This window comes from Talpa occidentalis, unplaced genomic scaffold (assembly GCF_014898055.3).
Source record: "Talpa occidentalis isolate TD23 unplaced genomic scaffold, MPIMG_talOcc4v2.1 talOcc4.7, whole genome shotgun sequence".
NCBI classification, from domain to species: domain Eukaryota; kingdom Metazoa; phylum Chordata; class Mammalia; order Eulipotyphla; family Talpidae; genus Talpa; species Talpa occidentalis.
Genome location: NW_023605083.1, coordinates 76,075,874 through 76,319,666, shown reverse-complemented (window position 1 = coordinate 76,319,666; position 243,793 = coordinate 76,075,874). Strand labels below are relative to the sequence as shown.

General features: G+C 39.9%; 3 protein-coding genes and 1 pseudogene across 4 annotated transcripts; 3 read left to right on the top strand and 1 right to left on the bottom strand.

Annotated features, from left to right (window-relative positions):
• The first annotated feature begins 16,525 nt into the window (after positions 1 to 16,525).
• On the top strand, positions 16,526 to 34,578 carry ZNF367 (zinc finger protein 367). The gene is made up of 5 exons (XM_037493551.2): positions 16,526 to 17,342; positions 23,179 to 23,329; positions 26,149 to 26,268; positions 27,947 to 28,085; positions 32,071 to 34,578. The coding sequence occupies exons 1-5, from the start codon at positions 16,929 to 16,931 to the stop codon at positions 32,288 to 32,290; spliced, it is 1,044 nt and encodes a 347-aa protein (XP_037349448.1). The 5' UTR covers positions 16,526 to 16,928; the 3' UTR covers positions 32,291 to 34,578.
• A 2,015-nt stretch (positions 34,579 to 36,593) lies between these two features.
• Positions 36,594 to 101,055, top strand: SLC35D2 (solute carrier family 35 member D2). Of its 2 annotated transcripts, none has more exons than XM_054688977.1 (12): positions 36,594 to 36,745; positions 45,643 to 45,676; positions 48,176 to 48,262; positions 54,144 to 54,211; positions 65,150 to 65,221; positions 66,108 to 66,176; positions 69,282 to 69,384; positions 70,913 to 71,005; positions 79,774 to 79,841; positions 89,387 to 89,465; positions 90,613 to 90,695; positions 99,895 to 101,055. In XM_054688977.1, exons 1-12 carry the CDS (start codon positions 36,594 to 36,596, stop codon positions 99,896 to 99,898), a joined length of 912 nt encoding a protein of 303 aa, XP_054544952.1. In that variant the 3' UTR covers positions 99,899 to 101,055. The 2 variants fall into 2 exon arrangements, with proteins under 2 accessions (XP_054544952.1, XP_037349009.1); XM_037493112.2 differs by lacking the exon at positions 99,895 to 101,055 and adding an exon at positions 91,710 to 94,335.
• Positions 101,056 to 123,269: 22,214 nt separating this feature from the next.
• On the top strand, positions 123,270 to 168,862 carry HSD17B3 (hydroxysteroid 17-beta dehydrogenase 3). The gene is made up of 11 exons (XM_037493912.2): positions 123,270 to 123,533; positions 125,694 to 125,740; positions 150,526 to 150,601; positions 152,741 to 152,848; positions 154,627 to 154,694; positions 155,959 to 155,994; positions 160,297 to 160,331; positions 161,415 to 161,496; positions 162,115 to 162,180; positions 164,239 to 164,388; positions 168,149 to 168,862. The coding sequence occupies exons 1-11, from the start codon at positions 123,380 to 123,382 to the stop codon at positions 168,326 to 168,328; spliced, it is 1,002 nt and encodes a 333-aa protein (XP_037349809.1). The 5' UTR covers positions 123,270 to 123,379; the 3' UTR covers positions 168,329 to 168,862.
• Positions 168,863 to 240,089: 71,227 nt separating this feature from the next.
• Positions 240,090 to 242,557, bottom strand: LOC119231446 (protein FRA10AC1-like; annotated as a pseudogene).
• Positions 242,558 to 243,793: the final 1,236 nt, after the last annotated feature.

Below are 243,793 nucleotides of genomic sequence, written 5' to 3'. Positions count from 1 at the left end.
TTGGGAAAATTTCCCTTATTAGAAAATATTTCACATCCAATTGTAAGAATGGGTGTGATTTTATGTATGTTTGTGTAGATGCATGTATCTACGTGGTCAAAGTTGATGTGTCAAATTGTGCCAAATTGTGTCAAATTCACTTAGGACCTCGATTTTGCATTCAAATGGAATGCTCTAAAATTATTTTTTTTCTTAATTTCTTTTCTGCGTGAAGGTCAGGAAACACTTAGAATGCATGTTCATACAAATATTTCTTCAACAGCATGGAGAGCTTAAATAAAAATTCTTTTTATTTTATTTACTTAAAGGGACAATTTGGGATTTTGGTAAAGACAGCTTTATTAAAGTACAACTTGCATACATACAAACAAAATTCTCCTGTCTTAAGTGCAAATTCAGTTTGATAAATTTACAAGTTGTACACCCATTCAATCTCGCTTTAGAGTTTTCCTTCAGCCCAGATGACACCTCTATGAAACTGCAGTCAATCCTGTTTCTACTTCCTGTCAAAGGCAACCTCTATTTTATGTCTCTTAGATTTGTAAAAGGGCATTTTTATACAACAAAAATTGTATAGTTTTTGTGGAGACCTCACAGAATTTTCCTATGAATAATGTCTAATTTTATGTGTGAGAGAAAAACAATATAGATATTTTATTGAACAAACTGTTTTTCAACTATTTTTTGGCCACCTGGGTTGTCCCATCTTTCCCTCGTCAACTCTGCCTTTTCTATCTTCCAGTTGCCCTCCCAACCTCTGGACTCCTGAGTAGGGGGCTACCATATGGTCAAGGAGACATGAATGAGTGCTTGGATTATTGCACAGAAGGGGAAACATTCAAAAATATGCATGGAATATTATAAAGCCATTAACAAAGGAAATTACAAAGCAGTTAACAGGTCTCCTCCTACACTTCCCCATCTCCCACTCCAGTGCAGGGGATCCAGCAGATGAAGCCTAGTTCTTAGGGGCAATATCCTAACCTGAAGTTCCAGGTATAAATACTCAAGAAATCCCTGTCACAGGAACTTCTCTTTTCTGCACTAGTGCCTTGCCTCCCTGCCATTGAGACCTTGTTTTTCCTATGGAAGTTCCTCTTTCTAAATCCTATCAATAGGTGTCCCATACTTCTGCCACTGATCAAGAAACCCTCAGCTCTACACATAAGGCTTGGTCTTATCTAAGATCCACTCTTTTCACTTAGCAGTGTGAATCCTCAAGTATGAATTATTCAGTCTAGATTACAATACCACCCCAAGGGGACCTAGAGAATAAGGCTTGGTGGTGGCTCTGCACGTCCCACAGAACACATGGGCATGGGGAGTCAGGGCAGACAACCTTGCTCCAAGTTTCAAAAAGTAGTTTAGAGTAATTGTGAGTGACTTAAAATCTGCTACTCTTGATATCGTTCTACCATTGGTAATTGAGCACTGGACTGTCCAGGCTAAATACATAATCATGTTCATCACACCAATTCCCAAGAACAAACTTTAATTCTCAGAAGTAGTGCGATAAACCCATGAGGAGGAAGATAAGTATTTCCCTATTGACTCTTTTTTTTTCACATTTTATTTAAATTTTTATTTTTTATATTCCTCATACAATTACAACCCCCTTATTTGACCCCAAGCCCTCCTTTCCCCGCCCTCCACCCCCCATAGAGTGTCTCTGGTTCATAGTTGTTTGTTGATTGTGATATTTTCTTTCTTATATTCTTTTTCCTGGTCCCTTATTTAAGCTTCCTATTGACTCTTTATTTACTTATTTATTTTTTCCCAGAAGACCTGGGGTATTGGCCAGATGTGTGGGGGTAGAGGGATGCGGGAATTCACCAGAGACAGAGTAGGGAGCAGAACAGAGGGATTTACTGAGATACACTAATAAGGGGAGCAGTGGGCAAGATAAGAGAGGCCTGCTGTGCCATATGTGGGTTAGCTCCCTGGTCAGGGATCAAACACAAGCCACAGAAGTGACAGTGCTGAGACTTAACCCCTAGGCCAGCAGGGAGGCCCTTGACTCATAATTTATAAGCCGCTTCCTGATGAATGGAATTGGTACTGAGCATTATTTACTGTTAGAATATGAAGAGTGTGGGTTCTTTTCCCCCCTTCCCTCCCTTCTCTGCTCTCTACTTTCAAATTATAACTTCTCAGGTCTTTTAGGAAAACAAAGCATCCTAATGTTATCCCATAGACTCTCTTTTACTGGGTTCTCAGGTATAGCTATTATTTGACTTTGTTGAGGTTGTAAAATTAGTGCTTTTAAATTCTTGATCAAATTCAGGTCAGACTCTGCCTTGAGAAGGTCAGACTCTGACTTGGGAAGATGGGAGAAAATGACTTCATCTTTCTAGTTAAAAGCACATAAATTATTATATGCTCTAAATCTACACGCTCCTGCTTACTCTATTTACTAAGCAACACACAGCTAATGGTATTGTGTTAGTCCTGTTAAGTCATGGCTCCCAGATGTCACCAACATAATCTATTAAAGACAAAGTTGAGTTTATTGCTTTGTAAGGTAGAACCACGTCTCCTCCTGGTTTGTTGGTGTCATAACAGAGTTTCTAATTTTATAGGTTGTGGGTTGGCCCAATATTTGCATTTCTATCAAGTTTCCAGGAGATGCTGATGATATTGGTCCTAAGACTTAGGCTTCATCTCCTGAATCCTCTGCACTGGAGTGGAAGATGGGGAAGTGTAGGAGGAAACCTGTTAACTGCTTTGTAATTTCCTTGATTTGAAAGTGAAACACATCACTTATGATCACATTCATTGACAATAACTTGTCACATGACCCCAGTTACATATATGGAGAGGGCTAGGAAATGTATTCATTAGATTGAAAAAGAACAAACCTTTTGTGACCAGTTATCCACCTCTCCCAAGCTTATCCTCTAACAACCAAATCTCTAAGGACAGCCTTCTTCACACATGTGGAACACACTCAAATCCTCCAAAGATTCCTATACTTAACTACATTCAGGTGATATATACATGGTCCTCTTTACAAAGCACAAAAGTGGCTTCCCATGGTTTAATATCTATAAACCAAGTCTGCTCCACAATATGCAATGGTGGAGCAGGGAAAGAATGAAACACCTATTCAGACAAGTAAACATGGAGACTTGCAGTAGTCCCTGGTCCCAGGCAATGGCAAAAGTCAGGCATTGAAATGGGGAGGGGAAGCAGTTCATAGAGTTTACTTCAATTTTGCTGTCTAGAAGGAACTTCCTTTGTCCTGGTTCTCCATGACGCCTTATGGTCATGAATTCTTTGTGACTCTTAGTAGGCTTCTATCCTGTATTCATCCAGGCCCTTCAATAAGTCTATACAACATCTTGGGTAGAATTCAGAAGTCTAATTATTTCTCTGCCTTTCTGCCCCCCTATTGCTTTCATAATAGGGACTACATTAAAGACCTTTGATAAATAAGTGAGAACATAGCATTCTTGATTTGATTGTGGCCTTAGACATACATTTTGGTGCCAAAAACCTCTTGTCTTTTATCACTTACAACCTGCAAACAGTCAGCTTTTGCAATTGTTAGAAACTCCAAATGTTCGAGTTTTTTCTATTACTTTCATTTCTGCTTACAAATTGGCCAGTTCTTTCTTGAAGTTCATCTCTTTCTTGTAATAACTCCCTAAAAGCAGAAAGTAACATGCTATCTCATTATCTCTTTCCAACCATTTACCCCAAATCTACTGACTCAGTTGACCTCTGGTATTCTTTCTAATTTATCAGGTAGACAGTTTTGCCAAGTATCTCATGACTCTCTAACACGGATCTCTATCTACACAAACTTTGCTATCAGTTTCTTTACTACTTCTACCTGACAACTGACTCCACTTCATGTATTGTAAATTTTTGTCACATCAGCATCTGTGTATAATTAGTACTTCTGGTACTAATTTCTATATTATAATTTCTATATTATAATTCTTGTTGCTGTAACAAATGAATTTTTATTTCTTTTTTTTTTTTCCAAAGATCCACCTATCTATTTATACAAGCACTGGGCATAGTCAGAAGCGTGGGAGGGTGAGAGAATTCACCAGAGCCAGAGGGGTGAGCAGAGCAGGCAGACTGACGAGGTACACTGCTGAGGGGAGCAGCGGGCGGCAGAAGTCTGCACACCATGCGGGACCCTCGCCCGGCGCAGCGATCGAACCGGTGGCAGAGGCTGCGGGCAGCCTCGCAACCCAGCGCTCAACCACTGCACCACTGGGGAGGCCCAACAAAGGAATTTTTAAAAAGCACAATAATTCAGATATGATAGGTGCTTATTTCTCACATACAGAAAGTTTGATGATGCTCTTAATGTTTGGCAGCTTCCTTCTTTGTGTTGATAGAGGGGCACTACCTCCTTCTAGGTTGTGGGTCAGCTATTTCCTAAGGCCTCAGTGTCATTTATTTGACTTTTTGCATCCCTCTCCTGTTAACATTATTGGTCTTTAAATAGCACATATAATTTCTATTCCCATTTCCTTACTGAAAACAAATCGTGTGGCTATGCCCAGATGTAAGAACTGAGAAAGCAATAGTTTCATTTGAGTGGTCATTTGTGGAAAGGAAGCACCAATCTCAGGAAGACATCTAGATGTGCCTTACCAGACCATCCTATCATTAGGGCCATCCCGTTGGACTCTAACTTGGAGTTGGTACTGTACAGTTAGGAGTGGCTTCAGGATAGTAGTGATACATTCTAGAGATAAAAGTAACAACATTGAAGAGTACTTCTTTCTCCATAAAAGATATCCGGGATGAGGCAGTGTTGTTCTATCATCACCTCAGAACCTATTTGTTTTTCTGCTTTATTGTCCTTAAACCTTGTTTTTATTTTTCAAAATGGATGCAGAATTCTAGATGTCACATTCACATTTCAGGCTGAAAGAGAGAAGGGTTGAAAAACTGAAGGGCGTGTCTTGGGAAGGGTTTTCCCTGAAATTCCACTTAATAACATTGCCACAACCACATCTAATTTTATTTTATTTTATTTATTTATTTTTAATGGTAACCTAGCACCAGTTCAGAAAGGTCACACTTCAGATACTTTACTTCAGCAACTTTTTTTTTTTTTAAAGATTTATTTATTTATACAAGCACTGGGATACAGGCCAGAGGCATGGGAGGGTGAGAGAATACACCAGAAACAGAGTAGGGAGCAGAACAGGCAGAAGGACCAAAATACACTGCTGAGGGGAAAAGCTGGTGAGACAGGAGAGGTCTGCCACGCCATGTGGGAATCTCCCTGGCCGGCCAGGAATCTAACCAGTACCACGGAGTCTGTGGACAGCTTCATAGTGCTGCGGTCAACCCGTTGTGCTACCAGGTTGAAAGAATGGTAACTATGGCATTTTAGGTAGGCACAATGATTCCTCAACAACATAGGAACTTTTTATGAAGAAAGAAGAGGATAATAATAGTTACTTGAGCAATCAGTTATAAACAGTCACTCCTAATATAGAAAGAAGTGACATGTAGCTTCCTGCTACTTTTCTTCCTAATAATGGTTTAATGTGGCACCTTGGGTAATAAGCAAGGGACTGACCTAATGCAAAAACAACAAATATTTTTAGGGTCTGCCCTTCTATAAGAGTCATTTCCCAATTTATAAACAGCCTAAATAGTTACCGATTGTCAACCCCATTTGTGTGTTAAATACATTGTCAGCCCCATTTGTGTGTTAAATGTGAAATACACATTTTCATAGCTATATCACACATAATCACTTATGAATTTAGTCATTTAGAAAATATTACCTTAACCCTTATGATATGCTCTGTAACTTTAAAGTTGCTGGAAAAGATGAAAAAGAAGCATAGGACCTAAGGACAGGGACAATCGCATTGGAGACATAAGATCAAAAATATTCTAAGATATTTCAAGAGACTTAAAAGTTTTGCAACCACTTAAACCTGTCAATTCTGCTCAGAAAAATAAAACCTGAGGAAATTATCATGGTTGCATGCAAAGATTTAACTACGTAGATGGTCATTAAAGCATTACTTAGAAATAAAGCAAACTAAAACATTGCAATCACAGTAACAGGGGGATTGTTCAAGAAGTTATAGCATTTCATGCAGCAAGTACAATGACATTATTCAAGAAATATATGAAAACAGAAATTATATGAAACATCTTTGCTGATAACTATTGTATAAAGCTAGAAATTGATGACAAAAAGAAGCTCAGAAACATCCCAAACATATGGAGACCAAGCCAAAATGCTTTTGAATAATTCTTATGTCAAAGAAGAAGTTACAGAAGAAATAAAAATATTTTCTGGAGAGGCAGCACCGCACACCCCAGCAGCAGCAACCCATCAAGCCCTTTTCCTGAAACTGTTTCATCCAGGCTGTATGAACAAACTTGGACTTAACAGGTCTGCCATCAAGGTAAACCATGGGGGCCTCCCCTGGTGGCACAGTGGTTGAGAGCTGGGCTTTGAAGCTGCCCACAGCCTCTGCAGCGACAGCTCAATCCCCAGCTACCGGCGAGGGTCCCACATGGCGCGCAGACCTCTCCTGCCACTCCTGCTGCTCCCCTCAGCAGTGTATTTCCTCAGTCTGTCTGTTCTGTTCCCTGCTCTGGCTCAGGTGAATTCTCTCACACTCCCGCACTTCTGACTGTACCCAGTGCTTGTATAAATAAAAAAATAAATCTTAAAAAAAAAAAGGTAAACCACGGACAGCAGGAAGGCATGGTCCCTGAGCCATCAAGGGAAGACAGGGACCCCCACAACCACCTTCTAGATTGGAGAGAGGGAGGGCCCCGAAATGGGTTTGTTAGGGAATTGCACACTGAGCAAAACTGCTGAAGGCTTCTGCCTCCTACCCACCTGTGCTTTGGAACCGAGTTGAACTAGGGCACAGGATCTGCCATCAAAGTGAACTTCAGGCACCACCCAGGAAAGCACAGCCTCTGTGCATTGTTGGAAAACAGGGATCCCACAATCCCCTTTGGGAAGTGAGAGAGGGACAACTCTGCAAATGAAGCCAGGGATCCCAAGATCCCCTTGTGGAACTGAGTAAATACAGAGGGAGGAAATCCTCAGAGACATCACCCATCAACATACCCACAATATCTACCTTGTGGAGTTTTGGTGTAACAGTGCTGAGCTTGGTCTTGCCAGAAGGACCACTCCAAAGAGATGCCCAGCAAAACCAGTAGCACAGTGTGCCAACACACAGAACAAATTAGAAAACAAACATCAGGGAGAAGAAAAAATACAAGCAACCAGTAAGCCCTCAGGGGAAGAAAAGAAACCAACCACCGCAATAGAAAGAAAACCAACCACCACAACCCAAAAACAATGGCCTGGAAGAACTTCTCAGCCTGCCGGATAAAGAATTTAAAATAGCCATTATTAAAAAAACTAAGAGAAGATGAAAAGGAAAAGAATGATATGAGAAAAATAATCAATGATCAGAAGAATGAAATTGAGTCCCTAAAGAGGGAAGTGAAAGAAACACAGGAGATTAAAAGATTAATAGAGGAACTAAAGAACTCTGGGAAAAGCAATGAAAACAAAATAGACAAAATGGAAGAACAAGTAAGTACTCTCTAAGATACAGAGAGTAAAAAAAAAAAAGAAAAAACAGAAAAGGAAAGAGAAGTATGAAGGAAAAAGAATGAAAAAACACTTTGACAACTATCTGACTCCAAGAGGAAAAGAAATATAAGAATAACAGGAATCCCAGAAGGAGAGGAGAGAGACATAGGAACAGAGAAACTATTCAAGGAGATAATCGAAGAGAACTTCCCAAACATGAAGAAGGAGATGAAAATAGACATACAAGAAGCAAGAAGAACACCAAACTTTCATGATGAAAGGAAAAACACAGCAAGACACATAATAGTAAAGCTCCCAAGAGTCCAAGACAAGGAAAAAATAATGAAGCTGACAAGAGGGAAGAAACGGATAACATATAAAGGAAAACCAATCAGGCTGACATCAGACTTCTCCAAAGAAACACTATGAGCAAGAAGAGAGTGGAGGGACATAGTCAACAAACTCTACGACAACAAATTCCAACCAAGAATGCTATGTCCTGCAAAGTTTTCTTAACTCTATGAAGAAAGAATAAGGACCTTCTCAGACAAACAGAAGCTCCAGAATTTCATTACGACTGAGACCTCACTCCAAAAAACAACATAAGTCCTAAGGCCAAAACCAACAGACAATGAATGAAATCAAAAGACAAACAAAAAGGCAAATACAGATGCCAACATATCAGTATTAACTCTAAATGTAAATGGACTAAACTCATCAATAAAAAGACACAGAGCCGCAGGCTGCATTAAGAAACAGAACCCAACCTTTTGCTCTCTTCAGGAAACACAGTGGGCTTATAGAACACGGCACCCCCCAAAATCTGAGTACACATTTTTCTCAAATGTACATGATTCATTCTCCAGGATTAATGACATATGGGACACAAGACAAACATCAACAGATAAACCAAGATCAAAATCATACCAACTTTGATGCCATGAAGGCATCAAACTAGAAATAAACCATGAAAAGAAAGCAAGGAACCCTCCTACATCATGGATATTGAAACCCACACTACTGGAGGGTTGTTAGATCAATGAGGGGATAAAAGAAGAAATTAAAAAATACCTTCAGATGAGTGATAATGAGGACACAACTCTCCAGAACATATGGAACACAGCAGAAACAGTTAAAAGAAGAAAATATATAGCAATTCAGGTTCACATCAAGAAACAAGAAAGAACTCAAAGGAACAACCTAATCTCCCACCTAAAAGAACTAGAAAAAGAACAACAAAACCCCCAAAAGCCAGTAGAAGAAAGGAAATAATAAAAATAAGAGAAGAAATAAATGAAATAAAAGTTAAGAAAACAATCCAAAAGATCAATGAAACTAAAAGTTATTTCTTCCAAAAAATAAACAAAATAGAAAAACCTCTAGCCAGTCTCACAACAACAAAAAAAAAAAACTACAAGACATATGAAAAGAAATAAAAGAAGACAAACAATGGATAAATATTCTGTGTTCATGGATCGAAAGGACAAACATTGTTATAGTGGCCATATTAGCTGAAGCAATTTACAGATTCAATGTAATACAGGTCAAAACCCCAATGGCTTTTTTTAAGGAAATAGAACAAATAATTCTAAAATTTATATGGAACCACAAAAGGCCCCAAGTAACAAAAACAATTCTGATAGAAAAGAAGAAAAATGGAGATATTATACTCTTTGATTTCAAACTCTACTACAAAACTATAGTAACCAAAACTTTATGTTACTGAAACAAAAATAGAAACCAATAACAATAGAATAGAGTCCAGAAATATAACCACATTTACACAGACTTGTTGATCTTTGACAAAGGGGCTATGACCATACAATGGAGGAAGGAAAGCCTCTTTAGTAAATGGTATTAGGAAACTTGGACAGCCCCAGGCAAAAAAAAGAAAAGAAAAGTAACTAGATCATTACATAACTTCATACACAAATATTATTTCAAAATGGGTTACAGACAGATATATGACTGAAAGCCACAAGATTTATAAGGGAAAGCACAAATGATATACTCCTGGAAATCAACCTGAGAGGTGAATTTTGGGATACAACTTAGAGACAAAGGAAACAAAAATAAGCAAATGGGACTTTATCAAACTAAAAAGCTTTTGTATTGAGAAAGAAATGACTACAAAATAAAAAGGCAGCAGTGTATGGGCTGGGAAAAGATATTTATATATCACATATCTGACTAGGGCTTAATTTTCAAAATATATAAAAAAACTCATACAATAACAAAAAATTAACAACCCAACTAAAAAAAATGGGCAAAAGATCTTAATAGACTCTTTTCCAAAGAAGATATTCAGATGGTTTACAGGCACATGAAAAATTATTCAGCATTACTTACTATAAAGGAAATGCACATAGAAACCACAATGGCCTATATGAGAATGGCCTATATAAAAAAGAATGGAAGCAACAATTGTTGGAGAGTATGTGGAGAAAAAGAGCACTCGTTCACTTTTGGGGGTTGGTAGAGATGATTTTGGAAAAGAAGGTGGAAATATGTAATTTTGCGTGGCCTCTGTGGAAATAGTGTGGATATTTCTCAAAAAAAAAAAAAAAAGGAAATACTTTATGATCCAACAAAACTGCTTCTAGGTATTTACCCAGAGAACACAAAAACATTAATACCAAAAGATTTATACACTGTCATGTTCATAGCAGCATGATTCACAATAGTCAATTCATGGGACTAATGTAATATCCATGGAGAGATGACTGAATAAAGATATTGTGGAATATACACTTAATGGAAAATTACTCAGCTACTTAGAAAGATGAAATAATGCCTTTTGGGATATAATGGATGGAAGTTGAGATAATTATGTTAAGTGAAAGTTGTCAGAAAATGAAAGACGGTGACTGGATGATTTTACTCATTTGTGGAATATAAATAACTAAAGAAAGCAGACTGGTAAAATACAACAATAAAAAATAATTCTTAGACTGTGTAAAATATGGTGATGGGGGGTAGGGGATGAGAAGGGAGAAAATGGACGAGGGAAGGCTGCTGGGTATTGATTGGCACTGGATCTTTGGTGGAGAGTTTGTGAAGCATATATACGTATGAAAGTGTAAAGTTGTAGTCCCAAAATTATGTAGTTGTGTAAAAGATTCACAAGTCAATTAAATTGAAAAAAATAAAGTAACCAGGACTGTGGAGACATTCAGGTAAGGCATATTACACTAATTGATTTTCATAATAATACTCTGGAGTGATCAAAAAAGAGAAATGCCATTAAGTTTAGGAAGGGACCAAAACTTTAGTGGTACAAAAGGTGTAGTTTACATATAATATGTGAAAAATAACCAGGGGTACATATGTTATTCTCCTAATATTGTAAATACATGTATCACCAGAGAGAAGTATAAGATCTACACCAAAGTGTTGGTATTGTTATTTCTAGGATTGTGTTAGTTTTATGTTTTACTTGCTTGTCTCTATTTTATGATTTTCGGGAACAAACGTGCCTCATGTGGAATAAGAGCAATAAAGTTGAAATGAATGGGGTGACATTGGGCAAAGCATTTTTAAATATATCCATGTACAAAGTTAAAGCTTTTTAAAAACCCTTAAAATGAGGGCCCTCCCCTGGTGGCGCAGAGGTTGAGTGCTGGGCTGCGAGGCTGCCAGCAGCCTCTTGCAGCAGCCTCTTGCAGCAGCCTCTTGCAGCAGCCTCTTGCAGCGCCGGTTCGTTCCCCTGTGAGGGTCAAAACAAAACCAAAAAAAAACTCTTAAAATGAAACCAAAAAATGATGTCACTTAAGCCCCTGATAAAGAATGCATATTAATGATTTGTTCAGTTGAAAACATACATTTTAGTGAAAAGGATGTACCTTTTGCAATTTCAATATCATGTAAGCCATCCCCCTTTTCTCTGAGAACTGTCTCTCATATGATGGAGACCCCAATCCATTTTGTTACTGTTGGATTGTATCAGCTGGTTGGACTACCTGACCCAAACTGGCTAATCAAATTCTGCCTCTTAGTACTTTTTTTACTGAAATAATACTGCATTATAACATTATATAAGCTTTTCAAGTATGCATCATTAAACATCAAAAAATGTACACATCACATGAATTTAATCACTAAAAGTCTAATTCTACCTTTTAGTAATCTTCAGTTGAGATTTGCAAATGTCAGTCTGTTTCTGCGGGAAACTTGAACAGCAGGCTGTCTACAATTGTATACATTTAGCCATATACATGGAGAAGCAAAGAAGAGTGTCTATGTAGACAAGAGAATGAAGGACATCTGAAGAGAAAGGATATGTGTCTGCAGGGAGTTTTGATGTCTAGTGCCAGCTTTTAATTCTGACTTTGGAGTCCATTAGACACCTGTGTTCGTTTTAATAGTTCTGTCTTTGTTCTCTAAACTGAACTGACAGGTGTATTCATATTTGTAACTCTAGTTTGATCACCTTTTTGAAACTAAAAGACCTATTTCTAAGAAAAAAAAGCAATACTATCATTGCTTATTATGAGGTATTTGGGCATTTATGGCAGTAGATATGGCAAATCAATTCTAAAAATTGTTTCCTTATTTTTTTTGACTTGATGGAATTCTCATGGACAAGGTCCATGAAAAATATTTTGGAGAAGTGTCTTTTGGATAAAAGAAATGTATATAGTCTGTGCAAATAATTTCCCCTAGATTTCTGTCTTTGTAAGAGGAATTTTTTGGAACCCAAGTTTGAGTTTATTGCCAAATACAACATTGAGAAAATAATTTTTTTAATGGTAAAATGTCTTTTTGCCAATCTCAAAATAATCAGTCATTTTAATCTTAGTTCATCTACCTCTATTTGTATAACTATATGTGTACTTTTAATCAAAGACAAATCATTTAAAAGGACTTGTGTTCTGCTTAATCTCCCAAAGTAATTAGAAGATTTTATCTAGTAGCTATCCAGCAGCTTCCAGTGTTCTTATTAATAGTGATTTCAAAGTGAAAACAAATCTTGCTTTTTAAATTCAGACTTTGTTACCTTGAAACTTTAAAATACATTTAAAATGACATAACATCTCAACTATAGATCTTTATCAGAGGAGGTTTATGTTTTCAACAGTTGGAAAGACTATTGAGATAGTATTGTATATATTGTGAGGTGGGTTTTATAACTCTCAGTGTTAGTTTAGACTATATGTGGGCTGTTGACTATGTCTGGGGCAGAACAAAGACATGAAAACAGGACCCACACACTTCAGTTTCCTAGTTGCATTAAAATGGAGCCAAACAAGTAGATCTTGATGACCTCATCTGTGCTCCTGGAATCACCCTCAGCCCACTTCACACATTCTTGGCATGCTTTTCATTCTCTTGTGGCAGAGAACAAGTGGAGTTGCTGGGTTACTGTTGATGAAGAGTAATTTTTAGAAGCAGAAATTCAGTGTCCTGGTTCTGAATGATACATCTTGCACTCTGGGGCATGTAATGTTAACAATAACTATCTGTTTGACCTTGCTTAACCAATAATTTGCATGTTCATGATGTATATATCACTTTTTCCTGTCTTTCAGTGATAAAAGATGGGTTATATTTCCCTTCCGTGATTCAGAAGTATATGGTACAATCATTTGGAATTAAATCACAGTAACAGAATGTTTACTAAGTGTCCGGAGCCGTCCGGAGTATGTGCCATGTTGCATATGCGTGCCATGAGTTCGCTTTACCGTTTCGCCTTTGGAGAACCACAGGTTTTTCCTGTAAAGCACATGAGACTGGGAGGTACGGGGGGGAGGAGCTACGAGGGTATAAGAGGAGAATGCGGGAGAGAGAGGGAGAAGAAGAAAAAGAGATTTTTTTTTTTAATAATAAATTTTATTTTTATATTCCCCATACAATTGCAGCCCCCCCATTCTGAGCCCAATCTCTCCCCTCCCACCCCCGCCCCCTTAAAGTGTCTCTGGTTCGTAGTTTTTTGTTGATTTTGATTTTCACTTTCTTATAGTTATTTGTTTTCCTGGTCCCTTATTTAAGTTTTCTAGATTCCTGCTATGAGTGAGACCATCCGGTATTTTTCTTTTTCTTTTTGGCTTATTTCGCTGAGCATGATCCCTTCCAGCGCCATCCATGTTGCTGCAAATTGCATGTGTTTATCTTTTTTGAATGCTGAGTAATATTCCATGGTATATATGTACCACATCTTCTTGATCCAGTCATCTATTTTGGGCATTTGGGCTGTTTCCAAAGCTTAGCTATTGTAAATAGTGCTGCTATAAACATAGGGGTGCAGGTGTTCTTTGGAATGGATGTTTCTGTGTCCTTTGGGTAAATACCTAGGAGTGGAATTGCTGGATCATATGGAAGTTCTATGTTTAGTAGGTCCAGAAATCTCCACACAGCTCTCCACAGTGGTTGGACCAGTTTGCACTCCCACCAACAGTGCAGAAGAGTTCCTTTTTCTCCACACCCTCGCCAAGAAAAAGAGATTTAAGAGGAGAACCATGAGAGAGGAGAGTACTGCGAGAGGAGCAGAGAGAAGGCCAGGGAAGTAAGAAAGACAGGGAAAAGAAAGATATGGAAAAGTAAAAGAAAAGGATAAAGGAAAAATAAAGAAGCAAACGCTAGCGGCAAGTTGTCAAGCCCCTCATTTCAATCCTCAGCCCTTCTCTTTTCATGCCTCCGAATCCCGCGGGTCGGGACAACTAAGTGAAATGACAGATGAACTTTGAGCTTTCCACATTAACAATTTATTAAAGTATCAAATAGGCTTAACCCCTGAAGTCTGATCATTTTGAATATGAGAAATGGGACTAAGAAATGTTGGGGCTCTATTTTCAGTTCTCTCTCTGTTCAGCAGATCTAAGAGTTATAATCCATAGACAGTTTTCAGTCATATTCCAAGGATTTATGGGGTTATATGAATTTGTACATCGAGTTTCCTCATCTGTAAAATGGGAGAAATATCTATCTCACAGAGTTGCTGACAGTAGAAAGTGAAGCATCCATCCATATATGTATATCAGATATATGCCATTAGTACAGTAGGTGTAGGGTAAGTGAAAAAGTATCAAGGCTTTTCTGCCCTCCCACCATTAGCATTGATAATGGATCCTTGCTGTCCTAAATGCATGCCTGATGGCAGGCACCTGGAATAGGGTGTGGACATATATAGATGGGATTCACCTGGGCTAATACCTGGGCTTCTAAGGGCAGCGTCACGGGGATGCCAGCAGAAGCAGAGGCCACGAGAGACCCGCCAGAGAGCCCAGAAAGAGTGAAGACTTGCTGGGGGCTGGGAGGCCTGCCAACACCCCCTCCCCCCCCATGTACCTGGTAAATCCTAATAAAAGCCTGCAAAAGCCACCGAGGGCTCCAGGACACTCTCCTCCTTTACCCTATGCTCGGGTCATTCCTCCCACTACTGTAGGTCTTCAGGAATATCAGCTATGTACTATTTAAAAGATACTTTCATTTAGCTCAATGTTCAAAAGTTATAAATTGTATCTTTTGAAATCTTCGCTTTTATTTCTTCCTTTTCTTGAAGTTAACCTATGCATAAGAAAGTAACTGTTTCTTGTGCATATTGCTAGAGATATTTTGTATAGCTGAAAGCAAAAAAATCTTCCTCACTTTACTCGAATGAAATGTTATTCCATGTTTTCCTTTTATAATAAAATGTATCAGAAATTGTTCTTATCAGTGAAATTTATTTTACAATCGTGACTAAATTAATGTAGGCATATTTGTATCAGAGAGGAGGAACTACTTAGCTGTTGTGCATTTGTGTTCTGATGATCAATGGCAACCTTTTACTGAGCATTCATTCGTTCATTTATTCATTCAACAAATACTTATTGAAGACCTACCACAAATCAGGCTAGGCTCTGGCAATACAGTAAAGAACTAAATAGTCGCTTGTTACAGTCTGGGCTACATGAGACCAGGCATTCCAGGTTGCCTCATCCTCTGCTGAGGACTGCTTCCAGGTCTCCGCGGGCCCTGGGTGGGAGGCTGTCAGGCTCGGGCTCGCTCCATCGTCTTGATCCCTGTCGTGTATTGGGGTCCCCGAGTGAGGGCCAACAGGCGAAGTCTGGAATGGCCAGAACCCTCCGGGGCGCTCGGGGTCCCTCCGGACGCCTGGAAAGAGGCAGCACAGGAGTAGGGGTGAACGAGCTGGGTCGGCGGGGAGTGAGGGCGGGTTTCCTCGGGGCGACTTTGGGCATTCGACCCAGGTTGGGAGCGAACACAGGCCTGCGTCCGCATCGCCCCAGCACCGAGGAGCAGTACACCGGGAGCACCGAGGAGCAGTACACCGGGACCTCCGCAGCACTTCCTCTGCCCTCCGCTTTATAAGGCGGGTCACTGAGGCCCGGGGGAGGCGATACAGGGGCGCGGACAGGGTCAATTTACAGCGAGTCCAAGAGCTGCAGGCGGAGGCCAATTGAGAAACGAGGCACCTCTCGGGGATCGACTGGGAACTCGTGAGAGCGGGCAGGCCTCGGCCGGAGAGCGCGAGCGGCGGGAGCCAGGGGCGAGTCCGGCAGCCGGGGTGTCAGACCTTTAAACTCCCGGCGCGCGGGAACCGCCGCCCAACAGCTAGAGGCCGGCGGCGGGGGCGGGCGCGCGACCCCGCGGCCCAACGACCGCCCTCGGCCCCGCCCCGCCACGGCGTCCCTCCAATCAGCAGCTCTTCTCCGCCCGTCCCCGCCCCCGCCCGCGCCCCCCCGCTCCCCTCCGACTGGCCGCGCCGAGGGTCCGCAGGGGCGGGGCTCCGCGCGGGTGTGTCTGGCCGGGCGCCTAGTCCAGCGCTTCCCGGGAGCTTCGAATGCAGTTGGCTCCCCCGGCAGAAAAAAATACAAGCGCGGCGGCCAATAGCCTGGCGGAAAGGACGCGCGCTCAGGCCTGGCCCCGCCCCATTCGGCTAGAAAGCAGCTCGGGGCAGGCCATTGGCTCGCGCCGCCCGTCACTCGCCGCGGCGGCCAGCGGGCGGGGGCCTCGCGGTGATTGGTTCCGCCCAGGCGCGAAATGTAACGCGGGAAAAGTCGGAGCAGAGACCTCAGCGGCAGGTTGTTATTTTCGGGGGCTCGGCGCCGCGCGTCCAGCTTTGCTGTCACCTCCGAGGCAGTCCGCCCTCTGGTAGCCGCCGCCGCACCCTGTGTTGGGAAGCACAAAGAGCGCAGGGCGGGCTCGACCCGGGGTTGGGGTCCGGCCCTGGCCTCCGGTGCCGGCCGAACCGCTCCGCTCAGCTCCTTCGCTGGCCGCGGCGCAGGAGGATTCCGGGAAACGTCCGCCCGCCATGAGCCGGCGGGACTGAGGGCCGGCGACTCGGAGCGGCGCGGACGTGCGGAGCGAAGGGCCAGACCGGGCTCTGGAAGTGCGGCCCGCAGCCGCGAGAGCCGCGGATCGGGGCCGGGCGATGATCCGGGGCGTAGAGGCGCCGATGGCGGACAACCCGCCGCCGCCGCCGCCGGTCATCTTCTGCCACGACTCCCCGAAGCGGGTGCTGGTGTCGGTCATCAGGACGACCCCGATCAAGCCCACGTGCGGCGGCGCGGGGGAGCCGGAGCCGCCGCCGCCGCTCATCCCCACCAGCCCCGGCTTCAGCGACTTCATGGTGTACCCGTGGCGCTGGGGCGAGAACGCGCACAACGTGACGCTCAGCCCGGGGGCCGCGGGGGGCGCCGCTTCGGCCGCTTTGCCCGCCGCCGCCGCCGCCGAGCACCCCGGGCTTAGGGGTCGGGGCGCGCCCCCGCCCGCCGCGTCTGTGGCCGCCGCCTCGGGAGGTGAGGACGAGGAGGAAGCGAGCAGCCCGGACAGCGGCCACCTCAAGGTGAGCGGGCGGGGCGCGGAGCCGCTGGGCCCGTTAACGGCGCCGCCCGGGAGCCGGCAGCGCCCGCGGACTCGGCGGGCTGGGCGGGGCCGAGTTTGAAACGCGAGGTCGCTGGGCCGGGGCGGGGGCGGGTGACAGGACGCTGACGTCACTGCCGCGCGCCAAAAAGTTTCCCCCCCCCCCGCCCCCGCGAGGGTAGGGCGGCGCGGCGGTCTGGTGACGCCGGCCGGGTGTCCGCGCTGCTGACCCGCGACGCCCGCCCGGCAGGTGCCGTGGGCAGGAGCGCAGCCCCGCGGGGAAGGGGAGGTGGGGCCCGTGTGCGTTGCCGCGGCTCCGTACCCGCGGCAGAGAGTGGGAAGGAGCCGCGGGCCTCGAGCGGTTCTCTGGGTGCCGGAAGGGAGCAAGCACCAGTGCGGTTTCTGCTCCCTCCCTACAGGTAGCCTGGCTCTGCTAATCACGCCCGGCGGAGATAGCTGGCGAGCTACCTGGAGGGGCTTCGGCAACTTTTCCCCAGCGGCAGTTGAACCCTCCTTGTCTTGCATTTATCTCGCGTACGACTTTGATAGGTACTCAGCACAGGGTAACGCTGTTACCACTAACCTCGAATTACTCGCAGTCTCGAACTGTTTAGAACTGGGATGGATGTGACTAACTGGTTCAAAACTACGTTTCACACACCAGGCAACTGAGACATAAGGGCCACCCCCAAGGTCATCGCCAGGTAGTGGGAGAGCTGGGACTGTGGTTGATTTTCTGTGGCTTCTAGTCCCGAAATATGCGGTTGGGGGTGGGGGGGGCCGGGGGAGTACATGTCTGGTGGCACATACTTATCTCTGTAGTTTCTAAGCCCCAGGAGAATCGGGCCGTTTTTTCTGCAGGTACACTACTCGACTTTAATATTTTAGACTGTATAAATGCTGAAATATAATGCTCAGCAAATATTTGTGCAGTGAATGAAAGGTGCTAATGTAAAGTTCTATTCAGCTTTTATTTCTTAAGTGACTTTATTAGACAAGAGGCTTACTAAAGATAAAATAAGTAAATCACCTAGTGGATGAGTGCATCTGTGCTGGCAAAATACTGTATTTGTAAATTGAAACAAGTTTGGTCATTTTCCATGCAATATCAAAGGTGTTGAAACTCCTCGTTTGAACCCTGATTAAATTGATATATTTTATGTTACTAATGGCATTGTTATTAAAGAGCCAAAAAGTTGTAAAGCTGCTTTGTCACACTTCAACTGCTGAAGCAGCACCTCATTGCAAATTTGAAATAACAAGCAATACAAATATTCATAATGTTGCTGAGAGAATTTTGAAGGGAACAACCACTGTTCATTGCCTCTGGGTAGCACTAAGTAAGATGACTGGGTAGCTTAAATATTAAGTGAATTGACTTACACTTAGCTGTTCATCAGTGCAGCAATTTATAGCTACCCAAAATGCATTCATTTAGCTTCCCCATCTTTAGGGTGGAAAGTCTGAAATCTACTTTTAAAGGATTACCTAGTTTGTTTTAAAGAATTACCTAGTTTGATTTGTCCTTGTACTGTGGGCTATGGTTAGGGAGACCTGGCTTGCTTTGTTTTGATTCTAAAGTACTTGTAGTTCTTTATCTACATGTGCATCATGGGTGAATCATGCTAAGTCCGCTCATTTTTAGGAAAGATGGGATCTAAGTTCGTAATATAGCTGGTGCCAGTAACATGACCTCACTCATGCCCCTGTTATACAAGTCAGAGGCAATAACAACTGTTGGTATAGGAGCATTTGTGTTCATTTAGTCTATTTATTGACACTGTTCCCAGGGGAGTTTTGTCATCTAAGTCCTCACACCCGCTGTCTGCTTACACTTGGTTTCATATTTGTTCCTGTCCAACACTGCCTCCTCTGCCTGTGGGGAGAATATTCATCAGATACCACCTTATTTGATCCTTCACCACAAGATTGTTTAGCACTATTGGGGTATAATTATATGTTAGCTTGTGGAATTCTTGAGGGGAGGAAGCAGATCACTGTAGAATATTTCAAACCTTCCCACTTATGTCCTTGTGCCCTTACATTCTTTTTTTTTTTTTTTAAAAAAAGATTTATTTATTTATACAAGCACTGGGTACAGTCAGAAGCGTGGGAGGGTGAGAGTATTCACCAGAGCCAGAGCGGGGAACAGAACAGACAGACTGAAGAAATACACTGCTGAGGGGAGCAGCGGGGCACAGCAGGAGAGATCTGTCGTGCCATGTGGGACCCTCACCAGCGGCCAGGGATCCAACCGGGTGCTGGGTGCTGCAGAGGCTGCGGTCAGCTTCGTAGCCCTGCGCTCAACTACTGTGCCACCAGGGGAGGCCTTTGCCCTTACATTCTTTTTTTTCAAAGATTTATTTATTTTATACAAGAACCGGGGTACAGGCCAGATGCGCGGGAGGGTGAGAGGATTCACCAGAGACAGAGGCAGGAAAAGAACAGGCAGACTGACGAAATACACTGCTGAGGGGAGCAGCGGGCAAGACAGGAGAGGTCTGCTGTGCCATGTGGGCCCCTCGCCGGCTGGTATCGAACTGGCACTGCAGAGGCTGCGGACAGCTTCACATCGTAGCACTCAAACCGCCTGCACCACCAGGGGAGGCCCTTGCCCTTACATTCTTGACTGTACATTCATGAGGTTGATTCTCCACTGTGGGATGAACTTGTGTGTTCTGGCTTCTCTGTGCATAGCCTCAGAGAACCATTTTACTCTTCAGGGCCTGGTAATTGCCTACCCTATTTCCCCTTTTTATCACTTGAACACTTGAAGCATCTAAGTTTCACATAGTTTTCTAAAACCTGATTTGACCACATATGTTAGCATAGTATCCACTGTTTATTTTGCCAGATTCATGTTTTTATCAAATGGTGGGAATTCTTTAATTCATTTAATCTTGATAAATGAGGAATTAGAGAAAAAATTCCCCAAATTAAGTTTAATTGAACTCATATGGTGAGTGGCAGAACAAATGGCAACCTTTCAGAACCCTTGCCTCTTTATACCTACATATTACTCCTGTATATATCATCCATGAATTGATTTTAGGAGTTTATTTTTACCTTTTTTTAAAAGATTTTATTTATTTATTTATACAAGCACTGGGTACAGTCAGAAGCACAGGAGGGTGAGAGAATTCACCAGAGCCAGAGCGGGGAGCAGAACAGGCAGACTGACGAAATACACTGCTGAGGTGAGCAGCGGGCATGGAAGGAGAGGTCTGCGCGCCATGTGGGACCCTCACCGGCGGCCAGGGATTGAACCGGCGCTGCAGAGGCTGTGGGCAGCTTTGTAGCCCAGCGCTCAACCACTGCGCCACCAGGGAGGCCCTATTTTTACTTTTTAAATATTAAGCTGATGCAAGTAAACTTAGGATATTCACACTATACCTACCTACTTTTCAACTGAGATGCTTTATATGGGCACATGCAATACAATAAATTCAGAGTAAGACTTGGAAAGTTGTTCAAGGTAGGGCATAGACATAGGAAGCAAATATATGAGCCATAGAAATTTTGGATCAAAATATGAAATTGAAAAGGGAAATAATGATCAATTACATTTTTTCATATTATCAAAATAAATACACCTCCCTCTGAGACCTGTTTTTCTTTTCTTTCCATAAAGAATTTCCAGGATTTTTAGTTAACACATGAATCCCATGTTTAAATATAACTTTTTCTAAAGCCTAGGTAAATGTGTGCATTATTCTATGTGAATTGAGAAGTAAAACAAGTTTTATATAATAACTTATAATAACTGTCAAAACTTACTAGTATTGAAAACTCAAATAAAAGTAGTATTATTTCTAGTGGCTTTATTTCCTAGCAGTTGCCAAATAACAATAAAATGTTAGAATTTCTGTTAGCTTTACATTTTCTTTTGAATCATTGTGCAGTCTTGACAAAATTTGTCTCTCATACTATAGGTATACTTGGTTACTGATGAGTATTTGCTCTGTAATTGTCAAAATGCACCTGGATACATAGCATTATTGCTAAGGCCAAAATGAAAAGCATACTCTTTAACACTGTTTATTTTTATATGTAGGGTTAAAAGATACCCTTTATTTGTTTAAGGCATTAGCTGATTACCTGCCTTACATAAGTTGAAAGAATATACTTAGTGAAACATTACCTGTATCTGACTAGGATGTTGGGCTATACTGTATTTTTAGTTCTCTATTTCTTGTTTGGAAAATGTTAATGTATTGTTTGTAACTGAGACAAGGTCTTAAGAGTTGGCTGGGAAACAGCTAAAAGATTAACTTAAAAAAAGCTCTTCTGCTATTAACCTTGTTTGTTAATTGTTTTTACCAGAACTCAAGAAAATAGTAATGGACAATCTTAAACTTTTTATGTTAAAATACTAATAAGTTCTTTAAAAAATAGAGTCAATAATGTTTTCATGGATTTAAAACAATATTAGGAACAGACTCCTTTATGACAGAAGAGTTGTATCACTAAAATTTTTCATTAACCTGATTTCATGTTCCCTTTCTTAACAGAATCACCTGTTACTTCTATGGCTCATAGATTTTTTTTTTAAGATTTATTTTTATTCATACAAGTCCTGGGGTACAGGCCACATGCGCGGGAGGGTGAGAGGATTAACCAGAGACAGAGTGGGAAACAGAATGGGCAGACTAACTGAAATACACTGCTGAGGAGAGCAGCAGGCGAGAAAGGAGAGGTCTGCCACGCCATGTGGGATTCTCGCTGGCTGGCGGGAATCAAACCCGCACTGCAGAGGCTGCTAACAGCTTCACAGTGCGGCACTCAACTGCCTGCGCCACCAGGCAGGCCCAGATGTTTTATTTATTTACTTAATTATTTATTGTTTTAATCATAAGAATGAAAACAATTATTCACAATAGGACCATAACCAGCAAGAACCAAGACAATTTTTGCCACGCAATAAGTGATGGCACTGAATTCTTTAATTTTACTCCTGACTAGATCCCTCTTTGCTAACTCTGGGTCAACAATTTTAGCTAACTGGTTGGTGAGAATTGTAGGCAGGGAGTAAAGATGGGGAAGATGAAAATATTTAGCCACCACCAATAATTGCCGCAAGTTGACATGCAAATTTGGATTTAAATATAAATAAGTTAAAATTCAGCTGGATCCTTGCCAATTCATAGTTTCATTATAAATATTAACAATGTGCGTCAGTCAGTTCACTTAGGCTGATACATGCTGTAGAATGAAAGCTCAAAATTTTAGTTTTAACCTAAATATATACAATGTTACATGACCTGTTAGAATTGATGGCAGGTATGCTCCTTGTCTTGTTTTGCACACACATATGGGTCTTTGCAGAAAGAAGAGTTGGTAGAACCATGTGAAGGCTGTTAAAGCTTTTGGTCAGAAGTCACACATGTAATTTCTACTTTCATTTTATTGGCGAAAGCAAGTCATATGGCCAAGTTGACCTCATCAGGATCCACAATGAGGAGAGGAGCAGTGAATATTTTTTGCAATGATATAAAAACACATAACAAAAATTAGCAACATAACCATTCTTCAGTGTTAAGTGTGTGCACGTTGAGGGCAGGAGGGCAAGTAAATCACTCCTACTGCTTTCAGTTGCCTTTCTCTTGATTCATTGTTCCCTGAGTTGCTATAAATCTGTTTTCTGGTTTTGTGACAAAGCTGATCCTGACAGTCTGTGGAGGTATGGGCCTTTGGTGCTACCTACTTCGCCATTTTTGCTGATGTCACTCAAGAAAGACTTAAAAATATATTTATTATGAATTTTTGCATTTATAAGTAGAGTCCAAAACATTACATTAATGTGTATATATTGTTAACAGGATGGGATCCGACGTGGTAGACCCAGAGCAGATACTGTTCGGGATTTAATAAATGAAGGAGAGCATTCATCTAGCAGAATTCGTTGTAATATCTGTAATAGGGTATTTCCACGAGAGAAATCACTCCAGGCCCACAAAAGGACTCATACAGGTAAGTTGAGAAAATTTTAGAGAATGCCAGAAATAATACTTAATTGAAAGTTGATTTGATACTTGGGCTCATAAATTTTTTGCCTTATATTTGCCATATTTCCTTATTGTGAAGTTTTCTTTGTTTTTTTTTTTTTTTTTTAATAGAGGCATGTTTATTTATTTATTTGTTTGTTTGTTTTGTTTGTACATGCACTGGGTACAGTCAGAAACGCGGGAGGGTGAGAGAATTCACCAGAGCCAGAGCGGGGAGCTGAGCAGGCAGAAGGACCGAAGTACACTGCTGAGGGGAGCAGCGGGTGGCAGGAGAGGTCTGCGGACCATGTGGGACCCCCCTCCGGTGGCCGGGGAGCAGCCGGGGATTGAACCGGTGCCTCAGAGGCCGCGGGCAGCTTCGCAACCCAGCGCTCAACTGCTGCGCCACTGGAGAGGCCCTTGTTTTGTTTTTTAATGGGCACTGTGTAGTCAACTTCTTTTTTGGTGGGGAGGGATTGTTTTCTAAACACAGTTACTATGTGACTTCTAAAGTTAGCATGGCAATTAATATAGTTGTTACAGAAGTATTGTTAAATCTACTTCTGCCTTCTGTCTACCTGAATTTTACTTGATACGACCGTAAGTTGTTTGTGTAATTGTTAAAACTAATTGTAGGACAAATAATCAAATAGTAATCGTCAAGTTTTTAATAGAATTTCTAGAATCCTCAGTGTACGACAGTGTTTTACCCTGCTGTTAAATCTAAGGTGAGAAATAATTTTTCAGAACTAAATGTATTATAGATAGTTATAATAATAATCCTACAAATATAGTTAATAATTCCTTAGATTATATACATCTGTATTTGTATAGAGTTGAATTTTAAATGCCATATAGAGAGCTAAATAATATATAGAGGGCTTTTGTTCTTTTCAAAGAGAAATTTAGCCCCAGGAAACAATCATTATATTCTTTAAGTTTTTGAAAAAAAATTCATACAATTTTTCATAACTAAACCCCTGAAAAGGGTAAAGTTTTAATTGGGAACCCTAAAAACTAAGGTGACCAAGAGGTTTTGACTTTTAGGTGCCATTCAATAAAACTATTACTTGATGAAATGCCTGGTTTTGAATTTTAAAAAATTTTTTCAATCTAATTGAACGCAAAGATAGCCACATAACTGGTTTGCAAGACACATAGTGCGTGTTGCTAGTATAAAGGTTGAATCCGTGGTCTAATGAAAAGATCCCTGAGTTCCTGTCACGATCTACTAGGTGCCACTGGATACAACCAGTCCTTGTCCTAATGTACTGTTTCCAGGGAACAAGCCCAAGATTGCCATGGTATAGTTAGTTAAGTTCTAATATTATATGCTTTGTAAAAAGCTTTCCTTTTACTGTTTTAAATATCTCCTATCATATCCAGAGTCATTAATTTCTGTCCAACTATCAAAGTCATTTTTAAATCATGAGAAAATTCAAGGAGAACTTGTTACTTAATTCTTTGAGTCATATGGGAAACAACAGTGCATAATTATTGAACAAAGAATGTTTTATCAAGAAATACTAAGTTTGATTACAATTGTACAACATGTTTGAACACTTTCTTCAGCCTAGCACTGTGAGGTACTTAAAGGGAGTTGGCAGTAGAAACATCTGCAAGAGTAAGTACAGCTTTTAGCGTAGGCTTTTACTTTGTTTAAGAATTGAAATGGGGTAGAAGGCATTATGAATCTTTGTATAAGGAGAGCACCATGTTACATAGACAACATAGTGGAGGCACAGGCACAGTGCTCAATTACTTGGAGGTCATGGGAGATAGGAGGATTTGCTCTGAGAGCCTGAGGGATTGGAAGGATTTATTTTTTATTTTTATTATTTTTAAAAGATTTATTTATTTATGCATATAAGAACTGGGGTGTAAACCAGAGGTGCTGGTGATGAGAGGATTCACCACAGAGAGTGGGGAGCAGGACAGGCAGATCTACTGAAATACACTGCTGAGGGGAGCAGCGGGCAAGTTAGGAGAGGTCTGCTGCACCATGTGGGTTAGCTCCCTGGTGGGCCTGGGATGGAACTCATGCTGCACTGCCTGATGATAGCTTGATAGTGCTGTGTCTTTAACCCCTGCGCCACCAGGGAGGCCTGGATTGGAAGGATTTAAATGAGCAGAAAAGATAGGATTTTTAAGGAGTAGTATAAGATCAGGAACTGCCTTATGACTGGAATGAATCTCTAGGAGGGAAATAAAGATAAAAACTGCCCCCAGCCTTGTTACTATAGTGCAGATTTTAGAAGATCATTTAAAGGTCAGCAGATAATTTTGTGTTGTTTCAGTATAGTAGGGTTTGGGATGACTTAAAGGGTAGTTGGTCTGATAAAAGCCGTAGTTGTGTGCCAGCCACTCCAGAAGTGCTGTGACAGGGAGACTGGAGACTAAACAGGATGATGCTGGAGGGTTTGTTCTTGGTGGGAGGGACTGCCAGTCTGATAGAGGGGAGCTGCAGAGGGAAAGCAGGAATGGGAGACATCTTAATGAGAGCTAGTGGTTTAGATTATGAGGATAAAAAAAATATTGACAAAAAAATATCACTCAAGGATTTGAACCTGAGTACCTAAAAGCTCAAAGCCTAAAGAAAATATCATTGTGGTGATAAGTGGACAGCTGCTTGCTGTCATTGAAGTGCTGTCATTAGCATTTCCCCTTACTGCTCTGTGGAGGCTGTGCTGTGTTTTATTGTTGTTTGGAGTCATGACCCATTGGCAGGTTAATTCACTTCTCCCGCCACCCCTTCCTCTGCTTACATATTATCTCAGAAATGATATATTACATCTGTCTACTTAGGTGAGAGGCCCTATCTGTGTGACTATCCAGATTGTGGAAAAGCCTTTGTTCAAAGCGGACAGCTCAAAACACATCAGCGTCTTCATACCGGAGAGAAGCCTTTTGTTTGTTCAGAAAATGGTATGGTGATAGTGTTTAGAGTTACGTTTCTGGGCTGTTGGGAGTTAGAAGTTAACATATCTTTAGCTTGAGTTTTGGGGAAGGAGAGATGAATTTTGAATTTTATAAAATACTATGAGCTTTAATTCTTGCAAATTGTGACCCAAATTTAATTTCTGGGAAATGGCCATTTTTTAAAAAAGAAGGTATGCTTTTTAGATGAAACTCTTAAAGGGCAATTAAAATGCTATATCCATATGTAGGCAGTAGGGTAGTAGGAAAATCTATGAGTAAATATAGCTTTTGGAGTAGGCTTTTATTATATTTTTAAACTTATTAACAATTATCTTGAAGGAAGTATCTAAGTTTCAGTAAAAGGGAGGAGAATTTTAGCACTGCCACTGTTAAGTAATTTCTTATCACTTTTCTTAAGTGCTTTTCTTAATCTCTTAACAGTTTCTTAAAATGTCTTGTGCACATTTTTACACAGTTATTGGCAATTCGGTGCAGTTTTGTTGCTCTGTGGCTGTCTTGATTATTGTCAATTGCTACAAATGTAACATCTAGGGCCTCCCTGGTGGCATAGGGGATTAAGTACAGCTGTGAAGCTCTCCGCAGCCTTTGCAAAGCTGTCCGCAGCCTCTGCAGCACAGGTTCGATCCCAGCCAGCCAGAGAGATACCCCCGTGGTGTGGCAGACCTCTCCTATCTCACCTGCTGCTCTCCTCAGGCAGTCTGCCTGCCTGTTCTTTTCCTCATTCTGTCTTTGGTGAATCCTCTCACCCTCTGCACATCTGGCCTATACCCCTGTTCTTGTATGCATGAATAAATAAATCTTTAAAAAAGAAACAAATGTAACATCTAACAAATTTGGTTAAGCATCTACAAAAGAATGGCCTCACTCTTGAATATTGAATCATTTGTTTTTAAAATTTGCTTCTTAATCAACAGTGATGAGGGCATGTTTTCCTAATTAAAGCTTTTGGGGATTTTTTTTTTTCTATTTACAATTTATTTTTTTTTAAAGATTTATTTATTTATGCATACAAGAGCTGGGGTACAGGCCAGAGATGAGGGGAGTGAGAGGATTTACCAGAGACAGAGCAGGGAACAGAACAGGCAGACTGATTGAAACACACTGCTGAAGGGAGCAGTGGGCGAGACAGGAGAGGTCTGTGGGTTTCTCTCTGGCCAGCCGGGGATTGAACTCGTGCTGCAGAGGCTGCGGACCACTTCAGAGTGTGGTGCTTAACCCCTTGTGCCACCAGGGAGGCCCATTTGGGGATTTTTTTTTTTTTTTGACATTTTAAAATAACAGATTTATAAGGAAAAGGAGAAAGGCAAAAAGAGAGACACCTGCATAGTCACAGGTGGGTAGGGAGGGGTATTTATGATGGATTCCAAGAATGGAATTTCTGAGTCAGGGTTTGAATATTTTTATGATTTTTGCTAATAAGACACTTTCTAGTGGGTTTGAATGCATTTGCATTTCGATGACCATGAGGGTCAAAGAACCATCTTCTGATCCCCCTCACTAGCATTGACCATACTGTTGTTAGGCTTTTTTTTTCCTCCTCCAAGATTATAGAATATTAAGTCTTATTGTTTGAATTTACTTTTCTTGGATGCCACTGAAGCTGAATGTTGCCCATGTCTGCGGATGTCCAGATTCTGATAAAGGTTCCCTCTGTGTTTTGAAGGCTGCTTGAGCAGATTTACTCATGCTAACCGCCACTGTCCGAAGCACCCGTATGCCCGACTGAAGCGGGAGGAGCCCACAGATGCTCTCAGTAAGCACCAGGCTGCAGACAACCAGGCTGCTGCAGAGTGGCTGGCAAAGTAAGGCTGTCCCTGGACTCCCTTGCAGAACACTGCCTGGTGTGTGGGTTGATGTTGAGGACTTTGACAGTTTTCTCATTTTAAATAAGTTGCTTGTATATATACAATAAACTTGAAGGTATACTTTATTTCCTTAAACCACAGGATAGTTAGGAGTAATAATAAGATTATGTGTGATAGAAAACTACTATATGATATTAGTCTGAGTGCTCAGATAATATTTTTTTAAGCAAGAATTTTTCCCATTTTTTTAAAAGAATATATTTTTCTATTTCATTTGTCATTAATGCAACCCCTCTTCATTTTCTTTAGAGTTAAATATGTGCTAATGTTACAAGGGTTAGAGGCTAGATAGAGGCTTTATTTTATTTCTAAAATAAAGTGCCAAAATGCACCCAGTTTAATGGGAAGTATTTTCTTTTTTTAATGGCAAGTACAAAAAATTTCTCTAAGACTATTTTGATTTAAGGATTTTTGTATGTAAGCCAGTAGCAGTCATTTGTGTCATTCCTTACTTCATGGGCTTCTTCTGCAGTTAGAAGAAATTCTAGAATGCCTAATGGCACTGCTGTACCTCTGCCTGTCTGGCAATGCACCTGTGTCCAACCACTTGGGTTTCTTGCTTTGCAACACCACTAGCACTGTGCCTCCAGACCTTTGTGCTCATTGCTTAGTCTTTGAGCTTCCCTCTTCATTTAGCTATTCTGCTCATTTCTTCATTTCTCACTCAGGTTAAACATCACTTCAGAGAGTTCTTCCTTAAGCTGCTCAGCACCCCCTCCCCCCAAAACAAGGTTAGACCCACTTTATAGATACTCTTAAAACACTGTATTTTCTCTTTCAAAGCCACTGCGACACACTTCAAAGTCTATCTTCCCTACTGTACTATAAGCTCTACAAGGTGGGGTTTATGTTTATCTTACTCATTACATCACTTCCTCTTTCTCTATTCCTATTGCCACATTCTAATTTTGCTCAAGCCAGAAACTTTTTGGTCATCCTTGTCTTTATCTTCTCTTATCTGCTCAGAATTCTACTTCCGGGCCTCCCCGGTGGTGCAGCGGCTGAGCGCTGGGTTGCGAAGCTCTCTGCGGCACTGGTTCGATCCCCGGCTGCTCCCCGGCCACCGGAGGAGGGTCCTGCATGGTGCACAGACCTCTCCTGCCGCCCGCTGCTCCCCTCAGCAGTGTACTTCGGTCCTTCTGCCTGCTCTGCTCCCTGCTCTGGCTCTGGTGAATTCTCTCACCCTCCGGCGCTTCTGACTGTACCCAGCTTGTATAAATAAATAAATAAATCTTAAAAAAAAAAAAAAAAAAGAATTCTACTTTCTTACGAACTCTCAAATTCAGCCACTTGAACCCTCTCAATGCATTTTTAACTCTGTTGCCAGAGGGGTCTTTCCAAAATGCTGATACCATCCTCCATATTAAGTTGAAACCTTTTGCTGTGGCATTCAAAGTCCTTCATTACTTGCTCCCTGCTGACCTTGTTAAACTTGTCTTTTGCCATTTTCCTTTTTTAGTTGTTTTTTAAGTAATATTAAACTACTTGCATTTTTTTTTAAATCTCTGAGTATTGCCAGACCTTACCCTCTTTGAGAAACCTGGATTTCCTGAAATCTAGTATACTAGAAATCTAATATAATTTCTATAATATAATCTAATAATTTCTATAATATAATCTAATATAATTTCTAATCTAGAAATCTAATATATTTCTTTGTATGTAATTTTTTTGTATGTAATTTTAAAAACCAACTTTACTGAGATATAAAGGCTGTATATATTTAAAATGTACATTTTGATAGGTTTTGACATGTATACACCTATGAAACCATCACCAAATCAAGCTAGTGAACATATCTACCATGGAAGCTGAACAAGGACTCATTGTTTGATGCACATAGAAACCAATGATTATGGCACTGACTTTTGGGGGAAGGAAAAGTTAGTTGTACTGTGAGGTTGAGCAGCAAAGAGATAGGAGGCAAGGCTCAAATCTGTCTCCTTCATAGGCGCGCTAGGCCTAGTTTTATAAGAACATGAAGGGGGAAAAGCTAGAAATGTAAAAGTTATAACCTTGGCAAAGTCTGATTGGATAGTTACACATCCATGCATATGGAAAGGGTGTCTGGATTTTTGGGTTTTTTTTTTTGATGGATTCCTTACTTCTAAGTGATGGATGACCTATTCCTTTTGAAAATTGTCTAGCTGTCCCTTTTTACTGATTTACTGTTGTGTGGGGACAGTCTCTTAGTTCTGGCTGGCTTGGAAATTGGATTATATGATTCACATAGAAGCATCATGCTCTTACCTCTGTAAAAGCAAGCTCGAAAGGTAGTTAAACACAAATAATGATTCAGGGGGATAGTTTCCTCTTTTCCCTTTGTAGTCATCACTCCCATCAGCCTCTGTGTCCTCTTCCTCTCCAAACAACACGATCTGCTTCTGTTGATATAAACTAATTTGCTTTTGCTACAGTTTTATACAAATGGGGTCATATAGCATGTACTTCTATTTGTGTGGCTTTTTCTTAAGGTAATTATTTTGAGATTCATCCACATTGTTGAGAGTGTATCAACAGTTCATACTGTTTTACTGATGGGTAGTAATCCATTCTGTGAATACACTTCAACTTATTAGTTTATCTGTTGATGGGCAGTTGGGTTGTTTTGGGCTTTTACAAATAAATCTATCGTGAAATACTAATTTATGAACCCTTTGTATGGACATTTTTGTATATGATGCTACTGTAATTTATGTAGGCACTTCTTTAGTTTAAAAAACTGGCGGCACATTTGTATTTTCTCCTGTGAATTATCAGTTGGATAAGTAATAAAATAATGGCACTCTTAATATTTTGCATAAGCTCTAAGTATTACAGATGTTAATCCATGTCATATTTTGTGAGTTTAAAGTTTACTCTGTCAGAAATCACCATCTCTCTGTAGGGATAAATATGTTTCTAGTGATTATTTCTATATTTTTCTCTGGTTCATTTCACATAATTCTTACGGCATTTTCATCTTCGCACAATGTATGCATTTTCGTTATGGTTATAGTCCCCATACAATTGCACCCCCTCCCTTATTTTGACTCTAGTCCTTCCTCTCCCCGCTCCTCCCTCCCTCTCCCCCCACCCCGTTGTGTGTCTCTGGTTTATAGTTGCTTATTGATTTTGATTTTTACTTTGTATTGATTAGTCTTTTTCTGGTCTCTTATTTAAGTTTTCTAAATTCCTGCTATGAGTGAGACCATCCGGTATTTTTCTTTTTCTTTCTGACATTTCGCTGAGCATGATCCCTTCCAATTCCATTCATGTTGCTGCAAACTGCATGTGTTTATCTTTTTTGATTGCTGAGTAATACTCCATTGTGTATATGTACCACATCTTCTTGATCCAGTCATCTATTTTTGGGCGTTTGGGTTGTTTCCATATCTTAGTTATTGTAAATAGTGCTGCTATAAATATAGGCATGCAGGTGCCCTTTGGAATTAATATTTCTGTGTCCTTTGGGTAAATACCTAGGAGTGGAATTGCTGGATCATATGGAAGCTCTATGTTTAGTAGGTCAAGAAATCTCCACACAGCTCTCCACAGTGGTTGGACCAGTTTGCACTCCCACCAGCAGTGCAGGAGAGTTCCTTTTTCTCCACAACCTTGCCAACATTTGTTGTTGCTAGTTTTTTTAAAATTCACATAAGATTTTTAAGACAGTTAAAACTTAATGACAAACACAAGTTTAGAGTGGTATGCATGAGACCCAGAACAGCTTTTTAATTTTAGAAATTGAGCCATTCCCTCAACTTCTGAAGCTTGAGTTTTTCCACTGTTATCAGAAATACATGATTAATATATTAATATAATAATAATTTTGTAAATCGAAACACATAAAATAATACTGTAGAAAAGAACCTTTTTATTTAAAGAAAATACATTTGAGAATGTCATCTACATTATGAATAATGCCTATGTATTTATACAGGTATTGGGAAACAAGAGAACAGCGGACCCCCACCTCGAAAGGAAAGCTCGTTCAGAAGGCAGATCAGGAGCAGCAGGACCCTCTGGAATACCTTCAGTCTGACGAGGAGGATGACGAAAAGAGTGGTGCCCAGCGCCGGCTTCAGGAGCAGCGGGAGCGCCTGCATGGAGCCCTCGCTCTCATGGAGCTGGCCAACCTGGCAGCGACTCTCCGCCAGTAGCCTGAACACTGACTCTTCCACTGTACAGAAGTACTGCCCAGCATACTTAAAAAGTAGACCCTTGGGCATAAGCTAAGCACCTTATTTGCTTATCATAGGCTGCTATTCTGTAGAAAATTTATAAAGAATGTTATTGCCCCAGAATATGGGGTGAGAGAGAATTGCACTTTTTTGTATGGTAATAGATTTGTTGTAAAGTTTAAAATATTTTGTAAATATGGGACTGCTAGTACAGGGTAGTACTACATATTGTGGGAAGCTAGATTTTGCAAGTTTAATGCATTCATTGGAAGCAGTTCTCACAGGAAGCACTTTCTGAATAAGACACTTGTTTCAAAAAAACAGAATGGTACCTTTAGCCAAAGAAGATTGAAATAGATTATTTATAAGATCATTTTAAAACAATGTATATTAGTATAATAAACAATACTGTAAACACTGAAGCAAATAAGAAAGTATAAGATATGTAAGATATATATTTTTAAATCACAAAATGGTATGCCTAATATGACTAGAGAAATGGAAATCTGTTTTGAAAGATGTTGTAAGTTGTGGACTTTGGAAGAAAATAGATACTTGAGGGTTTTGATAAGATGCATAATAGTTTAACATTTTAAAAATTGGACTAAAATCAGTCTTATTTTGTCTTTCTGAGGCTTTATAAAACTCACTATGATGTTAAGGTTTGAAAAGCATTTCTCATCCCTGACATGTTAACTTGGGAACTTTTGCACATTTCATATTTCTCATTTGCTGAAGTTGAGTGATTAATCTTGCAAAGTCTAGGTAACTTGGTAATTGGTATTTTGTTTTAGTATTATGGGCCCTGTAATGAGATTTGGCACTTGGATGTTTTAATAAAAGGGACAGCTACAGGGTTGTTTCATAGTGAACTATTTTAGATCTATTGTTAGCAAACACTAAATTTTAATTGTACTGCTTGTTTAGAATTGTTAGCAAGTGGAAGCCTCCTATTTATATTTTCAGTGCATAAAGCCACCTTCTTGCTTTACTTCAGAATAACATGCTAAGCTATTTTGTGGTCACTAAGTTTAGCTATCAGTTAAACACTGCAGAAAATGTTAGCTGCTCAAACAAGTAGGCTTTGGAATAGTTTTAACTGCAAGTATGTTAACTTGTTTGGTGGTTTTAAACCATTTTTCCAAATAGATGAAGTGTTTTAAATCCCACTTTATGTACTGAAGCATGAATAGAAAATCACGAACTGAGCAGTTCACCTCCTTTATGTAGGCATGACCATCCATCATTTTAACTTTTATATTTTAAGCAGAAACTGAATAACATGCATAACATGGTAATTTTGTAGATTGCTTAATTGAAGTAAATCTCAGAATAACAGAGGGACATATGGGCTCTTCAGTGCCTTTTTTTTCTTTTTTGAATTGAACTAGTATCCTACAGGTATAGTTTAAACATTATCCAAAATACAGGCTTCTTTATCCAAAAATCCCAATGTGTTGCAGTACATAAATATTTTAAAATATGTAGCCATGGGGAATGGGACATATGTAAATGTCTTCAAAAGGAGCAAAAAATGATAGTAATAAATGATGTGTATGATGAGGACATACTTTAAAAATGTAATTCCTCTGTATAGTAAATTACAAATCTTGAGGGGATTTTTTTTTTGTAATAAGAAAATTTATATTTGTAATGGTCTATTTGTTTGTAATCTGGTATATAGAATTTTAACCTGGAGCACTTAATAAGCACAGTAAGAGAGACTATAGCATCTGAATTTACTTGGTGTTTGTGTTTTTCTAGAATTTTTTCCTCTCAAATATGATTTAAATGAATTAAAAAGCAATGCTCATCAGTCTTGGGAAATTTAAACTTTGATGAATTTTAAGAAAGAAGGGCAGTAACAATATAAAAAATACAAATATAGTTCACAGATAATAAAAGTTAAGTCCTTCAAAAGTGAGGGATTTTGTTTCTCTAGTCAGCTTTTGTCAGCTGTAATAGTTATATTCAAAAACATTTTTTATTTGTATAATTGGAAGTTTAATAAATTACTACAACTATTTTCTATAGAAATATTTAAAATGGTTTTTTTTGACATAAGCTGTATCTTGGACAAAATACATTGGCATCTAAAATTTGAAGTGTGTTAAGACTGCTTTTTGTTTTAAAAATGTGGTTTACATTCAAATTTTTGAAGTGTTTTATGCTTCATATGGCTAAGTTGTAGTTTGGCAGAGTTGACAGCAGGAATAAACATGCTGTAATTTTAAAAGATGCTTTGAATAAAAATTTATTTTCCTTTACAGTTTAAAGTACATGTTTATTCTTGAACCTTTATAAATTGATTTCCTATCAAAAATGTTACCATCATATAAAGAAATTAAGAAGATAGAAATGTTGCCTGTAGTCCCACATTCTTCAACCATTATTATTGGTGCATTTTACTTTTCATTTCAGTCTCATTTCAGGCCTCTTTTTTGCATAGTTGGAACCAGAATGTGAATTCCTTTTTCTTACTTAAAAAGCATGCCCTTTTAGATTATAGACATTCATTTTAACTTTCTCATCTGTTCATTTTTGCAGTGTGAAAAATGCACTGGTGTAAGTATTAAACTATTGCTGATCTTACGCCAGGCTTTAGGGTAATTAGGAACTGGGACTTCATCCCACTTAAATACATTCAGGATGTATTGAATCTGGGGTCACCTCCCCAAGAATTCACTCAGGGCCTGTTCACTTTTATGAGTTGAGCAAATTGGTCTAATTTTTTCTTTAGTTTGGTAGGTTTTTTTGTTGTGTATTTGCAATGTCAAGAATTTTGCAAGAATTTTTTTTGTGTGAGTTCTGATTTAAACAGTAAGGACTTGAGATTTTGACAGACCTTTAAGGGTCTGGAAATATATATATAGAAGCAAGTGCAAATTTGGTTAAGGCTATCATTAAAACTGACTTCAAAATACTCTTTCATGGTCAAAACTTGTTTGGGGGCTCATTAGCAAAAATCTTTTAAATTGCCAAAATGATTGTAAGTTCAGATTTTTTGGTTCAACCTAATTGAATTCATTTTCTATTTTAAAATGGTCTTGCTTGTGTGGTTTTGTTTTTGTTTTTTCTTTCTTTTTTGGTACTAATGTGTCAAAATTTCTGCTTATTTTTTTATTAATCAGTGCTGAAAACATTCTTGGTTTTTCAGTGCCTACATTAGAAAAGCTGTTGTATAGTATGGTATACTTAAATCCAGACATCCATTTAACTTGAAATCTCCAGCTTTTCTAAGATAAAATTTGAGACATTTAAAGACTATTTAGAATGAAAGTATGGGACACTTGAAAAAATAGAGCAGGCAGGCTCTGGTCAGAGCAGGCAATTCTGGTCTACTTCCCTTCAATCACAGTGAACAACAAACACTGAGGCTTGCTTACTATCCATCTAGAGAAGTCGGCCCTCAGGTAAGGGGAGAACCTGCTCTAAAGTAGTCTCAGGCAAGAAGAGCCTTGAGACTGCACCCGTGTTATCCCTTGCCTCTCCACTCCTCGGTGTCAAAGAAGATAAGTAAAGACATGAGTTCACAGACGAGCTTGTACAGGACCGTTCTTGGATGCACTTTTTATAGTAGTCCTAAAGTAGAAGCAATTAAGATCCCATCAGCTGGTGAATGTAGAAACACATTGTGATACAATTAAATGGGTGAGTCACAAAAATGAACAATGAAAAAAAGCCTTAATAGCACATACATAAAATATATGAAAAGGCAAATCTAATTTACAGTAACGTACATCAGAGTTCCATGGTACTGTGGAATTTGACCTCCGCCGGGCACAAAGGGCAATTTTGGGGGTACAGGAAATGGTGCATGTTTTGAGCGGTTGTATTTGTCCAAGTTTTGAACTGTGGACTCGTAAAATCTGTCTTGTATTCTGCGCAAATTACACGTTAAAAACAACCACCCCCACGCCCACAAGATAGCAGGGGGAAAGCAGCCTAACAAACCCTGAGAGTTAACTGAAGTGTTTTCTCTCCAAGAGCTCAGTCTGGGCGCAAGTCAGCCTTACTCTATTCCCAGCCCCGTTCCTATATTCCCTGTAGGGTCAGAAGGAGGTGCTAGGATCCGTGGTATTTCTGCGAGCCAGCTCCAGTCGCACCGGATCCTCCGTGCCCGCAGCTTTCGGGGCCTCCGGGGACTGGGGTGGGGGCCCGCGGGCTGGTGGGGTTGGCGCCCAGGCCCTTCCTGTTTGGGCCGCGCCCTCCACCGCCGGGACCCGGGGCGGGGACGCATCCGGCGGGCAGGGCCGAGCGAGGCTGCGGCGGGCGGCGGAACATGACGGCCGGCTGCCAGGCCGAGGGCCCCGGCGGGGTCCCCGCCTCCGCGCGAGCGCCCTTGCCGGCGGCCCAGCTGCTGTCGGCCTTCTTCTACGGGACCTGCTCCTTCCTCCTCGTGCTGGTCAACAAGACGCTGCTGACCACCTACGGGTGAGCCGGCCGCCGGGGCTCCGGGCGGGGGCGGTGGGCAGCGCCCGTTCGCTCCGCGGCGACCTGTCCCGGCACCTTCCGCCTCTGCGCCCTGCGCGGGTCGGGGCTGGCCCGACCCCCGAGGCCCGGGCCGGGCCGCCGCGGAGCTGCCACAGCCCTCTGCGCGCTTCCACCGCGCCCGGGGCCGCGGGCGGACGGGAGCCCCGAGCTGGGCGCCTCGGGGACGCCGGGGCCCACGTGGATGGCCGAGCGCCACGTTTACCAGCACTGCAAAGGGCCGGAACCCCCGCAGGCTTCTAAAAACCCAGTCACAGTTTACCAGAGTCGTTCTACTTGGCGAGAAAGCAGCCACACCGCACCCCTACCGCCACCGCAGGACGCCCGCCTGGCTGTGCTTGCGGAGCCCATCCCCATGCCCGCAGATACCCTGGTGAACAGAGACAAGTGACCGAATGTGTACTCCAAAGATGACCTGGGCTTTATACACCAGTCTAGATGTTTAACAAGCACACGAGTCCTGATCGTATACGTTTGTTTGTATGGTTTCATTCTAAAATTACCAGCGGATTCATGGATAACTGAAGAAAACAATCACAAGTTCAGATGATGCGCTTTTTCTGTGAGTGCGTAGTAAACCAGCAAGAATGTGGTTCCTTGAGCCTATTCCTGTAGCATCATTGAAAGTGCTGTGGACTTAGACCCATTTCCACCATTTCATCCTCTATAGTTCTCTTGGGCCAGTCTCAGACTAAGCAGTTTTGTCAGATGTAAGAGTTGGATAATTATAACTCTGTTAATTCTCTCCCGGAGTTTTTCTGTAGCTGTCATAGATGAGGCTCTTTGTGAAGTATACTGAATGTAAAAATAAGAATTTTATAATGAACCCAAAGAGATCTCAGACTATTTCCAGGCTTCTTATTTTATTCTTGAGAATTAGCTCTACCTCCATTAGGTATTTACTGAGCACCTAGTATGTGCCAAGCCCATTACAGACACTAGAAGAGAGGCTGTGAACTATACAAAGGCTCTGAGCCAGTCATTTCACATCAGTGGTGGAGACAGAAAATAAACAAGTAGGTTCCTGAATAAGCAAGGTGATTGCAGTGGTGTCTTGTGAGAATGCCTGGGTGTGGAGTAGTTGGTGCTGGAGCATGTTAGGCAGAAGGGAATGTACTGAGGAGAGCATGAGGTTGGATTGCTCGGGGAACAGAGAGAAAGTTACTATGGCTGAAACTGACTAAGCAAATGGAAGAAGATAAGAGACAGTTGGGTGGGGGGGGGGCAGTGTGGGGGTATAGGCAGGGAAGACAGGATCAGATCCTTCATTTAATAATATTTATTAAGCATCAATTATATGCCAAGCACTAGTCTAGGCTCATGGGAGACAGAAGCGAATTAGGCAGATCAACATCCCAAACATCATTACATTCAGTCTTCTGGAGCTTGCATGGAGTTTTCTGCTGGATCAATCAATAAAGCAAAGAATTTATTTTATGTCAGATGCAACTATGTGGTCAGGGGAAAAAAAAAAGGCAGGAAGAGAGTGTCAATGTGGAACAGAGTTTACAATTCCAGTGTGATCACTGAAGTCTCACCTTTATTTTTTATTTTTTAAGATTTATTTATTTATTTATTTATTTGAGCACTGGGTTCAGTCAGAAGTGCGGGAGGGTGAGAGAATTCATCAGAGCCAGAGTGGGGAGCAGAGCAGGCAGAAGGACCGAACTACACTGCTGAGGGGAGCAGCGGGTGGCAGGAGAGGCCTGCATGCCATGTGGGACCCTCCTCCAGTGGCCGGGGAGCAGCTGGGGATTGAACTGGTGCTGCAGAGGCTGCGGGCAGCTTCGCAAACCAGCGCTCAACCACTGCGCCACCTGGGAGGCCATGAAGTCTCACTTTTGAGGTCACCTCTGAGTGAAGTAAGGGAGATGGAGGAAGAACATGCCAGGCATGGCACTAAATGGGGAATGGCATTAAGTGGGACCCCAAGGTAAACAGATTGCTAGATTATATAGGGCCCTTTGGACCACCTGGAGGGGCCCTGAAGGAGATGGGAGTCACTGGAAGGAGAGAAGCAGAGGAGTGACATGGTCTAAATCACCCTGTCTTGAGAGCAGATACTAGGGGACTAGGGTCAAAACAGAGAGACCACGACAAATAGTTTAAATATTAGCCCACATGCAAGCCTTTCCTTGGAAGGATTTAGCAGGGGGAGTCACGCGCCATAATTTGTGCCATTAAAAAGATTTCTTTGGCTGGTAATCGGGTGGAGAATTGATGGTAATGGAAACAGGGATGGAATTAGGAAACACAATATTCTAGATAATTCTAGGATGGTTGGTCTGGACTGAAGGGGTTGTAGCAGATATGGAGGGAAAGTATAGATGTGGGATATTTTTTGGTGATACTATGACTGTTGATATTCTTTTTTTCCCCCAAAGATTGATTTATTCATGTATACAAGAACTGGGGTGCAGGCCAGAGGTGCGGGAGGGTGAGAGGATTCACCAGAGACAGAGTGGGGAACAGAACAGGCAGACTGACTGAAATACACTGCTGAGGAGAGCAGCGGGCGAGACAGGAGAGGTCTGCCACACCATGTGGGTAGTTCCCTGGCTGGCTGGGATCGAACCCACGCTGCAGAGGCTGCGGACAGCTTCGCAGAGCTGTGCTCAACTGCCTGCACCACCAGGTTGGCCCGACTTTTGATATTCTTTAAGAGATTTTTACCAGTGTATTGCAGTGTGTTTGCTGGTGTCCATGGGAAACACAAAACCTTCCTCAAGGAAATGAGAATGAGCATATAAACCAGGATCATTTAGCACATACAATGCAAGCTAATGAAAGAAAAAGAAAATTCAAATAACTCCCAAAAAGAAAAAATAAGCATATGCCATTAATGGCCTTGTTTGGGAGTGTCTAGCAGTTATGGCAAATGAAGCTTGAAGATAAGTCTACTTTCTTGAGTAGATAAGACTTTTCTTGAGATAAGTTTACTCACTTGAGTGAGTTCTGTGCTCACTGGCCATAGCAGTCATATCACCTCTTCTTAGAAGCAGGGTCCAGAAACACTGGTTATGTGGTAGGCAGGTGGAGGGCAGTGTCCAACAAGGAAGAATTATTATACAGGACATCTCAGGTCCTAGCCAGTCTATCTTTAAAATTCTGAGTTCCATCATTGAAAGAGCAAATCAATTTTTTGCCTTAGTAAGAAAGACCTTTAGAACTCTTATAAGTGAACACATTTCCGTAATGTTATTTTATACAATTGGAGAACCCTGTTCAAATAACATTGTTTATTTTTGCATCTGCAAATGTTGTAAGAGCACATTTTTGAGGGAGGAAGTTTGGAGTGATTTGGTTACAACAATAAACCACAGAAATCTGACCCAGCATTAGTTATTTGAGGATGGGTTGTTGTGTTGTAGGAAGAAGGAAGGACCTTACTATGATTACCTAATTTACAGAATCTTGAGAATGTAACTCTGGGGTGTTTTCGCTCTTCCATTTTGAGCAGATTGTTTCTTGATGGGGTACAAGACTGATGAGTGATCTTAGTTATTTGTTAGTTTTAATTCATTGTAATGCTAGATTTACCTGGATTGGCAAAGAGATCTTTGAAGGTCTTGCCGTGTAAGGGAAAAACAAGGTAAACCTGCTTCTTTGCCAATTGGTTACCCCTGGGCTCCTCAGATTGAGATTCATGAGGGTTGTCCGAGTTTGTTTTTGTTGCCATTTTGATACTGTTCCCTGTGTCATGCAAGAATTTACTAATGATGCTTAATAAAAACATAGAACTTAGTTGTATACAGTTCAACAAGTATTGTCAGTATTTGCTGTGTGAGTCTATTTTTTTATGCCTCCCAAGGCTTTGGGATACTTTGACACAGTGGTTTCCAATCTACTTGGCAGTATGAATTGCTTGAAAAGGTTTTTATAAACATGATTCAGTCAGTCTCCAGTGGTGGAGACTGGAAATTTAAAACAGAAACAACTCCTGGTTTTCTTTTACTGTGATGAAAACCTGCTTGCTCCTGAAGACACCTCTCTCCCTGACCACTAGGATGGACCTGGACTTTAGCCTCACCCTGCCCTGGTGAGGCCAGGAGGTGGCTTCAGTCCTCCTCACATCATCACAGTGCCCCTGCTCTGTGCAGACTCTGGACTTCACCCCTCCCTTACTGGTTTCCTGTAGGGGCTCCTGAGCCTCTGTGACTCCTTCAGTGAAGGCTTCAGTCTTCCCACCGGGACTCACTTGAGCTGCTGGGAACCTCATGGTGTCTCTCCTGGGACTTGGTTCAGCCCTGCCTCCTGTGGTCACTGCAAGGGCCACAACCATCTTTGCTCCACTCTGACCAGGGGGTGTTCATACCCTGGACCACCTTTGGATTTTTTTTGCTCCAGTCTGCCTTCAGGACATCCCTTCCCTCTTGGACCAGGGGAGAGCCACTGACCTACCTTTCCCACCTTGTGTGATGCTCACCAGACATGGCCCACCACCTTCATCCTTCCTTTAGCACCTGAGCTGCTCTGACTATTGTGGGAGAAAAACCACTTCTGAGCAGGCAGGGTTGACTTTAAAATTGATGACTACAGGCCTCAGTTGGCAGCCCTGACTACCTACTAGTTTCTTTTGGGGCTTGCTTTTCTGGTCTCAGAAATGACTTGTGCCTTCATCTAAACCCCTCTCCCTGTATCCTCCAACCTCCTTCTCTTACACTTGATTGAGAAAATAGAAACTATCAAATTGTAACAGGGTAGTCTCCATAGAAAGGGGAGGTTCCAGGTTCCCTGCTATAACTGAGAAGGGTAGCTGAGCATTGAGGGGAAACTAGGAAGGACTTGGGGAAAAAGAAAGGAAAGAAGAGGACTAGGAGAAGGCCTGGAGAAGCAGGCAGAGCAGACAGACTTGTGAAGAGGCTGCACTTGCTCGTGGCCTTGGACTTTCACCAGGGGCTTGAGGGACATGGAAGGAGACACTTGAAAGAGACATGGGTGAGAGACCTGTAGGGAGGCTGACAATGGCAGCCTTTGTCTTGACTTCAGTTTTGCTTTTGCTTTTTTCTGTCCATACTTGTCTGGCCCCTTCTTTCGCTTTGCTATGGTCCCCACTTGAAGGTGCCTTAGATCTGTGGTGAGCTTTTGGGCCTCAGTGGTTCTGTTTTGGGCCAACTCTGTTTGGCTGGGCATTTACCCGTGAGGGGATGGGTAATATTGGTTGTTTCATGGGGAAACTATTTTAACTACATTCTCTTCTCTCTATTGCACACCAACTGTATTAAAGTCCTTTTCTATTGAAGGTTTTATGTACTCAGAGTATGTTTGTTTTTATGCAGTGAATGGCAAGAACCCGTTTAGAGCAAGCAGGTTTGGGAGTTCTGGAGTGTTCCTCATCCTGCCCACTAACAAAATAAGGCCCCTCCATATCCTTCTGCTCAAGTGGAGGGACTACTTTGTTTCCTCCAGTAATCAGGGCTCTGCTTCTCTCTCCAATATCCTTTTCCATTCTAGGCAACATTTCTCCATCAGCTTTAAAACAAGTTTGGGTGTCTCAGGCAAAACTAACTCTCCCTTAACTCTACCTGGACTCTCATTTCTCTGTTCCTTTCAGAGTTGTGTGCATACACTTTCTACACTTCTTGGCTCCTCTCCTATATTAAGAATTCAGTGAAAAGAATTAGGGTTTGTTTAAATACACAAATGTACAAAGACAACAATAACAATTATCTGTCCATAACTAGACTCGATATCTTGAAATATTTTTTTTCAAGAAAAATCATTCTGTTGTGATCATTATGAGGAATTCACACAAAAACTGTTATTGGGTTAAATGTTTTAAACTACTATAATTAACATTAGGGAATAATTACAGACATCTTTTTAGATAGATGGATGGATTGGAGATATATATATATACACATATGTTGAAATGCCTTTGTATTAATGGGTTCATATTACGTATGCTAATTATTTACTAATTTATTTAAAAAACAAGTGGGGGGAAGGGATTTCTATTTAATTTTTTCTTTTTGAGGCTAACCTAGGTCCCTCAACAACTTTTTATTATGAAAGTTTTCAAGCATATAGAAAAATGGAAAACAAAGTACAAGGAACACCCCACTAAGATGTAGTGGTTAACATTTTGCTATTTTTGTCCTTCACCCCACCATTGGAAATCAGTTGCAGAGGTGCTTCTGTGCTCTGAAATATGTGATCGTGCTCCCCTGAAATAGGGATATTATTCAACATACTGTCAGCTAAAAGAATTGTTACATTTTGAAGAAATTTCACTACAAGAGCTTAAAAATCCCTCTAAGATTAAGAGATCACAAAAAACATTAAGAAGTTTATTTTGTGAACATGCTTCAACTGTTGATAGTGTGATCTTCCTGCTCTGAAAGTTGAGGATTCTTGCATACTTGTACACTTTACCCTGTCTTCCCTCCCCTCTTCTTTTGTAATGTTGCATCCAGTTGTGTAATTATACTTGTATTGTTGTTGGAATCTGTTAGTGTTTAAATGCATACAGTAATCAGCAACAGCCCTTTTACCACAATGTCTCCATCCCTGAGCTCACTATGTTGATTTGACTCCTAATTTGTGGATTCCATTGTCAGGCAGTTTTTTATGGCAAGTTCATGGCTGTGACTTTAATCATGTTGAGATTTTCCTCTACCAGTGTGCAGATGTGAAGATTGTTTGTTTTCTCCCCCGTCATGTCAAGCAAACGAATTTGTCTTTTATTCTTCGGATCATTTCCTTTTCTCTTTATTGAGTTTGGCATAACAGGCACAGCAGTTAACTCTGTATGGTGGTGTTTATATTTCGTATATATTTATCTTTTCGACTTTATCCTTTTCTTCTGCATTCTCTGAAATTACCTACAGTGTTGGTAATTCAGTTTTAGCAGTGGCCATTTAGTTCTGTGCTGTTTCTAAATTAGTCATGGGAGTTAAGTTGCTTGGTCCTCAGTTAGTGTCTTTAGATCTGTATGCGCCCTTTTCATCTCATCCAACTGTTTTGTCATCTCGATTTTGAGCTCTTGTTTTATTGGTGTCTTCTTTATTAAGGTGTTCTGTAGCTGGAAGCAATTATGAAGATTATCTTCTATTATATTTTCTTCTAGGGCAGACTCTGTTTACCTTTTTGTAAACTTTCAGTTGTTCTTTTACAATGTGTTGATATTGTCTTATTTATTTTATTTTATTTTATTTTTTTTTGGTGTCATAGGTTGTATTCTCTGGGAAGCAGACTGACTCGTGGAGGAAGTATCTTGGGGCAGGCTCTTGGAAATCCGTTCTGGTCAGGGGGTGAGGTAGGCAGGGTTAGGCAGAGAGGAGTTGAGCTGTGCTGCAGTCACAACAAAGCCTGATCTAGGGGCTGTGGAGCTGGAAACTGCAGAGTTGTTCTGAACTGGGGGCAGTTAATATCCCCAAGGAAACAGGTGATTGAAATACAGCTGCTCTCTGGGTGGGAGGGGTGCTATTGGCAAGGCAATGAGGAAACCTCTAGGAGGGGGTAGGTGGGTGGTACAACCTGGCTTCCACGAGAGTTAACTTTATTCTCACACTGGTACCAGATTGAAGGCTGAGAAATTTTTTTGTGATATCTCCCTCCCTATTTTTTAGTAGCTTGACATAATGACTGGAACCAACGGACAACAAGTAAGCCGGAGGAGGTGTAATGCCGCCTTGTTTAGTATGTGTGAGGTAGGGTCAGGAGTCAGTATCCAAACTAGCCAGTGTCATTTGTTGAAAGACTCTGCTCCTTCTCCCCTTCTCCTTACTCTGCAGTGTACCTGTCTCCATACCCTCTTCCATTGTCCTGTTTGGACTATGGTTTTACAAAAAAACACAGTGTCTCATTCATTGTAGCTTTAAAGTGAACCCTAGCATCCAATAGTCCTTCCTCCAATTTTGTTCTTCAAGGTAATCTTGGGTAATTATTGCTCTATGTTTTCCATTCAGTTTTTGATCAGGTTATCAGTTCCTGTAAAATACTTGCTGGTATTTTTACAGAGATTACATTGATTTTATAGATCAGTTTGAAGATAATGAACCTCAGTACAATACTGAGTTTCTAATCCATCAACTTTATTTAGGACTTCTTTAATTTTTTAGATATTGATTTCATTAAATTTGTTCCTGGGTATATTATTTTAAAAAATAGTATAATGAATTGCTCTGTATCCATTATCTGGTTTCAACACCCTTTTTGCTCTTCTCCCCTACCTTTTATATTCCTCCTCCACTCAGTTCCACCATTTTCCCCTAGATTGTATTGAAACAAATTAAAATTATATCATCATATGTACTTTGACCTGCACTTATGAAAGATATGGATTCTTTTCTTTTAAATAACATTACCCCAATACAATTTTATACCTAGAAAAGTAAAAAATAATTCCTTAATATTGTAAACTATGTACTTAGTGTTATTTGATATGTTTTTGTTGGTATTATAAATGATATCTTTAAAATAATTTAAAATAAGTAATATCTTTAAAGTGAATAAATCTTCACTTTACTTGATTCTTGCTGGCATATAGATACAAATGAATTTTTCATGTATTCATCTTTTATCCAGTAAACTTGCTAGAGTTATTTATTAATTCTAATAATTTAACCCAGATAATTTTTGGCTTTCTACATATACCATCATGTTTTCTACTGATATAAAGACAGTCTGCTTCAAACAGCAGTAGGAAATTACTAAGTTTAGCAATGATCCCTTTTAAAAAGGAAAGGACATGAAAAATCAACAAATTTGATATTGTTTTCATTGTCTAAGAGTGTAAAATGCCCAAGACTTTAAAATAACTTTTATCATTGTATAATATAGATTTTTCAAATTTTTATCAGTTGCTAAAAATACTTGTTTTTCTGTGTTCTTTGTAGCTTCCCGTCACCGATTTGTCTTGGAATTGGACAGGTAAGTGGAAAAAAAATTAAGCTCTAAATAAGCATCAGTATACATGAGAAAAATGTGCTGTCTTTGTTTAAGACTTATTCTACAAATGTATTCTGCTGGCAGACACAGGAGTATCATGGATTTTTTGGTGAAATAAGGTGAAATAGTGAGGTACACTTTATTTCATTCTGTGATTTAGGAATAGCTATATTTATAGGGAAAAATGACTACTTATTTTAACTTTCCTAATTGGATTTAATTACTGTGAAGCATGGGCCCAGCAGACTCAAAGCCTACAATGGCTGTTGGGTAAAAGTGCATGGGTAGGGGCTGGTGGATGGCAGGGAGCATGGTTACCCCCGTCCTGGAAGTGTGCACTGGGTACTTGGTTTAAGCAATTGTGTGTGAGAGGAAAAGGTTTGGGGAGATGAGACAGCACCTGCTATGCCCTTATTATAGAATTTCAGAAAGTTTTCAAGAGAAGTAGGGAATTTTAATTTTTACATCAAATCTAATTTTTAAAATTTATTTATGCATACAAGAATTGGGGTATAGACCAGAGGTGCTGGGGTGTGAGAGGATTCACTAGGGACAGAGTGGGGAGCAGAACAGGCAGATCTACTGAAATACACTGCTGAGGGGAACAGCGGGCGAGACAGGAGAGGTCTGCTGTGCCATGTGGGTATCTCCCTGGCCAGGGATCAAACTCATGCTCCAGTGACTGGCCATAGCTCGATAACACTGAGACTTAACACCTTGTGTCACCAGGGAGACCCAAAAATCTAATTTGTAAATGCTGGTGCTGGATTGAGATTTCTAGATAACTCTTATAGGCTAAGCAAAGAATGTTTGCAGTTTGCTTCCTGCAGATTTGTTTTCAAGTGTAAGGATGAGCTTGGATAAGTTGTCAGATGAACTTCATTTGACCTTTATTCTGAAATTCCCCATTAATACTAATTTGCCCCTTGTTTATTCTTCTGGTGATATGCTGATGATTTCCAGTAGAAAAGTGGTAACAGGCATGGTTAAGTTTAATTTATGGGGAGAAAATTTAAAATTATGAAAATTAACTAAATTTAAATTGTGCATCTTGAAATAGCTGCCATTTATATGGTTAAAACATGATTTTCATTAAGTGTTCTGCTAATAAGTCCCTCTTAGCAACATCATTTTAGAGAAATGAAGGAACAAGGAAACTGTTTTTCCTTAAGGTCAAAAAATATATGATCTTTATATACTAGTGTGAAACTCTGTAGAAATAAGTACTTTCAATATCAGAGAATATTTGATAATGTGTCCTTGGTAATCTGTAAGGCAAGTAAATTTACTGGTGTGTACTCAGTAAAGGTAAAGACTTTTTGATTGGCAATTTGTTTGGGGAAGAGACCAGCAGACCTAATTTTAAAAGTTTGAATTCAGAATATTTTAGATAAGTGCTAGTACATTTCTGAAAGAGTTATAATGCAAACCATAAATACAAACTGCAATTATAATCTGGAATGGACTCTAGTTATGTAGAGTCTATCCTAAGCATTAAGTTTTTAAACTCATTAGAGTCAAAATTTAGGATTGTAATAATGTTGAAGTCCTTAAATTTTTGCATCCTTACATGGAAAAAATTAAGTAAGTTCTAACATTTTCATTGGAAGATGATATTCAATTGTTTATTTTGGGATGATAATCTGGAGTATTTTTAATATACCTGCTCTGCTCCAGATTAATAGGATTTGAATGAGATTTTTAAAAAAATTTTTTAAAAGTTTTTTTAAGATTTATTTTTTATTTATACAAGAACAGGGGTACAGGCCAGATGTGCAGGAGGGTGAGAGGACTCACCGGAGACAGAGTGGGGAACAGAACAGGCAGACTGATGAAATATACTGCTGAGGGGAGCAGCGGGTGAGACAGGAGAGGGCTCCTCGCCATGTGGGTTGCTCCAAGGCTGTGGGGATCAAACCTGGGTTGCAGAGGCTGTGGACAGCTTCACAGCACTGCGCTCAACTGCCTGTGCCACCAGGGAGGCCCAGGATTTTTTTTATAATACTGGCTACTATGCAAAAAATTCCTTTCAAAGTTTTTCTCTTAATTTATTTTCTGTATTACAGAAATACTGGACTTTTCAAAAAGTATGTTTATGTGTGGTATTTCCTCCCCCCCTCCACTTCCATACCCACTCTATGGGGTAAGGTAACCATATGTGGGAGTATGGTTCAGGAACAGTGATTGACCTCACTTATTGTATGGTCACTTTTGGGAACATTGTTCTGTTTTCTATGATCGTTCCTTTAGCCCCTTGAGATAATATGTATGTGTATGTCTATTATACCTGTGGTTTTAACAGAATCCATACAGTGGCAAGAAAAGTGTTAATACTCCAAGAAATCATTTTTTAGACCCTAGAAAAGTGAATTTTGGGGATGTATTTTTTTTGATGGATCTATTTTCTTTGGGTGATGTCTTTGTGCCTGAAGCCACCTTCCCAGATATTTCGCTGAGGTTTCTCTCTCCCCTTTTCTTTAGATGGCAGCTACCATAATGATACTGTATGTGTCCAAGCTAAATAAAATAATTCACTTCCCTGATTTTGATAAGAACATTCCTGTAAAGGTAGGTGATGAAAGTACATACAGTTGTGATGGAATATATGAAAATACTTTAGAATGACAAATTGATCTTAGAGTACAAGGTCTGTTTTCATATACACTATGAAACTGTACTGTGAAACTTTTGTCTAGGGTAGAAACTTCTTAAGGAATATTTTATATCCTTGTAAGCATTTTAAAATTGTGAAATGTGATCTATGTATAGGGAAAATATATAATACACAAATGTATACTTGAATAAATAATCAACCCTGTAACTATTACCTAGGTCATCAGATGGAATCACAAAATCTCATTCATTATTCTGATTATTAATATAATAAACATTGATAAGTAATTTTCTTGATTTCCTTGTAATTTTTCTAAATTTGTATGCATCCCTGAATAATATAATATAATTTGGGGGGGCTACAAAAATAAAAAGTACTGCGCTGAACATATTTATACTTGGATTTCAGGTAGTATTATCATGACAAAATAGACTGTTTTGTTTCTTAAACAACGGAAGTTAATTTTTTCATAATGCTGGAGGCAGGAAATCCAAGATGGAGGCGTCCACAGGCTTGGCTTCTGAAGCCAGTTCTCTCTCTGGCTTGCAGACAGTGGCCTTTCACTGTATGAGCGCATGCTTTTTCACTGTGGGAACACAGCCCTGGTATCTCTTTCTCTTCTTATAAAGACACTCGTCATATTGAAATAGGCCCCACTCTTTTGTCATTTAGCCTTATTTACCTGCTTTTACTCCCTATATCTAATTATAGCCCCATTAGGGGTTAGGGCTTCAAAATAGGAATTTTGAGAGGACACATCCAGTCAACAACACAGTGTGAATGAGTTTCTTGGGGGTAGGGGTGTAGCAAGAAGTGGAACCTCTGCCTCTTAGGGCGTGCTTATCTTCAACTTGAGTAGATCATGTCAAGCTGTTTCCAAAGTGATTGCACCAGTTCACACACCTGACAAAACTGCATAAAGTGTCTGTGTTGCTCTAGATTCTTGCCAGTCCTTGGTGTGCCACTCATTTTAAACCTTACTAATTTGGGGAGTATGTAATGACATCTTTTAGCTTTAATTTGCATTTCTGGTTACTAATGAGGTTGAGAGTCTTTTCACTATTTTAGTGCCCATTTGGATATGCCCTTTTTTGAAGTACCTCTTAAAACTTTGGCCCATTTTTTTTTTTTTATTGACTTGATGTCTTTTTCTTACTAATTTGCATAGGAGTTTAAAAAATATATTAATGATAGTCCTCTTTTCAGTTAATACAGTATTATAAATGCATTTTCCCTCTCTGTGTGGTACCTTTTTCTTTTCTTTTTCATTAATGTGTAAAGTCATGAGCTGCATAATAATGTTTTGGTCAACAGCAGCATATACATGGTGGCCCTTATAGGTAACAGTGTGTAACAGGCTATGTCATCTAGGTTTGCATAATTACACTCTGTGATATTCCTCCAATCATGAAGGAACCTAACAAATTATTTCTCAGAATGTAGTCCCATCATTAAGTGATGCATGTCTGTATTCCTTATCATAAACAGGAATTTTAACTTTTTATTTCCTTTTTATTCTTATTCCTTTTATTTCCTATTTATTTTAATTCCTTTTCATTGGAAATTAGTCAAAATTTTCAGTCTCTTCCTTTATAATTATTGTTTTACCTACTTAGAAAATCCTTTTTTATTCTGTGGTCAGAAAGATATTTTTCTAGATGTGTTAGGCTTTTAATCTTCTTGGATTTCATTTTGCGTATGGTGTGAGCTAATGTTTTAATTTTATTTTTCCCCCCAAATTCTCCAAGACTTTTCCTTTGTCCATTAGTGTTTTCTGTACCATTACCACCCAATCTTAATTATTTCATGCTTCATGAAAAGTCTTACTATCTAATAGAGCAAGTCTTTCTTCTTAGTTCTTGGTTCTTTACATTCCTCTATGACTAGAAACAGCTTTTCAAATTCCAGAAAAAATAATGATCTTTTAGGATTATTTGTGATTGTGTTGAAGTTTTAAAGCATTTTGAGATGAATTAACATCATCTTTCAAGTGTTTAATCTTTCAATCCATGAGCATGGTACACATACTCTTTAATTGCCCTCAGTAAAATTTTATAAGGTTTCTTTTTATAGTTCTAACATTTTTGTTAGATTTGTTCTGAGGTACCTTTTTTCTTGCTGTTGTGCTTTAAAAAATGACATTATTTGAAAAACAATGTCCATGTTTTATACTGTTTTTATATCTGCAAAAGTGTAGAATATTAATTATAATTTAATTGTAGTTACTTTTGGATTATCTATATTCATAATCAGTTCGTCTGCAAAAAATGACAGTTTGTTTTGATTTGCCAACATTCTTCTTTTTCTTTTACTTGCTTACTGCATAGCATAGGACCTCCAGTTCAGTGTTGATTGAAATGGTACTACTGGGTTGTAGGCTTAATGTCCTTGATATCTATGTTGGTTAAAAAGTTTAGTTATCACATTGTAGGGTAAGGAAAAATGTCAGGCTTTTCTGCCCTCCCGCCATTAGAATAGATGACGGATCCTTGTGGTCCTGAATGCATGCCTGATGTGGGCATAGGTAGACGGGATTCACCTGGGCTGAGACTGGGCTTTTAAGGGCGGCGTCATGGGGACGCCAGCAGAAGCAGAAAGAGAAGCTGAGAAAGAAGTAGCAGAAGCCGAGAGAGAAGCAAGAGCTGCAGAAGCCGAGAGAAGGCTGGAGACCCCAGAGTGAAGACCTGCTGGGGGCTGGGAGGCCTGCCAGCCTACCAGCCCCCCAGCACCCCTGCCTGCCATATACCTGGTAATCCCAATAATAAAACTGCAAAACCACTGAGGACACCAATTCCTCCTTTACCCGGTCTGCTGGATCATAGAAAACCTGCACCGTGTCCATTCCTGCCCTTACACACATGACCTTTGATCTGAAAGGGAAACTTAACATTTCACCATTAAGTATGTTATTTGCTGTAGGTTTTATTGTAGATACTTTTTATCCATATTCCAGGTGACTTTTGCTGCATAGCTTAGTGATTCGGAACATTAATCATTGTATTTCTCAGAGGTACTATGATTACGGAATTTGGGGAGGACTCATCTGGGCAGTTCTAACTTAAGGCTCTCAGGTAGTTGCCCACAGACACTGGCAGAGCAGAAACAATGGCAGCAGATTAGTGCAGATGGGAGCTGCTCACACATCTCTATTCAGTAACCTCAGGCTTCTCTGTGTGTTTCCCCATGTAGACTAGTTTGACTTTTTTTTTTTTTTTACAAAATGACAGACTAAGGAGGAGCAGAATGATTACACGGTAGCTGAAATCTTCTAAGAGTGAGCGATTCAAAAAGCAAGGCCCAAACTCTGTTGCCTTCTATGACTTACCTTGGGAGGTCGCATAACATCATTTCAATTGTATTCTATTTGTTGAAAACAATCCCATCCAATTTTAAGGAGGGGGGGAGTGTCAAAGTCACATTTGAAGAGAATGTGGAATAGGAGATATTGTTATAGCCATCATCTGTGAATTTTTCTCTTTCTCTTGGTTATTTCTGTCCAATTTTTTCTTTTGATTTATTTATTTTGAGGCTGTTTTATTAGGAGCCTAAAAATTGGATTATTAGTTAATTCTTCATGGTAGATTATAAAGTCTTTACTTACATGATGTGAACCTCTTCTGATTCAGTTCATCCAGTGTTAACCTGGGTGTGATAGCAGGTATACCTAACTTACAAGTGCTGAAGTTGATTGTTAAGTACCCTCCCCCTCAGCAGTGTAAAGTCTTTCTCCTATTTACCCCTCCTCTCTTCTTTTATGCTCTTGTCAGCAGGTACTTTAATACTTTACCTTCATTTAAACCTTATAATACATTAAAATTTTTTTTAAAAAGGAATGTTTGATTACATTTTCACACATATTTATTGCTTCTTTTGTTTTTCTTTCCTTTTTTCATATCACATTTTCCATTTTCCTCCTAATTAAAATATCTACTTCCTTTATTTTTTCCTTATTTTTAAATTTTTTAAAAATTTATATATATTTTACATCATTGTTCATTTTTAAACAATGCTTACTTACCCCACTCAGGTGTAGTCCCCCTAGAATTTCCTTCCCCAAGGCACCCGTGGGCCTCTCCCCCTCCCTCCGATTCCTCTCCCTCCCTCTTCCCTGCAGGATGTCTTTCAGAATGTATGGATGCTCTACTGATGGTGAATTTCTTTAGTGCTAGTTTGAAAAAGTCTGAAATTTCCCCTTGGCTTTGAGAAGTATTCTTGTTGGTAGAATTCCAGTTTGGCAGAAGGTTGAAGACGTAATTCTGTCGTCCTCTGGCATTCTTTGTTTCTCTCTGGGATTTTGTTCTCACTTCACTTTTAGTCTGGGGATTCTTCACTATTTTCTCATTTCTTTCATGATTTTATGCTATAAGTTATTTTACCTAGCACTTTAAGTTGTTTTCCACAGAGAGACTAGGGCAAATAATCTAGTGTACTTTTACTGGAAACCACAAGTCATTATTGGTCTTATTTTGATTATATATGTGGAAATGGAGGCAACTGATTCTTTCAATGCCTTAAAATCCTGAAAGTTCTAATTTCACCCACGGTGTTACTGTCGAATCAGGTGTAGGTTGTTAATCTGAATGTTGACAATAAGGGGAAGGTCCTGAATCTCTTGGCCTCTCTTATATGTTTGGTTTATTTTTGAGTAAGTCTCCAGATAATAAAATTGTGTAACTTTTTTTTTTCTTGCACATGACACTGAATACTTCAAAATCCTTTTAAGGATCTTAGTTGCACGCTTAATGTCCTTGATATCTACGGTCTGTTATGCTGGTTAAAAAGTTCTTATAAAATATACATTAAAATATATAACATTATAATATATGATAATAGATATTGTTTTCTTATGAAATTTACTTATGGAAGACTAGATCTTACATTTTGTCTGGTTTCTTTTGTATGTTCTGAATATTTCTGCTGACAATTAGAAAATAATTCAGGAGCTCATAAACCTAGTTTAAGTACTTCTGGTACATTATTTGGCCTTGGTAGATATTTAATCATTTGGGGCCTTTAAAACAAATAAAGTAACTCCCAAAAGTGTGCCACTATATACAACTATTTATGTGACACCTACCTTGTGACATGCAAGTGAGAGACAAAAACTTTTGCCTTTGTTTAGAAAGTGAAATGTTCATGTTAACAGAAATTTTTTTTTTTTTGTAAAGATTTTATTTATTTATACAAGCACTGGGTACAGTCAGAAGCACGGGAGGGTGAGAGAATTCACCAGAGTCAGAGGGGAAAGCAGAGCAGGCAGAATGACGAAGTATACTGCTGAGGGGAGCAGCAGGCGGCAGTGGACCCTCGCACCATGTGGGACACTCACGCCATGTGGGACCCTCGTCCGGTGGCTGGGGATCGAACCAGTGCTACAGAGGCTGCGGGCAGCTTAGCAACCCAGAGCTCAACCGCTGCACCACCTGGGGAGGCCCATGTTAACAGAAATTTGCACACCTTTCACCAACCTTCTGAGTCTCATGCATACACTATAAATATCCATCCTCAACTCACTACCCCAGCCAGGGGTCTCCACTCAAGAGAGGTGCTTGTTCAGAACCTTACTTAATCTACTAATATGATTAGGGTCATCAATTCCATTTCTATCCAGTTTCTCCTAGCCTATGATTATGAATATCACTGTCCATCTGACTGTTTTGATCATATGGAGAAACTCATGGGTATGTTTTGGATGCTTGAAAATTTGCAGTCATTTCAGGAAATGGAACTCTGATTTATTTACTGATGGGGAGTTCATATCATTTTGCTTTATATATGAAGAGATATCCATTATTGAAGTTCTAACCAAATATTCTTTCTTTTTTTTCATTGAAGCTGTTTCCTCTGCCTCTCCTCTACGTTGGAAACCATATAAGTGGATTATCAAGCACAAGAAAATTAAGGTAGAGTGGATGATATTGGTTGATGATTCTTCACTTGTTTGCTTCTGGTGATATAAAGACCAAGTTTCATTTTCATGATGTCACTTGAGTTCCATGTAAAAGACAATAATTAATAATTCACAAAAATAAGGTAGAATTTAGAATTTGATAAAGTGTTTAGAAATGTAAAAAAGCTAATATTTTTTCCCTGATATTCAAGATTGAACATTGAATATGCAATAAACAAGTTATGGTTTATCCAGAGAGTTTCATCCATTTCAACATAGTTCTGTACAACTTTTGATATTGTTACAGTTTTAATAAAATCAGGGAGCATTATTAGATCTGGTCTAGTTCAAGGTGGTGCAGGGAAAAGCAAATGTCAGATGCTCTTTTCATGTGATATATGCCTCTGAAATTTGCATTTGCATTCATTATGGGGTCTGTAAAAAATGAAAATGAAAGTGTAGGAAAGACCAAGCCATCTCCCAAATCAGAAAACATTCTGAGAAATATGTAGCCTAATGAATACACATGAATAAATACTTAAGTAGTGAGAAAATTAAGTCTGTGCAAAGGGAGACAAAGCAGAGGAAAACCTGTTTGTAAAGTGGGAAAATGGAAAAGAGGTAGGTAGGAGGAGACAACAAGGAGAAGACCCAGGTGGGAAATTAGGCTATTACCTTTTACTCCTGTTTGGATAGGAAGGTAGTGGTTGAGAAAAACAAAATGTAAAATATTATTTTTAGGTATATATTTTAGTTGGTTTGTTGTTTTCTTCTTGGATATGACTGTCAAATTTTCTTAATTGCCTCAAATTTATTTTGAAGCTTCCTGTGATAGATGCTACTGCTGTGTCACCTTGCATCCCCCTGGCCTGTATCTCTGTTCATCCATAGCTGTGGGGTACAGCTTTCATTCACAGGGACAACTTCTCACCTCTCACATTGGGATCTCTGCCTCTCAGATGAGGGCTTTGTTTTTTTAGCCATTTTAGAAACATCTTTATTATGAGTGTCCTCAAACACTTTTCTACCTGCATTGCAGAATAGGTATTACTTCTATTCACTAAAGTAACTCTGTTTTGAATGTAGTAAGTAAGTTGTGTTCTTAGAAACATTTTTATTGCTTCTTTAGGTGCCTAACAGATGTGGTAATATTTAGTCTTAGGTGACATGGGGATTTTCTGGGAGAAGAGAACCAGCATATGAAATTGAGGGGGAAGAAAAAAGGATCACTTTTACATGATCTAAGTGTGTCATATGCTCCTCTCCTCATATTTTCCATAAAGTGTTACCTTTAATGACTTGATCAGATTCAATTTTTCATGCAAGATTTATTGGTGATATTTGCTTCTTTCTGCTGCAACATGGTGTAAATGTTGTACCTCCCTCTGAATGGCATTAAATGGATCAATTTCACTTTTTAAAATAGTTTTGGGCTTCCCTGCTGGCCTAGGGGTTAAGTTTCAGTGCTATCATGACAGCTTAAGTTCAATCTCTGACCAGGGAGTTAATCCACATATGGCACAGCAGACCTCTCCTGTCTTGCCTGCTGCTCCCTTTAGCAGTGTATTTCAGTAAATGCACCTGCTTAGTTCTTCCATGAAAAAATAAATAAAACCTTTAAAAAATTTTTCTATTTTCTGTGGAGGTTCAGCAGTAATAGGGATTGCAAAAATGGTAAAATTCTGAGTCTTCCTTTATCTTCCAATTTCTGTTCCACATGGACTCTTGGATAGTCAAATTTTTCCTAATACATTTTTTAAGAGAGAGAAAACATATGGCAATATATTAGTATCAATAAAATCTAACGTGGATAAAAAAATAAATACATTTCTAGTTTCTTCTTTCTTTCTGGTTACTTCTCCCTTCCTTCTCTTTTTTCCTACTTTTTCTGCCACTAGTCAATGTTGAATTTTTTGGGTAAATATCAATTGACATTTTTTTTATATTAGTTTTTTTCCACCATCCCTGTAATTTCACCCTCTCTCTCCCCTCCCATCTTAACCTCAGAAACCTCACTTCACTTATTAGTATCAGCTAATTTTTGTGAGTATTTTGAATCATTGATGCACCTATTATGCAAATGTTCATATTTGTTTTTGTCATACTGATTTGTTTTACTGCACAAACTCCTATTGTGCTATAAATGATAACATTATTGTTTTTCCTTACGTCTGACCAGTATTCCAGTGCTTGTATACACCACATCTTCTTGATCCAGTCTTCTATCACCAGGCACATAGGTTGTTTACACAACTGTTGTAAATAATGCCGGAGTAGACATTGTAGAACTTAAAATGATTTTGGCTGGTGGTTTTGCATTCTTTGGATAGATACTTGAGAATGGGATTGCTGGGTCATAGGCTATACTTTCATTTTGTTTTTTTAAGGTATAGCCTGATCATTTTCCAAAATGACTGAGCCAGTTTACAATCCCACCAACAATGCATTAGGGTTCTTCTCTCTTCTCATCCTCTCCAGCACTTGATGTTGGGAGTCTTCTAAATGTTGCCATTCTCATAGGTGTGAGATGATGTCTCATTGTGGTTTTGACCAGTATTCTCTCTTATTAAAAGTGACGGTGAGCATTTTCCCATATATCTGTTGGCATTGTAGATATTCTCTTTGGTGAATTGTCTGTTCAGATCTGCTGCCCATTTATTAATTGGGTTGTTTGTGTTTTTTTTTTTTGTTGTTGTTGTTAAATCGAATGCTTTTTGTATGTCTAGTATATTAACCCCTTGTTTGTTGTGTAATGTGTGAATATTTTCTCCCATTTTGCAGGATGTCTTTTTAACCTTCTTGTATTTTCTTTCACTGTGTAAAAATTTTTAACTTGAGGTAATCCCAATTATTTATTTGAGCTTTTTAACAAATATTTTATTTTATATAATTCTTACATCATTTTTCATTTTTGCACAATGTATGCATTTTCATTTTGGTTATATTCCCCATACAATTACACACCCCCCCCTTATTTTGACCCTAATCCTTCCTCTCTCTGCCCACCCCCCCCCCCCCCAGTAGTGTGTCTCTGGTTTATAGTTGCTTGTTGATTTTGATTTTTCTTTTTTATAATTAGTCTTTTTCCTAGAAAACCTAAATAAGGGACCAGGAAAAAGACCAATTGTTTGAGTTTCATTTCCCTTGCTGTAGGGGTCAAGTCTTCAAAGACATCTTTATCACTGATGTCCTGGAATGTATTGCTAATGTTTTCTTATGTATATTTTATTGTTGCAGGTCTTAAATCTAAGTCTTTAATCTGTTTTGAAATTATTTGTATGCATAGAGTTAGACAATAATCTAACATCAATCATTCTTTTATATGTGACTGTCCAGTTTCCCCAGCATTGTTAAAGAGACTCTATTCATTGTTTAGCTGTAACTCTTTTATAATAAATTATTGATATATGCATGGATTTAATTCTGGGCTTTTGGTTCTGTTCCATTGATTCATGTGCTCATTTTTATTCAAATGTCCTTTTAATTACTATTGTTTTATAGTATAAACTCAGGTAACATGTAGCAATACTCATCTGAAGTTTTGATCTGTGGCTTTCTTTTATTGTGCTATCTTTAATTTTGCTGTTAGAGAAATGTTGGCATCATAGAATGATTTAAGGAGCTTTCCTTCTTTTTAGATTTTCAGAAATAATTTGAGGAAGATGGACATAAGTTCTTTAAAGGTTTGACAGAATTCAGTTGTAAAATTGTTTGGCCTGGGCTTTACTTTTTGGGAACCTTTTTGTTACTCTTTCAGTTTCCATTATTGTGATCAGTTGATTCAACTCTTCTATTTATTTCAGGTGTGGTCTTGATAAACCATATTGTTTTAGAAATTTTCCATTTCTTTAAATTTATCAAATATTTTGGCACATCATTGGTCGTAGTAATCTCCGATCCTTTTAGTTTCTATATCATCTGTGGTAATTTCCCCTCTTTCATTTCTTATTCTGTTTATTAATGTTTTCTCTCTTCTTTGTAAGTTTAGCTAAAGGTTTACCTACTTTATCTTCTTGAAAAACCAACTCCTAATTTCACTTATCTTTTGTTGTTTTGTCCTTTTGATCTCCATATTGTTTTTTGTGCCCTTGTTATAGCCTTCTTTCTACTAAAGTTTGGTTTTATTTGTTCCTTCTTTACAAATTGCTTTTGGTTTAATATTGTTTATTTGGGGTTTTTCTTACTTAATGTGGGCCGGTGCTGCAATTATCTTGTCTCTCAAGACCAGTTTTACTGTATCCCATGAATTCTGACAGCTTGTGTCCTTAGTTTCATGGTATTTTTTTGATTTGTTTTAATTTCATCTTTTAGTGATATTAAATTGATCTTTTTCACTTGTTAATGATGCTAAAGGGTTAGTCTGGTCCCTTCAGTAGAAATTTGCCCATCAATCTGTCACCTTACTGTTTTGGCATCCATGATGATGATCACCTAAATCCATTGCTTCATTACAAATTACAGAATGGTGATTTTCTAATAATATTACCCCCTTTGCATGTACTATTGACCCTGGAACAATGCAAGGGTTAGAGATGCTGACCTCCTCTACAGTAAAAAATTCACATATATGTTTTGACTTGCTGAAAACTTAACTACTAATAGCCTGCTATTGACCTGCAGCTTTATAACATAAAAAAGGTGTTGATTAACGCATACTTTATGGTTACATGTTATATACTGTATTCTTAAATTAAGCTAGAGAAAATAAAATGTCATCAAGAAAATCATAAGGAAGGGCCTCCCCAGTGGCCAGCGGGTTGAGCGCAGCGCTATGAAGTTGTCTGCAGCCTCTTCAGCATGGGTTCTATTCCCAGCTAGCCAGGGAGATACCCACATGGCGCAGCAGACCTCTCCTGTCATGCCTGCTGCTCCCCTCAGCAGTGTTCTGTCCATCTGTCTGTTCTGCTCCCCACTGTCTCTGGTGAATTTTTTTCACCCTCCCATGCCTCTGGCCTGTACCCCAGTTCTTATATAAATAAAACAAATCTTAAAAAAATCATAAGGAATAAAAAAAATATGCTTTCAGTAAGTACTGTAGTATATCAATGTGAGGTTGTAGAGGCAGGACTGGACACGGGGCAGGTTTTCTAGGATCCAGCAGACCAGGTAAAGGAGGAGTCAGAGTCCTTAGTGGCTTTTTGCAGGTCTTTTTAGATTACCAGGTACAAGGCAGGCGGGGGCACTGGGGGGCTGGCTCCCAGCCCCCAGCAGGTCTTCACTCTGGGCTCTCCGGCCTTCTCTCAGCTTCTGCTTCTCTTGCTTCTCTCTCGGCTTCTCTTTTGGCTTCTCCTGGCGTCCCCGTGACGCCGCCCTTAAAAAGCCCAGTCTTAGCCCAGGTGAATCCCATCTACCTATGCCCACACCCTACTCCAGGTGCCCGCCATCAGGCATGCATTCAGGACCGCAAGGATCCATCATCTATCCTGATGGCGGGAGGGCAGAAAAGCCTGACATTTTTCCTTACCCTACAGAGGTTATATCATATTTTTACAAGAAAACCTGTATGTGTTGTCGTATTTTGAGATCATGTTGTTCAAAGTCAACTCTATTGTCTAAAATTCTTTAATAAATACAACTTTTCATAATTTCACACAGGAAAGGTAGGATAAAAGTTTCATTTTAAATGTTCAGAGTAATAAATTAGTATCTTGTCACTTCAGTGGTCACCATTTAAAGTATTTTTTTGTTTGTTTGTTTTTTACTATCATTGTGAGCTCATGAACTTCATTTACTTAGTACAAGTCTTTCATCAGATATGTGCTTTGCAAATATTTTCTTTCATTCTTTGGCTTATCTTTTCACTCACACAGTGCTGTTGTTCTGCAACTATCCCAGGTCTGGAAGGTTCATTGTAGGTTCAGGCAGCTTGAAAGAGAAACTTGGAGCCCTTGGCATCATCCCCACAGGTCAGGGGAAACAAACCAGGATGGAGATAGCAACTTGGGCCCCCCTGTGAATCCCTATATGCTCGTGCTCTTTCTTCTCTCCACTGTACTCTGCCGCAAGGTCCTCTGCTGCCCCTGCCCTCTGCTGCCGCCCGTATATGCTCGGTCTCCCTGCTCAGGTGTGCCCACTCATGCACGTGCACACCACACTCCAGGAGCCACTATCAGACCACATAGAAGCTAGTGGAGGGAGGGAGGGAAAAGCCTCATAACTTCCATTTACCCTACACCTGTCTTTTAGAATAGAGGTTTGAAATTTTAATAAAATTCCACCATCAATTTTTCAGTTCATTGATCATGTCTTAGGTGCTGTATCTAAAAATCCAAGATCACCTAGATTTTTCTCCTATGTTTTCTTCCAGAAGTTTCATAGTTTACATTTTACATTTAAGTGTTTGATCCATTTTGAGTTAATTTTTGTGAAAGGTATAAGGTTTACTGCATTCATTTTTTTTTTGTTTTGCATGTAGATTTCTGTTCTTTGATCACCATTTGTTGAAAAGACTATCTTTTTTCCCCAATTGAATTGTGTTTATTCCTTTGTCAGAGATCAGTTGACTATATTTGTGTGGGTTTATTTCTGGACTCTTCTTTTCCACTCATCTACTTCTTTGGTTTACTTGATGTTTTAATTCATTCTATAAATATTGGGTTGTTGGAAAGGTCATGACACTTTTTGTTTGAAGAACATAGAAAAAATGCGTCATGACTTTTCTGACAACCCAGTAATTTTTGATGCTTAAATTGTCCCATTTCAAGCTACAAGAGGCTCTTTGTATTGGTTTCCATGTTCTAGGGCCCCACTTTTCTTGCAATTTCTCCAAGAATCCCTTAGTTATTTTTAATGTTAAAGAATATGTTGAGGGCCTCCCCGGTGGCGCAGCCGTTGAGCACTGGGTTGCGAAGCTGCCCGCAGCCTCTGTAGCGCCAGTTCGATCCCCGGCAGCTCCCTGGCCACCGGAGCAGGGTCCCACATGGCGCGCAGACCTCTCCTGCCGCCCGCTGCTCCCCTCAGCAGTGTATTTTGTCATTCTGCCTGTTCTTTTTTCCACTCTCATTCTGGTGAATTCTCTCACCCTCCCGCGCTTCTGACTGTACCCAGTGCTTGTATAAATAAATAAATCTTAAAAAAAAAAAAAAAAAGAATATGTTGAGGCCACACTTTGGGTGCTGTACATATTTTAAAAGAAGGATCATTATATTGATGACTATCATATAAAGTGTGAAAGAAAGAAAGGGGACAGAGATGACTTTGTGGTTTTGGCCTAATGAAGTGGAAGAATGAGATTGCCACTGATTGGGTCTGTAATTAAAACTGTTAGGTGGTCTGGCCATTCTCTGTCTAACATGTTAAGGAACCGCCAAACTCTTTTCCGCATTGGCTGCACCAATTTACATTCCAGGAGTAACATAATGGTTAGATTTCTCTGCATTCTTGTCAAATTTGTTTTTGTCTGTCTGTTTGACTTGATCTATTCTAGTAGTTGTGAAGTGGTATCTCATAATGGTTTTAATTACATTTCCTTTGTCCAATGATGTTAAGTATTTTTTCATGTACTTATTGGCTATTTATATATCTTGTGAGAAATACCTATTCAAGTATTTTGCCTATTTTTAAGTTATTTATCTTTTTATTGAATTACAAGTTTTCTTTAAATATTCTATTCCCTTATTACACGTGATTGCAAAATTTTCTCCCATTCTGTTGGTTGTCTTTTTACTTTACGTTGTATTTTAAAGCACATTTTTTTTTTAAAGATTTATTTATTTATTTATACAAGCACTGGGTACAATCAGAAGCATGGGAGGGTGAGAGAATTCACCAGAGCGGGGAACAGAACAGGCAGACTGACGAAACACACTGCTGAGGGGAGCAGCAGGCGTGGTGGGAGAGGTCTGTGCGCCATGTGGGACCCTCGCCAGCAGCTGGGGATCAAACCAGTGCTACAGAGGCTGCAGACAGCTTCACAGCCCAGCGCTCAACTGCTGTGCCATGGGGGAGACCCTAAAGCACAAAAATTAAAAAAAAATTAACACATGAATTAATTAAGGGAAAATGTGCATAACATAAAATTTATCAGCTTAACCATTTTAAATATTTTAAAATTGTGCTAAAATATACATATCATGAAATTTGCTATTTTAGTCATTTTTAAGTGTACTGTTAAGTGGCATTAAATATTTTCATAATGTTGAACAATTCTTAGTTACCTATTTCCAGAACATTTTCATCATACCAAAGAGAAATTCTGTACCCATTAAATAGCAATTATTCCTATTCCCCTTTGTTCCAAGCCCCTGGTAACCTCTGTTTTACTTTCTGTCTCTACAAATTTGTACACTCTAGATATTTCATACAAGTGGAATCTCACAATATCTGTCCTTTTATATTGACTTATTTTATTTTTTTTTAAAGATTTATTTATTTCTGCATACAAGAACTGGGATATAGGCCAGAAGTGTAGGAGTGGGTGAGTGGACTCACCAGAGGCAGAGTAGGGAACAGAATAGGTGGATTAACTGAAATACACTGCTGAGAGGAGCAGTGGGTGAGACAGGAGAGAGGTCTTCTGCACCATGTGGGTCACCTCCCTGGCTGGGGATTGAACTGGTGCTGCAGTGGTTGTGGATAGCTTCATAGTGCTTGCGTCTTAACACCTTGCACCACTGGGGAGGTCCCTACCTTGACTTATTTTAATTGTCATAATGTTTTAAAGGTTCATCTATGTTGTAGCATGTTATCAGAATTCCATTCCTTTCTAAGACTAAATAATGTTCTGTTGGGCCTCCCTGGTGGCGCAAGGGCTTAAGCACCACACTATGAAGCAATCCAAAGCCTCTGCAGCACGAGTTCAGCCCCCGGCCAGCCAGGGAGCAACCCACATGGCACAGCAGACCTCTCCTGTCTCACCTGCTGCTCCCCTCAACAGTGTATTTCAGTCAGTCTTCCTGTTTTGTTCCCCACTGTGTCTCTGGTGAATCCTTTCACCCCCCCTCCCATCTCTGGCCTGTACCCCAGCAAGTTGTATGCATAAATAAATAAATCTTTAAAAAAATAAAATAAATATATGTTCTGTTGTATGTATATATCATATTTTGCCTGTTCATTTATAAAAGCTTTAGAATTTGACCAAGTCCACCAAACAATTTAAAAATGAACAGAGGCACTAAATAGACATTTTTCTGAAGAAGTCATCCAGTTGTCTAACAGGTAGATGTAAGGTGAAATTCCCCTCATGAAATCCCTAATCAAGGAAATGTGAATCAAAATCATGATGAGGTATCACCTGTCACCTGTAAGAATACTTACCATCAAAAAAGGTGACAACAAGTATTGCTGAAGATATTAAGAAAAGGGACCACTTATGTGTTTGTGGAATTTTAAACTGGTTCAGCTACTATGAAGAACAATATGGAGGTTCCTCAAAAAATTAAAAGTAGAGCCATGTTTGATCCAACAGTTAGTTCCACTACTGAGTATCTATCCAAAGGAAATGGAAACAGATTATAGAGGAGATATATGCTCTTTTTAGCAGACTTTGTCGGTCCATAGCTTTCTGGTCACCCTTGCGCTGCTCTGTAATCTCATGTTTCTCCTCTGTATTGAAGCTCTCACCTTCCTGGTGTTGGGGTTTACACAGCTTCTTGAAGTCAGCATCAGTGAGATGTTTTGGGATTTGTACCCTACCAACATCAATTTTGGTAGAAGTAGCGATGACAGATTTCTGGTGTATTTTACACAGAGAAACTTAATTGAAGGACAGGGGTCCAGTCTCAAGTAAGAAGCCTCAGCTGCTTCAGGAAAACCACCCTCCTGCCTCTGTGGCACCTGGTGAGGGTGAGCAGCATGGTCCGAGCAGCGAGGCAGCTCGCGGGTATCTTTCCTGCTGACTGAAGTGTTTAGCCGTGGCTCAACACCTTTTGAGGCCCATCTTCAAGGTGATACAGTTAGGCATTTGCGAAGGTTAGCCTCTCAGGTACTGCCATTCTTGTCACCACCCACTGGTTTTGTGACAATTGCAAGAACCTTCTTTTTCTTTTCAATCCTGGATTTAGCTGCTGAGTACTTACTTCCTCTTGCACATGGTCTTTCTGATGGGGGATATTTGCTGTTTGCTCTGACTAGGACTGGATTTTGGCTGCAGCGGTCTTCTCCTTCATAAGGATTTTGGCCTTGGCCTACTCAGCCTTGCCACGAATATCAGCCTGCTTGGCTCAGATTTCTTCTTAGTAGCCACCTTCTCAGCTTTTTCACCTGCCATCTGGCAAGAAAGGAAAGCGTTAAGTATCTTACAAGGCATTAAATGTAATCTCATTACATAAAATTTTGGGGAAAAACCACTCCTTATTTTGACCTCTAACAAACTATTTTAAATACTCATTTTTAGTCTTTTTCTCTGTACAGAATGCATATTGTTACAGTTATAGACTGCATAGTTTTGTATCCTCCTTGATTTATTTAATATTCATATTCCAATGATGATAAAGTTTTGTGTGAGTTATATGTATAATGTTCCTTCATGTGGATTTATCATAATTTATTTAATCATTCCCTTGTCTGACCTTTAGGTTGTTTTTCCCAAATGTGCTACTTCAGTGAACTTGTTTGTGCTTTTTATATCTTTTGGATTATTACCTTAGAATAAGGTTTAAAATAAGTAGTCATTAGGATCAGGAATAGGGCCAATTGTGGTTGCGTATACCTAGTCCCTCCTTAATGTGCCAGAGGCTGTCTGGGGCACATTGTATACAGTCTATTGTACATTTAGCACTGTCTTCTAAAAGGTGGATTGTATGATGTTTTATATAGCTAAAAAGTTAAAGTGGGATGAAATTATTAAATGTCCATTTCTTTTTATTAATGTGATTTGTTTAACCATAAACAAATGGGAATTAATCTAATTCCTTATATTTGATCTGCAAACTTAGTGGGTTTAACTAAAAATGTAAAAACATGTTAAAATTCTTAGTATCTGATGTTACTTACTTGAATCTTTTCCTGACAGCTTGCCGATGTTCACAGTGCTCAGGAAATTTACCATTCCACTTACTTTACTCCTGGAAACCATCATACTCGGGTGATTTTTTCCCCTCTAATCGTATGGTATCCTCTCTCCTTTTCCTCCACTTTGCTTTTACCTAGCAAATTCTCAACATCTAGTCATCTTTCCAAATCATTTCTTTGAATTGCTCATAGCAGTAATTTAAGGACAGATGGTTTATTCACTTAAAAATAGTTGTCTGTTTCCATGATTCCTTAAGAACTTAATGAATAATTTTTAGTAATAATTTTACATTAGACAAATGATACATGATTGTCATAGAAAATTATTAAAAATCTAACAATCCCCAATCAGATATAAATCTGTTTCCTGGAGTCAAATGGAATATACACACATCATGGAGTACACGGGAGATATTATCCACATAGAGAAGTGCAGAAAATCAGAGAAATCCATTCTGATGCAGTAGTTATGATATATTAGAATAAACTAAGTTATATAATGTTGGCTTAAAATTCTTAATTTTTCTATGAAGATTATTTAGCAATGGAATTTGGATGATGGCTCAGTGCTTGAAGTCCTATTGTTGAATTGTATCTTAATCTCTGGTTGCTTGGTATAAGCACCTGCCAACTAGATCCACCAGCAGGAGCACTTCTATATTTTGTCCCAGTGTTTCTGTAGTAAGAACAAAAACAAGCTCATAATTAGATAAGGACAACTGCTTAAGGAAAAAAGTAAATTTGTTCTGAATCACTAGTTCATTAAAGATGATTTTAGTGCTCTCTCTGCGTCAACCTTTATCTATCTATCTTTATCTATCTATCTATCTATCTATCTATCTATCTATCTATCTATCTATCTATCTATCTATCTTGTAGGTAGCTAGCTAGCTGGCATTTCATTTCATTTATCTATTATTTATTTTTCTATCTATTTATTATTTATTTATTTATTACAGGAAACAGTATTCCTTGAACATCATTGTCAGTGTGTTTGCTATAATTCTTGGTGCTTTCATCGCAGCTGGGTAAGATGTTGGACTGTTTCTGCTGAATAACTTCTTTGTGTCCTTGACAATAGGCCTGGCCCCATCTTAATTTTTCATTTTCCATCTGGCTGCAGTTGAATTGAGCAGCCAGGACACAATTATGTTGACGTTAGTGGAATTTCCATGTGTTCTGTGAAAGCCAAACCGGATTTCAAGTTAGTCAGAATGATTCTTAGAATAAATGAAGAGAGCATAGCAAGATACAAATACAACCTTACTTATAAAAAGGAATAGGGAATTGTATGGGGACTATAACCAAGATGAAAATGTACACATTGTGCAAAAATGATGTAAAAAATATATAAAATAAAAAAACTAAATAAAATAAAAAATAATTAAAGAAGTAAAGCATTTACAAAAAAAGTGTTTACTTATATTACTGAATGCCTGTCTTTAATATAAAATTTTTGCTTGAAAATTTCTTAGGCATTTCATCAAAAAGAATAACAAATTTATAAAGCCCACGTACACTGACTTGTTTTACCATACGTGATGCTATAGGAGTCAGTATTTTCCAGGTTAGAATATTCTCATTAAATGTTCATATGTTTGGGACATACCTGCAATACCAGTGTATGACTATCTTATTCATTAATATCTAAGACTAGGAATGAGGACTTGAAGTTTGTATTTGAAAGTGAGCACTCAGACTCTAATCTTTTATAGCATGGTGATTAAATCATGTGTCTACAATTATATTCCCTGGGTTCAAAATTTAGCTATGCCCCTTGTCAGCTTTTTCTTAGCCTCTCTATGCCTCAATCCCTCACTTATAAAGCAAACATAATAATAGAAAAGAATACTTACTTGGATGAGTGAAGGAAAGAAAAGATTGGAATAATTTCATTTAAACTGTTTAGTTCCCTTAACTCAGAAGTGTGAGTTCTGTTTCAATTAAAATAAATAAGGGTATGGACTGTAGAGCCTGAATATTTGGAACTTTATCCCACTCTCCTAATCTATTAGCTCTGTAAGCTAATTGCCTTGGGCTCCCGTTATTTCAGCTGCAAAATGGAGATTAGACTAGCATCCCCCTAGTGGCGCATTGTGAGAATGAAGTGAGGTTACCAATAAATAAACCAAGGTTTCCAAAAATGCACAGCCAAGTTCAACTGACACATGCTGAGTATTTACTGTATGTTAGGCATTGTTCCTGATGCTGAGGAATCCAGCAGGTAACAAAACAGACTAGAATCCTTGCCTTCATGTAGCTTCCATTATAGCTGGTGAAGACAAACAATAAGCACAAGCTAGATTAGAAAATACAGCATGCCAGAGTGTGACATATATATGGCAATAATATTATTGTTTACTATTGTAGATATATTTAATCTCTTACCCAGAAGTGACATGTGTTACTTCCTCTCATTTTTTTTTTCCTTTCATGTGGAAAGAAAAGTTGAAACAGGATGTCTGTGAACAACCAGAGTTAACCATGAATCTGCTCTCACTTATAAACCCAGTTCATTCTTCTTAAACACCTTTACTTTAAACTACTGACTTAAGCCAATGGGGACCATATCCCTTCCCTCCCTAGCAGGAGGCCTTAGAACACTGGAAATTTCCCTAGTGGCTCCTGGGGAGTGAGCAGGCAATTTCCTGCAGTCTGTGCCCCTGAAAGCCCCACCTCATTCATGCAACTCTTTGTCATTTTAGGGAACAGCAAACCTCTGAACACTGAGTCAAGTGTGGGTCAGCAAGCAATTTGGAAGACTCAATTTTAGATTTTATTTTTTGGAATGAGCCAGAGCATTCTTCCTTATGAAGATTTAAAACTAATTTACATTTTCACAGATGTATTTGTAGACAATGCCAGTGGAAGCCTCAAGCAAAGTCTGATTTAATTTGCATTCATATTTTGTTGCAATTTTTGCCTATTTATTTCTCTTTGAAATAAACTTATTTTGACATTAAAGGGGATCAGAATATGGCACCCTAAAATTTACCACTTTGGCGTAAGCATTATGCCAGCATTAAGCTGAAGGCAGTTGAGCATCAACAATACAGAAAGAGGTCTCTGCCCTTCCTTTCCTGCCAAGAAACAGACCACTTATTTCCCTTAGTGAACATAATGTTCCGTTTTCACCCTCTCCCATGAACAAACTTCACCTTCCATTAGATTCCCCTCGATATTTCCAACTTCCTTACCTATAATTTGTCCCTCAAAACACAACCCTTTTCTCTGCTAAAATATTGTATAAGCCACAGACTCTAGTCACTTCTTTGAGTTTCACTTCTATAAACTCCTGTGCGTGTAAAATATTTAGCATGATTTGTATTCCTTTCCCCTCTGTTTAGCTCTCTGTCTATTGTCAGTTGAGTTCACAGGCCACCAGTTACTGAAGCTGAGTGGGCAGGGGATATACATCCTTGGTAGTGTCTGCAAGATCGAGTGCAGGTGGACACATCCCATTCTGGCTCAGCTGTTGCTCTCTCTCCTCCTGGTGCCATATCCTGCCCCGCACCTAATATTTTTATACTAGCATTATTTATTTAAAACTGAAATTAAGGAGAAGGTTTCAGAAGAACTGGTAGAAGGGAGCCTTAGAGGGATTGCAGAAAGGGAATGGGCCCCCTGTCCCGCCTTTTTGATGGATAGGTAGTGGGGGCCGGGGTGGGGGCCTTAGACACCAGATGGAGGTGTCAGTTCCTCTTTTGACCCCCTCTTGCCCTAGTCACGGCCCAGCTGTCCCTACAGGGCTGTACCCTAGGGATGGCCCTATTTAGTCCAACAAGCAAAGCCACTGGGTGAATCGGACAAATCACTCCCGTCAGAAAAGCTAGGCTTGCCAATTACTATGCTGCACTATTAGTTAGCAAGAAGAAAGGGCTTTGTAGTGAAAGCAAGTCCCTCTGATTTTAAGTCATTTGTGATGAAATTGAAGCCACCTGATGGCCTGGTTTTGTTTTTGTCTGGAGCCAAAACAGAGGAATTAACCATTTACTACCACAGAGGGGAAAATGTGTCAACAAGAAGGTAGACTAGCATCACAAATGAATTTGATCAGGGAAAGATTAAACAGTTGACCTGGAGGCTCAGTTGTGAGTTTCTGACTAACCATCCTCTTGTGTTCTCCCTACTAGTTCTGACCTTGCTTTCAACTTGGAAGGCTATGTTTTTGTGTTTTTGAATGATATCTTCACAGCTGCGAATGGCGTTTATACCAAACAGAAAATGGACCCAAAGGTACAAGATCTTACTTCTCTGACTTCTCGACTTTTTCATCTGGGCCCTGAAATGACACGAAGAAAGTAAACCAATTTGCAAAGTTGGCATGTAATTTAGTTTACTTAATATGACCTATGCATTTCTGATGTCTTTTCAGTTACCTTACTTGTGTCTTGCAGTGTTTTGGGTGAAAGATAGGATGGGAAAAGATGCCACAATCTTAGATGTAAAGTCAGAATATAGAAAAAGGGGGTGATTTTGAAAGGCAAATTGAAAATACAAGAAGTTTTTTTTCCAATTCATCATCAGTGATGAAGGCAAAGTCAGGGATTTGAGAGCAGCTGTTTTGACAGTGTGCAGACCTGGGTTAAAAATCAAAGTTTGGGCCTCCCCAGTGGTGCAGTGATTGAGCGCTGGGCTGCGAAGTTGCCGCAGCCTCTACAGCACTGGCCACCGGGCGAGGTTCCCACGTGGCGCGCAGACCTCTCCTGCCGTGCCTGCTGCTCCCCTCAGCAGTGTATTTCATCACTCTGCCTGTTCTGTTCCCTGTTCCGGCTCTGGTGAATTCTCTCACCCTCCCGTGCTTCTGACTGTACCCAGTGCTTGTATAAATAAATAAATCTTTGGGGAAAAAAAATTAAAGTTTGCTGCTTACTGGACATTGTGACTTTGAATCTCATCTTCTCCAAACCTCAGTATTCTCATCTGGGGAATGAGATGATTGGAATGGGTAATTGTAAGGTCAGCCCAGCAGTCTTGGTCTCTCCTGATCTTAAAGGGCTGGTGGGACAATGAGCTTTTCTTCCAAGTGGCTGCATCGGTGTGGAGGCCCCAGCCCTCATCCCACCCCAGCTGTTCCCCAAGCAGGAGGATGAGCCAGGCATATGTTTCTTTGTTCCTGGTTCTTTGTGTTGTGTGAGGGAGTTCTCTCTGACAGACAGGCTTATTTCTATGCACTGCTTTTCATCTGCATTGTTGGCTTTTCTGTATGGCCATTTGTTTTTTCCTGGTAGCAGTTACAAAAACAGGTTGGTTGCCTTCTGAGAGTCACACTGTCACCCTTTATGGAAAAATGGTAAAGAAGTGGCGTAACCACTTGCATGTAAAGTAAATTTATACAGGGTTGGAAAAATGGGATACCTGATGTTTTAACCCTGCTGCTTTTTAATAGAAAGAGCAGATGTTCTTAAGAAGTCCTGTTTATATTAACATTTTTAATGTTCTTTATTCTGTTCCAGATTTCCCATTTGAATAGCATGCCTTAAAATAAAAACCAACTAGAATGTTAGAGATGAATGGAATCTCACAGGCAACCCATCTCCATCTATTTTATCTTTCATGTTTGTGTAAAACAAAAATTTATTCTGAAATCACAGAATATTGAAATGAAGCATTTGTGTCAGAAATTTGCTGTAAATATACCAATATATGGTTGGTCAGAAAGCATATTTTAACTCTGCTTAAATATGTAGTTTTAGGAATGGCTCTAGAAAAATCTGATGCTTCTTATTGCTAAAATTAAATGGGGTTTTCTTTCTCTTTGCAGGAGCTAGGGAAGTATGGAGTGCTTTTCTACAATGCCTGCTTCATGATCATCCCCATGCTTATCATTAGTGTCTCTACTGGAGACTTCCAACAGGTGAGCTGGTGAGGGCCTTTATATTCTTAGCAGCCTTTAAAAAAAATGTTAATATTGAACCTTTGCTGCTTTCTGAAACACAAAGTGTAAAGATAGCAGGAAAGGTATATGTAAGGTGTATGAAGACCCCAGCTATATCTCTGACTTGTTCAGTGACATTTATCTTAGTGTAATGGTGGTGGGGGGTGTGTAATGTGTAATGTGTGTGTGTGGGGGGCAAGAAGTAGTCACAAGAAATCTGCTCTTGAAGCTTTTTAAAAACAATAGTAACAATTAAAACCAATAGTAACAAACAAAAACAACAACAATAAAAATCTGAATTTAGGCCTTACTTGCCTCTTTTGCTGATATAGGAATCTTGGGGAGGCTAATCAACTTACAAGATGATTTCGATAGTTTTAAAGAATGTATCTATTTACTACCTTAATTATGAACATTTTAAAATATACACAAAGTAGAGAGAATAATTTAAAGAATTAACATATACCCATTACTCAGCCTCAACACTTTTTGGAATTTTGCAATGCTTATTTCATCTATTATTATCTGCTCTCATTTTTTCACCCTGGAGTACCTTTTAAAATTAAAGTATAAATAACATACACCATTATTTTCAATTCAGGTGTACAACAAAATGAGTCAACATTTGTATATTGTGTGAAATGATCACCATAATGTCTATTTACCATCTTAGCAACTTCAAAATTTGTGATACCATATTATTGAATATAGTCCCCATGTTGTACTTTACTGTTGTACTTTACTCCTTGACTGCTTTTATAATGACTGCTGTCAGTTTGGTGCATTCTGGCCTAACTACTATGGAAAGCTGTCTGGAGGTTCCTCAGTCTACTGAAAATAGAGCTATCACATGACCAAGCAATTCCACTCCTAGGGATCTACCCAAAGAACACAAAAACAGTGATTCAAAAGAATACCTGTACTCCTGTGTTTATGGTGGCACTATTTATAATAGATGAAACCTGGAAACAACCCAAATTCTCAAAAATAGATGAGTAGATCAAGAAGTTGTGGTACGTATACACAATGGAATACTATTCAGCAATCAAAAAGATAAACTCTACGGCCTCCCTGGTGGCGCAGGGGGTTAAGACACAACCTATGAAGCTGTCCACAGCCACTGCATCATGAGTTTGATCCCCGGCCAGGGAGATACCCTCATGGCGCAGCAGACCTCTCCTGACTCGCCTGCTTCTCCCCTCAGCAGTGTACTTCAGTCAATCCGCCTCTTCTGTTCCCCGCTCTGTCTCTTGTGAATCCTCTCACTGGCCCCATACTTCTGGCCTGTAACCCAGTTCTTGTATGCATAAATCATAAATCTTTGGAAAAAAAGATAAACAATTGCCATGTGCATTTACAGCAACATGGATAGCGCTGACTTATTTCAGCATAGTTCCTTCTAGCTCCATCCACATTCTTGAGAATGGTATTAGTTTATCTTTTTTGATTGCTGAATAGTAATACCTATGTTTTCTTCTGGGAATTGGATAGGTTCAGGTCTTATATTCAGATCCTTAATCTATTTTGAGTTAACTTTTGTGAATGGCGAAAATAGTGTTTCATATTCATTCTTTTGCACATAACTGTCCAATATCTACAATACCACTTATTGAAGAAACTGTCTTACCCCATGAATTTTCTTGCCTTCTTTGTCATAAATCAACTGACCATATTGCATGGGTTTATTGATATATATGTATCTCTGTTTTTATGCTAATATACTGTTTTAATTACTATGACTTTATAACATAGTTTAAAACCAGGGAGTACAAGCTTCTACGTTTGTTCCTTTTTCTCAAGATTGTTTTTGCTATTTGGGATATTTTGTGGTTTCATGAAATTTTAGTATTGTTTGTTGTAATTCTATGAAAAATGTCATTAGAATTTCAATGTGGATTGCATTGGATGTATAGAGTGTCCTGGGTATTATGGACAATTTAACAGTATTATTTCTTCCAAACCATGAACAGGGAATATCCTTACATTTCTTTGTGTTCTTTAATTTCTTACATCAATGTCTTATAGTTTTCATCGTACAGCTCTTCTACTAGCCTATTTAAGAAATTTATCCCTATTTTATTCTTCTTAATGTGATTCTCGATGGACTTTTTTTTTATAATTTTTCTTTCTGATAGTTTGTTGTTGGTATAGAAATGCAGCACATTTTTTTATATTGATTTTGTATCCTGCAACTTTGCTAAATTTGTTTGTTAGTTCTAATGGTTTTGGGATGGAATTTCTAGGTTTTCTTTTTTAACTATAAAATCATGTCATCCACAAAGAGTGACAGTTTCACTTCTTCTTTTCCAGTAGGATACCATTTCTTTCTTTTTCTTGTCTAATTGCTCTGACTAGGGCTTTCAGTGCTAGGTTGTTTAAAAGTGGCAAGAGTGGGTAGGCATCTTGTCAAATGCTTTTTCTGCCTCTATTGAAAGGATCTTGTGATTTCTATGCTTAATATTATATAGCACATTGGTTGTTTTGAGAATAATGAATCATCTTCTGGACAGTACAGTGTTGTAGGGCAGGGGCAAGGTAGGGAAGCACTAAAATGATGCCCTCCAGCTTTAACTGTAATAAGGAGAGTATAAGCACAAAAGTGCCTACCTGTACCTTCATCCCTGTCTCCTGGGAGATTGAGAATAACTAATGAATCTCTTTCATGTATGCTTTAGGTGCTTTTCAAGTTGTAGGTTTTCGTAGGTCCTAGGTATGAATTTGCAAGCTTGCCTCTTAAGAGCAAACTTTGGTCCTCTTGGGTTTCCTGATTGCAAGCCCTCTGGGGGAACCAGTCTCCCCTGTGCAGATCCCAAGGGTCGGGATGCCTGATTTCCCAGGAAGAAGTTCCATATTTGTGAGCTCCCTCCCAATTGTGGGCCTTTGTGTTGGGGGTGTTCCTTTGTGAGACAGTGTCTCTGCCTTTCCTGCCCATTTCACTGCAATCCTTTTGTCCCTCATGGAGGAGTTGTCAGTTGTCAGTTGTCAAGTTGTCAGTTGTCAAGTTCATTTTCAGATATTTTTTGGGAAGAATTGTTTCGTAAATGACTGTATATTTACTGTATCCATGGAAAGAGGTGAACCTTGGCTCTTTCTATACTACCATCTTGAACTCCCTCCTTTCCTAGTGTATTTTAAAGACATCATTGCCTTGCCTCTAAATATTTCAGGATCTACACTTGAATTTTGAGAAGGCATTGTTCTTTTGGTAGTTGTCCTGCATACCCTATCTACTGCATACTCATGAGAGACAAATAAAAGGGTAAATTAGCAGAAAGAAACAAGGTCCAACTAGAAAGAGAGAAGGCCATGTCTCTTGGGAAGGATGAATGTCCAGGCTCACAGCATCACAATGGTCACTTTGAAGTGTGAGACTCCTGCCTAGCCTTGCTTCATCAGAAGTTGTGAGCCATACCACTTGTAAGAAATTTGCCTGTATCTTAAGGGGGGGTATTGAAGTTCATGTGAAATACTAGGTGTACTAAGCAAAATCCAGGTCCAGGGTAGCCTCTGCCTACAGAATTAAGCTCTACCTGTCTGGGGGCTAACCTCATTGCTGGATGGGGGTGGGGCTTCAGAGAGGCCAGTACAGAGCCATACCCACCATAGGACAGCATTTCTGTATTTAATAATCAGCAAGGAGAGTGATATTCACAGGTTGAGAGTCTATCTCATCTGTAGCTTCTCAGAGCTTTGAATGACTTTAGGGATACTACAGGTCTGGTGGGCTGATGAAGTGGATGTCAGGGTTTGTTGTTCTTTCTCAAAACTATACTTTCTCATTTTCTAAGAATAAGGAAACATCAAAAGGGTATAACAGCGACATCCCCGGGGATCAGAAGCCATTTCCATGTGTTTATATCAAAGCCCACCAAGAAACACCAGAGCTCTCTTTGTGTGTCCTGTTAATTCAGTTTTGGACAATAGGCAACCTCCCATGCCTCTCTAGTAATAATAAGCAGGGCATCTCAGCAAATAGTATTTATTTTTCAGCTACCATCAATTTAGTATCAACAACATTATATATACATAAGTGAAATTATGAAGTCTCAGTGAAATTGCCCTGTGGCCATTCTCATATCATTATCATAGAACGGCATTTTCCTTTTGAAGTTAGTGGAGTTTATCTGTTCTGAAATTCTGGTATTTTCTAGCTGTTTCAATCATATTTATATTTCTAGAAATAGAGGTCTAGAAACTTCCAGAGACGCTCAGGACACCTGATTGAAACTAAAGGCATATTCTCTATAGGAACTGAGTTATGAATGCAAAGTGACAAGAAACTGAATTGTAGGTACCTTATAGTTAGATAGAAGTATCATGCCAATAATTTATAACATTGGGCCTTTTCTGGTGGCGCAGGCGGTTGAGCGCAGTTCTGTGAAGCTGTCCACAGCCTCTGCAGCGCCTGTTTGATCCTGGCTGGCCACTGAGGGTCCCACAAAGCGTGGCAGGCCTCTCCTGTCTCGCCTGCTGCTCCACTCAGCAGTGTATTTCATCAGTCTGGCTGTTCTGTTCTCCACTTTATCTCTGCTGAATCCTCTCACTCTCCTGCACATCTGGCCTATACCCCAGTTCTTGTATAAATAAATAAATCTTTAAAAAATAATTCATAACATTGTTTCAATAGGAATATGTGTCCCCACATCCAAATCATTGATTTATAAGCTTGTAGCTTGGTGCTTTCGTAAGTTATCACCTATCTATAATATTGACCACACAATTATTATACTTTCTCATCTAATAATAACAATTATAGCTTATACATCTGTTATAAGTAAAGGCTGATTCTGTCAGACATCACCCTCTAATAAGCATTGTATGTGAACAATGCTCAGACAAGAAGGTACTGTTTTTAACTACTCTTTATGAAAGGAATCTAGGGCACCTTGTTTAAGTAATTACCTGAAGAAGGAGGTAATAGGTCCAGGGGTTCTGGCTCTGGGAAACATCCTTTGCAGTAATCTCTATGATTTTATTCATATATGAAATATGTTTGCTTGTTCCTTCACAGAGGGAAAACCATAACCTCTCACTTACCTCAGAGACTATGAGGCCTATAATATACTTTAATTTATTAAATCCTGGTATTCTAGAAGAATACTATACTTCTATTTTGGTTGGCAGTGCTGGAATATCTCATTATTTACCCTATATAGCTTATTCCATTCGACTCCTAATATTTCAGGCAACTGTTTCATAGGTACCTTAGAACCCCAGCTATGATTACTATTTAGAGAAATTTATGATGCATCAGAATTAAACATATAGATTTATGTAAAAGTCTATAAGAAAAATTACAATTAGAAAAATATTTCAGCTACCACCAAATTGATTTTATTTATTTATTTTCATTTTTAAAAAAGATTTATTTATTTATTTATTTATACAAGCACTGGGTACAGTCAGAAGAGCGGGAGGATGAGAGAGTTCACCAGAGTCAGAGCATAGAGCAGAGCAGGCAGACTGACAAAGTACACTGCTGAGGGGAGCAGCAGGCGGCAGAAGAGGTCTGTGCACCATGTGGGACCCTCACCTGGTGGCCAGGGATCGAACCGGCACTGCAGAGGCTGTGGGCAGCTTTGCAACCCAGTGCTCAACCGCTGTGCCACTGGGGTGGCCCCAAAATTGATTTTAAACCAATCTAGTGTCAGCAACAACTGTTCATATTGTTTTTTGCTAATGCTACCTATACAGCTGTATATATAACTGTAAGAAAAGTCATTTTATGAAATGGCAAAATATAAAACTTAGAAAGTTAAAAATTGAATATATTTTAATTTAAAAGTATTTTCTAATAAATACAAAAAGACATGGAACACTTACTATAATCAATAATAAAAGCATCCTTTAGGAACAAATGAGATTTTTTTTTCACTACTAACATTGATCTCAGTGTTCTTTGACTTAGGGCAAACTTCTTCCAGTTGGTTACTTTTAAACATTTTGGATTGAGAATCAAATATAATAAGGAAGCAAATTTGTATAATTAGGTGTGGCAGTGGTCTACAATACAAAATTACATTTTTTTTGGCCTAGTTTGGTTTAATGGTACCACAAGCTGATTGATGAATTCTAGAGTAATATGTTACCTTCCCTTGTTAATGGAAGGAGTGCTTTCCCGGCTGACTGGAGAGGGCCAGAGATTGTGGGCAGACTAGGTGAGTGTTGTTCACAGCTCTGGGTTTCACTCCTGGACCTTGGCCTTCCCTTGTTAGTAGATCTTTTTATCTTTGCGAACAAAGTGGGCAATGCCAGCTCTTCTGGTTAATAAATTAGGCCCTGGAAAATACTAATCAGGTATCACTCTAATAGCTTCAAATTACATTCAAGTATTACAGTTAATAAATAACAGGACCTTATTTTCAACTGAAAAAAAGCCATAAATGCATGATGAAGAAGATTCAGACTCAGACTATGACAGAAATAAAAAGCCTGAAGGAAGAATTACTTTATTGTTATTTGTCTTTCTTTTCTCTTAGAGTAAATTATGCTACCAGTATAGTCTTATCATTATTAAAAGAACAAGATAAAACTAAACTCTCTCAAAATTTTGGTTGGCAAAGAAACCAAATGTTTTCATGAAAATTACAAAATAGCCGTTGGAGATTTATATGCTACTGGGGATATATAGATTTTACTTGCTGGTTGCATAAATATTTTCAGCTTCCTGAGTAAATAAATGTTTTCTTCATTTGCTTTGATGTTTGGGGTGGTTTTCTTTTATTCTTAATTCTAATATCAGACACTGAGACTTTTCCCCAGTATTTATTTGGTTTTGTGTTTTTCATGCCTTCTATAAACTTTCTTGGATGCTTTCTGTACTGCCGATGGTCTTGAGACTTGCCAGTTAGACAGATTTATATTTATTATGTTTTTTTTTCACAAGTAAGCATTAAAAAAAGTTTTATGATGGAAACTTTCAAACCTTTGCAGAATGAGGGAAAATAGTATACCCATAGACCCATCAGCCAGCTTTGGCAATCATTGACATTCAATAATGTATACATTATATCCAGACACTGGCTGGTTTAAAACCAACTGGTTTAAAACTAGGAAATAATGTACACATTCAGATACACATTAAGTAATATATGTCTTTTTGATAAGAGAGGTGAGGGGTGTGATGTGTAGCATGCTGTCTATGTGGTAATACTGTGTTATGTATTTGCAAGTTGCTGAAAGAATAAATCTTTTTTATTCTTATTCTTGTCCTTAATGGGGGGATCTGTTTTATTTAAAAATTTTTCTATTTCTCTCTCTATGTTTTATATCATTGTTCCTTTTTGTACAGCTTGCTTTCTCATTTCAGGTGTAGTCCCCATAAAATTCCCACCAAGTCACCTATGAACCATCACCATAGTCTCTTGTGCTCTTCCCACTCCTGTTTTAATCTCACCACTCCCCCTCCCCTGCTGAATGTCTCTGATTTATAGTTTCCTGCTAGTTTTGCCCCCACCCTTATTTGGGTCCCCATATTCCTCCTATAAGTGAAACCATCTGATGTTTTTCTTTTTCCTTATGATTTATTTCACTAAGCATAATCCCCTCCAGCTCCACCCATGTTGCTGCAAATAGCAGGAGCCTATCTTTTTGAATTGCTGCATAGTATTCCATTATGTATATATACCACACCTTCTTGATCCAGTCATCTGTAAAAGAATAAATCTTAAAAGTTCTCATCACAAGAAAAATATTGGTCATGGGTATCACCTAGACTTGTAATCTTTTTGTAACACATACATAGATCACATCATTATGTTGTGCACCTGAACCTAACATATTGTTCTATGCAAATTATATCTTAATTAAACAAAGTTACAAAAGGGAAATGGGCTGAGTATTCCTTGTGAAACTGTGACAGTAGATAGAGTATGATGAGGTTTTATTCATTGGGGGAGAAATTGCAGTCTAATTGGTTTAAAAGTGTTGAATGATAAACTAAAAATGATTTAAATGGTTTTAAATATAGAAAGTTAGGAAACTTAACTAACAAAATATTGCTTAATAGAAAATGAATAGAATTTGTATTTAATCACATATACACAGTCAACATTTGTATAGTTTTGAGTTACCTCAAGCTTAGTTTTGGATGTAGGCAAGGAGAAAATCATGCATTGAATATTCCTTTTAATCGCTACCTGTCATTTAAAAAGGGTTAATTTAATTTTCTCAGCTGGGTATTATGAGCAGACTGTCTAAAACTTCTCGGTCTACTCACCTACTCTAATCACATGATTTCTTTGTGAATAGCAAATAATAGTTCATGATATATCCTAAGCATTTGCAAATTCTTGAAAATATTTATGAACTTAGTCTTGTCAATATTATTAATTTTTATTATATAGTTAATAAAAATTAATAATCTAAGATTATTTATAAAAATCCAACTCTGATTTTGTGACTATAAATTAGTAGAGATTTAGTAACAGTAACAGCATTAAGTTTGTTCTTGCCACCTGCAAAATTCTAAAAACAATGTCATTAAAACCTCAGCTTGGCCATTTGAGGAAGTTAAAACAAATAATGCCCATTTTGTAAAATGAACCTGAGGTTCAGGGAGGAAATAAAATTTGCCCAGTGTTATCTGACTGCCATCACTTAGGATTTATTAAATCATGTTTTCTGTTTGGAAAAGTGGCTGTTATACTGAAACACATTTTGCCAAGATCATTAGTTGGTAATATCACTAGATTTAAACTGCAGTATTATTAATTTAACCATTCATTTTCTTGCTTTTTTGATAATAGGCTACTGAATTCAACCAATGGAAGAATGTTGTATTTATCATTCAGTTTCTTCTTTCCTGTTTTTTGGGGTAAGAAACCATAGATAAATAAGTACAAGTTTTGGTCTGTGGTATCCCTTCACAAGTCAAAATCTATGCTGCTCCAACCTTCTCTGGCATGTAGTTCTGCAGCAGTAGGGTGGAGCGAGGCGGAATAAACCCTGAAAGACTGGGAGTAAGGAAAAAACCATTTCTTTAAAAAAAATTTATTTATTAATTTTTGTGTAGAATAACTGGGATGTAGGCCCTAGATGTGGGGGTGAGAGGATTCTCCAGAGACGGAGTGGGGAGCAGAACAGGCGGATTGACTGAAATATACTGCTGAGGTGAGCAGCGGGTGAGACAGGAGAGGTCTGCTGCGCCATGTGGGTTAGCTCCCTGGCCAGGGATCAGACTCATGTTGCAATGACTGCCAATAGCTTGATAGTGCTGAGACTTATAACCTCTGTGCCACCAGAGAGGTCTAGATTAATCAAGTTTCTTTACTCAACTTTTTTTCTATTCAAATTTTACACTTCTAGTGGCTACATTTAAATTGTTACACACATAATTAAACAGCCTGGTCTGCTGCAGGAAAGGAGCCCAGGTGCTTGCCCAGATAAAGGACAAGTTTCCAGAAAAAAGGCAAGGTGTGTGGGCAGACCAAGGACCTAAGTCTTGCAGCAAGGGGAGGAGTGGGAGTGATCAGAGTAGGGGAAGAAGATGCAGGGGAGAGAGAGGGTACGCAGGTGGGTTGTGGGTGGGAGGGCCACACCTAAGGGGAAGAAGAACTATAGGAAGTTGATCCACAATATAAGAAAATAAGTCAATAAATAAATTTAAAAAGTAAACTATTAGAAAAAATTATTTTATTTTTAAAATTTATTTAATAAGACCTAGAGCTAATCAGTATCTCTATCTCCCTCCCCCCTTTTATTCTAAAAGATTTGCTTTTATTTATTTATGCATCCAGGAACTGGGGTGTAGGGCAGAGGTGTGGGGGGTGAGAGGACTCACCAGAGACAGAGTGGGGAGCAAAACAGGTGGATCTACTGAGGGGAGCAGCAGGCGAGACAGGAAAGGTCTGCTGTGCCATGGGGTTAGCTCCCTGGCAGCTGTGGAGGGCTGTGGTGGTGATAATCTGAGATTTAACCCCTACCAAGGAGGCACAAAAACACTTTCGATACTGTTGCACATTCTACTTCAAAGTTAATGTTGCCTATTGATTTGTGGAAGTAAGTCTTGAAGTCAGCTGATGTATCAAGTAAGTACTATGGTTATTGTCTTTGTCACACTGTCCCAAGTTTTCCAAGATCCCCACCTCACATAAATATATATAAATGACAACCATTTTCTATACTATTGGGCCTACTATATTTGGGAAATTTCTGGGGAGATTTGTTGGCCAATGTTTTGACCAAGAAACTGGCTTTTCTTAAAAATTTCCTTCAGTGTATCTTCCTGTTGAAAAACCATGTAGTTTGTGTCTTTTTAAAAATCTTCCCAAAACTTGAAAATTCATTTTTATGGATAGATAATATATGCAAGTAGGAGGCAATCTAAGCAGTGCAGAATACACAAGGAACCTAGGCCTTGCCATCTGCTAAGCAGCCTCCTGTCTGCAGGCAAGATCTGGGTGAGTCTCAGGTCCCTTGCTGAGCTGGGCACCTGTGGACACAGTACCTGTGTCTTATCCTATATTGAAAGGGCCTTTGAATTAACGTCCTCAGGGAATTACTTATCAAAAGATTTTGCTGAAGGCCTCCCTGGTGGCATAGGGGTTAAGTCTCATCACTATCACCACCATGGCCTGAGTTCAGTCCCGGCCAGGGAGCTAACCCACATGGCACTATAGACTTCTCCTGTCTCACCTGCTGCTCCCCTCAGCAGTGTATTTCAGTTGATCCACCTGTTCTCCTCCCCACTCTGTCTCTAGTGAATCTTCTCACCCCTTGCACCTCTGGCCCGCACCCCAGTTCTTTTACGAAAAAAAAAAAAAAGACAGATTTTCCTGAAAAGGAAGATGAATTTCCCCCACATTTTTTTGTTACTAATAAAGCAGAACTCATGGTCTCTTTGAGGAATACTCTTCAAATCTCGAACTTGATTTTAAATGCGATGGTGTCATCAAGCTTAGTGAAAATATGTCTCTCTTCTGTTCAGTAATTCTTTCTTTAGTTGTATCCGATTTAACCTGTTTAACTTGGTGATCTGCTTTTTGATTTTAGCAATTTCTGTTTTATTAGTAAAAGTTCCATAGTTTTCTCCCCAAACTTATCTGTTTATTCCTAACACTCTCTCATTGGTGACCTTTATGACTATGATTCCTTTTATTTTTTAAAATGATACACACAGTGATTTTGTATTTTGTATGCAATTAGTCTATTTAATGTCATTCTTAAAAATCCAAATATATAGTTTGTGCCTAAATAAGTAATCTTTAAAAAATATTTATTTATTTATTTATATAAGAACCAGGGTACAGGCCAGATGCGTGGGAGGGTGAGAGGATTCACCAGAGACAGATTGGGGAACCAAACAGGCAGACTGACGAAATACACTGCTGAGGGGAGCAGCGGGTGAAAAGGTCTGCCGCGCCATGTGGGATTCTCGCCGGCCAGCCGGGATTGAACCGGTGCTGCAGAGGCTTCACAGCGCTGTACTCAACCACCTGCGCCACCAGGGGAGGCCCTAAATAAGTAATTTGTGACTGTCATCTTGGCTTGCTTTCCTGTGTGTTTGGTGATCTCTGATTGTGAGCGTATTGCTTACTCTTAATCAGTCCTGAGGGAACATGAGGACCTTTCCTACAGGGACAAATTGTTTTGACTCCTGCTGGTAGGTAGGCATTGCCCCAACATGGACCTCTTCAGGGTCTGGACTCAGTGTGTTACAATGTCCTTCCTTTCCTGGAGCTGGTCCCAAGGCTGCTTTCTTGTGGTCAATGCAGCATTGTTCCTTATGGCCTCCAACCTGAGTGGACCCCATCCTGTTCTGACAGCTGTTGTGACTCCTGCCCGGCCCAGACCTCTATCCCTCCATACCAAGTTCCTCCCCTTTTCAAAGGGCGACCTTTTGTTACTCAAGGCCAACAACTGCTCAGATAATAAGTCCTTTCCAGGCACTGGTTGTTCTGCAGTGGAAGGGTCCTTTAGGGTTCTTACCCAGCCTCTGCTGGAAACATGAAGTTAGCAATATATTTTTTGTTTTTCCAGTTGTTAAGGACTTTTCAGTTTGAAAAAAAAAAAAATGTGCTTTTATTTATTTATTTATTTTATTTATTTTATTCATGTTTGTAAGTTGCCTTTTGTCAAACCATCTCTTCCTCTCTCTGATTAAACCAACAAACCATATTACACAGCATTTCCTTGGCTCAGCCCATAATCACCTTTTAGCAGTAGAGAAAAATTTCAAACTCTCCTCATTTTAAACTTGATAAGATATTGTTTTCCCTCCCTCCCTCCCTTCCTTTTCTCCTTCCCTCTTGCACGCCATCATTTCATGATACCTTGTAGAAAATCAAGAAGTAACCCCTGACCTATCCTTAGCACGTGATGTGGTAATGTGGTAGACATACCTGGATTCACACTCCCTCTGGGCTTGGCCCTATCTGTTTACCATTCTGTACATTTTTTTTTTTCCATTTTAGTGATGTGCTTCATAGAAAACAAATGCTCTTGATATAGTATCAGTAGTTACTTTGCAAATGAAAGTATTATAAAAACATACATAAATAAATCAGTAAAAATGGTGGAAGCATTAACATTCCAGGTTTCACCCCATTTTAAGGATGAAAACTGATAGACCTCAGTTTTATAAATGGGTCTTTTGAGGACACTGTAGTCATGGTGTTGTTTCAACAGTTAAAAGCCTGAAATCTGGAATCAGATGATCTGGGCCTGAATTCTGGCATTGCCACTTATTAGCTCTGGCTCCTTGGGCAAGTTATCTAATCTCATAGAGGGTCTTTATCTTTAAAGTGGGGATGATGAGCTAAAGTAATAGGCTGGTGGGCTATGTGGATTTAATGAGTTTGTAGTGAAGGTCACTTAGTATAGTGGTAGACACATAGAATATGTGTTTGATTGTTGTGTTTGATTTTTAACAATTTATATTTTATACTTAGAATAAAAGAAAATAAGTTTTATTTATTAAAAAATTAAAAAAATAGAAAATATTTCTATTTCTTCAGGTCATCCTGTTCTGTTTGTCTTCTTTTCATCCTACACAGATTTGGTTCTACCTGTAGTCCTTTACTTCAACAGTGTTCCTCCTGTTACAAATACTTTACCTTCAAAGGTCAAATTTTAATTCTGAAACTGCTCTGGAAGGAAGCTTTCATTTTGGCATGGTGAATTTTCAGAATCCTGCTTTCTCGTAGTTTTTCACTCTAAGAGTTGGGCCAATTGCTTCTTTTGAGTAAACTCTTCTGAGCACAGCCTTGGTTTTCAGAACAACTGGGCTGACACTTCTCTCTGCTCCCTGCTCAAGGATCAGCTCCCACTTAACACATATGCATCCCAACCCCTGACTCCAGGACTCCAGTGCTCAGCTTCTTACTGCTTTCAAGTTTGCATTTCACACTTGCTTTTTCCACCAACCAAACCTCTATCCCAAGCTGAAAATATAATTAAAACATTGTAACACACTTAAAAAGTATATTAAGATGGCACTAGAGTGGTGAAAAGAATAGACTTTAAATTTTCTTTTGAGTTATGGTAAAGGATGCAGATTTATGAAATTGTGCTATTTGTAATCAGGAGTTTGACAATAAAGCATTTGATGGAGTCCAGTTGTGTCAGGAAGATAAACTGGATCATGAGAGCTAAAATAACTTGAAACAGGCAAAGATAAAATATAGCCTGGGATTTAAGGTGACAAACTAGATTTTACAAAGCTAGCTCTGCAGGTCTCTTTAATTTTTCTGAGAAATGACAGGGTCTGGTTAACCAGCACCATCCCTGTTGTCCTGGAGGCAATTATCCCAATGAAGCTGTAGTACATTCTTTAATAAAAGCACAAAAGTATCAAATTTTCCCTACTTATAGCATAAAAGATGCTTCATTTTTTGAACCTGCACTGATATTGCTGAGATGCAGTGTCTAGGAGAAAAAGGGATACTATAGATTATGGCAGAAATTTTAAAGAACACAGATATTCTCATTATTTTTCTACCAATCAAAGAGTATAGCATAAAATTGGTGCCTCAGGAAGATGGATCATATTTGTCCCATGGTCTTAGCATCCCTGGCACACCAGCGATGCCTTGGGTAGAAGCAAATTCTTACCAATGACGGGCAAAATGAGATTAGTTAAAATTTGTTGAAATCTGGAATTATAAAAGAATAATGTGCTTGGGTTGTGGTTGTGGTTGTTGGAAGAAGTGTAAAAGTAACCTTTTATTTTGACCACTTGTGCTGAATAGGTCTTTATATGCTCTTGCATGGAACGGCAATTAGCAACAAGTTATTAATGAGGTCATTTGAGTTCTTTTGTGACTGTCACGAGCATGCCACACAACCTTGGGTAAATTGTTTTTTAAGTCATTATCAGAAGCTGGGAGGAATCTTTGGGCAGGGGTCCTGGGGGTTTCCATCTGAGTGTCTCCATCCCTTTGGGCCCTTGTAAGGCAAAACATGCAGTTGGCATGTTGGCTAAATATACGTATATGTGTGCTATTATTTTTCAAATGTATACATATCATATATAATTTAAAAAATTCAGAGTGGCAAAAACGTGACTAAGAATTCACAATGCTTTTCAATATCGTTGCATTTTATTAATCCACAGATGTTAAAGTTAAAATTAATCTCACATGGAGGTTGACATTTTTGGTGTTAAAAGTGATGTGGTTTCTCTTATATTGAGTCAGTGGAGGTTCTTTTAGTTCCTTGGTCTTAGGAAAAGGATTGCCTGGTAATGTATTTGCACATAGAAATAGACAATGTTTTTTTGAAAACAATTTTAATGCACTGTGATCCTAGTGGTTTTATCTTCATCCTCTCTGGGGACACCAAGTGGTGATATGAAGAAGTGCAGCCTTCCTATTTGAACAGAAAGTGAATGTTCTCTTACTAAGACCCCATCTGTCACTTGGAAAGACTGATACTAATCAGACTTGTTCTGGGACATTGAGGAAGGTAGCTAGCTCCTCCTGTCACTCAGCCTAGTTGGTGAGTGTCCTAGTTGGTCATGCTTGTGGTAGGGGGATACTGGGATCCTAGGGTGTCTGCCAATTCTGAATGTAAATCAAGGTGATTTTACTAAAATGTAGGATGACGAAAATGTTGCATGTTTAGGACCGTGGACTTGGATTTTTGAGCAAAAACAAAAAAAACCCCACCAAAACAAAGCCATGATTGATTTGTTTAAGGATGCACTCAAGTTTAAGAAGCTGCAGGAAGTTTTTCTGTATCCCGTGATCAGGTTGGGCTCCTTCCCTGAACTGTAATCTCTGTTATTTGGTTAGAACTTGTGCTTCCCCAGGAGAGATGCCATGGATTATGTATCTGTCACCCAGGGTGAGTGGTGTAGGCACCAGTAACCTGAGGCTGAGTTTTCAAAATCTTCTTATTGTGTGCATGGATAGAATTATTTGCAGTTCCCCAGGACTCTAATGCTGAATTTATTAAAATTGTGATCCTTTCAAACTTAGATTTTTTAAAAACCTTTAAGTTCAATGTACAAATACTGTTGCTCTATTTATAAAGTTAGTGGGTTTTGCATTTACATAAAATCATTTGCTTTCATTATTTCATTAATGGTTTATTAACTTCAGTTTAACTGATTAAGATCTCCTAGAGAATTTACTGTAAATTAGTCCCATTTACAGCCAAATTAAAGTGTTTCAAACATTTTAAACTGCATTTGTAAATATGAGTTACATCTTTTTTTTCTCCAGCAACTTTATGCTCTAATAAGACTCCAGCAAAGCCAACAAACCAGACTGCTTTATACACCTGTTCAGCTCTTTGAATTCTAATAAGCCAAACCTGAAATGCAGTAAATCAGCTTCTTCTAAATATTCAAATACTGTGTGCAGACTCACTCAGATTCTCTTGATAATTTCAAATGAAAATTGCAAGTCTAATATCAGTTACACATTTCAAATTAAATCATAAAGATAGGATTTTTTCTGACTTGTCGAATTGTTATCACCTTAATAACAAAGACATTTTAAAGATTATAAAACTTAAATTTGAATTAAGCTTATTCCTCAACTTAATGTAAAAGCTTGATGTACTTTGTCTCTCATTTTTCCCTTCTACAGCTCTGGTAATAAGTTACTGTGTTGAAGACTTGTCCTGAGTCTATTACTAACAACCATAGATTTGGGCCTGGACTGGAGCCTGGGCAGTAAGCCCAGAGACACAGTGTAGAGGGCAGGACATGGGCACAGTGCAGGTTTTCTGATCCCATGCAGACCGGGTAAAGGAGGAGTCAGAGTCCTCAGTGGGTTTTTTGCAGGTCTTTTATTGGGGTTCACCAGGCATATGGCAGGCAGGGGTGCTGCCTGCCAGCCTCCCAGCCCCCAGCAAGTCTTCACTCTATCTGGGCTCTCTGGCGTTCGTTCTGCTGCTTCTCGGCTTCTCTTTCGGCTTTGGCTTCTACTGCTGCTGCTGCTGCTGCTGCTGCTGCTGCTGGCGTCCCCCCGTGACGCCGCCCAGTGGCGCAGCAGTTGAGCGCTGGGTTGCGAAGCTGCCCGCAGCCTCTGTGGCGCCGGTTCGATCCCCGGCTGCTCCCCGGCCACCGGAGGAGGGTCCCACATGGCGTGCAGACCTCTCCTGCCGCCCGGTCCTTCTGCCTGTTCTGCTCCCCGCTCTGGCTCTGGTGAATTCTCTCACCCTCCCGCACTTCTGACTGTACCCAGTGCATGTATAAGCAAAACAAACCAACAAACAAATAAATAAATAAAAACATGCCTTTATAAAAAAAAAAAAAAAAAAAAAAAATAAAAGCAGTCTTAGCTCAGCTGAATCCCATCTACCTATGCCCACACCCTATTTCAGGTGCCCGCCATCAGGCATGCATTCAGGACAAGGATCCATCATCTATCCTGATGGTGGAAGGGCAGAAAAGCCTGATATTTTCTTTACCCTACACACAGGCTGAGCTCTTTCTTAGAATCTGGGTCCCTGTTGCTCTGTCAGTGGGGGTCCAACAGGCTCATACCTTTTAACTGAGATTTAGCTTTGAATTGCATGCATCTTATGCTCTCTCTGTATCTTTCCAATTCCATTTCAACCAGTTTTGATTGCATTTGGGTTCAACACCTAGTCACCTGATTTGGGTAGATAGAATTTGTACCCCACTTCAATAGGGGTTACCTTTCTTTACTTTAGATTGAACTTCACTTTCTTTCTTGTCTGGGGCTTGGTCACAATTCTGCAGTCATTTTATTGAAAAGTAAGTGTCAGTGCTCACTGGTCAGTGTGAAATGCTCATTGAGTGCTGAGGAAATTTGGTTGTCTGGTACAGGGGTGTCATTGCCATGTGGAATCCCAATTTCAGTCCAGAGCAGCAGCTCAGCTACTTTTACCTTCTGATACCTGTGGTTCTCAGTGCTGTGCACAGTGGAATCATCTGTGGGGCTTTTATACACAGGGCCGGGGCCCCATCTCAAACCGATTGATCTTTGCCAGGTGACACTGTTTTCAAGGTATATCAGATGATACTGATATGCAGAGAGAATTAAAACCACTGTTTACCATAGCTCTTCGATGCAGGATTTCAGATCATTAAAAAGGTCTTTTTCTCCACATCCTCACCAACATTTGTTGTAGCTAGTTTTTTTAATATGTGCCATTCTCACTGGTGTAAGATGGTATCTCATGGTAGTTTTGATTTTCATTTCCCTGATTACAAGTGATGCTGAACATTTTTTCATATGCCTGTTGGCCATTTGCATTTCCTCTTTGGAGAAGTTCCTTGTTAGCTCTTCTGCCCAAAAATAGATGACTGGATCAAGAAGATGTGGTGCATATACACAATTCAATATTACTCAGCAATTGAAAAAGATAAACTCATACAATTTTCAGCAACATGGATGGAGCTGGAAGGGATCATGCTCAGTGAAATAAGCCAGAAAGAAAAAGAAAAATACCGGATGGTCTCACTCATAGCAGAAATTTAGAAAACCTAAATAAGGAACCAGGAAAAAGACTAAATCAAAATCAATAAGCAACTATACACCAGAGACACACTACAGGAGTGCGAGGGGAAGAAGAATTAGGGTCAAAATAAAGGGGATGGGAATTGTATGCAGGAATATAACCAAGATGAAAATGCGTACATTGTGCAAAAATGAAAAATGATGTAAAAATATATAAAATAAAAAATTAAATAAAAAAAGTCTTACTGTTCTTGCTCCTGTTTTGTGGAAGCATGCATGGGAAATGCACAGACAAAATGAAAAGAATACTTATGGTAGACTCGTTGGCTATGCATGATTCGCTCCATTTTCTTGTCATAAGTCAGAGTGTAAATGATGTTTTTCTTTGGTATTTGTTTGAAGCACTGTATGGGGACTGCTGACTCCCCATCTGTCATTATGAACCAGCTCAGCAGGGCACTCACTCCTTGCTCCCTCACCCCAGGTTTCTGCTGATGTACTCCACTGTCCTGTGTAGCTACTATAACTCGGCCCTGACAACTGCTGTGGTTGGAGCCATCAAGGTAAGTGGAGCAAGCCTTGGAAGGAACGACTGAATGGTGGAGTCATCGGCAAATTCAATCTTTGCAATAGAATCTGTTTGGTTTTGTTATTGTTATCAGTGCTATGGTAATCCTTACTTCTGATCTCCTAATTCAGAAAACAAGGTTAGATTTACAAAGGAGACAACTAGTGATATTTAAATCGGGGGTGATGGGAAGAGATGGTCTGGGAAAATGAAGTAAAAAATGCTGAAAGTTTCTTTGCTCACCAAGAAAGCTGATTATTTACAATTGGGTTTTCTGACCCTATAAGAAAGGGAATCCCCCTGACCTATTTCAATATAGGTGCAGTTGATGAACAACTTGGGGATTTAGGGGCTGGGTGCTGAACCACTGCACAATAAAAATTTGAGTGTTTCTTATAGTTGGCCCTCCAAATCTATGGGTTCTGCATGCATGGATGCAACTGACTGACGTTGGTAGTGGTTTTATCCATGAATGTGGAACTTCATTATGTGTTTGTGGCAAAAGTATATATTTTCATGTAAGTGGAGCCTTTGTTTCTGAAGGTTCAATGGTATATTCTCAATTATAATAAATTTGTAGATTGATCTGTAGGTATGTTTTTTGTTTTGTGTACATTCACTTGAATATACTCACATAAATACACAAAGGAGTACAGTTGCTTGGTTTTTCTATTCATGTGATCTCCTGAATGAGGGAAAAGAACTGCCTACTTCCATGTAGACTCGTCTGTGGACTGCCCAGAGACCTCCTAAAGTACTCTGGACAGAGTATTCTTGGAATTAATTTGATATCTCTTATTTGCTTAAGTTTAGGATCAAAGGGATTAAAATTTACTATCCAGTGATGGTAAAGAGATATGTGCTGGCATGTAGATTACGATCCAACTCTTACATCTTTTTCCTGTATATAAACTGGAAAAGGGCATGAATAATGCAGTTTTCTGTGATTATGCCACAGTGTACTTCATTTCTTTATAAAGCCATCTGCAGTGGGTTTTATTCATTCATCCTGTGAACTCCCACTGTGTACAAATATTTGTGCAAAGTAACTAAAATATTTATTTTCAGATTTCACTTACATATATGTATTTCTCTCTTATTTCTAAAGTAATTAATTCTCTTCCTCTTTTTTTTTCTTGCAGAATGTATCCATTGCCTACATTGGGATGTTAGTTGGTGGAGACTATATTTTTTCTGTGTTAAACTTTGTAGGATTAAATATTTGGTAAGTGAATTTTTTTTAATGAGCTCATTTTAGTAAAATAAGAATTTTAAATTGTCTGATTAATATATGTTAAAGAGGAGTGGCATTGACATTGCTATTTCTAAGAATATCCTGCTTAAAAGACTCAATTTATTTATTTTTATGACATATTCCCATATACCCTCTGTCCTACGGGGATATATGTAATGAAAAGCCAAGGGACCAAGATCTGAATTTAATTCTTGTGTTTTCCTCTCAGAAAATTCCCTAAAATTAATTGTCTCCCTCTTTTGAAAGTGGCCTGAGTGAGCATCAGAGGATATTGGAAAAATTGACTGCCACAGTTGTGAAAGCATATTGGGGTGCCAGGCATGGGTGTTGTTTTCAGACAGTGATATATAGAGTTTATTCAGCATTAACCTGGTGCTTATCTTCTCTCCAAGATTCTGTTTAGATTTGGTGTATTCTTTTTCTCCTCCATAAGATTTGTAAATAAAGAGGGCGGTGTTTATTCTCAAGTAATTCACAAACTGCAGGACAAAAACTGGGAGCTTGAAAAATGTCCATCAAATTAAACTGACTGTATTTACAATGAGGTCAAGAACTTATGGTGTATCACCTACAAAATTAACTTAAATTTTTTTTATTGAATCTATTTTATATAAGCTTAAGGTATATATATCATTAAAAAATCAGCATGTGTGTATACTACATAAAGTTCACCACTAGAAGTCTAATTCGACGCTTCACCATAGAATTGGCCCCTTTAACATGATTTCCCCACCCTGCCCTCTCCCCACTAATTTGGTCTTATAGTCTAAAAGTTGACATTTGTTTTATTTAGTTCATCCTTTTGTTTTGTCTATATATCACGTATGAGTAAAGTCATACTGTGTTTATCTTTCTCTGTCTGAATTATTTCACTAAGCATCATGCCCTTGAGGTCTGTTGTAGATGGTAGGACTTGATCTTTTTCTTTTTTTAATAGCTAAGTAGTATTTCATTGACTTATTTTCACCATTTTTTTCCTTTCAGCATGGCAGGGGGTTTGAGATATTCCTTTTTAACTCTAAGCAGCCAGTTAAAACCGGAACAACCTGTCGACGTAGAAAACATCCCTCCGGATTTGAAGAGCTAGAATCCCTGGCTGAGTTGTGGACTGACCTGGAGTCTGGTGGAGGGGGGTGAGCGTGGAGGGGCTTCCCAGGCTAGGACTGTAAAGTCAGAAGTTTGGAATGTGGGACACCCACTCCCCTGGTTAAAGCACAAATAGGAATGTCTGGAAAACACAAAGAAAATCTACCTCATGTGCTACCCACCATGAGCCATGATGAGTGTCTGGCCAAAGCCTTACCAGCCCAAAGTGAATCTTTTCTAAGTAAGCCATTGGTTAAAAGGATGGTTTTCAAGGGGAGAACCCCGATTGGTAGGGTGCACATCCACTTTCCGTGCTGCTGCTTGCTGATATGTGTCCCTAACAGGGAGTTAAAGGTGGATGCTGTGATGCTATTATTGGCACCTTGGCATTAACTTTAAAGACCTCCACTAAAACAGTGTCAGCAGGAACATTTTTTTCAGTTTAAACAAACATGTCTTTATTTGAATGAAATTAACCAGCTAAGTGCCAGCAATTTGTTAGCATTGATTTAATCTTACATGTTGTTACCTTTTCCCAGTCATCAAAGTAAAATAAAAAATAATTTAGTGCATGCTTTGTACTATGATATTATCGTAGACAGGCAGAAAAGCAGCAAGTCAGTTATTCACTCTACTTTGAAGGGTGACATGTCTTAAAAGCTCATGGTGGGGAAAGATTACAAAATAGCTTAGTCTGTACCACCAGTATTAAAGTAGCTTACATTTCTTTTCTCATTGCCCTCCAGGTTTGTTTTGGGGGTCTTTGAAATTCAGCTCATGTGGATTTAACCACAGCTACATTTGCCCTCAGGCTTTCCTTCCAGATCAACTGTGTGCCTGTGTAGGCAAGAGTATTTGTTTTCTCTGCACACAGAACACTGCGGAATGTGTGGGTTTTCTTCCCTGACTTAAAATAATTCTCCAGCTCTCTGAACACCAACTGGGTGTCCTACAATTGAATTCTGACACTAACAAGTTAAAACTGACCCTACAAAGTTTAAGGGCTTAATCCTTTAAGACTGTTCTTTACTTCAGAGGCCAATCCCATGGCCCAGGTTATAACCAGTGTCAGGGAAGAATCTGGGTGTAGGTGGAGGGGAGGTGTGTGGGTAAAAGAACTCACTAGAGACAAAGTGGAGAACAGAACAGCAAATTTGGGAAGACAGGAGGGGACTGCTGTCCAGAAAGTGAGGGTCCTGAAGTGCTATTTATACCCTAGGCACCATTGGCTAGTGAAGGTAACTAGTCTTGTCTGTGTCCTGACTGATGATCTGAAGTAGCATAGCGGATCATCAGGTCTTCAGATTATCAGTTTACTGTCCAGGTTCCCATGACAGTTCCTTCCACTCCCTTTATTCATTCATGCCTCCCAAACTTGCCTGCTGGGCAAGGAATAGGGGCTTTTTAAATTTAGCAATGATACCAGGACACATAAGTAGTTAAATGATGTCATCTCTCATCTATTTCTTGGTCATTGCATAGCTCCTTTGGAGAAAATGTCTATTCAAATTCTTGCTAATTTTTGAATTTTTTTATTGCTGAGTTGTAGTTTTTTAAATTACTTTATTTTTTAAATCTGAAAATTAATGTTAATGAAAGTAATACTGCTTTACAACACTGTGTGTTTCAGGGGTACAGGTTCACACCTCTACAAATGTATGTTAGCACACTACACCCATCACTGAGGTTCCAGAGATCCTCCACCTTTGGGCCCCCTCCCTACTTTTCTCCCATCTCCACACCCTCCTCTTCTGGGTAGCTTCAGTTCTATAGTCAGATTTCAAGCATATGTTTCTGTCTGTTCCTTTGCTTTTTTCTTTGTATTCTACATGTGAGTGAAACAATCCAGTATTTGCTTTCATGTTCTGACTTATTTAGTATAATCTCCTCCAGCTTGATCCATGTTGTCTCAAATTGTAAGGTTTTATTTATTTTTAATCACTGAGTATTACCCCATGAGGTACATATATAACACGTTATCCCCTCATCTGTGGTTACACACTTAGGGTATTTCCATAACTTGACTAGTGTAGGTAGCACTGCAATGAAAGTAGTGCTTAAAAGTAGTCTTTTTTATTCTTTATCACTTAAAAGTAATGCTTTTTATTTTTCAGGCAGATACCTAGGAATGGAATGTTGGATCATTTGGTAGATATATTTTTTTTTATTATAAATTTTATTTTTATATTCCCCATACAATTGCGACCCACTTATTTTGACCCCAATCCCTCCCCTCCCTGTCCCCTACCCCCTATAGAGTGTCTCTGGTTCATAGTTGTTTGTTGATTTTGATTTTCACTTTCTTATAGTTATTCTTTTTCCTGGTCCCTTATTTAAGTTTTCTAGATTCCTGCTATGAGTGAGACCATCCGGTATTTTTCTTTTTATTTCTGGCTTATTTCACTGAGCATGATCCCTTCCAGCGCCATCCATGTTGCTGCAAATTGTACATGTTTATCTTTTTTGAATGCAGAGTAACATTCCATGGTGTATATGTACCACATCTTCTTGATCCAGTCATCTATTTTTGGGCATTTGGGTTGTTTCCAAAGCTTAGCTATTGTAAACAGTGCTGCTATAAACATAGGGGTGCAGGTGCTCTTTGGAATTGATGTTTCTGTGTCCTTTGGGTAAACACCTAGGAGTGGAATTGCTGGATCATATGGAAGCTCTATGTTTAGTAGGTCAAGAAATCTCCACACAGCTCTCCATAGTGGTTGGACCAGTTTGCACTCCCACCAACAGTGCAGAAGAGTTCCTTTTTCTCCACAACCTTGCCAACATTTGTTGTTGCTGTTTTTTTTAATATGTGCCATTCTCACTGGTGTAAGATGGTATCTCATGGTAGTTTTGATTTGCATTTCCCTGATTACAAGTGACGTTGAACATTTTTTCATATGCCTGTTGGCCATTTGCATTTCCTCTTCAGAGAAGTTTCTTTTTAGCTCTTCTGCCCATTTTTTGACTGGATTATTTTCTTTGTTGTTGTTGAGTCTCATCAGCTCTTTGTAGATTTTTGTGATCAGTCCTTTATCATTTGTGTTGTGTGCAAAAATGTTCTCCCAGTCTGTGGGGTTTCTCTTTGTTTTTGTTATTGTCTCTTTTGCTGTGCAGAAGCTCTTTAATTTGATGTAGTCCCAGCTGTTTATCTTTGCCTTCACTATCACTGCTTTGGGTGATGTGTCTGTAAAGATGTCTTTGATGTGAATATCACATAGTGTTTCACCTATATTTCCTTCTATATATTTTATGGTTTCAGGTCTTATGTCTAGTTCTTTAATCCATTTTGAGTTGATTTTTGTGTATGGTGTGAGGTAGTAGTCAAGCTTCATTCTTTTGCATGTAGCGACCCAGTTTTCCCAGCACCATTTATTGAACAAACTTTCTTTGCTCCAATGTATATTCTTTGCTCCTTTGTCAAAGATTAGTTGACCATAAATCTGTGGGTTTATTTCTGGATTTTCTATTTGATTCCATTGGTCTGTGTGTCTGTTCTTGTTCCAATACCATGCAGTTTTGATGATTATGGCTTTGCAGTATAGTTTGAAGTCTGGGAGTGTGATGCCTCCATTCCCTTCTTTTTTTTTTCAGAAGAGCTTTGGCTATTCGGGGTTTTTGGTGATTCCATATGAATTTCATCAATAATTGTTCTATTTCTTTGAAGAATGACATTGAAATTTTTATTGGAATAGCATTGAATCTGTATATTGCTTTTGGTAGGATGGCCATTTAAATAATGTTTATTCTTCCAATTCATGAGCAGGGGATGTCTTTCCATTTCTTTGTGTCTTCTTCTATTTCTTTTAACAGTGTTTTATAGTTTTCTTTGTATAGGTCCTTTACCTCTTTTGTTAGATTTATTCCCAAATATTTGATTTTTTTGTTTCAATAATAAAAGAGATTTTTTTTTTATTTCTTCTTCTTCAGATTTATTGTTTGTGTATAGGAAGGCTACTGACTTTTGCGTGTTGATTTTGTATCCTGCCATTTTACTGAACTGATTGATGAGTTGAATTAGTTTTTCTGTGGAGTTTTTTGGGTTCTCTATGTATATTATCATATCATCTGCAAATAGTGATAGTTTGACTTCTTCTTTTCCTATTTGGATTCCTTGTATGTCTTCATCTTGTCTTATTGCTCTGGCTAGGACTTCCAGTATTATATTGAAAAGCAGTAGTGAGAGTGGACATCCTTGTCTTGTTCCAGATCTTAATGGAAATGCTTTCGGCTTTTCACCATTGAGAATGATACTGGCTGTTGGCTTGTCATATATGGCCTTTATGATGTTGAAGTATGTTCCTTGTATCCCAAGAATTTCAAGGGCTTTTATCATGAATGGGTGTTGCACTTTGTCAAAAGCTTTCTTAGCATCTATTGATATTATCATGTAGTTTTTATATTTCTTTTTGTTGATGTGTTGGATAACGTTGATTGATTTTTGGATGTTGAACCATCCTTGTGTCCCTGGAATGAATCCTACTTGGTCATGGTGAATTATCTTATGGATACATTGTTGGATTCCGATAGCTAAAATTTTATTGAGGATTTTTGCATCAGTGTTCATTAGGGAGATTGGCCTGTAGTTTTCTTTTTTTGTGTTGTCCTTGTTCGGTTTTGGTATTAGTGTAATGTTGGCTTCATAGAATGTGTTTGGTATTATCTCTTTCTTCTCAATTTTTTGGAAGAGTTTGTGAAGGATAGGCACTAATTCATCTCTGTATGTTTGATAGAATTCATTTGTAAATCCATCAGGTCCTGGGCTTTTGTTTTGGGGAAGGTTTTTGATTACCATTTCAATTTTGCTGCTTGTAATTGGTCTGTTTAGGTGTTCTATTTCTTCTTTATCTTGCTGTGGGTGATTGTAGAGTTGTAGGAATTTGTCCATTTCCTCTAGATTGTTGAACTTGTTTCCATATAACTGTTCATAGTAGTTACTGATTAGTCTTTTGATTTCTGCTGTGTCCATTGTGATTTCTTCTCTTTCATCTATGATCCTGTTTATTTGTGCTTTCTCCCTTTTTTCCTTTGTGAGCCTCGCTAGGGTTTTGTCTATTTTATTTATTTTTTCAAAGAACCAGCTCTTGGTTTCATTGATCTTTTGGATTGTTTTTTTAGTTTCGATTTCATTTATTTCTGCTTTGGTTTTTATTATTTCTTTTCTTCTACTGGTTTTGGGCTTTTTTTGTTGTTGTTCTTTTTCTAGATCTTTGAGCTTCGAGATTAGGTTGTTTCTTTGAGTTCTTTCTTGTTTCTTGATGTGAGCCTCTATTGTTATATATTTTCCTCTTATTACTGCTTTTGCTGCATCCCATACATTTAGGAAATTGGTGTCTTCCTTGTCATTCAATTCAAAGAATTTTTAAATTTCTTCTTTGATCTCCTCGTTAGTCCAGTGGTCTTCTGAAAGTGTGGTTTTCAATCTCCATGAGGCAGGAGAGTTCCTCCCCTTCTTTTTATGGTTTATTTCTAGTTTGATGCCTTCATGGTCAGAAAAGATGGTTGGTATGATTTCAATCTTGGTGTATCTGTTGATGTTTGTCTTGTGTCCCAGTATGTGATCGATCCTGGAGAATGATCTGTGTGCGCTTGAGAAAAATGTGTACTCAGATTTTTTTGGGTTTAGTGTTCTATAGATGTCTGTTAAGCCCAAGCACTCTAGATCCTTATTTAGAGCTTTAGTATCTTTACTTACTTTTTGTCTCATTGATCTATCCATTGTTGACAGTGGTGTGTTGAAATCTCCCACTACGTATGTGTTTTCTCTGATGTCTGTTTTCAGAGATGACAATAGTTGTCTGATATATTTTGGTGCTCCTTCGTTTGGTGAATATATGTTAATGAGTGTTATTTCTTCTTGAAGTATTGTCCCCTTGATCATAATGTAGTGACCATTGGAGTCTCTTTATCTTTTTGAGTTTGAAATCTGTTTTATCTGATATAAGTATAGCTGTTCCTGCTTTCTTTTTTGGTCCATTTGTTTGTAGGATTGTTTTCCATCCTTTAACTTTGAGTCTATTTTTATCTTTTGTAGCTAAATATGTTTCCTGGAGACAGCAAAAGGTTGGATTTTGTTTCTTAATCCAGGCTGCAACTCTGTGTCTTTTTATTGAAGAGTTTAGTTCATTTACATTTAGAGTTAATAGTGATATGTTAGCATCTGTATTTGTCATTGTGTTTGTCTTTCCTTTGATTTTATTTATTTATTCTTTTAATAACTTTTTTTTCCTTTGGCCTTCTTTCGTTGTTATTCGTCCCTCTGAGGTTCTGGCTTTAGGACACCTTGTAGTATTTTTTGGAGTGGGGGTTTAGTCGTAATGAAATTCCGGAGTTTCTGTTTGTCTGGGAAGGTCCTTATTCTTTCTTCATAGAGGAAGGAGAGCTTTGCGGGATAGAGTATTCTTGGTTGGCATCTGTTTTCTTGGAGTCTGTTCACTGTGTCCCTCCACTCTCTCCTTGCCCATAGTGTTTCTTCGGAGAAGTCTGATGTCAGTCTGATTGGTTTTCCTTTGAATGTTATCTGTTTCTTCCCTCTTGTCAGCTTCATTATTTTTTCCTTGTCCTGGATTCTTGGGAGCTTTACTATTATGTGTCTTGCTATATTTTTCCTTTTGTCATGGACGTTTGGTGTTCTTCTTGCTTCTTGTATATCAATTTTCAGCTCCTTCTTCACGTTTGAGAAGTTCTCTTCAATTATCTCCTTGAATATTTTCTCTGTTCCTACATCTCTCTCCTCTCCTTCTGGGATTCCTATAACTCTTATATTTCCTTTCCTCATGGAGTCAGATAGTTCCCGAAGTCTTTCTTCGGTCTTTTTCCTTCATACTTCTCTTTCCTTTTCTGTTTTGGTTCTTTTTATTTCTGTGTCTTCAAGAGTACTTATTCGTTCTTCCATTTCATCTATTCTGCTTTCATTTCTTTTCCCAGAGTTCTTTAGCACCTCCATTAATTCTTTGATATCCTGCATTTCTTTTATTTCCCTCTTTAGGGACTCAATTTCATTCTTCTGCTCGTTGATTATTTTTCCCTTATCATTGTTTTCCTTTATGACTTCTGTCAGTTTTTTTAATCATGGCAATTTTAAATTCTCTTTCTGGAAGGCTCAGAAGTTCTTCCAAGTTACTGTCGTTGCAATCTGGGGGGTGGTTTTCTTTTTGTGGTGTGCTTTTTTCCTGAGGATTTGCTGGGTTGCATGTGGTTTTTCTACTCCCTACTGTCTGTTTTCTAATTTGCAGTATGCATTGGGACACTGTGTTGCTGGTACTGGCCAGCATCTTGGTCGTACTTCCCAGCACACCTCTGGCTCCCCTGGAGCCATTTGCTGGTTTCAAGCAGGCTTTACTGAAGAAAGGTCCCTGTTCTAAAAAGGCAATGCTGGTTCGCACTCCTCTGCGTGCCCGGTCTGCCCCAGTCTTGGGTGCCCGCTCCCCTTCTGGGATCGGACTGCAGGCCAAAAGGGGCCTGGCATGGCGAACTTCTCAGCTCACTTCTGGCTCCTCCGGGAGACTTCTGCTGGTTTCAAGCAGTCTTTACTGAAGAAATGTCCCTGTTCTAAAGTGGCGATGAGGGATGTACTCCCTGCACACCTGGTCGCTCCCCCTCTCTGGTAGATATATTTTTAATATTTTGAGAAACTTCCATATTGTTTTCCACAGGGGCTGGGCATGTCTACTTTCCCACCAGTGGTGTACAAAACTTTCATTTTCTCCACACCTAGATGACACTTGTTTTTTCTGGTCTTTTTGATATGGGCCATTTTCACACTTGTGAGGTGGTATTGCGGTGTTGATTTGCATTTCCATGATCATACTAACAATAAGGAATTTTCTTTCATGTGCTTGTTGGCTGTCTGTATGTTTTCTTTAGAGAAGTGTCTGTTTAGGTCCTGTGCTGATTTTTTAATTGGGTTATATGCTTTTTGAGTTTTATGAGTTCTTTTTAGATTTTGGGTGGAAGTCCCATGATGGATGTCTGATGTGCAAATGTTTATTCCAATTTTGTGGGATGTCTTTCTGATTTGATGATAGTTTCTTTCACACTACAGAAACCTTTTAATCTGATGTAGTGTCATTTGCTTTTGCTTTAGGTAAACCAAAGATATCCCGGAGCCAATATCACAATGTTTTGCCTATGTTTTTTTTATTAGTAATTTATGGTTTCAGGTCTTACATCCAATATTTGATCTGTTTTGAATTAATTTTTTTTTGTGAATAATGTGAGATAGTGACCTAGTCTTACATTTTGGCAAGTGCCTGTCCAATTTTCCCAAGACCCTTTGTTGATAATTTATGTTCATGGCTCCTTAGTTATAAATGAATTATTCTTATAAATTTGGGTTTACTTCCAGGTTTTTAATTCTTTCCGTTGGTCTTTGTGTATTTTCATTCCAAGACCATACTGTTTAAGTTACTATAGTTTGTACTATAATGTTAAGCCAGTATATATGATACTTCCTTTTTTCATATTTTTCAGGATTGCTTTGACTATTCCAGGTCTTTTGTGGTCCCATGTAAATTTCAATAATGTTTCTTCTATTTATTTAAAAAATGAGATTGAAATTTATAGGCATTGCATTGAATCTTTATATTGCTTTGAATAAAATGACCATGTTAATGTTAATTCTTCTAATCTGTGAACAGGGGACATCTTTCCATTTTTTTGGTGTCTATTTCTTTTAACACTGTCTTTTTTTTAAAAAAAAATATTTTTATACAAGAGCTGGGGTACAGGCCAGAGGCATGGGAGGGTGAGAGTATTCACTAAAGACAGAGGAGGGAGCAGAACAGGCAGACAACGGAAATACACTGCTGAGGGGAGCAGCGGACTCATCAGGAGAGATCTGCCGCGCCATGTGGGATTCTCGCTAGCCAGCGGAGATCGAACCCTCATTGCAGAGGCTATGGACAGCTTCACAGCATGGCACTCAACCCGCTGCGCCACCGGGGAGGCCCTCTTTTAACACTGTCTTATAATTTTTGTGTACAAGTCTTTCACCTACTTTGTCAATTCCTAGCTATTTGATTTTCTTTTGATGTGAATATAAATATGATTAAAATTTTTTTCTTTCTCTTCTATCTTGTTTTTTTTAAAAGATTTATTCATTTATGCATACAAGAACTGGGGTACAGGCCAGAGTTGTGGGGGTGAGAGGATTCACCAGAGACAGAGTGGGGAACAGAACAGTCAAACTGACTGAAACACACTGCTGAGGGGAGCAGCAGGGAGATAGGAGTGGTCCACTGCGCCATGTGGGTAGCTCCCTGGTCTTCTAGCTTGTTAATTGCCTATAGGAATGCAACAGAATTTTGTATATTGATATTTTTTTAGCCTGAGACTTTTGTGTACTAATTTTTTAGTCTGCTACTTTATTTTGCCTATTTATTGTTTCTAATAGTTTTTAATGGCTTCTTCAGGGTTTTCCATGTATATAATCATGTCACCTCAAATTGTGAAAATTTTATTTCTTCTATCACAATTTGTATCCTTTGATTTCTTTCTCTTGCCTAATTATTTTAGCTAGGGCTTCCAATACTATGTTGAATAGTAGCAGTGGCAGTGGACATCTTGTCTTATATCTGATCTTACAGGAAAAGCTTTCAATTTTTCAACATTGAGTATGATGTTAACTGTGGGTTTGTCATATCTGGACTTTATTCTGTTGAGGTGTATTCCTTCTATTCTCATTTATTGAGGGTTTTTTAAAAATTATAAATGGATCTATAATCCTGCCAAATACTTTCTCTGCATGTATTGATATGATCATATAATGTTTATCCTTTCTTAGTGGAATTTCATTGATTAACCTGCAGATGTTGAACCATCTTTGTATCTATGGAATAAATCATACATTGTGGGCTGTATGAGCCTTTAAATGTATTTTTGAATTTGATTTGATAAGAGATTAATGAGTATTTGTGCATCTATGCTCATCAGGACTATTGCTCTGTAGTTTTCTTTTGTTGTGAGGGCCTTATCTGCTTTAGGTATCAGAGTGATATTGGCCTCATAAAATGTGTTTGGAAGCATTCCCTGTTCTTTAGTTATTTTGAAAGAGTTTGAGAATGATAGTTATTAGTTTGTCTCTGAAGGATTGGAAGAAGTTACAACTGAAAACATCTGTTCCTGGGCTTTTGTTTTTGGGGGGATTTTGATTTTGTTTCCATTTCCTTGCTTGTTTATTCATGTTTTCTAATTTTTCCTCATTCGTCTCAGAAGGTTGTATGTGTCTAAGAGTTTGCCTATTTCTTCTAGGTTATCAATGTATTGGCATCAAGATTTTCATAGTAATCTCATGACCCAGTGTATTTCCGAGATGTCATAACTTCTATAACTTCTCTTTCATTTCTCATTCTATTTATAGCATTTTCTCCTTTTTTTCCCCCCTTAGTGAGCCTACCCAGAGCCTTGTCTATTTTGTTTGTTTTCAAAGCACCAGTTTTGGTTTTATTGATCTTTTTGAACTATCTTTTTCATCTCTGTTTATTTCTACCTTAATTTTTTATTATTTACTTCCATCTAATGGTATTTGATTTTGCTCTCTCTTCTTTTTCTAGATTCTTAAGATTTAAGCTTAGATTATTTGTTTGAGATTTTTGTAGTTTCTTGATATAGGCTTGTACTGCTATGTATTTCCCTCTTAGTACTGATTTTGCTACCTTCCATAGGTTCTGGTAGCTCATGTCCTCTATTTCATTTATCTCCAGGCATTTTTTAATTATTCCTTTGATTTCCTTTTTTTTAAGATTTATTTATTTTTATACGAGAGCTGGGGTACAGGCCAGAGGCATGGGAGGATGAGAGGATTCACCAGAGACAGAGCAGGGGACAGAACAGACAGACGACAGAAATACACTGCTGAGGGGAGCAGCAGGAGCGACAGGAGAGGTCTGCTGCACCATGTGGGAATCTCCCTGGCTGGCTGGGAATTGAACCCACGCTGCAGAGGCTGTGGACAGGCTCACAGTGCTGCACTAAACCCGCTGCACCACTGGGGAGGCCCTGATTTCCTTCTTAACCCATATCAGTTGCATGTTGTTTAGTCTCCACATATTTGTGTTTCTTTCTACTTTTTGTTGTTGATTTATAATTTTATACCATAGTGGTTAGAGGTGATACTTGATATCACTTCAAACTTCATTAATTTATTGACACTTGTTCTGTGACCCAACATTTGGTCTATCTTCAAGAATGTTTCATGTGTTCTTGAGAAGAATATGTATTCAGCTATTTGGGGGTGCATTGCCTTTTAAATGTCTTTAAATGCAACTGATCTAATTCCTCATTTAATGTTATTGTTTCCTTATTGATTTTATGTCTCAATGATCTGTCTATTGATGAAGTGAGGTGCTCAGTTTCCCTTCTACTTGTTATGTAGCTAGCAATGTCTGTTTTTAGGTTTTTAAACATTGCTATATATATTTTGAGGCTTCTTCATTCCATGCCTATATATTGATAAATGCTATATCTTCCCAATTTATCAATTCCTAATCAGTCCATTCCTGTCTCTTCTTACTTTTTTTTTTAAACCCGGAGGTCAATTTTATCTGATAAAATTATGACTGACTGCTTTTAAGGGATTTTATTTACTCATAGAATTGTTTTCTAGCTATTTACTTTGAACTTATGCTTTTCTTTGAAGCCCATATGTTTTGTCCTGGAGACTACAGAATGCTGAGTTTTATTTTACTGAACCACCATCCATTCTGTACCTTTTGATTGATTAATTCAGGCTACTGACATTTAAGAAAAAAATTAACATTTAAGTATTTATTACCATTTTGTTATTTGTTTTTCTGGTTGCTATTGCAGTTTTTATCTATTCCTTTTCCTCTTTTGTTCTCAGTCCTTGTATTTTAAAAGATACCTTTCGTCTGTTCTTTGGATTCCATTTTTTAAAATGATTTATTTATTTTATGCATACGAGAACTGGGGTACAGGCCAGAGGTATGGGAGGTGAGAGGATTCACCAGAGACAGATTGGGGAACAGAACAGGCAGACTGACAAAATACACTGCTGAGGGGAGCAGCGGGCAAGTCGGGAGAGGTCTGTTGCACCATGTGGGTTGTTCCCCTGGAACTCACAGCCCTGCGCTCCCCACCCACCAGGGAGGCCCTGGATTCCATTTTTATCTTCTTTGTTTCTTCTGGGTGTTTTGTTCTGAGGTTACCATGTGATTTTCATATATTGGTCTATACTTACTACCTCTTTTAAATTCAAAACAAGTGAATCTTTAGCTACCAACACCCTTTTTTTTTTTTTAACCCAGCTTTAATCCTCCCCCATATTTTATATTTAGGGAGTTTTATGGCTTCTAAGTCTTCTAAGTGAGGTTTCTTTTTGTTTTGTAGCAGTCCCTTTAATATTTATTTTAAGACTGATTTGTTGTACTATGAATATTGCAACTGTTATTTGTGAAACTCTTTATTGCTCCTTCTGTGCTAAATGTTACTGGAACTGGATAGAGGATTCTTGGTCGGAGGTCTTTTTCACTTTTAGCATGTTGAATATGTAACTGGAGTATATTTGTTTAGTCTGATCTATAAGGTTCCTGCTGAGAAAGCCACTGATAATCTTATGGGGGGTTCTCTTATATTCGACTCTGTTTTTTCTCTGTTTAGAGTTTCTCTCTCTTTTGTTTTTCATTGCAAGCAACAGCTTCTTCTTTTCTTAAGATACCATGTTTTAGTGTTACATCCTTGTTAGTATTTGGGAGGTGTATCATTCCTTCTCCGCTCAGGTTTAGTCACTATAGCTTTCCCACTACCAAAGCACCCATAGTCCTCCACCGTATTCCATTGTGCTCTCTTCCCACATGTTTTCAAGCCTCCCCCATCTCCTCTGGATGCCTCAGTTCTATGGTCAGCTTTCAAGAGTGGCTTCAAATAATTGTCTTTTTCTAATTCTGTTTGATTTCTCTATACTCCAAATGTAAGTGGCACTATCCAGTACTTAACTTTCTCCTGGCTTATTTTGCTTAGCACAATCCCTTCCAACTCCATTCATGGTGCTATAACAGAGTGGTCTCCAGGAAAAGGGGAGGTTCCAGGTTCCCTGCCCCACCCAAGGGAGGGTGGAACTGAGCAGGGAGAGAAGAAGCTGCAGAGGAGACTGAGGAAGGAAGGAAGCAGGATGGAGCCAGGAGGAGACCTGGAGGAGGCACATGGAGCCGAGAGACATGTGAAGAAACTGCACTTGCCTTTTGGTTGTGGACTGGGTGACACAGATGTGAATGAGAGACCTATGGGGAGGTGACAATGGAGGTTTTTGTCTTGATTTTGATTTTGCTCTTTTCCCTCCAGACTTGTCTGGTTGTTTCTGACCCTTTTCTGTGGGTCCCCACTGGAAGATGCTTTAGACTTGTGGCAGGCTTTGGGGCCTTGTTCTGGGCCAATCCTGCTTGGGTGGACTTTTACGTACGAGGGGACAGGTAACTTGAGTGCTTGATTTAAAAACTATATTCTTTGCCTTTTCTGTATTGTTTCCTAATTGTATTAAAGTTCCTTCCCATTAAAGTCTCATATGTTTTGTGTTGATGCGGCGGATGGCAGAACCTATTTAGAGCAGGCAGGTTTGTGGGGTCTGGGCTGCCTCTCTCCCTGCCCTGTAATAGTGCCACAAATGGGATGAATTTATTTTTTTGATCACCGAATACTATTCTATTGTGTATATTTACCATGTTTTCTTGATATATGCATAGGATTCTCTAGCTATAATTTTCAACATTATCAGTATACCTTTGTGTGTATATATTTGGAACTCTTTGACCTTCCTGGCTCTGGATGTCTGTTTCATTACCCAGTTTGGGGAAGTCCTCTGCTATTATTTCTCCAAGTGGGATTTCTACCTCTTCTCTGTTCTCCTTCTGGAACCCCTATGATACAAATGTTTCTTCTCTTGACACTATTCCATAAGTCTCTCATGTTATCATTTAAAAATTAGTTTTTCTTTTTGCTGGTCTTTTTGGGTGCTTTCTACTACCCTATCTTCAATCATGCTGATTTATTCCTCAGCCTCATTGAGTCTACTGTGGGGCCCTCTATTTTAGTTCAGTTATTGTTTTCTTTATTTCTTTTTGGAACTTTTTCATACATTCCTTGTCCTTGTAGTTCTCATTTTGTTCATCCCTGGTTCTTCTAATTTCAATAAGCATCAAGACTGTTGCTCTGAAGTCTTCTTTCAGTAGTTTAGTTAATTCTGTCGTATTAGGGATTTACCCCAGGTTTTGTCTTAATTAATCATTTGTCATGAATTCCTCTGCTTCCTCATTCTAGTTGATGTTCTGTGATTATGTCTGTGGATTAATCTAGATTGCTTTCCTTCCCAATCCTCCTGTGATGGTCTTACATTAGAATTGCAGATAACAGAGTATTGTCCTCTGGGTATTGGTTTTGGTTGCTGTGCTGTCTGTTGTCACCTTATCACCAATCAAGATGACTAGAGCTTAAGAGCCAGTGGGGGCTGGGCATGTTGGGAGTATTGCGTTTTGCTACCGTAATTTGCCAATTACATAAGTCTCCCTGGTTGCTGAATCTGCTTGAACCTAGGGAAGGATGTGTAATTATCACTGTTTAAGGCAGATCAAGACAGACTCCAGTGGTTGTGCTTTCCCAGAAACCCTAGACTGCAACAGACCCTTCAACTGAAGCCTAGTTATCATCTCAGCAGGTTTTGCCGACAGCCTCTTTTCCCCTGCAGTTCAGGCACCAGCAGAGTGGCCCAGGGGTTGCGGACTTGAACCACTAGCAGATACCATAGGAAGTTGCAAATTGTATCACAGGGTATCCACATGCCTGCAAGCCCAGATGGAGGCTGAACTGGTGCTTCTGACACTACCAAGCTTGCAGTCAGCAGCCCTAGGTGCTGTCACTCAATGGCTGCCCACTCTCAGTGTCGTCAAGGAGGCAGTACTTGCCCAGTGGCAGGGAGTTAAAAGCCCAGGTTAAGACCCCAGGGGATCTGGGTGGGGAGGGGTGTTTGCCTTTTGGGACAGCTGAGCTAGTTGCCAGTTCAGTACCCAACCTACAGTCAGCAGTGGTGGTTAATCATCGTCAGTGGGGTAGGAATCCAGGAAAGCCCTGTGAGTATGTCTAGGGAAAGAGTAGATGCCTTTTGGGACCACCAAGCTAGACACCAGCAACCCCAGGTGTGTCAGCTCTGCTTTCCAACAGTAACTCTCTTTTGGGGAAGTAGCATTTGCCCATCTGCAGTGGGCTTGGAGAGGTGGAAAGCCCTGGGGGAGGAATGGGTGCCTTTCAGCATGGCAATATACCTGCCAGCAGTTCCAGGTGCTTCACTTCAGCACCTATTCAGCACCTGCTTAGCAGTCATTAATCTTTATGATATGTGGCACACGCCTGTCTCCAGTGAGTGAGGAGCTCAGTGAAGGCCCAGGAATCTGGGTGAGGGGAGAGGCTGGTGCTTCTCCCATTGCCCCAATAATATTCTGGTTAGGACCATTTCTCAGGTTTTCCTACTCTATCAGGTGGTCTCTGTCTTACTTTCTTATGCTATTGCTGATTCCTCAATTCTCTTACAAGTGCAATTGCTCCTTAGCCCACTGTCTCCATGGAGGAAGAGACAACTACAGATGAAAATTAGCCCACCATTAAGATCCCCTTCCTTTTAATGGTTTCAGTTTACCTTTAAAAGGCTTTTAGAGTGTCACCTTGGCACTCCCAAGCTATGTAAACACCTTCTCATGCATCATCTGCATTTCTGAAAACCAGAGACCAAGAATGCTGTTGAGAAAAATATAAACATCAACTTAACTTTTAGTGAGCTTGTAATGACAAAACAAAAAAAAAAGATTTTACTTTCTTTTAAATTTTTTTCTAAGTTTCATTCTCAGAAGTCTTGAAGAATATTTTGTGTTTTCCTAATATCTAATATGGTTAATATTTTGTTTTTGTAGCCAGAATGCTTAGGTGGGTATTCTTATTTAATTTTTTTTTCTTTTTTTGCGATCACTCCAAATAGCTTTATTGGCCTTTTGTTTAATGACACTTTTTACCAGTGTGAATAAAGTACTTCCATGTGTGGCCACCAGAGGGTACCCCAAGAGCAGCGTGGCTGCTCTTGTGGTGAGGTTGAAACTTGCAATTTCTACTCTTCCAAAGAAATAGATTTTTGAGGGCTGGGGTTGAAGGGATCTCCAATATGGCTTCTTAATTAAGGGTTAGTTGAGGGTACTGGATGCAGAGAGGTAGTACAAAAGGGACTTGTGAGCCCCTAGGAGGCAGAGGAAGAAATGTAGACTAATGCTCCAGGTTTTCATGTGTCTCTTCCTAAAAAAATAAAAGTCACTCAGGATGGGTCAAAGAGAATTAGTTTCACATCTGTGCTATTTTGCTTACTTTGGACTATTATAACAGTGCCACTGTTTTTTATTTTTAAGATTTATTTATTTATTTATACAAGCCTGGGTACAGTCAGAAGCGCAGAAGGGTGAGAGAATTCACCAGAGCCAGAGGGGAGAGCAGAGCAGGCAGACTGACGAAGTACACTGCTGAGGGGAGCAGCAGGCAGCAGGAGAGGTCTGCACGCCATGTGGGACCTTTGCCCATGGCTGGGGATCAAACTGGCGCTGCAGAGGCTGCGGGCAGTTTCGCAACCCAGGGCGCAACTGCTGCGCCACCAGGGAGGCCCCAGTGCCACTGTTTTTTAACTTTGACTTGTTTTTTTTTAACTTTTTAACTTTTTTCTGTTGTTTAAGTGATTTTTTCTGTATATTTCAAGAACAGGGGCACTGAGGTTTTAGACAGCTGTTTTTTCCCCTGTTCTCAGGAAAATGGTGAAGCTATATATGTTAGTAATTACGGAGTCTATTTACCTTTTTTCCTTTAAAGTAATCACTTCAACTTCTAAGTCTTATTTATTTTGGCTTATGAGTTATTTTAATTTTCTGTGAGTGGGTATGTGTATTTGTGCATACATTTTGAGTGCTGAGACTTGCCAATGGTCAACTGCTTGGCTGACAAATAATGGCTTTTCTGTGGTAGCTTTAGGGAAACTGAAGACACACTCAAGCAGTTCGAATCTCCAAGTTTTCTTTCTTTCATCAGCGAGTGAAATACAGAGGAAAAGAAAGCATGCCCCTTTAGAAAACCAGAAAACCCTAAGCCGTTGCCAAGGACTTCAGGGTCAGGAAATGCCATCTGTGTGCCTTCAACTCTTATCACCACCAGCATCACAGCCTCTTCTCCACGGTGTGTGCTACCTGGACGAAAACATCAGCATCATTGGGGGCTTGTTAGGAATGCAGGATATCAGGGTGCGCATACTGAATGAGAATATAAGTTTCAATCCAGGTGATTTGAGAAGCGCAACCCCAGGATATTGGTCTAGACCATATTTGTATTTCTGGAGTTCTTACCTTGGGGTTCATACTTTTAGGGGCCTGGTGAGTTTGCAAGGGGAATAAATTCATCTTGATTTTTCCTGGCCAAAATTTATCTATTTATTTTCATTTGAATGTAGGCAAACCCACAATAGTATAGCAATGTGGTTGATTCTTGATTAACAGCAAATCTCTCCAAAATCCATGTAAGACTCCCCTAAAACTTAACTTCTAATAGCCTAGTAGTTTTCTGTTGATAATATAGACACTTGACTAACACATATTTTGTACATTATTAGGTATTTCATACTGTATTCTTAGAATAAAGTAAGCTGGAAAAAAGAATATATTATTAATAAAATCATAATGGGGGCCTCCCTGGTGGCGCAGGGAGTTGAGCACTGTACTGTGAGGCAATCCACAGCCTCTGCAGCACAAGTTCAATCCCTGGCCAGCCAGGGAACAACCTACATGGTGAAGCAGACCTCTCCTGTCTTGCCCGCCGCTCCCCTCAGCAGTGTATTTCAGTCAGTCTGCCTGTTCTGTTGCACTCTGTCTCTGGTGAATCCTCCCACCCCCCGCATCTCTGGCCTGTGCCTCAGCTCTTGTATGCATAAATAAATAAATCTTTAAAAAAAAAAAGAAAATCATAATGATGGGAAAACACTTTTATAGTACCATACTATATTAGTAATGTAAGCTTATGTCTTCTGTATATAAGAAAATTGCATATAAATGGACCCACTAGTTAAAGCTCATGTTGATCAAAGGCAAACTATACCTGTGACTTTTTTATCCCTAGAAGTTGAAATAATTTTGTATCACATTACAGTTTATTTCAGTAAAATATGTAAACTCTGCTCAGCATTTTGGTAGTTATTAGAACTTCCACTAGTTCTATTTAATATATTCATGAAGAAGTATATTTTTAGTCTATAATATTTAGAAAATACTGCGAAAATTTCTTTGGCAATGGGTTTTGTTTATAGTTCTATGTATTTTATTTATGCATATAAAATACATTATTTGGAAAAGGAAACTGTAACCATCACTAGACTACATTGTGGTTCATCACAGTGAACCACAATGAACCAGGAGAAGGGGAGGAAATGAGGGGGAGAAGAAGGGGTCCTGAAAAAAAGTAAGGACCCCTGCCTTAGAGAGAAAGAGAATTGTTACAGATTAAATATTTCTTCATGGAACTGTTCCATTTTTGGCCTTAGTACCATTAGAGATTCACTACCCAAATTGGTGTAGATCAGGACATGAAAACATTAATTCAAAAGGGACACCTGCACCCCTATGTTTATATCAGCACTGTTTACAATAGCTAAGCTTTGGGTCAAAGAGAATTAGTTTGCCCAAAAATAGATGACTGGATCAAGAAGATGTGGTACATATACACCATGGAATATTACTCAGCATTCAAAAAAGATAAACTCATGCAATTTGCAGCAACATGGATGGCGCTGGAAGGGATCATGCTCAGCGAAATAAGCCAGAAAGAAAAAGAAAAATACCGGATGGTCTCACTCATAGCAGGAATCTAGAAAACCTAAATAAGGGACCAGGAAAAAAGACTAATTATAATAAAGTAAAAATCAAAATCAACAGGTAACTATAAACCAGAGACACACTATGTGGGTGGGGGAGGGCAGGGGGAGGGAGTAGGGTCAAAAGAAGGGTGGTGGGAATTTTACGGGGTCTATAACCAAGATGAAAATGCATACTTTGTGCAAAAATGAAATGATGTAAAAAATATATAAAATTAAAAAAAAATTGGTGTAGATCAACCCTTGGGGATATTTTTATCATTTGCCCCTGGTGGTAGTGATGGGGGTCATTCCCCAGTCAGTGGTGGGACAGCAGTTTGCAGCTGAAGGGAGTGGGGAAAGGAAGGAGCGAAGAAGGGGAAGGGAGGGAGGCTGGGGAGAGAGGGAAGGGAAGAGAGAGAGAGAATGGGACAGGGCAACTATCCTTTAGTACCATCACTTGTTTAAAGATCAGAAGAGAGACGAGTGGCCCCAGTTGTCACAGTACAGGCTTTATTCTTCAAATATGTGGCTGCTTACCTCAGGTGCAATGTTAATAGTCTGAAAATGTGGGATGGCATTGTGAGGAACTTTGTGAATCCACTTGCCAGTGAAATAAGCAAAACTGGAGAAAATTATTAAAAAAAAACTATTTGTTCTTTGGAACTATTTGTCTTTGGAAGTTGTCTTAAGTTCATGTAACAAATGATTAAACATTGATTCAAAAATCCTAACAAAACTTTGTAAGGGCAGTGAGAGGCTGTGGCCTTTGAGCCTTGACCCATCCATTCTCTCCTTTCCGAGCTCAGCTTGATGAACCTCCATGCCAGTGGGTGTAGTCATTCTCCTTTTAGTTCCCACTCAAGGTTTACTGTATCTGATTAGGAGAGGTGGCCACCAGCATTTCTCATCTCCAAGTTGAAGAGGCTCAACTCCTGGTGAGTACCATTCACCAAGCCATGTGCATAGGATGGAAGCTGTTACCCAGGGACACAGGTCAAGGTTACAGCAGATCCTCTAAAAATGTGGAGTCATTGAACAATGTTGATGAAAAAACATATTACAATGTTGATGAAAAAAAGTACAATCTGTGTTTTCAATGAAAGGATGGTTTTTGAGGACCTGCTTTTCTTATAGTCAGTTCCCAAGAAATTCCTTACAATATTGAGGTCTTATTTTTTCCCAATTGCCTGTGCTCCAACTTACTTCAATACAAAAGTTCCATGCCAGGGAGAGACAATAGCAGAGGCTATCTTACCACCCAGGAAAAACATAGAAAGTAAATAATGGTCTGCTTAGTAGCTATTGAATAAAAGAGGACCTAAAGCAGGAATCAAAAATAACAGATGAGACTAATGAAAATAAGGATACAAACTACCAGACTCTATGGGGTGCAACAAAAATGATTTTAAGAGGAAAGATCATTACAATAAAGGTCTAAATTAAGAAGCAAGAAAAATCCCAAATAGATAACCTAACACAGATTGGAGAAGCAGAACAAACAAGACCCAAAGTTATAGAAGGAGGGAAATAATAAGAAATAAGAGCAAAAATAAATAGAAATAAAAAGGTCAATGAAACTAAGAGTTGCTTCTTTGAGAAAAGAACAAGACAAGCCTCTAGTTATATTAACAAAATAAGAGAAAAGACAAATAGAATGAAAAATTAAAGAGGTGAAATTACCATAAATAGCACAGAAATACAAAGGATATTCAGAGATTATGCTGACTAACTACATGCCAATAAATTTGATAATCATGAAGAAATGAACAAAATCCTAGATTAATCTACTTTACCAAAACTTAATCAGGAAGAAATAGAAGAGTTGAAAAACCCAGTCACAAGCATGGAAATTTAAATAGCAATAAAAAGATCTTCTCCACCATAGAGCAAAGGAGGGAAGGGGAAGTGTTTCAAAATAAAGAGGGAAGAAAACAAGGGACATGGCGATGGTTCATGTGTGCTATGGTAGTGGAAGAACTATGTGGTCTACACTTCAAGGGCAGAATCCTTTTACTGTACACAAAAGAACCACAATGTAAGAAAATAAAATTAGAAATGGAGGGCCTCCCTTGGTGGCACAAGGGGTTAAGATGTAAACTATGAAGCTATTCACAACCACTGAAGCATGAGTTCGATTCCCGGCCAGCTAGGGAGCAACCCACATGGCGCAGCAGACCTCTTCTGACTCACCCGCTGCTCCCCTCATCAGTGTACTTCGGTTGATCTGCCTGTTCTGTTCCCCACTCTGTCTCTGGTGAATCCTCTCACCTCCCACACCTCTGGCCTGTACCCCAGTTCTTATATGCATAAATAAATCTTTTTAAAAAAAAAACAAATTCAGAAATGGAAAAATAAAAACCCTAACAAAGTAAGCATAGCAAATTACTCCAAGGGGGAGAGTATAACATATTAGGGGGTTATGTGGAAACAAATGTACTTGCCTTGACCTACTGATGGTTATGTGGATTTTTGTTTTATATTTGTTAAACTTCACAAATACATTATTTATTTGGACTTCTTTCATGTATACTTCAAAATAAGATAGTATGTTTTGTTTCTTTTAATAAGAGTGGATTGAGGTAAACAAAAGAGATCTTCCCTAAAACAAAACTCCAGGACCAGATGACTTTACAAATAAATTTTATCAAACCTTTCCCTTTCTGACTAATTTCACTTAGCATCATCACCTCAAGTTCTATCCAGGTTGTCACCTTTTTGAATAGCTGCATAGTATTCCTTTGAGTCTAGATTCTCAATTTCTTTATCCAGTCTTTTGTCGGTGTGCATTTGACTCCACATCTTGGCTATTGTGAATAATATTGTCAGAAAGGGAAAGATTACTGGATGGTTTCTCTCATATGTGGGATATAAATAACCAAAGCAAATCAACTGACAAAACACAAGAAAACTCACTCTTAGGTGCTGAAAAAGATAATGGTTGCCAAGGTGAAAGATATATTGGGAAGGGGGTGAGAGGAGGGAAGGGGCGCTAATGAGATAAGGTATTGCCTCTGGAATAAGTTGAGTACATGTATCGAGGTATGAAGCTGTTTAACCCCCAAATTATATAGTTTCATGAACAACAGTGAATCAATAAAACTTGATAATTTTTTTTATCAAACCTTTAAGCTAGAACTAATGCTCATCTTGCTCAAATTGTTTTTAAAATTCCAATAAAGACTTCATATATATTTTATTATACCAATATTACCTTAATGCTAAAACCAGATAAAGACAACACAAGAAAACTATGACCAATATCCTTGATGAATGTTGAAAATCCTCCACAAAATACTAGCAAATAGACTTCAACAACACATCATAAGGATTATATAGCATGATCAAGCGGGGTTTATCCCAGGTTTGCAAGGATAGTTTGATATACATAAACCAATGTAATATATCAACAAAGTTAAAAATAAAAATCACGATAATATCAGTAGATGTAGAGAAAGTGTTAAATAAGCTTTTAGCACCCATTTATGATTAAAAATTAACAAGGTGAGAAAAGTCCCACCTTACACATAATAATGATTTTATATTACAAACCAATAGGCAATATAATACTTAGTGGTGAAAAACTGAATGGTATCCACTTAAGAGGAGGAACAAGCTAAGCAGTTCCACTATTTCCACTTTTGTTTAACTTAATATTAGAGACTTTGGCCAGAGCTACAGACAAAAACAAGTAAGAGGGCCTCCCCGGTGGCGCAGCGGTTGAGCGCTGGGTTGCGAAGCTGCCCACAGCCCCTGCAGCGCCGGTTCGATCCCCGGCTGCTCCCCGGCCACCGGAGGAGGGTCCCGCATGGCGCGCAGACCTCTCCTGCCGCCCGCTGCTCCCCTCAGCAGTGTACTTCGGTCCTTCTGCCTGCTCTGCTCCCCGCTCTGGCTCTGGTGAATTCTCTCACCCTCCCGCGCTTCTGACTGTACCCAGTGCTTGTATAAATAAATAAATAAATCTTTTAAAAAAAAAAAAAGTAAGAAAAAAGAAGTGCAATTATTACTATATGCAGATGATATGATATATATAGAAAACCCTAAAACTCCACCAAAAAACTGCCTGTACTCTTTCCCATAGGTGCTAGACCAAAATTATTAAACATAATAGATTAATACAACAAAATGGTTGGTTACAAAATCAACATACAAAAATCTGTAGCTTTTATATATACAAACAACAAGTGAGATGTAAAAGAAATTAGGAAAACTCCATTTATAAGTGCTTCAAAAATAATCAAATACCTCAGAACTAAATGAAAGAACCGACTCCCATACAATGAGAACTACAAGGGTTCAGATAGCGACATTAGGAGATGGAAGGACATCCAAAGTTCCTGCACGGGGAGGAGGATCAATAAAATCAAAATGACTATTCTGTATAAAGTGATTTATAAATGTAATGCAATCCCCAGTAAAAAGCCAATAATATTTTTCAGGGAAATTTAGCAAAATATATTGATATTCAAACGGAACCACAGAAAGGTTTGAATAGCAAAAGTAATCTGTTTTCTTGGTGAAACTTTGGCATGAGTTTTTAAAATAGAGTAACATTGGTTTACAGCACTGTTTATGATTCAGAAGTGTAGGATCACACCCTTCAGGTGTATGTCACTACACCATATTTACCATTAAGGTTCTGAAAGTCCTTCACCCCAGCCTACTGTGCCCTCTCCCCACTTCCTCTCCTTTCTTTTCTTCATACTGATAGCCTCAATTGTATAGTTAGATTTCTAGGGCATGTTATTGGTTTGATTTTATCTGACCCTTTGTGATATTACTCTGTATCCCACCTGTAAGTGACACCATCTTTTATTTGTGTTTTGCCTTCTCATTTATTTTATTTAGCATAATTTACTCCAGTTCCAGCCATTCTTTTGCAAAAGTCAATAATTTATCTTTTTTTTATAGCTGAATATTCCATTGTGTATGTATATCACATTTGCCTAATGCACTCATCTTTCTTTGGGCACTTAGGTTGTTTTCATAGTTTGGCTATTGTAAGTAGAACTACAACAAACACGAGAGTGCAGGTATTCCATTGCATTGATGTCTTTGTATTCTACAAGTGGGTATCTAAGAGTGGAATTGATGGATCATATGTCAGATTTAATCTTATTGTTTTGAAAAATGCCTGTACTCTTTTCCATAGGTGCTGGACCAGAATTAAGTTCTAACAAACCTTCAAAGACAAACTAATGACTCTAAAAAAATAAGAGGGAATGCTTCAAATATATTGTATGAATCATTATCATTCTGATACCAAAAGCAGATAAGGACATCACAACAAAAGAAAACTACACACCAATAAATCTTGAGGAACATAGGTGCACAAATCTTCAACAGACTCTAAGCAAACCAAATTCAAAAATACATTTAAAGGATCATATGTCCCACAAAGTATGATTTATTTCAAGGATAGTTCAACATCTATAAGTCAATAAGTTTAATAAAGGAAATTCCAAGAAAAGAAGAGATAAAGATCATATGATCATATGAATAGACACAGAGAAAGCATTTGACAAGATTCAACATCCATTTAAGACAAAAAAATGAAACTCAACAAATTGAGAATAAAGGCTTATATGCCTTATTCACATATGACATATATGACATACATATTTGTCATATATGATAAACCCACAGTTAACATAATACTCAATGATGAAAATTTGGAAGCTTTTTCTCTGCAGTCAGATACAAGATGAGGATGTCCACTGTCACCACTACTATTCAACATAGTAACAGAAGCCCTAGCTAGAACAATTAGGCAAGAGAAAGAAATAAAAGGACTCAAATTGTGATAGAAGAAATGAAACTTTTCACAATTTGAGATGACATGATAGAAAACCCTAAAGATGCCATTAAAAAAACTATTAGAAACAGTATATCAGTACAATAAAGTGGCAAACTACACCAGAAAAATCAGGACACAGTCAAAGACTATTAGGCCCTGCTAATCTTATTAATAGGACCCAGGCATGAACTGGAAGAGGTCTCATCAGTCAAAGCGGGGCCTATCTGGACATTGATAAGGGTCCTAACCACAAAGAATTGAAACAAATATAAAATGTTGATTGGATGTGTTCTTTTTTTTTTTTTTAATCTAGTTTCTTTTTTTTTTTTAAAGATTTATTTATTTATACAAGCACTGGGTACAGCCAGAAGCGCGGGAAGGTGAGAGAATTCACCAGAGCCAGAGTAGGGAGCTGAACAGGCAGACTGACGAAATACACTGCTGAGGGGAGCAGCGGGCGGCAAGAGAGGTCTGCGCGCCATGTGGGACCCTCGCTGGGGGCCGGGGATCGAACCAGCGCTGCAGAGGCTTCAAGCAGCTTCGCAACCCAGTGCTCAACCACTGTGCCACCGGGGAGGCCCTGGATGTGTTCTTAATGAAAGTTCTCACCTAGAAAATCCAAGTTCTAGGTCTAGCGTAGAGGATAGTTAGGAACCAAGTCATTACTTTGAAACTGGTAAATAAAGGAAAAAAATCAAGCATTTACTTAACCTCACACCTGTGGAAAGGGCCCATATTAAAAGAATAGCAAACAAATGACAAAGATGCAGTAAAAGAGGGAGCCCTCAGATTTGGGGGATACAGTGTCCTCTAGCTGTCTGTTAAGTCCGTAAGTTCCATGTCTTTATTTAGGGCTCTAGTGTCTTTATTTTTTATTTATTTATTTATTTTATGGAGCTGGATGGTGTGGGTTTATTTATTTATTTATTTTTTAGTTTTTTTTAAATTATTTTTTTAATAATAAATTTTATTTTTATATTCCCCATACAATTGCAACCCCCCATTTTGACCCCAATCCTTCCCCTCCCACCCCCCACACCCCCAAAAAGTGTCTCTGGTTCATAGTTTTTTGTTGATTTGGATTTTCACTTTCTTATAGTTATTCATTTTCCTGGTCCCTTATTTAAGTTTTCTAGATTCCTGCTATGAGTGAGACATTCCGGTATTTTTCTTTTTCTTTCTGGCTTATTTCGCTGAGCATGATCCCTTCCAGCGCCATCCATGTTGCTGCAAATTGCATGTGTTTATCTTTTTTGAATGCTGAGTAATATTCCATGGTGTATATGTACCACATCTTCTTGATCCAGTCATCTGTTTTTGGGCATTTGGGCTGTTTCCAAAGCTTAGCTATTGTAAACAGTGCTGCTATAAACATAGGGGTGCAGGTGCTCTTTGGAATTAATGTTTCTGTGTCCTTTGGGTAAACACCTAGGAGTGGAATTGCTGGATCATATGGAAGCTCTATGTTTAGTAGGTCCAGAAATCTCCACACAGCTCTCCATAGTGGTTGGACCAGTTATTTTTTGTCTCATTGATCTGTCCATTGGTGAGAGTGGAATGTTGAAGTCTCCCACTATATATATATATATTTTCTTTTTCTTTAATGTCTGTTTTCAGAGCTGATAATAATTGTCTAAAATATTTTGGTGCTCCTGCATTTGGTGAGTATATGTTGAGGAGTGTTATATCTTCCTGATGCATTGTCCCCTTGATCATAATGTAGTGTCCATCTATGTCTCTTTTCACCTTTTTTGGTTTGAAGTCTATTTCATCTGATGTAAGTATAGCTGTCCCTTCCTTCTTTTTTGGTCCGTTTGCTTGTAGGATTGTTTTCCAATCCTTTACTTTCAGTCTGTGTTTATCTTTTGTGGTTAAATGTGTATCCTGGAGACAGCAGAAGGTTGGATTTGTTTTTTAATACAGCCTGCTACTGTGTCTTTTTAACGTGGATGGAGCTAGAAGGAATTATGTTTAGTGAAATAAGTCAGAAGGAAAAAGAGAAATATCAGATGGTTTCACTTATAGCAGGAATATAGGTGAACCAAATAAGACATCATTTTAAAAAATAATAACAATACAAAACACAACAAAGCAATAACAGACAATTCTAAATCAGCGACATCCTGCAGGGGAGGAGGGGAAAGAGGGATCAGAGGGAGAGAGGGAGGCGCACAGGGGACTGTGGTGATGGTGCACGGGTGCATTGGTGAAGGAAAGTCTATGGGGACTACATCTGAGGGGGGAGGGAAGCAAATATTATTTAAAAATGAACAATGATATAAAAAGTAAAAAAGGGAATTCTCTTACACTGCTGGTGGGAATGTAAATTGGTCCAGTCACATGGAAGGCTATGTGGGGTTTCCTCAAAACATTAAAAATGGATCTACCATATGACCCAGTGATTACACTGTTATGGCAGGATTCTGTCAGGTAGTACTCAGAGAGGAGGAGGGAAGTTCTTTATTTACCCACTGGGCTTTACACTGGTGGACCCAGAAGAGTTCTCTCTCCAAAGTCTGAGCCCTGAGCAATTAGGTAACAGAATATTTATTGTCTAAAGCAAGGTTGTATAGAGTTAGCTGGGAGGCATGAATCAGGCATGTGACCTTAAGAGCATTTGTGAGTTGTTCCCTGAAACTTTTAGTCCAAACTTTGTTCCAACTTCAGGTAATCACAGGTCAGCCTGAAATTTTCCACTTCAACACTTCTAGGAACCTACCCAAAGGACACAAAAACACTAACCTGAAAAGTAAACCTGTACTTTTATTTACTGCAGCACCATTTACGATAGTCAAATATGGAAACAACTTAAATGCCCTTCAAACAGATGAATAGATCAAGAAGATGTGATATACATACACAATGGAATACTACTCAGCGAGCAAAAATGATAAAAATCATGTCATTTGTGGCAATATGGATGCAACTGGAAGTGATCAGGCTAAGCAAAATAAGTCAGGAGGAAAAAGATAAATATCACATCATTTCACTTGTATGTGGAATATGTAGAAACCAAACCAAGGATTGGGGCAAAAAACTTGCAAACTGACCATAGATCTGAGGAATACGACAGGATAGGAGGAGCAAGAGTGGTCAAAACAAGGGAGGGAAGAGCACAATGGACTGAGGTAATGAGTCACATATGCTCTGGTGGTGGGAGAACTACAGGGCCTACACCCGAGGGGAGAAATCAAATACTGTCCAAAAATTAGCAATGATGTAAGAAAATAAATTTAAAAAATAAATCAATTTCTTAAAAAAAAAAGGAAAATAGCAACAGCCTGTGTTCTCCTTATCAGTGATTATGAAAATACAGTAATACCCTGTTCTTTCCTTATCAGTTATTAGCAAAGAAACAAGGGACAAACTGTTGATGATTACAAAAGACTCCACACTGCTGCCTTTTATCTTAAGACTCATTTCAACCAATCAAACCAAAAAATGACCTAAGCTTAATTAAATCATTTCCCTGCTTGATCCTTAACAATTCTTCTATACCCTGCCCTTTGATTGTGGACCTGGATCATGATTTGTATTCTTAAATAAAGACTTCCTTGATTATATTATTGTCTGATTCTCAGTCAACAGCCATAACCACAGAGTCTCCTGTGAAATTTGAACCCCACCATGGGTCCAGGATCTCCATTTCAAATTTGTTCCTTAAATACACCCTTTCAAGCCTTGAATATTCTTCTGAGTTCTCTTTTATACCCTTTAGCAGCTAATTCCATAATGATAATTTTTAAAAAACAGTAAGTGGTCCCTGTGCAAATGGCTGCATGATTTGCATCCCTTGAGAAAACCTGATTGAGATACTAGTAAAACTAAAGTTGTACAGGTATAATGTGTATGACCCAGCAATAGTGTGAGTATTGCATGTGTGTGTGTGTGTGTGTGTGTGTGTGTGTGTGTGTGTGTGTGAGAGAGAGAGAGAGAGAGAGAGAGAGAGAGAGAGAGAGACAAAGAGAGACAGAGAGAGACAGACTTTGACATGTGTGGCAAAGTGCAAAAACAAGTGGTGCTGTTCAGCATAATCCAAATCTACTTACCTATTAACAGGAAACTCTCTGACTGGAAAGAGAGAGAGGGAGAGGTGGGGAGAGAAAGGGAGAAGGGAGAAGAGAGAAGGGAGAGGGAGATATCAAGGGTACCTCCAAGATTTTTAATCTGAACAACTGGAAGATAAGAGCTGTCATTTTCTGATAGAGAAGCCTACAAGAAGACAGGTTTTAACTTTTTGTAGTTAATATCAGAAATTAGTTTTAGACATATTCAGTTTGAGATACTGTAGTGGCAGGAATGACACAGTGCAGGATTTCTATGACCGGGCAGATGGGTGAAGGAGGAGTCCTGGAGCCCTCAGTGTCTTTTTCAGGCTTTTATTTGGATTTAACAGGTACATGGCAGTCTGGATTTAACAGGTACGTGGCAGTCTGGGGTGATGTGGGGTCAGGAAGCTGGAAGGCCTCCCGGCTCCCGGCTAACCTTCATTCTTTACTGGTCTCTCCGGCGCTCTCTCGTGGCCTCTTCTGGTCTGCTGCTCCATTTTCTACTTTGCTCTTCTATTCCATTCCAACTCTCTCTGCTAGTGTCCCCGTGATGCTGCCCTAATAAGCCCAGTCTCTCAGCCCAGGTGTACCCACTTACATATGCCCACACCTTACTCCAGGTGCCTGCCATCAGGCATGCATTCAGGCCCACAGATCCATCATCAATCCTAATGGCAGGAGGGCAGAAAAGCCTGGTACTTTTTACCTTACCCTACAGATACCCATTTAAATGGAAGTGTTAAATAGAAAATTGGTTGGGCAAATCTGCATGACCAGACTGAATGACCATTAAATCTATACATTTGAGGTTCTTCAGCATTCAGTGTTCTTAAAGTCAAGAGGTTGCGTTTGTGACCAGATGAGTAATTATGGATTTTCGAGAAAAGAGCTAAGGACTGAAATCTGGGATGTACTTCTTGGATGACAGCTATGTCCTTCTTTCTCTGTTTTGGTTGTCATGCTCACCCCATCTGCCCACCCCAAAGGTCATTTCTCACTATCCAGAAGGGTCACATCATTGTTGCAGGCTGATTCCTCCCTTTCATTCAAATTTCAGCTCACAGAATTTCCTTTTAAACACCTTCTCTAAGGTGAGAAGAGAGACAAAGGAACTGATAAATTATTCAAGGAGATAATTGAAGAGAACTTACTGAGCATGAAAAAGGAGATGAACATAGACATATCAGAAGCGATAAGAACACCTAATTACCACAATGAAAAGAAAACTACAGCAAGACACATAATAGTAAAGCTTGCAAAAGTCCAAGACAAGGAAAAATAATGAAACTGGCAAGGGGGGAAAAACAGATAACTTATAAGGGAAAATTAATCAGGCTGACATCGGACCTCTCTGAAGAAACACTAAGGGCAAGAAGAGAAGGGAGTGACATATTCAACAAATTTCAGGACAGGAAAAAATAAACACCTGGGATTACATCAAACTGAAAAGCTTCTATACAGCAAAAGAGACATTAATCAAAACAAAGAGACACCCCGTTGATTGGGAAAAAAAACTTGGCACTCCATACAACTGACAAGGTACTGATCACAAAGATAATCAAAGAATGCACAGGACTCAACAAAATCAAAGTAAACAATCCAGTCAAGAAATGGGCAGAAGAACTAAAAGAAACTTCTCCAAAAAGGACATGCAAATGGCAAACAGACATATGAAAAAATGTTCAATCCCTTATAATGAGGGAAATGCAAATCAAAACCACAATGAGATACCACCTTACATTAGTAAGAATTGCACATATTTAAAAAAAAAAAACTAGCAACAACAAATATTGTCGGGGATGTGGTGAAAAAGGAACTCTCCTATATTGCTGGTGGGAGTGCAAACTGGTCCAACCACTCTGGAAAGCTGTATGGAGGTTCCTCAGCCTACTAAAAATGGAGCTACCTTAGGACCCAGCAATTCCACTCCTAGGGATCTACCCAAAGGACACAAAAACATTGATTTAAAAGATTATCTGTACCCCTATATTTATTGCAACACTATTTATAATAGGTAAAACCTGAAAACAACCCAAATGCCCCAAAAGAGATGAGTGGATCAAGAATATGTGGTATACATATATATATATATATATATATATATATATATATACACAATGGAATATTATTTCACAATCAAAAAAGATAAACTCATGCCATTTGCAGCAACCTGGGTGGAGATAGAAGGAATTATGCTCAGTGATGGTGCACAGGTGAATTGGTAAAGGAAATTCTATGGGGACTATACCTGAGGGGTTGGAAAGCAATCTTTTTTTTTTTTTAAATGAACAATGATGTAAAATATACATAAATTTAAAAAAATAAACACCTTCTCTAAAAGATTACTCAGTAGCACTTTTCCATGGCACTGACCTCTGACATTACCTTATTTGCATATTGTCTTTCATACTGGAATCCCAGCTCCCACCTTGTGAAGACCCCACCTTATTTACTTTTGTCTATTACAATGTCTCCAACAGCATATGCCATTAGACAGGCGGTCAAATAAATATTTGTTGAATAAATGAATGATAACATACATGACTGCATTCTTTTTAGCTTCCAAATTCTGGGAGAGCAACCTGGACTGACATTTTTCCGTGATCCAGTCTTTATTTTTCTTTACCTCCACTTTTCACTTCTTCACCAGCACTCCCTTGCTGTTACGAAAGTCCAACAGTGTTGCAAAGAGATTACAGAGAACAGCTTCTGCCAAAGCCTGTGAATCAGAAGATTGTATAAAGAGGTTAATCTTTATACAATGTGCCCAGTGATTTCAGGAAGATGAAGGACATGCCCCAGAGGGCCAGTAGAAGGGCCAGGCCAGTTCCAAGACAGTATTTGCTAAGGTGCAGTCATGGGGCAGGTTCTGGAGCAGCTCTTCATTTTGGTAGGGCTGTTGGTATTTCTGGTCTACCTGGTGAAGTGTGTGAGATTCTCCAAATGTATTTTTTTGCATTTCTGGAGAGCTCTGCCAAGGTCTTTCTTGAAGTCAATGGGACAGTGGGCAGGTAAGAAAGCTTTCCACCTCTTCTGTTTTGTTATATCTGCTTCTTATTATTTATGTCTCAAGGGATATATTGCTTTTCTTCCTTTTGAAAGCAAAGGTGTAATTCCTTTGGGTGATTTTAATTTGGATGATGGTGGTGGAAAGAATGAGTGAAGTTAAAATGTTCTTAAAAAACAAGATGTTGGGCTTGAGGAGAATAACTAGGGAGGATGCTACTCAGCTCTCCCCTATGTGCCTGCCCTCTCATCCTTGCTAGCTGAGTTTGTTTCTTTATGGAGTTTATAATGATATAAACAATAAAGAATGCACAAATTTCTATATCCTCTTTTACATATTTTCAAAAGTCCTGGGTTCCTCCATTCTCTTACAGGGCATTTTAAAATTCTGAAATTCAAGCAATTTAAGTATATATTTTTACATCATTGTTGATTTTTGTACAAGTTTGATTTCTCCTCTCAGGTGTAATCACTATAAAATTACCACCACCAAGACACCTGTGAACCATCACCATAGTCTCTGTGCTCTCCACTCCCATTTTGATCCCTCTCCCTCCTCCTCCCCTGCTGAATGTCTCTGATTTATAGTTTGCCTGCTAGTTTTGTCTTTTTTTCCCTAATCCTCTCCCTTATTAAAAGATATTTCTCTGAGTCATATCATGAGTTTGTGAAGGCATTCCAGAATCAAGGCATCTAAGATCTCTTGGGAGCTATGTTTTCAAGATGGTTAGAATCTGGGTCTGGTTTGTGTACCATGATGATTAAATGCTACTTTCTATTAGGTTTTATTTCCTGGATGTTTCTTGTGAGTTCGTTTCTTGTGAGTTTCAGCTCCATTGCTGAGTTTAAGGTAAAGGCATAAGGCTATGGTTTTAGTATCTCTTTATGAAGTGCTAAAGATAGATTTCCAAGCTGGGAATCAAGAAATCCGATGACTTTAGAAAATATAAATCATCTAAGAAATACATGCATAAGGAGATGTGAACTTTCTAGGGCTGCCAGGTAAAATACAACACACTCAGTTAAATTTGAATTTTGGATAAACAATAATTTTTTAGTATAGATCACTCCAAATATTGCATGGGACATACTTACACTAAAAACTACCATTGTTAACCTGAAACTCATATTGAACTGTGCATTCTGTATCTTCATATACTAAAGCTAGAAAACTTACAACTTTGTGTGTGTTTGTGTATGTGTTTGTGTGTTTGTGTGTGCACGTGCACGTGGGTGACTGAAAACTCCTTTGTTCTAGGAATAGTATGTCTCCAGTGAACTTTAGCTTGAGTGCGCTGTATCTCAATATCCTGCTCCACACAGATACAGATGAGGTGGTTTAGGACTCTTTCTTTTATTTTAGAGTGTTTTCCATGGTTTCACCAACCTCCCCACTCCCAAAAGCTTCATTTTGAACTTTTAATGGAGGGAGGGGAGGACTGCAAACTTCAGAGTGGGAAAGGTTTGAGGGACACCATGATGGAATCTTCTGTCTAGAGAGTAGTCCTGCAAGAACATGTGACCAGGGCCTCCCGGGTGGCACAGGGGGTTGAGCGCAGCACTGTGAAGCAGTCCACAGCTTGCAGCAAAAGTTCGATTCCTGGCTGGCCAGGGAGATACCCACATGGTGCGGCAGACCTCTCCTGTCTCGCCCGCTGCTCCCCTTAGCAGTGTTTTTGATCCTTCTGCCTGTTCTGCTCCCTGCTCTGTCTCTGGTGAATCCTTTCACCCTCCTGCAGTTCTGGCCCGCACACAAGTTGTTGTATAAATAAATAAATCTTTAAAAAAAAAAAAGAAAATGTGACCAGCAAGATAGAAGACTAGAGATCTATTCTCTCCTTTAAAACCATTTCTGGGGCCTCCCCTGGTGGAGCAGCGGTTGAGTGCTAGCCTGCGAAGCTGCCTGCAGCCTCTGCAGTGCTGGTTCAATCCCCGGCCCCCAGGGAGGTTCCCACATGGCGCGCAGACTATGGTGCGCAAACCTCTCCTGCCGCGCCTGCTGCTCCTCTCAGTAATGTATTTCATCAGTCTGCCTGTTCTGTTCCCTGCTCTGGCTCTGGTGAATTCCCTCACCCTCCGGCACTTCTGACTGTGCCCAGTGCTTGTATAAATAAATAAATCTTTAAAGATAAATAAATAAATAAAACCATTTCTGCTTTTTGCAGTGATCACTGGAGCAGGAGATGGGGTTGGAAAAGCATATTCATTTGAGGTAAGTTGTGTTCTCAGACTTTCTCTTTCTTGGGTATTGAACACATTCAGGCCATGTGATGTCTGTCTCAAATATAAGATTTCTGATTATAAAAGCAATATGTATTTATTTATGAAAGCTAGTATTTTTTTATTACAGAGGAAATGTAAAGATCATAATTTCACCCCCCTGGGATTATTTCTCCTTGGGAATTGTTTCAGGAATATATGGGATATTGTTAATTTTTAGTGTAATTGTACCGTAAGTGTTTATATACTTAAACACAATTTAAAAAATGATAAGCTACCTTCCTTCTATCTGTCCTTTATAACTAAGGCATATATTGATTTTTAAAATTATTTTTATAGCCATAACATTATCTATTATTTGCATTTCAAGAAGATTATTAATTGCAAAGTATTATATAAAAAGAGGATCCACTAAGATTTGACTAGGAAGTTTGAATACCAAACCCTGGCTCTCTCAAGTACTAAGTAATGGAGATAGGTAGGTAGGTAGGCAGATTGATGATTGATAAATAGATACAGATGATAGAGAGATAGATAGGCAGAAAGATATTTAATTTATTCTAATTCTTTCCCTCCCTCAAATGAAGCTGTGAGCCTGATGTAAGCTATTTATTAATCAGTTGGGTACACCTACCTAGTCAGAACAGAGGTTTTGAGTAAAGCATTAGGATATCAGGGATTTCAAATTTAAAGGAAAAACAAAGGTACAGAATGGGAGATTGAAACTTAAGGGAGAAGATGGACTAATTGCAGAAAGTATCTACCAACATTTCTCAGAATATTAGTAGCATTGTTTAGATTCCTGATGATTCATTACATTCCAAATAAAATAGGTGCTGAAATATTAAAAAAAAAAAAAGGGGATCCCATAGGACTAAGAGTTACTAGAATATGATTGCTCTCTTTGTGTCTTTCCTTCCAGAATTGTTTCTCTGATAAAAGATAATTATGATTAAAATAATGCATATATAGCATATCTGGTTCTGTTAATATTGTTATTATTGTTATTATCAATATTATAGTTATTATCACAAATTCCACATTTCATTGATGAATTATTTTTTTCTTAGAATTCTCATGTGTTTTATTTCTTCCTCTTGCCTATTACCCTGACCTCTAGAATCATATAAAATACAATATGAGAAACAGAAACAATACTAGAAATGGTAAGAGGATGGCTGTTAAAAAAATCACAACACCTTAAAATATAATGAAAAGCACCTCATTCATAATAGAAAAATAATCTTAGAAATAAACAACACAAATTCATAGGTCTATTTCTAAAGAAAACAGTAAAATTCAATTGAGAAATGTGAGCCATAACCTGAATAAGAGAAAAATACCATAGTCTTTTCTTCTTCTTGTTTTTTTATTGGTGGTCTATCTTATTAACTCTAAAATATCAATTATTTTTCATCAATGTCTTATAAGTACACACAATGGTTTCTTTCTTACATATCCTTCCCTCCTTCCTTCCTTCCTTCTTTCCTTCCTTTCTTTCTTCCTTCCTTCTTTATATTTTACATCCTGTTTCATTTTTTTTTTTACAATGTTTGCTGTCTTTTTTCAGGCATAATCCCCATTTCACCTGTGCACCATCACCATAGTCCCTTGAGATTTTCTCTCCCTCATTTTGATTCATCTCCCTCCCCCTCCCCTGCAGAAATTCTCTGATTATAGTTGTCTGTTTATTTTTGTTTTGTTTTATTATTTTTATTGTTATCATTTTTCCCCTAATACCTTACTTGGTTCCCTTATACTCCTCCTACAGGTGAAACCATCCAATATTTTTCTTTTTCCTTCTGACCTATTTCAATGATTATAATCCCTTCTAGCTCCATCCATGTTGCTGTGAATGACATTAGTGTATCTTTTTTGAATGCTGAGTAATATTCCATGGTGTATATGTACCACATCTTCTTGATCCAGTCATCTATTTTTGGGCATTTGAGTTGTTTTCAAGTCTCACCTATTATAAATAGTACTGCAATAAACATAGAAGTACAGGTATTCTTTTGAATTAGTGTTTTTGTGTCCTTTGGGTAGATTCCTAGGAGTGGAATTGCTGCGTCATATGATAGCTCCATTTTTAGTAGTCTGAAGAACCTCCACACAGCTTTCCATAGTGGTCGGATCAGTTTGCATTCCCACCGGCAGTGTAGGAGAGTTCCCTTTTCACCTTACCAACATTTGTTGTCGCTAATTTTTTTAATATGTGTCATTCTTGGGCCTCCCTGGTGGCGCAGGGGGTTGAGCTCAGCACTGTCAAGCTGTCTGCAGTCTCTGCAGTGCCGGTTCCATCCACAGATGCTAGGGAGATACCCACATTGCGCGGCAGATCTCTCCTGTCTCGCCCGCTGCTCCCCTCAGCAGTGTTTTCAGTCCATATGACTGTTCTGCTCCCTGCTCTGACTCTGGTGAATGCTATCACCCTCCCACACCTCTGGCCTGTACCCCAGTTCTTGTATGCATAAATAAATAAATAAATAAATAAATAAATAAATAAATAAAACTATGAGTCATTCTTACTTGTGTAAGGTGATATTTCATTGTGGTTTTTATTTGCATTTCCCAGATTATGAGAAATGTTGAACATTTTTTCATATGGCTGTTGGCCATTTGCATTTCCTTTTTGGAAAAATGTCTTTTAAGTTCTTCTGCCCATTTTTTGACTGGATTGTTTATTTTGTTTTTGTTAATCATGTGAAATTTTTGTAGGTCTTCGTGATCAGTACCTCACCACTTGTATGGAGTTCTGAGATTTTTTTCCTAATCAATGGGGTGTCTCTTTGTTTTGCGTAATTCTCTTTTGGGTATAGAAGTTTTTTAGTTTGGTATAGCTCCAGCTGTTTATTTTTTCCTTCACTTTTTTTGCCTTGGATGATGAGTTTTTAAAGATGTTATTGAGATGTATGTCTTGTAGTGTTTTACCTATGTTTTCTCCTATATATTTTTTGGTTTCAGGTCTTATAGTCAGATCTTTCATCCATATTGAGTTGATTTGTGTGCACGGTGAGAGGTAGTGGTCTAGTTTCATTCTTTTGCTTATGGTGGTCCAGTTTTTCCAGCACCATTTATTGAACAAACTGTCCTTGTTCCATTGCAAATTCTTTGCTCTTTTGTCAAACATTAGTTGTCCATATATGTGTGGCTATATTTCTGTGTTTTCTATTTGGTTCCGTTTTTCTGTGTGTCTGTTTTTGTTCCAATGATACACTGTTTAAATTATTATGGCTTTGTATTATAGGTTGAAGTCTGGGGGTGTGATACCTCCATTCTTCATTTTAGTCAGGAGAGCTTTGGCTATTTGAGAATTTTTTTTATGGTTCCATATGAATTTCATCAGTATTTGTTGTATCTCTTTGAATAATGTTATTGAGATTTTTATTTTTATAGCATTGAATCTGTAAATTGCTTTTGGTAGGAAAGCTATTTTAATAATGTTGATTCATCCAATCCATGAGCAGGGGATATCTTTCCATTTCTTCCTATTGTCTTCTATTTCTTTTAACAATGTTTTATAATTTTCCTTGTAGAGGTCCTTTACTTCTTTTGTTAGGCTTATTCCTGATTATTTGATTTTTTTGTTTCAATTATAAAAGGGCTGCTTTTCTTGATTTCTTCTTCAGATTGGTTGTTTGTGTATAAGAAGGCTACTGATTTTTCTGCATTGATTTTGTATCCTGCTTCTGAACTAAACTGATTGATTGTTTTGATTAGTTTTTCTGTGGGTTTTCACTGCTTGTAATTGGTCTGTTTAGGTGCTCTATTTCTTCTTTATGTAGCTTTGGATGAGTATATCCTTCTAGAAATTTGTCCATCTCTTCTAAATTGTTGAACTTGTTTGTATATCTGTTCATAGTAATCTGATATTCTTTTGATTTCAACTAATTCTATGTAATTTCTCCTCTTTTGCGTACGATCCTATTTATTTGTGTTTTCTCCCATTTTTTCTATGTGAGCCTGGCTAGAGGCTTGTCTTTTTTGTTTATTTTTTTAAAGAACCAACTTTTGGTTTCATTGATCTTTTGGATTGATTTTTTAATTTCTATTTCATTTATTTCTGCGTTGATTTTTATTATTGTTTTCTTCTACAGATTTTTGAGGGTTTTTTTGTTGTTCCTTTTTTTTAGAGATTTATTTATTTATGCATGTAAGAGCTGAGGTACAGGGCAGAGGTGTGGGGGTGAGAGGATTCACCAGAGACAGAATGGGGAGCAGAACAGGTGGATATACTGAAACACATTGCTGAAGGGAGCAGCTGGTGAGACAGGAGAGGCTTGCTGTGCCATGTGGGTCACTCCCTGGCAGAGGCTGCAGATTGCTCATAGTGCTGTGCTTAACCCTTTGTGCCCCCAGGGAGGCCCTATTGTTCTTTGAGATGGAAGATTAGGTTGTTTCTTTGAGTTCTTTCTTGTTTCTTGATGTGAACCTGCATTACTTTATGCTTTCCTGTTATTACTGCTTTTACTGCATTCCATGCATTCTAGAAATTGGTGTCCTCCTTGTTCAACCCAAAGTAGTTTTTAATTTCTTCTTTGATTTCCCCTTTAATCCATTGTTCTTGCAGTAGTGTGGCTTTTAATCACCATGACATGGGAGGGTTCTTTGTTTTCTTTTCATGGTTTATTTCTAGTTTGATGCCTTTATGATCAGAGAAGATAGTTGGAATGATTTTGATCCTAATGTATATGTGATGTTTTTCTTGTGGCCTAATATGTTGTCGATTCTGGAGTATGATCCATGCACACTTGAGAAGAATGTTTACTCAGGTTTTTGGGGATGCAGTGTCCTATAACTGTCTGTAAAGCCCATGAGGTCTAGGTCTTTATTTAGGGCTCTAGTGTCTTTGTTTATCTTTTGTCTTGTTGATCTGTCCATTGGTGAGAGTGGGGTATTGAAGTGTATGCATCTTCTCCAATGTCTGTTTTCAGAGCTGATAAAAATTGTCTAATATATTTTGATGCGCTTTCATTTGGTGAGTCTATGTTGATGAGTGTTATATTTCCTGATGCCATTGTCCCTTGATTATATTGTAGTGACCTGTTGAAGACTAGCTTTTGGCAAAGTCGGGTCAGGTGTCCCTGAAAGGATGAGATGGCCTAGGCGAAACTTTAAGGGCTGAGGGGAAGGGAGGTGAGGCAGACACAGGCACTCTTATTTTGGTGAAAGCATCTCCTGCTGAGGGTCTCAGTGGGTCTTTATAAGTTGAAAGCAAGCGATGGGATTACATTATCATATGCATAGAAGCAAAACAATCAGTACTTTCCTTTCCCATAGACATTTTGGCACCTATGTGTTTTTAAGAAAAGAAATTACCTTAAAAGTTAATAGATAATTAAAATTTAGACTCATTATTTCAGCCTAAACAACTACCTAGGTCAGCTAACAGTCCTTGGTACCACCCTTTCGCTAAGGCTACAATATCAGGAGACTCCTCTATCTATATGTCCTGCAGCTAGAGACCAGTTTCTTCCCAGTAATCAGTTATTAGAACTTTTTTCTTCTACCTAGAATCTTCTAGCATAATCAACTTCATGATTCATTACAAGGCTTCTCTATGGAACTTCCATATGAGGAATATTATTATGACCAGCTCTGGGTTGCTTATCAGACATGCCCTTGCACAATAATTATTTCCCATTGTCAAGTGGGCCAAATTATTCAGTGTTTAATTTTTAAGCAAGTAATTTTCCATGCCATGTACTTACAATATTCTTATACGTATAATTCATTGCCCAATGCACATTCCATCAGGTTTTTTTCTTTTTATGACCAAGAACAAAAAACAAAGGGATGCTTAATCTTCAGCCTCATGGTGTGAGGCCCTCTTTCTTCAGCCCCATGGTATGAGGCTCTTTAAACTTCAGTCCCATGGTCTGAGGCCTTTTTCTTAGCTGCCTGCCAGTGTCTTACCTGGCTGGGGCAACAAGGCCCCCTGCAGCAGTGACCGTCTTTGTCTGTTTACCTTTTTTAGTTTTACTTCCATTTCATCTAAGTACGCTGTTCCTGCCTTCTTTTTTGGTCCATTTGCTTGTAGGATTGTTTTTCAAACTTTTACTTTCAGTCTATGTTTATCTTTTTTTTTTTTAGGAATTTATTTTTTTTATTTTTTATTTTTTTTACTGTTCTTTTTTTCTTTTTTTTTAATAATAAATTTTATTTTTATATTCCCCATACAATTGCAACCCCCCCATTTTGACCACAATCCCTCCCCTCCCGCCCCCCACCCCCCAAAAATTGTCTCTGGTTCATAGTTTTTTGTTGATTTTGATTTTCACTTTCTTATAGTTATTCATTTTCCTGGTCCCTTATTTAAGTTTTCTAGATTCCTGCTATGAGTGAGACCATCCGGTATTTTTCTTTTTCTTTCTGGCTTATTTCGCTGAGCATGATCCCTTCCAGCGCCATCCATGTTGCTGCAAATTGCATGTGTTTATCTTTTTTGAATGCTGAGTAATATTCCATGGTGTATATGTACCACATTTTCTTGATTCAGTCAACTATTTTTGGGCATTTGGGTTGTTTCCAAAGCTTAGCTATTGTAAACAGTGCTGCTATAAACATAGGCGTGCAGGTGCTCTTTGGAATTGATGTTTCTGTGTCCTTTGGGTAAATACCTAGGAACTCTCCTGCACTGCTGGTGGGAGTGCAAGTGCAAACTGGTCCAACCACTATGGAGAGCTGTGTGGAGATTTCTGGACCTACTAAACATAGAGCTTCCATATGATCCAGCAAGTCTATGTTTATCTTTTAGTTAAATGTGTTTCTTGTAGACAACAAAAGGTTGGATTTGTTTTTTAATCCAGCCTGCTATTCTGTGTCTTTTCATTGATGAGATAGTCCATTTATAGTTAGAGTTAATATTGATACATTGGTGTCTGTATATGCCATTTTGTTTGTCCTGTTGTGGTTTTCCTCCTTGTTTTATTCTGTTCTTATTCATTCCTTCTATTGGTTTTGGCTTAAGGACTTCTTGTAGTAATTTTTGGAGTGATGGATTTCTGAATATTCTGTTTGTCTGAGAAGGTCCTTATTTTTTCTTCAGAGCGGAAGGAGAGCTTTGCAGAATAAAGCTGGCATTTGTTGTCTTTAAGTTTGTTGAATATGTCACTCCCTTCTCTTCTTGCCCATGGTCTTTCTTCAGAGAAGTCTGATGTCAGCCTGATTAGTTTTCCTTTATAGGTTATCTGTTTCTTTCCCCTTGTCAGCTTCATTTTTTTTCCCTTGTCTTAGACTCTTGAAAGCTTTACTATTATGTGTCTTGCTGTAGTTTTTCTTTCATTGTGGCAATTTGTTGTTCTTCTCGCTTCTTGTATGTCTATTTTCATCTCCTTCTTCATGCTTGGGATGTTCTTTTCAATTATCTCCTTGAATAGTTTCTTGGTTCCTTGGTCTCTCTCCACACCTTCTGGGATTCCTACAACTCTCATATTTCCTTTTCTCATGGTGACAGATAGTTTTTGAAGTGTTTCTTCATTCTTTTTCCTTTGTACTTCTCTTTCCTTTTATTTTTTTGGTTCTTTTTATTTCTGTATCTATGAGAGTACTGATTTGTTCTTTCATTTCATCAATTCTGTTTCGTTGCTTTTCCCAGAGATCTTTAGCTCCTCCATTCATCTTTTGATCTCCTGTGTTTCTTCCATTTCCTTTTTCAGGGACTCAATTTCATTCTTCAGTTCATTAATTATTTTTCTCTTTTTTTAAAAGATTTATTTATTTATTTATTTATTTATTTATTTATTTATTTATTTATTTATACAAGCACTGGGCTCAGTCAGAAGCACGGGAGGGTGAGCGAATTCACCAGAGCCAGAGCAGGGAGCAGAACAGACAGACTGATGGAATACACTGCTGAGGGGAGCAGTGGCCAGCAGGAGAGGTCTGCGCGCCATGTGGGACCCTCACCTGGTGGCCGGGGATTGAACCAGTGCTGCAGAGACTGCGAGCAGCTTCACAACCCAACGCTCAACCGCTGCGCCAGCGGGGAGGCCCTAATTATTTTTCTCTTGTCATTCTTTTCCTTTTTGTCTTCTTTATGTTTTTTTAAAATCATGGTAATTTTAAATTCTCTATCTGGCAGGCAGAGAAGTTCTCACATGTTGAGTTATTGTTCTTGATTTTTTTTTGCGTGTATGCTGTGCCTTTCCCCTGAGGGAAGTATTTTTCTTTTTCCCTGTTGTTTGTTTCTAATTTGTTCTATGTGTTGGGACACTGTTCTACTGATGTTGCCAGGCATCTCTTTGGAGTGCTCCTTCTGGGATGTTGGGAACTGGTGGCTAGATCTAGTCCAGCACTGTTATGCCAAAACTACACAAGGGTAGTGATGCTGTGGGTATGGTGGTGAGTGCTTGCCCTGAAGATCCCCTCCCTCTGTATTTACTCAGTTCCACAAGGGGATCTTGGGGTCCCTGGCTTTGTTTGTGGAGTCTTTCCTTTCTCAGTTCCCAAAGAGAATGGTGGGATCCCTATCTTCACACAATGGTGCAGTGGCTGTGCTTTCCTGTTGCCCACAGTTTATATTGATGGTGGATCTTGTGCCTCAGTTCAACTCGATTCCAAAACTCAGGCAGGTGCTGGAGGCCTGCAGCAGCTTTGCTCTATATGCCCTTTCCTACAGACCCCCATTTTGGGTCCTTCCCTCTCTCATATCCAGAGGGTGATTGGAAGAATACATGTTCTTGAAGAGAAAGATTAAACTTCAAATCTGAACTACTCAAATTTATCTCAAATTCACATTTTTAAAATGTTAGTTTTGAGCATTTTCTCATGTCAAAAACGTGATTTTTAAATGCCAAGATAATATTACATCACATGGATGGTTGATAATTTAGCTATTTTCTTTTCGAATAGTTTAGCATCTAATTTTTTTTCACTTTATAAAATAGAGAAATTTTTAAATATAAATACATCAACTGCTGACATCTGAATATTATGGGAGTTATTTGAACTTGCTTGTTGGAGGTTATGTTTCTTTGAAGTTAAAATAATTTTCATCCATTTCCTGAACAAGTCACACCATCCCATAGTCTCACAATTGATGAAGAATTGTAAAACCACATTCAGCAGCTATGTTTTCTTGTCCCCAAAAGTCTTCATCTTGATGGATGACAAGATGGATGCTGATCATCTTGCATGAGGTACACAGTGTGAAGCCCTTGATAGAGGCAAGTGATGGGGACCTCCAGGATATAAACAAACCAAATCCATACTGGTATTAATAAAATCCTAATGCTGGTATTTTGGGTTTGTACCCCACCCTCTATCTTCTGATGATAATTTCATTGATACTGACCTGCTGCTTCAACTTCATTTTTTGGAGCTGTGGTTCTTCTTTGCTTTTATTTTAATATGTGTGTAGCAACCTTCTAATGACCAGTAATGCTTGATACTCAGTATGAACTTTAACAGTTGAGTGTTGAGGTTGTGAAGATGACTCAGCACTACTCTTTAAGCAGTGTCCTTCATACCCCAAAAACTAGATGGGAAGATTTTCTAGCTATTTGCTTTATTTTTTTTTTTTTTTTTTATAGAGGCATGCTTTATTTATTTGTTTGCTGGTTTCTTTGTTTGTTTTGTTTATACATGCACTGGGTACAGTCAGAAGCGCGGGAGGGCGAGAGAATTCACCAGAGCCAGAGCGGGGAGCAGAGCAGGCAGAAGGACCGAAGTACACTGCTGAGGGGAGCAGCGGGCGGCAGGAGAGGTCTGCGCGCCATGTGGGACCCTCCTCCGGTGGCCGGGGAGCAGCCGGGGATTGAACCGGCACTGCAGAGGCCGCGCGCAGCTTCGCAACCCAGCGCTCAACCGCTGCGCCACCGGGGAGGCCCTAGCTATTTGCTTTAAAATGATGTCACCTTTCTATAACTGTTTCTTCCCTGAAACCAAGTTTCTGGGGACCTAATATTTCATCCAAAGTCTTCTTAGCCTCATTTCCCTGGATCAGCAAGCAACTCAGATTCTTTGTGATTTTTAAGGTTTTTTTCCCCCTCAAATTGTCCTAACGTGCTTGTGGGCCCTTGTTGTCTAAAAGCTCCCTTTTCTTTCTAACTTTAAAAAGAATAAACTGATAAGGAAACTCATGTGGAAGTTCTTCTTTACTGTTTTGAAATGTAGTAGCCTGAGGGTTAGGCACTGTGGGTTCCAGAGATTTGAGACAATGTGTGCATCCTTGTGGGCTTCAGGGTCTTTTTTTTTTTTTTTTTCAGATTTATTTATTTTATTTATACAAGCACTGGGTATAGTAAGAAGCGCGGGAGGGTGAGAGAATTCACCAGAGCCAGAGTGGGGAATGGAACAGACAGACTGACAAAATACAGTGCTGAGGGGAGCAGCGGGCATGGCAGGAGAGGTCTGCATGCCCAGGGTCTTAATTAGCACAAAAGATATGTCCCAAGAGCCTTCAAGTTCAAAATTCTATTTCTGCTCTAGGCTGTTCTTGCTTTGTTCTTATTCTTGTAGAATCTTTTTATTTTTCCTTTTTTTTTTTTGGTTTTCAAAGTCTGCATTCAACGGTTCTACGGGCTTCCAACAGCTCCTTCAGGCAGGCTTTTTCCCCTTGAAGTGTCTGTTCTTTCCCCACTAACTACTGCTGTAATGAAGTAGTTCAGTCTGGGATGCTTTGAAGTTAAAATGGTTAAGAGTCATATTTGGGGATTGATTAGATATCTGTGTGTTCAAATTCTGCCTGATGCTCACTCAAGAATTCCTACATTAATAAATGCAAGGTAATGACAATCCCACCTGGGCTTTTGTAGGGGTGAAGGAGAAGGAGGTAGGTAAAATGCTTTGCAGAGAGCAAGAGCTCCATGTTTAGTCACTACTGTTATGGGCTGTATGTGTTTTCTTTACCCTTTCTATTTTTTTAATTTTTATTTTATTTTACATAATTCTTTTTTTTCTTTTTTAATACCAGAGCTGGGGCATAGGCCAGATGCACAGGAGGGTAAGAGGATTCATCAGAGACAGAGCAGGGAACAGAACAGGCAGACTGACGAAATACACTGCTGAGGGGAGCAGTGGGTGAGACAGGAGAGGTCTGCTCGCCATGTGGGTTGGTCTGAGGCTGGTGGGGATTGAACCAGCACTGCAGAGGCTATGGACAGCCTCACAGTGTTGCGCTCAACTGCCTGTGCCACCAGGGAGGCCCTATTTTATATAATTCTTACATCATTTTTCATTTTTGCACATTGTAAGCATTTTCATTTTGGTTATATTCCCCATACAATTCCCACCCCCTCTTATTTTGACCCTAATCCCTCCTCTCCTCTCCTTCACTCCCCAGTCTCTGGTCTACAGTTGCTTGTTGATTTTGATTTTTTTCTTCATTATACTTCATCTTTTTCCTGGTCCTTTATTTAGGTTTTCTAAATTCCTGCTATGAGTGAGACCATCCAGTATTTTTCTTTTTCTTTCTGGCTTATTTCCCTGAGCATGATCCCCTCCAGCTCCATCCATGTTGCTGCAAATGGCATGAGTTTATCTTTTTGATTGCTGAATAATATTCCATTGTGAATATATACCACATCTTCTTGATCCAGTCATCTATTTTTGGTTATTTGGGTTGTTTCCAGGTTTTACCTATTGTAAATAGCACTGCAATAAACATAGGGGTACAGGTGTTCTTTTGAATCAATGTTTTTGTGTCCTTTGGGTAGATCCCTAGGAGTGGAACTGCTGGGTCATATGGTAGCTCCATCTTTAGTAGACTGAGGAAACTCCACACAGCTTTCCATAGTGGTTGGACCAGTTTGCACTCCCAAGCTGGTGACAAATTCTTATTGTTTTCCTTTCTTAGAGAATATTTCAATTTCTGCTTAATTCCTGCAGGATAATTTCACTGGATGTAGGATTTGCAGTTCATAGTCTTTTCCTTTTAGCACTTGAAAGTGTTGTTGCTGGTTCTAATCTCTATGGTTTCTGATGAGAAGTCTGACAACAATTGAATCATTTTCCCCTAGAGGTAAAGTATAATTTCTCCTTTCACGTTTTTAAGACTTTTTTCTTTATCTTTTGTCTTCAGAAGTTTACTTATTTGTAAGGTTTCTTGGTGTGGTTTTCTCTATATGTATCTTGGTTGAAGGTCACTCAATCTCTTGGAACTTAGGTTGTTTGTTTATTTTTTCTTACATCATTTTCACTTTTGTACAGTATTTGGTTTCTCCCCTCAGATGTAGTCCCTGTAGTACTTTTTTTTTTTTTTTTTAAAGATTTATTTATTTATTTATACATGCACTGGGTACAGTCAGAAGCGCGGGAGGGTGAGAGAATCCACCAGAGCCAGAGCGGGAGCAGAGCAGGCAGAAGGACCAAAGCACACTGCTGGGGGGAGCAGCGGGCGGCAGGAGAGGTCCGCGCGCCACGTGGGACCCTCCTCCGGTGGCCGGGGATCGAACCGGCGCTGCAGAGGCTGCAGGCAGCTTCGCAACCCAGCGCTCAACCGCTGCGCCACCGGGGAGGCCCCCCTGTAGTACTTTTGCCACCATATCACCTGTGATGTACCACCACAGTCCCTTGTGTTCTTCCCTCCCCTGTGTTGCCCACTCCCCTTCCTGCCCCTCTGCTGTATGCCTCAGATCTATTGTCACCTTGCAGGTTTTGTCTTTTTTTTGAACTTTTGCTCAGTTTTTTATATTCCACATGTAAGTGAATCCATCTGATATTTATCCTTTTTTTTTGTTAAATATTTATTTTTTTATTTATGTATACAAGAACTGGGGTATAGTCCAGAGGTTGGGGCCTTGAGAGAATCACCAGAGACAGAGTGGGGAGCAGAACAGGTGGAGTGAGTGAAATACACTGTTGAGGGGAACAGTGGGCGAGGCAAGAGAGGTCTGTGCCATGTGGATCAGCTCCCTCGCCAGGGATGGAAATTGTGCTGCAGTGGCTGCCTATAGCTTTATAGTGCTTAGACTTAACCCTTTGTGCTACCAGAGAGACTCTGATGTTTATTTTTTTTCCTTCTGACTTATTTTGCTTAGCATGATACCTTCCAGCTCCATCCACATTGCCACAAAATGGCACGAGTTTATCTTCTTTAACCATTGTGTATATACACCACAATGTTTTTTTTTAAATAATAAATTTTATTTTTATATTCCCCATACAATTGCAACCCCCCATTTTGACCCCAATCCTTCCCCTTCCGCCCCCCACCCCCCAAAAATTGTCTCTGGTTCATAGTTTTTTGTTGATTTTGATTTTCACTTTCTTATAGTTATTCATTTTCCTGGTCCCTTATTTAAGTTTTCTAGATTCCTGCTATGAGTGAGACCATCCGGTATTTTTCTTTTTCTTTCTGGCTTATTTCTCTGAGCATGATCCCTTCCAGCGCCATCCATGTTGCTGCAAATTGCATGTGTTTATCTTTTTTGAATGCTGAGTAATATTCCATGGTGTATATGTACCACATCTTCTTGATCCAGTCATCTGTTTTTGGGCATTTGGGCTGTTTCCAAAGCTTAGCTATTGTAAATAGTGCTGCTATAAACATAGGGGTGCAGGTGTTCTTTGGAATTGATGTTTCTGTGTCCTTTGGGTAAACACCTAGGAGTGGAATTGCTGGATCATATGGAAGCTCTATGTTTAGTAGGTCCAGAAATCTCCACACAGCTCTCCATAGTGGTTGGACCAGTTTGCACTCCCACCAGCAGTGCAGGAGAGTTCCTTTTTCTCCACACCCTCGCCGACATTTGTTGTTGCTAGCTTTTTTAATATGTGCCATTCTCACTGGTGTAAGATGGTATCTCATGGTAGTTTTGATTTGCATTTCCCTGATTACAAGTGATGTTGAACATTTTTTCATATGCCTGTTGGCCATTCGCATTTCCTCTTCAGAGAAGTTTCTTTTTAGCTCCTCTGTCCATTTTTTGACTGGATTATTGTCTTTGTTGTTGTTGAGTCTCATCAGCTCTTTGCAGATTTTTGTGATCAGTCCTTTATCATTAGTGTTGTGTGCAAAAATGTTCTCCCAGTTGGTGGGGTTTCTCTTTGTTTTTGTTATAGTCTCTTTTGCTTACACCACAATGTTTTGATCCATTCATTTATTTTGGGACATTTAGTTTCTTTCTACATCTTAGCTATAAGCTACAATAAACATAAGAATGCAGATTTCCATTTGGATTATTATTTTTGTGTTCTTTGGGTATATTTGTAGGAGTTGATGCTGGACTATATAGTAGATCCATTTTTAGTGTTCTGAGGAAACTCCACACAGCTTTGCATGAGGCTGGATCTCACCAGCAATTATGCCTTTTCATAATTTGGAAAATTTTCACTCATTATTCTTTGAATACTTTTTCTGCCTGACCCTTTTTTTTGGGGGGGTGGGCTACAATGATGCAGATATTCCATCTTTCTTATAGTCCTATGGGTCTCTGAGATGCCATTCACTGTTTCAGTTTATTTTTTCCTATGTTGTTTAAACTGTGTGGTTTCTTACTGTTTTAAATTCTCTGATTCTTTCTTTAGCCCCCACTTTTATGCTCTCATCAAGCTTTAAATTTGGCTTAATGTATTCTTCATTTCTAAAAATTCTGTTTGGTTCCTTGTATATTTTCTTTCTTTGTTGTACCTTTCTGTTTTTTCCATTTGTTTTAATCAGGTTGTCAGTTGCATATTGAAGCAGTTTTATGATAATGCCTTTGAATACCTAATAGGATAATTCTAACATCTCTGTTATCTCAATGTTGGTATTTGTTGATTGTTAGTTTTTCAGCTTGAGATCTTCCTCATTCTTGGTGTGATGAGTGGGTGATTGTGATTTTTATGAGACTATGTGTCTTATTTCAATCTTCTTTTTGGGATCTAACATGAACGTGGCTTTGGCAGGAGAGGAGGGAGTACCAACTTGTTCCACCAGGTGGGCTAGAAGACTAGTTTCTCCACTTGGCCTCCATTAGAGGATGCTGCTGCCATCTTGTTACTGCTAGGTGGGGATGGGAGTGCTAGTTTTCAACTGGCCTTCTAGGTGGGAAGGGTAAGATTGCCTCCTTACTGATCTCCAAGCAGCCTCCAATGGTACTTGTGGGAGGTGGCCTCTCTACCACTTGGGTGATGGTGAAAGTCCTCACTGCCCACTAGAGCTTCTCTGTTACCATCCCAGGGGTATGCAGATGAGCGGGCAGGAGAGGGATGACTTGGTTAGTCAGGTGGCAGTGGAAGTTCAGCCTCTGCTGATATGAGGGTGACTAGGATGACAGTCCTAGCTCTCTACTTAGTCTTCTTTGATGCCAGCTAGCAGGGGTGAGGCTCTTGTTGAAGCAGACTCACCAGTATAAATGTTTCAGTTCTCTGCTCAGTCTTTGCTGATAGGAGTGGGGGTGGGGCTATAGTTTTTACTTTTAGTTATTTGCCTGGAGTAAAGCAGTTGTTATTTATAAGTTTTTTTCCTTGTAAGGTTGCTCCTTTTAGATCCTTTGGTTAGAGAGAGTAGACTTCTGTTGGGATTTTTTTCTCCCTGTACAGGCTTGTGTTTTTGAATTGCCAACTTCTACAATAAATCTGGGACATATGAGGCTAAAGGAAACTCACCACTGTGCCATTCCTCTGGTCTCAGATCTTAGCTATTGACCCTCTCGCTCTCTCTTTTTTTTAAAAAGATTTATTTATTTATTTATACAAGAACCAGGGTATAGTCAGAAGCGCGGGAGGGTGAGAGAATTCACCAGAGCCAGAGCGGGGTACAGAACAGACAGACTGATGAAATACACTGCTGAGGGGAGCAGCAGGAGTGGCAGGAGAGGTGTGCGCACCATGTGGACCCTCGCTGGCGGCCAGGGATCGAACCAGCGCGGCAGAGCTTCACAGCCCAGTGCTCAACCGCTGCGCCACCAGGGGAGGCCCTATTGACCCTCTCTTTATCTTTTGGAGTTCTCTTATGTTATTTATGTATTCTTCGCAGGTTGCCTTTTGCAGTTGCATTAATGATAGAGATGGGGAAAATTACTTCTGCTGCATCTTTCTTGAAGTCTGTTTTATGTTGCATTTTAACCTAATCTGTATTTGTATATCACAGTGGTAAGAGAGGCTTTGCCTCCCATGAAAGGAATTGTAGTCACTACTGAAAGCAGGTGGTAAAAAAACAGTGGCAAGGGATGGGCGTGGGGAGGCAGGATGAGAGGGGGCCTGCTCTTATGAACCTCTGAAGCCATTCTTGCCATGGTCTTTCACACCATTTCCACTCCTTTAGCACCTGAATTCAAGTCTTTTATTCACTGCCACACAGAGGAAGCCCTGTCTTCCCTGAGTTCCCACCACCTGTTATAGATTAGCAGCAACGAGCACCTTCCTTAACCCCGGCTCAAAGTTACAGTAGAAGGAAAACAGGGCCCATTCATCACAGCAGTGCCATTCTTCTTGAGAACGGTGCCCGGCAGTGAAGACTGGGAAAGGGAGTGATTCGGTGGCTTAACTCCCTGAAAAGGGGGCCACCAAAACTCTGTAAGGAGCCTGTCAGCCTGGACATTCTGGAAATAAGATTGAGCCCTACTCAAGTGGACAAAGCGAACAATACCGACCCAGTCTCCCTGGCATTCTATGTACCCCCCTCCTGGCCCAGACCACTTCACAGGGAACCTTTACAACATGGATGGCTCTTGAGAGAAATGCCACATTTCAGGAGAGGCATCAGGCAGAGAGCATCCTTTGTGCTGAAAATGCAAATTGTCTTCCATTTAATGGACAATCTCCCCTTCACTAGGCTGATGAAGTGAATTGTGAGACAAAGGTGCTTAATTCTTTAGCCATCCTTTTGATGGATTCCAAGACTCAAAAATGCAGAGGAGAGGTGGGGGCAGGGGATTTCCATGGAGAGAAAGCCAGTGAAGACTCTATTTTTTGGCAGGGTTCAGCCTTGAAATAGGATAGCTCTTGGTGTTTCACTTGGTGTCTTTTAATTTTCTATTTATTAAATTATTTCAAATAGATTTTATTTTAGAGCAGTTTATCTTCACAGAATACCTGAATGGTGGTCACACACACACTTTTTGCCCTGCACAAGCATGGCCTCCCTCCCTATCGACATTCCCAACTGGAATAGGACATTTGTTACCATCGCTGAACCAACACTGACATCACCCCGAATTCGTCATTTACCTTGGGGTTCTGTCTTCTTGGTTTAGTTTTTCCATCAAGGCTGTTTTTCAGAGTAAAGCATGAGACAGACCCAGCTGAAGATGTGTTTCTTTAGGCAACTTGCTTCCCAACTTTCTGGCTTAGTCTTGACAGGGCAGAGCTTGAACGAGGGTCAAAATCGACTTGAAAGTCTGAGAGGTTTTTCTGTGACTTATTTTTCCTTCAGACGTTAGCTGTGGTCTTGTAAAACTGTCAGTGCCATGTATGTCAATACCCTTGGAAATCAGCTGTTTAAAAGGAAGAGCGGGTGTGGGGCATTGCCACTACTTATTGTTCTAAGTCTGGATAGTGATTTTCTTTTTATTACGTGAAACATCACTGGCAGTACCATCACTGTGATGGTTCTTCTGGACCAAAGATCCCCAGTTAGAGTGAGTCATTTACTTTAAAATACATATGCATACAGGAGATGCTAAGTGTCGGTCAGTTAGGTTTTCTTTAAGTAGCTTCTTGAGATGTAATTCCAATGCTGTAAAATTTACTTGTTTTAAGTGTACAATTGAATGAATTTTAGTAAATTAACCAGGATACTCACTATCCTCACCACCCAGTCTTAGAACTTTACTAGCACCATGATAAGGCCCTGATACAATCAGTCCTTCACACCTGCTCATTCAGTCCCTGTCCCCACACCTAGGCCTATACTGCCCACCAGTCATTTCTGGATACTTCACATAAAGGCTGCCACATGACATGTAGCCTTTTGTGTCAGGCTTCTTTCACCCAGCCGGATATTTTCGAGCTTCATCTTTTATAGAGTGTATTAGCGACTCTTTCATTTTTATTGCAGAATAATACTCTGTTGTATATCACATTTTTGTTTTTTCCCTCACCAGCTGCCAAATGTTTGGGTTGTTCCCATTTTTTTATTATTGCAGATAATGCTGCTGTGAACATGTATAAGCAAGTGTTTGTGTGGATGTATGTTTTCCATGCCTGACTGAAATGGCTTGGGTGATGTGCTAAATTTATGTTTAAGGTCAGCTAGTTTTTGCCCCCACTTCTGCAGTGGCTGGTCAACAGCTGAAGTTAATAGCTAGAGGTGGTGGTTGTTGGGTTTCTTCTACTTACCCTTCCAGACCTAAACTCTGCCTTTCTCCACCCTGTTATGTCCTATAGGAGGCTGCCCAGCCCCAAGGGCCTTGGCCTCTGGTTTCAGCTGGGTTTGGCCACTGGGGGACCCTGGCAACAAGGAAGGGAGGAGAGGAGAGTGAGGTCAGGCTGTTACCTGCTCTCTCTGTGGGTCACGGAGGGCTGGCAGTGTCCCTCTGCTGAAGGACGAATCTCTGTGGGGTGACCCTCTTGACACTGCTCACTTCTTCTGTTTCTGTAACTGTTCACTTGCTAAACCTTTCAGGCCCAAGGGGGTAATAACTCTGCTGTTATTGGCTCCAGGGCATTGTGGCTTCTCTACCCTCTACCCACACTTTGTAACTTGTCCTTTTATTAAAGTCTCTCTTCAAATTACCTCAGTTGAGTGAGCTATTTATTTTTTCCAGGGCCCTGGTTACATCCAGTTTTCAGTTAATTTTTTTAAATGCTAAATTGGAGTTCTTCATTTATACTTCAAGTAAGGTATCTTTCTCTAGAGGGTTTACCCCCTAGCTTCACAGATCTTATACACAATTTTCTGAGGAGATGCAGTTCAAGATATGCGGATTGGTTAGAAATATTGTACAGGCACTTCTGCCTTCATGTGAGCAAAGACGTAATGAGTGTGAGAACAAAGAATAGTATCTTTAGCCTTGAACTGACTTGAACTCAATAGTATCTTTAGCCTTGAACTCCACTTTGAGAAGGATGCCTGCCTGCCCCAGCTGCACTCTGCCCCCCGACATAATCACAGCCCCCAAAGAGGACCCTCTGACAAGGCCTTCACAGAGTGCCCACGGACAGACAGCTGGGACTCCCTGAGCTTACAAGGATGGTTGATAATTTGGATGCTGACTTAACAAAGAAATGTTTCCGTTGGTAACATTCAGGATTGGGTCTGAGGTTTGCTTGCATTTCGTAACGCTCACCTGCTGGCTGGGTGGCGTGTAGAGACTTGGAGCCCTTATCTACTCCAATTACTGGAGGCTCCAAGCAAGGTCCAATAATTGTGAACAATCAAACAGGTTTTTTTCTGACTGTGGTTTCAATTTGCATTTCCCTGATGATTAATGATGTTTATAAAAATATTTTCATTAAAAAAATTTAAAAAAGAAAGCAGCAACAAAGTCATCAGCTTTGCCCAGAAAATTCCTATTAGAGATAAAAGTAACATAGGCACAAAATTAGAAAATTCAAGTGGCACAGAAAAGCCCTTTACTATATTCCTCTCTGTAAAGTCACCGGTGTTCAGAATGTCTTAAGGTTTCCTCCAGGAAAGTTAAAGGTAAAGAAAACACTTGTATGTTACTGTGGACATTGAAAGTAAGGTAAAGATTGACTATGTAATAAAGAGATCCAATGATAACCCAGAAGCTTCAAAGAAAATGGGTTCTCTCCTGGTTGGTGGAGCTTAGCTTTGCCAAGCTCCTTCTCTCTTGTCTCTAAGCTCTCATGCAGGCCCTTCCGCTCCTCTTCACGGCTGCTGCCGGGCCATGAGCGTGTCTGCGTCCTGACTTTGCACTGGAGAGAACTCACTCCTGTGGCCACAGCCAGTTCAGGGAAACTCAGGAATGTGGTGTAGCCCTGTGCCCAGGAGGAAGGGGCAAGAGGTGTTAGTGGCCATTAGCTGTCCATCAGAATTTATTGAATTTATGTTTAGATTTTTTCCCACTTAAGCACAAATGAGGTGTGTACAGTACACACCATAAACCCTATTCTAAACTTTGCCTTATTCAATTAATAATACAGTACGGAGATGTTGACACAGAAATGGCAAGATGGCTGGCATTCATTTTTAATGTTCTGGGGCACTCCATCTCAGGGATGGACCATGTTCCTTTGATCACCCTTGTAGGGGTGGGCCGTAGGTTGATTTCCATTTTTGTGTTTATGGATAACGTTTCAAGACATACTTTTTTTTTTAAAGATTTATTTATTTATACAAGAACGGGGGTACAGGCCAGATGTGTGGGAGGGTGAAAGGATTCACCAGAGAAAGAGGGGGGAACAGAACAGGCAGACTGACGAAAAACACTGCTGAGGGGAGCAGCGGGAGAGACAGGAGAGGTCTGCCACACATGTGGGACCCTCGTGGGCCGGTCTGGATCAAACCAGTGCTGCAGAGGCTGCAGACAGCTTCACAGCGCTGCGCTCAACCACCTGTGCCACCAGGGGAGGCCCTCAAGACATACTTTTGAACTTATATACATTCAAGTAAGCATCCCTACCAGTAAGATTGCTGACTCAATGTGTAAGTGCATTTAAATATTGGATCCTTGGCAAAATTGTTCTCTGTGTACCTGAACCAATTTTGACCTCTCCCATATTATTATAAAATTTAACATTTACATTAAATATATATTTAATATATATCTCTATATACTCAAATGTTATGAATTTTACTTTGTGTCTTGACATATGTGAGCATCTGGGCTGTTTATGCTCAGAGAATGCTAGAAGCAATGCACTTTGCTGAAGATTGCTGGTTTCATTCTTCCATATCTGGGCCATTCTAGCGCAGCCTCCCACATCTGGGTGTCAAGGATGCAGACACTCCTTCCACCTCTGGTGTAGCAGACAAGAGTGATCCAAATTCTTCTCAGCACAGTCCTCCTGAAAATTATGGTAATGGCACAGATTTGGCCCTTGCATTAAAATCACTTTACTAGCTCTGCCTCATTCCAAACCAAGAAAAATAGTGCCTTGCCCTTTTCTTGAATATCATCACATGCTTGTTTGACAATATATGATAGTTTCTTATGCTGTTTCAGCAAGGAAATTCTTCTTCTTCATGTTGAAATTACTTCAGTTTAAATTGCTCCAGCTGCACTCTCAACTTATCCCCTTTCATCTTGCCTTAAATGAAAACAGCAGCTTTTAATTATTTTTATGTTCCCCTGGATTCCTTGCTTTGTTCTCATGCAGCTTGACTTCAATCCTATAATCTCTGATCTTGACTTTGACTATCCTGGGTTCATTGTAGTGTTCCACCATGACTCTGTGTGTGTGTGTGTGTGTGTGTGTGTGTGACAGAGAGAGAGAGAGAGAGAGAGAGAGAGAGAGAGAGAGAGAGAGAAACAAATATGTCAATAAGAGTATATATATATAATGAAAAAGTGTGATTTCAAAAAAAATAATAAAATGAGTACTGTGTCCCTTATCACCCAACTTAAGAAACAGAATATCACAGTATTCTTGAGGCCTGTTCAAAGCTGGGTCTACAGTTCAAGCATTGTGAGTAAGAAATAAACTGCTGTTATGTTAAACTGTTGAGCTCTCAGGGTCACGCAGAAGTGCCTATGTTGTATTAACCAATTCAGACAAAAAATAGAAATAAGAAATCAGAAACCATAGTGTATACAGAACATGAAATAAGAGGGGGTGACACCCTGTCTTTTGTCTTGTAGTAAGGGCAGGAGCTGGTCCTCCCTCACCTGCCCTTGGGGCTAGGGGTCACAGCTGGGCAGAAGGTAGAACTCAAGAAATCTGCATAAATTTATCTTAATTGTCACTTTCTTTATCACATTGTATATTTTTTTATATGAGTGAGGAATCCATTGCTCAAGAATCACATTATCAGTTCTTAGGCAGGAACTGAACCTAGGTATTTAATTTTAGAATTTCTTCTTTCTGTATAGTTAAGCATCTACCCAGACCCCTTAATCTTTTTTCCATGGCATAGAGATATAGCTGATAAATGATTGCTCAGCCAGGGCATTTTGCAGACTTACTTACATTTAGGTGGGACAGCATGACTAATTTTACAAATGAAATGGAACAGAAATGATGCGTGTCACTTCAGGGTCAAAGTGATTATGAATGGGATGTATCTTCTACTCGCTTTCAATCCTTACACTTGTTGGGCAATCTTAGAAACCCTGTGCTGAAGATGGAAAAGTTTTTCTCAGCCATGGGCCTTGAACTGATATATGGAATAGAGTCTATTATTTAAGAAAAACAACAACAACAAACACATGAAAGAAACAAACCACCCCCTATACTTCATTGTGTTAAGTCACCAAAGTTTTAGAGTTATTTATTATAGCAGCGAATATTATCTTAACTAATGTAAATTAACAATAAATGCCCAAGATTTATATGAAAAAAATTCTTCAACACATGAGATCTGAATAAATAAATCTCATATTTATGGATAAAACAACAGATTGCCTCAAGATGTAACTTCCCCTCAAATATCTAATTTCAGTATAATATTCAAGTGGACAGTTTTATCATTTATTTGGATAGTTAAAATAAGAAGATGAAGCAAAAAGATTTTGAAAGAGAATATATATGGTAGGGACTTCCTCTATCAGACTGAGGATATCAAAATCTACTATAAGATTGTGGAGTGGCACTGTTACAGAAGATGACAAACAGGTTAATGAAATAATACAGAGAGATCAGAAACAGATCCATGGGTCCATTAGATTTGACATATGACTAAGTTAACATTTCAAATCAGGAAAGAATGGAATATAGAAAAATGTTCTTGAGACAACCAGTCATCCAGTATAAAAAATATAATGCTGGATGATTTATTTATTTTTATTTATTTATTTATTTATTTTTTTGAAAGCACCACCAAAAGCGAAAGATCTTTATTTAAAAAAATGGATAGCAGTAAGAAAAAAATATCAAGGGTCTATAATTAAATGGGAACATCACAAATCTTGCAGAGAGGACCTTTTGAGTAACTTCATGCCAATAATTTTGAAAATGTAAATGAAACTGACATCTTTCTGGATAAACACAGTTTACCAAAACTGACAGGAGAAAGAGAAAAGCAAAATAAACATTTAAAATAAATAGACATTAAATCTGTATTAATAACCCATATTAATAACCCACTTAAGGAACATCTATTAGCAGATGATTTTTTTGGTAAATTCTACTAAGCATAAATGATTTTTTTACAAAAACAAAATCATTGATTTTCAAATTGAAACACAATTTGCATTCATGGGAGAATAACTAAACAGATTGTGATAGATAATCTACATTAGTGTCTTTCTATTTTAATTCCTTAATTTGGTTGCTAATAATTTCTTTTTGGATTTTTTCATGTATAATTGCATAAGAGAGTGACATGCAATTTCATTTTTTTTGTACTGTTCTTTGTTAGGTTTTAATGTTTAGGTGATGACATTACAAAATTGCTGGGGATTAATCTTTTATACTCTGTAGAGGAGAATGCTGGATGATTTAAACACATTATTCTCAAAAATAAGTAAGAAAATAAACACACTACAAAGGGTTATAGGAAAATGTGCTTATCATCCTGGAGCTTGAAAAAATCATAAAGGAAATTTTTCAAAACCATAATGGAAATGTTCACAAACTTGATAACATATGTAATATATGGCAAACACCAAAAGCAAAGGAGAAAATACTTGACACACATATAGTGGGCAACTAATTAACACCCAGAATATATAGAAATTGAAAATCATATGAATTTGTAAGATGATAAATAACCCCGTAGAAGAATGGATGAAGGATATGTCCTGGTAATTCACAAATATACAAAAAGATACTGAATCCCATTGATATTTGAAAAACACAAATTAAAGCAATATGGAGATGTAATCTCTTAATCACTAAATTGAGAAAAATTGAAAAAGCTTGCTAATATCAAATACTGACCAGAGTGTGAGGAAATAGTTATAACTGTATTTTAGTGGTACAGTCTTTTAAGATATTTTGCCAATGCTATTAAAATTTTAAAAGCATGTACTCTTTGACAACAATTCCACTTTTTTCTATGTACTATAGGAGTTCACACACTTGTATATGCAAAGAGTTCTATACACAAGGCTCTTCATTGTGGAAATATTGGTAGGTGGAAAATTTGGAAACAGCTGCTCATGCAAATGTGAACTATAGAAAACTATGAAGCAATATAAAAGAATAAAGTGGTTCTACATGGACAGATGTGGAAATAGATATGATTCTTAGAGATAAGATACAATGAAGGTAAAAAGACAATACTTGCAATGAGGGTGGAAAGAAAGAAAACCCACCAAACAAACTTTTATCTCTGTATGTACTTATGTATACATGTAAAGACAAGGAAATATCCAAAGCCTCAAATTCTGAATTCCAAAATACATCTGACCCCAGGCATTTCAGATAAGTGGGCATTCAGCTTATGGACCTGACACATGATAAACATATACAAATAAACTAGTATTAATATAGATCATTTAGCCTGGCCCACTCTGGTGGTTTGGATCATAACAGAAACATCACTTTCTGTACCTTTAAACTCAAGAGAAATAATTGGTAGCGGGAATTTCATGGGAAATCATACATTGTACAAAAATAAAGGATGATGTAATAAATATGTGTGTGTGTGTATGTGTGTGTCTCTCTCTCTCTCTCTCTATATATATATATATATATGAAATAAAACAGTGGAAAATAAAAAAATAAACTCAAGAGAAACAAGCATAGTTCCTGCAACCTCATATGTTGCAATTCACCTTTAAAGCAAGGCTTCCATGTCTGCCTACCATTTTGTCTTTTTTGTTTTTCCCACTTCCCACCCAGTTAGCGAGACAAGGACTCAACGTTGTGCTCATCAGCCGAACGCTGGACAAACTACAGGCTGTTGCTGCAGAGATAGGTGAGCAACCCCAAAGAGAAAGGGAGATGTGTGTGGTGCCCGCCAGCCAAGTCTGTTCCTGTCCTGCCCGTGAAAGCAGCTGTCACTGCCACCTAGTGCTTTCTGGAGCTGGGGCCACCCGTCCTGCAGGAAGCCCAGTTTAAAAGTTAAGTTCCGAGCGCTAAGTGGGCTCCAGCTCACCAGTGATCCTCTGGGTTAGGTGAAGCAGGAACAGACTCACACACAGAGAGGTCCAATTTCTGCTTTGGTCTGCTGCTTTCATGTCTAGAATTAGTGCCCTCATCCAGAGGCCCCAATGCTCTGGTTGCTTTTAGCACTCCCTTCAAAAGTAGAATTTGTGTTTGGGACTTCATGTCTTTCCCTGTTTGTGCTTTGCTCCTTCCAGGTGGGTGAGGGATGACGCGCTCGGCTGGTCGTCAGTTTAAAAAGAAGATAAACGTGGATGGAGTGAGAAGGAATTATGCTCAGTGATAAGCCAGAAGGAAAAAGAAAAATATCGGATGGTTTCACTTATAACAGGAATATAGGGGAACCAAATAAGACATCAGTGTAAAAAAATAATAACAATACAAAACACAACAAAGCAAAAACAGACAATTATAAACCAAGAGACATCCTGCAGGGGAGGAGGGAGAGAGGTCAGAGGGAGGGAGGGAGGAGCACAGGGGACTGAGGTGATGGTGCACGGGTGCATTGGTGAAGGAAATTTTATGGGGACTACACCTGAGGGGGTGGGGGGAAGCAAATATTGTTTAAAAATGAACAATGATGTAAAAAATAAAATCTTATTAGCTAGCCAAGAGTAATAGATGTCCAACTTTGATTGTATCACAATCAAAGCTGACCTTTAGTAACAAGGACAAAAAAAAAAAGAAAATTTTGACCCAGGATGTGTAGCATGAAAGTTACACCGTACAGCCCCAGCAGGCAACATTTATACTAGAAGGTTTTTTTTTTTTTTAATTATTATGCTCCACTCTGAAAGGTTCTTAGCAAATAATGATCATCATGTCCCTTTGGGGGGATTTAATTTTGATAATTATTAATTTAGTAATGAATAGACTTCTTAACGCAAAAGAATGAGTCTTAAATTATGAAGCCTCATAAAGACCACGGGAAATGGTCTGGGGGACAGTCCCGAGTTCCTGGAGGAGATGCTGGAAAAGAGACAGATGTGGGAGGTGTGAGCTGAGGAGGAGGCCAGGGCTCAGTGCCCTTGAATCAATAAATCATGCTTTTGTTCTGTCTGGATAGCAAAAGTAACTTTGAACAGGATTAGGATGTTCTTCATTATTTCCCTTGCAATGTGAAGCAAATAGTGTCCTTACTCTAAAATCACCCCCACCTTGAACTATGCCCAAGATCATTTGCTCCAGATATATTGGGTCTAATTCCAAAGCCAACCATGCAGCAGTTGGTAAAATCTGCCTGTTGCATTTCTGTCTGTCTGTAAGCTGCAGCTCAAGGCTGATTCCCAGGGACTAGTGGAAAGAGCGCTGATTTGGAGGGAGCAGTGGGGGTGCCCTTGGCAAGCAAGTTAGCTTCTCTGTGCCTCAGTTTTCTCCTCTGGGAAAGAATAATACCTGCTTTACAAAGTTGCAGAGAGGATTAAAAGAATCTGTTGTGTAGGTAAATGCTTATGAACATTAATGTGTTCGACAAATACATAGGGTTGCCGTCCTTGTGGAGAGAACCTGATATTCACCAAGCAGAGGCAGCATCCGACTTTGCTCTGACAGCCCCTTAGTCCAGGACTCTCAAACTCAAGCATACACCAGGGTGGAGCACTTATGAATGCAGATCCTAGAGTTTCTAGTTCAGGGGGCTTGGGGTGGAGCCCAAGACCCTGTGTTTCTAACCAGTTTCCCAAGATGCTGATGCTGTGATCTGGACCCCACTTTGAGAAACACTGGCATTAAAGTGCATATATTTACCACCAGAGTAACACTTAGAAACAAACCAGCAAACCAGCATTCACAAATCTTTAGACACACCCATGGCTGTTTCTTATTTCTAATTGGTGTAATACAGCTGTTCTCTTAAAAATCTGTTCACATGGCACAGGAACATCAAGGGCATCGCAACAGGAAAGGGGCTTGGATTCCTGTTATGAAGTAATAATTGTTGTCTCTACCACAGAGCGCACAACAGGGAGTAGTGTGAAGGTTATACAAGCAGATTTCACCAAAGATGACATCTATGAGGATATTAAGGAAAAACTTGAAGGTTTAGAAATTGGAATTTTAGGTAAGTAAATTGCAAAATGTAAAGCTTTTTGTAATAATTATCTTAATAGCACTCAATGATTTCATGGTGACAAGCTTAACTCATGACAGTATTTTATTTTATTTTTTTAAAGATTTATTTATTTATACAAGAACTGGGGTACAAGCCAGATGCATGGGAGGGTGAGAGGATTCACCTGAGACAGAGTGGGGAACAGAACAGGCAGACTGACAAAATACACTGCTGAGGGGAGCAGCGGGCAAGACAGGAGAGGTCTGCCATGCCATGTGGGTAGCTCTCTGGCCTGTCAGGATCGAACCCATGCTGCAGAGGCTGTGGATAGCTTTACAGCACTGCACTCAACCCACTGAGCCACCAGGGAGGCCCCCATGACAGTACTTTATTTTATTTATTTTTTTAAAAATTTATTTATTTATTTATTTTTTACTTTAACATTTATCATTTAAAAAAAAATTTTAGACAATATTTGGTTCCTCCCACCCCCTCAGATTGAGTCCCCATAGAATTTCCTTCCCTAAAGCACCCGTGCACCATCACCACAGTCCCCTGTGCTCCTCTCTCCCTCCCTCTGATCCCTCTCCCTCCTCCTTCCCTGCAGTATGTCTCTGGTTCATAATTGTCTGTTTTTGCTTTGTTGTGTTTTGTACCATTATTACTTTTTTTTTTTTTTTTTGCACAGATGACCATGACAGTATTTTAAACTGTAATATTAAAGCTCAAATCTTCAAGGGGCATTGCTAGAGTAATGCTGCCTATGACTTTGGAATGTATCAAACATACATTTCAGTGGTTCCAATTGCATTTTCTAATATAAAAATTAATTTTCTTGGGCCTCCTGTGGTGGCACAGCAGTTGAGTGCTGGGCTGCGAGGCTGCCCGCAGCCTCTGCAGTACCAGTTCGATCCCTGGCTGCCGGCGAGGGTCCCACATGGTGCGCAGACCTCTCCTGCCACGCCCGCTGCTCCCTTCAGCAGTGTATTTCATCAGTCTGCCTGTTCTATTCCTTGCTCTGGCTCTGGTGAATTCTCTCACCCTCCCGCGCTTCTGACTGTACCCAGTGCTTGTATAAATAAATAAATATATCTTTAAAAAAATTAATTTTCTTCCCTGAACTGATATTGACAGGAAGAGGGATTCTTAGAAACATTGGGTTAAAAGAATTAGCTTAGCAAACAAACAATGCTGTGATTGATCTATGAAATAGTGTGTGATTTATAGACTAGCTATTTTGTCATCACATACACTACACACTATATCACACAAGGATGGAAGTAAGATTTGTTTTCTAGGCTTCCTGATGAATTTAAAAAAATCTTGCATTTTTTGCAGCAAAATGTAAAACATTATTGCAGAAAAACTGGAAATAATGAGCCCATTAAAGAATTCTAAGTTACTTAAAATCACAGTAAGTTGAGAGCATTTTAGTAAATACATATACCCATATTTTCAAAATAAACATTAAAAAGAAGATAAACATCACAAATGGTTTCCCTTGTCTTTAAGTTTCTAGACAGCCATCGCTTCGAATGACTGTGGTGTATTCTGCCATGTCCTTTGTTTCACTTGCTTCCTGTTATTGGACAACTTTTTTTTCCTTCCAATTTCCTCACTGCTAGCAGATCACGTTGCAATGAACAGCTTCATTTATATATACATTGTATGTGTTTCCTTGGAGTACTTCCCAAGAGAAGATTCTGGCGTAACTATGATCAATTTTAAGACTTTCATAAAATTTGCTGTAGACTCTTCTGACATTTTGTTTTTCCTCTTCCTCTCAGTCAATAATGTTGGAATGCTTCCGAATTTCCTCCCAAGCCTTTTCCTTAATACACCAGATGCCATTGAGGTAGGCTTGTGCTGTCTAAGGACGGGTTCCTCTCACCTAACTCCTGGGTCTTCTGACTGGATAATTACCAGGGATATAGGGGAAAGGCAGGGTAATGGGAGTATTTTGCATTCCAGCAGGTGTCCAGAAAGCTGTCTTTCTTTTCACATTAGTACCTGATACACAGTCAAGATCACTGGTTTTCGCAGCCATCTCTAGGATGAGGACATTTCCCCCTTCCCTGCACATCGAAACTTACCTTCCCGCTGTCTGATTCTTTAGGGCTCTGAGCTCTGCATTATAAAGTGGTAATTCTGCCTAACAAATTTATAGCTGTTGGAGAAGGCCAATTTTGGCTTTCTTTGTCTTCCCGGAGAATATGATTTGTTCAATTTTCATTAAGAGAGGGTCGATGATACAAACTCTTGAGGCTGGTATTTCAGCAAGCTTGATCCAGACCCATGGTGCCATTGTTGGGCATGAGGGAACTTATTATGCATTAGCAATCTTGGAAGGCGCTCTCAGGCCCTGGCCTTTAAAGCTATGGCATTGTATATTGATTCTGAACAGGCTAGCACATTTCCATTCCCAGATCCCGCAAGTATTCCTGTGGTCCTACTTCAATCCTGAATACTGCGTTGACATATAACCCCAGATGGTGCAGATGTCACTACAAATCCTTGCCAAACTCCTTTCTTGTTCACACGTCTAACCTCCCTGGTCCCTGTTTTCCAAATTCCTTGTTTGTGGCACAAGTCCTTATCTCTCCATTAAACAGGTGTCATTTTTGCTTCTCTTTTTCTATTTATGTCTGTGCTTGTGCTTCTTTCTTTGTCTAACCCTTTTTCTGTCTTGGATGAATCTAGAAATTTCTTTGTCTGCTTTCTGTAGCCCAGAAACTCTACCTTATATTATATAGCAATTTGCTTTGCTATTCTTTATGTTATTGCCTCCTAGACCCGTTTATGCTAAGCTCTCCTCCTTCAGTCGGAAATTAATTATCTCCCTTTGATAATCTTTGCCCCTGTTCCTCTCTACTTCTTTGAGGAAACTTTTGGTTGACTTCCTTTCAAGATCACATTCTGATAGACTCATAGGGCAGATGTCAGGCATTCCCCAGTTCTAGTACACATTTGCTGAACATCAACTAGCAGCCTAATTTGCGGACTAAGTGAGTGAAGAGATGTGCTCAGATAAGCAGTTTTGCCCACTTTATGGTTCTTTATCACTCAAGAGAATTTCTCAAATGTTCTGACTGATTCATGATTGTAATTGTTTGTTGCAGAACCTCATCCATTGTAATATCACCTCAGTAGTGAAGGTATGTGACTCAATGTCTGTACTAAATGCATTAAAATGCTGTAATTGTTGGGATTTGGCAACATTGTCTCCTTCCCTGTAGAAGCAAAATTCTTTGAAATTGAACTACACTTGATTGAGAGACTATGTAGTGGTCATTTAATTATCTCATTTGGTTTGCATAAAGAAAATAGTGATGGATTCATTCTCCCTAGTATCTGAATTCTGTTTTTGTGTTCAGTTTTGGTATATGTCAAGACATATTAGACCTGATCATGGCAAAATTTATTGGGATTCCAAGGCAACTTTAAAAAAATTTAATACTTTCCTCTGATTTTAATCTTTGTTTGGAAAAATGACAAGGGACATGGCTTGATTTTTTAGAACTTTTGTTGTTCAATAAAAATATTTGTGGATTGATGTACAAGTTCATATATATTCTGATCCTAGCTCAGCTATTAGTTAGTTGGACAGTGTTAGGCAAGTTATTTAACCCCCTGAAGGCCTTGGATTAGAGTGTACTGCATGAGCATTACAGTGTAAGCGCTATAAAGCTGATACGGCACCTTTGTGTGAGTAACATAAAGGAGTCCTCTCCAGGCAGACAATTCAAAAAAGGTGCTGCTTAAGCCCGATACTGTGTGTCCTGGAGAGTAGATGGTGCTTTTCTCTTCCCACAATATTCTCCTTTCCTTTGAATGCATAGAGCCTTTCAATGGCTTGTCAGTAAACCCTGGGTTTGCAGCCCACCCTCACCCTCACAGCTGTCCACTTTACCCAGCACAATTCACAACTGTGTATGGAAGCCCTCGTGACTACTCTGGAATATCCAGCAAGCTGCAGCTGTGAATCAAATATGGTCCCTGTTTTGTTTTTGTTTTGTTTTTATTTTGTTTTATATTTTTTTAAAATAAATTTTATGTTTATATTCCCCATACAATTGCAACCCCCCCATTCTGACCCCAATCTCTCCCCTCCCACCCCCCACCCCCAAAAAAGTGTCTCTGGTTCATAGTTTTTGTTGATTTTGATTTTCACTTTCTTATAGTTATTCATTTTCCTGGTCCCTTATTTAAGTTTTCTAGATTCCTGCTATGAGTGAGACCATCCGGTATTTTTCTTTTTCTTTCTGGCTTATTTCGCTGAGCATGATTCCTTCCAGCGCCATCCATGTTGCTGCAAATTGCATGTGTTTATCTTTTTTGAATGCTGAGTAATATTCCATGGTGTATATGTACCACATCTTCTTGATCCAGTCATCTATTTTGGGGCATTTGGGCTGTTTCCAAAGCTTAGCTATTGTAAACAGTGCTGCTATAAACATAGGGATGCAGGTGCTCTTTGGAATTGATGTTTCTGTGTCCTTTGGGTAAATACCTAGGAGTGGAATTGCTGGATCATATGGAAGCTCTATGTTTAGTAGGTCCAGAAATCTCCACACAGCTCTCCATAGTGGTTGGTATGGTCCCTGTTTTTAATGGAGTTGGTTGGAGGACAGCTCAGTCTCACCCCTTAACAACATAAACTGACAAGAGGAGACTGGCTTCCCAAGGAAAATAAGTTGTTATCATCATAAGGAAGGAGGATGGATACTGAGCAGGCCAAACAATATTATTTCCCAGTAGCTAAATTGGGCTGGGGACAATTATTTTTGCCTTTGGTTGTTTTTCTGTGAGCATACTGGTATTTTATAGTTTCCTGCTCAGTTTTACTGGGTACACACATTATTTTTATGCTGAGCAATCAATGGCTTTTTAAAGCCCCCAACTGATGTAATTGTAAGTTTTATATGTCCAACTGCTGTCTGCAGTCTTACTGCTAAAATCTTTCACATTTTGTGTATCTGTCTTGCTCTTTTTGGTCACAGGGTTTTCCAAGTATATTTGACAACTGCCTGATTCCTTTAGCAGATAAGTGTTTTGATTTTATAGTTTTTTTAAAAAAAATATTGGTAGACACTGACATTGCTAAATAACAAAGAAAACAAATTATAGGTTAGCTTCTAAGTATGCCACACTCCTGTTAGCCTTGCTGGTTGGAAACATGACCAGCATTGCTTAATTGTTCCAAAAGGAGCCATCTGGAAATGGTAGAGTTCTCTATCAAAGACAGAGATGGGAGAATGAATTTGAGGGCAAAGTGAAGGTGGAATGTGAGACTAAATACCAGGAACTTGGAGACAGGAACCATTGGAGTCCAATGTTATCTCTCTAATTAGGATCATTTGCCCAATAAGCCTAGTGATTCACTTGGGAGACTTTGAGGAATGTCCAATGTTGGTGTTGTCCAACAGTGCTCCAATAATACCTTTTTTGGTTTTTTTTAGGTGACACATTTTATTTTATTGCTTTGGTGGGAACTAAGTTTATACTTGTAGTACAAAGACTCATATAAAAATTGCCATGTCTTTGCATTTTATAGAGCTTTCATAGTAGACATAAGTCAAACAGTGAGTACAATTCTGAAAAATAAGCAATCCACAAATGTGATTGAGAAGTTTTGGCACAAAACTGTGACTTGTGGTACCAAAACATCTGAGTGCTTTAAATACCTTTTCCTTTGGGTCCTAAATCTCCACTGACCTTTCATAAATTTTATTTTTTTTTTTTATTTATTTTTTTTTTATCTTTTTTTTTTTAATAGAGGAATGTTTTTTATTCGTTTGTTTTGTTTACACATGCACTGGGTACAGTCAGAAGTGCGGGAGGGTGAGAGAATTCACCAGAGCCAGAGCGGGGAGCAGAGCAGGCAGAAGGACCGAAGTACACTGCTGAGGGGAGCAGCGGGCGGCAGGAGAGGTCTGCGCGCCATGTGGGACCCTCTCCCGGAGGCCGGGGAGCGGCCGGGGATCGAACTGGCGCCGCAGAGGCCGCGGGCAGCTTCGCAACCCAGCGCTCAACCGCTGCGCCACCGGGGAGGCCCCTTTCATATATTTTAATGTTATTATATTGATTAAACTTCACAATGTTTAACCCCTTACTGGGCTGGTAGTACCCGAATCTTCTCCAATGAAATTGGGAGAATCAGAGAAAGGGTGATGATATGATCGAGTCCTCAGCCTTCTCTCGCCTCCCTCAAAACTCAGTGTCTCAGGAAGCAGTTCTGTGGACTCTGGAGAGCCCCTTGCCACCTCACTCCTGCTCCAGAGCAGTGGAAACATTATGGGAAGTCTCTGAGCATACATTAGGAGACTGGTTTATGAAACAGGAGGAGTGGGAGGGAAAGGGTTGATTGAGAGTTTATAGCAGTGACTCAGACAACATAAATAGGCAAAATTTGTCCTCTATCCCCAGTTTTTTTTTAAAGATTTATTTATTTATGCATACAAGAACTGGGGTACAGGCCAGAGGTGTGGTGGGTAAGAGGATCCACCAGAGACAGAGTGAGGAACAGAACAGGCAGACTGACTGAAATACACTGCTGAGGGGAGCAGCGGGTGAGACAGGGGAGGTCTGCTGCGCCATGTGGGTAGCTCCCTGTCCAGGGATTGAACTCGTGCTGCAGTGGCTGTGGACAGCTTCGTAGGTTGCGTCTTAACCCTTTGCACCACCAGGGAGGCCCCCATTCCCAGTTTTTTAAAAATTTCTCTGTCCCTCCCTCCTGTTTGGATCCTCTTTATCTCAAACCTCCTCCCAAGATAGGACTCAATTGTACTGTTGAGAAAATTTCAGTCCATGGGAGTTTTCCTCTTCCTTAATCCTTAAAATAAATGCCTTGTAACTATGGTTTAAAATGTCTTTCAATAGAATATTTCCACTCCAGGACTGACAGGGAAGATATTTTGGAGTAGCAGAGTTCTCAGTGCTATTGTTATTCCAGTGGACAGATATGTTCTGTCTACAGAGCTATTTCTCAGTCCACTGCAGTCTGCTCCTGTGGCTTGTGTTGAATTAAAAAGATATTCTTCTCCATCTCATACCTTGTATGTGAAATGTTTATGGACACTTGTTAGGTTTGCTGATGGTCCCTCAATTGGAAGTCATGGGTGAGGTTTATTGTGATCACCCTATTCTTTGCTGTAACCCAGAACAAAGTATACATGGGGTGCCCCAGGGCTGACCCCATGACCATAAGCCAATCTCTAATTTTTCAATGCTTTCATTTTCCAGAGAGACTTTAGCTTTATGGGGAAGAAACCAAAAGCCTCTGAAACCAGTGGGTTTCAACCAGACTCATGTTGCCAGAGTTACCTCCAATGGGTGTCAGCAGATTGTCAAAGAGCCTAGAAGATTAGGCTCTTCCTCTAGCACCCACATCCCAAGTCTTCCTCCCCATTTTTACTTAGTTCTTTTAATTTTGGTTTAACTTTGGCCTTCTCTTATAGATGACACAGCTAATTCTGAAAAGCATGGAGTCAAGGTAAGGTGTTTTTTTGAGAGGGTGGAGTAGCATGGTCTCCCTGGTCTGGTAGTCAGCTGACATGGGACTGGTAGGATAGAGTTCATGCTGCTGCTACTTTTGAGAATGTTAACTATGATGAAAGGACATGTAACTTACGGTGGGGGGGGGGCGCATAACTTTGGGACAGACTAACTTAGCAAACAGGTAAGTCTACTTGAAGGTCAAATGCAAGCTATATTGGAGAACAGCAGTTTCAGCACACAGTGTATTTAAAAAATAAAAAACTTAACTCATGTTGAACATAACAGAGACTTTGCCAGTTGGCTTAAGACCAAGATCATCTCTTTGTTATTATGAAATTCAGCTCCTGTCAAAATGAATATTCCAATTTAGTGGTAAAACTTGACACCCCGTCAATCTCTCCATTTATTCCATGTTTTTATTACCCTGTTACAACACCCACTGGGGAGCTGGTCTTTCTCAGGTGGTATTCATAAAAGCAAATGGTTGATAGTTTTATCTTCCTTAGAGAAGGAAGGGGATTAGCCTTGCATTGTAATGTACAGTGTCTTGTGTTTTTCCATATTGAACCCTTCTAATTGAGAAGGATTAAGGATATTGAATTTCAAAAGGATAAGTAAGGACCTAGAGACTTGTGTGGTGGTGCCTGTATGAATGGATGATGGAATGTCAAATACCCAAGACAGCATTATACATATGATACCTGTCCTGTTGTGGGTCACTCTACCAATCAGCAGGGACCTTGAACTCATGTGGTACCCTTCAAGAGAGAAGCATCCTTTCTCCTGAGTCTTTCTAAATTGAACTGGTACTCAATATTTTGGTGGGGAGTCTTTGTTGTAGCAGAGTTCCACACCCTGACACCAACTGACTGGACAGTGATGTTGCTGTGCTTACGATGGCCTGTTCCATGAAGGAGGGGACATTCCACTCCTAATTCTTGGAGGCAGAGCATTGAGTGCTCTGGAAGCCTGGAGGGGATGGAGTTTCCCCTGGACTCACAAGACCCCTTTGTTTTCTTCCTTCTCAAGTTGTGATCAGGCAGCAACACAATTAAACTTTTGCTTCTTTGCCTTTTAGGCAGAAAGGGCTCATCTTGAATATTTCTTCTGGGACAGCCCTCTTCCCCTGGCCTCTGTACTCCTTGTATTCTGCTTCCAAGGTGAGTGGGAGCAGGTTATCCAAGTTTCCTTCGTTTTCCTCTTGCCATTTCCCCTCCCCATACTGACATTTTCCTTTGTGTCATCTGGCAAGTTGACGGACAGATTTGCCTGGAGATGCTCTTCTATATACAGGCGGAGTTAGCCTGCAGGGTGACTGGGTGAACATTAGAAAAGATGTTGACTCTGGATTGATGAAGCTTGCAGCAGCACAGCTGGATAAGTGCAGCCCCCAGAGGAATCCAGTCCTCATTTAATTCCTTGGTTGGGAACACTGTTCACTTCCTGCTTGAAAGGAAGATGCAGTTCCCTTCCTATTTTGGAGGCTTAGCCCAGTGTCTCCAGATCCTTGTCATAAAAGCAAACCCTTGGAGGAGGTGCTCCAGGCTAGATGCACTTCCCTGGGCATGTTGATCTACATGCAATGGTTGCCCCAAAATGTATATTCCCGATGCTTAAATGAGTTTCACCTAGACCAAGAAATGAAGTCCTAACTCCCATGAAAATGAGTGCTGCCTTTTATGATAAAACAGTAGGTTCCTGTGGTGCCCTTCAAAATAAATTGGCTCTGATGGAGAAAGAGGCTCTGGGTCCTTAGATGTTTTTCTTTCTTCCTCCAGGCTTTCATGCACACATTTTCCAAAGCCCTGCAGGTGGAATATAAAGCAAAAGGAATCATTATCCAGGTACGGTCAATAGTTCTGAGTCCTTGGGAATAGCTACTCTGAACACTCATGGAGCGAGGTCTATGGCCTCCTGCAGGGATGTGATCTGGATGGTACCATGTGTGATCATCAAAATGGCAACCTCCTGCTCATATCTGGTTACATGGTCTCACTAGGATAGATCAAGGAAGTGCAATTCTTTTTTTTTTTTTTTAAGATTTATTTATTTATTCATTCAAGCACTGGGTACAGTCAGAAGCGCAGGAGGGCGAGAGAATTCACTAGAGCCAGAGGGGGGAGCAGAACAGGCAGAAGGACCAAAGTACACTGCTGAGGGGAGCAGCGGGCCACAGGAGAGGTCTGTGCGCCATGTGGGACCCTCGCCGGTGGCCAGGGATCGAACTGGCACTGTAGAGGCTGTGGGCAGCTTCGCAGTCCAGCGCTCAACTGCTGCGCCACCAGGGGAGGCCCCAGGAAGTGCAATTCTATCATGTGTCTGGGGGAAAGAAGAACTAGAATAATTGGTGAACATCACTAATAATTAGCACAGCCACCGCCTCTTAGCCCTGTGACAGTTTTAGCATCATCTCCTTCTAGATAATTGTGGATTGGATGCTATAACTGCCAAGGGGCAGCATGGGTGGGAGAAGGTGGGGGAGTGGGAAGGGAAGGCAGTCATTTCCCTGATGTTTGGAACTGCTCTCCAAACAAATATGAGAAAGTAAAAGACTGACTTTTTGAAAAAAAAAAAAAACAAAACAAAACAAAAGAACTGGCTTCTCCAAACACACATATAGTTGGTACTCAATATTTGTTACATGGATGAGGTAACAAGCACTGTGGACTTGGGTTTCACTTTCAAATTCCAACTCTGCTATTTCTCATTTGAACGATCCTGTGCAGCCTTCTTAAACGTGTCATTCTCAGTTTCCTCATCTGTAAAAAGGGGCTTATAATACCTGTCTGAACTTCTGTATAGATCTATTTTGAAGATCAAATAAGTACTCAAATTTAACTCAAATAAGAACTCAAAGTTTATTGACTTCTCATTTTGCACATAAATGTGTTTTGTTCACCAAAACTCATTATAGAATTGAAAGTTAACACTATTATTTCTCTATCTGGAAACTGGGTGTGTATGATCTTTATATTTCTCCAAGAGAAACACTTTGACACCATTGGAAGAAAGCTTTATAGAAATTTATGGCAACATTAATTTCCATGAGAACCAGTTCAACTGAATTGATAGACTTATAATTGGATTCAATTATGAAACAACATGCTCTCATGTGTGATGTGAAGAAAACTGGAGCCAAGAAAAAGAGCATGGGTCTTTTTATTCTTTCAAAAGTTGCCAAGGTCTCTGTGTTGGGAATAAAGTAATAAATCCTATTATGAATCTCATATAGGGTCACCACTGGTGAGACCACAGGTGGGAACACAGTGTTGGATTTTCAGGGCATAGTGTGTGGTGTGTTAGTTTTGTACAACAGGAAAGATATGAGGTATGTGCCATGCCTGGCTCCTCAATGAATTATAAAAATGGGAATCCAAAGTCCTTTAAATTGCTCCAACTTTGGTTATATGTGTTAGAAATAAACTTCTGAGCTAGGGTTGCCAGATAATATACAGAACATTCAATTCAATTTGAATTCCAGATAATGACTAATTCTTTTAGTGTAAGTATATCACATTCGATACTTCAGACATTATGCTACCACTGTTTTTATTTTGACTTTGTTTCCAGACTCTGGCAACCACAATCTAAAATACGACTCATGCCCCCTCTCCCTTCACTTGTGTGCATTTGAACTAGACAGGTTCAAATGGTGTGACTGTGTGACTACCATGGAACTGTAACATTGTATGGCCAAAGTATCAGTAGCAAGTTTAAACCAAAAGCCAGCCACAGTCAGCTGTGCCTGAGTTCTATACCCTTCACTCTTCCATTATCATTCAGGATCTTGAAACCTTTTACAGGAAGGACAATGTTGGAAGATGAGGGGGTGGTAAATGGGTGTTAATTTCCCAGGGCTACATGCGTGGCTCCTGCTTTATGGTTTTTATTTCCCATTCTAGGTGTTGACCCCGTATGCTATTTCCACCTCCATGACAAACTACCTAAAAACCAGCATGATAATCAAGACCGCTGATGAATTTGTTAAAGAATCACTGAATTATGTCGGATTTGGAGATGAAGCCTGTGGCTGCCTTGTCTATGAAATTTTGGTAATTGATAACTTCTTCTCAAAGCAAGGAAGACAGATGTGTAGGTGACCTCAGCTACCTCTTCGTTATTGGGACAGCCACCTATACGCCTTCATGACAAAAACAGTGGTAATAGTGTAGGCTGGTGAGGAGGAATATAGCCAAATATTGTGAAAAGGAATCTGGAGAAGCAAGGAAGGAGCCACTGGAGACCTGGGTGCTCAGCTCATAGATCACTCTGATGTTGGCAGTTCTTACCCTTGACTGCCTTACCTCTCCCCTAGAAATTATACCTAGGAGCCCTAGAAAGTCACCTATACTCATTCATGACAAAGACAGTGGAAACAGCGTAGGCTGGTGAGGAGGAATATAGCCAAATATAGTGAAAAGGCATCTGGATAGGCAAGGGATGAGCCACTGGAGACCTGCACTCAGCTTATAGATAACTCTGATGTTGGCAGTTCTCACCCCTGACTGCCTTGCCTCTCCCCTAGAAATTATACCCAGGAGCTGTAAGAAGGGGAGACCAAGACATAGGGGCTTTCCTCTGCTGGGGGCTGTTATTCTCCATGGCTTCTGGTACTAGTAAATGCCCAATGATCTTCTATCCAGAAAAAGAAAAAAAAAACCCTGGGCCTCCCCAGCGGCACAGTGGGTTGAGTGCAGCGCTGTGAAGCTCTCCGCAGCCTCTCTCTGGCCGGCCAGGGAGATACCCACATGGTGCGGCAGGCCTCTCCTGTGTTGCCTGGTGCTCCCCTCAGCAGTGTTTTCTGTCTATCTGCCTGTTCTGCTCCCTGCTCTGTCTCTGGTGAATCTTCTCACCCTCCCACAACTCTGGCCTGTACCCCAGTTCTTGTATAAAATAAATAAATCTTAAAAAAAAAACAAAGGAAACCACCTTACCTTAAAGAGTTTGCTGACTTCTGTAGTGTATACATTCCCTAGACTACCAGTGTTGTGTGCCCGTTACTTTAGGAGGAATGTACACAGTGGCTCTTGTGAACAACTGCAAGCCTACTTCAGCATACCAGAGGCTCCATCAACTATGGAAGTAAGTTTCCATGTTATTTGGCATGAGGAGTTCTTCTCATTTCTGGACAGCCTTTAGACACACAAACATGACAAAGGTGGAGTTGATATGCAATTAGTATTGCATGCTAATGCTGAAAACAAAGAACATAGGCTTCTCCTCTCCTCCCCTCCCTTCCCTTCCCATCTCCTCCTCTTATCTTCCATCCTCTCCCCATCCCTCTTCTCTCCAAGAGAATCTGTGGTCTTAGTCCTCCAGGATGTTGACTTTTTCAGTGGAATCCACCAGCATTTAGGAAAGGTTTTGTTGTGGCAATTGCCTGCCTTGCAAGCCTATGGTCTTCTAGATATCAAAAGTTGATTTTTTTTTCACTTTTCTCTTGATTTCTTCTGTAACAAATTCTAAACTTTTCTGGCAAACATGTCAAGGACAGAGTAATAAAAAGAGTTCTTATATCTGGTGAAGCAAAAGAGAAAACAAAAAATCTATAAATTATTAAAACCATTAACATCAAATTGGAATTTGCTGGAATTTAGATAACTCTGATGTTGGCAGTTCTCACCCTCGACTGCCTTGCTGCTCCCCTGGAAATTATACCCAGGAGCTGTAAGAAGGGGAGACCAAGACATAGGGGCTTTCCAAAAGCATTGGAACTAAAGTTGTGGGCAAACAAGTAGAATCAACTGGTGAACAAACCATCCTTTTATTTCAGAGGTGAGGCACAAACCTGAGGCTCTCCACCTCTAAGGAGTCTGAGCGTGAGGATGGAGGTGGGAATAGAGCCTCTCAGATACAGTCCCCTGTGGTATATAGGTGTTTTATATCATCATCTTGAGGGAAAGGTTGTTTGCCTTCTGTTTTATGATTGAGGAAACCAAAGCTCAGTGCTAAATCAGAAGGTTGAGGACTACCCGGCTGGTAAAGGTGAAGCTAGAGTTTATGTTTACTTTTGTCTGACACTAAGCCTTTCCTGGTTTCAGCTAACACTCTTTTCAGCTTTCTAGGTTGAAGACTGGTAGAAACAAAGGGGACCTTTTAATAAATTTTAATTTATTTGGAGTTGGCTGATGCATGAGTTTTACTCTGATTCCGAGAAGCTGTTTTTAGTCCTTTGCTTTGGTATATCTCAGCAAGTCCTCGAAAAGCCCACATTTTCCTCTGGCCGAAATTCTGTGGTTTTGTGGGAAGTAGTGGGGTTGAGTAATGATGGGAGCAGGATCACACTGTCAAAAAAAATGATGACTTCTGGGACATAGGGATACAGGTGAGATCTGAGATCAAGAAGGTAGAAGAGAGGAAAAATTTTCCTTCTATTCTTTCAGGTTCTTAAGCTGGTCTAATAACTAAGTTAACACAAGACAGATTAGCAGGAGAAAAACAAATTTAATTACATATGTATGGAAACTCCACAAAGAAATGAGGTTCTGAAAAGCAAGTGTTTAGGGATTATATATTGTTCTTCGCTAGGGAGCAGGGGTGGGGATCTGGAACTTCAAAGGGATGGAAAATAATTTAAAAGAAGATGGGAAGCATGAAAGAATGAACAAATGTTTGCCATCAAATGCGGAGACAAAAGGACACAGAAAGTAATCTGATCAAATAGGACTTGCTAAGTTCCCCTCTGTTAACCATAACCTAGTTCATATTCTTTGTAGTTATCTCTGTTCCTTTCCTGCTACATGTACTTGATCTAAATTCGTTTTAGGCAGTTAAGGCAGAGAAACTTTCTTAATCTGTTGTTTCATGACTTTGATTCATGTGTTTAACACCTAGTAAGACAATTGATAATCTTTCTATAAAATAGGCAAAAGAGGGTCTCCCTGGTGGTGCAGGGGTTAAAGGCTTATTACCATCAAATTATCACCAGCTGCTGCATCACAAGTTTGATTCCTGGCAAGGAAGCTGACCCACAAGGCACAGCAAACCTCTCCTGTCTCACTTGCTGCTCCCCACAGCAGAGTATTTCAGTAGATCTGCCTGTTCTGCTCCCTACTCTGTTTCTGGTGAAACCTCTCACCCTCTTACCCCCAGTGCCTCTGGCCTACACCCCTGTTCTTATATGCATAAATAAATAAAAATAAATCTTTAAAATATAATCTTTGAAATATTATCCTTATACCAAAGAGAAATTTTGGGATGGCAAATTTTTCTCCCCTACAAAACCTTCCAAGGTTTGTGTCTACTGCCCAGAATGCTTGTAATTAAGCATTTGTGTCTCAGCTTGAGGTTTCCCTCCTTTTAAAAGCAACACTCTGTGTTCATCATTTATATTTTACTGTGACTGACTTTGGTTCATTAGCTCATTCATAAATTCATGTATCTGCTTAGCACCTCAGACATCATGCCAGGTGATGGAAAAGAAAACCTTTCTGACTCTTTCATGGAATCTCATTCTAATAGAATACTGGTAGGAAGAACCAGAAGACATGGGAAGATCTTGCACCCAGAAGAGAAAATGTTCACAAAGAGAAGAAGGGAGTGGGCTGTTACCATGAACAGCATTCTCTTAATTTAGAATTTCCTCAGGAATGGCCCTAGAGTGGTTGCTTTGGTGTCTGAGAAAACAAGAAAATTTTGCTTGCTGAGAAAATGTCTCAAAACCTTTAAATTTCAGCAACTACTTACAAAATTGGGGCATTTAATTTCAATGGCCAGAAAAAATATTTTTAAAGATGATGTACCCATAAACCAAGATATTTTAGATTTCAGTTCTCTGTTCTCTCCTGGACACTCACATTTTTTCTCTTAAAGGCAAACTTTATCAGACTGATCCCATCGTGGGCGTTCTACAGCAGCGCCATGCAGAAGTTCCTTCTGACACGCTACTGCGAATACCTCAAGAACAACACCAATGTCCGCGGGGCGGGGCAGGCGGGCGCGCCACCCACTCTGCTTTCTTCTCCAGTTTTGTTGCTTGAAAAAGACCAATGAACAGACCAGCATCTGTCATCCCCCGGAGTTGAAGATACCGCACCTAGAATCCAACTTTTTGGCCATTTCACTCGAGTGTAAAAATCTTTGGGAAAGCTGTTGCGTGATGGGGTTTTAGGGCTTTGTGTGTGAGAAGAAGAGGGGGTCTGTGGGTACAACTGGAAGAATTTCTGGAATAGGCTTATTATATATATGAGAAGAAAGCCTCCGATTCATTGACTGTGGAGAGCAAGACCTAGTAAGGTACTTTGGGACCTTACTATGTGAAGTAGTGTGTGAAAGCAGTGAAAGCTGTTACTAAAGTTATCAAGACTACTGTCGCCCAGAGCATCTGCCTGGTTCTCTAACTGGGTTCTTCAGAGACCCAGCAAACTAGGGGAAGATGTGAGGGAAACAGTTACATCAGGCAAGCTTCTGGGTATCCCCTTTTTCAGTCAAACAGTGTCATCTTTAGCTATATTGTTTATAGCTGGGGTTTTATGTAAGATTGTGCTTATAAAAATAAAAATATAAAACTTCATGAACCTAGTGAAGTATGTATGGCTGTTGATTTATAATGATGCAGACTTGAAACTTACATAATGTGAGAATGCAGTGCTACTTCAACATTTTTTTAAAGGAAAGGATATATTCCTTTAAAAGGTTGAAAAACCATTTCTCTAATGGAGTCATTGATAATTGTAAAGATGAGGCTTTTCACAGTTCGTGGTGTCCCTCATTGGGCACACTCAACTGACAGCTCATTGATGCAGTTCATAAGGTCACTCTCCTGGGACCTCAAGTTGGGGGTGGATGAGAGGCAGAAGGGGAGAGAGAGGACCTGGGGAGGGGAGGAAGAAGGGATGCAGCATAAACCTTACATAGTAAGTGATTTACCCAAAGTCATGCCATTAACAACCAATATACCCTGAATGGGGACACTGGATTTCTACCTACACTTCCCTTCACTTCTCTCTGTGGCAAAAGGGGTAAAACTTTTAGCCAAGAGACTGTTTCATTATGGAATTCAAGATTTCAGCAAGGTAGGATGTATTTTACATGTATTAAATCCTAATATACTTAAATGTGAAACAATCATACTTGCTAGCAGTTGCAGTTATTATTGTCCCAAATTGGTGACACAAAATGACAATTTCTTAAGCTTGCAGGTGCTGTGGGCCGAGGCTGTGGAAAGGGGATGTGGTATATATATATATTATTTTTTGCTTCATGATATTTGGAGACTCAACTGGGAAGACTCAAAGGCTAGAAATTATTCAGTCTTTAGAGCTGTAATTGTCTGAAAGTTTGTGTAGTTGATGGGGATTGTTGCTGGGGGCTCCTATACAAGGCCTCTCTAAGTGCTGCTTGGTCTTCCTCACAGCATGGTAGCAGGGTTCCAAGAATGTACACCCCAAGTGCAATAGGAGGAAATCATACTGTCTAGTATGAAGTCACATGGTATCACTCTCAAGTCCTCCTGTTCAATGCAAGGGAACCCAAACCTTACCTCTCAATGAGAGAAGTATCACATGTCATTGGAGGTGTTGCGACTATCTTTGGAAAATACAGTGAGTTACACTAATATTTTTTAAAAATAATTTATTTAATTATTTGTATTTTACATCATTGTTCTTTTTGTTTTTTTTTTTTTTTACAGTGTTTACTTTCTTTTCTCAGGGTGTAGTCCCCATAGAATTTACACCACAGTTCACTCATGCACCATCACCATAGTCCCTTGTGCTCTTCCTGTCCTCCTTTTGATTCCTCTCCCTCCCTCTCCCCTGCAGAATGTTTCTAATTTATAGTTGCCTGTTTATTTTTGTTTTGTTGTGTTGTGTTTTTTATTTGCATTTCCCTGATTATGAACGATGTTGAACATTTTTTCATATGTCTTTTTGTGTTTCCTCTTGGGGGAGAAGTGTCTTTTAAGTTCTTCTGCCCATTTTTTTGTTGGATTATTTACTTTGCTTTTGTGAAGTTGGAGTTACACTAACTAATCTAAGTGTTTGTCTTAGCATGTGTCAAATATCGTGAATTACTTGTCATTTCAGGTAGTGAGGAAACAACTCATAAAACTCTAGACATTTTGTTTCTACAAACGTTCACATCAAACCCTGGTAAATCTGCCTTTGGTAAGAATGTTCATAATTTAGATGAGAAAAGGAATGTGACTCAGCCCTTTGGAGGCAGATTTTAAAGACAATTTTAGTTGTGTGATTTAGGCATTTTTCAAGTGTATTAATCCTGGTTGACTTTGGATGATTGTCAGCCTTCTTAAGGGTTTTTAAATTAAGAGAGAATTTCCTCATAGTTAAGGCTTCTAGATAATGGATTAGCTTTTCATCCACTCCCATCCCTACTATCCTTTGACAACCACAAATATCTTCTATCTATGAATTTGGTTTTAATTTTTGTTTAAGATTCTGCATACAAGTGAGATTTGTCTATTTTTCTCTGATTTATTTCAATGGACATAGTGCCCTCAATGTCTACCCTCGAATTATTTTGAACCTGCCTGTCTCTGTCTCTGTCTCTGTCTCTGTCTCTAACCCTGTAGTTGGGGGGAAGGGTTAATTAAGAGAGAAAGAAAAGGAGAGGAGAGGATGAAATAAGAGTAGAAATGCTCTGTATTTTAAGATCTTTATCCCCATCACCACTAGTTCTGGATAATAGCTAACATTTGTTAAACACTAATAATGTGTCAGGGACTATATAAATCCTCTGAGCAATTGAGGAAGTGGGAACTGATAGTATCACTTTCATTTTGTAGATAAGGGATCTAGGGCACAGAAAGTTGAGTAACTCTCACAGTGAGTAGTGAGTGGCAGCTGGGAGTTGAAAGAGGGTAACCTCCTAGCACAGATGGGCTAAAGCACCTTACCCCACTTGTCTGGGATGAAGTTCTTAACTGGACTTAATGGCAAGGGTGAACAGGATTCCCTCCAACTCTGAATTTTTCACTTCCACATGTCATTGAGAGAGGGAAGAATGGGCTTCTGCAGCCAGGCCCATGTGTTTCAGTTTCAACACGGACTACTTTCCAAATTTACCATCGTCTGGGAATCATTTGGGAACAGGGAGGCTTGCCAGATTTCACTGAACTTTTGTTTCTACTGAAGAGTCGTTGGCTTTTTATTTCTCGTCTGATAGTCTTCTCTTTGTTTGGAGGACCTGGGACCCCAAGGAACAGCATCGGCAGCTGGTCATTTTGATAGCATTTACTCTACGTTCTTCCAGTTTTCCATCTGTGCTACCTCCCAGGATGCCAAAGGCTGGAGAATCTCTCTGAAAACACTTGGAGCAGGAAAATGAAGTGATTATGGGCTGTTGCTCTGAAAAAAAGGCTGGGAGCTGTTGCTGGGGCAGTTCCCTGGGGTGTCATCCTTCTCTTGGTTTTGTGGGATGGGAACCAGAATGTCCCACTTCAAAAAGACTCCTTTCGCCAGTTCTTGTCAGAGAAAGCTGAAGACGGTCATCCCAGGGTCAGCGTGATTATAATTGTGTTCGTCTACTTCTGCTGCCAAAAAGAGGATTCTCACTGTTGTTGATCCACTATCCTTCCTCCCTGGCAGACTCGACTCGCTACTGCTCCCTAATGGTCTGGCAGAATATCTGTCGGGTTATTCTGTCTAATCCGTAGGAGTTTTAGAACAGAATCCAATTTTGGGGCAGAAATTCCTCAAATGATTTTTAGATGTTAAAAAAACATGTTAAATGTTAAAAAAATGAGATATAATTGATATATATGTCATTAGTTCAGGTGTAAAACATCATGACTTGATATTTGTATGTATTGTGAAAAGAGCCCCACGATAAGTCTGGTTAACATCTAATACCTTTTGAGGAACTGTTAGACTTTTCCAGTGGTGTATCATTTTTAAACCAACAGCGCATGAGGGTTCTGATTTTGTCACATCCTCACTAATACTTGTCATTATCTGTCTTTTGATAGGACATGTATCTCTTTGTGCGTTTGGTTTTTATTTTCTGGTGTTTAATGATGTTGAGAATCTTTTCACGTGCTTATTGGCAAGTCCTATACCCTCTTTGCAGAAATATATACTGAAATTGCCTGTTATTAAATGAGGTTGTTTGTCTTTTTATTATTAATATGTGTATCCTTTTACTACTAATTATTTCTTTGAAATAAGGTTGCTGGAGGAAAATGTCTAAATATTTGTAAAACTCCTAATATTTCCAGACATGCATAAATTCATACTCCAACTTTGGCAGTGGCTCTCAGCTGGGTGTGTGATTTTGCCATCTCCTGCCCTGAAACATTTTGCTGTGCCTAGATATATTTTTGATTCTCCGAACTAGCAGAAGAAGTATTTTTCATGGGTAGAGGCCAACGATACTCCCAAACAACCTATAGCACACAGCACAGCCCCTTCATTTCCACCCAAGACTGAGTTATTTGAACCAAAATGTCATTAGTGCTGATGTTGAGAAACTTAGACCTATAGTTTATAGGGGTCCTTCTCAATATACTATTGTTTCACCCAATTCATGGTTTTAGTTATGTTAAATGCTGCCTGGTCAATTGATTAATCATGATAATTATTCCCCCTTGGATTAATGCATCTTACTGCAATAAAAACTGGATTGTGCTCCCTATATTCCTCCTATAAGTGAAACCATCTGATATTTTTCTTTTTCCTTCTGACTTATTGACTGAGCATAATTCCCTCTAGCTCCATCCACGTTACTTCAAATGGCATGAGTTTATTTCGATTGCTGAGTATTATTCCATTGTGTATATATACCACATCTTTTTTTTTTAAGATTTTATTTATTTATTTATTTATTTGGGATCCTCCTCCGGTTGCTGGGGAGCAGCTGGGGATTGAACCGGCGGTGCAGAGGCTGCAGGCAGCTTCGCAACCCAGCACTCAATCGCTGCGCCACCGGGGAGGCTCATATACCACATCTTCTTGATCTATTTTTGGACATTTGGGTTGTTTCCAGGTTTTACCTATTGTTAATAGTGCTGCAATAAACAGGGCTACAGGTGTTCTTTCAGATCAATGTTTTTGTGTCCTTTGGGTAGATCCCTAGGAGTGGAATTTCTGGGTCCTATGGTAGCTCAATTTTTAGTAGACTGAGGAACCTCCAAACAGTGTTCTATAGTGGTTGGACCAGTTTGCACTCCCACTAGCAATGTAGGTGAGTTCCTTTTTCACCACATCCTCGCTAACCTTTGTTGTTGCTAGTTTTTTTGATATGTGCCATTCTTACTAGTGTAAGGTAGTATCTCGTTGTGATTTCGATTTGCATCTTCCTAATTACAAATGATATTGAACATTTTTTCATATGCCTGTTGGCCATTTGCATTTCCTTTTTGGAGAAATGTCCTTTAAATTCTTCTGCCCATTTCTTGACTGGGTTGTTTAGTTTGTTTTTGTTGAGTCGTGTGAGTTCTTTGTATATCTTTTTTTAAAAAAGATTTATTTATTTTTATTTTTTATTTTATATATTTTTCCATAATTTTTCATTTTTGTACAATGTATGCATTTTTATCTTGTTTATAGTCCCTGTAAAATTCCCACCACCCTTGTTTTGATCCTGCTCCCTTCTCCCCGCCCTGTAGTGTGTCTCTGGTTTATAATTGCTTGTTGATTTTGATCTTTATTTTATTATAATTAGTCGTTTTCCTGATCCCTTATATAGGTTTTCGAAATTCCTGCTATGAGTGAGACCAGCCGGTATTTGCCTTATTTTTTGTGATCTGTCCCTTATCAGTTGTAGGGAGTGCAAAAGTTTTTTCCCAATAAGTGGGGTGTCTCTTTGCTTTGGTTAATGTCTCTTTTGCTGTACAGAAGTTTTTCAGGTTGATGTAATCCTAGGTGTTTATCTTTTCCTTGACATTCTTTGCTTTGGGTGATGAGTCTTTAAAGACAGTACTGAGATGTATGTCTCGTAGTGTTTTACCTATATATTTTTCTATATCGGTGTAAAAAATAACAACAGTACAAACACAACAAAACAAAAACAGAAAATTATAAATCAGAGACATCCTGCAGGGGAGGAGGAGGGAGAGAGATCAGAGGAGGGAAGGAGGAGCATAAGGGACTGTGGTGATGGTGCACGGGTTCATTGGTGAAGGAAATTCTGGCAATACACCTGGGGAGGGGGATGCAAATGTTTTTTAAAAATGAACAATGATGTAAAAAATTTAAAAAAGAATGTCATATGGAAAATAAAAATGAAAATTAAACAGATAAACTTAAAAAAATGGACTGTGATATATTCAACTCCCATAAATATTTGTGGAGGACTTTCTACATATTAATTGTTGCTATATCCTAAGTAGGTTATAGGAAACCAATAATACATTAACTCAAATGATGTAATGATAACAATTATTTACTACTATTTTTGATACCTAATGGGTTATAGACAAGTATATTTCCACTCAGCACAATACATTATAAAGTATTCCATGGTGTATATGTACCACATCTTCTTGATCCAGTCATCTATTTATAAGGCAGTTTTACCACTCTAGTTTGAGTTAGGAGTCCAAATTTATGAAGGATGATTCAGATAAATAAGCCAGAAAGAAAAAGAAAAATACCGGATGGTCTCACTCATAGCAGGAATCTAGAAAACTTAAATAAGAGACCAGGAAAAAGAATAACTATAAGAAAGAAAAAATCAAAATCAACAAACAACTATGAACCAGAGACACACTGGGGTGGGGGGCGGGGAAAGGAGGGAGTGGGGTCAAAATAAGGGGGTTGCAATTGTATGGGGAATATAAAAATAAAATAAAAAAAAAACTCCTAAAAAATACACTATAAAGTAGATAATGTATTGTTAGATTTAAGTTTAGTTGTGTTCTTGTTTTGTGTGATAGAGAATCCATCAGTTGCTTAAAAAAGGAAGGTACTTATTTGTTTTTTCATGTAAAAGTACCTAGAAAGGTAGCCCAAGGCAGAAATGGCAGCCTTTTGCATGGAGTTTTGGAGGATCCAGGTTCCTGCCAACTTGTCACTCGTAGGGTGTCCAAGATGGTGAGTGGATATGCGTATGTCTGGATCTCCATCACCTTCCATCCACATTTATGCAAGAAGGTACATAATAAAAAAAGGAGCAAGGAGGGTGTGCCCACTTCATTTTAAGGAAGATTCCGAAAAGCTGTCATATATTTTCTTTTAATTTTCACGGGCAGAACCTTGTCGTTCAGCCACTCCTCACTGCGGGGGATGCAGGCATTCGTGACAGTGTGTACACAACTCAGGGCTTCTACTAATGTGGAAAAATGTGGCGACGTAGTGGGAGACAAGAGCAACCTGCACAATTTTTCCTCTCTTTTACAGTAAGAACCTGGAGGCTCATTGTCTTAAATCACACAATTAAAAATGCGAGACATGAGACTTGACCCCAACTATGTTAGATAACAAACTCACTTTTTCCCCCCGCTTATGTCTCATCACCTTTTACTTAAAGTTTTTAATGAGGTACCAAGCCACAAATCAACTATAAAACAAGGCAAGTATTCTTTAAGTGTTAGAATGTGTGGCACAGAGCAGTTGCTCCCTAGTTTTGGCTGTGGTTTTACAAACTCACATGAGCTGTCCTCAGGCCAGAGCTGTGTGACAGAGGACCCCAAATGGGGTAGTAAGTTGTGTAGTTCATCAAAATGTTGGCTAAATCTGGGAATAATAGAAATTAACATATTTCTTAAACATTTTTCAGAATTAATTGGAAAATTCCAAACATATACCAAGCAATCAAGATAGTATAATGGACCCCCATGTACTTGTTACCCAGTTTCAATAACTCTCAACATTTTTCCATTCTTGTTTTATCAATAACTCCACCTTCTCCTATCTGCCACAAAAGGAAATTTAATTTTCTTTCAATTAAATTTACATTTATTGAAATCATAAGCCCTAATTATACTTTTGACAAATGTATATAGGAGTATGAGCCTCAATCCTATCAAGGCATTAAATGCTTCTATTACCCCAGAAAGTTTCCTGTGTTCTATCACTTTAGATTAATTTTGCCAGTGAATTTTATATAAATGAAACGATACAGTATGGGTTCTTTTTTTTTTAAAAAGATTTATTTATTTATTTATTTATTTATACAAGCACTGGGTATAGTTAGAAGCGCGGGAGGGTGAGAGAATTCACCAGAGCCAGAGCGGGGAGCAGAGCAGGCAGAAGGACCGAAGTACACTGCTGAGGGGAGCAGCGGGCGGCAGGAGAGGTCTGCGCGCCATGTGGGACCCTCCTCTGGTGGCCGGGGAGCAGCTGGGGATCGAACCTGTGCTGCAGAGGCTGCCGGCAGCATTGCAACCCAGCGCTCAACCGCTGCGCCCCCGGGGAGGCCCAGTATGGGTTCTTTTGTGACTGATTTCTACTCAGTTTCATGTTTGCAAGATTTACCCATATTGTTGTATTCATTCATTCTTCTTGTTGAGTATTATTTCTTGTAAGAACATATCCACAAGTTATTCATTATGCCCTTTATAGACACTTGGTTTTCCAGTTTGGGTTTTCATGACAAATGCTGCTAGGAACATTTTTACATAGTAATTTTGTGGACATATCTTTTCATTTCTATTAGGTTTATTCTCAGGAATGGATTTACTGGATCAAAGGGTGGTATATTAAGCATTTTACTGTTTCTTAAAACATGTGAAAATATATATTTTTCTAATCTTTTGATATCGGGCCAAGTTCTTTTAAGTATGGAATTGTGTGGTTTGTCTTTCTTATATAAACCATACACATATAATGCATCAACTACAATGTATGGTTTTTTATTTCTTTCAAGATGAATGAGAACTTAAAGACATTTAAAAGCAATCTGGGGCCTCGCTGGTGGCACAAGGTGTTAGATGCACCTATGAAGCTGTCCACAGCCACAGCAACATGAGTTTGATCCCCAGTGAGGGAGCTACCCACATGGCACAGCAGCTGTCTCCTGACTAGCCCGCTGCTCCCCTCAGCAGTGTGTTTGGGTCGATCCACCTGTTCTTCTCCCCACTCTGTCTCTGGTGAATCCGCTCACCCCCATACCTCTGGCCTGTGCCCCCATTATTGTGTACATAAATAAATAAATCTTTAAAAAAAATAAAAGCAATCTGAAAGCAGAATCCTTTTGAGTCATGAATATCAACCATCCTTAACAGTTATCTTGCTCTTATCTTGTCCTTGTTGAATTTTTCTAAACCTCACCTTTGTTTTTATAATAGTAATTATTTTTTTAATGACAAGATTGTATTGGCTTATAGCATTTTTAATTCAATTGTGTAATTACAATAAAAATACAACTGACATAAATTGGTTTGGGAATAACACAATGCTTCTTCATAAGCACACAACCCAACTGGCAGGAAAAAATGAAAGGTGACTTAACAGAGAGGAGCTTTATATCTGATGGTAGATAGTAAGTTTACTTAGCGATTTGCAGGCAGTATTATATATGTGGTTTGTATGATGGCAGGCAGTACGCAGAAAGAACAAAGAGTGTCATTTTTTTCTGGTATTGCTGGGTAATGAATACTCCAAAACTTAGCCACTTAAAACAACTATTTTAACATTTTTTTTATAGAGGCATGTTTTCTTTCTTTCTTTCTTTCTTTCTTTCTTTCTTTCTTTCTTTCTTTCTTTCTTTCTTTCTTTCTTTCTTTCTTTCTTTCTTTCTTTCTTTCTTTCTTTCTTTCTTTCTTTCTTTCTTTCTTTCTTTCTTTCTTTCTTTCTTTCTTTCTTTCTTTCTTTCTTTCTTTCTTTCTTTCTTTCTTTCTTTCTTGTTTATACATGCACTGGGTACAGTCAGAAGCACGGGAGGGTGAGAGAATTCACCAGAGCCAGAGCGGGGAGCAGAACGGGCAGATGGACAAGATACACTCCTGAGGGGAGCAGCAGGCGGCAGGAGAGGTCTGCGCGCCATGTGGGACCCTCCTCCAGTCGGGGATCGAACCGGCGCCGCAGAGGCCGCAGGCAGCTTCGCAACCCAGCGCTCAACCACTGCGCCACCGGGGAGGCCCTAAAGCAACTATTTTATAATGCTCTTGGATCCTGCAGGCTATAAATCTGAACTGAATAAGTTGGAAGACTTGAATCTGCTTCAAGTTATAGGAGCCTCAAATGGGAGGGCTTGGTGAATGAAAATGATAGTGACTGGGATCTGGACTCTTCTTGAGGTCTCTATTTACACGTTTGCAAATTAATGTGAGCTATTGGCTGGGACCTCAGCTGGGGTAGTCAGTTGTTGTTACTCCATGTGCCTTGGAGTCTTCACTTCATGAGGGTCTTACAAGGCAACTAAGGGCTTCAAAAGAGAACATAACAGAGGATTTTTAGAAAATGGATAGTGTTTTTTGATTCTAATGTGGGGTTGCTTTGTTGGTTACAAAGAGATGATATGGAACATATTATCATGGATTTTTTTTTTTTTAGCAATCTACATATCTTTGGTGAAAAGTCTTTTCAAGTCTTGTCCCCATTTCTGAATTGCATTTTTGTTTTCTTATTGTAGAGCTCTGAGTTTTTTTATGTATTTTAAGCACAAGTCCTTTGATTTTTGCAGATGTGATTTTTCAGTCACCAAATCTCCCCAGTTGTGGCTTGTCTTTTCATCCTGTGAACAGCTTCCTTTGCAGAGAAAACATTTTAAATTTTGATAAAGTCTGATTGATCAGTTTTTCTTTATTGGAATGTGTTTTTCGTATCATATCACAAAATTTTGTGCCTAATCTTGAGCCACAAACATTTTCTTCTGTGTTTTCTTCTAAAATTTTTATACTTCTATGTGTAGCTCTGTGATACATTTTCAGCTAATGTTTGTATAATATGTGAAATTTAGGTTGAAATTCATGTTTTTGAATGTCTAATCATTCAAATACCAGTTGTTGAAAAGACTATCCCTTTTCTATTGAGCTGCTGTTATATCTTTGTTGAGACTCAATTAACCATGCTGTATGGGTCTATTTCTGAACCTTCCTTCCATTTTTGTTTCATTGATTTATGTGACTATGCCTCTGTCACTATCACATTATCTTTATGACTGTAGCTACAGTAAGTCTTAATTTCAGATATTACATTTTTGAAATAATTTTACTAATTTAGTAGTCTTGTTTTTCTGTGAAAAATTAGATTTAGCTTGTCTCTGTCTACAAATGATTCTTCTAGTTTTTTGGACAGGCATATATTACACCTGTAGGTCAACATGTTTACTATGTTGAGTGTTAGGGGTTAGCAGTTAAAATTCAGTCTCCTACTTAACTTGCACACAGGGATGGGAACTTCTGAACAGATGAGAGGAAACTGAGGAGTTACCATGGGAACAAGGCCCTGAGACCTGGGGCAGATAGGGGAACCAAATAATTGTTACTGAAACAGGGCCAAATGCCCTCCTGTGGCCATTAAAAGCTAACGTAAATTCTAAAAAATTGCAGGGACTCATGGTCTGTCTGACATTTTAGTAGATGACAGCCAGCACAGACCTGTGTCTTAAGTCTTAGAGAGCCCACAAGTTCAGAGTATAAAAAAGTACTTCAATCATCCCTGGCCATGCAGACACTCTCATCTCACTCCATTTCATTAGCAGGGTAATCAATAAATCTGCTTTTTCTATTTTCCACACTGTCTCTGTGAATTCTTTCAGCCCCCCCCCCACCCTTCGCCTTCATGACCATTTGATCTCCCTCTCAAGGCACTTGGTGGCCCATATGAGGAATTCACAACTTTTCTTGTTCCTGGGTGGATTGTGAGCAAACTTAGGGGCAACTGACAACATCCCGACAAGGCACACCTTGGTGTTGTTGTAATGGCCCCTGCACCCCCAGGAAATCAAGGGCCCTGTTGCTTATTTGGGTGGGGAGCAAAAACTTTTCTTCCTTCGAAACACCCAGTGGGCTGTAGTGTTTGTAGAGAGCACTTGAAGAGGTCTGGCTTGGGTAACTCTCAGGCATCCCTGGGAAGTTCCCATGAACTAAGCAATCTTCCATAGCCAGGATGGCGGTGGTTTCTCCTTTGACAACCTTGCCCTTCCCTTTGTTGCCAGGGGCCAGTCTGCTTGCTCCACACAAGCCGCTGGTGGACAATAGGTGAGTCCCTTGGGCCATGTCTCCATGTAGTCAGTGGAGAGGCCATAGCAGTGTGTCCTAGTCAGATGGCCATTCTCGCTCTATGATGGCTTTTAACTAGTTCTTGGGAGAGACACCCCTGGACCATAAGGCTGTCCATTTGGTGCTTCTGCCACAGAGATTCTCTGACTTAACTTTGGGGACACCCCTGCTTCATATTTGTGCCTTTCTCTGTGGGTACTCCCTTTTTGAGAGGGATCATGACACAATCTATCTCAGCTCTCTTGGGACTCGCAGAGTTGTGTACTTAAACACTGGAACAAATTCAATCCTCAGAATCATTTGAAGTCTGAGAGTGTGATGCCTCCATTCCCTTCTCTTTTTTTCAGGAGAGCTTTGGCTATTCGGGGTTTTGGGTGCTTCCATATGAATTTCATCAACAATTGTTCTATTTCTTTGAAGAATATCATTGAAATTTTTATTGGAATAGCATTGAATCTGTAATTGCTTTTGGTATAATGGCCATTTTAATAATGTTAATTCTTCCAATCCATGAGCAAGGGATGTCTTTCCATTTCTTTGTGTCTTCTTCTATTTCTTTTAAGAGTGTTTTATAATTTTCTTTGCATAGGTCCTTTACCTCTTTTGTTAGATTTATTCCCAAGTATTAGATTTTTTTTTGTTTCAATAATAAAAGGGATTTTTTTTATTTCTTCTTCTTCAGATTTATTGTTTGTGTATAGGAAGGCTACTGATTTTTGCATGTTGATTTTGTATCCTGCCACTTTACTAAACTGATTGATTAGTTGAATTAGTTTTTCTGTGAAGTTTTTGGTGTTCTCTATGTATATTATCATATCATCTGCAAATAGTGATAGTTTAACTTCTTCCTTCTCTATTTGGATTCCTTGTATGTCTTTCTCTTGTCTTATTGCTCTGGCTAGGACTTCCAGTATTATATTGAAAAGCAGTGGTGAGAGTGGACATCCTTAATCAACTGCATGGTATTGGAACAAGAACAGACACATGGACCAACGGAACTGAGTAGAAAATCCAGAAATAAATCCACAGATTTATGGTCAACTAACCTTTGACAAAGGAGCAAAGAATATGCACTGGAGCAAAGAAAGTTTGTTAAATAAATGGTGCTGGGAAAACTGGGTCGCTATGTGCAAAAGAATGAAGCGTGACTACTACCTCACACCATGCACAAAAACCAACTCAAAATGGATTAAAGAACTAGACATAAAACCTGAAACCATAAAATACATAGAAGAAAATATAGGCAAAACACTACATGACATGTACCTCAAAGACACCTTTGCAGACACATTGCCCAAAGCAGTGATAGTGAAGGCAAAGATAAACAGCTGGGACTACATCAAATAAAAGAGCTTCTGCACAGCAAAAGAAACAATAACAAAAACAAAGAAAAACCCCACCAACTGGGAGAAAATTTTTGCACACAACACTAATGATAAAGGATTGATTACAAAAATCTACAAAGAGCTGATGAGACTCAACAAAAACAAAGAAAATAATCCAGTCAAAAAATGGGCAAAAGAACTAAAAAGAAACTTCTCTGAAGAGGAAATGCAAATGGCTAACAGGCATAAGAAAAAATGTTCAACATCACTTGTAATCAGGGAAATGCCAATCAAAACTATAATGAGATACAATCTTACACCAGTGAGAATGGCACATATTAAAAAAACTAGCAACAACAAATGTTGGTGAGGATGTGGAGAAAAAGGAACCCTCTTGCGCTGCTGGTGGGAGTGTAAACTGGTCCAACCACTATGGAGAGCTGTGTGGAGATTTCTTGACCTATTAAACATAGAGCTTCCATATGATCCAGCAATTCTACTCCTAGGTATTTACCCAAATGACACAGAAACATTAATTCCAAAGGGCACCTGCATCCCTGTTTATAGCAGCACTATATACAATAGCTAAGCTAATGAAACAACCCAAATGCCCAAAAATAGATGACTGGATCAAGAAGATGTGGTACATATAGACAATGGAATATTACTCAGCAATCAAAAAAGATAAACACATGCAGTTTGCAGCAACATGGATGGAGCTAGAAGGGATCATGCTTAGAGAAATCAGTCAGAAAGAAAAAGAAAAAATATCGGATGGTCTCACTCATAGCAGGAATTTAGAAAACCTAAATAAGGGACCAGGAAAAAGACTAATTAATACAAAGTAAAAATCAAAATCAATAAGCAACTATAAACCAGAGACACATTATGGGGGTGGGAGAGGGAAGGAGAGAGGAAGGACTAGGGTCAAAATAAGGGGGGGTGCATCTGTATGGGGAATATAACCAAAATGATAATGCATACATTGTGCAAAAATGAAAAATTATGTAGGAATTATATAAAATAAAATATTAATTAAAAAAATAAAGAAAGCCAGTGCTACTTGAAAAAAAATAAAAATGAATAGTGATGAAAAAATTAAAATAAATAATATAAAAATAAAATAAATTATTGAAAAAATAAAAGGAATCATGCAAAAAAAAATTCAATCCTCAGATTCTAAAAAGAATGTGAGTAGCCTTTCTTTGCAATACTTCCTGGCCCCAGTGCAAACTAGAGGACTAAAATTCTGGCCTATAAACAGCACCTCAGCTATAGCACCATTCTCCAGCTAGGCTGGAGGCTGTGGTTGAGGTAAAGGTAAAATGTCGGAGACTAAACTGAGGAACCCACTACAGCTGGCTGGTGTGGGGGCTGCTTTTGTTTTGAAGAGCAGCTGCCTGGGCATTTGGTCCAGAGCTGGGATATTGGTATGCCTCTGCCCCTTCCAGTTGTGGTGAGGTGAGGGTGGGGTGACTGGACTCTCTTTTGTCCAACTTGAGATTCTGTTCTCATCTGTTTCATGGAGAAAAAATTTTATTTCCCCCATGTTTTCCTAGTCTTTTTAAAAAAAGATTTATTTTAGTTATTTATGCATACAAGAGCTGGGGTAGAGGCCAGAGGTAGCAGGGGGTAAGAGGATTCACCAGAGACAGAGTGGGGAGTAGAACAGCAGACTAACTGAAATACACTACTGAGGGAGCAGCAGGTGAGGCAGAGAGAGGTCTGTGCTATGTGTGTTAATTCCCTGGCTGGGAATTGAACTAATGCTGCAGTGGCTGCAAATAGCTTCATGGTGCTAAGACTTAACCCCTTGTGCCACCTGTTTTCCTAGTCTTAAAGAGGACACTTCAAGACTCTTTTTAAGATAACAACTATTAAATTACTTTAAACTCACTAATAGACTACAAAGAATGCTTGTTTGATTATTTGCCAGTGTAATAATAATCCTGCAGTATTCTAAATTAAAATTTAGTGCCATGTCACAAAAAAAAACTTTTAAAGCAACTGTTTAAGAATTTTAACAGGCTATACATAGTCATCCAGTCAAAAAAATTTATAGTATAACAGCTATATAGTATAAAAATTAAAAAGTAAGATGTAACATCTCTAAATGCAAGTAAAGTGAGATTTGTGTTTAAAAAGAGTGTATTGGAAATGGATATTTTAAAAGTCTTGGAAAGGACTTAGTTTCAAAATAAAACTGGTTGTCTTTGAAATAATATATAAAATAATTTTAAAAAGTAAAAAAAAAAATGTGTTTTTATCTCTGAAAGGGAGGTCTTAAAATTTTTAATGTGGTTGAATGACTTGGGTATAATAGTATTTAAGTTAAGCTTTAATGTCTGTAATATATTTATGTAATATCAAACTTTAATATTCATCTAGAAAAAAGTCCAAAGCATTCTAAATCTGTCTTTACTAACAAAGACTGCTGATGTAAACTAAGTATCTTGGTGCTCTTTTACCCTCAGGTATAGTTACTGAGGAAAATCTAATCCTGTCAACATTGCTGAGTCTTGTCAAAGACAGATCTGTGCTTAAATATCTTTGTCACTCTGGGTAATTAAGTATTTTATACAATCTTTAAGTTTGTAACTAATAGGAATGTTCTATAATAAATGACTTCTTAAAACCTATTATATTCTAATACAGTCCCAACACTGACCCTTTATGGGGATACCAACTGCAGATCTGGTCTTAAAAACAGGGTCCATATGATTACCTGTCCCCTTCAGGGCATACAGAAGGCCATTGTTAACCCAGGTGATTGTGTGAAACTAAGGGAGGTCAATAAGGAACCCAATAAAAATCCTGCATTATTTCAGACCAGACTTGCTGACGTCATTAGAAAATACACTAATTTGGACACAGAAACTATAAAAAGACAAGCCATTCTAGAGGTTCACTTCTCTTTCATGACTTTCTTAAGAGTTTGCTTTGTTACTATCTCCACTTCTTTACATTCTTTCTTCAATCCATTGCAGTCAACCCATTCGCTCTTATCCATGAGATTAAGTATGATGGTCAAGGTCAGCAATGATCTATTGATTTTACTGGCAGTACAGGTGTCAATTCTTGTTCTTATTTGGATTGTGACTTTATGATATCACACCTAAGTTTCCTTCTAACCAACTGGATTTTCCAGAACATATCTGCTAATTTACCCTCCCACCACCCACAACAACATTATGATTGTGTTTGTTTAATAAGATGGACTTGGGAGCTTTTTATTTGTTACTAGCATACAGAACAGTTTAAATAGAAAAGACATTTTCAATTCCTGGAATGTGAGATAGAATTTGCCTCTAAAACTACCGAAAGCAATTTACAGATTCAATGCTATTCTAATAAAAATTTTGATGACATGGTGATGGTGCATGGGTGCACTGGTGAAGGAAATTCAATGGGGACTACACCTGAGGGGGGGAGCAAATATTGTTTAAAAATGAATAAAGATGTAAAAAAAAATTCAGTGGGCCTCCCTGGTGGTAGAATAATTTGAGCGCAGTGCTGTGAAGCTGTCCAAGTCTCTGCAGCATGGGTTCGATTCCTGGCTGGCCAGGGAGATACCCACATGGCACGGCAGACCTCTCCTGTCTCGGCCGCTGTTCCCCTCAGCAGTGCTTTCAGTCCATCTGCCTGTTCTGCTCCCTGCTTTGTCTCTGGTGAATCCTCTCACCCTCCCATGGCTCTAGCCTGTACCCCAACTCTTGTATAAATAAATATATCTTAAATTTTTTGAGACATTCTTCAGAGAAACAGAACAAATATTAATGTAATTCATATGGAACCACAAAAAACCTTGAATAGCTAAATGTTTCTTGACTAAAAAGGAGAATGGAGGTAACATACTCCCTGATTTCAAACTATACTACAAAGCCATAATAATTAAAGCAGTATGGTACTGGAACAAAAACAGACACACACATACCAGTGCAATTGAATAGAAAATCCAGAAATAAACCCACATATCTACAGACAACAAATCTTTTACAAAGGAGCAAAGAATATGCATTGAAAGAAGGACAGTTTGTTCAATAAATGGTGCTGGGAAAACTGGACTGCTACTTTCAAAAAAATGAAGCTAGACTACTATCTCACACTGTGTACAAAAACCAACTCAAAATGAATAGAGTACCTTAATGTGAGAGCTGAAAAAATAAAATATAAAGAAGAAAATATAGGCAAAACACTACATGGCATATATCTCAGCAACATCTTTTTTTTTTTTTAAATAATAAATTTTATTTTTATATTCCCCCATACAATTGCAAAAGCCCCATTCTGACCCCAATCCTTCCCTTCCCGCCCCCCACCCACCAAAAAGTGTCTCTGGTTCATAGTTTTTGGTTGATTTTGATTTTCACTTTCTTATACTCATTTTCCTGGTCCCTTATTTAAGTTTTCTAGATTCCTGCTATGAGTGAGACCATCTGGTATTTTTCTTTTTCTTTTTGGCTTATTTCACTGAGCATGATCCCTTCCAGCGCCATCCATGTTGCTGCAAATTGCATGTGTTTATCTTTTTTGAATGCTGAGTAATATTCCATGGTATATATGTACCACATCTTCTTGATCCAGTCATCTATTTTTGGGCATTTGGGTTGTTTCCAAAGCTTAGCTATTGTAAACAGTGCTGCTATAAACATAGGGGTGCAGGTGTTCTTTGGAATTGATGTTTCTGTGTCCTTTGGGTAAATACCTAGGAGTGGAATTGCTGGGTCATATGGAAGCTCTATGTTTAGTAGGTCCAGAAATCTCCACACAGCTCTCCATAGTGGTTGCACCAGTTTGCACTCCCACCAACAGTGCAGAAGAGTTCCTTTTTCTCCACACCCTCGCCAACATTTGTTGTTGCTAGTTTTTTTAATATGTGCCATTCTCACTGGTGTGAGATGGTATCTCATGGTAGTTTTGATTTGCATTTCCCTGATTACAAGTGATGTTGAACATTTTTTCATATGTCTGTTGGCCATTTGCATTTCCTCTTCAGAGAAGTTTCTTTTTAGCTCTTCTGCGCATTTTTTGACTGGATTATTTTCTTTGTTGTTGCTGAGTCTCATCAGCTCTTTGCAGATTTTTGTGATCAGTCCTTTATCATTAGTGTTGTGTGCAAAAATTTTCTCCCAGTTGGTGGGGTTTCTCTTTGTTTTTGTTATTGTCTCTTTTGCTGTGCAGAAGCTCTTTAATTTGATGTAGTCCCAGCTGTTTATCTTTGCCTTCACTATCACTGCTTTGGGTGATGTGTCTGTAAAGATGTCTTTGATGTGCAAATCCCGTAGTGTTTCGCCTATATTTCCTTCTATGTATTTTATGGTTTCAGGTCTTATGTCTAGTTCTTTAATCCATTTTGAGTTGATTTTTGTGTATGGTGTGAGGTAGTGGTCAAGCTTCATTCTTTTGCATGTAGCGACCCAGTTTTCCCAGCACCATTTATTGAACAAACTTTCTTTGCTCCAATGCATAGTCTTTGCTCCTTTGTCAAAGATTAGTTGACCATAAATCTGTGGGTTTATTTCTGGATTTTCTATTTGATTCCATTGGTCTGTATGTCTGTTCTTGTTCCAATACCATGCAGTTTTGATGATTATGGCTTTGTAGTAGAGTTTGAAGTCTGGAGTGTGATGCCTCCATTTCCTTCTTTTTTTTCAGTAGAGCTTTGGCTATTCGGGGTTTTTGGTGATTCCATATGAATTTCATCAATAATTGTTCTATTTCTTTGAAGAATGACATTGAAATTTTTATTGGAATAGCATTGAATCTGTATATTGCTTTTGGTAGGATGGCCATTTTAATAATGTTTATTCTTCCAATCCATGAGCAGGGGTGTCTTTCCATTTCTTTGTGTCTTCTTCTATTTCTTTTAACAGTGTTTATAGTTTTCTTTGTATAGGTCCTTTACCTCTTTTGTTAGATTTATTCCCAAATATTTGATTTTTTTGTTTCGATAATAAAAGGGATGGTTTTTTGATTTCTTCTTCTTCAGATTTGTTGTTTGTGTATAGGAAGGCTACTGACTTTTGCGTGTTGATTTTGTATCCTGCCACTTTACTGAATTGATTGATGAGTTGAATTAGTTTTTCTGTGGAGATTTTGGGTTCTCTATGTATATTATCATATCATCTGCAAATAGTGATAGTTTGACTTCTTCTTTTCCTATTTGGATTCCTTGGATGTCTTTCTCTTGTCTTATTGCTCTGGCTAGGACTTCCAGTATTATATTGAAAAGCAGTGGTGAGAGTGGACATCCTTGTCTTGTTCCAGATCTTAATGGAATTGCTTTCAGCTTTTCACCATTGAGAATGATACTGGCTGTTGGCTTGTCATAGATGGCCTTTACGATGTTGAGGTATGTTCCTTGTATCCCAAGAATTTCAAGGGCTTTTATCATGAATGGGTGTTGCACTTTGTCGAAAGCTTTCTCAGCATCTATTGATATTATCATATGGTTTTTATATTTCTTTTTGTTGATGTGTTGGATAACGTTGATTGATTTTCGGATGTTAAACCATCCTTGTGTCCCTGGAATGAATCCAACTTGGTCGTGGTGAATTATCTTATGGATACATTGTTGGATTCTGATGGCTAAAATTTTATTGAGTATTTTTGCATCAGTGTTCATTAGGGAGATTGGCCTGTAGTTTTCCTTTTTTGTGTTGTCCTTATTCGGTTTTGGTATTAGTGTAATATTGGCTTCATAGAACGTGTTTGGTATTGTCCCTTCCTTCTCAATTTTTTGGAAGAGTTTGTGAAGGATAGGCACTAATTCGTCTCTGAATGTTTGGTAGAATTCATTTGTAAATCCATCAGGTCCTGGGCTTTTGTTTTTGGGGAGGTTTTTGATTACCATTTCAATTTTGCTAATTGTAATTGGTCTGTTTAGGTGTTCTATTTCTTCTTTATCTAGCTTTGGGTGATTGTAGAGTTGTAGGAATTTGTCCATCTCCTCTAGATTGTTGAACTTGTTTCCATATAACTGTTCATAGTAGTTACTGATTATTCTTTTGATTTCTGCTGTGTCCGTTGTGATTTCTCCTCTTTCATTTATGATCCTGTGTATTTGTGCTTTCTCCCTTTTTTCCTTTGTGAGCCTGGCTAGGGTTTGTCTATTTTATTTATTTTTCAAAGAACCAGCTCTTGGTTTCATTGATCTTTTGGATTGTTTTTTTAGTTTCAATTTCATTTATTTCTGCTTTGGTTTTTATTATTTCTTTTCTTCTACTGGTTTTTTTTTTTGTTCTTTTTCTAGATCTTTGAGCTTCGAGATTAGGTTGTTTCTTGAGTTCTTTCTTGTTTTTTGATGTGAGCTTCTATTGCTATATATTTTCCTCTTATTACTGCTTTTGCTGCATCCCATACATTTAGGATATTGGTGTCCTCCTTGTCATTCAATTCAAAGAATTTTTTAATTTCTTCTTTGATCTCCTCGTTAGTCCAGTGGTCTTCCATTAGTGTGGTTTTTAATCTCCATGAGGTAGGATAGTTCCTTGCCTTCTTTTTACGGTTTATTTCTAGTTTGATGCCGTCGTGGTCAGAAAAGATGGTTGGTATGATTTCAGTCTTGGTGTATCTGTTGATGTTTGTCTTGTGCCCCAGTATGTGATCGATCCTGGAGAATGATCCGTGTGCGCTTGAGAAAAATGTGTACTCCGTTTTTTTTGGGTTTAGTGTTCTATAGATGTCTGTTAAGCCCAAATGCTCTAGGTCCTTATTTAGAGCTTTAGTTTCTTTACTTATTTTTTGTCTTGTTGATCTATCCATTGTTGATAGTGGTGTGTTGAAGTCTCCCACTATGTATGTGTTTTCTCTGATGTCTGTTTTCAGAGAGGACAACAGTTGTCTGATATATTTTGGTGCTCTTTTGTTTGGCGAGTATATGTTAATGAGTGTTATTTCTTCTTGAAGTATTGTCCCCTTGATCATAATGTAGTGACCATTGGGGACTCTTTTTATTTTTTTGAGTTTGAAATCTGTTTTATCTGATATAAGTATAGGTGTTCCTGCTTTCTTTTTTGGTCCATTTGTTTGTAGGATTGTTTTCCATCCTTTGACTTTGAGCCTATTTTTATCTTTTGTAGCTAAATGTGTTTCCTGGAGACAGCAAAAGGTTGGGTTTTGTTTCTTAATCCAGACTGCAACTCTGTGTCGTTTTATTGAAGAGTTTAGTCCATTTACATTTAGAGTTAATATTGATATGTTAGCATCTGTATTTGCCATTGTGTTTGTCTTTCCTTTGATTTTATTTATTTATTCTTTTAATAACTTTTTTTTTTTGGTCTTTTTTCGTTGTTATTCGTCCCTCTGAGGTTCTGGCTTTAGGATTTCTTGTAGTATTTTTTGGAGTCGTGGTTTAGTCGCAATGAAATTCTGGAGTTTCTCTTTGTCTGGGAAGGTCCATATTCTTTCTTCATGGGGGAAAGAGAGCTTTGCGGGATAGAGTATTCTTGGTTGGCATCTTTTTTCTTGGAGTCTGTTGACTATGTCCCTCCACTCTCTCCTTGCCCGTAGTGTTTCTTCAGAGAAGTCTGATGTCAGCCTGATTGGTTTTCCTTTGAATGTTATCTGTTTCTTCCCTCTTGTCAGCTTCATTATTTTTTCCTTGTCCTGGATTCTTGGGAGCTTTACTATTATGTGTCTTGCTGTGTTTTTCCTTTCGTCGTGGAAGTTTGGTGTTCTTCTTGCTTCTTGTATATCAATTTTCAGCTCCTTCTTCGCATTTGGGAAGTTCTCTTCAATTATCTCCTGGAATATTTTCTCTGTTCCTACATCTCTCTCCTCTCCTTCTGGAATTCCTATAACTCTTATATTTCCTTTCCTCATGGATTCAGATAGTTCCCGGAGTCTTTCTTCATTCTTTTTCCTTCGTACTTCTCTTTCCTTTTCTGTTTTGGTTCTTTTTATTTCTGTGTCTTCAAGAGTACTTATTCGTTCTTCCATTTCATCTATTCTGCTTTCATTGCTTTTCCCAGAGTTCTTTAGTTCCTCCATTAATTCTTTGATCTCCTGCATTTCTTTTACTTCCCTCTTTAGGGACTCAATTTCATTCTTCTGACCATTGTTTTCCCTCTTTAGGGACTCAATTTCCTTCTTCTGATCTATCACTTTTTTAATCATGGCAATTTTAAATTCTCTTTCTGAAAGGCTCAGAAGTTCTTCCAAGTTGCTGTCCTTGCAATCTGGGGAGTGGTTTTCTTTTTGTGGTGTGCTTCTTTCCTGAGGCGTTGTTAGGTTTATCTCAGCAACATCTTTAAAGACACATTCCCCACAGCAAAAAAAGTGAAAGAAAAGATAAATAACTGGGACTACATCAAACTTAAAAGCTTCTGTACAGCAAAAGAGACACTAACTAAAACAAAGAGACACACTACTGTTTGGGAAAAAAATTTTGCACACAATACAAGGGACTGATAAGCAACTGATCACTGTGATAAGGAACTGATCGCAAAAATTTACAAAGCACTCACATGACTCAACAAAAACAAAGTAAACAATCCAGTCAAAAAATAGGCAGAAGAACTTAAAAGACACTTCTCCAAAGAGGAAATGCAAATGGCCAACAGGTGTATGAAAAAGTGTTCAAAATCACTTACGATCAGGGAAATGCAAATTAAAATTACAATGAGATACCACCTTACACCAGTGAGAATGGCATGCATTAAAAATTTTGGTGAGAATGTGGAGAAAAAGGAACTCTTCTATACTGCTGGTGAGAATGCAAACTGGTCCAACCACTATGGAAAACTGTGTGGAGGTTCCTCAAATTATTAAAAATGGAGCTACCATATGACCCAGCAATTCCACTCCTAGGGATCTACACAAAGGATACAAAAACATTAATTCAAAAAGATACCTGCACCCCTATGTTTATTGCAGCACTATTTGTAATAGGTAAGAGATGGAAACAACCTAAATTACCAAAAATAGATGAGCGGATCAAGAAGATGTAGTATATATACATAACAGAATACTATTCAGCAATCAAAAAGATAAACCCATGCCATTCACAGTAAAATGGATGGAGCCAGAAGGAAAAGGAGAAATAACGAATGGTTTCACTTATAGGAGGAATGTAGGGGAACCAAATATGGGATCAGGAAAAAAATAATAACAATAATTAAAAAAAATAAAACTAGCAGGCAACTGTGGATAAGAGACATTATATGATGGAAGGGGAGGAAAAGGGATCAAAACAGGAGAGAGAAGAGCACAAGGGACTATGGTGATGGTTCATGGGTGAACTGATGGTGGGAATTTTATAGGGAAGACACAATGATGTAAAAGATAAATAAAAAATATTAAAACTAATAAATAATAAAAAAGTAAAACTGCCTGGGCCAACATAATTTTTGGAGATGATTCTGATTTAATATAAACAACTTAATAGCTATTGATTTATTTATATTTTTCTCTTTATTTTATTTTATTATTTTAAAAAATATTTATTTATTTATACAAGAATGGGGGTACAGGCCAGAGGCATGAAGGGGTGAGAGAATTCACCAGAGGCAGAGAGGGGAGCAGAACAGGCAGACGGACTGAAATACGCTGTTGAGGGGAGCAGCTGGCGAGACAGGAGAGACAGATATGGGTATCTCCCTGGCTGGCCAGGAATTGAACCTGTGCTGCAGAGGCTGCGGACAGATTCACAGTGCTGCACTCAACCTGCTGCACCACTGGGGAGGCCCAATATTTTTCTCTTTAAGTGTGCAGTGTCACCATGCTTGTTGGTCAGAGACTTAAAACTTAAGCATTGGACTTCTAGCTTAGACTTTTTTTTTTTTTTTTTTTTTTTTAATTTTCTAGAGGCATGTCTTATTTATTTATTTATTATTTGTTTGTTTGTTTGGTTTATACATGCACTGGGTACAGTCAGAAGCGCGGGAGGGTGAGAGAATTCACCAGAGCCAGAGCGGGGAGCAGAGCAGGCAGAAGGACCGAAGTACACTGCTGAGGGGAGCAGCGGGTGGCAGGAGAGGTCTGCGCACCATGTGGGACCCTCCTCCGGTGGCCGGGGAGCAGCCGGGGATCGAACCGGCTGCAGAGGCTGCAGGCAGCTTCGCAACCCAGCGCTCAACCGCTGCGCCACCGGGGAGGCCCTAGCTTAGACTTTAAAAAAAATTAAATGACCTTATTATTTTCATTCTAATTTACTTTAATTCAATTAGGTCTAGAGTGTATTGTTCTAAAATGAGAATGAAGGCATTTGTAGTGTTAAGCAGTGAATCTGTCTCATACGGCTGGTAGGATTAAGGGAATTTAAAGAAAATTGAATCACCCCCATAGACTTCTACTGTCCTCATACACTTGGCATAAGTTTTAGAATTGTTCAAAATTGGAGAGAGATCAACATGGTGGTGGGGAAACACTGTAAGTAAGTCCTCCCATAAAAAAAGTTAATAGGGAGGAAAAGCGGCAGGTCCCTGTGAAAACCAGGACACAGAAGATAAATGGGCTACTCTGGCAAACTGCCAGAAGAGGAAAGTTGTCATAAAAGAGGACAAACAGAGATGAAATCTCAGAACCCTGCTACCTTTCCCCACCCACAACGCCAGTACACTCCAACCAACACAAAGAAAACAACAAAAATGAGAACAAACTACACATCAAGTGGGACAGTGACTGGAAAGGAACTATTGCAAGCACCACACCCCACAAATGGGAACTGTGGAGAACCATGAGGGAATTGCCACAGAATTCAGCGAATGGCTCCAGACACCATTAGAGGAAGATAAGGACTCCGTGGAGAGACCTACAAATAGCCCAAGGCCAGATGGCAAGCTTGTGTGGAAAAGCATATGCAGATTATTGCTGCCAGGTCCTCGTGCCTGCAACCAGGTTCATAAGGAGACATGTGGGAACCATCACTGAGGTGAATGACCCTCACTAAGTAATCAAAAACCAGGTGCTTGGTCACGGGAGCTGGGTGCAAAAGGCACCATTTCTGCGGACACTGAACTGGTCTACCACCCATGTCCCAGATCTGAGGGCTTTGGAGCTGAGACCCAAGGCATGAAATTTGGGGCATGGGATCCCCATGATGTGCAGCACAGGACAGACATAGAAACCCCCATGCCCTTAAGCCATTCCACACCACCCCTACTTAGTTCCCTGGAGACCCACGGGGAAAAAGCACAGCTCTAGAAGGATACTAGGAAAGATCTCTGGTGCCACCTAGTGATCAGAACAAAATCATCAACTTCCTAATAGTAGGAAGCCAGGGTTTCCAAAACCATCCTCAGGCTCTGAGAGGGGGTGGGCCATGTAAACGGGGGTAAGAAGGGAAACAAGGCATGGAACAAGACCCCATTCTGGAACTGAGAGCCAGGCACAGGATCTGGGCCATGAGACATGCCATAACAGTGGGCACTGTTATGTGTCACGACGGTGACAGCCATCATTTTAGATCTGAGACCCTGAGATTGAGAACTAGAGTGCAGAAATCAGGGCACGGGATCCATGCAACCATGGGCACAGCACTGGGTGAACATGGGGCAATATAGCACCAAGCATGAGCAATAGCCCCTGTGTCGATTTGCTCCCCTCCCCCTCTCCTTTTCTTAGAGAACTACAGGGGGAAAGCACAGGTCAGCAAGTACAGGTCTCTAGCACCACATAGTGACTAGAGAAGAATCACCAACTAACTGATTCCCTGCTGGAACTGAGTAAATACAGAGGGAGGGAACTGTAAGAGACTGTGCCCAGCAACACAGCCACAACATCAACACCCTGGTGGAGTTTTGGCCTACCAGTGCTGGTCTCAGTCTGGTAAACAGTTTCTACCACCCCTGAAGGAGCAATCCAAAGAGATGCGCACCAACACCAGTGGCACAATGTCCCAACACTTAGAACAAATTAGAAAGCAAAGAGCAGGGAGAAGAAAAAACACAAATAACCAAGCAAGCCTGCAATACAAAAAGAAAATCAGTCACCAGAACTCAACAACAATGACATGGAAGAACTTCTCTGCCTGTCAGATAAAGAATTAATAATCATAATGATTAAAAAGTATAATGAGATGAGACAAATAATCAATATACTGAAGAATGAAAATGAGACCTTAAGAAAGGAAATAAAAGAAAAGGAGGAGACAAAAACATTACTGGAGGAGAGAAAGAGGTATTGGAAATGCATTGAAAATAAAACGGAGGAAATGGAAGAATGGATCAGTACTCTTGAAGATACTGAAATAAAAAGAACGAGAGGAGAAAAAGAGAGAGAGAAGTGCAAAGGAAGAAGAATGAGAATACCCTTTGACAATTATCAGACTCTATGAAGAGAGGAAATACAAGAGTTGTAGACATTCCGGAAGGTGAGGAGAGAGACAAAGGATCTGAGAAATTATTCAAGGAGATAATTGAAGAAAACTTCCCAAGCAATGAAAAGGAGATGGATGTAGACATACAAGAAGTGAGAACACCCAATTACCACAATGAAAAGAAAACTACAATAAGACACACACATAATAGTAAACCTTGCAAGAGTCCAAGACAAAGAAAAAATAATGAAACTGGCAAGGGGGAAGAAACAGATAACTTATAAGGGAAAATCAATCAGGTTAACCTCAGACTTCTCTGAAGAAACACTAGGGGCAAGAGGAGAATGAAGTAACATATTCAACAAACTTCAAGACAGCAAATGCCAACCAAGAATACTTTACCCTGCAAAGCTTTCCTTCCTCTATGAAGAAGAAACATGGACCTTCTCAGACAAACAGAAACTACAGAAATTCATTACAACTAAACCCCCACTCTAAAAAAATCTACAAGATGCCCTAAAGCCAAAATCAACAGAGGAATGATCAAGAAGAACAGAATAAAGTGACGAATAAAATCACAAAAAAGACAAACGAAATGGTAAATACAGATGCCAACATATCAATATTAACTCTAAATGTAAATGGATTAAACTCATCAAAAAAGACACAGAGTAGCAGGCTGGATTAAAAAACAAAATCCAACCTTCTGCTGTCTCCAGGAAACACATTTAACCACAAAAGATAAACACAGACTGAAAATGAAAGGTTGGAAAACAATCTTACAAGAAAATGGACCAAAAAAGAAGGCAGAAACAGCTATACTTACATCAGATGAAATAGACTTCAAATTAAAAAAAAGTATAAAGAGACACAGATGGACACTACATTATGAACAAGGGGACAATACATCAGGAAGAATAATACTCATCACATATACTCCCCAAATGAAGGAGCACCAAAATATATTAGACATTTATTATCAGCTCTGAAAATGGACATTAAGGAAAATACATATATAATGGGAGACTTCAACATTCTACTCTCACCAATGGACAGATCAACGAGACAAAAAATAAAGACACTAGAACCCTAAATAAAGACTTAGAGCTCATGGACTTAACAGACATCTATATGACACTGCATCCAAAAAATTCCAAGTACACATTTTTCTCAAGTGCACACGGATCTTTCTCCAGAAATCAATCACATACTGGGCCCACAAATAAACATCAACAGAAACATGAAGATCAAAATCATTCCAGCTATCTTCTCTGATCATAAAGGCATCAAGCTAGAAATAAATCATGAAAAGAAAACAAGGAACCCTCCCACTTCATGGAGATTGAAATCCACACTACTGGAAGACCACTGACTAATGCAGAGATCAAAGAAGAAATTAAAAAATACTTTGAGTTGAATGACAAGGAGGACAGCACTTTCCTGAATGTATGGGATGCAGCAAAACAGTAATAAGAGGAAAATATATAGCAATACAGGCTCACATCAAGAAACAAGAAAGAACTCAAAGAAACAACCTAATCTCACATCTCAAAGAGATAGAAAAAGATCAACAAAAAACCCTAAAGCCAGTAGAAGAAAGGAAATAATAAAAATCAAAGCAGAAATAAATGAAATAGAAATTTAAAAAAAAATCTGAAAGATATGCAAACAGATTCAACAACCTAGAAGAGATGGACAAATTCCTAGACTGCTATAATCATCCATAGCTGCACAAAGAAGAACTAGAACACCTAAACAGACCAATTACAAGCAGCAAAATTGAGACAGTAGTCAAAACACTTCCCAAAAACAAAAGCCCAGGCCCAGAAGGCTTCACAAATGAATTCTACCAAACTTTCAACAGTGAATTACTGACTATACTACACAAACTCTTTCAAAAAATTTAAAAAGAAGGAATACTACCAAATACGTTCTATGAAGACAACATTACACTAATACCAAAACCAATCAAAGACAGCACAAAAAAAGAGAATAGCAGGCCAATCTCCCTAATGAACACTGATGCAAAAATCCTCAACAAAAATCCTTGCCAACAGAATCCAGCAACGCATCAAAGGGATAATACATCACGATCAAGTAGGATTCATCCCAGGGGCACAAAGATGGTTCAATATATGAAAATTGATCAGTGTAATCCAATACATCAACAAAAAGAAAAATAAAAACCATATGATTATATCAATAGATGCTGAGAAAGCATTCGACAAAGTCCAACATCCATTTATGATGAAGACCCTTGAAATTCTCGGGATAGAAGGAACATACCTTAACATGATAAAAGCCGTATACAACAAACAAACCACCAATATTATTCTCAATGGCGAAAAGCTGAAGGCCTTTCCTTTAAGATCAGGAACAAGGCAAGGGTGTCCTCTCTCACCACTGCTCTTCAATTTAATGCTGGTCATAGCCAGGGCAATAAGACAAGAGAAAGACATACAAGGAATCCAGATAGGGAAAGAAGTAAAACTATCACCATTTGCAGACGATATGATGATATACATAGAGAACCCTAAAAACTCCACAGAAAAACTACTCAAAATAATCAACCAATTCAGTAAAGTAGCAGGATACAAAATCAACACACAAAAATCAGTAGACTTCCTATACACAATCTGAAGAAGAAGAAGAAATCAAGAAAACCATCCCTTTTATAATTGAAACAAAAAAAAAATCAAATACTTGGGAATAAACCTAATAAAAGATGTGAAAGAGCTATACAAAGAAAATTATAAAACACTGTTAAAAGAAATAGAAGAAGACACAAGGAAATGGAAAGACATACCCTGTTCATGGAGGGAAGAATAAACATTATTAAAATGTCCATCCTACCAAAAACGGTATACAGATTCAATGCTATTCCAATAAAAATCTCAATGCCATTCTTCAAAGAAATAGAACAAATACTGATGAAATTCATATGCAACCACAAAAAACCATGAATAGCCAAAGCCCTGCTGATGAAAACAAACTTCCAAACTTCAAGCTATACTAAAAAGCCATAATAATTAAAACAGTTTGTTATAGGAACACAAACAGACAAACAGACCAATGGAACCAAATTGAGACCCCAGAAACTGATATGGACAACTGATCTTTGACAAAGGAGAAAAGAATATGCAATGGAATCCAGCCAGTTTTTTCAATAAATAGTGCTGGGAAAACTGGACCACCCACATGCAAAAAAAATGAAACTAGACCACTACCTTTCACTGTGCACAAAAATCAACTCAAAATGTATAAGAGAACCCGACATAAGACCTGAAACCATAAAATATATAGAAGAAAATATAGGTAAAACACTACAGGACATACATCACAATAACATCTTTGAAGACTCATCACCCAAAGCAAAGAAAGTAAAGGGAAAGATAAACAGCTGGGATTAATCAAACTGAAAAGTTTCTGCACTACAAAAGAGACATTAACCAAAACAGAGAGACACCCCATGATTGGGAAAAAAATCTTTGCACTCAGTCAACTGATAAGGGACTGATCACAAAGATATACAAAGAACTCACAAGGCTCAACAAAAATAAACAACTCAGTCAAGAAATGGGCAGAAGAACTTAAAAGACATTTCTCTAAAGAGGAAATGCAAATGACCAACAGACATATGAAAAAATGTTCAACATCCCTTATGATCAGGGAAATGCAAATTAAAAACCACATTGCGATACCACCTTACACCAGTAAGAATGACACATATCAAAAAAACAAGCAACAACAAATGTTGGCAAGGATGTGGTGAAAAGGAACTCTCCTACATTGCTGTTGGGAGTGCAAACTGGTCCAACCACTATGGAAAGCTGTCTGGAGGTTCCTCAGTCTACTAAAAATGGAGCTACCATATGACCCAGCAATTCCACTCCTAGGAATCTACCCAAAGGACACAAAAACATTGATTCAAAAGAACACCTATACTCCTATCTTTATTGCAGCACTATTTACAATAGGTAAAACCTGGAAACAACCCAAATGCCCAAAAAATAGATGACTGGTCAAGAAGATGTGGCATATATACACAATGGAATATTATTCAGCAATCACAAAAGATAAACTCATGCCATTCACAGCAATGTGGATGGAACTAGAAGGAATTAAGCTCAGTGAAATAAGCCAGAAGGAGAAAGAAAAATATTGGATGGTTTCACTTATAGCAGGAATATAGAGGAACCAAATAAGACATCAGTGTAAAAAAATAATAATAATAACAGTACAAAACACAATAAAGCAAAAACAGACAATTATAAATCAGAGACATCCTGCAGGGGAGGAGGGAGAGGGATCAGAGGGAGGGAGGGAGGAGCACAGAGGACTGAGGTGATGGTGCACGGGTGCCTTGGTGAAGGAAACTCTATGGGGACTACACCTGAGGGGGTGGGGGGAAGCAAATATTATTTAAAAATGAACAATGATGTAAAAAATTAAAAAATTAATAAAAAAATTGAAAAAATCTTTAGAGGAAAAAAATTGTTCAAAATTGACCCTGGGATTCTTTCTGCTTTGACAATGAGCACTCTGGATCTCTCCGGATCTCTCCTTACCCAACAGGAGGTGCATCAGGCTCAGTCTCCCACAGGATCCTTTTCCTTTCTCACCTTTGGTTGAAAGGGCTATTTTCTCAATGTCCCTAATTAGGTGTTGGACATTTGCCTTGCCAAGATAACTTTTGATTTGCTGGTATCGATCGATATCTACCCAAATGATTTGCACCTTTCTTTACCAGTCTGGCTCCTCCTGTGCTTTCCTTGTCACAGAAGGCAATGGAGGTTGGAGAATTTCCACTGGAGTGTGGACAAATCAACCCATACTAAGCCTTGTACTGAAAACCTGTCCCTGAAGCCCACCTTGTAGAGACAAGTATATTCTCTTCTTTGCCTGATATTTCCTATTGCGTTTCCCTAGTCTTGTGGCCTGAATTGCTTGTCCACACATTTCATATGCGGAAGCCCTTATCCCCAGGCACTCAGAATCTGACCATATTTGAAATAATATCTTTAAAGAGATGACTAAGTAAAAATGAGGCTGTTAGGATAGGACTAAATTCAATTTGACCAGTGTCCTTATCAAGAAGAAGAAATTTAGACACAGAAACACCAAGTGTGCTTACACAAAGGGAAAGACCATGTGAAGACAGGGAGAAGGTGGCCATCTCTAGGCCAAGGAGTGAGGTTTGGAAGAAACCAAACATTTTAGCACCTTGATTTTGAACTTCCAGTCTCCAGAGCTATGTGAAATATATTTCTTTTGTTTGGACTACCCAGTCTGATTTTAAAGTCCAAGTCTATGGCATTTTGTAATGAAAGTTGTATGCTTTGTTTTGCATAGATACCCAGTGAAGCCTGTTTCTTAGCCCATGATATGGAATGTGTGGAATTCATTGCAAACCTAGTGCCTGACAGGTAGGTAGTATCTGGAATGGGACTGGCTTGCATGATCGAAATCTCAATCCTTGCCTCCTCTCACAGTAATAAAACAAAGCTACTAGTGCATATCAAGAGACACCAATAACATGAAGGTAGGGTTTGTAGCTGAGGGAGAAGGAGCTTGAACAGTTCAGTGGTGCTTGAACCAGGAGCGCCACCTGCTTTTGGTGCAACAGAGCCATGCCTGGCTCTACTGTGCCTCCCCCTCTCACTCCCTCTCAACACCACCCCCCTACTTACAGCATTCAGCTTGGATGGGTCTGTCAGCTGTGGCCAGTTCTACAGTGGCCCTGCTGGTGCCTAGCTAGTCAGGCCCATTGGCTGAGTGGCACAGTCTCTGGAACCTACCCCTACCAGGTGGTATACTGACAGACACACACTGCCCCCATAGAAGTTGGAGCCTTAACCTCCTTCCTGAATGGGAGCTCTTGGGAACAGGGGGAGAGCAGAGGGACTCTGAAAACTTGAAAAGGTAGGGCAGAAGACTCACAATCACTTTGGAGGAGCAAGCTTCAGTTTATGTCTTTTAATCTCTTACTTATCACCTCTCATTGCTGCTCATTGCTGCTGCCACCTGGCACCACCTGCTTCTGCTGGCACCATCTCTGATCACTGCTGTTGCGTCTGGCTGCCCATCCCTGCTGCCTCTAGTGCTGATAACCTCTAGCTGCCAGATGGGCTTGGGTCCTGGCTCACCACTTACTGGTGTGCTGCGGCGCCAAGCTCTCATTGGAGGGACAGCATCATCTTTCACAGCAGCTTTTGGACTATTGACACTCTCTTGAGTAGGACAGATGGCTATTTGCCACCTTAGAAGTTCTCTCTTTTTTCCTTATCGCTCCCAATTTCCTCCCTATAAATAAACCCTGTTACTCTTCATGTTTGAGTTGTATCCTGCAGTTGTAAGCATGAGGGTAAGGACCCACCACATGTGGTATTCTTCCAGAGTCACATGGTTTCACAAGCTCTCCTGGGGCTGATGGTCCACTGGGGCAACACAGACCACAGAAACAAATACAGAATTTTAGTCAAGACAAGCATGCGAGAGAAGGATTATCTAGTGCTTAGAAAGTCCATTGAAGATTGGTGGCCTGAGGAAGCTAAGAATCAGGGCTGGGGCTAGAGTGCAGCAAGTGAATCTGAGTGCTCACTTTCAAGTTCATGGCCATAAGGTTCAAAATGTTTCTTTTACATTTAGTTGGAAAAAAGGTCAGTCACTGTTTGGTCACAGGAGAGCTTGCTGATTTTTTTTTTCTCTTTTCTGTTACCAACATGTTATGGAAAGCATGGAAGCTAGGATAACTAGTTCTGTATGAATTTAAATCTTCTACTAGGGAGAGGCTAGACAAACTGCAATGGTCCAAGTGTTACAGGGTTGGTTGTGGGAGGCAGAGAAGCACAACCTGCCCCACTGGGCTGGAAAGTTCACTTGGTCCTTTCTCAGAGGCAATGCCATCCTTGGTGTTGCTAAAAGAAAGCAGGTTCTCTCTACCTGGTGAAAGTTAAGTCTTCTGGTTGACCTGCCACCACCTCTAGAAAGACATCTATTTCCAGAGACTCATGGAACTTTGGTGAGTTGCAACTGAGTACCATTTTCACAGTCACAAAGCTTTGCTCTCTGTTTGGGATTGCCTTTCTAGGTTCTAAAACTCAAGAAAAAAGTTTTCAATGTCAGCATATAAGAAGGGGGTACAGCTTTCACCCACCCCACCTTCCACTTGTGTCTGTGACTCACATTACCCCTCTTTTTGACTCAGGGTCCTGCAGACATATCTTATGCCAAACCACACCATTGTCCCAGCTCTAGGTCGGGCCCATCTGTAGTCAGCAGTGAGCCCAGGATGGCTGACTCTAAAGGATGAGTTTCACTGATCAGATTTCTTTTTCTTTTTTGCTTTTTAAAAAAGATTTATTGATTTCTTTATGCATACAAGAACTGGGGTATAGGCCAGAGGTGGGGGAGGTGGTGAGAAGATTCTAATCAGATTTCTTAATTAGGAGCTAGAAACGGGAATAGAAAGGCCAGGCCAATGGAAGTAGTTTGTTAATGGGTGAATATGAATTGATAGAACATTTTCACAAAGCCTCTTCAAGCCAGAAGCCTTGGGTAACAAAGTGATGAGAGCCAGGTGAAGGAAGGTGATGTGGACACTGGCCAGAAGCTAGGCCTGAGGACTAGTTCTGCCCTTGGATTTCTGCCAGTCTCCACTGCGTGCTACAGTGCACCCCGCCCCACCACCCCCACTCCTTCCGGAGGCAGAGGTGGATGGGAGATCTGTTTCTTACATTGGGAAGATCCCTGGTGAGCCTGTGGAGCTGGGCAGGGCTGTGTTGGGAAACATAGAAAGGGCAGGGTTTTGGCTAAAATCCCTTTGAAACTAGGTAGTCATTGTTTTACTGTGTGTGTATGTGGAAGTCCTTATATCACACACATTACCTCCTGTAATCTTTACAACAACCCTGTGATGTAAGTAACACAGCTTTTAATTATTTCCTCCTTTAGCAGAGAGCCAGAGACAGACCTAAGAGCAATGACTTTAGCTCTCTCCTTCCCAGTCTCAGATACATCAGAGGTAGGGGCACAGAAGAACATTTCCCTACCTCTCTAAGTTCTGCTGAGAATGGAAGAGCAAACAAACAACATTAGACAGATTTAGTAGGAGAAAAAGTCAATTTAATAACACATGCATGAAGAGTTTTCATGGCTGTAAATTTTAAGGTAAATGGGACAAACTGGCGGGTCTATATCCTGTGCTAAAGGAGCGAGGAGGGGTTATCACATGACAAAGAGGGGGGTGACTTCACATGGCAATACCTTGCTTGTGTTTGCCCTGCAAAAAGATAGGTTTTCTCAAATAAAAGGATTGTTTCTGGAGATGTCTGTAAATTTTGGGAATCTGCATTGTTCAGGTAATGGTAACATTGTCTCCCAGAGTTCACAGGGCCTGGATTGACTTTGTTCCACATACCATGTACACACACACACACACACACAGACTCACAGACACACACACACACACACACACACTCCGCCCCCCCCCCCCCCCCCCCCCACCCCCCGGGGAAAAGCTTACATTGGGCATCTGGGAAAAAAAGTAACTAGACCTTTTTGGAGAGACCGGTTCTACAACCTACACCAATCTAATGTTGTAATACAGGGAGCAGTAATCACAGTTTAACTCCCACACCTTCCAGAGGCAGAGTTGGTGGGGAGGAAGTCGGCTGGAGTGCTGGCCCCGTGAAGCCCCACTGTGGCCGCTTGAGGGCAGTATGCCTCCGTGTTGGCTGTAGGCACCACACTGGGCCAGAAGGGGTCTGGGAACAGAAATGTCTTCAGCCCTAGGAGTGAGTTCACTGCTCAGTTCCCCTTTTCTAGTATGACTGGAGTCATTGAAATGGTTTTGATTCATCACTGTATCCTCCAGATGTTAAAAATGCTGGATACTGAGGGCCCCCAGTTGAAGTGTGTGGGAGACAGAGGAGCAGTATCTTGCATCCACTGTGACCATGACTTCTGTTTGCACATGCTGGCCCAGCTACAGGTCAGTCTGTCCAGGCTTCCAGGACATATTCAGTCCTAAACAGTGCTTCTGGTGAGAGCAAGCACATACCTCAACTAGACAGTGTTCCAAATTCCTCTGGCCTGGAATAACAAGTCAGTATGGTCAGCCTGGACAGGAAAAATTTTAGGGTAATTGTTCTGGAGAATTTGGTCCCCAGGGAAATGGTCCTTTGCCCTAGCAGCTGTATCAGCCTGGAGCACCCACCCAGACCCTGTGGGCATTCCCAAAGCCTGGCAAAGGGCATTTTTCCCTAGGACCCTCTGCCATGGACTGGGTGAGAGAGACACAGGTTAAGGCCACTGGCTATTTTTATAGTTGATCTTTCCACTAAGAGTGATGCTGGATTGTTCTATTTCCTGAACAGAATACCATCCCTGTAAATTTTTTTTTTTTTTTGGAGATTTATTTATACAAGCACTGGGTACAGTCAGCTCAGGAGGGTAGGAGGATTCACCAGAGCCAGAGCAGGGAGCAGAACAGGCAGACTGACGAAGTACACTGCTGAGGGGAGGAGCAGGTAGCAGGAGAGGTCTGCACGCCATGTGAGACTCCTCGTGGCCGGGGATGGAACCGGCGCTACAGAGGGTACAGGCAGCTTCGCAGCCCAGCGCTCAACCGTTGAGCCACTGGGGAGGCCCATCATCCCTGTAAATCTGAAGGAGATTTTTGTCAGGGGTGCCAGCAAAGATCCTCTTCTAGGGACTGCTCACACCCCAGGGCGAAAGTGTCACCAAGATGCTTTGACTTAAAAGAAGCAACTGTAGACCAGAGATACACTACTGGGCAGGGAGGGGGTGGGGGGGTTGGAGGGGGGGGGGGGAAGAAAGGAGGGATTAAGGTCAAAATAAGGGGGGGTGGGAATTATATGAGGAATATAACCAAAATGAAAAATTTTGTGCAAAAATGAAAAATGATGTAAGAATTATATAAAATAAAATAATAAATAAAAATAGAATAGAATAGATTAAAATAAAATAAAATAAAATAAAAAGAAGCTGGCTCTGCTCTGGCTTTTGTTGGAGGGAGCTCTGGAAGCCAGTGGCCAGTGGCCTCTCAGGTGGCCTGCAGGCCTTATCAGCACTTATCTTTCAGAAATCCCCTCAGAGGCCAAGCTTTGTGTACGTCTGGCTCACTTGACATCTCAGGTGGGCAGAACAGGGCTTTTGTTTCTCGTCCTTCCCTGCCTGTTGGGAACTTTGCTGCCTGCAAAAAATCAAGCCCATGAACTCATTGCATAGGCTTGAAGATGAATACATTTTCTTTCTGAAAAGTTATTTTTCCTGGTGATAGAGTTCATGCAAGTTTTTTTTTAATTTATTATTTTGAAATGACTTGAAGCTTATAAAAAGGTACAAGAATTTTACCGTGTTCCCATCCACCCTTCATCCAGATTCCATCAGCAATATCATTTGACAGTGAGTGGCAGACAAGACATTTCTTTACCTCTAAATGCTTTATAGTTTGTGTCTCCGAAAAGCATAACCTGAGACTGATGGTCAGGTCAGGAAATTAACCTTGATATAGTGCTGTGATGTCCTCTGTATACCTCACCCACTCTTCCCCAGCTGCCCACTGATGTCCTATTCCAGACCACAACCTGGGCTGGTGGTTTGCCCAGTCTCCTCAAATATGGAATAGTTCTGGAATTACCCTTTTTTTGTTATGACCTAGACATTTTTGAAGTGCATAGGATTGGTCAGAGTCCCAGAGAGGTATAGGGTTCTTCCGTGACCCTGCCCAAAGTCTTCGGTACCACATCTGTTTGTGCCACCTCCGGAGATATTTTCTTGGCACTAGTTTAAGTGGTGACTGACAGACTTCTCCACTGTAAAGTTCTCCCCTTCATAATTGCTTAGTATCTTGTGAATATCCCATTTCTCATATATATTGCACATTACAGAATTTAAAAGTGAAAAAGAAGGGGAAAACATCACTCATAGACCCCTATCCAGACAGTACCACTATTTTCACCCTGAGTATTTTTGCCTCTTAATTTCACTGGAGTCTCTTTAGCTGCTAATCCTGCAAATCCACCGCAGATGGGGGTTTTCTGAGGCTGACATGACTCCCTGCCTCCAGTCCTCTGGAGGTATGTAGAGACTCTGCCTAAAGCAGAGATGTGACTGTAATCCATTTTTTAGGTCTGGTGCAGGGAGATGTAATAAGCAGGTAAAGCCCTGTAGCTCTTCTGGAGTTCAGCACCCGGATGCTTCCTTGCAGGCAGAGGAGAATGAAGGCAGGCAGAAGAACCAGCCTCATCGCTTGAGGACTAAGCAAGGCCCTGGCAGACTTTGAGTCCTGAGATACCACTAGGCAGCTCTGCATTTTCTGCCCATCCCCATGGGTGGGACACGAGAGGAAAGAGAGCAGGGTGGTCAGTAACAGCTGAACCCTAAGCTGTCTGGCACAGAACCAGGGGGATGTTTGGGGAGCCTCACGACTCAGTATTAGCTAACCCAGAGTGCAAGGATGCTGGGGTTCTGTACAACCATCTTGAGAGTAACTGTTCGGGGCTACCGGTGGCAGTGGCAATGGCTGTTAACCCCCTAGTCTGCAGTATGATGTGGCAGAGTAACTTCTGAGGCGGTAGGGGGAATCTCAGGCAGAAATGCAGATATTGGCAGTGGGAAGCCAGAGTTGGGTGATGTAGGTCAAACTTCTACTTCCAAAGCATACCTGTGCATGCATTCCTCTGTTCTACGGCTCCCATGGCCACTGAGCTGGAGTTCCTCTCTCCTCCCACATGACTATGGCGGTAACCTCCTGATGGGTCTCACTCCCAGGCAGTCCAGTCTCCACACAGTAGCCAAAAATGGTTTTTAAAAGTTGTGATTCAGAATAGCCATTCCTCCATTCCTTGTTTGAAACCCTTCACCATCTTTCCATGGGGATGGGGTGAAGGCTAATGCTTTGTCCTCATGTCTTGCCCTGGTCATGTGTTACTCTACTTTCAATGCAAGAAGCTTAGCAATGCTTGGATGCCATGAAAGAGAGGCGGAAAAGAAATTACCGAGCATTTGCCACTGTTCCTGTTCTGTGTTCACGCATACTTATTAATTCAGTATCACATTCTGTTCTCCTGCCATCCCTCCCTCCCTCACCCCCATCCAGGCCACTATCTTCCTTTATGTTTCTAGGACCTTCCACCTCTGGCCCTGGTATGCTTCTGCCAGATTTTCATGCCTGCCGCTTGACATTCCAGTCTCAGCTCAGATTTAGCAAACTGAACACAGGTTTCCTGAGTAGGGACACTGTGACAGGGACTTGTCAGAGCTCAGATTGGGTAGAGAAATCAGTATAGAGGTAAAGGGGTAACATCAGTATAGAGGTAAAGGGGCAACGTCATGAAGCTTGAGGCCATATGGAAAAGCCTGCAGCTCAGGGTTGGTGGGGGGTGAGCTGAGCTACAGAGGGTTTGTTAGAGGGGAGAGGCCAAGGCACCCTGCTTAGGTCCAGGTGTCTGGGGTTCTGGTGCTGTAAGTGGTTCACTTCCCTGCTCGTGTGAATTATAGGAGTCAAGAGACTAGAGGGACTCTGAGCTGGACTTCATGGGGTCTTGGAAACTATACCAAAAAGAGTGAATGATCTCAAGATAAAAATGGCAGATAAAAATGGTTTTTGATCACCATTAGCCAATGTAGTCAATTTCAGAAAACTCACTAGGTTCCATAGGATGAATTTTGGCCAGATCAGTTATGAGGGAATCACGAATTAGGGAAGTCCTCCAGATCATGGGGTACTAAGGGCAGGCCCTGTAGCTCCCTTAACAAAGGGAAGTGGTCAGGGAGTGGCAGAGGGCTCTGGCAGTTTGAAATATAGGAGTGCAGCAGCTTTTCCTGTGATTCAGGTGGAAGTGAAAAATGTGGGGGGAACCAGGGAAGTGGCAAGAGCAACTTAAAACACATCTGTAATTTTCCAGGAACTAAGCTGCCCACAGGCCAGTGTGCACCATGTATGGGGGATAATCCCGCTCTATTGCTCTGACGTCACCTGGCTAAAATGTTCTCAGGCCTCTGTGTGGTCAGATGTGGATGGAATCTGCTCCTCTGTAAGAAGCTGTACCTTGGCTTTGTTTCTGGTGCCCTTATTCATGATCCCTTTTACTTGGCGTGCTTGGTTCGTTTTGCATCTCTCATTGTCTTTAGAAAATTATTTGTGGGAACTCTTTGAGGCTTGGAATGAGGGAGTGTCTCCAGGAGCATCTGCCTTCTTCTATAGCACCTGAGGCCACTGTCCATCTAGAATACTTTTAACTAAATTCATCGCTTGAGGTTTTGCATATTTGGCTGCAAACACCAAGTGAGTGTGGGCTTGTTGGTGCAACTTTTTAGGGATGGCTTTCCCTACTCCTGCTCTACTCAGCACCAGGTACCTTTTCTTTGCATTTCCCTAGGGAGAGGTGGGTCTGCCTCAGGGGTCACACTTTCTATTAGATTCCCCACCTTGGGTGGTCCCTAGGTGTCATCTCCTTCCCCAATGCTCAAGAGACTGTAAAATCTGGAACTCAGATGTGCCAAGTTCAGCAAAAGCCCCTGGGGCAAAACAGCTTCAAATCACAGCTATCTCTTTAGGTTTCTGCTTTCATTTAGATTTGACCTGATAATCATCAATTCTTTGATGTTTTTAAAAAGTGAAAAATGTATCAGCATTTTTGATTGTTTACAGTGGGAGGGTAGCTTTAAATACTAGCCACCCATAGTAACAGAAGTCTTAACAAGTCCATGGTGAGGCTTCATGACAACCACTGGCAACCCAGGGTCTTGTAGCTGATCCATCATGCAGGCATTGGTGATGATGCAAATATCCATTGCCCCCAGTGGATTTTACCTTCTGCTTCTACCTCTTGCTGCTTCACATGGAGACCCAGGAACCCAGAGATTCTTGTGCCCAGAAGTTTGGGGAAAGTGATGAGCCATTGATATTTCAGGTGTTGCTGGTTGTGGGGAACAGCTTTCTTTGGTTTGAATCCACACCCTGAGATGTTTCAAGTGGTTGTTTGAAAGCAGAGGAACTTCTCTAGGGATTTTAGTCAAAGCCCAAGAAAGACAATTTTTTTTTCCCCCCCCTGGGGCATGAGACAGACACTAAACAAAAGCCTGTGCTGCAAGCTTTTAAACAAAGATCTCAAAAAAGCATCTTTCCCTCAATCTAGCTTTAAACCAGATTTAAAGAACTTGCCCAGCCCAGTCCCAGGAGAGGATTTCATTTTATTATTACTATTCTGTGTCTGCTATAATCATCCCTAGGGCCGATGGGCTCTGATGGGTCCTCTATTATTTTGTGTGTCTGTGTGCACGTGTGTCTCTTACAGATGACAGAGGACTCAGAATTCCTTGTCCATCTGAGTTTTCATCTACCTGAGGCACAGGTTAGACAGATTTGTAAATCTGTGGATGCTGAACAAATTTTAGGACTCAGAAGTACCTTACTAGTGACTGGGTAATTTTTGAACAATTCATTAACTTCTCTGTAAATTGGGAGTAATAAAACAACCCTCACTGGGTTGTTGTAGGTTGAGAAGGAGCAAGGGCTTGAAGCTACCCACTACTATACACTGACTGCGTTTCTGCCTGTGCTGAGCATTTGCTGTATTAGGGTCTTTGTCCTAAGCTCAAAGCATGCGAAGCCAGGTAGGAGGTGGCTTTATATTCCAGGACACAGGTCAGCCGGTGGTCAGGCCCTGTAATGTGTCATGGGTATGGCATCTTCAAACCATGTGGGTTTGGATGGTACAACTTCTCACAATAGTAATTTAGACTTCAAGAAAAATTATAGATGATAAAAAGATAATACATCACATTTGTAGGGTATTTAAAAATGTTCATAGTATTTGTATATTAACTCAGTAGATTCTTACATTAGTCCTGAGCAGTGGGCAGCAGAAGTCTATGCCCATTTTACAAGAAAATAACTTGAAATTTAGAAAAAAAATGGATTCAAGTGAAAAGTGAGCATCTGGTCCTGTAACTGAAGGCTTCATCCCATAAGATTCTCTTAGTGTCCCCATGAGCCTACTGTCCCAGGTTAGCTTGGGCATCCTGCATCCTGTTTCGAACAGGGGGACCAAGTACTTTTTGACCAAAATATGTGGTAGTTTCCCCCTGTCATATTAACTATGAAAGTTTTGTGAGCTTTTAGAATAGTCCTGTGGACTAATTATAGTAAAGCAAAAATCAAAATCAACAAGCAACTATAAACCAGAGACACATTACGAGGATGGGTGGGGAGGAGGGAGTAAGATCAAAATAAGGGGGGTGGGAACTGTATGGGGACTATCACCAAGATGAAAGGCAAACATTGTGCAAAAATGAAAAATGAGGTTTAAAAAATATATAAAATAAAAAAATTTAAAAATTAAAAAAAAAGAATAGTCCTGTGGAATGTGTCTGTGGGGTCCTGAGAGGGCATGGCTGAGGCTACTGTTTATTCCATAACCTGGGATCTCCTTCATGAACACTCCATGGACCAGAAGTCTTTACACTCCTGAGCAGGGGCAGAGGCTGGATAATCTTACTTTCCCAGGGAGATTCTTTCATGCTGGGTACTCATGTTGGAATAAAAGATCAAGTTTTCTGTTTATGTTGGCCACTAGAATTGGAAACTGATTTTAATGTGCAGCTTTCTAGAGTTTAGAACCAGATACATTACTCTTGTATTGGTTCACTTTAAATTTCTACTGTGAATTTTCCCTTTTCCTTCTGACACTCTTCTAATGTAAGTTGGTAGTATTGTGTAGAGAACGTTGAATTTAATTTGAGAAAAAAAGAAATCTTCTCATTGGACATGATGTAATGGCCACACGTTTTTATCTGCTAGCTCTGAAAAAAAAAAAAAAAAAAACACCCAAACCCTCACTAAGTTGACAACAAAGGGTACAACCCACAAAGGCCAACATTGCAGTAGAAGAGAGATTTCAGGAAGTCTTGGAAAGACAGAGAGCTGCTGGAGAAATGGTAATGACAGACCAGTATCCAAAATGTCCATCCTAAGTATCAGCAGAGGGGAGAAGGTAAGAGGAGAGCTTCCTTGTCATATAGAATCTGGTGGGTCTCAAAGACACCAGATAACATGGAAGGCGGAGCCCACAGCCAAGGGGTGATAAGGTCTGGATGATGTTGCTCATCCAGGGAGGCTGGATATTTATCTTCTGAGTCATTGAGCCAGATTGGCTCTTGGCTAGGAAATACCAGGCACAGCAGAGAAGAGAAGAAGGGTCAAATGTGGACTGAGAATGGGGGGTTATGGTTAAAGTCTTACTAATGAGTGCCAGGAGCCCCAGCTTTCTTGATTAACCTTGCCTGCTCTCATAACATCAGAAGGCAGACATACCCCACCACCCTGACCCTGCTCTACCACAAGCAAGAAACCAAAGAAACTTCTTGGGCACCAAGAAAAGAGCTTTTGATGTGACATGAGGACCCACCATCAAAAATGGAGGCTTGTCACACAAGGACTCAAAGGAGACCCCATCAGTTGAGGAACTCTGGTCTCACACAAAGCTTTCAGTCAGGTTTTAGCATTTAAGTCTTAATGGAAGCAAGAAGCTTTGGATTATTGGACATTTAAGGAACATCTCTAACATAATAGAGGCAGAATAAAAGAACCTAGAGAAATGAGAGAAAATGCACAGAACACAAGAACAGATTGAAACACGAAATCCTAAGAAATAAAGTAATATGATTGCATGCAAAGTAATATAATAAATAAAATAATGTAATTGCATCCATATGTCAAGTATAGAGCCCTTTAAAAGTAAACAATCACACAATTATAAGGGCTTCTAAAACTAAAATGAAGCAAAAACATCAGTAGAAAAGCTGAAATACAAAATAAAGGAACTGTCCCAAAAGGGAGAACAAAAAGGCAAAGGTAGAAATAAAAGAAACTTCAGAGGATCAATCAAGGGTGTTCAAAAATGAAAAAGCCAAAAATGGAACCAGAGGAGGAGAAGAAACATACAAAGACATTTGATCAGAACTTAGGGATGAATCTGCCTAGCCATACTACCCAATATGGAAGCCATTAGCCACCAAAGCTAACTAAATTAAAATGAAAATTAACCAAAATTAGGATTTCATTTCCTCTGCCACACCAGCAACATTTCAGGTGCTGGTGGCTACCACACTGCACCATGCCAATAAGGAATATTTTCATCACTGCAGCAATTTCTCTCAGACAGTGCTGCTGTGGACTGAAAGCACCCACTGATCTCCCAGGACAATGAATGAAAAAATACTCGATTGTGAAATTTCCTAACTACAGGGATGTAGTTAATATCAGGGACTTCTGAAACAATAATAATATCCGGGGCCTGTGCTGCTGTGGGTCTGTGCAGCCCCGTCTGACCCCAGCAGCCTCAGGGGAAGGAAGATGGCAGCTCCTTGCCCTGGACTATTTTCATTTTCCCACTAACGGCTACATATTTAAGAATAAAGAGAGCTTCCTGAACCCCGTTGAGGGGGCCAGGCATTGATGATGAGCCTTAGACATGCCTTTTGTTGTTTCTTTGTCACACCAAACCCAGAAGCTGCGTTGTTTTATGCCCATTTTACAAAAAAGAGGGAGAAAAGTTAGGTGATTGACCAAGATTGCTCAGCTAGGCCTTCTGTTCCAGGATCCTCTGCCCTAGCCATTGGGCTTTGCTGCTGCCCGGAGACCATGTCCTGTTTGTAGTGGAGGTTGTGCGGAAGTTGTCTTCTATTTGACCTTTAACCCATGGCAAGTTTTCCTATTCCAGAGACTAAGTGCATAATAAAAACCAGAAGCCCCAAAGGAGTGAGCCTCCCACATGACGAAATATCAGACTAGCAAGTCTACACAATTTTAAGAGGTTTCCTTAGCATTCCCCTGACACACCGCCAATAGGTTGTGCTTAATCCAAGTGGCTCCATCTGTAGGCCCTCATTCATGGTTCTGTCCCCTTGGTGAAGGCCTGAAGGAGGTGAGGATGCAGGGGTAGAAACGGATGACTCCTTGTTACACTCACTGCTTTTACTACCAAGGATGCAGTGGAGAGAATTAAGGCCCACAGCCCCTTTCAATTAAAACTGTAGCGGGGGTCTGAGCTGGAGCATCTGAGGGTGGGATATAGCCAGGCCAATGGGGAGACTTAACTTGTCTGCAGGCTGATACCATGAAGCACTAAGTATTTCAGAAGTCACTTCATTTTCTGTCCTTCATTTATTCATATTTCAGCCTAAGCTATTTCAGAATGTGGTGATAATGTACACTTTCTCTGTACAATATACTCCTTTGTTGGCTGCTCTTAACTAATTTCAAAGACTGCACTAGATTTGGATACCAGAGCACTTGTTTTGAGGCTTTTTTGAGTTTGAGGCTTTTTTGTGGGCAAGAATAACCAGATCCTGGCTTCCAGCAGTTCTAAGTTGAGGAGACAGTGGCGGGGTACATGTGTAGAGAGATGAGGGGAGCAGAAAGGGCACAAAATGGCCTCAGAAACTGATAGTGGGAAAGAAGGAAAAGAAATAAAGGTGTAGTGTCAGACTATAGTCTTGTGACAGGACAAAGTTTCTTTTTCTAGAACCACTTGCCACTCACATGGGCACAGAATGCTATGGTTGGGACGGGCTATGGGGGAAGTACAGAGATGGCCCCCAAAACCCTGGTATGGGGGACTGGCATGGGGGACTGCTGGATGAGCTCTCTCCTTGGGGCAGAAGCAGCACTGCTGTTTAAAACACGTGGCCATGAGTGTTCGTGTAAACAGCACGTGTGCCCCCAGTTTATGACTTCAACCTATTGCAAGTGCCGAGTGATTAGCTGAATACTAAATCTGATGCAGGCTTTCTAGAGTCTCTTTCAAATTCGGGTAAGCCCACTATTTTGGTAACTGACAACACAATGGAAAATATGAAGTTCAGCTCCGACAGCCAACCCAGGCATGTCAGGGGAAATAGTCACAAGAAAGATATTCGGCGCTTAGCTGAGCTAGAAATGTCCTGGTAACCAAATGGAAACCATCCTGGCTGCCAGCAAGTGTCAATATTTTCAGCATGGTCTCTGAGACATGCAGGTAGTGCTCATTCAAAAGACTTGCCCATAAGCTTGGAATTGACTCAAAGGAACAGAATTCCTTTTTCTTCATTAACCAAAACAGGCACTCTTTGTTAAAGTTTGATTTGTATCAGTTCACCTTCGGGGAGATTAGATCAAACACCAAGATGAAAGTGTTAGAGACAAAATTTGATGACAAGAAGGAGCCACAGGTGTGTAAAATGGAGAGCTGGCTGGAGAGCCCACAGGACATTCTGCCTGGCCCCTTCCTGGCCCTGAGTCGCCTTCTCTTGTACCCTTAAATCATGGCATTGTTAGTGGGGAGGTTTGCGGCTTTTTTTGTCTGGGTCTCCAGCTTTTATTTATTTCTGTCTCAAACACAATGCCTCTTAAGCAACCTTCTTGTGACTCCAGGCTGATGCACTTCTTAGTTGTGAAAACTTAACATGTACCAGGATTTACTTAATTCTCCTCCTCCAGTTTTCCCTCTAAATTTGGTTGCTGCAAAAGTTTTTTTTTCCAGCTGCCAACTGAAACTTACAACACCTCACAGGAGAGATAAAGGACCTGGTGGTGGTGGTGTGAGTTGTCAGGATTTGTCAAGTTTTGTTGCAAAAACAATAAAACCCCAAGTCCCAATGGTTTAAAAAGAAAGGCTTGCTCAACTTGTAGCTTTATCACAGGCAGGCCACTGCTCTGCTCTGTGTTTGCTGTGCTCTGGGATCCATGCATTTTGTTTCTAACTTGCTGTGTGACAGAAGGAAAAGAGACGTGGGCCAAAACATGTTGGCTTTGAACAGGTCTGCCCAGAGCTCCCATGCTCACTTCTGCCTGCATGTCATTGACCAGAGTGGGTAACTTGGCCATTCCTAAGTTCCATGGCAGGAAATACCTAATGCTTCCTGGGGTCACTGTAGGCAAGGAACCAGAATATTCCATGGAGTCAGCAGGACTGGCCCTGAAAAGGGGCGTTCTGTCCACTCTTGGTCTGTGGCCTGAATTTAATGGACAAGACTTTTCTCTATATACAACTTTTCAGGAAAAGTCTAAAGCTGATTGTGGGAGGCATTACTGTTCCCCAGAGGATCATAGGAGCAGGGGTAAAGTGTGAAGAACATTTTCTTTCAGTCCCACCCTTGTCTTTGAAGCTGAGCCACACATAAAAGTGCCAGTTCAGGACTAGGCCTGCCCAGCCTGAGCCAAGCCACACTCTCCTCCTAGGCCCTGGAGAGCCTGCCTGCATACCCTGGGTGGCCTAGCCCTCCTGAGGCATCTCCCTTAGGAGAGCAGAGGCCCCTCATCCCATCTGGACCCCAGAGCCCAACTGTCTTGGCTGAGGCTGCCCAGGGTGTCAGTCAAACTCAAGAATATTCTTTTAATACTGACTCACCATGTAAGGCTGGCAGGGATCCCTCCGCCTGACAGATGGCGAACATATGCCTCAGGCGGCCCAGCTCTCCACATCAATCTCTCTCTGCTGGCTTTCAGCACATCCTTGCAGCCCAGTCCCCTTCCTAGCTTTAGCTTGTGATTGTAATGCAGTATCTCTTCTGAGGACTGGGGGTATGGAGAGAATTTTAGAGAAGGGGTAGGAAGTTAGGTTGCTGCTCTCAGAAGCCATGAGAGAGGTGATCAGGCTTTGGCCTGGTGGGATCCACCTGCTCCGTTGCTAATGAGGCCCCATGGCAGCACTTGAGGGGCCTGGGAATCGAGCTAGCAGCTGAGAACTATTTTGGGTTTGTACAATTGAACCCTTCTCGTTATCACTAGGCTTTGCTTGTACTTTGGATTTCAAAAGCAATCTTTTTTACACACCCCCTTAAGAAGTTAGAGCTTGTTGGAAAAGACAACTTGTAAAACTCAGCAATTGGTAAGAGAGAAGAAGATTCCTGTAGGAAGGGCGTGCAGAGCAGTAGACAGCGAGCATAGTTGCGGGCAGAGAAATTGGTTAAGGTCTCAGTGTCAAACTGCTTTAGTTTGTTGTCACGGCCCGAGAGGCTGTCCACAAGATGACAACTTCCAGGTACCTGTCTCCAGCCCAGACCTTTCCTTGACCTCCAGCTCCATTCTTACGCAGCCAGCTACCTCCTAGATGGCTCCACTCAGCTCTCACAAGCATCACAAACTTTCCCCATCCATACCAAACTCAAAATTTGTATTATGATATGTGTTTCTCCACCAGTTTTTACAATCGCAGCAGAAATTGCCAACTTCTCCTTCTGCTGAAGGCAGAAACTGGGTGGGGAGTCAATCTTACTTTCCTCATCATTTCTCCTCAACCTACCCTTCCCTTGAGACATTTGTTCCACCAGCAAATACTACCCAATCTGTCTCCAATGTGTACCTTGAGTCTGTTCACTTAGCTTTGCGTTCATGGTCACCAGCCTCATGCCAACCTCCATCGCTTCACGCCCAGCCATTCCAATAGACCTCACTTCCACCCTTGTGTCCCCTTCTCCTAACCATCTGCCCCCGCCCCGCACCCAACTTCCCTTATGTTCTGATCCAATCTCCACACAGCAGCTGTTAGAATATTCCAGTGTTAAAGCCATTTCAACATTAAACAAGGAGCCCTTCAAAGTCTAAAGAGCAATGCTCCTCTGTGGCATGCATGAGAGAGAACTTCATTCCTACCCAGCACTGTGCTGCCCCTCCTACTACCATATTGCAGAGTCAGTGCTGGCCTCTTATACTTTGATCTTGCCAAATGTTCTTTAACCTCAGGGACCTTGCACATGCCTCCCTGCCACCTGGAGTGCTCCCACTCTTTTTGGTCAGTTAGATTTCAGTTCAAAAATTTGTAGCTTGGGATTTGAGGGCAATCAGGCTGTGACATCTGTCACCCATTGATTTCCAGGGTTGATCGGGCTGATCTGGCTGGCTAGACAGGTGTCCTTCCTCCTTCACTGCTCCATGTGCATCCTTCCTGAGGCTGCATGCTTGGTAGAAGAGGACGGCCTTCCCTGAATAGAGACAGACTGCTCTTCTGTCAAGGTTATATGAGTAGGTGCATTCCCCTGCTTGAACCTCCAAACAAGCTCACAGAAGTTTGTAGCTTGAGTGAGATGGGACAATGCAGAGATGAGTGTGGATATGGTGGCTGGAGGCAAGGCTTCATGGTTGCACACTGGAGTGGGCTGACTGAAGCCGCTAAGGTGTTACCAGCCTGTTAGCATGCTCAAGGCAGGTGGGCCAGGTGAGAGTTTAAAAAGGGCCTGAATATTCAGCAGAGTAACAGGAGACCAAGAGCAGGTCGATGATAGGCAATGACCTATTTCATTGCTGACACCAGCATCTGAGGCCCTGTGTTTGCTGACACCAGCATCTGAGGACCTGTGTTTAGGGCTGAAGAAAAAACTCTTGCAACAAATCTTTGAAGCCCTCATTGGATGCCAGCACCACCCTTCCTCAGGCACTGGCATTTCTAAGGCATCATTGTACATCTATGGTTCCAACTGCATGTTCAGCATGCCTTGTATGGAATTTGGGCTAAATTACCATTACATAGGTTGAGCACCTCTGGTGTCTTGCACATGTGCTTCGAGAAAGGGAAGTTCATAGGCAGAAAGTGGCCAAGTTCCCCCAAAGGATAAAGTTCCCCATGAATCCTAATTGGGCACCCCACTGAGGGAATACTGGGCAATGTGGGGATACTTGGCTCCCTTGGGCACCCATAGTGGGAACATCCTGGGGCCATTTGTGTGACACCCACAGCCAAGCAAAACCTTCCAGAAAATGGTGTGAATCACTTCTTACCCAAAATAGTCACGGTAGGGGGACCAGACCACCACGTGCTTTCTTAAACCATGTGTATAAAGTCTGTTTTCACACTCTTTAATGACACTGAATTTTGCATTTAGTGATCTTGTCATGGCTTGTCTTCCCAACGCCACAGCCACACACAGTCTGTCTTTGGTGTCCCTGGTTTGTCGTCTGTCAGGATGAGTAACAAGCCACTTCAGGTTAGTGCAAAAGCAAAGGCCTTATTTATTTTCTCCTATAACTTGAATTGATCTACTGTGAAGCTTTCACTACTTTATAATTCTTCATTCACTATTAAACATGCAAAGTCATGTTTAGTGGGCAATGAAAAGAAAATGTCAATTTTGAGAAATAGACCTGAGGCCTCTAGCAAGAAATAGCCGTGAACGGAGAGCTGGATTAGGAGAAACCAGGAGTCACTGACCTCCGTCTGGCTCACACTCTGTGTGAGCGGTTATAGGAATGCAGGGTTTAGGGCATTTTAGTTTTTATGATGCTAGGAAGAAACCACAATTAGGTTCTTTGAAAAAAATAGGCACAGAGGTACCTATCTGCTCTGCAGATACTTTTGCAGGCAGTGAATGATTTATTATTCCACACAACATGTCCTAACCCTGTGTAAATTCGTATTTGAGCAGATCATTTTATTTTATGTAGTACATCTACAAACCAGAATTAGCCCCCTAGAGGATCAAAGGGAAGGAAGCTGGGACTGATCCATTTGTGGTATCATGCTTTCTCATCGCACGGCTCATTCCATTGAGATGTGGAGGTAACATGGGAAGTGTAGAGTTTTGAGTGAGGTTCACTTTGTAGTAGAGCCATTCTTCCCACTGTTCATCCTCCTAGGAAGCTCAGAAAATATCTGAGTTTTTTTCAAGGTTTAAAGTATTTTTTCATTTTTCTCCTCTATCTTTTTTCATGGTTAAATGTACAGTATTTAAAAAGCATTTTTAAAATTTGAAAGGGTTTGCGGTAAACAGTAGGTTACCCTCCTAGCCACATTCCCCAGCCAATCTCTGTTAGCAGCTGCCTTGCTCCCCTACCAGCTCTGATCTACATGCAAACATGTGCATATGGATCTGATGTGTGTCTGTAAATATGCTAGAGACCATAGCAGGTATTTGCTCTATCCACTCTTCTACACCTTTCATGGCTTCCCTAAACTGATTTCTTTGGTATTGATACTGAACCATTAAGTAAATGAGCCCAGACTCATTTAGGCTCCATGAAGACCACCACTAGTCACAGTGTGTGAACCTGGCTTGTGCTGCCTGTTGCATATTTCATTTGCTGAAGAGAAAGAAACCACAATGCATTTATTCTCCAATTTTCTTTTTGCCTTTTCTTTGGTTTCATTCTGTTATTAACATCTATTTTCCCTTGTTTATTCAATGTGTCTCATCTTTCCTTTTTTTTCTCCAGTGATGATTTTGCCTCTCCCGCCTGTCTCTCTTGCAACTGGGCCCCCTAAGAACTGTTCTTGCTCTTCCTGCCTTCTGTTCTCATTGCTTTCTGATGATTTTTCTCTCTAAAGAGTTAGCTTGGCTTTGCGTGAGGCGGCCTCTCCATGTCAGTGATTGACACAAGATGCTCTTTTTGGCAACTGAAGGTCTTCTTTCTGGTAAAATATTTTAGTTCAAGAGGGTTCTTCTTGGAGCTGATGATATTCCTAGTCTGTAGGGAAGTGTTGCTCATCCTTCTAGCTTTCCAGCTGGGTGGAACATAAAGAGGTTAAAGTGACTTGTACAGCATGTCACAAAGGGAGTTAGTGATGGGGAGTCAGGATTTGTCATTGTCTTATCCTCCTTATGCCAACAACGGGAATCATCTGTGAGAGAGATGGGGGTTGGGGGGTGGGGGACAGACAGTCATGGAGTAAACAGGAGGGAAGATGAGAGACACCGAACCAGCATAAGAAAATGAATGATAGTAACAGCAGGAAGCTTCTGTAGGCAGAGCCCACAGGCAGAAGGAAGTTGCTAGGATGGTGATAACTCAGAGCATAGCACCTTTAAAACGTACAGAGAATTTCTTCCCTCTTACTTTCCCTCTCCCTCTCCCCCTCAGCAGCCTTGCATTCAGACGTCACTTACTATTGCTGCCTTTGAGGCCTCAGGGGTTAAGAGTAACATGGCCAAGAGAAGGGACTGGCTGTGGAAGGGGGTAGATGGAGAAGCAGGATCCTGGGGCAGGGAGAGAAGCTTGAAGTATGAATCCTTGATAGGAGACAAGGCATTGTCTTTGCTGCTGCAGCCAGGTCCTGGCCCAAACGCAGGGGTGCTGTGCAACGTTTCTTCCTCCCCTCATTAGCCAGGAGAGATCCTGAGTGGTTTGGATGCAGTGGGGGGCTTTGCTTGCAGGGCTCCTCCTCATTGAAGCCTGCTCCCCCACCCTGCTAGTCAAGCTAATGATATTCCTGAGCACCCCTTACCATTGTTTGTTCCTGCTCATGTGCTATTTTCCTTGTTATTTTATTATCTTTGGTAGCATTTTCTATCTTCCTCCATTAGAATATAAACTCTAAAAGGGTAGAGATATTAATCTTGTCTGTTTTTTCTTTCCTGTTTTGCTCACTGCAGTGTCATTAGTGCTCAGCAACAGAAGACGTGTCCATCAAGAATTTGTTGACTGAATGAACCCACAGTTAATATGAGAGCACTTTGTGATTAAACCAGGGCAGGAGGGAAAGGAGTTTCCTTAGAAAAATGATGCCAAGCTTATTAGTTTATAAGAAATATGACTGATACCACTTGTATTGAAGCAACATAAATCTCTCCTATAGATAAGGAAGGAGCATCTCAGGAATGAAACCAGTTCTTTCCGAGTTGTGTTTGTTTTGGGGGGTTTTCAGAGCAGACCAGCGGCAGATATGTGGAAGTTGATGGTTCTTCTCTGGTGCTCTCTACTCCTTCCCCAGCTTGCCACCAGGGAGCCTCAATGCCGGGGGCCTCCTCATCTGAGGGGAAAGATAACTTACCTGGGGATGAGGAGAGAATGAGTTCAGAAGTGAAGCCCGAGGGCATGATCTCACCCCTTCCCACCCTTCACTTTCATTGCTCCGTGTATTTTTTTTTTTAAGATTTATTTATTTATTTATTTATACAAGCACCGGTTACAGTCAGAAGCGCGGGAGGGTGAGAGGATTCACCAGAGCCAGAGCAGGGAGCAGAGCAGGCAGAAGGACCGAAGTACACTGCTAAGGGGAGCAGCAGGCGGCAGGAGAGGTCTGTGCGCCATGTGGGACCCTCACACGGTGGCCGGGGATCAAACCGGTGCTGCAAAGGCTGTGGGCAGCTTCACAGCCCAGCGCTCAACCACTGCGCTACCGGGGAGGCCCTGCTCCATGTATTTTTCAGGAAAAGTCTTCCTACAAGCAGAATTCCTCAGAGGAATGTGTGCAGTGCTTCGAATTATCTCATCTTCCTCCCAGATCCGTGATGGGCCTTATATTCCTGTTCAGCTCTGCTCCTGTCTCCTGCATCCTTAGAATTCTCAACCTCATGGCTTCCAGGGCTGGAGGTCTGAGATGAGTGGACCCTCACAACCCCAGCCCTCTCCAAGTGACCATGATGGGAGCGGCTTTCCCTCTGCTGTGGTAGAGGTGGCCTGTTTTCTCACACTTGGACCTCTCAGGGTGGATAACGGAACTGGGGGCCGCCTTCCCACCACTTTAGTTTCTTGCTGGTCTCTATGGCTCTTCCAACCAAGATCCTTGCCCTTTAAAAGATCAAGCCAAGTAGCTATCCCCCCTCTGCATCCTCCTTACAGTGACATTGGGATTTCTGATCTGAGGTCCTGGTTTCTCTTCCCTCCAGGTGTAGGTCTTCCCATCCATCTTGTCTCATGCCCTCATTCTTAGTAGACCCTCCATATCTAAATAGATTACCTATTGGAGCCTTGGGCTATTTTTCTGTGACATTTCACCACTAATGAAATGTCAAGTGATCATTTCTTTCCTTCCATATCAGCCACCTATTCCCAAGATCTCATGAATCTCATCATTGCCAGAAATCATTTTATCCAAATCTTATTTTCAAACCTCCTTTTTCTGACAAGCATTCTGTATTGTTTGTATTTCTTCATCTCACTGAGATTGAAAACCTATCACACCCTATACTTTTTGCTTAGTAATAAGCCTTTGCTTATTACCCACCATTCCCTTGGTCTCCATCTGGAATGTTCTGTGAGGCATATTCCTTTTTCCAATTCATGTGACCTTTTCATATATTCTTCTGCAATGTGATCTTATCACTGCCCATTAAGAACTGACCTGAATTTAGACTAAGGACTTTACTATGACTTAAAGAATACTGTGGAAGTAGCACCAAAGGAATTCCAAAGCTAACTTAGCTAGTGCCATGCAGCTGCCCCCTGATTCTCTGGATCTTCACTCTTGGGAAGCCAGTCAACCAGGCAAGGAGTTCAGTTACCTCAAACTTCCTTGCTGAAAAGACAGTGAGTAGGCTCTTGAATTAGCAGTCCCCCTGGACTCAGCTTTCTAGCTTCCCTTCCTCCCAACCAAGGTGCAGACATGTGAATGGGGATGTCTTGGGTGCTCCAGATCAGCCTTTTGGCAAGATGAAAGTGAAGAGCAGAGTGGAACCCCACTTCAACTCCCAACCTGTGAAATATTTTTTTTAAAGCCATCAGGCTTGGTAGAGATTTCTCATGTAGTAATCATAGCAGTATTTCAAACACCCTATTTGAAAAACCCAAGCTTTGTTGAACCCAACAATCTGCCTTTTATGTTACTATCCTTGATCAGCTCAAAGAAAAGCCTTCTTTCTCTAACCTTTGAAAAACCTTCTTTCTCTAACCTTTCTCTAACCTTGAAAATCTCAAAGTCGGGATAACTGACTTCATTTTGAACATCAAATGGATGCCATACCTAATCACACTGCTATGTTTCTCTGCTAAATGTGTCCCTTTTGCAGTCATGTATTTCTTACATTTCCTCTTCTCTTCAATATCCTCTACTCTTTTCTTCTCTCTCAAGTCATCTGAAGAGACATGTCAAATAGACAGTTGGACATAAGAGTCTGGAGTCCAGGGGGGCAGGTTGGGTCTAGAGATGCAAATTTGAGAGTCTCCAGAGTATAGTGTATTTAAAATTATGAAACTTGGTGATATCACCAAGTCAGAGTATGAATGGAAAAGTGAAGAGAGTCAAGGGCTATCCCTCAAACTCTCCAATGTTGAGAGATGCAGCAGAGGAGAGGCCAAAAAAAAATTGACTGAGAAAGATGGCGAGGGAAGTTAGAGTAAAACCAAAGATGGAGAGAGGAGAATGTTTCCAGAAGGCATGTCCTTGAGTAGGTGAAAGAAGGTAAGGGGAAGTGTGATAATGGAGATTGGGATTGATCTTTGACAATCTGGATTCTAGATTAAATGATAGAAGAAGAGGCTGGTAGTTAATGGTATTTATTTTCTCTGTGAAGTATGCCTGTTCAATAGGCATCATAAATATGTATAAAAAACCACCTCCTTCACCTCCAAACCCATTTCTACCTTGCATTCCTCAATTCGGTTAAAGGTTTCAGTGTCTACTGAGTTACTTTGATTAGACACACTAGGTTTTCACTCTCTCTTACACCCCATACCCAATCAAACATAAGTCTTCTGGTTCTACTACAAAAATGTGCCTCACATTTTATACCGTATTGTTTTGTAATCCTTGTCTATTTATAACCTAATTACTGCTCCCCTTCCCCAAATCCATTATCCACAGTGCTCTAAAAAGAGAGCTATTTTAAAAACTATGAGTCAAATTTAACAACCTCCACTCAAAACTCATTATACTATAAAATAAAATCCCAATGTGGACATCAATAGGCACTGATACATATTTATGATGCCTATTGGTCAACCGTGATCCCAGCTATCGAATCCTCCACTTGGACATTGTCAGTAGTTATTTAATTTTCCTTCAGTATTTCTTTTAATAGAGCTATACTGTCGTGTGGTATGAACTCTTTGGTTCACACAATCATTTGAACCCTTTTAACTTTAATTTTAAAAATCCAGTAAGTACAAATCCTAGAGTCAATAAGTGAAGTAAAAAAAATATGACCCATCTTCCCCTCTCTACTCTGAGACTGAGTCCTGGGACCCTGGCTATTGTGTCTTTGGAGCTATCAACAGAGAGATGTTATCTAAGATAATCTTTTCTTGTTGGACTTCAAGATTTTAATGAACTTTAAATTTAACAAAGACTATTTGTCCATTTGTGTCTAAAACCTGCAGGAAATTCCAGGTAACTGTTACAGCAATTTCAGGATGATATAGAAGGTCCAATAGCATAGGAAAAGTTCAACATAGGAGAGACTGAAATAAAGATTTAAATAAGTTGAAAGTAATGGGTGCCATGTGATTAATTGATCAATGACTTGTACATGTTATGCTTTGTGGAAGGAGAGAACTCTTTCTAGCCTGGAGGGGTTGGAATTTGAAGTGGTTCAGGAAAGAAAAGAAGGTGGGATTTTAAATGTGGGATGGCCAGAGGAGTGGGCCTACATATGCAGGAGGCTTAGTGCCAAAAGGTACAAGAACAAGAGGGTTGCAACCCAGGTGATGCCTTCTCACACTGTGAAAAGACTGGTCTAGCTTGGGCAGAGGGTTAGGTAAACTGAGCAAAGTGTTCTATCAGTGTGGATGGGGGCAGAGTTGTAAAAGATTTTGAGAGTCAGATTAATAATCAGTTGACACTTATTGACTACTTAAAATGGTGTTCTAAGCCCTTTACCTGTGTTTTAATTCTCATAACATTGCTATGATGTAGATGCTGTTGTTGCTGCTAACACCATTTTGTAGTTGAGGAAACTGAGAAGCAGAGAAGCTGTGTGATTCATCCAGCTGGAGTATGAGAGGAGGGTGTGGAACAACCCTCTTGGTAATAAGGATTCATGGACAAATCCCGTGCATGGGTTCACAGTGGAGGCCAGGTTTACCACTGGCTTATAGTGCATCTTCACCTTATAATGTTATTGGGTGCTTGAACTTTTTCAGTGAGTGCATTTGCATCTTGCTCCTGGGAGACTGTAGAAAGGTGTGACAAAGTCTCCCAGTTATCTGGATGTATGAGAGGGTCGACTATAACTCCCTGTAAGTGATTTTGGGGTTGGAGGGTTCTGATCTTGTATGAATTCTCACTTGAGCCCAAAAGAGCCAGCAGGCTTGTGAAGTCAGCTAGGGCATTAACAGTCACTTATTTACTCAACCAGTATTAGTTGAGTGCCTTCCATGGATCAGGAACTTAGCTGGGTGAGAAGAATGCCAGCAAACTACTCTCATGCAGATTAATGTTAATTAGCAAGATAATTTTAGATATCTTTGTGAAGTCAATAGAATATAATGATATAATAAGGAATACAATAGGTGGCAGGGAAAGGTCTGAGTTCATAGTGTGTGGGATGAACCTGAAGGACTCAAAGAAGATAATCAGGTGAAGAATGGAGTGGGGGATGGGTGGACATTTCTGACAGAAGAAATATGAAGTGCATAGGTCCCAAGACTGGCGAGTTGGAGGGGGAAAAAGCAAGTGTGACTGGTAGGGACAAGTGGGGAAGTATAATTAGAAATGAAGACTCACAGAAGTGGACAGGGTCAAGCCAGCTAGGACCTGTTGGAGTTTGCAGTAAGGAGTTTGGGATGGGAAGTCATTGAGGTTTTCAATATGGGGAATAAAGAAGACTCATTTCATTAGTAAGTGAACAGGTTTATATTGGAGGTGGTTGGGCAAGTTTTGTCAAATTTTCCTTCTGAAGAAGAGCCCAAAACAAGTCATTGGCAACACAGGCCACAGTTGGGTGGGAGGTTGAGGTTGGGGCTCTTCCAAGAGGAGCTTTAGGAGGTGGGGCAGAGGGCAGACAGCCCAGATCCCTTCAATCACTAGAAAACCAGGAAAACCAGGATTTTAAGGCAGCAGCTCGTGGGAATAGCAGATGAAGCCTCTTAGAGTCTTCTGGTATATCTCCCAGATGTCGCTAGCTTCCTTCCCAAACTGTACCTTATACTTTTTGTTAGAAAAGTAGAATTAAGCAAAATAAAATACTAAATGCTCTTTGTTTTCCAGTCTCCCTCCCTCTCCCTTCTCTTGTGATTTATTCTCCAATTCTCATTCCCAAGAACTTTGAGAACCAGTTGTGTTACATTTCTGATAAAATTGCTCCTTGAAAGTTGATAACGTGAGGGCAAGCATCTAGTGGTCTTTAGTGGGTGTTAACCTCAGAGGAACACTAACTCAAGGACCCATGGTGCCCAGTGCTTCCTCAGACCTGGGAATTCGAAGCCCCTCATTCCCTCCACATCCTACTCCTCCTCAGCTCCTGACCCCTAAATAATCACAGTACTGCCATGTAGGTTGCTACTGGCTTCTTTAAGGGCATTAGCCCTGCCAACTCCCTTGCTGGCTGCCTTCTATACTAAAACTCCTTTGTGTGAAGATTTTCTTGTTGTTCAGGTCTTGCCTTTCTGGGCAGCAAGCATAGGACCCAGTTTGGTCATTTACATGGAGAGGTAAGGTCCATATTCCCATCCCTTGAATCTGGGAAGGTTTCTGAAGGTTTTGGGCAAGACAGTGTGGTGGAGTGCTGCCCTGAGATCTCTGAGACTGGGCTGTAGAAAGCATTGCAGCCAAACAGTGGGACCCTGAGCTGCTGTGCAGTCAGCCACATCGAAAATGCCAGACAGGTGACTGTCCCAGCTGAGCCAGCCTTCCCACATCCCTGCCAAGGTGTGTGACACTTGCATGAAGCTGTCTACTAGAAGAAAACCACTGAGCACCTTGTGAAACTGACAGATGCTCGGCTAAGCCTGCCCAGATCCCTGGTTAGGAAACTTTACCATAAAGTCATGAGATATAATTAATTATTATTTGTCTGAATCACTAGGTTTGGGGATAGTTTGTTACAGAGCAATGAATACTGGGAACAAAGTCTTGTGTTCATCCCCCCATCCTCAAGGAAGCCTGAAGAACAGCCATTTGTTAGATGCAACGGAGGAAATAGAATATCTTCACTTGTTACCTGGAAACAGAGCCTGTTGGGGACTGGGATTGGTTAGCCAGTGAGGCCTGAGGATCTCAATGTGCTGGTCAGTCCAAGGAGGGTGGGCTGCATTTTAGATTGGCTTAGCTAGGACCTATCTTTGAGTTCCATAGTTCCCTAAATAACAGTTGGGAGTAGAGAAGGAGTTGCAGATTCTGATGTGAGGAGACTTCTGTGGTCTGCATTTCCTGTCTAGTTGATTCTGATGGCTCAAGGTTAGACCTCAGGAGTCCTTGTTGTTGACTCTTGTCCTCCAGAGTTTGGGATCCCAGGGATTCTGTCTGCAGAAAACAAGGCTCTTCAACTGTGGCCAGCATGGGGGTTATGAACCTGGGATTCAGGACAGGGGAGCGCCTGCTCTGTGGTCAACCACTAGTCCAGAAGACCCTCATCCAATTTTTTCTTGGGATCATTTCTTTGTGGACTTTCTATGAAAACACAGCATGGTGTGTTTAAAAGATTGTCTGCTACCTTTGATGGCAAATGCCTTCGGCTACAGAAAATCTTAATTCTAGAGTTGCAGCAAGACCCCAACTGGTTCTGATTTCTGTGTCATCTTGGTTTTGAGAGCTGATTCCAGTCTCAGACAAACATATAGGCAGTGATTCCAAGTAAAAGGAATCAACATTCAGTTTGTCCTCATAGCAAAATTTGGTGAAAACTAGTAGTTGTGTTGGTACCAGGCCCCTTGGGTGGCAGGGTGACCTCTGATTTGATCTCTTTTTGGTGTGTCGCAAAATGAATTCATAAATGAGTCCTTAAGAAAATCCCTAAAGCAAATAGACAAACATCTTTGGCAAATGATGGTGGAACGGGCGCTATTGGGCTCTGCGAGGAATGTCATATGAGGCTTCTTGTGACTAATCTTAGTGGCAGTGTGAGTTGGACTCACTGTATTTCATGTGTGATTTATAACTGATTCTTAAATTAACATGGGAACTTATCCTCATTTTCAAATGCGAGAAGCCTAAGGAGAGAGGCCGAGGTGAACGGAGGTCCACACAGTTCTCCGCCCAGGAGTTGGTGAGGAACCACAGAGCATATACTTCACAGTCATTGTCGTAACTTCATGGTAACTTCTGATAAGAACGAGTGAATGCCAATGGACATGAATCACAGGAATGCAGGTTTCTAGTTTCTGAAATTCATTGATAGCTCTTTATATTCAATTACTTATTGTTGAAAAATTTTCAGAGATATTTCATTTTTGTCCATTAAATTAACTTGCCAAGAATTTCCATATATATGTGTGTGTTTACATGTATTTTTATCAGTTTTTCTCAATTTTCTTTTGTTCTTTGATTCCAAATTGGAAGCAAGATCTTCATCCGATGAAGCTCTTATGGGATTTAAGAAAGCAGAAAGTAGTAACTTGGGTTTCCCATTTCTTTAGTCCAATCTTATCCTACTTTGTTGTTATTTATGTGCAAATGCAAACAGTTTTAATGTAGGCAAGACATTTTAGTTAAGAGAAAGGAATAATTCTGGAACCTGAAAAACAGAAATATCAGCTGATTTGCAAATTGTTCTTCTGTACTAAAACCCTATGTTGTTATGCTCGTTGTGATTCATGTAATTGCACAGATTAGGAAACCAGAACCCAGAGATGGGAATCCCATTTACAAAATGCTCTTTAGGATTTTGGATGAGGAGATTACCATCTTTTCTCTTTCCTGTGAAAGCACAGTGAAACAAATGCTTAAACTAAGATATTTTAATAACAGAATATTTGATAATGAATTCATGTAGAACAGTTGGTTGACAAGTTAACACACACCTGTGATAATTTACTTTCACTTTGGTTATTTTAATATCCTGGTTCAACGGGTTATGATCTTGGGAATCGCTCTGTTTTCATTTGACTTCCCATTTCTGACACTCATCATGATGCTGGCTAAGCTCCCTCATTAGCCGCACAGTGTCCCCCGTATCTTTGTGAAGTCACCTGGAATCTGCATTTGCAGGAGGGCGGCATCCCTTTTCTGGGGAGAGGAAGCCACTGCCCAGAAGGGCCAGGCACCTGTGCATGTTCTGCAGGCTGCTGTCTCCTGAGTGCTGGCCTGCTGTTTCATTTATTATTTCAGTTTATTACCTCTGTGCTGGCAATAAAGTCGGGGTCATAAAATTAGAGTGTGGTCACCACCACGTACAGTTTCCCAGATTTCCATGTCATGTTGGAAAGTCCCAAAGTCCCTGATCAGTGCCACTGGTACAAGGATTGCACAAACTGACAGAGCATAGCTTTAAAAAACAAAAAACAAAAAAACCCAACTGGGGCAAGGGTTGGTGGGCAGGAAAGCAAAGCAAAAAAGAAGTTGACATTTTGGAGCAAACATTTGCCTTACGTGAAAGAAGGGGTGGTTATTTAAGATAAATTGGCCACCTTGACAGCTCTTCTCTTGCTGGGGACCATGTCCGCCTGAGGCAGCCCTTGGAGCCTGCAGCCGGACCACACAGGTGGAGCCTGCAACGCAGCCCTATGATCTCAGCAGCAGGTTCCTGGAGTGCGGGTCCAGGCATGCCCCAGGCCGCCACCCTGGTCTGTCGCCAGGCAGCCGCCCCCAAGCTTTCAGCTAACCAGTAGGTTGTTTGACATTTGTCTCCACTTGCCATTCCTTTCTAAGGGACAAGGAGTGGCTCTCTTTGAAGAAGGAAAACTCAAGGAGGTCTAACCACAAAAACAGTCTGCAGAGTTCTTTGTTCCTTTTCCAAAGCAGGGCTCTATTTAAAAAGGAAAAGAAAAGAAAAACAAAATAAAACAAACAAGCAAACATTCTCCCTGCCCCTGCAAGTATCCTCCTAGAAATACACAACCTACAAAATATATGTTTCTATTGCAATGCTAGAAAAATGGCTAATGGTATTGATAACTACCATTGGCTGAGGGTCTGCATACACAGTTCATGTGATTTTGATGACCACCTAGTGTTCTGGGTACTGTGATAGCCCCATACTACAGATGAGAGGGAGCCAATCTACCTGCCCTGCCGAATTCAGCCTGGGTCAGGATGATCTCCCGGTTCATGCCCTGACCCCCGTCAAGTTCAGTTATCCCTGAACTTAATGTTCTCGGTCAGGTGGCAATGGCTGCTTTCAGAGAGAAACTCCAACAGAGCAGTTTTCTTAAGAGGGAGCAATTTCCTGCCCTCCCCATGCCCCTAGGGACCTTTGGAGACATGTTTCATTGGCATAACTTGCTACTGGTCAAGGACAGCTCCCATGACCCAAACAAAAATGTCAAGTGCTGAGATAGTGAAACCCAGCCATCAATGCTTCTATTCTGTAACATTTAAGTTTAATGTGATTTATGATGTTTTGAGTAGTTGGAAAGAGGAAATTGGAGGGTGAGAATAAAACAGCTCCCATAACTTCTCACCCAAGGCAATGTCAGCTCATGTCCTTTTGTGCAAACAGTTACAGAAACCAATACCCTACAGAAACTAGGGTGATGTACACATGTGGGCCTCGGCGTCATGAACAATCAATAGTTGCTTTCTACTTGTATCCACTTGATCATCCCTCTATAACAGCTGCATCTGGATCTGTAGGGAATTATGATGAGCCAATAATAAGAGATTGTAGGCCTCTGGAAGGCAGGCTTGTGTCTTTTATGTCTGTATTCTGTGTGGTACATATAGTTATCTGTTGTCTGAAAGGGCCAGAGGATATCAGGCAGAGCTGCACAGGGCTGTGTGACCGAGGGTTCCCCTTTGTGTCACTTTGGGAGAAGGGGACAGATGGGTAGTTGAAGGACACAGGCTTTATGACACCACACTTCCCAGTCCTACTCAATGGCTGTTTTGTGTGATACTCATGCTTACAAATAGTTCTAGGCTATTAGCTCTGTTTTCTTTCCTGCTCCTGCCTTTGTGATCACGTCTTGGCACATCATCCTGCTTCCCCATACAGAACCGATCTGGCTCTCAGATAGGGAACTGCTAGTTAGTTTCTCACTTTACTCCTTCTTCATCTGTCCCTGACTTGTAGGGTACCGTAGGATTGTAATAGGGGGGCGAGCAGGTGCTGAAGTCAAAGACTGTTACAAGTGGCACCCCCTAGTGGCACAGGTGAGGATGAATAGCCTGAGATGAAATATGGACAAAGTATGGGTGAGGGTGGAGACTCTGAGAGGAAATATAAGGGACTGCAGAAGCAGCCCCCCAGGATTCAGTATTTTCAGGGATTCAGGGATTTCTAGGATTCAGGGTTTTCTAGGATTCAGGATTCCAGGATCAGCCATTCCTGCCCTTACCACACCAGTCTTCCAGAAGGCTGTTGTGGGCCTCCAAAGGACATGGGGAGGCTTCTAGCAGCCAACCTCAGAGGAGAAAATTTCAGAGGCTTTGCAAGTAGCCACGTGACTGAAACTGTTCCCAGCTTTGCTACTGGCATAGCCAGGCAGGGAAGGTGAAGACCTGGAGCCGAGAGCCTCGCTGAGCTGCGGGAATGTGGCTACTTGTCAGGTAGATCTGTTCTTGCAGCTCAGTGTGGTGGCTACTGCCCACAGGAGGCCACAGAACATTTGAAATGTGACTGGTACAAATTAGCATGAGCTACAAATACAAGACATGCATTTGATTTTGAAGACGGTATAAAAAATGCAATATATTATTAATACTTTTTATGTCAATTTTATGTTGATATAATAATTTGGATATATTGGGTTTAACTAAATGCATTATTAAAGTTAACTTACCTATTTATTTTTTTTATGTAGCTACGAGGACTCTTTAAAGTACATCTGTGATTACTATTGTATTTCTACTGGACAGTTTGGTCTCAGCCAAGTCTCATGTATTGTGACTTCCTGGTGTTAAATGGAGCTTCCAGCCCACAAAAAAACCTTTCATATTGGAGGGTGAAGGCTGAAATCCCAACCTCATTCCTTAGTGGATGTGAACCCTGGAAAATGTTTAGTTTCCCCAGGGGATTTTAAACTGCTGTAAGTAATTGGTACCTTGATATGAATGAACACCATGTTATTATTATTATTATTATTTTTGTGGAAAGCAGATTTTGGTATGAAAAGTGGTTTGAAAAGGGGCAGAAGGGAGCAAGGATCATAGTAGTGGTGGTTAGGTTAGTTACACTCAGGTGGGTGAAGGCAGGTGCTAAGTGGGGTGATGGTTGTATTGAGCACATCTTCATGTTTTTATTCCTCTTCTACTTCTCACAGTGTCTTCATGGCGGTTTTCACACTGCAGGGTAGCCCACAATAACTGCACAGACTTGCTGACTAGAACAAGCATTGGCAAGAAGGATTTAGCTACACTGGTCGATATCTAACTTGGCAAGATATGACCTTGAGCCTGCAAACCATGATGGATGAGTAGCTGTCATTTCTTTATTGGGTAAAGAATTTTATTAAGAATTTTTTGTACTTATCTACTTTCATAGCATATTGAGATGGTATCAGACAATGACTTCAATTACAAGCGAGTTGTGCATCTCAGTGAGCAGGGAGCAACTTTCTTTTTATCACATCAAAACCATAGATCCAAGATCAAAAGTTTGACTTCTGTCATGGAACCACCCAGTGGATTCTCAAAGGTGGTGAATACTAATAGACTGCCTTTGATTCAGAATCTCAGGGAAGCCCCACATCTGAGGGAAGGGTCATTTTCAAAATGGTTGTCTCCTAAAATGGGAAACAATTGTTGACTATGTTTTTTTATTTGGTGCCACTGAAGTGATTGGACACCTTTAATTCTGAGGACTACACTATAAGTTGTTCAAATCATTTCCCAGAAAACTTAAGTGAGGAAAAACAGAAATTATTTCCTGCTTCAAGACATGTGGAAAATATAACAGGTCAGTTCCATAAATACTGTGAGATATTTAGAACTGTTTGTCCTTCCAAGGTCCTAATATTGGGAACAACAACCTTATGGAATATTCCAACATCTCATGTAGTTTCTCTCTCTCTCTCTCTCTCTCTCTCTCTCTCTCTCTCTCTCTCTCTCTCTCTCTCTCTCTCTCTCTCTCCTGTCTCTTTAAAGTGATCCTCAAGTGAACTAATTCAACTCTTTTTTCCTTTTTTTCATTAAGAATCTGAAAGATGACATGAAAGAATCTTAGAATCAAGCTTTAGCTGGGACAGAAATAGTGAACTCAGTGGCTCACCCTGTAAAGAAAAGTTGAAGGAAGATTTCCTTGCTAGAATTCCTCTGGTTGAAAACCTGTGAAGTCATAAAATGTGATTGAACACTAGCTCTTCACACAAGAGGGGCTTCTGTCAAGGGTCCCCTTCGAGTTTCAGGGCACCCTTGGGACCCATCAAGAAGGAATGAGCACTCTGTTGTGGGTCTCTATGCCCACTGTCCTCTCTGACTTTCTTTTTATTTGTTTTCCACACTATTTTTCCCTCCTTGTGTTTTTCTCTGACCATTAGGAAGACTATGGGGAAAGTGATTTTTTGAATTTCTACTCAAGACATCTCATTTGAGTAGAATGTCAATGTTGTGGTTAGTTTTGTCTATAGACTTCACTTGAGACTAATATCTGAGATGTACAAAAAAAATATACATGCACAGGTGATTTGCAATCTAGTCAAGTGGCTTGACTTTTTGTTTTATTTATTTGAATTCCTGAATTTGAATTTATGTGAATTACTGAAATGAAAGGTTTTCAGAAGTTACAACTTGAAAGGAATTGGTCCCTGTGGTAGAAGTTTCTGGTGATTTTGGTTTGTGTAATCCTTCCTTCCTCCCTCCCAGTGGTGACCCCCAGCCTTCTCAAAGGTGAAGATTTGGCAGCCTAGATAGAGTGATCCAGCGCAGCCTGGACATCTAGAGTGAAGAAGGTCCAGTTCCTGCCCTCAGGATGTGTTCAAAAATTATTTCTACAGCCCGGTGCCAGGGTATGAATTTGCTAGTATCCTGTGTGATAATCTCTCTTCCTGGTGTGCCCATTTTTCTGAGAACATTGCCAACATTCAGCTACAAGTATCTGCACCAGTATCTGTATATAAGGTCTCTTTTCCTACCCAGCCTGACCCTCCAACTACAGAAACAGGGAAGCCTGCCTAAGGCCCATGAGTAGTGACGAAGAAGGAATGCAGCCTGGGAGTGGCGTCCGAATGGCTTTAGCTGGTAGTGAAGAAATGCCCATGAGGAGTGCCCCATTTCTTAGGGCTGCTGCATAGTCTGCTTTAGATACCCACTGTGGTGAATGGCTTGCTGAAAAAACTTAGGTTTCCTATATCCATTCAATACCCACTGCCCGAGTCCTTGTTTTTGGGTCTGCTTCTGGGGGAACCAAGAATTCACTTGGTTATTGCTGATCACTCTGGCGAGTGATATGGGGCATTGAGGAAGGGCTGGATTAGTGTGTATGGAAAGTCAATCTGCTGTATGTGTGTTTCACCTACAAAAATAAATTATCTGTCAAATTCTTGGGATTTCTAGGATTTCCATGCGCAGTTAGGGCATGGTGAACTCTCAAGGTGCCTGATGGCAGAATTTTCTGAACAGTGTTAGCCTTAGTACCTGCTCTAAGGCTAAGAAAACAAAACTTGCATAGCCTTATTTAATGCTTCCTTTACCTCTCCCAACTCTCTTGGCCCTTGCAGTTCCTGTTTGGGTTTTTTTTTTTTTTTTTTTTTGTATAATGCTAGTATCTCACATTTTATCCTTTTCCCTGAAAAGCCACTGAGATGTCCAGATCTCAGAATCTTAGTGTTCAAATCATTTTTCCCATTGCCGTTTGTACCTAGAAGCCACCCCTATAAGTCCTGTTGCATCGTATTCCTATTTGGCATTTGAAAGGGTTACTATACTCTCCACTGGCCCTGCTCTCCCTCCCACACAACTTTTGGAATCAATGAAGGGAGGAGGGAGAAGAGGCTGCTGGCAGGGCTGCAGTCAGCCTCTCCAAGACCAATGTGGCTTCAACTCTCCTTTCCTATATAACCCTCACTGTGCTCCTACTTTTATTTTCCCAGGAATGCTGTTTATAAGCTCTCTGGCTGCTTTTTATTGCCTCATTGCATGTACCGGCATACAATGGTGTGATTGTGTCTATGTGTGTCTCTGATCTGTGTTTATGTCTAAGTGTATGTATACATGTGTGTTCATGTGTCTACTCATGTATATGTGTGTGTCGTGTGTGCATGTACATGCATGTGTGTCTGTGTGTGTATATGTAGGTGCTCACACAAAGGGCTCACCCATGTTTGGAGGATGATGCCACTGTGATGGAGTTTATGGCTAATGAGCAGAATGAAGACATCTGGAAAGAGATTTAGGACACTTGTGTTCTAACCTAGTTTCTCTTTTGCTACCAACCTGCTTTGTGTAAGTCACTGTAATGGTTCCAGTTTCGTCTTCAAAAAAATTGAGAAGTTGGTCAAAATTATTTCTGTGACTAAAATGATTTTTTTACAAAGATGTGGGCACATTCTAGGAAACGACAAAAGCTAGTGATGGGCCGGAGTGTAATAATAGGGACTAAGCGGAAACCAGAGAGTGTAAAGAGAGGGCTTCTTGACAGAAGGCTGTCCTTGAGAGTTGCAGATAGCCTGAGGTATCCCCCTGGGGAAAGGGAGAGTCAATCCCAAAACTCCTTTCCTTTCTTCTGTCTAATTCTGCTGCGCCTCCCCACTACCCAAACCTAACAATGAGATCTATTGGTACTGCCACAGGTTGGCATTCTGGGAACAGAAGAGGTTGGACAGAACAGACCTAGTGAGGCCAATGGAGGGCTCCTGCCCAGCAGGCCAGACACTCAGTTCTACAATGAAGCAAGGTAGCCTTAGCTTCTGGATCAGACTCAACTCCCATTTCTTCTATTTATATTACTGAATCCAAAATATGATTAAATGAATTCTCAACATCCTAACTTTTGTATTCCACAGTGAGTTGGGCTTCAGAACACATTGATTTGCATCTCACTCCTCTTTTTCATCCCACACCTAGCCCTATGACTCCTATTCCCATGACTTCTTCCATTATCAGGGCCAGAAGCACCTAATTAACTTTCTTGATTTTGGTTCCAGAATCAGCTACTAGAAGCAGAATGCTAACCCTTCTGTTCAAACCTTTTCTGTGCCCTCTGAAGCTCTAGTCTGAGCTCCTGCACATGGCTTCATTCACATCCAATGATGCAGAAGAAGCCTCTCTTTTAGTCTCATCTTGATGCCCCCTTCATAGCCTGGTGTTCCTGTCAACCAGAACTCTTTGTTCTGTTGCCCATTTATGGAACACCTAGCATGTGCCAGGAGCTGTCCTAGGTCCTTCATCAACATCATTTCGTGAATTCCTCACAGCAATCTCATCAATAGCCCACTCCTGATGCTCAAATATAACAAGTCGAACACAAAAAGTCATAGTAACTCCAAGGCAATCTCCAGGTGCCAGAGGCAAAGCCTGGATGGAGAGCAGGAGCTGAATGCAGAGTTGATAAGTGCCCTATAGAGGTGTGGGTTCAAGGTCCAGGCATGCTGAGGGCTGGCAGTGAGACCTCAGCATAAAGCGGGGAGTTTCTAAGGCTTCTGCATCCACCACTGGAAAAAAATTCTGCTTCCTGTCTCAGGACTGGGGCAAGGATGGTGGCCTGCTCAAGGTTGGGGAGGAAAAGGAAACTTCTGTAAAAATGTAACACCCAGGCTGCCATATGTACAATGGAGGTTCTATATGATTCATGTACTGTAGAGATTCTGAGCCCATAAATGAATATAAAATATAGGTTAGACTGTTATATCTGCATTGGGGCATGCGGAGGCATGGGGCCTTCTGAAAAGTTCATCCTGAAGATGATCCCTCATGCAAAACTTCCAACTGCAGAAGAAAACAGGCACTTGGTGACAAAGAATGTACAGAAGCAACAACTGGAGATTTCACACCCTAACAATGCAAACAGTGGGGCACCTGGACCACCTCACAGATAAGACAAGTAATGAGCCCATATCATGCAAAAACTAGATATTACATAACATTTTTTTTAAAGAACCATATATAATGCTTGAACAATGTAACAACCAGTCCATTGTTGACCATTTACCATCACACCTCTGGCATCACCCACACTCATACTTTACATCAGGAGTCTTAAGGCACTGTCCTGTGGGGGACTCCCAGGACAAAGAAGGAGGCAGGCAGAGTGAGGCTCGGAGGGCATCTGTAGAGCCTCTTGCGCTTATTTTTAAATTTTTTTTATCAAAAATTTAAATGCTGGTTTACACCATTGTTAGAGTTTGGGAGTATAGGCCCTCCCCGTTCAGGTGCAGGCCCTGTTGTGCACCCACCACCAGAGCCCCCTTGTCCCTCACCACAGTCCATTATGCACTCTGCCCACCCTGTGATAGCCCCTCCTCCTGCACCTCCGCCTCTGGATGCCTCAGTTCTATGGTCAACTTTCAAGGGCTGGTTTTAAAGTGTGCCTTTGTCTAACCCTTTGTTTGGTTCTCTGTATTCCACATTAAAGGGACCCTTGCCCTTCTAAAGGAGCAGCTGCTACGGAGCTCCAGCTGACTCTTATTATGTGTGGACAGGGGCTCTGTGAAATCTGCTATTTTCAAGCAAAGCCATAAAACCCAGATTTTATGTGAAATCTTAGTTTTAAAATGCTGACAACTGATTCAAATTTTAAAAAATGAAACATTTTTTTTCAGGCCACACAAAATGCATCAGTTTTAGCCATTGCTTAGGTTGTTACTTCTCCCCCTAAATACCATTCTGCATGTTACAATCCAGCTTAAATGGATGCTTCTCCAAGTTTCATGCCTGAGCTTTCCATCCACAAGCCATCTTCTGAATACCAGCTGCACCTCCCTTGAAGGAAGCCCTTGTGCTTTGGATACGATTGGTGCCCATGCTTTGTTTTCTTCTCCAGCAGTTTGTAACTACTCTGCAGATTAGGATCCGTGTCAAGGTCACCTTTGTTCATGAAGTCCCCTGCATAGTCAGTAGACATTCAACAAATATTAGATAAATTTCAAAACTGCAAATCAGGAGATGTTTATTTCAATCATATTTTATGATTGAATTGTGGCCCATCGACTCAGCCAGGAAGACTAAAAGCTTTGATGGGAATTTTAGAACCATGTTCACAGCAGTGGGGCATTTCTCATAATTGCTAGTTTTATGAGACATGGTCAAGGGGAAACTTTATTTTCCTGTACATGTTGATGCATGTGAATGGGGTTTCTGTGCTTAGGTCTGTGGTTCAGTGAGCGTCTTTGCCTAGTTGTGCCTTACTGATGTGAATAGAACATAGAGCATTTTCCTATTTTAACTTTTTTTCTTAATAAAAAAATTACAAAATCAAAGCATAGTGTTTGCTAATATTGACATTTAAAAGTTCTTGGAAATGCCTTTTAGTTTTAAAATATAATATATTGTAGAGCGAGGTTTAAAGGAATACAAACACTTTGGTAACAATCTCAAATTAAAAATTGACAACTACTTTTCTTCTTTATTTTCCTATCTTGGTTTAAATAAAGAATCTTAGGTTCTTCTCTCACTTTTGATAATATAGATTTGTAAAGTTTACGACTCTTTAGCTGTTTAAGTTCCCTTGGGATTTTAAAAATATTCTTGGATAATCTTTCCCTGGCTGATTCCTGCTAGTTGCAGAAAAAGAATTTATTAGTTATCTCTGAATTCCAGTGTTAGCTACAAATCATTTGCTTGCTTTATTTTATTTTTTTAAAGATTTATTTATTTATGCATACAAGAACTGGGGTACAGGCCAGAGGTGTGGGGGTGAGAGGATTCACCAGAGAGAGTGGGGAGCAGAACAGGCAGAATGACTGAAATACACTGCTGAGGGGAGGAGCTGGTGAGGGAGGAGAGGTCTGCTGCGCCATGTGGGTAGTAGCTCCCTGGCAGTCTGGGGATTGAACTCCTGCTGAAGTGGCTGGTGATAGCTTGATAGCACTGTCTTTAGCCCCTATGCTACCAGGAAAGCCCTCATTTGCTTTCTTTAATGTTATTATTATTTTTTTTTGAGCAGGTTAAGATTAGAGTTTTCTGCTCTCAGTTGGTTATTACTTTCCATTAAAGAGTTTAGAGTTAGAAATCTTTTATGGGAGTAAATGGAAGAATTCCAAGAGTACACTCTATGGTGAAAATAGATTTAAATAAAATAGTAAAAGGATATTAAATATGGATATAAAAGATTTTCTTCCCACATTCATTATTAACTTCATTTGCATATGTTGGGATGAAGTGGTGAAAAGTGAAAGTGTGGGCTGATTATTCTTTTCAAACCTACTTACAAATGTATTTCACACATATACTATGTACTTGGAGTCTTACAATTTTTTACATCATAAAAATTTAGTCTGGAAATGACACAGAAACACTTTATAAATGCCATTTAAATATAAGAGGAATTTTTTTCCTCATAGTTCACAAAGATTCCAACTACACTAGGCATTCAACTTATCTTACTGCTAAGCTTTTGAGATTCATGTGCACTGTGTAACCTCTTACAAAATTCATTCAATCAACAATTATATGTCAAGGGCCTGCTCTGTGCAGGCACTAAAGAATGGATGGTGAACAGCACACACAGAACTTCACCCCACCCTGTGCCACAGTGTGCATTTGCTCTCAGTTGCCAAAAAGAGGTATTGTCATTATATCTAAAACCTAAGTTTGAAAGTTTGAAAGGAAAACTTTTCAGAATGTATAAGTTCATTATTAGCTCTGTCAGCTGAAGCTCGTCTCTGTGCTTTCCCCATTAGTCTGCCTCACCAGCTTACAGTGATCATCCTTAAAACAGACAAGCACCAGATGGATGTCGGAGGCAAACCTGTAACCATAATACCTTCTCTTCTGCTTTTGTGCCTCTTACATAAGCCTTGCACCTTGAACTAGAAGGTTAGGAGGTTCCCTTCATAAAGGCTGGCAATAATTATTTTGAAACAATGTAAGTTAAATGTGTTTTGGGGTCACTTATGCCATTGTTTTCCTCGCTTTCACATGCCCTTCTCATTATTTAATATTGTTCTTTAGGAGGACAGTCATGGTTTAGCTGTGGAATGATCTTAGACTGGTGAGGGTGGGGTGGTGGAAACAGGAGTGGACAATCTTGGATGACCTAAATCCAATTCTTTCCTTTTGATCAATGAGGGATCTGAAACTAACCAGAAGTGAAATGGATTTCCCAGTGTGTAAAGCTCTTCAAGGAGTACGGTCATACCTCTTGGTCTACATGAGAAGAATAATGTGTTCAGTATCCCAATCCCATGGTTCATGGCTCTGTATCTTTTTCTTTTCTTTCCTGAGAGTAGCTAGTTTTTTATTTCCAAAGTATTCAGGCTGCAACTTATAAAAAAGCTTTTGTGAAGAGTTTCAAAGTGCACGTTCCTATAAGGAGTATCAGCTTCTTTCTCACATGCCACAGGAGCAAATTTTGAAAATATTTATCAAATTCTTCCTCCTGCAAATTTTCCCCTGACTCTGGTAGTGGGCCCTCCAAAGTTGCGTTTATGAAGTACTTTGTTTCTTCTCACGTTTGTATTTACAACATTTTCTAGTTTCTTTGAGAATGACTGTCCTTTATTCTTATTGGCTGTCTCTTATGTAGAAGATAACCTGAATTTTTTAGGGGATGATTCTTTATAACCTCTTTTGGCTTTATCTTTTGTTTTTTTGGCTTGGCATTTCTCACATGATGAAAATTTAATTTAAATGAACATTCTTGGTATAATCTTGATTTAATAAGTGCATGTCTTAGGTCATCTTACTCAATATGACCAAAATTAATTTCCCAACTCTCTAAGCCATCTTTTTTTATCACAATATTTATTCCCAAAGAAAAACTGGCCTATTCCAGAAATTACTTCTTTTTCTATTACTCACCTAAATCTGAACTTTTTTTTTTGTATCTACTGAGATCTGCTATGCAGTATTCCTTGAGTAGTTTATCGTAGTATCTCTTTGCATGTCTCTTCTGTCATTTCATTTCATCCTTCTTATTCCATACGATTTTTCTCATGTAACATCCATATGGGATGTACCATTTCCCCTAATCTCTTCAAGTGGCCCTTTTTGCCACCATAGAAAACACATTGTCATTTTAAATATGTCATTACAATTTTTTTGTGTCTTTGATAAGCATCCGCAGCGAAGAGGTGAAATCATCTCTTTTTTGCTTCTTCCCTACCCAGTCATTTTCTTTCTGAAGTGACTTTTTGAGCAGCAAAGAATCTTCAACTGTCCCTTTTTTTCCTTTAGCTAGATCTTCCACAGTGCTCATCATGACTAAAATCAGAGTCATAATCACCACCATGTATTTCAGGCTAGGGATCCACTGGCAAGGACCAAGTAGTAGCAAGATTCCCGGTGTCTTCAGAATCCCTTCCTTTCTTGCTGCCAAACTCGCCCCCTGAGTCCTCAGTTTCCTCCTTTCCTGGGGGCTGCAGTGATCGACCCACCACCTGAGCCAGATGCTGCAAGTCTGCCCTGACCCTGGTGGAGAACTTCCCCACAGTGGACACTGCTCCCTCTCCCCGCCTCCCATGGCTCTATAATTATTATATTACTCCTTAAAATTATATGTTATTTAAATTATGTATTACTCTTTTAAAGTTATATTTGAGAATATTAACTTCACTGATGCAATGTGTCTTCTTACTGAATATAAAAGTTTTTGGATTTCTCCTATGAAGTGCACATTTTTTTTTCTGCTGAGTTCATGACTGGTTTTGAACTGGCATATCTTCATAGACAGTGCTAACCATCTGATGCTGGAGCTGAACCAAGGAGGTATTCTGTTTATAGCAGTTGACTCTTCAGAGGCCCAAGGAAATGGGAAACCAAAACGTGTCTGGAGTTAACACATGTTGCTTCTTTTGCTTTGAGTTAGTTGGTTTAGGGTCTTTACACTAATTTTTTCCCATGGAGGAAACAGGGTCATGTGACAATAAGGAAGCTGCTGGAAGTAAAACTGCTCAGTCTCTGGGGAAAAGGAAGTTATATATGCTAGGTGCATAACATGGTGTGATTCTCTTATTGATAAAGTTGAACACTTTAAATGAATCGAATCATTCTTGATCAATAAAAATGGTAGTTTTATATAGTTTAATCTAATACTGTTTTTCTTTTCCTTGTTTCATCCTCCTTATCTCCCCAAGGCCTGGCAAGTGTTTTTCTCTGGCCTGTGGTAGGATCAGTTCTTTGACATTTTTTTTTTTTAAGATTTATTTATTTATGCATACAAGAGCTCGGGTACAGGCCAGAGGTGTGGGTAGTGAGGGGATTCACCAGAGACAGAGTGGGGAGCAGAACAGGCAGATTGACTGAAATACACTGCTGAGGGGAGCAGCGGGTGAGACAGGGGAGGTCTGCTGCACCATGTGGGTTAGCTCCCTGGCCGACTGGGGATTGAACTTGTGCTGTACTGCAGTGGCTGCGGACAGCTTCATAGTGCTGCGACTTAACCTCTTGCACCACCAGGGAGGTCCCCAGTTCTTTGACTATTTATCAAATTCATACTTTTTTTTCTTTTTCCCTATCGTTAAAGACTATTAGGGTCTTTTTAGAGCTTCAAAGATTTGCTTCTTGAAAGGCACAATGAGATTCAATCCAAGTTCAAAGGGGACACTAATGTTGCTATCAAACAAAAAATACTCCTTCGTTCTGTCTCTGTCTGGTAGTCTTTGCAGCTCATAAGGGTTTGCAAAATTGATAGTTCAGTGATATTTCCTTAATGGAAGTGCTCTCACGCAATGATTGGGGACAATGTATTTAATATTGACATTGTTCTTTTCTTGCCTGGGAAGGTTGAGACATGGCACTTCTATATTATCACCCAAAGGAATATTAATGGTGGATCTCCATAACCCATAGACCTGAATGGGATGCCTGTGTTTCATCAGAAAAACAGACTGCCTAGTTATTCTCATCTGGTAACCCAGTTTGTGTTTAAATGTTGGATAGCAGGCTAAATTTTGGGAGGGCTCTTCACCACAGAGAGGTAGGTAACCCCACCACAGGTTTTTGAACCACCAGTTCTTAGGATAAGCTTTAAAACTTCAATTGACTGCCTTAGTTCCTTCATCCTTAGAATAGAGGAACCAAGGACACTTGCCTAAAATTGGGAATGAATGTAAGGTTGGCCATAAAGATCCATAAGGCCTTGTTATGGAATTAGTTCTTGGTTATGGAGATAGAGCAATTGGACTATAATTTTGGGTAAGTATTAAGGGTCTACTACCATTTGGGAAGGGAAAGGCAAGATGAATTGAAAAATTATTGGATGCTATTACTCATTTTTTAGGTACTGAGTAGATCTGATTTATAAAAAGTGGCCCTAAGGAAACCTTTGGTTCTGGTTGGATCAGTGACCTTTAAAAATCTTCCTAAGTTCCAGAAACCCTGCAACATAACCCAAAACACTTAGTCTCTTTACCTTTCATTGTTAGAAACGCAATCCAAAATGCTGCCTTTTCATGCAACTAGCACATATATATTGAGACTCTGGTCTGCACTGAGTCTTATTCCAGGCCAGCAGATAGCAAATGCAGTGCCTGGATAAACATCATCATCATCACCCAGAAACTGGCAAGTAACACAAACTCTCAGGCTCATCCAAGATCTGCTGAATTTGAAGCTGGGGTAGGGAGTAGGGACTGCAGCATGGGGGTGGAATTGTCTTGTCTTAATAACCCTCCAGGTGATTCTGAAGCAACCCTAAAGGTAGAGAATAACTGTTTTAGGGATGGCACCTGAACAAATAAACAATACTGCCAGGCATAGTTTTAGTGACTTTATTCCTGTGTGGTAAGGATCGTAAAATATGCCCGAAAATCTGTTATTAGAAAAAAATGTTTAAATTTGCCAACCAATGAAAAGGAGATCACATTAAGGAAATGATGAATTTATGTTTTATTGACATGTCACTGTGTCCTCTGAAGTTAGGCCACATATTCAGAAATTCTGGAATTGTTTAGACAGGATGTAATGTTGTAATTTTGCTGTGAACAAGTTTAAGAGCCTTGGTAAAGAGCCCTAGGCCTTAGCTGCAGT

What these genes read in the sequence shown, in the direction of transcription:
- SLC35D2 (XM_037493112.2), top strand. Translation starts at nt 36,594, where the DNA reads ATGACGGCCGGCTGCCAGGCCGAGGGCCCCGGCGGGGTCCCCGCCTCC. An exon ending in ATAAGAACATTCCTGTAAAG is followed by an intron (nt 48,263 to 54,143) that starts GTAGGTGATGAA and finishes TTTTCATTGAAG; the next exon opens with CTGTTTCCTCTGCCTCTCCT. An exon ending in CTGTGGTTGGAGCCATCAAG is followed by an intron (nt 89,466 to 90,612) that starts GTAAGTGGAGCA and finishes TTTTTCTTGCAG; the next exon opens with AATGTATCCATTGCCTACAT.
- HSD17B3 (XM_037493912.2), top strand. Translation starts at nt 123,380, where the DNA reads ATGGGGCAGGTTCTGGAGCAGCTCTTCATTTTGGTAGGGCTGTTGGTA. An exon ending in GGCTGTTGCTGCAGAGATAG is followed by an intron (nt 150,602 to 152,740) that starts GTGAGCAACCCC and finishes TCTCTACCACAG; the next exon opens with AGCGCACAACAGGGAGTAGT. An exon ending in ATACACCAGATGCCATTGAG is followed by an intron (nt 154,695 to 155,958) that starts GTAGGCTTGTGC and finishes TGTTTGTTGCAG; the next exon opens with AACCTCATCCATTGTAATAT.
- ZNF367 (XM_037493551.2), top strand. Translation starts at nt 16,929, where the DNA reads ATGATCCGGGGCGTAGAGGCGCCGATGGCGGACAACCCGCCGCCGCCG. An exon ending in CGGACAGCGGCCACCTCAAG is followed by an intron (nt 17,343 to 23,178) that starts GTGAGCGGGCGG and finishes TATTGTTAACAG; the next exon opens with GATGGGATCCGACGTGGTAG. An exon ending in TTTTGTTTGTTCAGAAAATG is followed by an intron (nt 26,269 to 27,946) that starts GTATGGTGATAG and finishes TGTGTTTTGAAG; the next exon opens with GCTGCTTGAGCAGATTTACT.